General features: G+C 45.6%; 7 protein-coding genes and 4 pseudogenes across 13 annotated transcripts; 3 read left to right on the forward strand and 8 right to left on the reverse strand.

Annotated features, from left to right (window-relative positions):
- Positions 1-47,491: 47,491 nt before the first annotated feature.
- Positions 47,492-132,104, forward strand: LOC308610958 (uncharacterized protein; the record flags this gene model as incomplete). Its single annotated transcript, XM_081259926.1, has 10 exons — positions 47,492-47,651; positions 48,127-48,177; positions 50,274-50,319; positions 52,203-52,329; positions 88,599-88,649; positions 90,746-90,791; positions 92,674-92,800; positions 127,631-127,681; positions 128,447-129,823; positions 131,706-132,104. Coding segments are annotated over 9 exons (832 nt in total), but the record flags the coding sequence as incomplete, so codon positions are not given.
- Positions 57,340-79,619, reverse strand: LOC308610960 (protein FAM170A-like; the record flags this gene model as incomplete). The annotated part of the gene is made up of 3 exons (XM_081259927.1): positions 57,340-57,370; positions 75,491-76,256; positions 79,550-79,619. The coding sequence occupies 3 exons, from the start codon at positions 79,617-79,619 to the stop codon at positions 57,340-57,342; spliced, it is 867 nt and encodes a 288-aa protein (XP_081116053.1).
- LOC308610937 (protein FAM170A-like) lies at positions 100,088-105,781 on the reverse strand (annotated as a pseudogene). The gene is made up of 2 exons: positions 104,144-105,781; positions 100,088-100,201 (listed from the first exon to the last, which is right to left on the reverse strand). The product of its transcript is annotated as a protein FAM170A-like (transcript).
- On the reverse strand, positions 105,638-120,085 carry LOC308610938 (protein FAM170A-like; the record flags this gene model as incomplete). Its single annotated transcript, XM_081259914.1, has 3 exons — positions 105,638-105,654; positions 116,003-116,743; positions 120,016-120,085. The coding sequence occupies 3 exons, from the start codon at positions 120,083-120,085 to the stop codon at positions 105,638-105,640; spliced, it is 828 nt and encodes a 275-aa protein (XP_081116040.1).
- Positions 132,105-139,119: 7,015 nt separating the features above from the next.
- Positions 139,120-144,813, reverse strand: LOC308610943 (protein FAM170A-like; annotated as a pseudogene). The gene is made up of 2 exons: positions 143,176-144,813; positions 139,120-139,233 (listed from the first exon to the last, which is right to left on the reverse strand). The product of its transcript is annotated as a protein FAM170A-like (transcript).
- A 5,255-nt stretch (positions 144,814-150,068) lies between these two features.
- Positions 150,069-167,089, forward strand: LOC308610955 (zinc finger protein 226-like). 2 transcript variants are annotated; one of them, XM_081259922.1, is made up of 5 exons: positions 150,069-155,941; positions 156,417-156,467; positions 158,564-158,609; positions 160,492-160,618; positions 163,890-167,089. In XM_081259922.1, exons 1-5 carry the CDS (start codon positions 155,907-155,909, stop codon positions 164,081-164,083), a joined length of 453 nt encoding a protein of 150 aa, XP_081116048.1. In that variant the 5' UTR covers positions 150,069-155,906; the 3' UTR covers positions 164,084-167,089. The 2 variants fall into 2 exon arrangements, with proteins under 2 accessions (XP_081116048.1, XP_081116049.1); XM_081259923.1 differs by lacking the exon at positions 163,890-167,089 and having other exon boundaries at positions 152,908-155,941; positions 160,492-160,890.
- Positions 167,090-167,905: 816 nt separating this feature from the next.
- LOC308610944 (protein FAM170A-like) lies at positions 167,906-173,599 on the reverse strand (annotated as a pseudogene). Its single transcript has 2 exons — positions 171,962-173,599; positions 167,906-168,019 (listed from the first exon to the last, which is right to left on the reverse strand). The product of its transcript is annotated as a protein FAM170A-like (transcript).
- Positions 173,456-188,052, reverse strand: LOC308610945 (protein FAM170A-like; the record flags this gene model as incomplete). The annotated part of the gene is made up of 3 exons (XM_081259917.1): positions 173,456-173,472; positions 183,821-184,561; positions 187,983-188,052. 3 exons carry the CDS (start codon positions 188,050-188,052, stop codon positions 173,456-173,458), a joined length of 828 nt encoding a protein of 275 aa, XP_081116043.1.
- Positions 188,053-202,902: 14,850 nt separating this feature from the next.
- Positions 202,903-219,850, forward strand: LOC308610956 (zinc finger protein 226-like). Of its 2 annotated transcripts, XM_081259924.1 has the most exons (5): positions 202,903-208,698; positions 209,174-209,224; positions 211,321-211,366; positions 213,252-213,378; positions 216,651-219,850. In XM_081259924.1, the coding sequence occupies exons 1-5, from the start codon at positions 208,664-208,666 to the stop codon at positions 216,842-216,844; spliced, it is 453 nt and encodes a 150-aa protein (XP_081116050.1). In that variant the 5' UTR covers positions 202,903-208,663; the 3' UTR covers positions 216,845-219,850. The 2 variants fall into 2 exon arrangements, with proteins under 2 accessions (XP_081116050.1, XP_081116051.1); XM_081259925.1 differs by lacking the exon at positions 216,651-219,850 and having other exon boundaries at positions 202,905-208,698; positions 213,252-213,650.
- An 816-nt stretch (positions 219,851-220,666) lies between these two features.
- Positions 220,667-226,344, reverse strand: LOC308610946 (protein FAM170A-like; annotated as a pseudogene). The gene is made up of 2 exons: positions 224,716-226,344; positions 220,667-220,780 (listed from the first exon to the last, which is right to left on the reverse strand). The product of its transcript is annotated as a protein FAM170A-like (transcript).
- LOC308610948 (protein FAM170A-like) lies at positions 226,201-240,646 on the reverse strand (the record flags this gene model as incomplete). The annotated part of the gene is made up of 3 exons (XM_081259918.1): positions 226,201-226,217; positions 236,564-237,304; positions 240,577-240,646. 3 exons carry the CDS (start codon positions 240,644-240,646, stop codon positions 226,201-226,203), a joined length of 828 nt encoding a protein of 275 aa, XP_081116044.1.
- Between the last annotated feature and the right edge of the window lie 47,712 nt (positions 240,647-288,358).

The raw sequence follows: 288,358 nt of genomic DNA on the forward strand, positions 1-288,358 counted from the left end.
GAAAGATACAGATGTAGATGACAGATAGATGCATAGATAGAAAAATGTAATTAAATAAAAGCTCCAGGAAAGGTTTGGAAAATGCCCTTTATTGCATAGGACGCTTCTATCGTCATATGATGTTAGACTGAGTGCCGGTCCCTTCATCCTCCTTCAGACCACGGCCTTCTGTCTGCTACTCTCCCGAGGGTCCTTTCTTCTCCCTGGAAGGGATAAAACAAATGAGGTAGAACAGGAAGAGACAAGCAGCACTCCAAGCTCTGCTGGTCAGGGTTACCCTCCAGCGTTGCCTTAATGCTCAGAGCCACACACACCACAGTGAGCTTGGCTCCAGATCAACTACCACGCAACGAAGGTTCTGGAACATTTCCATATCTCGGGGGACCTCATTTCCACGTGACTCTCTTTCATATTCCCCTTTGTCACAGAAGGCTAGGTCCAGTGGTCCGGGTGAGATCTCGGCTCAGGCCCAAGGCTCTCAGACCTCAACGGTCTGGTCCTGCCAGGGCCCCTGTCCTCTCTGGAGACCACTCCTGGCTCTCTCTGCCGAGAAGGCGCTGCTGGCAGTACGTCCTCTAAGAGTTGAGGTCCGTCGTGCAGACCCTGAGAAAACTCCTAGGAAAAGGCTCCACCTTCTTGTTTACGTCAACAGAGCTCAATGCCTTTGGTAGTGCTGGGTGTGTCCCATTTGATGCAACTGCAGAGCCATTAGGTCAACCAGCACATGTGTGCGGCCCCTTCCCTTAGACTCCTCTGGGCCCTCGTGACATAGGCTCAGAAGACTGCCAGCCTCAAGCCTTACCTCTTCCGAGGGACGGCCACACCGTCTTCCAGGATCTTCGGTCCCATGAATCTCAGTTGCTGTTTGGAACTCAAAGGAGAGAAAAGACCCTGCCTGCGGGGTCTCTTTGGGCTGGGGCCTTCCCCCGTGGGCTGCGCTCCCTCATTCTCCTTTTCTTCTTGCTTCTCTTCCTCCTCCTCCTCCTCCTCCTCGTCGTCCTCCTCCTCCTCGTTCTCCTCCTCCTCCTCCTCGTCCTCCTCCTCAGGGGTGCTCTTGGATTCCACATTGCCCATCAGCTGGACCATGGTGAGATGAGAGACACGGCAGCTGAAGCCCTCCAGGATGCCGAACTTCACGTGCTGCTGGAGGATCTCCAAGGCGGGGAAGACCCGGCAGCAGGCCATGCACCTGAAGCCGGTCTCCATGGTCACCATCCAGTCCGCTGTCTTGGCGCTGGGTCTCTCCTCGACGGCAGGTGGCCCTGATGGGCTGCCTGGCTCGGCCCTTTCCTCATACTCTTTCTCCTCCCCAGTGGGCTCACTGTCAGACAGGAGGCTTTCGGTGGACACATCAGAAGAGGGCTCAGTGGCTACTGCGCACACATCCTCAGGAAGGGTCACTTCTTCTATCCTCAGCTGCTTTTCAGGCAACTCCAAGGGTTTCTTTGTCTTCCAGGAGACAGCGACACCCTTGTTCACTTGTACCTGCATGTAGTATATTTTCATGCCCCTTTCCTCTTTGTCTGGGTGCAGATAGTTCTTACAGGGTGAAGAGGGTGAGGAGGAGACACAGTGTGATGGGGGAGCGGTCTCTCCTTCTCCCTGATCCTGGGCTAGGGGTGCTCTAGGCTGGGCAGTGTCTCGATGAAATCTCCGGATTCCTGAAAAAGGAAATTAAAATCATAATAACATGCATGGGCCATGCCGGAAGCTGAGGGAGCAGGTGTGGTAGACGAGAGAGGGACATTGGCACGACATAGCTATGTCGTGAGCTTGGTGTCTGTTGGCCGTAGGACGGAGTGGTGTATCTGGTGTCATCTGTGGGCTTTTCATGTGCGTGGGGGGGATACTGGAGCGGTGTCTGTATACAGGGGTGTGGAGTATGGTGGTGAGGGCTGTGGTATGTGAGGGATGCGGCTGGATGCGTGTACGACGAGGAGTGTGAGTTTGGGAATATCGGTGGTGCATTCCTTGTGGAATGGGGCTGTGGTGCAGGAGGAGAGTACTGTGGAGCACGTGCTTGGGGTTGATGTGCACTGAGAAGGGCTGTGCCTGGAGGGCGCGTGTATGTGTGAGCTGTGTGGACCTGAGCTGGATGGTCCTGCTCTCAGGCTGGAGGTGTATGATGCAGAACTCTGTCCTTCTCTGGAAGCAAAGGCAAAGACAAAGCCTACATTTTCCTCTGAAGATGCTTAATCTGGTCCCTCTTCCCTCCACCTCAAGCCCAGACCTTTCCGGCCCCTGCTCCTTGACTTCCCCACCATGGTAGTAGCAGTATTCACACACACACACCCAGACTCAGCTGGCATCCACGCCCTCGGAACAGCTCAGCCATCCTGCCCAGGCTCCTCCACAGAGCCCTCATCACCTCTGATGACCCTGGGTTTCCTCTCAGCCTCCCTGGGATCTGTGTGCCTCCTGCCTCACAGCCAAGCACCCCCTCACCTGAGGAGCCCTGCGCCCTTACCAGCGTAGCTGAGCTTGCGCCGAGTAGAAGTACAGAAGAAGTATTTAGAGGCAGAGGAGACCTCCCCTGGCCCTGGGCTGCAGCCTTGGGCCACCACAGTGGATCCAAGCCGAGGGGGATCCTCTTGTGACTTCGAGATTCCTGAGGGAGGAATGAAAGGCTCAGGGTGGGTTCATCAGTCCTCTGTCCACAAATATTTACTGAGTGTGTGACACGTGTCAGGTGCAGTGAATACACACAGTTGAGAGTGTGGTTCCCAGTGGATACTCCAGGATTTAATTCCAATCCATACTTATTCTCTCACTGTCTAGTTGGTAATGTAGGCCTCGGTGGTGACTGTGAGTGTGTGGGAAGAGTGAGTGATGTGTATCAGTTAAGTCTGTGGTAAGTGTGGGGTTGGCATGGGGAGCACAGTGCAGATGTGTCTATCTGTGTCTGTGGCCTTTGTGTGCATGGTTTCTGTTCACAAGTCAGGAATTCTGGGACATGTAACTTTTCCTCATTACATGGTGTGGCTTGTATTTATGGTGCGTGTTCATTCATTCAGTCACCAAGATTCAGTAAGCAGCTACTCCTGTGTATCCGGCACTCTTCCATTGTTGTAGTCTTTGGTAACGCTGCACATTCTAGTAGGGGAAGACACACACTAAACAAAACTACAATAAATATATAATACATCAGCTGGTGGTAAGTATATAAGGGTTGCCAGACTTAGCGAACCAGAATACAAGGCACCCAGTTAAATTTCACTTTCAGATAAACCCAGAATAATTTTTTAGTGTAAGTATTCCCATGCAGTGTTTGGCCTGACTTAGTTTTAGTGTAAGTATGGCCCATACAATATGTGGGACATACTGCTACTGAAAAATTACTTGTTGTTTATCTGGAATTCAAATTGAACTGGATAGCCCATATTTTCTCTGGCAATCCTGACCTGGGTTACTGAGACTGTGGTTTACTGTGGTTTGTACAAAGCGGGTCTGGCATTACTCAAGAATGTGTTATAAGTGTGGTGTGTATGACACGTGACTGGTTCTTATAGAGGTATTTAGAGATGGCTGAAGTTAGCTGTGTTTGTGCAAGAGTTGAGGAGATACATATATATATAGTGTGTGTGTGTGTGTGTGTCCTATATATATAGTGTGTGTGTCTATATACATATCTCATCTCCAGCGTTTGGTGTTAGAGGAGACGATTGTGATACAGGTGGGTTGTATGAGAACGTAGTACAGAAGGGATGCATGTATATACCTCCATGTGCTGTGTGTGGTTTACTAAGGAAGTTATATGTGGGGTGTGTGATATTTTTGCTGTATCAGAGTGTACATGGGTGTATGAGTTACTGTCTCATGAAACACCCCTAACAAGAATTCTGTATACACTCTTACGTACACCGAGTGTCAGCCAGGTCCAGCCAGGGTGACAAGAACTTTACCACGCAGACTTTATATCTGGTAAGCACTCTAACCCCATTCATCTCGCTCTTCTCTGCACTACCACACACACACACACACACACACACACACACACACACACACACACACAGTCACACACAGGAACATAGAGCAAAATATTCTGAATGGTCAGGGGCAGTCATTGCCTTCCCCAGCCTGTCCCAGCCACTGCCTGGAAATCTGCCTGCTGTCTAGAGCTCCATTCCCAGGGCCCATCCTACAGTCTCCAGGGCCCTGGGCCTGGTAGGAGCTACTGGGCTCTAATCTGGGGCAGAGGCCTCTAGCTGGAGCTCTGGGGTGACCACCCCTCTCCCAGGGCAAGCTACTCGCCTACATTTAATGCACGCAGGCACCCCGTGGCCCGTGGCTCTCAGAGCTCCCCGCAGGACCCTGAGGCCATTTCTCACCCCTGCTCACGCGGTCTCAGTCTCTGGAAAACCCTTCCCTTCCCTTGATCTCCTTTGGGAAATTCTTCCTGTTGAAGGAATAAAACCTCCTTGCTTTCAATATGACACCATCCCTAGACAAACAATCTTCTTTCAAAGTGCATTCCACTTGTCAAGATAGTTTTCAACAGGGCCTTCAACTCATGGGGCTTCTCTTTCCACTTTGGTAAAAGAGGCCAAGCAACTCATGGGTCTCTCTCAGCATCCTTGCATCCTTCACATCCCCCACCTCATGACCCCAGGGAACGATCCAAGAGAATAAGAGAGAAATCGGGGACTGAGAAAAGCTGCACCTCTAGGTCTGTGCAAGCAGGATGCAGCCTGCTATGAGTCCGACAAAGCTCCAGGCCCGGCTGCCCCAGGGGAGAGTCCTCAGACCAGCGGAGCTGACCTCCCATCTCCCAGGGGGCATCTGGCCGTTCTGTGCCATCTCACACCACAGGGACCCTCCGGATGGATACGGCAGCGTCAGTGAGACAAGATCTCTCGCTCCCTGCTTCACAGGTGACACGTTCTCAGTCCGCCCCATCCTAGAGAAGGTTTAGTTTGGCAGAAACCCATGTGCCCCAGCATGTTGCCCCCCACATACCTCCTCCGTTCTCGGCAGTTTCCTGGGACTCTTCATTTTCCAGATGTTTCCTCTTTTGTCGCCGTTTCATGGTACCAACTAGAAGTCTCCCTTAGAAGATGCCTCAAGAGATGTCCAACTCCTCCTCTTCCCTACAGGTTGGCCCTTGTTGGCTCTTGGGCAATCCGTTGAAATGATTCAATACAAATAAAAATAGTCAAGTCTCCTAAATGGCTGAAAAACTTGTACCACTTAGTGAACCAGCAGTACTGCCTAGTGCTCACCAGGGCTGTTATGTTTGCAAGGTTGCCAGGCGCACAGTGGAATTCTGTGACCTCAGTGATGACATCAGAGCATTCCGTGGACCTAGGTGGAGCACAGTGTCTGCAATAGCACAGGCCCCATTTTCAAGAACATTTCCTTTTTCCCAGCTGAACCTTTCCCGTGAAAGGGAAAGGTTCATACCATATCTATTATAAATTGTATCATACCATGTCTATTATAAAATTCACATTTTGAGTGGAGATCTTTTCATGTCTTTTCTAGAGAGATTTAATATGAATATTTTCAGTGGTCTCCAGTTTCCCTGTGGATTATTGACATTTTAAACTCTGCACTTCAATTTTCCCTCAATACGTGTAATTTTGTCACAGCTATTTCTGTACTTAAAGATGAGGAACTATATAATTGATTTCTTCATTTTTTTCCCATCTCTTTCCAAGGTACTGCATTTGATTGTGTCTTACGAATGAGTGAAAAATGCTAGTCCTTGAGTCAGGACGTTGGGCCCTTTACCAAGTAACTCAACCTATCTGGGCTTCAGCTTCTGTATGTGCCATCAAGAGGCTTGGACTAGCTGACTTTTCAAATGCTGTGTTTCTTTGATTCACTCTCACTTACTGATCTGCCACTTAAGAAGAGGGTCTGTTCTCATAAAGTAACAACAGTCTTTTCCTAACCTTGGGTTGGGTGGAGTTTAACTGTTCGTACTCAGTTTGTTAGTTATATTGCCTTCTACGTATGCTTAGCTCTAAATAATTTATATGGCTCTTGTGACAATTTTTAGATCTTCTTTTTTTCTTATTTTCTTTTACACTTTCTAATTTGTTATCGCCAGTGTAGAGGAGCCTGATTGACTTTTAAAATTTATTGATCTTGTATGTGTGTGCCTTGTTGAACCGTCTTATTAGTTCCTGCTAGTTTATCTGTGGGTTCTTTTGGGTCTCCTAGATAAATGAGCATAGGAAATGTAAATAATGTGTTCTTTGGATAAAGTTTATTTTCTTGCATCTATATATATATAGAAGCAATATGTTGAATTGATTTAAATATTTAAATACTTACATACCTGTTATCACAATCTAACATTCTTGATCTTATTTTCTTTCAATCAATATTATGTTTTCAAGATTTATCCACGTGAATCCATATAGATCTAGGTCTTTGATTTTTGACTGCTTGATATTATTTCATCACATGCATATAGCATCATTTATTTTCCATTCAAGCATTATTGGACAATTGGATTGTTTCCCTCCCTTCTCTAGAACAAACAACATTTCCTAGAATATCCCTGAAGATGTCTGACAGTCGAGAAGGGCCAGGCTGCCCGAAGGATTGCTACTTGCTTTCAGCCACCTTCCAACAGGCCGTCTCCAGCCAGCAATTTGAAGCACAGCTGAAATGAAAACTGCCCCAAATGTGAAGATCTTAGGAGCTTCCTAGAAGGTGGGAGGTTAATGATAGGCATCCTGCTGGGATCCCAGGGGAGTCTGAGCTGGCCTGAAGCTCATCTTCCTCCTCCACCGCTCAAGAGGAATGTGGAGGAAAGAAGCCTTCAAAAACTCTGAGCAGGCAGAGGGAGAGATATTGGGGGCCGAAGGTGTAACTGAGGTCTTGGAGTGGGCTGTGAGCACGCAGAGCCTCTAGAGAGCCAGGCTCTGCCTTCTGAGAACTTCTCCCCTAAGGCTGCTCATAATTCAGGTGATACCAGCCATATAGAGCCGACTTGGCCCACACTGTCACAGAAAGCCTTATCAGAATCTCTTCTTCTTCATACACTCTTGTGTCTGTTACTTGGCTATTGCCTTTGGTACTCCACTGATGTGAACCACAGTCGCCAGGGGATGGAGGACACTAGTGACCCATCTTGCTCTGTGGCCTCAGTCCACAGCTTGAGGGTAAGGGAAGAGGCCAAATGAAGGTCAAGAAGGAAAGATGGAGTTTGAAGAGAAGACCTGAGTTAAGGGTGTCTTCTCAAGTCTTGATGACTGAAATGTAGCTCCAGTACCTGAAGTCCTGCTTGTTCTCAAGGCTGACCACGGGGCTGGGTGCACTCAGTGAAGGAACCGTATACACTTAGTATTTCCTTGCTTGCTCACACTTGCCCTCCTCTCATACACCCTCTGCAAGACTGCTCTTCCCCTGAAACAACTTTCCACCTGCCACTGTCATCTCAGGAACATTTGCTTCCCCTTCCTAGTGTCCCCCTAGAATGCCATTGCAGCCAATTCATAATTGGATAATCATGCTTCTTACCATATTCTCAGCAACTTCTGAAAACTTTTATTCACTTTATTCCATAGTCTTCACCCATCAATAATCTTCCTTAACTTCCTAGCTGCAGGTTAAGCCATTCGGAATCATTTCTTTTTCTTTCTCTTCTTTGGCAAATCCTTTCTATCTTTTAAGGTCTTTTTCTTGTCTCTCTACCATCCTGCCTTCCTGAACTTCTTTTTTTTCCGTTTAAGTAACCTTTCAATCTCCTTCCCCAATTTCCTCATAAACATTGAGAGTTTATTCCTCACACGTTAGACAGCGGTTTATGAATGGCCAGGCATAATGGACTCAGAATGAGTTGGCACCCCCGAGGTACCTGTCTTGCTGGGGAGCCACAGGTGAAGGGCTGGCTGCTGGACACATGTTTGCATGGAGTCAGGCTGAGTGGCCTCAGGGTGTTTGCTCTGCACTTGTGTGTGTTTCTCCCTAGTTGGTTTCCTTGTCCAGCCACCTGTGACCTCCCTCCATCCAGCCCAGGGAATCCTTCTCATCACAGGGGTAGGATGTTTGTCTCATTTTCCATCACATCCTTTCCCCAAAGTTTGGTTGTGAGTTGTTCCCATTCCAAAGACCTTTCCTCTTGGAAGAGAAAAGAGAAAATCTTGTCTCTCCTTTCCTCTCACTTCACTTCTGCTCTATTATCTCCTCCGTCCAGAATGGCCCCCTGACTCAGATGGGTGTAGATCCAAAGATGGCAAGAACTGCCAGCAATTCTGAGATAATAATACGGATGGATCAGGAAAACGTGAAAACCTTTATCCCGCCACATTAAAAAACATTGCGCTTCCAGTGTATTCAGAGTCTCAGTGTAGAAACACAAATGATAGAGAAATTGAATTACACTCAAGTTTTTCTTTCCTGCTTTCCTGTTTTATTCTAATTCTCCAAGTTAACATGATAAACTATTTGTTAGGTAAGCTTTCAGACATTTTCTACCCAGGCACACTTTTCTTTTTTTCACATAAGAGTGTGAACTAGGTCACTTTCAACATGCTGTGATTCTGTGATTCACTGTCTCCCACCGAGTCATCCACTGATAAAGTCATCTGTTTCATGGAGAAATATTTCCAATAGCTAATAGCCAATGTCTGTGGAGTGCTTACTCTGTGTCGGTTTCTTGTAACTACTTTACAGATCATTTGTACAACGTACCCATGGACCAGGTACAGTTATGACCCCCAAGTGACAGATAAGTGCAGATAAGTACAAATAAATACAGAGGCCAAGTGACTTGCCCAAGACACTGGAGCAAATCAAAATCCATGCCTGTGTAATCATTTTGCCCTATTGCCTCTGTCTGGGAGGCTTGATGATTTGGCAACTAAAACCTTAAATATCATGTTCCATTTTTATATCTGTGACACAAGCGTGGGGCTGTGATATGGGGTAACTAACCTGACTACTTTTGAAAACACTTATGCACCTGGATGAAAGTAAACCAGGGACTGCAAGCTATAGATTTAAGGTTTCCTACCAACTTTTAAAAATAGCTTCTTGAATGCAATTTATGTAGTGTCAAGTCTAGGATGTAGTCCAAATAGTAACAGAAAAATGGAGATATGTAGAAAAATACTTAAAGTTGACAAGTATTGGGAGTGTAGTATTTTTGGGGCCAGCGTGTAGACCACAGGAAAACTTGCTGTTTCCATCCCAGAGGGAAGAGCCCTACGTTGCAACTGCCAAGGTCCCTGGGGCAGCAAGTGTGCTCACTGCTTCGAAAAGAAGCATCCTCACTTTGATAGAATCATATGGGAGCCTTACATTTGGTTAGCAGTTCTACGTTTTTGATGTAATAATATTTTCAGGGTGTGGGAGGGTATCAAGCTCTGAAAATACCCTTGGAGAGATTTGCTTATTAAGTTTGGCTTTTTCAGTCTCCCTACTACTTCTTTACTAAACACCAGGCGGTTTCCTTCACTTTTCAGAACCATGTTGTTTTTCCCTTGTCTAATGAACTTTGAAATACTTTTGGATGAGCTATGAAGTTTGGGAAAAAATAAACATCTCTTTAAAATAAGGAAGATAATAACAATGACAAGTAGAAAACGCTCTAAAACAGAGAATATCCTCCATTCTAGCCAAAGACTGGGGCTGGAAGGTTCGTGCTCGCTGTCCAGGACGTAGAAATAAAAGCTGAGGAGGCGCTGAGGCGTCTCCTGGATCTCTATGAGCCTCCATCATTTCTGAAGGGTAGGGTTGACAGATAAAATATAGGCTGTTTAGTTAAATCTGAATGTCAGAGAAACAACAAGTACATTTTTAAGATTAGTATGCCCCAAAGAGTTCATAGGATCTACTTATACTAAAAATAATGACTTATTATTCATGTGAAGTTCAGGTTTAACTGGGTATCCTGTACTTATATTTACTAAATCTGACAGCCCTACTGATGATCCACAATGGAGGCAGTTGAGAAGCGGTACATGCTGGCTCTCGGACAGTCAGAAATGGCTTCAGCAGATCCAGGTACAGTATGAAATTCTTTTTGGATGTAGCTCAGAAGCCATGGCCAGCCCTATGACTGCAAGTACTGCCTCGGGTTTCCCTGAGGTGGGGTAAACCTTCCTCTTAATGGCCTTTTGGTAAGTCTGGAAGATCATATCCAAGGGGAGCCCCAAAGCCAGTTTCATCCTCACAACCATGTTTCCAATTCCTGGAATTGGCTGCATGTGACTCACAAGAGCTGAGGAGGTTTGTGGAAATTGGGAGTGTCATAGCTTGAACCCTTTGTAGGTAAAGTTTTGCTGTTGTGAGTGTTTTAACAGGAGCAATGTGAAAGACTCCAGGTCCCCAGGTAGATAGAAATAATCCTGTTCTACCTCTGTGTATGTGACAAGTCTCTAATAGTTCAGAGAGCAAGGATCTGGTCTTAGAAAGACTGATCCAAGCTTGGATGTTTCTGGTGACAAGGCAAGGTCCTGAGTTTCAAGTTCACCTTTTATGGTTGAGGAGACAATAAGGTGGTCAGAAGGGAAATCATGGAGGAGACCTTGGCTTCCTCCATCGTGCAGGCTTGTATATGTGGTTCTATGTAGATTGTGTTTCAAAGGTGGAGCTTGTTTACAACTATGAACATTCTCCGATGTGCTTTTTGGACCTTCATTCCCAGAGCGAGAGCAGTGCCGAGGCTCTAGAAATGCCATGGATATTCTGAGCTGTCAGTGGCATTTCCCAGGTACTGTTGCCTTGGTGCCGCTCCTTGAAACGTCCAAAGGGATTATCATCTGTCGTGTGGCGGGTCCTAGCATTGTGAAAGGGAGCTGCTGCACCTGGCTCAGAGGATTTGGGATGTGGTGGGAGGAGTAGTAGTGCTACGACTATAAATTGTATCACAGCATATCTATTCCATCTTGAGAGTGGGGTTGGGGGGTTCTGAAGGGGGGCTTTTATTGTACTTTTATACATTGTACCCTTGAAACTAATTCAATTTTTTAAAATTAATTAAGTTATTTTGGGCTGCATTGGGTCTTTGTTGCTGCTAGCGGGCGTTCTCTAGTTGCAGTGAGCGGGGGCTACTCTTGGCTGTGGTGCACGGGCTTCTCATTGCAGTGGCTTCTCTTGTTGCGGAGCATGGGCTCTAGGCACGCAGGCTTCCGTAGTTGTGGCACGTGGGCTCGGTAGATGTGGCACACGGGCTCTAGAGCGCAGGCTCAGTAGTTGTGGCGCGCGGGCTGAGTTACTCCGTGGCACGTGGGATCTTCCCAGACCAGGGCTCGAACCCATGTCCCCTGCATTCGCAGGCATATTCTTAACCACTGCTCCACCAGGGAAGCCCAATAATTCAGTTTTTTATAAAGAGAAGATTCCTAATAGTATTCCAAAATTTTAAAAATATGTAGTTGGATAACACTATGAAAAATTAACTGATATATTCTTTTATTATTTCTCTTTGCTCCCTGGATTTTTGTCCCCATCCAGTCAGCTAGGCACTCTGAGTTCACTGCATTAGGAAGGTAAAGACTCAGCAGAAATGAGGGAGAAAAAAAGAAAATTCTCAGCTTTGGAATGTTCACAACGGAGGCCACAGTAGAACAGGTGAGAATTCTGTGAACAAAAACTAAATGTCGTCTCAAATGCAAAAAAGTATTCTCTGCACTGGGAGGCAGGAGAGGGAGGGAGGGAAGGACTGAAGGAGAGAGATCAGTGTGGCCAGGGACATGGAGACTGTGCTTGAGGACGATAGGCCCAGGAAGAGAATCAGAATCTGGAGAAGATTCAGCCTGCACGTGATCATTGCCTCCAGCCAGCACCCTCATCTCAGACGTTGGGAAATTCAGAGAGAGAGTGGGAGTACGTCAGGAGGGCCACGCGCATAGTCTGTGTGGCAGGGGTTGTGGCCATTCCCTATTTGTGAGGAGTCCCCAGCAATTTGCAGGCCTCTTCTGGAAAATGCTGGTGGACGTCTCTAGTGCTTATGTGAAAGCTTGTTCACAAACCTTGAAAGATACAGATGTAGATGACAGATAGATGCATAGATAGAAAAATGTAATTAAATAAAAGCTCCAGGAAAGGTTTGGAAAATGCCCTTTATTGCATAGGACGCTTCTATCGTCATATGATGTTAGACTGAGTGCCGGTCCCTTCATCCTCCTTCAGACCACGGCCTTCTGTCTGCTACTCTCCCGAGGGTCCTTTCTTCTCCCTGGAAGGGATAAAACAAATGAGGTAGAACAGGAAGAGACAAGCAGCACTCCAAGCTCTGCTGGTCAGGGTTACCCTCCAGCGTTGCCTTAATGCTCAGAGCCACACACACCACAGTGAGCTTGGCTCCAGATCAACTACCACGCAACGAAGGTTCTGGAACATTTCCATATCTCGGGGGACCTCATTTCCACGTGACTCTCTTTCATATTCCCCTTTGTCACAGAAGGCTAGGTCCAGTGGTCCGGGTGAGATCTCGGCTCAGGCCCAAGGCTCTCAGACCTCAACGGTCTGGTCCTGCCAGGGCCCCTGTCCTCTCTGGAGACCACTCCTGGCTCTCTCTGCCGAGAAGGCGCTGCTGGCAGTACGTCCTCTAAGAGTTGAGGTCCGTCGTGCAGACCCTGAGAAAACTCCTAGGAAAAGGCTCCACCTTCTTGTTTACGTCAACAGAGCTCAATGCCTTTGGTAGTGCTGGGTGTGTCCCATTTGATGCAACTGCAGAGCCATTAGGTCAACCAGCACATGTGTGCGGCCCCTTCCCTTAGACTCCTCTGGGCCCTCGTGACATAGGCTCAGAAGACTGCCAGCCTCAAGCCTTACCTCTTCCGAGGGACGGCCACACCGTCTTCCAGGATCTTCGGTCCCATGAATCTCAGTTGCTGTTTGGAACTCAAAGGAGAGAAAAGACCCTGCCTGCGGGGTCTCTTTGGGCTGGGGCCTTCCCCCGTGGGCTGCGCTCCCTCATTCTCCTTTTCTTCTTGCTTCTCTTCCTCCTCCTCCTCCTCCTCCTCGTCGTCCTCCTCCTCCTCGTTCTCCTCCTCCTCCTCCTCGTCCTCCTCCTCAGGGGTGCTCTTGGATTCCACATTGCCCATCAGCTGGACCATGGTGAGATGAGAGACACGGCAGCTGAAGCCCTCCAGGATGCCGAACTTCACGTGCTGCTGGAGGATCTCCAAGGCGGGGAAGACCCGGCAGCAGGCCATGCACCTGAAGCCGGTCTCCATGGTCACCATCCAGTCCGCTGTCTTGGCGCTGGGTCTCTCCTCGACGGCAGGTGGCCCTGATGGGCTGCCTGGCTCTGCCCTTTCCTCATACTCTTTCTCCTCCCCAGTGGGCTCACTGTCAGACAGGAGGCTTTCGGTGGACACATCAGAAGAGGGCTCAGTGGCTACTGCGCACACATCCTCAGGAAGGGTCACTTCTTCTATCCTCAGCTGCTTTTCAGGCAACTCCAAGGGTTTCTTTGTCTTCCAGGAGACAGCGACACCCTTGTTCACTTGTACCTGCATGTAGTATATTTTCATGCCCCTTTCCTCTTTGTCTGGGTGCAGATAGTTCTTACAGGGTGAAGAGGGTGAGGAGGAGACACAGTGTGATGGGGGAGCGGTCTCTCCTTCTCCCTGATCCTGGGCTAGGGGTGCTCTAGGCTGGGCAGTGTCTCGATGAAATCTCCGGATTCCTGAAAAAGGAAATTAAAATCATAATAACATGCATGGGCCATGCCGGAAGCTGAGGGAGCAGGTGTGGTAGACGAGAGAGGGACATTGGCACGACATAGCTATGTCGTGAGCTTGGTGTCTGTTGGCCGTAGGACGGAGTGGTGTATCTGGTGTCATCTGTGGGCTTTTCATGTGCGTGGGGGGGATACTGGAGCGGTGTCTGTATACAGGGGTGTGGAGTATGGTGGTGAGGGCTGTGGTATGTGAGGGATGCGGCTGGATGCGTGTACGACGAGGAGTGTGAGTTTGGGAATATCGGTGGTGCATTCCTTGTGGAATGGGGCTGTGGTGCAGGAGGAGAGTACTGTGGAGCACGTGCTTGGGGTTGATGTGCACTGAGAAGGGCTGTGCCTGGAGGGCGCGTGTATGTGTGAGCTGTGTGGACCTGAGCTGGATGGTCCTGCTCTCAGGCTGGAGGTGTATGATGCAGAACTCTGTCCTTCTCTGGAAGCAAAGGCAAAGACAAAGCCTACATTTTCCTCTGAAGATGCTTAATCTGGTCCCTCTTCCCTCCACCTCAAGCCCAGACCTTTCCGGCCCCTGCTCCTTGACTTCCCCACCATGGTAGTAGCAGTATTCACACACACACACCCAGACTCAGCTGGCATCCACGCCCTCGGAACAGCTCAGCCATCCTGCCCAGGCTCCTCCACAGAGCCCTCATCACCTCTGATGACCCTGGGTTTCCTCTCAGCCTCCCTGGGATCTGTGTGCCTCCTGCCTCACAGCCAAGCACCCCCTCACCTGAGGAGCCCTGCGCCCTTACCAGCGTAGCTGAGCTTGCGCCGAGTAGAAGTACAGAAGAAGTATTTAGAGGCAGAGGAGACCTCCCCTGGCCCTGGGCTGCAGCCTTGGGCCACCACAGTGGATCCAAGCCGAGGGGGATCCTCTTGTGACTTCGAGATTCCTGAGGGAGGAATGAAAGGCTCAGGGTGGGTTCATCAGTCCTCTGTCCACAAATATTTACTGAGTGTGTGACACGTGTCAGGTGCAGTGAATACACACAGTTGAGAGTGTGGTTCCCAGTGGATACTCCAGGATTTAATTCCAATCCATACTTATTCTCTCACTGTCTAGTTGGTAATGTAGGCCTCGGTGGTGACTGTGAGTGTGTGGGAAGAGTGAGTGATGTGTATCAGTTAAGTCTGTGGTAAGTGTGGGGTTGGCATGGGGAGCACAGTGCAGATGTGTCTATCTGTGTCTGTGGCCTTTGTGTGCATGGTTTCTGTTCACAAGTCAGGAATTCTGGGACATGTAACTTTTCCTCATTACATGGTGTGGCTTGTATTTATGGTGCGTGTTCATTCATTCAGTCACCAAGATTCAGTAAGCAGCTACTCCTGTGTATCCGGCACTCTTCCATTGTTGTAGTCTTTGGTAACGCTGCACATTCTAGTAGGGGAAGACACACACTAAACAAAACTACAATAAATATATAATACATCAGCTGGTGGTAAGTATATAAGGGTTGCCAGACTTAGCGAACCAGAATACAAGGCACCCAGTTAAATTTCACTTTCAGATAAACCCAGAATAATTTTTTAGTGTAAGTATTCCCATGCAGTGTTTGGCCTGACTTAGTTTTAGTGTAAGTATGGCCCATACAATATGTGGGACATACTGCTACTGAAAAATTACTTGTTGTTTATCTGGAATTCAAATTGAACTGGATAGCCCATATTTTCTCTGGCAATCCTGACCTGGGTTACTGAGACTGTGGTTTACTGTGGTTTGTACAAAGCGGGTCTGGCATTACTCAAGAATGTGTTATAAGTGTGGTGTGTATGACACGTGACTGGTTCTTATAGAGGTATTTAGAGATGGCTGAAGTTAGCTGTGTTTGTGCAAGAGTTGAGGAGATACATATATATATAGTGTGTGTGTGTGTGTGTGTCCTATATATATAGTGTGTGTGTCTATATACATATCTCATCTCCAGCGTTTGGTGTTAGAGGAGACGATTGTGATACAGGTGGGTTGTATGAGAACGTAGTACAGAAGGGATGCATGTATATACCTCCATGTGCTGTGTGTGGTTTACTAAGGAAGTTATATGTGGGGTGTGTGATATTTTTGCTGTATCAGAGTGTACATGGGTGTATGAGTTACTGTCTCATGAAACACCCCTAACAAGAATTCTGTATACACTCTTACGTACACCGAGTGTCAGCCAGGTCCAGCCAGGGTGACAAGAACTTTACCACGCAGACTTTATATCTGGTAAGCACTCTAACCCCATTCATCTCGCTCTTCTCTGCACTACCACACACACACACACACACACACACACACACACACACACACACACAGTCACACACAGGAACATAGAGCAAAATATTCTGAATGGTCAGGGGCAGTCATTGCCTTCCCCAGCCTGTCCCAGCCACTGCCTGGAAATCTGCCTGCTGTCTAGAGCTCCATTCCCAGGGCCCATCCTACAGTCTCCAGGGCCCTGGGCCTGGTAGGAGCTACTGGGCTCTAATCTGGGGCAGAAGCCTCTAGCTGGAGCTCTGGGGTGACCACCCCTCTCCCAGGGCAAGCTACTCGCCTACATTTAATGCACGCAGGCACCCCGTGGCCCGTGGCTCTCAGAGCTCCCCGCAGGACCCTGAGGCCATTTCTCACCCCTGCTCACGCGGTCTCAGTCTCTGGAAAACCCTTCCCTTCCCTTGATCGCCTTTGGGAAATTCTTCCTGTTGAAGGAATAAAACCTCCTTGCTTTCAATATGACACCATCCCTAGACAAACAATCTTCTTTCAAAGTGCATTCCACTTGTCAAGATATTTTTCAACAGGGCCTTCAACTCATGGGGCTTCTCTTTCCACTTTGGTAAAAGAGGCCAAGCAACTCATGGGTCTCTCTCAGCATCCTTGCATCCTTCACATCCCCCACCTCATGACCCCAGGGAACGATCCAAGAGAATAAGAGAGAAATCGGGGACTGAGAAAAGCTGCACCTCTAGGTCTGTGCAAGCAGGATGCAGCCTGCTATGAGTCCGACAAAGCTCCAGGCCCGGCTGCCCCAGGGGAGAGTCCTCAGACCAGCGGAGCTGACCTCCCATCTCCCAGGGGGCATCTGGCCGTTCTGTGCCATCTCACACCACAGGGACCCTCCGGATGGATACGGCAGCGTCAGTGAGACAAGATCTCTCGCTCCCTGCTTCACAGGTGACACGTTCTCAGTCCGCCCCATCCTAGAGAAGGTTTAGTTTGGCAGAAACCCATGTGCCCCAGCATGTTGCCCCCCACATACCTCCTCCGTTCTCGGCAGTTTCCTGGGACTCTTCATTTTCCAGATGTTTCCTCTTTTGTCGCCGTTTCATGGTACCAACTAGAAGTCTCCCTTAGAAGATGCCTCAAGAGATGTCCAACTCCTCCTCTTCCCTACAGGTTGGCCCTTGTTGGCTCTTGGGCAATCCGTTGAAATGATTCAATACAAATAAAAATAGTCAAGTCTCCTAAATGGCTGAAAAACTTGTACCACTTAGTGAACCAGCAGTACTGCCTAGTGCTCACCAGGGCTGTTATGTTTGCAAGGTTGCCAGGCGCACAGTGGAATTCTGTGACCTCAGTGATGACATCAGAGCATTCCGTGGACCTAGGTGGAGCACAGTGTCTGCAATAGCACAGGCCCCATTTTCAAGAACATTTCCTTTTTCCCAGCTGAACCTTTCCCGTGAAAGGGAAAGGTTCATACCATATCTATTATAAATTGTATCATACCATGTCTATTATAAAATTCACATTTTGAGTGGAGATCTTTTCATGTCTTTTCTAGAGAGATTTAATATGAATATTTTCAGTGGTCTCCAGTTTCCCTGTGGATTATTGACATTTTAAACTCTGCACTTCAATTTTCCCTCAATACGTGTAATTTTGTCACAGCTATTTCTGTACTTAAAGATGAGGAACTATATAATTGATTTCTTCATTTTTTTCCCATCTCTTTCCAAGGTACTGCATTTGATTGTGTCTTACGAATGAGTGAAAAATGCTAGTCCTTGAGTCAGGACGTTGGGCCCTTTACCAAGTAACTCAACCTATCTGGGCTTCAGCTTCTGTATGTGCCATCAAGAGGCTTGGACTAGCTGACTTTTCAAATGCTGTGTTTCTTTGATTCACTCTCACTTACTGATCTGCCACTTAAGAAGAGGGTCTGTTCTCATAAAGTAACAACAGTCTTTTCCTAACCTTGGGTTGGGTGGAGTTTAACTGTTCGTACTCAGTTTGTTAGTTATATTGCCTTCTACGTATGCTTAGCTCTAAATAATTTATATGGCTCTTGTGACAATTTTTAGATCTTCTTTTTTTCTTATTTTCTTTTACACTTTCTAATTTGTTATCGCCAGTGTAGAGGAGCCTGATTGACTTTTAAAATTTATTGATCTTGTATGTGTGTGCCTTGTTGAACCGTCTTATTAGTTCCTGCTAGTTTATCTGTGGGTTCTTTTGGGTCTCCTAGATAAATGAGCATAGGAAATGTAAATAATGTGTTCTTTGGATAAAGTTTATTTTCTTGCATCTATATATATATAGAAGCAATATGTTGAATTGATTTAAATATTTAAATACTTACATACCTGTTATCACAATCTAACATTCTTGATCTTATTTTCTTTCAATCAATATTATGTTTTCAAGATTTATCCACGTGAATCCATATAGATCTAGGTCTTTGATTTTTGACTGCTTGATATTATTTCATCACATGCATATAGCATCATTTATTTTCCATTCAAGCATTATTGGACAATTGGATTGTTTCCCTCCCTTCTCTAGAACAAACAACATTTCCTAGAATATCCCTGAAGATGTCTGACAGTCGAGAAGGGCCAGGCTGCCCGAAGGATTGCTACTTGCTTTCAGCCACCTTCCAACAGGCCGTCTCCAGCCAGCAATTTGAAGCACAGCTGAAATGAAAACTGCCCCAAATGTGAAGATCTTAGGAGCTTCCTAGAAGGTGGGAGGTTAATGATAGGCATCCTGCTGGGATCCCAGGGGAGTCTGAGCTGGCCTGAAGCTCATCTTCCTCCTCCACCGCTCAAGAGGAATGTGGAGGAAAGAAGCCTTCAAAAACTCTGAGCAGGCAGAGGGAGAGATATTGGGGGCCGAAGGTGTAACTGAGGTCTTGGAGTGGGCTGTGAGCACGCAGAGCCTCTAGAGAGCCAGGCTCTGCCTTCTGAGAACTTCTCCCCTAAGGCTGCTCATAATTCAGGTGATACCAGCCATATAGAGCCGACTTGGCCCACACTGTCACAGAAAGCCTTATCAGAATCTCTTCTTCTTCATACACTCTTGTGTCTGTTACTTGGCTATTGCCTTTGGTACTCCACTGATGTGAACCACAGTCGCCAGGGGATGGAGGACACTAGTGACCCATCTTGCTCTGTGGCCTCAGTCCACAGCTTGAGGGTAAGGGAAGAGGCCAAATGAAGGTCAAGAAGGAAAGATGGAGTTTGAAGAGAAGACCTGAGTTAAGGGTGTCTTCTCAAGTCTTGATGACTGAAATGTAGCTCCAGTACCTGAAGTCCTGCTTGTTCTCAAGGCTGACCACGGGGCTGGGTGCACTCAGTGAAGGAACCGTATACACTTAGTATTTCCTTGCTTGCTCACACTTGCCCTCCTCTCATACACCCTCTGCAAGACTGCTCTTCCCCTGAAACAACTTTCCACCTGCCACTGTCATCTCAGGAACATTTGCTTCCCCTTCCTAGTGTCCCCCTAGAATGCCATTGCAGCCAATTCATAATTGGATAATCATGCTTCTTACCATAGTCTCAGCAACTTCTGAAAACTTTTATTCACTTTATTCCATAGTCTTCACCCATCAATAATCTTCCTTAACTTCCTAGCTGCAGGTTAAGCCATTCGGAATCATTTCTTTTTCTTTCTCTTCTTTGGCAAATCCTTTCTATCTTTTAAGGTCTTTTTCTTGTCTCTCTACCATCCTGCCTTGCTGAACTTCTTTTTTTTCCGTTTAAGTAACCTTTCAATCTCCTTCCCCAATTTCCTCATAAACATTGAGAGTTTATTCCTCACACGTTAGACAGCGGTTTATGAATGGCCAGGCATAATGGACTCAGAATGAGTTGGCACCCCCGAGGTACCTGTCTTGCTGGGGAGCCACAGGTGAAGGGCTGGCTGCTGGACACATGTTTGCATGGAGTCAGGCTGAGTGGCCTCAGGGTGTTTGCTCTGCACTTGTGTGTGTTTCTCCCTAGTTGGTTTCCTTGTCCAGCCACCTGTGACCTCCCTCCATCCAGCCCAGGGAATCCTTCTCATCACAGGGGTAGGATGTTTGTCTCATTTTCCATCACATCCTTTCCCCAAAGTTTGGTTGTGAGTTGTTCCCATTCCAAAGACCTTTCCTCTTGGAAGAGAAAAGAGAAAATCTTGTCTCTCCTTTCCTCTCACTTCACTTCTGCTCTATTATCTCCTCCGTCCAGAATGGCCCCCTGACTCAGATGGGTGTAGATCCAAAGATGGCAAGAACTGCCAGCAATTCTGAGATAATAATACGGATGGATCAGGAAAACGTGAAAACCTTTATCCCGCCACATTAAAAAACATTGCGCTTCCAGTGTATTCAGAGTCTCAGTGTAGAAACACAAATGATAGAGAAATTGAATTACACTCAAGTTTTTCTTTCCTGCTTTCCTGTTTTATTCTAATTCTCCAAGTTAACATGATAAACTATTTGTTAGGTAAGCTTTCAGACATTTTCTACCCAGGCACACTTTTCTTTTTTTCACATAAGAGTGTGAACTAGGTCACTTTCAACATGCTGTGATTCTGTGATTCACTGTCTCCCACCGAGTCATCCACTGATAAAGTCATCTGTTTCATGGAGAAATATTTCCAATAGCTAATAGCCAATGTCTGTGGAGTGCTTACTCTGTGTCGGTTTCTTGTAACTACTTTACAGATCATTTGTACAACGTACCCATGGACCAGGTACAGTTATGACCCCCAAGTGACAGATAAGTGCAGATAAGTACAAATAAATACAGAGGCCAAGTGACTTGCCCAAGACACTGGAGCAAATCGAAATCCATGCCTGTGTAATCATTTTGCCCTATTGCCTCTGTCTGGGAGGCTTGATGATTTGGCAACTAAAACCTTAAATATCATGTTCCATTTTTATATCTGTGACACAAGCGTGGGGCTGTGATATGGGGTAACTAACCTGACTACTTTTGAAAACACTTATGCACCTGGATGAAAGTAAACCAGGGACTGCAAGCTATAGATTTAAGGTTTCCTACCAACTTTTAAAAATAGCTTCTTGAATGCAATTTATGTAGTGTCAAGTCTAGGATGTAGTCCAAATAGTAACAGAAAAATGGAGATATGTAGAAAAATACTTAAAGTTGACAAGTATTGGGAGTGTAGTATTTTTGGGGCCAGCGTGTAGACCACAGGAAAACTTGCTGTTTCCATCCCAGAGGGAAGAGCCCTACGTTGCAACTGCCAAGGTCCCTGGGGCAGCAAGTGTGCTCACTGCTTCGTAAAGAAGCATCCTCACTTTGATAGAATCATATGGGAGCCTTACATTTGGTTAGCAGTTCTACGTTTTTGATGTAATAATATTTTCAGGGTGTGGGAGGGTATCAAGCTCTGAAAATACCCTTGGAGAGATTTGCTTATTAAGTTTGGCTTTTTCAGTCTCCCTACTACTTCTTTACTAAACACCAGGCGGTTTCCTTCACTTTTCAGAACCATGTTGTTTTTCCCTTGTCTAATGAACTTTGAAATACTTTTGGATGAGCTATGAAGTTTGGGAAAAAATAAACATCTCTTTAAAATAAGGAAGATAATAACAATGACAAGTAGAAAACGCTCTAAAACAGAGAATATCCTCCATTCTAGCCAAAGACTGGGGCTGGAAGGTTCGTGCTCGCTGTCCAGGACGTAGAAATAAAAGCTGAGGAGGCGCTGAGGCGTCTCCTGGATCTCTATGAGCCTCCATCATTTCTGAAGGGTAGGGTTGACAGATAAAATATAGGCTGTTTAGTTAAATCTGAATGTCAGAGAAACAACAAGTACATTTTTAAGATTAGTATGCCCCAAAGAGTTCATAGGATCTACTTATACTAAAAATAATGACTTATTATTCATGTGAAGTTCAGGTTTAACTGGGTATCCTGTACTTATATTTACTAAATCTGACAGCCCTACTGATGATCCACAATGGAGGCAGTTGAGAAGCGGTACATGCTGGCTCTCGGACAGTCAGAAATGGCTTCAGCAGATCCAGGTACAGTATGAAATTCTTTTTGGATGTAGCTCAGAAGCCATGGCCAGCCCTATGACTGCAAGTACTGCCTCGGGTTTCCCTGAGGTGGGGTAAACCTTCCTCTTAATGGCCTTTTGGTAAGTCTGGAAGACCATATCCAAGGGGAGCCCCAAAGCCAGTTTCATCCTCACAACCATGTTTCCAATTCCTGGAATTGGCTGCATGTGACTCACAAGAGCTGAGGAGGTTTGTGGAAATTGGGAGTGTCATAGCTTGAACCCTTTGTAGGTAAAGTTTTGCTGTTGTGAGTGTTTTAACAGGAGCAATGTGAAAGACTCCAGGTCCCCAGGTAGATAGAAATAATCCTGTTCTACCTCTGTGTATGTGACAAGTCTCTAATAGTTCAGAGAGCAAGGATCTGGTCTTAGAAAGACTGATCCAAGCTTGGATGTTTCTGGTGACAAGGCAAGGTCCTGAGTTTCAAGTTCACCTTTTATGGTTGAGGAGACAATAAGGTGGTCAGAAGGGAAATCATGGAGGAGACCTTGGCTTCCTCCATCGTGCAGGCTTGTATATGTGGTTCTATGTAGATTGTGTTTCAAAGGTGGAGCTTGTTTACAACTATGAACATTCTCCGATGTGCTTTTTGGACCTTCATTCCCAGAGCGAGAGCAGTGCCGAGGCTCTAGAAATGCCATGGATATTCTGAGCTGTCAGTGGCATTTCCCAGGTACTGTTGCCTTGGTGCCGCTCCTTGAAACGTCCAAAGGGATTATCATCTGTCGTGTGGCGGGTCCTAGCATTGTGAAAGGGAGCTGCTGCACCTGGCTCAGAGGATTTGGGATGTGGTGGGAGGAGTAGTAGTGCTACGACTATAAATTGTATCACAGCATATCTATTCCATCTTGAGAGTGGGGTTGGGGGGTTCTGAAGGGGGGCTTTTATTGTACTTTTATACATTGTACCCTTGAAACTAATTCAATTTTTTAAAATTAATTAAGTTATTTTGGGCTGCATTGGGTCTTTGTTGCTGCTAGCGGGCGTTCTCTAGTTGCAGTGAGCGGGGGCTACTCTTGGCTGTGGTGCACGGGCTTCTCATTGCAGTGGCTTCTCTTGTTGCGGAGCATGGGCTCTAGGCACGCAGGCTTCCGTAGTTGTGGCACGTGGGCTCGGTAGATGTGGCACACGGGCTCTAGAGCGCAGGCTCAGTAGTTGTGGCGCGCGGGCTGAGTTACTCCGTGGCACGTGGGATCTTCCCAGACCAGGGCTCGAACCCATGTCCCCTGCATTCGCAGGCATATTCTTAACCACTGCTCCACCAGGGAAGCCCAATAATTCAGTTTTTTATAAAGAGAAGATTCCTAATAGTATTCCAAAATTTTAAAAATATGTAGTTGGATAACACTATGAAAAATTAACTGATATATTCTTTTATTATTTCTCTTTGCTCCCTGGATTTTTGTCCCCATCCAGTCAGCTAGGCACTCTGAGTTCACTGCATTAGGAAGGTAAAGACTCAGCAGAAATGAGGGAGAAAAAAAGAAAATTCTCAGCTTTGGAATGTTCACAACGGAGGCCACAGTAGAACAGGTGAGAATTCTGTGAACAAAAACTAAATGTCGTCTCAAATGCAAAAAAGTATTCTCTGCACTGGGAGGCAGGAGAGGGAGGGAGGGAAGGACTGAAGGAGAGAGATCAGTGTGGCCAGGGACATGGAGACTGTGCTTGAGGACGATAGGCCCAGGAAGAGAATCAGAATCTGGAGAAGATTCAGCCTGCACGTGATCATTGCCTCCAGCCAGCACCCTCATCTCAGACGTTGGGAAATGCAGAGAGAGAGTGGGAGTACGTCAGGAGGGCCACGCGCATAGTCTGTGTGGCAGGGGTTGTGGCCATTCCCTATTTGTGAGGAGTCCCCAGCAATTTGCAGGCCTCTTCTGGAAAATGCTGGTGGACGTCTCTAGTGCTTATGTGAAAGCTTGTTCACAAACCTTGAAAGATACAGATGTAGATGACAGATAGATGCATAGATAGAAAAATGTAATTAAATAAAAGCTCCAGGAAAGGTTTGGAAAATGCCCTTTATTGCATAGGACGCTTCTATCGTCATATGATGTTAGACTGAGTGCCGGTCCCTTCATCCTCCTTCAGACCACGGCCTTCTGTCTGCTACTCTCCCGAGGGTCCTTTCTTCTCCCTGGAAGGGATAAAACAAATGAGGTAGAACAGGAAGAGACAAGCAGCACTCCAAGCTCTGCTGGTCAGGGTTACCCTCCAGCGTTGCCTTAATGCTCAGAGCCACACACACCACAGTGAGCTTGGCTCCAGATCAACTACCACGCAACGAAGGTTCTGGAACATTTCCATATCTCGGGGGACCTCATTTCCACGTGACTCTCTTTCATATTCCCCTTTGTCACAGAAGGCTAGGTCCAGTGGTCCGGGTGAGATCTCGGCTCAGGCCCAAGGCTCTCAGACCTCAACGGTCTGGTCCTGCCAGGGCCCCTGTCCTCTCTGGAGACCACTCCTGGCTCTCTCTGCCGAGAAGGCGCTGCTGGCAGTACGTCCTCTAAGAGTTGAGGTCCGTCGTGCAGACCCTGAGAAAACTCCTAGGAAAAGGCTCCACCTTCTTGTTTACGTCAACAGAGCTCAATGCCTTTGGTAGTGCTGGGTGTGTCCCATTTGATGCAACTGCAGAGCCATTAGGTCAACCAGCACATGTGTGCGGCCCCTTCCCTTAGACTCCTCTGGGCCCTCGTGACATAGGCTCAGAAGACTGCCAGCCTCAAGCCTTACCTCTTCCGAGGGACGGCCACACCGTCTTCCAGGATCTTCGGTCCCATGAATCTCAGTTGCTGTTTGGAACTCAAAGGAGAGAAAAGACCCTGCCTGCGGGGTCTCTTTGGGCTGGGGCCTTCCCCCGTGGGCTGCGCTCCCTCATTCTCCTTTTCTTCTTGCTTCTCTTCCTCCTCCTCCTCCTCCTCCTCGTCGTCCTCCTCCTCCTCGTTCTCCTCCTCCTCCTCCTCGTCCTCCTCCTCAGGGGTGCTCTTGGATTCCACATTGCCCATCAGCTGGACCATGGTGAGATGAGAGACACGGCAGCTGAAGCCCTCCAGGATGCCGAACTTCACGTGCTGCTGGAGGATCTCCAAGGCGGGGAAGACCCGGCAGCAGGCCATGCACCTGAAGCCGGTCTCCATGGTCACCATCCAGTCCGCTGTCTTGGCGCTGGGTCTCTCCTCGACGGCAGGTGGCCCTGATGGGCTGCCTGGCTCGGCCCTTTCCTCATACTCTTTCTCCTCCCCAGTGGGCTCACTGTCAGACAGGAGGCTTTCGGTGGACACATCAGAAGAGGGCTCAGTGGCTACTGCGCACACATCCTCAGGAAGGGTCACTTCTTCTATCCTCAGCTGCTTTTCAGGCAACTCCAAGGGTTTCTTTGTCTTCCAGGAGACAGCGACACCCTTGTTCACTTGTACCTGCATGTAGTATATTTTCATGCCCCTTTCCTCTTTGTCTGGGTGCAGATAGTTCTTACAGGGTGAAGAGGGTGAGGAGGAGACACAGTGTGATGGGGGAGCGGTCACTCCTTCTCCCTGATCCTGGGCTAGGGGTGCTCTAGGCTGGGCAGTGTCTCGATGAAATCTCCGGATTCCTGAAAAAGGAAATTAAAATCATAATAACATGCATGGGCCATGCCGGAAGCTGAGGGAGCAGGTGTGGTAGACGAGAGAGGGACATTGGCACGACATAGCTATGTCGTGAGCTTGGTGTCTGTTGGCCGTAGGACGGAGTGGTGTATCTGGTGTCATCTGTGGGCTTTTCATGTGCGTGGGGGGGATACTGGAGCGGTGTCTGTATACAGGGGTGTGGAGTATGGTGGTGAGGGCTGTGGTATGTGAGGGATGCGGCTGGATGCGTGTACGACGAGGAGTGTGAGTTTGGGAATATCGGTGGTGCATTCCTTGTGGAATGGGGCTGTGGTGCAGGAGGAGAGTACTGTGGAGCACGTGCTTGGGGTTGATGTGCACTGAGAAGGGCTGTGCCTGGAGGGCGCGTGTATGTGTGAGCTGTGTGCACCTGAGCTGGATGGTCCTGCTCTCAGGCTGGAGGTGTATGATGCAGAACTCTGTCCTTCTCTGGAAGCAAAGGCAAAGACAAAGCCTACATTTTCCTCTGAAGATGCTTAATCTGGTCCCTCTTCCCTCCACCTCAAGCCCAGACCTTTCCGGCCCCTGCTCCTTGACTTCCCCACCATGGTAGTAGCAGTATTCACACACACACACCCAGACTCAGCTGGCATCCACGCCCTCGGAACAGCTCAGCCATCCTGCCCAGGCTCCTCCACAGAGCCCTCATCACCTCTGATGACCCTGGGTTTCCTCTCAGCCTCCCTGGGATCTGTGTGCCTCCTGCCTCACAGCCAAGCACCCCCTCACCTGAGGAGCCCTGCGCCCTTACCTGCGTAGCTGAGCTTGCGCCGAGTAGAAGTACAGAAGAAGTATTTAGAGGCAGAGGAGACCTCCCCTGGCCCTGGGCTGCAGCCTTGGGCCACCACAGTGGATCCAAGCCGAGGGGGATCCTCTTGTGACTTCGAGATTCCTGAGGGAGGAATGAAAGGCTCAGGGTGGGTTCATCAGTCCTCTGTCCACAAATATTTACTGAGTGTGTGACACGTGTCAGGTGCAGTGAATACACACAGTTGAGAGTGTGGTTCCCAGTGGATACTCCAGGATTTAATTCCAATCCATACTTATTCTCTCACTGTCTAGTTGGTAATGTAGGCCTCGGTGGTGACTGTGAGTGTGTGGGAAGAGTGAGTGATGTGTATCAGTTAAGTCTGTGGTAAGTGTGGGGTTGGCATGGGGAGCACAGTGCAGATGTGTCTATCTGTGTCTGTGGCCTTTGTGTGCATGGTTTCTGTTCACAAGTCAGGAATTCTGGGACATGTAACTTTTCCTCATTACATGGTGTGGCTTGTATTTATGGTGCGTGTTCATTCATTCAGTCACCAAGATTCAGTAAGCAGCTACTCCTGTGTATCCGGCACTCTTCCATTGTTGTAGTCTTTGGTAACGCTGCACATTCTAGTAGGGGAAGACACACACTAAACAAAACTACAATAAATATATAATACATCAGCTGGTGGTAAGTATATAAGGGTTGCCAGACTTAGCGAACCAGAATACAAGGCACCCAGTTAAATTTCACTTTCAGATAAACCCAGAATAATTTTTTAGTGTAAGTATTCCCATGCAGTGTTTGGCCTGACTTAGTTTTAGTGTAAGTATGGCCCATACAATATGTGGGACATACTGCTACTGAAAAATTACTTGTTGTTTATCTGGAATTCAAATTGAACTGGATAGCCCATATTTTCTCTGGCAATCCTGACCTGGGTTACTGAGACTGTGGTTTACTGTGGTTTGTACAAAGCGGGTCTGGCATTACTCAAGAATGTGTTATAAGTGTGGTGTGTATGACACGTGACTGGTTCTTATAGAGGTATTTAGAGATGGCTGAAGTTAGCTGTGTTTGTGCAAGAGTTGAGGAGATACATATATATATAGTGTGTGTGTGTGTGTGTGTCCTATATATATAGTGTGTGTGTCTATATACATATCTCATCTCCAGCGTTTGGTGTTAGAGGAGACGATTGTGATACAGGTGGGTTGTATGAGAACGTAGTACAGAAGGGATGCATGTATATACCTCCATGTGCTGTGTGTGGTTTACTAAGGAAGTTATATGTGGGGTGTGTGATATTTTTGCTGTATCAGAGTGTACATGGGTGTATGAGTTACTGTCTCATGAAACACCCCTAACAAGAATTCTGTATACACTCTTACGTACACCGAGTGTCAGCCAGGTCCAGCCAGGGTGACAAGAACTTTACCACGCAGACTTTATATCTGGTAAGCACTCTAACCCCATTCATCTCGCTCTTCTCTGCACTACCACACACACACACACACACACACACACACACACACACACACAGTCACACACAGTCACACACAGGAACATAGAGCAAAATATTCTGAATGGTCAGGGGCAGTCATTGCCTTCCCCAGCCTGTCCCAGCCACTGCCTGGAAATCTGCCTGCTGTCTAGAGCTCCATTCCCAGGGCCCATCCTACAGTCTCCAGGGCCCTGGGCCTGGTAGGAGCTACTGGGCTCTAATCTGGGGCAGAAGCCTCTAGCTGGAGCTCTGGGGTGACCACCCCTCTCCCAGGGCAAGCTACTCGCCTACATTTAATGCACGCAGGCACCCCGTGGCCCGTGGCTCTCAGAGCTCCCCGCAGGACCCTGAGGCCATTTCTCACCCCTGCTCACGCGGTCTCAGTCTCTGGAAAACCCTTCCCTTCCCTTGATCGCCTTTGGGAAATTCTTCCTGTTGAAGGAATAAAACCTCCTTGCTTTCAATATGACACCATCCCTAGACAAACAATCTTCTTTCAAAGTGCATTCCACTTGTCAAGATATTTTTCAACAGGGCCTTCAACTCATGGGGCTTCTCTTTCCACTTTGGTAAAAGAGGCCAAGCAACTCATGGGTCTCTCTCAGCATCCTTGCATCCTTCACATCCCCCACCTCATGACCCCAGGGAACGATCCAAGAGAATAAGAGAGAAATCGGGGACTGAGAAAAGCTGCACCTCTAGGTCTGTGCAAGCAGGATGCAGCCTGCTATGAGTCCGACAAAGCTCCAGGCCCGGCTGCCCCAGGGGAGAGTCCTCAGACCAGCGGAGCTGACCTCCCATCTCCCAGGGGGCATCTGGCCGTTCTGTGCCATCTCACACCACAGGGACCCTCCGGATGGATACGGCAGCGTCAGTGAGACAAGATCTCTCGCTCCCTGCTTCACAGGTGACACGTTCTCAGTCCCCCCCATCCTAGAGAAGGTTTAGTTTGGCAGAAACCCATGTGCCCCAGCATGTTGCCCCCCACATACCTCCTCCGTTCTCGGCAGTTTCCTGGGACTCTTCATTTTCCAGATGTTTCCTCTTTTGTCGCCGTTTCATGGTACCAACTAGAAGTCTCCCTTAGAAGATGCCTCAAGAGATGTCCAACTCCTCCTCTTCCCTACAGGTTGGCCCTTGTTGGCTCTTGGGCAATCCGTTGAAATGATTCAATACAAATAAAAATAGTCAAGTCTCCTAAATGGCTGAAAAACTTGTACCACTTAGTGAACCAGCAGTACTGCCTAGTGCTCACCAGGGCTGTTATGTTTGCAAGGTTGCCAGGCGCACAGTGGAATTCTGTGACCTCAGTGATGACATCAGAGCATTCCGTGGACCTAGGTGGAGCACAGTGTCTGCAATAGCACAGGCCCCATTTTCAAGAACATTTCCTTTTTCCCAGCTGAACCTTTCCCGTGAAAGGGAAAGGTTCATACCATATCTATTATAAATTGTATCATACCATGTCTATTATAAAATTCACATTTTGAGTGGAGATCTTTTCATGTCTTTTCTAGAGAGATTTAATATGAATATTTTCAGTGGTCTCCAGTTTCCCTGTGGATTATTGACATTTTAAACTCTGCACTTCAATTTTCCCTCAATACGTGTAATTTTGTCACAGCTATTTCTGTACTTAAAGATGAGGAACTATATAATTGATTTCTTCATTTTTTTCCCATCTCTTTCCAAGGTACTGCATTTGATTGTGTCTTACGAATGAGTGAAAAATGCTAGTCCTTGAGTCAGGACGTTGGGCCCTTTACCAAGTAACTCAACCTATCTGGGCTTCAGCTTCTGTATGTGCCATCAAGAGGCTTGGACTAGCTGACTTTTCAAATGCTGTGTTTCTTTGATTCACTCTCACTTACTGATCTGCCACTTAAGAAGAGGGTCTGTTCTCATAAAGTAACAACAGTCTTTTCCTAACCTTGGGTTGGGTGGAGTTTAACTGTTCGTACTCAGTTTGTTAGTTATATTGCCTTCTACGTATGCTTAGCTCTAAATAATTTATATGGCTCTTGTGACAATTTTTAGATCTTCTTTTTTTCTTATTTTCTTTTACACTTTCTAATTTGTTATCGCCAGTGTAGAGGAGCCTGATTGACTTTTAAAATTTATTGATCTTGTATGTGTGTGCCTTGTTGAACCGTCTTATTAGTTCCTGCTAGTTTATCTGTGGGTTCTTTTGGGTCTCCTAGATAAATGAGCATAGGAAATGTAAATAATGTGTTCTTTGGATAAAGTTTATTTTCTTGCATCTATATATATATAGAAGCAATATGTTGAATTGATTTAAATATTTAAATACTTACATACCTGTTATCACAATCTAACGTTCTTGATCTTATTTTCTTTCAATCAATATTATGTTTTCAAGATTTATCCACGTGAATCCATATAGATCTAGGTCTTTGATTTTTGACTGCTTGATATTATTTCATCACATGCATATAGCATCATTTATTTTCCATTCAAGCATTATTGGACAATTGGATTGTTTCCCTCCCTTCTCTAGAACAAACAACATTTCCTAGAATATCCCTGAAGATGTCTGACAGTCGAGAAGGGCCAGGCTGCCCGAAGGATTGCTACTTGCTTTCAGCCACCTTCCAACAGGCCGTCTCCAGCCAGCAATTTGAAGCACAGCTGAAATGAAAACTGCCCCAAATGTGAAGATCTTAGGAGCTTCCTAGAAGGTGGGAGGTTAATGATAGGCATCCTGCTGGGATCCCAGGGGAGTCTGAGCTGGCCTGAAGCTCATCTTCCTCCTCCACCGCTCAAGAGAAATGTGGAGGAAAGAAGCCTTCAAAAACTCTGAGCAGGCAGAGGGAGAGATATTGGGGGCCGAAGGTGTAACTGAGGTCTTGGAGTGGGCTGTGAGCACGCAGAGCCTCTAGAGAGCCAGGCTCTGCCTTCTGAGAACTTCTCCCCTAAGGCTGCTCATAATTCAGGTGATACCAGCCATATAGAGCCGACTTGGCCCACACTGTCACAGAAAGCCTTATCAGAATCTCTTCTTCTTCATACACTCTTGTGTCTGTTACTTGGCTATTGCCTTTGGTACTCCACTGATGTGAACCACAGTCGCCAGGGGATGGAGGACACTAGTGACCCATCTTGCTCTGTGGCCTCAGTCCACAGCTTGAGGGTAAGGGAAGAGGCCAAATGAAGGTCAAGAAGGAAAGATGGAGTTTGAAGAGAAGACCTGAGTTAAGGGTGTCTTCTCAAGTCTTGATGACTGAAATGTAGCTCCAGTACCTGAAGTCCTGCTTGTTCTCAAGGCTGACCACGGGGCTGGGTGCACTCAGTGAAGGAACCGTATACACTTAGTATTTCCTTGCTTGCTCACACTTGCCCTCCTCTCATACACCCTCTGCAAGACTGCTCTTCCCCTGAAACAACTTTCCACCTGCCACTGTCATCTCAGGAACATTTGCTTCCCCTTCCTAGTGTCCCCCTAGAATGCCATTGCAGCCAATTCATAATTGGATAATCATGCTTCTTACCATAGTCTCAGCAACTTCTGAAAACTTTTATTCACTTTATTCCATAGTCTTCACCCATCAATAATCTTCCTTAACTTCCTAGCTGCAGGTTAAGCCATTCGGAATCATTTCTTTTTCTTTCTCTTCTTTGGCAAATCCTTTCTATCTTTTAAGGTCTTTTTCTTGTCTCTCTACCATCCTGCCTTGCTGAACTTCTTTTTTTTCCGTTTAAGTAACCTTTCAATCTCCTTCCCCAATTTCCTCATAAACATTGAGAGTTTATTCCTCACACGTTAGACAGCGGTTTATGAATGGCCAGGCATAATGGACTCAGAATGAGTTGGCACCCCCGAGGTACCTGTCTTGCTGGGGAGCCACAGGTGAAGGGCTGGCTGCTGGACACATGTTTGCATGGAGTCAGGCTGAGTGGCCTCAGGGTGTTTGCTCTGCACTTGTGTGTGTTTCTCCCTAGTTGGTTTCCTTGTCCAGCCACCTGTGACCTCCCTCCATCCAGCCCAGGGAATCCTTCTCATCACAGGGGTAGGATGTTTGTCTCATTTTCCATCACATCCTTTCCCCAAAGTTTGGTTGTGAGTTGTTCCCATTCCAAAGACCTTTCCTCTTGGAAGAGAAAAGAGAAAATCTTGTCTCTCCTTTCCTCTCACTTCACTTCTGCTCTATTATCTCCTCCGTCCAGAATGGCCCCCTGACTCAGATGGGTGTAGATCCAAAGATGGCAAGAACTGCCAGCAATTCTGAGATAATAATACGGATGGATCAGGAAAACGTGAAAACCTTTATCCCGCCACATTAAAAAACATTGCGCTTCCAGTGTATTCAGAGTCTCAGTGTAGAAACACAAATGATAGAGAAATTGAATTACACTCAAGTTTTTCTTTCCTGCTTTCCTGTTTTATTCTAATTCTCCAAGTTAACATGATAAACTATTTGTTAGGTAAGCTTTCAGACATTTTCTACCCAGGCACACTTTTCTTTTTTTCACATAAGAGTGTGAACTAGGTCACTTTCAACATGCTGTGATTCTGTGATTCACTGTCTCCCACCGAGTCATCCACTGATAAAGTCATCTGTTTCATGGAGAAATATTTCCAATAGCTAATAGCCAATGTCTGTGGAGTGCTTACTCTGTGTCGGTTTCTTGTAACTACTTTACAGATCATTTGTACAACGTACCCATGGACCAGGTACAGTTATGACCCCCAAGTGACAGATAAGTGCAGATAAGTACAAATAAATACAGAGGCCAAGTGACTTGCCCAAGACACTGGAGCAAATCAAAATCCATGCCTGTGTAATCATTTTGCCCTATTGCCTCTGTCTGGGAGGCTTGATGATTTGGCAACTAAAACCTTAAATATCATGTTCCATTTTTATATCTGTGACACAAGCGTGGGGCTGTGATATGGGGTAACTAACCTGACTACTTTTGAAAACACTTATGCACCTGGATGAAAGTAAACCAGGGACTGCAAGCTATAGATTTAAGGTTTCCTACCAACTTTTAAAAATAGCTTCTTGAATGCAATTTATGTAGTGTCAAGTCTAGGATGTAGTCCAAATAGTAACAGAAAAATGGAGATATGTAGAAAAATACTTAAAGTTGACAAGTATTGGGAGTGTAGTATTTTTGGGGCCAGCGTGTAGACCACAGGAAAACTTGCTGTTTCCATCCCAGAGGGAAGAGCCCTACGTTGCAACTGCCAAGGTCCCTGGGGCAGCAAGTGTGCTCACTGCTTCGTAAAGAAGCATCCTCACTTTGATAGAATCATATGGGAGCCTTACATTTGGTTAGCAGTTCTACGTTTTTGATGTAATAATATTTTCAGGGTGTGGGAGGGTATCAAGCTCTGAAAATACCCTTGGAGAGATTTGCTTATTAAGTTTGGCTTTTTCAGTCTCCCTACTACTTCTTTACTAAACACCAGGCGGTTTCCTTCACTTTTCAGAACCATGTTGTTTTTCCCTTGTCTAATGAACTTTGAAATACTTTTGGATGAGCTATGAAGTTTGGGAAAAAATAAACATCTCTTTAAAATAAGGAAGATAATAACAATGACAAGTAGAAAACGCTCTAAAACAGAGAATATCCTCCATTCTAGCCAAAGACTGGGGCTGGAAGGTTCGTGCTCGCTGTCCAGGACGTAGAAATAAAAGCTGAGGAGGCGCTGAGGCGTCTCCTGGATCTCTATGAGCCTCCATCATTTCTGAAGGGTAGGGTTGACAGATAAAATATAGGCTGTTTAGTTAAATCTGAATGTCAGAGAAACAACAAGTACATTTTTAAGATTAGTATGCCCCAAAGAGTTCATAGGATCTACTTATACTAAAAATAATGACTTATTATTCATGTGAAGTTCAGGTTTAACTGGGTATCCTGTACTTATATTTACTAAATCTGACAGCCCTACTGATGATCCACAATGGAGGCAGTTGAGAAGCGGTACATGCTGGCTCTCGGACAGTCAGAAATGGCTTCAGCAGATCCAGGTACAGTATGAAATTCTTTTTGGATGTAGCTCAGAAGCCATGGCCAGCCCTATGACTGCAAGTACTGCCTCGGGTTTCCCTGAGGTGGGGTAAACCTTCCTCTTAATGGCCTTTTGGTAAGTCTGGAAGACCATATCCAAGGGGAGCCCCAAAGCCAGTTTCATCCTCACAACCATGTTTCCAATTCCTGGAATTGGCTGCATGTGACTCACAAGAGCTGAGGAGGTTTGTGGAAATTGGGAGTGTCATAGCTTGAACCCTTTGTAGGTAAAGTTTTGCTGTTGTGAGTGTTTTAACAGGAGCAATGTGAAAGACTCCAGGTCCCCAGGTAGATAGAAATAATCCTGTTCTACCTCTGTGTATGTGACAAGTCTCTAATAGTTCAGAGAGCAAGGATCTGGTCTTAGAAAGACTGATCCAAGCTTGGATGTTTCTGGTGACAAGGCAAGGTCCTGAGTTTCAAGTTCACCTTTTATGGTTGAGGAGACAATAAGGTGGTCAGAAGGGAAATCATGGAGGAGACCTTGGCTTCCTCCATCGTGCAGGCTTGTATATGTGGTTCTATGTAGATTGTGTTTCAAAGGTGGAGCTTGTTTACAACTATGAACATTCTCCGATGTGCTTTTTGGACCTTCATTCCCAGAGCGAGAGCAGTGCCGAGGCTCTAGAAATGCCATGGATATTCTGAGCTGTCAGTGGCATTTCCCAGGTACTGTTGCCTTGGTGCCGCTCCTTGAAACGTCCAAAGGGATTATCATCTGTCGTGTGGCGGGTGCTAGCATTGTGAAAGGTCGCTGCTGCACCTGGCTCAGAGGATTTCGGATGTGGTGGGAGGAGTAGTAGTGCTACGACTATAAATTGTATCACAGCATATCTATTCCATCTTGAGAGTGGGGTTGGGGGGTTCTGAAGGGGGGCTTTTATTGTACTTTTATACATTGTACCCTTGAAACTAATTCAATGTTTTAAAATTAATTAAGTTATTTTGGGCTGCATTGGGTCTTTGTTGCTGCTAGCGGGCGTTCTCTAGTTGCAGTGAGCGGGGGCTACTCTTGGCTGTGGTGCACGGGCTTCTCATTGCAGTGGCTTCTCTTGTTGCGGAGCATGGGCTCTAGGCACGCAGGCTTCCGTAGTTGTGGCACGTGGGCTCGGTAGATGTGGCACACGGGCTCTAGAGCGCAGGCTCAGTAGTTGTGGCGCGCGGGCTGAGTTACTCCGTGGCACGTGGGATCTTCCCAGACCAGGGCTCGAACCCATGTCCCCTGCATTCGCAGGCATATTCTTAACCACTGCTCCACCAGGGAAGCCCAATAATTCAGTTTTTTATAAAGAGAAGATTCCTAATAGTATTCCAAAATTTTAAAAATATGTAGTTGGATAACACTATGAAAAATTAACTGATATATTCTTTTATTATTTCTCTTTGCTCCCTGGATTTTTGTCCCCATCCAGTCAGCTAGGCACTCTGAGTTCACTGCATTAGGAAGGTAAAGACTCAGCAGAAATGAGGGAGAAAAAAAGAAAATTCTCAGCTTTGGAATGTTCACAACGGAGGCCACAGTAGAACAGGTGAGAATTCTGTGAACAAAAACTAAATGTCGTCTCAAATGCAAAAAAGTATTCTCTGCACTGGGAGGCAGGAGAGGGAGGGAGGGAAGGACTGAAGGAGAGAGATCAGTGTGGCCAGGGACATGGAGACTGTGCTTGAGGACGATAGGCCCAGGAAGAGAATCAGAATCTGGAGAAGATTCAGCCTGCACGTGATCATTGCCTCCAGCCAGCACCCTCATCTCAGACGTTGGGAAATGCAGAGAGAGAGTGGGAGTACGTCAGGAGGGCCACGCGCATAGTCTGTGTGGCAGGGGTTGTGGCCATTCCCTATTTGTGAGGAGTCCCCAGCAATTTGCAGGCCTCTTCTGGAAAATGCTGGTGGACGTCTCTAGTGCTTATGTGAAAGCTTGTTCACAAACCTTGAAAGATACAGATGTAGATGACAGATAGATGCATAGATAGAAAAATGTAATTAAATAAAAGCTCCAGGAAAGGTTTGGAAAATGCCCTTTATTGCATAGGACGCTTCTATCGTCATATGATGTTAGACTGAGTGCCGGTCCCTTCATCCTCCTTCAGACCACGGCCTTCTGTCTGCTACTCTCCCGAGGGTCCTTTCTTCTCCCTGGAAGGGATAAAACAAATGAGGTAGAACAGGAAGAGACAAGCAGCACTCCAAGCTCTGCTGGTCAGGGTTACCCTCCAGCGTTGCCTTAATGCTCAGAGCCACACACACCACAGTGAGCTTGGCTCCAGATCAACTACCACGCAACGAAGGTTCTGGAACATTTCCATATCTCGGGGGACCTCATTTCCACGTGACTCTCTTTCATATTCCCCTTTGTCACAGAAGGCTAGGTCCAGTGGTCCGGGTGAGATCTCGGCTCAGGCCCAAGGCTCTCAGACCTCAACGGTCTGGTCCTGCCAGGGCCCCTGTCCTCTCTGGAGACCACTCCTGGCTCTCTCTGCCGAGAAGGCGCTGCTGGCAGTACGTCCTCTAAGAGTTGAGGTCCGTCGTGCAGACCCTGAGAAAACTCCTAGGAAAAGGCTCCACCTTCTTGTTTACGTCAACAGAGCTCAATGCCTTTGGTAGTGCTGGGTGTGTCCCATTTGATGCAACTGCAGAGCCATTAGGTCAACCAGCACATGTGTGCGGCCCCTTCCCTTAGACTCCTCTGGGCCCTCGTGACATAGGCTCAGAAGACTGCCAGCCTCAAGCCTTACCTCTTCCGAGGGACGGCCACACCGTCTTCCAGGATCTTCGGTCCCATGAATCTCAGTTGCTGTTTGGAACTCAAAGGAGAGAAAAGACCCTGCCTGCGGGGTCTCTTTGGGCTGGGGCCTTCCCCCGTGGGCTGCGCTCCCTCATTCTCCTTTTCTTCTTGCTTCTCTTCCTCCTCCTCCTCCTCCTCCTCGTCGTCCTCCTCCTCCTCGTTCTCCTCCTCCTCCTCCTCGTCCTCCTCCTCAGGGGTGCTCTTGGATTCCACATTGCCCATCAGCTGGACCATGGTGAGATGAGAGACACGGCAGCTGAAGCCCTCCAGGATGCCGAACTTCACGTGCTGCTGGAGGATCTCCAAGGCGGGGAAGACCCGGCAGCAGGCCATGCACCTGAAGCCGGTCTCCATGGTCACCATCCAGTCCGCTGTCTTGGCGCTGGGTCTCTCCTCGATGGCAGGTGGCCCTGATGGGCTGCCTGGCTCGGCCCTTTCCTCATACTCTTTCTCCTCCCCAGTGGGCTCACTGTCAGACAGGAGGCTTTCGGTGGACACATCAGAAGAGGGCTCAGTGGCTACTGCGCACACATCCTCAGGAAGGGTCACTTCTTCTATCCTCAGCTGCTTTTCAGGCAACTCCAAGGGTTTCTTTGTCTTCCAGGAGACAGCGACACCCTTGTTCACTTGTACCTGCATGTAGTATATTTTCATGCCCCTTTCCTCTTTGTCTGGGTGCAGATAGTTCTTACAGGGTGAAGAGGGTGAGGAGGAGACACAGTGTGATGGGGGAGCGGTCTCTCCTTCTCCCTGATCCTGGGCTAGGGGTGCTCTAGGCTGGGCAGTGTCTCGATGAAATCTCCGGATTCCTGAAAAAGGAAATTAAAATCATAATAACATGCATGGGCCATGCCGGAAGCTGAGGGAGCAGGTGTGGTAGACGAGAGAGGGACATTGGCACGACATAGCTATGTCGTGAGCTTGGTGTCTGTTGGCCGTAGGACGGAGTGGTGTATCTGGTGTCATCTGTGGGCTTTTCATGTGCGTGGGGGGGATACTGGAGCGGTGTCTGTATACAGGGGTGTGGAGTATGGTGGTGAGGGCTGTGGTATGTGAGGGATGCGGCTGGATGCGTGTACGACGAGGAGTGTGAGTTTGGGAATATCGGTGGTGCATTCCTTGTGGAATGGGGCTGTGGTGCAGGAGGAGAGTACTGTGGAGCACGTGCTTGGGGTTGATGTGCACTGAGAAGGGCTGTGCCTGGAGGGCGCGTGTATGTGTGAGCTGTGTGGACCTGAGCTGGATGGTCCTGCTCTCAGGCTGGAGGTGTATGATGCAGAACTCTGTCCTTCTCTGGAAGCAAAGGCAAAGACAAAGCCTACATTTTCCTCTGAAGATGCTTAATCTGGTCCCTCTTCCCTCCACCTCAAGCCCAGACCTTTCCGGCCCCTGCTCCTTGACTTCCCCACCATGGTAGTAGCAGTATTCACACACACACACCCAGACTCAGCTGGCATCCACGCCCTCGGAACAGCTCAGCCATCCTGCCCAGGCTCCTCCACAGAGCCCTCATCACCTCTGATGACCCTGGGTTTCCTCTCAGCCTCCCTGGGATCTGTGTGCCTCCTGCCTCACAGCCAAGCACCCCCTCACCTGAGGAGCCCTGCGCCCTTACCAGCGTAGCTGAGCTTGCGCCGAGTAGAAGTACAGAAGAAGTATTTAGAGGCAGAGGAGACCTCCCCTGGCCCTGGGCTGCAGCCTTGGGCCACCACAGTGGATCCAAGCCGAGGGGGATCCTCTTGTGACTTCGAGATTCCTGAGGGAGGAATGAAAGGCTCAGGGTGGGTTCATCAGTCCTCTGTCCACAAATATTTACTGAGTGTGTGACACGTGTCAGGTGCAGTGAATACACACAGTTGAGAGTGTGGTTCCCAGTGGATACTCCAGGATTTAATTCCAATCCATACTTATTCTCTCACTGTCTAGTTGGTAATGTAGGCCTCGGTGGTGACTGTGAGTGTGTGGGAAGAGTGAGTGATGTGTATCAGTTAAGTCTGTGGTAAGTGTGGGGTTGGCATGGGGAGCACAGTGCAGATGTGTCTATCTGTGTCTGTGGCCTTTGTGTGCATGGTTTCTGTTCACAAGTCAGGAATTCTGGGACATGTAACTTTTCCTCATTACATGGTGTGGCTTGTATTTATGGTGCGTGTTCATTCATTCAGTCACCAAGATTCAGTAAGCAGCTACTCCTGTGTATCCGGCATTCTTCCATTGTTGTAGTCTTTGGTAACGCTGCACATTCTAGTAGGGGAAGACACACACTAAACAAAACTACAATAAATATATAATACATCAGCTGGTGGTAAGTATATAAGGGTTGCCAGACTTAGCGAACCAGAATACAAGGCACCCAGTTAAATTTCAGTTTCAGATAAACACAGAATAATTTTTTAGTGTAAGTATTCCCATGCAGTGTTTGACCTGACTTAGTTTTAGTGTAAGTATGGCCCATACAATATGTGGGACATACTGCTACTGAAAAATTACTTGTTGTTTATCTGGAATTCAAATTGAACTGGATAGCCCATATTTTCTCTGGCAATCCTGACCTGGGTTACTGAGACTGTGGTTTACTGTGGTTTGTACAAAGCGGGTCTGGCATTACTCAAGAATGTGTTATAAGTGTGGTGTGTATGACACGTGACTGGTTCTTATAGAGGTATTTAGAGATGGCTGAAGTTAGCTGTGTTTGTGCAAGAGTTGAGATACATATATATATAGTGTGTGTGTGTGTGTGTCCTATATATATAGTGTGTGTGTCTATATACATATCTCATCTCCAGCGTTTGGTGTTAGAGGAGACGATTGTGATACAGGTGGGTTGTATGAGAACGTAGTACAGAAGGGATGCATGTATATACCTCCATGTGCTGTGTGTGGTTTACTAAGGAAGTTATATGTGGGGTGTGTGATATTTTTGCTGTATCAGAGTGTACATGGGTGTATGAGTTACTGTCTCATGAAACACCCCTAACAAGAATTCTGTATACACTCTTACGTACACCGAGTGTCAGCCAGGTCCAGGCAGGGTGACAAGAACTTTACCACGCAGACTTTATATCTGGTAAGCACTCTAACCCCATTCATCTCGCTCTTCTCTGCACTACCACACACACACACACACACACACACACACACACACACACACACACAGGAACATAGAGCAAAATATTCTGAATGGTCAGGGGCAGTCATTGCCTTCCCCAGCCTGTCCCAGCCACTGCCTGGAAATCTGCCTGCTGTCTAGAGCTCCATTCCCAGGGCCCATCCTACAGTCTCCAGGGCCCTGGGCCCGGTAGGAGCTACTGGGCTCTAATCTGGGGCAGAGGCCTCTAGCTGGAGCTCTGGGGTGACCACCCCTCTCTCTCCCAGTGCAAGCTACTCGCCTACTTTTAATGCACGTAGGCACCCCGTGGCCCGTGGCTCTCAGAGCTCCCCGCAGGACCCTGAGGCCATTTCTCACCCCTGCTCACGCGGTCTCAGTCTCTGGAAAACCCTTCCCTTCCCTTGATCGCCTTTGGGAAATTCTTCCTGTTGAAGGAATAAAACCTCCTTGCTTTCAATATGACACCATCCCTAGACAAACAATCTTCTTTCAAAGTGCATTCCACTTGTCAAGATATTTTTCAACAGGGCCTTCAACTCATGGGGCTTCTCTTTCCACTTTGGTAAAAGAGGCCAAGCAACTCATGGGTCTCTCTCAGCATCCTTGCATCCTTCACATCCCCCACCTCATGACCCCAGGGAACGATCCAAGAGAATAAGAGAGAAATCGGGGACTGATAAAAGCTGCACCTCTAGGTCTGTGCAAGCAGGATGCAGCCTGCTATGAGTCCGACAAAGCTCCAGGCCCGGCAGCCCCAGGCGAGAGTCCCTAGACCAGCGGAGCTGACCTCCCATCTCCCAGGGGGCATCTGGCCGTTCTGTGCCGTCTCACACCACAGGGACCCTCCGGATGGATACGGCAGCATCAGTGAGACAAGGTCTCTCGCTCCCTGCTTCACAGGTGACACGTTCTCAGTCCCCCCCATCCTAGAGAAGGTTTAGTTTGGCAGAAACCCATGTGCCCCAGCATGTTGCCCCCCACATACCTCCTCCGTTCTCGGCAGTTTCCTGGGACTCTTCATTTTCCAGATGTTTCCTCTTTTGTCGCCGTTTCATGGTACCAACTAGAAGTCTCCCTTAGAAGATGCCTCAAGAGATGTCCAACTCCTCCTCTTCCCTACAGGTTGGCCCTTGTTGGCTCTTGGGCAATCCGCTGAAATGATTCAATACAAATAAAAATAGTCAAGTCTCCTAAATGGCTGAAAAACTGGTACCACTTAGTGAAGCAGCAGTACTGCCTAGTGCTCACCAGGGCTGTTAAGTTTACAAGGTTGCCAGGCGCACAGCAGGATTCTGTGACCTCAATGATGACATCAGAGCATTCTGTGGACCTAGGTTGAGCGCAGTGTCTGCAATAGCAAGTTAAGACCTTATATGATTGTTCTATATTGTCATAAGGCATATAAGATCAAAATTATGGTATGAACTCTGGAAGCCAATTTCAAAAACAAAACAGTTCTCAGATTATTTTGCATACACAGAAAAATTCATGAGTTTCAACAATTGAAGCTTTATTATTTATGCTGTGCTTTAACTACAGATCCATCATAGGGAGAGGGAAAATCCTGGAGCTAGAAACAAAAGTGGATATACCTACATTGTGGAGGTTTAAAAAAAAAAAGTTGCTCTTGTTGAAAAGATGCACAAGAGGAGAGAACTGAGCATAATAGCAGAGGACCCTCTGGATGTGGAACCAGTAAGGACAAAGCAGGTTTGGATGGCGTTCCATACGCAGACCAATGGTGGTATTTTTAATATAGTTGGTTAAAGGGCTTTATTTAGCAAGTTACAGTTGACCCTTGAACAATATGGTTTTGAACTGGGCAGGTCCACTTATATGCAGGGTTTTTTTTAATAGTAATTACTACAGTACTACATGATCTGTGGTTGGTTGAACCCATGGTTGCAGAATTGCAGATACAGAGGAACCACGGATATGGAAGTCTGACCATAAGTTATTTATACAGATCTGTCTATCCATCCATCCATCCGTCCACCCATCTGTAGAGAGAGAGAGGGAGTGAGTGCACATGCTAGGTATTTACAGAAGTAGATATGGAAGTGTGAGGATATACAAACACACACATGTGTATGTGATGTATATAAGCATGTATATCCACGTTTCTATTTCAGGGCTGGAGCAAGGAAAGTGTAGAATGATCCTGGAGAAAATTTACTGTGCCAGAAAGTAGGAAAGAGTGGCGGGATGTGTAAAAAGATCCAGCTTGAAGAGACTCACAGTGGGTAAATCTGAGCAATTTGACCATAAAATAAACAATTATCATACAGAATATGAATAAAAAAAGAGGAAGGGAGGGAAGGAAGGGCTCTCATAATAGAATGCCAAACCATAAATATATAGAAGGAATGATGTAATGTAAAAATCCTTATTTACAACCATCATAGTAATGATAGGTTCTGGCAAGAGTAATCAATGAATTATAAAACTACTGGTTGAAAGTTTACAAGGAGCAGGATGCTACAAAACCCAAAGTATCTCTCCACAAAGTATTAATCACAACAAGAAATACAGTAGGTATAAATTTGGTGAACACTACCTTAGCCAAGAGATGAACATGATCAATAACAGAACAAACGAACGTTTTAGATCTCTGGGGTATGCTATACTGAGAAGGACGCAACGTTGCTTCAGTACTATTACTGACAGAAATAAAGAACCAGATCTTATCGCAAGGAAGCATCCACGTTGAGAGTCTCCTGTTTCACAGTTATGACCACAGGGAGCATAACTGGCCAAAGGTCCCAGCTGCTGCTCTTAAACCCATCACCAGGTTTGCCTGGAGGCCGGCCTTGCCCCTGATTGCTCCTAGTCAGCACAGCAGGGATCCTAAGGCAGGCCATTTCTTGGAGACCAGGATTCCTCTGTCCAGTGACCTTTTTTCAAGGACTCTGACAGCCTTGAAGGAGTTTACGTGGATGACAAGGCAGTCTCGGATGATCTACCAAATCTTTCTTCCAAATCTTCACTCAGGGTCAGACTTGCACTATGAGCTGATAGCTCCGCCAGCCTTCCAGAGCTCCCTGCCATTTCCTCTCCGATGTTTTCCCTAATGAAAGATTTGTTCATTAAAGTCTTTCTCAGCACTTTGCCGTCTAGTTCTTGGAGGACCAGGACAAACCCCAAGCCCTAGAAGCATCCCTTTTTGGCTCTTTCTAGTAACCTTCCTTTCCATATGGTAGCCACTAATTTGTAATGGTGTAGATTCACTTAGCCTATTTTGTACTTGATATAAATGGAGTCGTGTAACAGGTGCTATTTTGTGTTGGCTTCATTTGCTCCACAGTATATCCATGACATTTATCCATATTGTTGGGAGTGGATACCTTTGATTCATTTTCATTGGTGGATATTATTGCAGTGTGTAAACATATCAAAATCTATTTATTAATCCCATTATTGGTGGGTATTGGGTACTTCCCCATTCTTGGCTATCACAGTTAGTGGTGACGTGAGCAATCTAGAATGTGCCTTGTGCACTTGTTTGAGGGATATTTCTATGGGTGGAGCCAAAGGGTTCTAGGGTATATGTTCAACTTTGGTAGATACAGTTGACCCTTGAAGAATGCATGGGCATGAGGGATGCATCTGAGTCTTTTATTCCATAGATGTTTTTAAAATATCTCTCACTTTTGGCCCAAGAGTGCTGCGTTTGGGTTTACAGTGTTTCTTAACTTTAAAATAGTCCAATTTTTCAATTTTTTCTTTCACAGTTGGTGACTTTTTTGGTCTTAAGAAATTCTTCCTACTCCAAGGCAAAAAGGCTGTTATCTTACGTTCCTTTCCTAAAGCATCATTGTTTACTTTTCAAATTTAAGTCTGCAGATCTTCTGCAATTTATATTTTTATATCCTATGCAGTAATGATTAATATTTTTCCCATATGGATATCCAGCTGACTGAGAACCAATAGTTGACCCTTGGACAACATGGGTTTAAACTACACAAGTGCACTTATACGAGGATTTTTTTTAATAGTAAATACTGCACTACTTCACGATCCAAGGTTGGTTCAATCCTCAGATGCAGAATTGCCGATTATGGAGAAACCATGTACGTACAGAGGACTGGCTATAAGTTATACTTGGATTTTCAGCTTAGCAGAGGGTTGGCACCCCTAACCCCCTTGAACCCTAGTTCAAGGATCAACTGTATTAACAAGAGTTCTTTCCCCTCTCTGCTGCAGTGTTTTCTTTTCTTTCTTTTTTCTTTTGGCCGTGCTGCATGGCTTGCGGGATCTCAGTTCCCTGACCAGGGATTGAACCAGGGTCACCACAGTGAAAGCGCCAAATCCTTACCACTAGACCACCAGGGAACTCCCTGCAGTGTTTTCTTTTTACACGTTGTTATAATGTCTGTTTCAACATGGATTTTGATGTCTATTATCTTGTCTATCCTTGAGCGAACACCAGACTATCTTATATTGTAGATTTATAGTAAGATTTAATGTGACTAATATCTTTCTTTTCATTCTTCTTTCAGATTGTCCCAGCTCTTCTTTTGTTTTTTATTTTTATGTTTTTTTAGATGTTGGGGGTAGGAGTTTATGTATTTATTTTTGCTGTGTTGGGTCTTCGTTTCTGTGCGAGGGCTTTCTTTAGTTGTGGCAAGCGGGGGCCACTCTTCATCGTGGTGCGTGGGCCTCACTATCACGGCCTCTTGTTGGGGAGCACAGGCTCCAGACGCGCAGGCTCACTACGTGGCTCACGGGCCTAGTTGCTCCGTGGCATGTGGGATCTTCCCAGACCAGGGCTCAAACCCGTGTCCCCTGCATTAGCAGGCAGATTCTCAACCACTGCGCCACCAGGGAAGCCCCCAGCTCTTCTTGTAGCTCTTTGCTTTCCCACATAATATTTGTAAACATCTCATCAATTTCCAAGGGGAAAAAATGCTGGTGTTTTTATTGGGGTTTGACTGAGCCTATAGATCATTTTGAGGATTACTGATATCTTTGTAATATTGAATCTTCAAGCCATGAATATCACTATTTTTAAGAATTTCTCTTGGAGAAAAATAAAAGTGGATCCCATGTAATAAAATGTACATAAATAGACTCCAAAATATTTAAAGGACCTACATGTGAAAGATAAGTCTAGAAAGTTAATTTTTAAAAGGTAGAAATATATTTTTTCACCTGAGGAGTTTCAGAAGCACAGATATTAAGAAATTATTGGTTTATTATCTTATAATTAAAGATTTCTATTCCATGAAGAACACAATAGAAAAATTTTAGAAACACGTGCCCAATTAGGAAAGGATACTTGTAATTGGTAAAACTGAAAAGGTATTAATAATCAGAATATGTAATAGAAATGAGGAAGAAAAAGATAGCATCCACATTTGAAAATGGGGCAAAAGTTTTAAGTAGACATTTATAGATGAAGCTACCAAGCATTTGAAAAAAAGATCAAACTTATTAGAAATCAGAGAAATTTAACTAAAACAAGATACTACTGTACACTTAATACACTAGCAAAACGGTGATGAGTCGTCCAAATGAAGGTAAGTGGTTGCACAAAAACCTGACGTGCAACTCTTTGGTAATCTGGACTGGTGGAGCCGTTCAGGAAGTCAATCTGGCTATATTATTAAAGTATACACATTTGCTATGAAATAATTTCACTCGGGTATGTATTCCAAAGAAATTCTCAGATACGTCTATAAACAAATGTAAGAAGATGTTTACTTGATTGTCATTGGCATGGCAGTTGGAAGAGTACAGGTAAAATGTGGGTGCAGAAAATGGAACTCTATGAAACAAATTAGATAGATGGGTGAATGTTTTTTTTTGTTTGTTTGTTTTTCTGCGGTACGTGGGCCTCTCACTGTTGTGGCCTCTCCCGCTGCGGAGCACAGGCTCCGGACGTGCAGGCTCAGCAGCCATGGCTCACGGGCCCAGCCGCTCCGCGGCATGTGGGATTTTCCCAGACTGGGGCATGAACCCGCGTCCCCTGCATCGGCAGGCAGACTCTCAACCACTGTGCCACCAGGGAAGCCCGGATGGGTGAATCTTAAAAATATACTCCTGAATGAAGGAAATAAACACCAGAATGAATTTTATGACACAATATTATTTATATGAATTGAAAATATACACAAGTGCACATTGTGCACAAGAACACACCCAAAAGAAAACACATCAAACAAATTAGAATGGTAGCTTACAGGGTAGAGAAGGGAGTGGAGGGTGCCATAGGGAACAGGAGGTGAATAAATAAAACTTAATCATGTTACCGTATTTCATCATGCTATATCCAAGATTTCACTTTACTTGTAGTGGAAAGAAATCCTGTGTGCTATGTTGGCTTAAGTCAGGAATAGTTCTTGGAGGATATTTTCCTGAAAGAATTTGGAACAAATTTTTGAAAAAATCTTTGTTTATACTATGGATGATCTTTTTTTGTTTGTTTTGTTTTTTTCTTTAATTTCTGTTTTGTGGGTGTGTGTGGGATCTACTTTATTTTGTATTTCATTAATCTGATCTTATATTTTTCCATCTGCCTTCTTCAGTTTTATTATTCATTTATTAACTTCCTGAAATGGATGTTTTCTGAATCAATTTTCAACTTCCTTTCTACTTTGTTTTTTTTTTGTTTTGTTTTGTTTTTGTTTTTGTTTTCCTTGCTGTACGCGGGCCTCTCACTGTTGTGGCCTCTCCCGTTGCGGAGCACAGGCTCCGGACGCGCAGGCTCAGCGGCCATGGCTCACGGGCCCAGCCGCTCTGCGGCATGTGGGATCTTCCCGGACCAGGGCACGAACCCGTGTCCCCTGCATCGGCAGGCGGACTCTCAACCACTGCGCCACCAGGGAAGCCCCCCTTTCTACTTTAATATATGCTTTTAAGGCTCAACATTTCCCTCTATGTATGTGTTCAAATCTCCAGATCCAATTATGAATTTGAATGTTTCTCTTCATGGTTCTGTCAATTTTTGCTTTATAAAGTATCAGCTGAAGTTATTAGTTTCTGATAATTGGAAACTTTTATGACTGTGAAGTGTCCCTCCGTATGTCAAGTAATGCTTTTTCCTTCCCCTTAAAGTTCACTTGGTCAAATAACAATGTCACAGATTTTATAATTACAGAAATAACTTGAGACCTAGGATGTTGATGTCTGTCTCTAGAAAGGATTTTCCCTTGCTTCTGCACGGGTTGTAAGATGCTAACAAAACACGTTCACCTTTACACAATCTCAGGGAATGAGGTGTTTTGGCGTTTGGCTTCAGTCCCTGCCAAAGAAAGCCCAGTTTCCTTCTCCCCTTATTCCAATGGTGAAACTCTTTGGGGTTTACCAGGAAGCCTTCGTGGCTGGTAATGCTTTTATGTCGCTTAGCCTCTTGAAGACGTCCAAAATTCTACTGAGTTTGTACGCCTTTCAATGAACAGAATCTACACTCTTCTGAAGCCTACACAGTAGAACGGCAAGACTGCCCGAGACCTTCTCAGGGATTCCGGAAAGTGAAAACCAGAGTGAAAACATGTAGTCCAGAGCTGGTGCCGGTAGACACCCCCGCACCCACCCTTGCATTCTGGGACATGTAGTCCAGAGCTCGTAAACTCGTGTAGTCCCATATACTGCAGCTACAGTAACGCCTCGCTGTAAAGGTTTACCCGCGGAATTCTGGGAAATGTGGTCCAGGAGTTCCGGGTTAGTCGCAGGCACTTCCGCCCCAGGAGGACACGTAGCAGCCATGTTTTGCGTGATGGCGGTGTTTCAGGTCCGCTCTTCACGACCCATTCAAGCTTCCCCGACATGCGCCTGGGGCCAACGTTTGCAGACCTTTCATTTGGGGAGAAAGAGGAGGGGCGGCTAAAAGCGGAGGTTTGAGGGCCTGGAGTGGTGATGTACGTCCCGCGGGCGGAGCTTCTTTGCGTTTGGTAACGTACCCGGGATGGGGTGGGCTCAGGTCGTGCCTCCTGGGGTTTGAGGGTCTCCCCGGTTTTCTTCACCCCTAACCTGACCCCGTCCCCCACCTATGAGCTAGCCCTACCGCTTCATACGGCGTCACACTGGGTGAGTTGCTTAACTCCTCTGTGCCTCCGTTGCTGTTCGGTAAAAGGGGGGAGAAAGGAATGCCTTGTTAACATAGTGTTGTGAGAAGAAACGAGATAGCACAAGTAAAAGGTCTACAACTGCCTGATACGTTGTTGGTATTAATACTACGCTAATTCGGGAGGCACCCATTTCGCAGCGGGATTCTGTGAGCCCAGGAAGCTGAATTGTCCTGGACTCCTGGCCTGTTTTGGAAGGAGAGGACTTCTAGCTGGTACGGGGGCGGAAGGGGGTGCGGTATGAATTAGTGGGGATGGAAACAACAGCCCTGGTATTTCACAGTCTCCTTTCCTTCCCCAGCCCTGGCTTCTCAAAAAGCACTGCACGGAGGAAGAGGCAACAGAGCCCCACGTGAGTAGGACTTGGCATTCTTCTACTTAAGATATTCCTATAAATTGTAGAACGTATGGGACATGGGTAACGATGATAACTGAGCCTTGGTCACTAATTTCCATTCTAAAAGCTTTATGCACATGACCACATTTCCATCAGGCAGTGGCTCTGTGAATTGGTACTGCTGTTTTCTCTACTTTAAGGCTGAGGAGCTGGGGGCAGGGAACACAACCCTGTTGGCCCATCCTCACCCCGATGGTAGGAGGCAGAGCTGGGGTTGGGACCCAGGCAGTTTGAGTCCAGCAGCTGAGTTTGCTAATCCCTTTGGTATATTCTCTTTGAGCATAGGGTACTGGCTAGAATCATATCATGAAAGTAGGTTGGGACTTAATTGTGGGGACCTTGAGAGCAAGGTTTAGGCTATTTTATGAGTTTTTAAGATAGTTTTCTCAACTGGGTCATTTATTTTATTTCAAATAATATGTATATCATAGAAGCAGCATAATCATTATGGAAAAATGCAGATATATACATAAAGAAAAATTTTAATTATCTATAACTTTAGGATGTAAAGATAGCAGTTGTTAATGTTTTAGTGCCTTTTTGTCTGGTTACTCTTTGTGTATGTTTCTGTGTAGTGGAGGCTGTTTTTTGTGGGACTGATGTTACACTGCAGTGCTACTCAAATTGTGGTCCACAAACCAGCGGCACTGGCATCACTTGGATAGAAATGCCCAGCCTTGAGCCCCATTCGAGACCTTCTGATTTATAATTTCTGCGTAGGGGGCCCAGGAGGCTGCATTCCAACAAGATCCCGCAGTAATTCACATGCACGTGAAAATTCGAGAAGCTCAAGAGAGGGTCTTTTCTGGAAACTGAGGCCGAGGAAATTGACCCTGCTGGATGTCACAGATAAAACTGAGCTGGATTCACCAAAGCCCTACTTAGTCCAATGATTTTATTCCCCCACTAATTATTGTCAACTGTCAGGGCCCCTTTCAGAATCCTGAGTTGAGCAGAAGACAGCTAGCAAGTGTAGAGTCAAAATGGAGGTCGTTAGAAGTTGTGAAGATGTCTCTCTCCCAAGCTTTGGGGAGTGGAATCATTGCCATCTTTTGTACTAGATCGAACCCGGGCCCCCTGCATTGGGAATGTGGAGTCTTATCCACTGCACCACCAGGGAAGTCTCCCATTTATTTCTTAAACTTTCCTATATTTATGATGATATAATTACAATTCAGATTCCTGTCTTTTTTCATTTGAATTAGGTATGGACTGTCAAACTATTTTTTATTGTTGTTGCAGAATCCTGGCTTTTATTAGTTCTCTTTACCTCTGTGCATAATTGTCAAAAGGGTACTTCCTGTCTAAAAAGAAACTTAACGTATTTTTATACCTTTTGTAAAAAGTTGTCCATGTCAATTTAAATATTATTGTTGCAGTCACAAAATCTTTAGGAAGACAAGCAGAGATTTTCAGAAGTCTAAAGACTCTCACATAACAGGGCAACAACGTATGACCTCCACATGTCTGACAGTCTTCTGTTGGTAGAAATCACATCTCTAAGGATAATTTCTAACTAAAATATCATCTGCTTTACCGCAGTTGCTAAGAAATAAGAAACCCTGACAGTGGTGTTCTCAGAGCTTCCTACCTTATGACGATCTCACGAGGTGGATGCCCGTGTTCTCCCCTACTGGCAGAGGACAGAACTGAGGCGAAGGGATGTGCATAATTTGCCCAGGGTGACACTGCTAGTGAATGGCGTAGCCTGATCAGAGCCCATGCCTATTGACTCCAAAACCTACTCTGACTTACATGGTCTCTGTTTACACCATACCCAGAATAAGAATGACCCCTGTGGAAGCTGCAGGCACACTGTGAGGGGGCCACTGTGTATGAATGGGCAGGTCATTCCTCACACAGCCACTGAGGGGGTTCACGGGGGCATCTGGTATCTGCGTGGGGCTCTGCTCATCAAGCATAATCAGCTGTAGCCACCCCGAGGACTGGGAGCCTTGGTAATTCACAATGAGCACCACGTGGGTTAGTGACTTCTTTTTCTTTAAACCAGTTTCCAGTTTGACTTCTTCTTTCCCTGTCTGTCTTGCTAGGACTCTGCACTGCCCCAGAAGGAGAGAGAAAATGAGCACATTCCAGGTGAGTAGAGCTTGCCTTTCTTGCTGTTAAAAACGCCATTTTTGTACTCAGGTTGGACACAGGTTTTCCTCTTTTTTTTTCTTTTTCTTTTTTTTTTTTTGATTGGAGTATAGTTGATTTACAATGTATTAATTTCAGGTGTACAGCAAAGTGATTCAGTTATACATATATATACATATATTTTCAGATTCTTTTCCCTTATAGGTTATTACGAAATATTGGGTATAGTTCCATATGGGTTTTCTCTTTCAAGGAGAGTCTAAGCATATGAGGACCTGAGTGTGCCATGTGTGCTTTTTTTAAAATTCCTGTTAAATTTAATTGGTTTCGGTTTTAATTTTTGTTTTATTTCATCATTTTTTTATTTTACAAGTAAAAGAAAAATTAAGGGAAATGAAGGACATCTTCCAGTCTACTGCTTACCTGCTTACAAATTAGCTGCTTTTATATTTCTGTAATCTCTTCATCATATGTATTCATGGATGTGTATTTGTATTTATAACATAGATACAGTTTTAAATTGTTTTTTTCATTTAATACTAGCTAACATTCACTTTTAATTGCTTTATCATGTTCCTGCAAACTTAGGCACCTATTTTTTTTTTTTTTCCCCGGTATGCGGGCCTCTCACTGTTGTGGCCTCTCCCGTTGCGGGGCACAGGCTCCGGACGCGCAGGCTCAGCGGCCACGGCTCACGGGCCCAGCTGCTCTGCGGCATGTGGGATCTTCCCGGACCGGGGCACGAACCCGTGTCCCCTGCATCGGCAGGCGGACTCTCGACCACTGCGCCACCAGGGAAGCCCTGCACCTATTTTTTAAACTATTCTTTATTCACAGACATTGAGTTGAAAGACTTCTCCTGTTTTCGGAGCACTACAGTGACAGTGTTCCTGATTTAACCTTGTTCTCAAAATATCTGTTCTGAAGAATATTGCCCCTTTTTGCCCTTAACATAGTAGGTTTAGGTATTCAGAATTTAAGAGGTATGTTTTCCATGTGGTGCCTTGGATGTTTTTTGGTAGAATATCCAAATACGGCAGAGCACAGCAGGATCAAACTGCTGCTTCACGCAGAAAAAATAATGTATGGTTAGAAGTTTTCTCACGACCAGAGTTAGATTCAGTCTTCCCCATGCTTGAGTCAGACCCTTTGTGTATTTTATTTACTGGTTTGTTTCTTTTTCCATCTTCTATTTTTTTCTAATCAGAGTAATACATGACCTTAGTTTAAAAAGTCCAGTGGTACTTAAAGCACTTGTCACTGCATAGACAGCTCAGAACAATTGTATAAAGAGGTGCTTGGTTTCATCTTTGTTTTAAATATAAAGAATAGGGGTTGTGAAAAAAGGAGGAACCAACTCAGACTCACCCAGAAAACCAAGGGTCTGGAGTCAGAGTATTGCATTCAAGCGAAAGACAGAAACGGGGAAAGAGAGAGTTTTCATTCAGAGACCTGGCATGGCCTTTTGGTTAGTTTCCACAGATAACACTCCTTCTCAGCTGGTTCCCACCTCAATGAGAAAGCAGGTGCCATCAAATACTGCCAGGACTGCATTGGTAACTGTTTCTGGGGCACTTGGCAATAATAATTAAACAGTGAAAGCTTTTTAGTTCAGGATCCAGGGGTTAGAATTCTAGGGAGTTTACTTATGAGTTGTCTGAGAGCCCCAGGTAAATACACAAAGCTTTCTCTTTCATAGCTGCACGTCCGGTGAGGCTGAGGAAAGTCAGTGTGTGGCATTGGCAGGATGGAAGGAGGGGGTGCTGGGAAGTCTGCACACCTCACAGGAGCCGGAGCAACTTCCCATCCTCCTCGTCTCCTCGGGGCTGCCCCTCTTCCACTGGCCACTGGGTATAAGATTGAGGTGGTGGTGTTTGTCGTAGGAGGCGGTGACCTTCAAGGACGTGGCCGTGGCCTTCACAGAGGAGGAGCTGGGGCTGCTGGACTCGGCCCAGAGGAAGCTGTACCAGGATGTGATGGTGGAAAACTTCCGGAACCTGGTCTCAGTGGGTGAGGACAGCCTTTCTCTGCGAGTGTCTTTGTGACCTTGGTGTTTCAAGGCTTTGGGCCTCTTGAGGTGGTTCCCTGAGTTTGGGGACCAGACTTTTGCAATTCCTGTGGGACACGAGAGGATGCCTCTGGTCTTTCCAAACAGTGTGTTTCAGGTCCTTTTCAATTATTCTGTAAAAGAACTGTAAATCGACAGTATCTTGCTGTACCTTGTGTATTCTTTTTCAGATTTCCCTCCGTGCCATTAGTGGATCATAAAGCCAATTTATTGAGCCCTACGTGTGATTTTTTAATGAAATAAAAAAGTATAGAAAATATCAGAGTTTCTTAGGAAGAGTACAACACATTGCAGCAGAAACTCTGGGCGATGGCATGAGTGGTGTGAGAGCCAGTGGGAACAGATTTCATGAAAAGAGACATTGGTTAGATATAGGTCATTCAAGCTTCGTTTTAGTAATGTATACTTTTCTACCTGTGTATCTAGGTTGTGAAATAAATGCTGTTTCTTCAGTGGGTCGTGATACAAAGTTTGAAAAACACAGCTTTCAATACCTTGAATATGCAGTTGGAACTCAAATTTCTAGTAAACTTTCGCTCTAGCCCGTTCATGTTAACTTGTGACTTTGCATGTTCTCATTCTTCAAACGAGATACAAAACATATAGAAAGAGAAGAGAGGCTTTGGTTGATGAATTCAGCAACGCAGATAGAAATTTAGGTGAGAACCAAGCAGTCGTGAGTTCCTGTGGTTAGCTGTCTATCTGTTTTGCTTCTCACCAGCCCTGTGCTGTCCATCACCTGGTCCCAGTTGGAAATCTCTTTCCAGGATTATTGCATAGTCTTTGTACTGGTCACCTGTTGCCACCCTTCTCCTCCCACAGTTTGTTCTTTAGGTGGCAAAGTGATCTTTTGTAACTTTAAGTCAGGTTATGTTCTTGTTTCAAAATTCTCTTGTGGCTTCTTTTACTTAGAATAAAAACCACTTAAAGTGGCTTCTAGAGCCTTCTGTGGGCTGCTGTTTGTTCTCCACCACCTCCCTGAATACACCACCTCTCCTCCCTCTTACCCTATCTTTTCCAGACCTGCAAAGGATGCTTCTGCCACAGAGCCTTTTCCTTGTCCTTCTCTCTGCCTGGAATGCTCTTTCACCTGTAATCTTTTAGGCCTCTACTTCTTTCAGTCAGTCACCTTAAAGATGAGGAGGTGGCTGTCCTCTGACCACCCTATGGGAAATACAGTCCTCTCTTTCTTACTCTCTCTGCCCTGCCTTGTTTTGTCTCTAAGCGTTTCACTCATGTACATTTTGTTCACCTGTTTCTCGCCTCTCTTTCTTCCACTGGAGGGTAATCCAGGAGTGCAGGAGGAATTTGGTCTGTTATATGTTTATTGCTCACTAGCCTCAGTGCTTAGCATAGTCTTGGTACATGACAGGAACTCTTAAATATTTCTTGAATAAACGAATGAGTTAATGGATAGAGAAATTAGCCTTCCATGAAAATAGCTAGTAGGCGGTGAACAAATCCGAGTGAATAAGGGATATTGCTAAATGTTTTTTTGTCTTCAAATGAATTCCTAGCCTAATTCTAACTTCTCAGGTGCCCATGATGTGTGTATGTGTGTGTTTGCCTTTCTGTACAAGTTGGCCCTCATCAACTTGCACAAAAAATATGTATAGAACCTGTAATTATAACCAAACTGAGTAAAATGCTTTCCCTGTGACTTTCCTTGAGCTCTTAGTAGCAGAGCAAATTCATTTGGGGGAGGAAATACTGTTTTGAATGAGGATTCTTATGTCTACTTCTTAGGTAGCCCTCCCATAGAAGGAAAGAAATTTCTGTTTCCTTATCCCTTATACCAGGGGAGAACAGGTCTCAGAAAACAGGCAGCTGGTGAGTTAGCCTTTCCCTTAAAAGATTTGCCCCGCTGCGTCCCATTTGCCTCCTCCAAAGCCCACCTCACTAATAAGAAATCGATCTTTGTTAGCTCTACAAACATTTTGTGTGTGTGTGTGTGCATTTGTATGTATCTTGTAGAAGGCATTTTAGATAATGTCACCTTGGGTGCTTTGATCATTCTTTAATAGTTTCTAGTCTGTTTCTTCTCAATACTTATCACAGGCTATGGAAGTTATTCCCAGCTCACTCATAAACCCCATTCTTCACTTTGGAACTCATTCTTGTTAAAGACCAATGTATCTGTGTCCAAAAATTTTCCATGCTGTTTTTAAAGAGACAGCATTCTTCCCTAGCTTCTACATTTTGACTCCTGCTTGGCAGGGGGAGTGGAGGAACATATTAGGCAGCACAAATGCCTCAGAAGGATCCAGTGCATAGGTCTTTATGCTTTTTTTTAACCCCACTGATTCTTAGACCCTTTTTTAAAATTAATTAATTTTTGGTTGCATTGGGTCTTCATTGCTGCATATGGGCTTTTCTCTAGTTGTGGTGAGTGGGAGCAGCTCTTCGTTGTGGTGCGCAGGCTTCTCATTGCAGTGGCTTCTCTTGTTTCAGAGCACGGTCTCTAGGAACGCGGGCTTCAGTAGTTGTGGCACGTGGGCTCAGTAGTTGTGGCTCACGGGCTCAGTTGCTCTGCGGCATGTGGGATCTTTCCAGACCGGGGCTCGAACCTGTGTCCCCTGCACTGGCAGGCAGATCATTAACCACTGTGCCACCGGGGAAGTCCCGGTTTTTAGCACCTTTCATATCCTCCTCAGCACTAACCCCCTTGGTGTGCTGCCGCCTCGGGTGCAGCCTTTCAACTTAAGCAAAACTGTACTTTCCAGTCCTTTTCCTGTATCTGATACCTGACGTGTAAAAGCTGTTTCGCTTCTCTGACTTGGTTCAAACTTAACCTGGGATTCAGAATTGTAGAGAATCCTAGAAATGAAACTGAGTTCACCTGTGCATGCATTTCTTGAGCCCTGACTAACTGCTAGGCACTGTTAAAGCTGTGAGCACAGCAAAATGCTTGTCTTTATTGATACTGTGTTATGGTAGGAATGACATGTAATTTTTGAAAGATGATTTAAATAGTATGTCAGAGTAGTCATTTGGTTTTAAATGGGTTTCATTAATGCTAAGTATTTGGGAGTTTAACAGACCATCTCTTGGTTTCTGTTAGTATATAAACCAGAGAACTTCATTTGTCGTGCGAAAGATCAGCTGAACCATCCTGAGGTTCATTAAAGTCTCATACTGTGTCTTAAGTGTAAAATCTTGAATCTTTGAACAAAGCTTTCACGTGTCCACATCTCTGAATTCTCTGTCCATATAGAAGAAAACAATCAAAGTGAGTGGAGGGCCGTTCAAGACAGAGGATCACGTGAAGAGCTTTCCTGCTGGCAAATCTGGCAACAGATTGCAAATGACTTAACCAGATGCCAAGACTCCATGATAAATAGTTGTCAGTTCCACAAACAAGGTGATTCCCCCTGCCAGATTGGGGCAGGACTCTATTCAAATTTCTGAAGATGAGAACCGTATATTAAATGATAAAGCAGGTGATCCCAGTAGTACTGGAAATCCAAGGTTTGCAACTTTGAGAGCCCAGGATTCTTGGAGGAAAACTTCATTGGCTGAGTCCCAGAATTATCAGAATAGACACCAGCAAATTTCCATGAAAAATAAACTGTGTCAGTGTAAAGAGGATGTTGACACCATCAGTTGGATTTCACATCACCTTGATGCTCATGGAGTACACAAGGGTCAAAAATCTTACGGCTACAGTGATTATAGAAAAGATAGCACGAGGGTTTCAACACTGGATCAGAATACTATGATTCACACAGGACAAAAACCTTACCAGTGTGATGAATGTAAAGAAACCTTCACCGATCTCTCCACCTTTGATCTTCACCAGCAATTACACTCAAAAGAGAAGTCTCATGTGCAGTGAGTGTGGAAGAGGCTTCCGTTACAGCTCGGTTCTTCATATTCATCAGAGAGTTCACGTGGGAGGAAAACACAGTGAGTGTGATGAGTGTGGCAAGGAGTTCAGTCAGAGCTCACAGCTGCAGACTCCTCAGAAAGTCCACACTGTAGAGAAACCATTCAAATGTGGGGAATGTGGGAAAGGCTTCAGTCGTAGGTCAGCACTTACTATTCATTGTAAAGTCCACACGGGAGAGAAACCTTATAATTGTGAGGAGTGTGGGAGGGCCTTCAGTCAGGCCTCTCACCTTCAGGACCATCAGAGAGTCCACACTGGGGAGAAACCATTCAAATGTGACACATGTGATAAGAGCTTCAGTCGGAATTCACACCTTCAGTCCCATCAGAGAGTCCATACGGGAGAGAAACCGTACAAATGTGAGGAGTGTGGGAAGGGCTTCATTTGTACCTCAAATCTATACATTCGTCAGAGGGTCCACACAGGAGAAAAACCCTACAAATGTGAGGAATGTGGGAAAGGCTTTAGTCGGCCTTCAAGTCTTGAGGCCCATCAGGGAGTCCACACTGGAGAGAAATCATACATATGTAATGTGTGTGGTAAAGGCTTTACTCTGAGTTCAAACCTTCAGGCACATCAAAGAGTCCATACAGGAGAGAAACCATACAAATGTAATGAGTGTGGGAAGAGCTTCAGGAGGAACTCCCATTATCAAGTTCATCTGGTTGTCCACCCAGGGGAGAAGCCCTATAAATGTGAGGTATGTGGGAAGGGCTTCAGTCAGAGTTCATATCTTCAAATCCATCAGAAGGCCCACAGTGTAGAGAAACCTTACAAGTGTGAGGAGTGTGGGCAGGGCTTCAATCAGAGTTCACGACTTCAGATCCACCAGCTGATCCATACCGGTGAGAAACCATACAAATGTGAAGAGTGTGGGAAGGGATTCAGTCGTAGAGCAGATCTTAAAATTCATTGCAGAATCCACACCGGAGAGAAACCGTATAATTGTGAGGAGTGTGGGAAAGTCTTCAGGCAGGCCTCAAATCTTCTGGCCCATGAGAGAGTCCACAGCAGAGAAAAACCATTCAACTGTGAAGAGTGTGGGAAGAGCTTTGGTCGGAGTTCACACCTTCAAGCCCATCAAAAAGTCCACACTGGAGAAAAGCCATACAAATGTGAGGAGTGTGGGAAGGGCTTCAAGCGGAGCCTGAACCTCGACATGCATCAGAGGGTCCACACAGGAGAGAAACCATGTAAGTGTGGGGAGTGTGGGAAGCACTTCAGTCAGGCCTCAAGTCTTCAGCTTCATCAAAGCGTCCACACTGGAGAGAAGCCGTACAGATGTGACAGATGCAGTAAGGTCTTCAGTCGGCCTTCACAGCTACAGTCCCATCAAAGAGTGCACACGGGGGAGAAGCCTTACACGTGTGAGACCTGTGGGAAGAGCTTCAGCTGGCGCTCCAATCTGACAGTTCATCACAGAATCCATGCTGCTGATAAATCCTATAAAAGTGATAGGAGTGGTAAGACCATCAGAGAGCCCACACACGAAAAAAGTTCCATAGAATGATGAAAACAGAGACAGAAACAACTCAGGTGTCATGTGAATTCTTCCAGTCATCAAGTTCAGAAGAAAAAAAAATCATTTGTTTCATTAAAGTCGGTGTTTCAGCCATAGCTCAACATGTCCCAGTAGCCAGGAGGCCACACGGCAGAGAACTCTGGTAAATGGTGTAGTAAGTTTGAACTTTGACCTCTATTAAATATTAGGGGAGAAGCCTTAGTGTGAGTTTTAGCAGGCCTTGTACAAAAGTATGATGAACATGCCAAAATTTATGCCCATTACAACGTAAATTCCACGAATGCAGCGACGTTTGTTCTGAATCTACAGTCTGAACATTGTCAGCTACTTTGTAGGTGCTCGATATTTGTTCAGTTAATGAATGAGGAACAACTTTTTGAAAATTATGTTGCAATCCCCTCCAAAATTTCATAAAAATTTGTATTCAGAGGAGTTAACCTAAATCTGGCCTTAAAAGTAATTCAGGGAGACAAAAATTTGAAGTGTTAGAAAACCACTCAGTATTGCAATTTGTAATATTAATGTGGCATCGTCCTGTTATGATGAGCTCCATTTGTCTCCCCCCAGCCTCGCTTCAAGTTGGATCTTATCTTGGACTTTGTCTATCTAATATTCTGTGAACCTTATACAGTACAAATTTGGTTATCTTTTGTGACAGTATAGACTTACTGAAAATGGATTGTTCATCTTGCAATACAGAAAGCATACTGTTGACCCTTTTTTCAAGAACGTCAAGGCAGAGGTTTAAGTGTCAGAAAGAGTTACTAATGACAGTGACAGAGGACAAACATTTCTTAGTAAATGAACTGATCGTTGGTTTCTTATTCACCACATTTCCGTCTAGGTTTTGATGTGATTGTCTCCCAAGGGTTTTAGCATTACTTTCATCAGGACTTCTTAAGTAGAGAAAAGAGGCTGTGTGAAGTAGATTACTTTTGTCAAGTTCTCTATCTCCTTACTCCTCTCTGGCCTGAGATAAAAAGAAAAAAATTATTTGTTGAAATTTGGTAACTTCATCAAACATATTTATTCAATGACTGACTTGCACACTTTTTCCTAGCGGTGGATTGAAAAATTGATTTTCAAAGTGAAGTTGCTGAGTACATATCAAAACATAGAACGTGCGTCCCTTTGATATAGAAATCACAGAATAGGACCTTATAATTAGGAAATTCAAGTAGAAAAGGTGAGTAGCATGTCAATGTTACTAAATTTTGCAAAAGTGAAATATTCAATAGGAATGTCTTTATATTTTAAGATACTTATGTAATGACAGGTCTGTTAAAATGATGGCTTAAACTTAATGACAGAAGCATGTAACAGTTTAATGTATTTTAGGTAGGTACATCACATACCTTAATCAAACATGTATGTGTGTGTGTTAATGCATCCTATCATCTGTAAAGGGATATTCACCCTTATGTAAACAGTGGCAAGATTTTCAGGGATTTTTTCCACATTTAACTTCCATATTTTAAATTTTTCATTGAGCATCAATTTTCCAGTAAAATACTGTTATTTTTATAGTAACATAGGTAGTAAAATAATGTAAAATATAATATTAAAAATTACTAAGAACATATTAATCCCTCACAGTAAGAAATCCTATCATCATGAGGTATACATATATATGGCCAAAATTAAGGAATAGACCTCTAGAAATCAGTTATAAAAAAGAAAAAATGTATATGGTTATTCAAAGAGACAGAATATTAGTCAGTGTAACGGTCTATTTATAATTAATGCATTTGAAGTTTAGGATAAATCCATGCAGCCCAGAATATTCTGTTTTAATTCCAACAGTAGAAATGTACACATCCTAGTTCTCCTCATCAGGCTTCCTTACTGGGTGAATGGATGGATAGCTCGGGGTACCGGCTTGTCCTTTCAAGTGCTTGGTCTGACTGGAGAAGTAGCTGGGTCGTTCCAGACACTATGACACAGAGAACCATTAGCTGTGGGAAAAGAGGAATTTACCCCCCAAAAAACTTTTTAAATTGTTTACAAAGTAACAGTGATTGGGCAAATCCTGAAGATAGAGAGTGGAAATAGGTAAGTTTTAGAGGTAAAATTTATCAACGATTCCCTAAGGAAAAATGTGCATAGGGAAGAAACCTAGAATGATGGGAACAAGTTGTTAAGGAGGAGGTTTGCATACCATTTCCTACTTCTTGGTCATTTCACTGATGTTTAACACTTACTTGGTTAAAGGGCTTTACTCAGCAAAAGATGTATTTAATGTGAGAGGCAGGTTTCCAAGATTGGTTTCCTAGACCACACCTTCACATGTGTATGTAAAGTCCATGCTACCTCAAATTGCATTGCATTAGATGTCAGAAATCCTAGGGCTTTCTTGTTTGGTTTGGTTTGGTAGATATCAAACCACCAACTCTCAAGGTAATTTGTAGTTTAGTGAGTTAAGTCAAGGGCTGGAAAACTACCTCCTGTGAGCCCAACCTGGCTCGTTGCCTTTAAAGCTTTATTGGAACCTAAAAGCTCTTTATTGGCCCATCCATTTATTTACCATCTTTGAGTGTTTCCCATTGTGCTGACAGTGTTCAGTGGTTGTGACGAGCACTGATGGCCCACAAAACCTAAAATATTTACTTTCTGGCCCTTCAGAGAAAAAGTCTGTTGATCCCTGTGGTAAGCCCAAAAGGTTTGTCTCTGTAAGTGAAAGACCACAAGTAGAGCAGAACTTAGACTTGGTTCAGTGAGGATTCCAGAGAGGTTTCCTTTTTGATTCTCATATCTGCCCTTCTGGTTGACCTTGTTCTTTAGTTTGGTTCAAAGACAGTGGTAGCAACTAGGGACTACCTGTTTCTTTCTTCACATTCAATGAAAGAGCTGCTCTTCCATTCTTAGTGTTGAGTAGTTCACAACTCACTCCCAGTGCGTGGCTTCCTCTAACCTTGACTCCCATCTATGCTAAAGACTAAATCTTTAGCTTTGTATCCAGTTCCATTGACCTTTGTAGGGCCTTCAGTTTCAAGTCCCAGTTGATAGCTTGAGCTCGAAATCTGTTTTTACCGTTGGGGATTTTCTGTCTTAGCTTTGAGCTTGGCTACATAGCAACACTTTGGGGGACTTGTTATAATCAGCATTTCTATCTTTCTTTCCTTCCTTTTTATTTATTTATTTTTTTAAGGGGATCCAAAGTCAAATTCAGTCAGTGGCTGAATGACAACACATTGATTCACAACCTTGTAGATTCTCTTATGTCATAGGGCATCAGTGGGAAGGAGTAGAATCCTGGAAATTTGAGGTGGAAATATATGGGCAGATTCCAACAAAGCTGAGGCCTGTGACCTCTGACCTGTGACCTCTTAGTTGAGCCTGCTGTGCTATTAGAAGGAAGTCTGCCTCTACTCTGAGGTAGTTTCCTTGCAGGGGTCTGTGGATCCTCAAGACTTGCCTCCACTACCTCTCGTTTTTCCAGACCTAGTAATCAGACTAGAGTCCTTGAAATGGGGACGGGAGCAGGGAAGGGGTGGGTACCCACCGGGTATAAAGGATGACCATGAGGAGACACTATCTGCTAAAATACGGAATTTTATAACTTATATCAATAGAAACCTGAGAAATAATGTGTGTGGAGTTTGTAGGTATTGAAGCAGGTGGGAGTAATGTAATATTGGGTTAGGCTGGATTTGTTGATACGAGTGCATTCAACACCCATTCCAGACTCAGCGTGTTAGCTTGGCTACCTGGGAATGCCTTCAGCAGTTTGCTCAAATGACTGAAACCTGTACCCAAAGTTAGCGTAGGCTAAAGTCAAAATGCCAGGACTTTCTAAGTATGTTGTAGCAAAATTTCTTGACGTTGGCATGACTGACATTTTGAACTGGATAGCTCTTTGTTGTTGGGAGCTGTCCTGTGCAATGTAAGATGGGCCAGTGGCACATACTCTTCCCTGCCACCCTAGTTGTAACAATAAAAAGTGCCTTGAGGGCTTCCCTGGTGGCGCAGTGATTGAGAGTCCGCCTGCCGATGCAGGGGACACGGGTTTGTGCCCCGGTCCGGGAAGACCCCACATGCCGCGGGGCAGCTGGGCCCGTGAGCCATGGCCGCTGAGCCTGCGCGTCCGGAGCCTGTGCTCCGCAACGGGAGAGGCCACAACAGTGAGAGGCCCGCGTACCAAAAAAAAAAAAAAAAAAAAGTGCCTTGATACATCCGTGTGCACCAGCCACGTGGGGCTCATTCATAACACAGCTCCTTAAAGAAAAAAGTCTCAAGGGGCTTCCCTGGTGGCGCAGTGGTTGAGAGTCCGCCTGCCGATGCAGGGGACATGGGTTCGTGCCAGGGCCCGGGAAGATCCCACATGCCGTGGAGCGGCTAGGCCCGTGAGCCACGGCCACTGAGCCTGTGCGTCTGGAGCTTGTGCTCCACAACGGGAGAGGCCACAACAGTGAGAGGCCCGCGTACCACAAAAAAAAAATAAAATAAAAGTCTCAAGACACTGCCACATATTTCCTGGGAGGGGGGACCAAAAGTGTCCCCAGCTGAGAACCACCACTGTAGAAGGTTTACAAAGGCATAGGAATGCCAGACCACTGGAGTGGATTTATCATATAAGATCTGCTCACCCAAACCCCCTATGTGCCCTGGGAGGGCTCAGAGGACACTTCCTTTGCCAGAGGTTTAAGAAACGTATTGGTGAGGGGAGCGTTAGCAGTCTTGGAATGCTCTGTAGCTGCTCTTCTCTGCAGGCCAAGAATGAGAGGGAAATGATGTCATCATAATGGGCTCCCTAAATTCAGTGAGGCTAATGGGATCGTGGGGCATCATTGGTCAAGTGGAAACACTTCATTGGCAGAGATAAAGTGAGCGTGTTTTTCACAATGAACAGCAAAATGAAAGGGCTCATTAGAATGCTTTGATACACAAAGATTTTTTATTTGCTCATGTGCTATCTCTAGGGCTGAAATAAATGGGAACTCTACTAATACCCTACTTGATTTGAATCAGGTCTGATGAACATGTCTGACCGGAATCAACATGGGAGTTGTGCTCCCTCAGCCAATTGGATAACATGAGTCAGTTCCCATTTCCAGAGCATCTTGAATGAAGGGCAGGCCGGGTCCCCTTGAGGGAGGATATACCCTGGTTTACTACCAACTCTCCCGAGGGTGCTTTCTTCTCCCTGGAAGGGATAAAACAACTGAGGTAGAACAGGAAGAGACAAGAAGCACTCCAAGCTCTGCTGGTCAGGGTTACCCTCCAGCGTTGCCTTAATGCTCAGAGCCACACACACCACAGTGAGCTTGGCTCCAGATCAACTACCACGCAACGAAGGTTCTGGAACATTTCCATATCTCGGGGGACCTCATTTCCACGTGACTCTCTTTCATATTCCCCTTTGTCACAGAAGGCTAGGTCCAGTGGTCCGGGTGAGATCTCGGCTCAGGCCCAAGGCTCTCAGACCTCAAAGGTCTGGTCCTGCCAGGGCCCCTGTCCTCTCTGGAGACCACTCCTGGCTCTCTCTGCCGAGAAGGCGCTGCTGGCAGTACGTCCTCTAAGAGTTGAGGTCCGTCGTGCAGACCCTGAGAAAACTCCTAGGAAAAGGCTCCACCTTCTTGTTTACGTCAACAGAGCTCAATGCCTTTGTTAGTGCTGGGTGTGTCCCATTTGATGCAACTGCAGAGCCATTAGGTCAACCAGCACATGTGTGCGGCCCCTTCCCTTGGACTCCTCTGGGCCCTCGTGACATAGGCTCAGAAGACTGCCAGCCTCAAGCCTTACCTCTTCCAAGGCCACACCGTCTCCAGGATCTTCTGTCCCATGAATCTCAGTTGCTGTGTGGAACTCAAAAGAGAGAAAAGAGTCTGCCTGCGGGGTCTCTTCGGGCTGGGGCCTTCTACCTTCTCTTCCTCGTCCTCCTCGTCCTCCTCGTCCTCCTCGTCCTCCTCGTCCTCTTCGTCCTCCTCCTCGGGGTGATCTCGGATTCCACATTGCCCATCAGCTGGGCCATGGTGAGATGAAACACACGGCAGCTGAAGCCCTCCAGGACGCCAAACTTCACGTGCTGCTGGAGGATCTCCAAGGTGGGGAAGACCCGGCAGCAGGCCATGCACCTGAAGCCGGTCTCCATGGTCACCATCCACTCCGGTGTCTTGGCCCTGGGTCTCTCCTCGACGGCAGGTGACCCTGATGGGCTGCCTGGCGCTGCCCTTTCCTCATACTCTTTGTCCTCCCCAGTGGGCTCACTGTCAGACAGGAGGTTTTCGGTGGACACATCAGAAGAGGGCTCAGTGGCTACTGTGCACGCATCCTCAGGAAGGGTCACTTCTTCTATCCTCAGCTGCTTTTCAGGCAACTCCAAGGGTTTCTTTGTCTTCCAGGAGACAGCGACACCCTTGTTCACTTGTACCTGCATGTAGTATATTTTCATGCCCCTTTCCTCTTTGTCTGGGTGCAGATCGTTCTTACAGGGTGAAGAGGGTGAGGAGGAGACACAGTGTGATGGGGGAGCGGTCTCCCCTTTTTCCTGAACCTGGGCTAGGGGTGCGGTAGGCTGGGCAGTGTCTCGATGTGATCTCCGGATTCCTGAAAAAGGAATTTTAAAACATAATAACATGCATGGGCCATGCCGGAAGCTGAGGGAGCAGGTGTGGTAGACGAGAGAGGGACATTTGCATGACGTAGCTATGTCGTGAGCTTGGTGTCTGTTGGCCGTAGGAGGCAGTGGTGTATCTGGTGTCATCTGTGGGCTTTTCATCTGCGTGTTGGGGGATACTGGAGCGGTGTCTGTATACACGGGTGTGGAGTACAGTGGTGAGGACTGTGGTATGTGAGGGAAGCGTATGGATGCGTGTATGACGAGGAGTGTGAGTTTGGGAATATCGGTGGTGCATTCCTTGTGGAATGGGGCTGTGGTGCAGGAGGAGAGTACTGTGGAGCACGTGCTTGGGGTTCATGTGTGCACGGAGAAGGGCTGTGCCTGGAGGGCGCATGTGTGTGTGAGCTGTGTGGACCTGAGCTGGATGGCGCTGCTCTCAGGCTGGAGGTGTATGATGCAGAACTCTGTCCTTCTCTGGAAGCAAAGGCAAAGAGAAACCCTACATTTTTCTCTGAAGATGCTTAATCTGGTCCCTCTTCCCTCCACCTCAAGTCCAGACCTTTCCGGCCACTGCTCCTTGACTTCCCCACCATGGTAGTACCAGGATTCACACCCGCCCCCCACCCCTGACTCAGCTGGGATACACGCCCTCGTAACAGCTCAGCCATCCCGCCCAGGCTCCTCCACAGAGCCCTCATCACCTCTGATGACCTTGGGTTTCCTCTCAGCCTCCCTGGGATCTGTGTGCCTCCTGCCTCACAGCCAAGCACCCCCTCACCTGAGGAGCCCCGCGCCCTTACCGGCGTACATGAGCTTGCGCGGAGAAGAAGCACAGGAGAAGTGTTTAGGGGCAGAGGAGACCTCCCCTGGCCCTGGGCTGCAGCCTTGGGCCACCACAGTGGATCCAAGCCGAGGGGGATCCTCTTGTGACTTCGAGATTCCTGAGGGAGGAATGAAAGGCTCAGGGTGGGTTCATCAGTCCTCTGTCCACAAATATTTACTGAGTGTGTGACACGTGTCAGGTGCAGTGAATACACACAGTTGAGAGTGTGGTTCCCAGTGGATACTCCAGGATTTAATTCCAATCCATACTTATTCTCTCACTGTCTAGTTGGTAATGTAGGCCTCGGTGGTGACTGTGAGTGTGTGGGAAGAGTGAGTGATGTGTATCAGTTAAGTCTGTGGTAAGTGTGGGGTTGGCATGGGGAGCACAGTGCAGATGTGTCTATCTGTGTCTGTGGCCTTTGTGTGCATGGTTTCTGTTCACAAGTCAGGAATTCTGGGACATGTAACTTTTCCTCATTACATGGTGTGGCTTGTATTTATGGTGCGTGTTCATTCATTCAGTCACCAAGATTCAGTAAGCAGCTACTCCTGTGTATCCGGCACTCTTCCATTGTTGTAGTCTTTGGTAACGCTGCACATTCTAGTAGGGGAAGACACACACTAAACAAAACTACAATAAATATATAATACATCAGCTGGTGGTAAGTATATAAGGGTTGCCAGACTTAGCGAACAAGAATACAAGGCACCCAGTTAAATTTCAGTTTCAGATAAACCCAGAATACTTTTTTAGTGTAAGTATTCCCATGCAGTGTTTGGCCTGACTTAGTTTTAGTGTAAGTATGGCCCATACAATATGTGGGACATACTGATACTGAAAAATTACTTGTTGTTTATCTGGAATTCAAATTGAACTGGATAGCCCATATTTTCTCTGGCAATCCTGACCTGGGTTACTGAGACTGTGGTTTACTGTGGTTTGTACAAAGCGGGTCTGGCATTACTCAAGAATGTGTTATAAGTGTGGTGTGTATGACACGTGACTGGTTCTTATAGAGGTATTTAGAGATGGCTGAAGTTAGCTGTGTTTGTGCAAGAGTTGAGGAGATACATATATATATAGTGTGTGTGTGTGTGTGTCCTATATATATAGTGTGTGTGTCTATATACATATCTCATCTCCAGCGTTTGGTGTTGGAGGAGACGATTGTGATACAGGTGGGTTGTATGAGAACGTAGTAGAGAAGGGATGCATGTATATACCTCCATGTGCTGTGTGTGGTTTACTAAGGAAGTTATATGTGGGGTGTGTGATATTTTTGCTGTATCAGAGTGTACATGGGTGTATGAGTTACTGTCTCATGAAACACCCCTAACAAGAATTCTGTATACACTCTTACGTACACCGAGTGTCAGCCAGGTCCAGGCAGGGTGACAAGAACTTTACCACGCAGACTTTATATCTGGTAAGCACTCTAACCCCATTCATCTCGCTCTTCTCTGCACTACCCCCCCCCCCCCACACACACACACGAACACACAGGAACACAGAGCAAAATATTCTGAATGGTCAGGGGCAGTCATTGCCTTCCCCAGCCTGTCCCAGCCACTGCCTGGAAATCTGCCTGCTGTCTAGAGCTCCATTCCCAGGACCCATCCTACAGTCTCCAGGGCCCTGGGCCTGGTAGGAGCTACTGGGCTCTAATCTGGGGCAGAGGCCTCTAGCTGGAGCTCTGGGGTGACCACCCCTCTCCCAGGGCAAGCTACTCGCCTACATTTAATGCACGCAGGCACCCCGTGGCCCGTGGCTCTCAGAGCTCCCCGCAGGACCCTGAGGCCATTTCTCACCCCTGCTCACGCGGTCTCAGTCTCTGGAAAACCCTTCCCTTCCCTTGATCTCCTTTGGGAAATTCTTCCTGTTGAAGGAATAAAACCTCCTTGCTTTCAATATGACACCATCCCTAGACAAACAATCTTCTTTCAAAGTGCATTCCACTTGTCAAGATATTTTTCAACAGGGCCTTCAACTCATGGGGCTTCTCTTTCCACTTTGGTAAAAGAGGCCAAGCAACTCATGGGTCTCTCTCAGCATCCTTGCATCCTTCACATCCCCCACCTCATGACCCCAGGGAAAGATCCAAGAGAATAAGAGAGAAATCGGGGACTGAGAAAAGCTGCACCTCTAGGTCTGTGCAAGCAGGATGCAGCCTGCTATGAGTCCGACAGAGCTCCAGGCCCGGCTGCCCCAGGGGAGAGTCCTCAGACCAGCGGAGCTGACCTCCCATCTCCCAGGGGGCATCTGGCCGTTCTGTGCCGTCTCACACCACAGGGACCCTCCGGATGGATACGGCAGCGTCAGTGAGACAAGGTCTCTCGCTCCCTGCTTCACAGGTGACACGTTCTCAGTCCCCCCCATCCTAGAGAAGGTTTAGTTTGGCAGAAACCCATGTGCCCCAGCATGTTGCCCCCCACATACCTCCTCCGTTCTCGGCAGTTTCCTGGGACTCTTCATTTTCCAGATGTTTCCTCTTTTGTCGCCGTTTCATGGTACCAACTAGAAGTCTCCCTTAGAAGATGCCTCAAGAGATGTCCAACTCCTCCTCTTCCCTACAGGTTGGCCCTTGTTGGCTCTTGGGCAATCCGTTGAAATGATTCAATACAAATAAAAATAGTCAAGTCTCCTAAATGGCTGAAAAACTTGTACCACTTAGTGAACCAGCAGTACTGCCTAGTGCTCACCAGGGCTGTTATGTCTGCAAGGTTGCCAGGCGCACAGTGGAATTCTGTGACCTCAGTGATGACATCAGAGCATTCCGTGGACCTAGGTGGAGCACAGTGTCTGCAATAGCACAGGCCCCATTTTCAAGAACATTTCCTTTTTCCCAGCTGAACCTTTCCCGTGAAAGGGAAAGGTTCATACCATATCTATTATAAATTGTATCATACCATGTCTATTATAAAATTCACATTTTGAGTGGAGATCTTTTCATGTCTTTTCTAGAGAGATTTAATATGAATATTTTCAGTGGTCTCCAGTTTCCCTGTGGATTATTGACATTTTAAACTCTGCACTTCAATTTTCCCTCAATACGTGTAATTTTGTCACAGCTATTTCTGTACTTAAAGATGAGGAACTATATAATTGATTTCTTCATTTTTTTCCCATCTCTTTCCAAGGTACTGCATTTGATTGTGTCTTACGAATGAGTGAAAAATGCTAGTCCTTGAGTCAGGACGTTGGGCCCTTTACCAAGTAACTCAACCTATCTGGGCTTCAGCTTCTGTATGTGCCATCAAGAGGCTTGGACTAGCTGACTTTTCAAATGCTGTGTTTCTTTGATTCACTCTCACTTACTGATCTGCCACTTAAGAAGAGGGTCTGTTCTCATAAAGTAACAACAGTCTTTTCCTAACCTTGGGTTGGGTGGAGTTTAACTGTTCGTACTCAGTTTGTTAGTTATATTGCCTTCTACGTATGCTTAGCTCTAAATAATTTATATGGCTCTTGTGACAATTTTTAGATCTTCTTTTTTTCTTATTTTCTTTTACAGTTTCTAATTTGTTATCGCCAGTGTAGAGGAGCCTGATTGACTTTTAAAATTTATTGATCTTGTATGTGTGTGCCTTGTTGAACCGTCTTATTAGTTCCTGCTAGTTTATCTGTGGGTTCTTTTGGGTCTCCTAGATAAATGAGCATAGGAAATGTAAATAATGTGTTCTTTGGATAAAGTTTATTTTCTTGCATCTATATATATATAGAAGCAATATGTTGAATTGATTTAAATATTTAAATACTTACATACCTGTTATCACAATCTAACATTCTTGATCTTATTTTCTTTCAATCAATATTATGTTTTCAAGATTTATCCACGTGAATCCATATAGATCTAGGTCTTTGATTTTTGACTGCTTGATATTATTTCATCACATGCATATAGCATCATTTATTTTCCATTCAAGCATTATTGGACAATTGGATTGTTTCCCTCCCTTCTCTAGAACAAACAACATTTCCTAGAATATCCCTGAAGATGTCTGACAGTCGAGAAGGGCCAGGCTGCCCGAAGGATTGCTACTTGCTTTCAGCCACCTTCCAACAGGCCGTCTCCAGCCAGCAATTTGAAGCACAGCTGAAATGAAAACTGCCCCAAATGTGAAGATCTTAGGAGCTTCCTAGAAGGTGGGAGGTTAATGATAGGCATCCTGCTGGGATCCCAGGGGAGTCTGAGCTGGCCTGAAGCTCATCTTCCTCCTCCACCGCTCAAGAGAAATGTGGAGGAAAGAAGCCTTCAAAAACTCTGAGCAGGCAGAGGGAGAGATATTGGGGGCCGAAGGTGTAACTGAGGTCTTGGAGTGGGCTGTGAGCACGCAGAGCCTCTAGAGAGCCAGGCTCTGCCTTCTGAGAACTTCTCCCCTAAGGCTGCTCATAATTCAGGTGATACCAGCCATATAGAGCCGACTTGGCCCACACTGTCACAGAAAGCCTTATCAGAATCTCTTCTTCTTCATACACTCTTGTGTCTGTTACTTGGCTATTGCCTTTGGTACTCCACTGATGTGAACCACAGTCGCCAGGGGATGGAGGACACTAGTGACCCATCTTGCTCTGTGGCCTCAGTCCACAGCTTGAGGGTAAGGGAAGAGGCCAAATGAAGGTCAAGAAGGAAAGATGGAGTTTGAAGAGAAGACCTGAGTTAAGGGTGTCTTCTCAAGTCTTGATGACTGAAATGTAGCTCCAGTACCTGAAGTCCTGCTTGTTCTCAAGGCTGACCACGGGGCTGGGTGCACTCAGTGAAGGAACCGTATACACTTAGTATTTCCTTGCTTGCTCACACTTGCCCTCCTCTGATACACCCTCTGCAAGACTGCTCTTCCCCTGAAACAACTTTCCACCTGCCACTGTCATCTCAGGAACATTTGCTTCCCCTTCCTAGTGTCCCCCTAGAATGCCATTGCAGCCAATTCATAATTGGATAATCATGCTTCTTACCATATTCTCAGCAACTTCTGAAAACTTTTATTCACTTTATTCCATAGTCTTCACCCATCAATAATCTTCCTTAACTTCCTAGCTGCAGGTTAAGCCATTCGGAATCATTTCTTTTTCTTTCTCTTCTTTGGCAAATCCTTTCTATCTTTTAAGGTCTTTTTCTTGTCTCTCTACCATCCTGCCTTGCTGAACTTCTTTTTTTTCCGTTTAAGTAACCTTTCAATCTCCTTCCCCAATTTCCTCATAAACATTGAGAGTTTATTCCTCACACGTTAGACAGCGGTTTATGAATGGCCAGGCATAATGGACTCAGAATGAGTTGGCACCCCCGAGGTACCTGTCTTGCTGGGGAGCCACAGGTGAAGGGCTGGCTGCTGGACACATGTTTGCATGGAGTCAGGCTGAGTGGCCTCAGGGTGTTTGCTCTACACTTGTGTGTGTTTCTCCCTAGTTGGTTTCCTTGTCCAGCCACCTGTGACCTCCCTCCATCCAGCCCAGGGAATCCTTCTCATCACAGGGGTAGGATGTTTGTCTCATTTTCCATCACATCCTTTCCCCAAAGTTTGGTTGTGAGTTGTTCCCATTCCAAAGACCTTTCCTCTTGGAAGAGAAAAGAGAAAATCTTGTCTCTCCTTTCCTCTCACTTCACTTCTGCTCTATTATCTCCTCCGTCCAGAATGGCCCCCTGACTCAGATGGGTGTAGATCCAAAGATGGCAAGAACTGCCAGCAATTCTGAGATAATAATACGGATGGATCAGGAAAACGTGAAAACCTTTATCCCGCCACATTAAAAAACATTGCGCTTCCAGTGTATTCAGAGTCTCAGTGTAGAAACACAAATGATAGAGAAATTGAATTACACTCAAGTTTTTCTTTCCTGCTTTCCTGTTTTATTCTAATTCTCCAAGTTAACATGATAAACTATTTGTTAGGTAAACTTTCAGACATTTTCTACACAGGCACACTTTTCTTTTTTTCACATAAGAGTGTGAACTAGGTCACTTTCAACATGCTGTGATTCTGTGATTCACTGTCTCCCACCGAGTCATCCACTGATAAAGTCATCTGTTTCATGGAGAAATATTTCCAATAGCTAATAGCCAATGTCTGTGGAGTGCTTACTCTGTGTCGGTTTCTTGTAACTACTTTACAGATCATTTGTACAACGTACCCATGGACCAGGTACAGTTATGACCCCCAAGTGACAGATAAGTGCAGATAAGTACAAATAAATACAGAGGCCAAGTGACTTGCCCAAGACACTGGAGCAAATCAAAATCCATGCCTGTGTAATCATTTTGCCCTATTGCCTCTGTCTGGGAGGCTTGATGATTTGGCAACTAAAACCTTAAATATCATGTTCCATTTTTATATCTGTGACACAAGCGTGGGGCTGTGATATGGGGTAACTAACCTGACTACTTTTGAAAACACTTATGCACCTGGATGAAAGTAAGCCAGGGACTGCAAGCTATAGATTTAAGGTTTCCTACCAACTTTTAAAAATAGCTTCTTGAATGCAATTTATGTAGTGTCAAGTCTAGGATGTAGTCCAAATAGTAACAGAAAAATGGAGATATGTAGAAAAATACTTAAAGTTGACAAGTATTGGGAGTGTAGTATTTTTGGGGCCAGCGTGTAGACCACAGGAAAACTTGCTGTTTCCATCCCAGAGGGAAGAGCCCTACGTTGCAACTGCCAAGGTCCCTGGGGCAGCAAGTGTGCTCACTGCTTCGTAAAGAAGCATCCTCAGTTTGATAGAATCATATGGGAGCCTTACATTTGGTTAGCAGTTCTACGTTTTTGATGTAATAATATTTTCAGGGTGTGGGAGGGTATCAAGCTCTGAAAATACCCTTGGAGAGATTTGCTTATTAAGTTTGGCTTTTTCAGTCTCCCTACTACTTCTTTACTAAACACCAGGCGGTTTCCTTCACTTTTCAGACCCATGTTGTTTTTCCCTTGTCTAATGAACTTTGAAATACTTTTGGATGAGCTATGAAGTTTGGGAAAAAATAAACATCTCTTTAAAATAAGGAAGATAATAACAATGACAAGTAGAAAAAGCTCGAAAACAGAGAATATCCTCCATTCTAGCCAATGACTGGGACTGGAAGGTTCGTGCTCGCTGTCCAGGACGTAGAAATAAAAGCTGAGGAGGCGCTGAGCCGTCTCCTGGATCTCTATGAGCCTCCATCATTTCTGAAGGGTAGGGTTGACAGATAAAATATAGGCTGTTTAGTTAACTCTGAATGTCAGAGAAACAACAAGTACATTTTTAAGATAAGTATGCCCCAAATAGTTCATAGGATCTACTTATACTAAAAATAATGACTTATTATTCATGTGAAGTTCAAGTTGAACTGGGCATCCTGTACTTATATTTACTAAATCTGACAGCCCTACTGATGATCCACAATGGAGGCAGTTGAGGAGCGGTACATGCTGGCTCTCGGACAGTCAGAAATGGCTTCAGCAGATCCAGGTACAGTATGAAATTCTTTTTGGATGTAGCTCAGAAGCCATGGCCAGCCCTTGACTGCAAGTACTGCCTCGGGTTTCCCTGAGGTGGGGTAAACCTTCCTCTTAATGGCCTTTTGGTAAGTCTGGAAGACCATATCCAAGGGGAGCCCCAAAGTCAGTTTCATCCTCACAACCATGTTTCCAATTCCTGGAATTGGCTGCATGTGACTCACAAGAGCTGAGGAGGTTTGTGGAAATTGGGAGTGTCATAGCTTGAACCCTTTGTAGGTAAAGTTTTGCTGTTGTGAGTGTTTTAACAGGAGCAATGTGAAAGACTCCTGGTCCCCAGGTAGATAGAAACAATCCTGTTCTACTTCTGTGTATGTGACAAGTCTCTAATAGTTCAGAGAGCAAGGATCTGGTCTTAGAAAGACTGATCCAAGCTTGGATGTTTCTGGGGACAAGGCAAGGTCCTGAGTTTCAAGTTCACCTTTTATGGTTGAGGAGACACTAAGGTGGTCAGAAGGGAAATCATGGAGGAGACCTTGGCTTCCTCCATCGTGCAGGCTTGTATATGTGGTTCTATGTAGATTGTGTTTCAAAGGTGGAGCTTGTTTACAACTATGGACATTCTCCGATGTGCTTTTTGGACCTTCATTCCCAGAGCGAGAGCAGTGCCGAGGCTCTAGAAATGCCATGGATATTCTGAGCTGTCAGTGGCATTTCCCAGGTACTGTTGCCTTGGTGCCGCTCCTTGAAATGTCCAAAGGGATTATCATCTGTCTTGTGGCGGGTGCTAGCATTGTGAAAGGGAGCTGCTGCACCTGGCTCAGAGGATTTGGGATGTGGTGGGAGGAGTAGTAGTGCTACGACTATAAATTGTATCACAGCATATCTATTCCATCTTGAGAGTGGGGTTGGGGGGTTCTGAAGGGGGGCTTTTATTGTACTTTTATACATTGTACCCTTGAAACTAATTCAATGTTTTAAAATTAATTAAGTTATTTTGGGCTGCATTGGGTCTTTGTTGCTGCTAGCGGGCGTTCTCTAGTTGCAGTGAGCGGGGGCTACTCTTGGCTGTGGTGCACGGGCTTCTCATTGCAGTGGCTTCTCTTGTTGCGGAGCATGGGCTCTAGGCACGCAGGCTTCCGTAGTTGTGGCACGTGGGCTCGGTAGATGTGGCACACGGGCTCTAGAGCGCAGGCTCAGTAGTTGTGGCGCGCGGGCTGAGTTACTCCGTGGCACGTGGGATCTTCCCAGACCAGGGCTCGAACCCATGTCCCCTGCATTCGCAGGCATATTCTTAACCACTGCTCCACCAGGGAAGCCCAATAATTCAGTTTTTTATAAAGAGAAGATTCCTAATAGTATTCCAAAATTTTAAAAATATGTAGTTGGATAACACTATGAAAAATTAACTGATATATTCTTTTATTATTTCTCTTTGCTCCCTGGATTTTTGTCCCCATCCAGTCAGCTAGGCACTCTGAGTTCACTGCATTAGGAAGGTAAAGACTCAGCAGAAATGAGGGAGAAAAAAAGAAAATTCTCAGCTTTGGAATGTTCACAACGGAGGCCACAGTAGAACAGGTGAGAATTCTGTGAACAAAAACTAAATGTCGTCTCAAATGCAAAACAGTATTCTCTGCACTGGGAGGCAGGAGAGCGAGGGAGGGAAGGACTGAAGGAGAGAGATCAGTGTGGCCAGGGACATGGAGACTGTGCTTGAGGACGATAGGCCCAGGAAGAGAATCAGAATCTGGAGAAGATTCAGCCTGCACGTGATCATTGCCTCCAGCCAGCACCCTCATCTCAGACGTTGGGAAATTCAGAGAGAGAGTGGGAGTACGTCAGGAGGGCCACGCGCATAGTCTGTGTGGCAGGGGTTGTGGCCATTCCCTATTTGTGAGGAGTCCCCAGCAATTTGCAGGCCTCTTCTGGAAAATGCTGGTGGACGTCTCTAGTGCTTATGTGAAAGCTTGTTCACAAACCTTGAAAGATACAGATGTAGATGACAGATAGATGCATAGATAGAAAAATGTAATTAAATAAAAGCTCCAGGAAAGGTTTGGAAAATGCCCTTTATTGCATAGGACGCTTCTATCGTCATATGATGTTAGACTGAGTGCCGGTCCCTTCATCCTCCTTCAGACCACGGCCTTCTGTCTGCTACTCTCCCGAGGGTCCTTTCTTCTCCCTGGAAGGGATAAAACAAATGAGGTAGAACAGGAAGAGACAAGCAGCACTCCAAGCTCTGCTGGTCAGGGTTACCCTCCAGCGTTGCCTTAATGCTCAGAGCCACACACACCACAGTGAGCTTGGCTCCAGATCAACTACCACGCAACGAAGGTTCTGGAACATTTCCATATCTCGGGGGACCTCATTTCCACGTGACTCTCTTTCATATTCCCCTTTGTCACAGAAGGCTAGGTCCAGTGGTCCGGGTGAGATCTCGGCTCAGGCCCAAGGCTCTCAGACCTCAACGGTCTGGTCCTGCCAGGGCCCCTGTCCTCTCTGGAGACCACTCCTGGCTCTCTCTGCCGAGAAGGCGCTGCTGGCAGTACGTCCTCTAAGAGTTGAGGTCCCTCGTGCAGACCCTGAGAAAACTCCTAGGAAAAGGCTCCACCTTCTTGTTTACGTCAACAGAGCTCAATGCCTTTGGTAGTGCTGGGTGTGTCCCATTTGATGCAACTGCAGAGCCATTAGGTCAACCAGCACATGTGTGCGGCCCCTTCCCTTAGACTCCTCTGGGCCCTCGTGACATAGGCTCAGAAGACTGCCAGCCTCAAGCCTTACCTCTTCCGAGGGACGGCCACACCGTCTTCCAGGATCTTCGGTCCCATGAATCTCAGTTGCTGTTTGGAACTCAAAGGAGAGAAAAGACCCTGCCTGCGGGGTCTCTTTGGGCTGGGGCCTTCCCCCGTGGGCTGCGCTCCCTCATTCTCCTTTTCTTCTTGCTTCTCTTCCTCCTCCTCCTCCTCCTCCTCGTCGTCCTCCTCCTCCTCGTTCTCCTCCTCCTCCTCCTCGTCCTCCTCCTCAGGGGTGCTCTTGGGTTCCACATTGCCCATCAGCTGGACCATGGTGAGATGAGAGACACGGCAGCTGAAGCCCTCCAGGATGCCGAACTTCACGTGCTGCTGGAGGATCTCCAAGGCGGGGAAGACCCGGCAGCAGGCCATGCACCTGAAGCCGGTCTCCATGGTCACCATCCAGTCCGCTGTCTTGGCGCTGGGTCTCTCCTCGACGGCAGGTGGCCCTGATGGGCCGCCTGGCTCTGCCCTTTCCTCATACTCTTTCTCCTCCCCAGTGGGCTCACTGTCAGACAGGAGGCTTTCGGTGGACACATCAGAAGAGGGCTCAGTGGCTACTGCGCACACATCCTCAGGAAGGGTCACTTCTTCTATCCTCAGCTGCTTTTCAGGCAACTCCAAGGGTTTCTTTGTCTTCCAGGAGACAGCGACACCCTTGTTCACTTGTACCTGCATGTAGTATATTTTCATGCCCCTTTCCTCTTTGTCTGGGTGCAGATAGTTCTTAGAGGGTGAAGAGGGTGAGGAGGAGACACAGTGTGATGGGGGAGCGGTCTCTCCTTCTCCCTGATCCTGGGCTAGGGCTGCTCTAGGCTGGGCAGTGTCTCGATGAAATCTCCGGATTCCTGCAAAAGGAAATTAAAATCATAATAACATGCATGGGCCATGCCGGAAGCTGAGGGAGCAGGTGTGGTAGACGAGAGAGGGACATTGGCACGACATAGCTATGTCGCGAGCTTGGTGTCTGTTGGCCGTAGGACGGAGTGGTGTATCTGGTGTCATCTGTGGGCTTTTCATGTGCGTGGGGGGGATACTGGAGCGGTGTCTGTATACAGGGGTGTGGAGTATGGTGGTGAGGGCTGTGGTATGTGAGGGATGCGGCTGGATGCGTGTACGACGAGGAGTGTGAGTTTGGGAATATCGGTGGTGCATTCCTTGTGGAATGGGGCTGTGGTGCAGGAGGAGAGTACTGTGGAGCACGTGCTTGGGGTTGATGTGCACTGAGAAGGGCTGTGCCTGGAGGGCGCGTGTATGTGTGAGCTGTGTGCACCTGAGCTGGATGGTCCTGCTCTCAGGCTGGAGGTGTATGATGCAGAACTCTGTCCTTCTCTGGAAGCAAAGGCAAAGACAAAGCCTACATTTTCCTCTGAAGATGCTTAATCTGGTCCCTCTTCCCTCCACCTCAAGCCCAGACCTTTCCGGCCCCTGCTCCTTGACTTCCCCACCATGGTAGTAGCAGTAGTCACACACACACACCCAGACTCAGCTGGCATCCACGCCCTCGGAACAGCTCAGCCATCCTGCCCAGGCTCCTCCACAGAGCCCTCATCACCTCTGATGACCCTGGGTTTCCTCTCAGCCTCCCTGGGATCTGTGTGCCTCCTGCCTCACAGCCAAGCACCCCCTCACCTGAGGAGCCCTGCGCCCTTACCAGCGTAGCTGAGCTTGCGCCGAGTAGAAGTACAGAAGAAGTATTTAGAGGCAGAGGAGACCTCCCCTGGCCCTGGGCTGCAGCCTTGGGCCACCACAGTGGATCCAAGCCGAGGGGGATCCTCTTGTGACTTCGAGATTCCTGAGGGAGGAATGAAAGGCTCAGGGTGGGTTCATCAGTCCTCTGTCCACAAATATTTACTGAGTGTGTGACACGTGTCAGGTGCAGTGAATACACACAGTTGAGAGTGTGGTTCCCAGTGGATACTCCAGGATTTAATTCCAATCCATACTTATTCTCTCACTGACTAGTTGGTAATGTAGGCCTCGGTGGTGACTGTGAGTGTGTGGGAAGAGTGAGTGATGTGTATCAGTTAAGTCTGTGGTAAGTGTGGGGTTGGCATGGGGAGCACAGTGCAGATGTGTCTATCTGTGTCTGTGGCCTTTGTGTGCATGGTTTCTGTTCACAAGTCAGGAATTCTGGGACATGTAACTTTTCCTCATTACATGGTGTGGCTTGTATTTATGGTGCGTGTTCATTCATTCAGTCACCAAGATTCAGTAAGCAGCTACTCCTGTGTATCCGGCACTCTTCCATTGTTGTAGTCTTTGGTAACGCTGCACATTCTAGTAGGGGAAGACACACACTAAACAAAACTACAATAAATATATAATACATCAGCTGGTGGTAAGTATATAAGGGTTGCCAGACTTAGCGAACCAGAATACAAGGCACCCAGTTAAATTTCACTTTCAGATAAACCCAGAATAATTTTTTAGTGTAAGTATTCCCATGCAGTGTTTGGCCTGACTTAGTTTTAGTGTAAGTATGGCCCATACAATATGTGGGACATACTGATACTGAAAAATTACTTGTTGTTTATCTGGAATTCAAATTGAACTGGATAGCCCATATTTTCTCTGGCCATCCTGACCTGGGTTACTGAGACTGTGGTTTACTGTGGTTTGTACAAAGCGGGTCTGGCATTACTCAAGAATGTGTTATAAGTGTGGTGTGTATGACACGTGACTGGTTCTTATAGAGGTATTTAGAGATGGCTGAAGTTAGCTGTGTTTGTGCAAGAGTTGAGGAGATACATATATATATAGTGTGTGTGTGTGTGTGTGTGTCCTATATATATAGTGTGTGTGTCTATATACATATCTCATCTCCAGCGTTTGGTGTTAGAGGAGACGATTGTGATACAGGTGGGTTGTATGAGAACGTAGTAGAGAAGGGATGCATGTATATACCTCCATGTGCTGTGTGTGGTTTACTAAGGAAGTTATATGTGGGGTGTGTGATATTTTTGCTGTATCAGAGTGTACATGGGTGTATGAGTTACTGTCTCATGAAACACCCCTAACAAGAATTCTGTATACACTCTTACGTACACCGAGTGTCAGCCAGGTCCAGGCAGGGTGACAAGAACTTTACCACGCAGACTTTATATCTGGTAAGCACTCTAACCCCATTCATCTCGCTCTTCTCTGCACTACCACACACACACACACACACACACACACACACACACACACACACAGTCACACACAGGAACACAGAGCAAAATATTCTGAATGGTCAGGGGCACTCATTGCCTTCCCCAGCCTGTCCCAGCCACTGCCTGGAAATCTGCCTGCTGTCTAGAGCTCCATTCCCAGGGCCCATCCTACAGTCTCCAGGGCCCTGGGCCTGGTAGGAGCTACTGGGCTCTAATCTGGGGCAGAGGCCTCTAGCTGGAGCTCTGGGGTGACCACCCCTCTCCCAGGGCAAGCTACTCGCCTACATTTAATGCACGCAGGCACCCCGTGGCCCGTGGCTCTCAGAGCTCCCCGCAGGACCCTGAGGCCATTTCTCACCCCTGCTCACGCGGTCTCAGTCTCTGGAAAACCCTTCCCTTCCCTTGATCTCCTTTGGGAAATTCTTCCTGTTGAAGGAATAAAACCTCCTTGCTTTCAATATGACACCATCCCTAGACAAACAATCTTCTTTCAAAGTGCATTCCACTTGTCAAGATATTTTTCAACAGGGCCTTCAACTCATGGGGCTTCTCTTTCCACTTTGGTAAAAGAGGCCAAGCAACTCATGGGTCTCTCTCAGCATCCTTGCATCCTTCACATCCCCCACCTCATGACCCCAGGGAACGATCCAAGAGAATAAGAGAGAAATCGGGGACTGAGAAAAGCTGCACCTCTAGGTCTGTGCAAGCAGGATGCAGCCTGCTATGAGTCCGACAGAGCTCCAGGCCCGGCTGCCCCAGGGGAGAGTCCTCAGACCAGCGGAGCTGACCTCCCATCTCCCAGGGGGCATCTGGCCGTTCTGTGCCGTCTCACACCACAGGGACCCTCCGGATGGATACGGCAGCGTCAGTGAGACAAGGTCTCTCGCTCCCTGCTTCACAGGTGACACGTTCTCAGTCCCCCCCATCCTAGAGAAGGTTTAGTTTGGCAGAAACCCATGTGCCCCAGCATGTTGCCCCCCACATACCTCCTCCGTTCTCGGCAGTTTCCTGGGACTCTTCATTTTCCAGATGTTTCCTCTTTTGTCGCCGTTTCATGGTACCAACTAGAAGTCTCCCTTAGAAGATGCCTCAAGAGATGTCCAACTCCTCCTCTTCCCTACAGGTTGGCCCTTGTTGGCTCTTGGGCAATCCGTTGAAATGATTCAATACAAATAAAAATAGTCAAGTCTCCTAAATGGCTGAAAAACTTGTACCACTTAGTGAACCAGCAGTACTGCCTAGTGCTCACCAGGGCTGTTATGTTTGCAAGGTTGCCAGGCGCACAGTGGAATTCTGTGACCTCAGTGATGACATCAGAGCATTCCGTGGACCTAGGTGGAGCACAGTGTCTGCAATAGCACAGGCCCCATTTTCAAGAACATTTCCTTTTTCCCAGCTGAACCTTTCCCGTGAAAGGGAAAGGTTCATACCATATCTATTATAAATTGTATCATACCATGTCTATTATAAAATTCACATTTTGAGTGGAGATCTTTTCATGTCTTTTCTAGAGAGATTTAATATGAATATTTTCAGTGGTCTCCAGTTTCCCTGTGGATTATTGACATTTTAAACTCTGCACTTCAATTTTCCCTCAATACGTGTAATTTTGTCACAGCTATTTCTGTACTTAAAGATGAGGAACTATATAATTGATTTCTTCATTTTTTTCCCATCTCTTTCCAAGGTACTGCATTTGATTGTGTCTTACGAATGAGTGAAAAATGCTAGTCCTTGAGTCAGGACGTTGGGCCCTTTACCAAGTAACTCAACCTATCTGGGCTTCAGCTTCTGTATGTGCCATCAAGAGGCTTGGACTAGCTGACTTTTCAAATGCTGTGTTTCTTTGATTCACTCTCACTTACTGATCTGCCACTTAAGAAGAGGGTCTGTTCTCATAAAGTAACAACAGTCTTTTCCTAACCTTGGGTTGGGTGGAGTTTAACTGTTCGTACTCAGTTTGTTAGTTATATTGCCTTCTACGTATGCTTAGCTCTAAATAATTTATATGGCTCTTGTGACAATTTTTAGATCTTCTTTTTTTCTTATTTTCTTTTACAGTTTCTAATTTGTTATCGCCAGTGTAGAGGAGCCTGATTGACTTTTAAAATTTATTGATCTTGTATGTGTGTGCCTTGTTGAACCGTCTTATTAGTTCCTGCTAGTTTATCTGTGGGTTCTTTTGGGTCTCCTAGATAAATGAGCATAGGAAATGTAAATAATGTGTTCTTTGGATAAAGTTTATTTTCTTGCATCTATATATATATAGAAGCAATATGTTGAATTGATTTAAATATTTAAATACTTACATACCTGTTATCACAATCTAACATTCTTGATCTTATTTTCTTTCAATCAATATTATGTTTTCAAGATTTATCCACGTGAATCCATATAGATCTAGGTCTTTGATTTTTGACTGCTTGATATTATTTCATCACATGCATATAGCATCATTTATTTTCCATTCAAGCATTATTGGACAATTGGATTGTTTCCCTCCCTTCTCTAGAACAAACAACATTTCCTAGAATATCCCTGAAGATGTCTGACAGTCGAGAAGGGCCAGGCTGCCCGAAGGATTGCTACTTGCTTTCAGCCACCTTCCAACAGGCCGTCTCCAGCCAGCAATTTGAAGCACAGCTGAAATGAAAACTGCCCCAAATGTGAAGATCTTAGGAGCTTCATTTTCCAGATGTTTCCTCTTTTGTCGCCGTTTCATGGTACCAACTAGAAGTCTCCCTTAGAAGATGCCTCAAGAGATGTCCAACTCCTCCTCTTCCCTACAGGTTGGCCCTTGTTGGCTCTTGGGCAATCCGTTGAAATGATTCAATACAAATAAAAATAGTCAAGTCTCCTAAATGGCTGAAAAACTTGTACCACTTAGTGAACCAGCAGTACTGCCTAGTGCTCACCAGGGCTGTTATGTTTGCAAGGTTGCCAGGCGCACAGTGGAATTCTGTGACCTCAATGATGACATCAGAGCATTCTGTGGACCTAGGTTGAGCGCAGTCTCTGCAATAGCAAGTTAAGACCTTATATGATTGTTCTATATTGTCATAAGGCATATAAGATCAAAATTATGGTAGGAACTCCGGAAGCCAATTTCAAAAACAAAACAGTTCTCAGATTATTTTGCATACACAGAAAAATTCATGAGTTTCAACAATTGAAGCTTTATTATTTATGCTGTGCTTTAACTACAGATCCATAATAGGGAGAGGGAAAATCCTGGAGCTAGAAACAAAAGTGGATATACCTACATTGTGGAGGTGTAAAAAAAAAAAGTTGCTCTTGTTGAAAAGATGCACAAGGGGAGAGAACTGAGCATAATAGCAGAGGACCCTCTGGATGTGGAACCAGTAAGGACAAAGCAGGTTTGGATGGCGTTCCATACGCAGACCAATGGTGGTATTTTTAATATAGTTGGTTAAAGGGCTTTATTTAGCAAGTTACAGTTGACCCTTGAACAATATGGTTTTGAACTGGGCAGGTCCACTTATATGCAGGGTTTTTTTTAATAGTAATTACTACAGTACTACATGATCTGTGGTTGGTTGAACCCATGGTTGCAGAATTGCAGATACAGAGGAACCACGGATATGGAAGTCTGACCATAAGTTATTTATACAGATCTGTCTATCCATCCATCCATCCGTCCACCCATCTGTAGAGAGAGAGAGGGAGTGAGTGCACATGCTAGGTATTTACAGAAGTAGATATGGAAGTGTGAGGATATACAAACACACACATGTGTATGTGATGTATATAAGCATGTATATCCACGTTTCTATTTCAGGGCTGGAGCAAGGAAAGTGTAGAATGATCCTGGAGAAAATTTACTGTGCCAGAAAGTAGGAAAGAGTGGCGGGATGTGTAAAAAGATCCAGCTTGAAGAGACTCACACGGGGTAAATCTGAGCAATTTGGCCATAAAATAAACAATTATCATACAGAATATGAATAAAAAAAGAGGAAGGGAGGGAAGGAAGGGCTCTCATAATAGAATGCCAAACCATAAATATATAGAAGGAATGATGTAATGTAAAAATCCTTATTTACAACCATCATAGTAATGATAGGTTCTGGCAAGAGTAATCCATGAATTATAAAACTACTGGTTGAAAGTTTACAAGGAGCAGGATGCTACAAAACCCAAAGTATCTCTCCACAAAGTATTAATCACAACAAGAAATACAGTAGGTATAAATTTGGTGAACACTACCTTAGCCAAGAGATGAACATGATCAATAACAGAACAAACGAACGTTTTAGATCTCTGGGGTATGCTATACTGAGAAGGACGCAACGTTGCTTCAGTACTATTACTGACAGAAATAAAGAACCAGATCTTATCGCAAGGAAGCATCCACGTTGAGAGTCTCCTGTTTCACAGTTATGACCACAGGGAGCATAACTGGCCAAAGGTCCCAGCTGCTGCTCTTAAACCCATCACCAGGTTTGCCTGGAGGCCGGCCTTGCCCCTGATTGCTCCTAGTCAGCACAGCAGGGATCCTAAGGCAGGCCATTTCTTGGAGACCAGGATTCCTCTGTCCAGTGACCTTTTTTCAAGGACTCTGACAGCCTTGAAGGAGTTTACGTGGATGACAAGGCAGTCTCGGATGATCTACCAAATCTTTCTTCCAAATCTTCACTCAGGGTCAGACTTGCACTATGAGCTGATAGCTCCGCCAGCCTTCCAGAGCTCCCTGCCATTTCCTCTCCGATGTTTTCCCTAATGAAAGATTTGTTCATTAAAGTCTTTCTCAGCACTTTGCCGTCTAGTTCTTGGAGGACCAGGACAAACCCCAAGCCCTAGAAGCATCCCTTTTTGGCTCTTTCTAGTAACCTTCCTTTCCATATGGTAGCCACTAATTTGTAATGGTGTAGATTCACTTAGCCTATTTTGTACTTGATATAAATGGAGTCGTGTAACAGGTGCTATTTTGTGTTGGCTTCATTTGCTCCACAGTATATCCATGACATTTATCCATATTGTTGGGAGTGGATACCTTTGATTCATTTTCATTGGTGGATATTATTGCAGTGTGTAAACATATCAAAATCTATTTATTAATCCCATTATTGGTGGGTATTGGGTACTTCCCCATTCTTGGCTATCACAGTTAGTGGTGATGTGAGCAATCTAGAATGTGCCTTGTGCACTTGTTTGAGGGATATTTCTATGGGTGGAGCCAAAGGGTTCTAGGGTATATGTTCAACTTTGGTAGATACAGTTGACCCTTGAAGAATGCATGGGCATGAGGGATGCATCTGAGTCTTTTATTCCATAGATGTTTTTAAAATATCTCTCACTTTTGGCCCAAGAGTGCTGCGTTTGGGTTTACAGTGTTTCTTAACTTTAAAATAGTCCAATTTTTCAATTTTTTCTTTCACAGTTGGTGACTTTTTTGGTCTTAAGAAATTCTTCCTACTCCAAGGCAAAAAGGCTGTTATCTTACGTTTCTTTCCTAAAGCATCATTGTTTACTTTTCAAATTTAAGTCTGCAGATCTTCTGCAATTTATATTTTTATATCCTATGCAGTAATGATTAATATTTTTCCCATATGGATATCCAGCTGACTGAGAACCAATAGTTGACCCTTGGACAACATGGGTTTAAACTACACAAGTGCACTTATACGAGGATTTTTTTTAATAGTAAATACTGCACTACTTCACGATCCAAGGTTGGTTCAATCCTCAGATGCAGAATTGCCGATTATGGAGAAACCATGTACGTACAGAGGACTGGCTATAAGTTATACTTGGATTTTCAGCTTAGCAGAGGGTTGGCACCCCTAACCCCCTTGAACCCTAGTTCAAGGATCAACTGTATTAACAAGAGTTCTTTCCCCTCTCTGCTGCAGTGTTTTCTTTTCTTTCTTTTTTCTTTTGGCCGTGCTGCGTGGCTTGCAGGATCTCAGTTCCCTGACCAGGGATTGAACCAGGGTCACCACAGTGAAAGCGCCAAATCCTTACCACTAGACCACCAGGGAACTCCCTGCAGTGTTTTCTTTTTACACGTTGTTATAATGTCTGTTTCAACATGGATTTTGATGTCTATTATCTTGTCTATCCTTGAGCGAACACCAGACTATCTTATATTGTAGATTTATAGTAAGATTTAATGTGACTAATATCTTTCTTTTCATTCTTCTTTCAGATTGTCCCAGCTCTTCTTTTATTTTTTATTTTTATGTTTTTTTAGATGTTGGGGGTAGGAGTTTATGTATTTATTTTTGCTGTGTTGGGTCTTCGTTTCTGTGCGAGGGCTTTCTTTAGTTGTGGCAAGCGGGGGCCACTCTTCATCGTGGTGCGTGGGCCTCACTATCACGGCCTCTTGTTGGGGAGCACAGGCTCCAGACGCGCAGGCTCACTACGTGGCTCACGGGCCTAGTTGCTCCGTGGCATGTGGGATCTTCCCAGACCAGGGCTCAAACCCGTGTCCCCTGCATTAGCAGGCAGATTCTCAACCACTGCGCCACCAGGGAAGCCCCCAGCCCTTCTTGTAGCTCTTTGCTTTCCCACATAATATTTGTAAACATCTCATCAATTTCCAAGGGGAAAAAATGCTGGTGTTTTTATTGGGGTTTGACTGAGCCTATAGATCATTTTGAGGATTACTGATATCTTTGTAATATTGAATCTTCAAGCCATGAATATCACTATTTTTAAGAATTTCTCTTGGAGAAAAATAAAAGTGGATCCCATGTAATAAAATGTACATAAATAGACTCCAAAATATTTAAAGGACCTACATGTGAAAGATAAGTCTAGAAAGTTAATTTTTAAAAGGTAGAAATATATTTTTTCACCTGAGGAGTTTCAGAAGCACAGATATTAAGAAATTATTGGTTTATTATCTTATAATTAAAGATTTCTATTCCATGAAGAACACAATAGAAAAATTTTAGAAACACGTGCCCAATTAGGAAAGGATACTTGTAATTGGTAAAACTGAAAAGGTATTAATAATCAGAATATGTAATAGAAATGAGGAAGAAAAAGATAGCATCCACATTAGAAAATGGGGCAAAAGTTTTAAGTAGACATTTATAGATGAAGCTACCAAGCATTTGAATAAAAGATCAAACTTATTAGAAATCAGAGAAATTTAACTAAAACAAGATACTACTATACACTTAATACACTAGCAAAACGGTGATGAGTCGTCCAAATGAAGGTAAGTGGTTGCACAAAAACCTGACGTGCAACTCTTTGGTAATCTGGACTGGTGTAGCCCTTCAGGAAGTCAATCTGGCTATATTATTAAAGTATACACATTTGCTATGAAATAATTTCACTCGGGTATGTATTCCAAAGAAATTCTCAGATACGTCTATAAACAAATGTAAGAAGATGTTTACTTTATTGTCATTGGCATGGCAGTTGGAAGAGTACAGGTAAAATGTGGGTGCAGAAAATGGAACTCTATGAAACAAATTAGATAGATGGGTGAATGTTTTTTTTTGTTTGTTTGTTTTTCTGCGGTACGTGGGCCTCTCACTGTTGTGGCCTCTCCCGCTGCGGAGCACAGGCTCCGGACGTGCAGGCTCAGCAGCCATGGCTCACGGGCCCAGCCGCTCCACGGCATGTGGGATTTTCCCAGACTGGGGCATGAACCCGCGTCCCCTGCATCGGCAGGCAGACTCTCAACCACTGTGCCACCAGGGAAGCCCGGATGGGTGAATCTTAAAAATATACTCCTGAATGAAGGAAATAAACACCAGAATGAATTTTATGACACAATATTATTTATATGAATCGAAAATATACACAAGTGCACATTGTGCACAAGAACACACCCAAAAGAAAACACATCAAACAAATTAGAATGGTAGCTTACGGGGTAGAGAAGGGAGTGGAGGGTGCCACAGGGAACAGGAGGTGAATAAATAAAACTTAATCATGTTACCGTATTTCATCATGCTATATCCAAGATTTCACTTTACTTGTAGTGGAAAGAAATCCTGTGTGCTATGTTGGCTTAAGTCAGGAATAGTTCTTGGAGGATATTTTCCTGAAAGAATTTGGAACAAATTTTTGAAAAAATCTTTGTTTATACTATGGATGATCTTTTTTTGTTTGTTTTGTTTTTTTCTTTAATTTCTGTTTTGTGGGTGTGTGTGGGATCTACTTTATTTTGTATTTCATTAATCTGATCTTATATTTTTCCATCTGCCTTCTTCAGTTTTATTATTCATTTATTAACTTCCTGAAATGGATGTTTTCTGAATCAATTTTCAACTTCCTTTCTACTTTGTTTTTTTTTTGTTTTGTTTTTTTTTTTGTTTTTGTTTTCCTTGCTGTACGCGGGCCTCTCACTGTTGTGGCCTCTCCCGTTGCGGAGCACAGGCTCCGGACGCGCAGGCTCAGCGGCCATGGCTCACGGGCCCAGCCGCTCTGCGGCATGTGGGATCTTCCCGGACCAGGGCACGAACCCGTGTCCCCTGCATCGGCAGGCGGACTCTCAACCACTGCGCCACCAGGGAAGCCCCCCTTTCTACTTTAATATATGCTTTTAAGGTTCAACATTTCCCTCTATGTATGTGTTCAAATCTCCAGATCCAATTATGAATTTGAATGTTTCTCTTCATGGTTCTGTCAATTTTTGCTTTATAAAGTATCAGCTGAAGTTATTAGTTTCTGATAATTGGAAACTTTTATGACTGTGAAGTGTCCCTCCGTATGTCAAGTAATGCTTTTTCCTTCCCCTTAAAGTTCACTTGGTCAAATAGCAATGTCACAGATTTTATAATTACAGAAATAACTTGAGACCTAGGATGTTGATGTCTGTCTCTAGAAAGGATTTTCCCTTGCTTCTGCACGGGTTGTAAGATGCTAACAAAACACGTTCACCTTTACACAATCTCAGGGAATGAGGTGTTTTGGCGTTTGGCTTCAGTCCCTGCCAAAGAAAGCCCAGTTTCCTTCTCCCCTTATTCCAATGGTGAAACTCTTTGGGGTTTACCAGGAAGCCTTCGTGGCTGGTAATGCTTTTATGTCGCTTAGCCTCTTGAAGACGTCCAAAATTCTACTGAGTTTGTACGCCTTTCAATGAACAGAATCTACACTCTTCTGAAGCCTACACAGTAGAACGGCAAGACTGCCCGAGACCTTCTCAGGGATTCCGGAAAGTGAAAACCAGAGTGAAAACATGTAGTCCAGAGCTGGTGCCGGTAGACACCCCCGCACCCACCCTTGCATTCTGGGACATGTAGTCCAGAGCTCGTAAACTCGTGTAGTCCCATATACTGCAGCTACAGTAACGCCTCGCTGTAAAGGTTTGCCCGCGGAATTCTGGGAAATGTGGTCCAGGAGTTCCGGGTTAGTCGCAGGCACTTCCGCCCCAGGAGGACACGTAGCAGCCATGTTTTGCGTGATGGCGGTGTTTCAGGTCCGCTCTTCACGACCCATTCAAGCTTCCCCGACATGCGCCTGGGGCCAACGTTTGCAGACCTTTCATTTGGGGAGAAAGAGGAGGGGCGGCTAAAAGCGGAGGTTTGAGGGCCTGGAGTGGTGATGTACGTCCCGCGGGCGGAGCTTCTTTGCGTTTGGTAACGTACCCGGGATGGGGTGGGCTCAGGTCGTGCCTCCTGGGGTTTGAGGGTCTCCCCGGTTTTCTTCACCCCTAACCTGACCCCGTCCCCCACCTATGAGCTAGCCCTACCGCTTCATACGGCGTCACACTGGGTGAGTTGCTTAACTCCTCTGTGCCTCCGTTGCTGTTCGGTAAAAGGGGGGAAAAAGGAATGCCTTGTTAACATAGTGTTGTGAGAAGAAACGAGATAGCACAAGTAAAAGGTCTACAACTGCCTGATACGTTGTTGGTATTAATACTACGCTAATTCGGGAGGCACCCATTTCGCAGCGGGATTCTGTGAGCCCAGGAAGCTGAATTGTCCTGGACTCCTGGCCTGTTTTGGAAGGAGAGGACTTCTAGCTGGTACGGGGGCGGAAGGGGGTGCGGTATGAATTAGTGGGGATGGAAACAACAGCCCTGGTATTTCACAGTCTCCTTTCCTTCCCCAGCCCTGGCTTCTCAAAAAGCACTGCACGGAGGAAGAGGCAACAGAGCCCCACGTGAGTAGGACTTGGCATTCTTCTACTTAAGATATTCCTATAAATTGTAGAACGTATGGGACATGGGTAACGATGATAACTGAGCCTTGGTCACTAATTTCCATTCTAAAAGCTTTATGCACATGACCACATTTCCATCAGGCAGTGGCTCTGTGAATTGGTACTGCTGTTTTCTCTACTTTAAGGCTGAGGAGCTGGGGGCAGGGAACACAACCCTGTTGGCCCATCCTCACCCCGATGGTAGGAGGCAGAGCTGGGGTTGGGACCCAGGCAGTTTGAGTCCAGCAGCTGAGTTTGCTAATCCCTTTGGTATATTCTCTTTGAGCATAGGGTACTGGCTAGAATCATATCATGAAAGTAGGTTGGGACTTAATTGTGGGGACCTTGAGAGCAAGGTTTAGGCTATTTTATGAGTTTTTAAGATAGTTTTCTCAACTGGGTCATTTATTTTATTTCAAATAATATGTATATCATAGAAGCAGCATAATCGTTATGGAAAAATGCAGATATATACATAAAGAAAAATTTTAATTATCTATAACTTTAGGATGTAAAGATAGCAGTTGTTAATGTTTTAGTGCCTTTTTGTCTGGTTACTCTTTGTGTATGTTTCTGTGTAGTGGAGGCTGTTTTTTGTGGGACTGATGTTACACTGCAGTGCTACTCAAATTGTGGTCCACAAACCAGCGGCATTGGCATCACTTGGATAGAAATGCCCAGCCTTGAGCCCCATTCGAGACCTTCTGATTTATAATTTCTGCGTAGGGGGCCCAGGAGGCTGCATTCCAACAAGATCCCGCAGTAATTCACATGCACGTGAAAATTCGAGAAGCTCAAGAGAGGGTCTTTTCTGGAAACTGAGGCCGAGGAAATTGACCCTGCTGGATGTCACAGATAAAACTGAGCTGGATTCACCAAAGCCCTACTTAGTCCAATGATTTTATTCCCCCACTAATTATTGTCAACTGTCAGGGCCCCTTTCAGAATCCTGAATTGAGCAGAAGACAGCTAGCAAGTGTAGAGTCAAAATGGAGGTCGTTAGAAGTTGTGAAGATGTCTCTCTCCCAAGCTTTGGGGAGTGGAATCATTGCCATCTTTTGTACTAGATCGAACCCGGGCCCCCTGCATTGGGAATGTGGAGTCTTATCCACTGCACCACCAGGGAAGTCTCCCATTTATTTCTTAAACTTTCCTATATTTATGATGATATAATTACAATTCAGATTCCTGTCTTTTTTCATTTGAATTAGGTATGGACTGTCAAACTATTTTTTATTGTTGTTGCAGAATCCTGGCTTTTATTAGTTCTCTTTACCTCTGTGCATAATTGTCAAAAGGGTACTTCCTGTTTAAAAAGAAACTTAACGTATTTTTATACCTTTTGTAAAAAGTTGTCCGTGTCAATTTAAATATTATTGTTGCAGTCACAAAATCTTTAGGAAGACAAGCAGAGATTTTCAGAAGTCTAAAGACTCTCACATAACAGGGCAACAACATATGACCTCCACATGTCTGACAGTCTTCTGTTGGTAGAAATCACATCTCTAAGGATAATTTCTAACTAAAATATCATCTGCTTTACCGCAGTTGCTAAGAAATAAGAAACCCTGACAGTGGTGTTCTCAGAGCTTCCTACCTTATGACGATCTCACGAGGTGGATGCCCGTGTTCTCCCCTACTGGCAGAGGACAGAACTGAGGCGAAGGGATGTGCATAATTTGCCCAGGGTGACACTGCTAGTGAATGGCGTAGCCTGATCAGAGCCCATGCCTATTGACTCCAAAACCTACTCTGACTTACATGGTCTCTGTTTACACCATACCCAGAATAAGAATGACCCCTGTGGAAGCTGCAGGCACACTGTGAGGGGGCCACTGTGTATGAATGGGCAGGTCATTCCTCACACAGCCACTGAGGGGGTTCACGGGGGCATCTGGTATCTGCGTGGGGCTCTGCTCATCAAGCATAATCAGCTGTAGCCACCCCGAGGACTGGGAGCCTTGGTAATTCACAATGAGCACCACGTGGGTTAGTGACTTCTTTTTCTTTAAACCAGTTTCCAGTTTGACTTCTTCTTTCCCTGTCTGTCTTGCTAGGACTCTGCACTGCCCCAGAAGGAGAGAGAAAATGAGCACATTCCAGGTGAGTAGAGCTTGCCTTTCTTGCTGTTAAAAACGCCATTTTTGTACTCAGGTTGGACACAGGTTTTCCTCTTCTTTTTTCTTTTTCTTTTTTTTTTTTGATTGGAGTATAGTTGATTTACAATGTATTAATTTCAGGTGTACAGGAAAGTGATTCAGTTATACATATATATACATATATTTTCAGATTCTTTTCCCTTATAGGTTATTACGAAATATTGGGTATAGTTCCATATGGGTTTTCTCTTTCAAGGAGAGTCTAAGCATATGAGGACCTGAGTGTGCCATGTGTGCTTTTTTTAAAATTCCTGTTAAATTTAATTGGTTTCGGTTTTAATTTTTGTTTTATTTCATCATTTTTTTATTTTACAAGTAAAAGAAAAATTAAGGGAAATGAAGGACATCTTCCAGTCTACTGCTTACCTGCTTACAAATTAGCTGCTTTTATATTTCTGTAATCTCTTCATCATATGTATTCATGGATGTGTATTTGTATTTATAACATAGATACAGTTTTAAATTGTTTTTTTCATTTAATACTAGCTAACATTCACTTTTAATTGCTTTATCATGTTCCTGCAAACTTAGGCACCTATTTTTTTTTTTTTTCCCCGGTATGCGGGCCTCTCACTGTTGTGGCCTCTCCCGTTGCGGGGCACAGGCTCCGGAGGCGCAGGCTCAGCGGCCACGGCTCACGGGCCCAGCTGCTCTGCGGCATGTGGGATCTTCCCGGACCGGGGCACGAACCCGTGTCCCCTGCATCGGCAGGCGGACTCTCGACCACTGCGCCACCAGGGAAGCCCTGCACCTATTTTTTAAACTATTCTTTATTCACAGACATTGAGTTGAAAGACTTCTCCTGTTTTCGGAGCACTACAGTGACAGTGTTCCTGATTTAACCTTGTTCTCAAAATATCTGTTCTGAAGAATATTGCCCCTTTTTGCCCTTAACATAGTAGGTTTAGGTATTCAGAATTTAAGAGGTATGTTTTCCATGTGGTGCCTTGGATGTTTTTTGGTAGAATATCCAAATACGGCAGAGCACAGCAGGATCAAACTGCTGCTTCACGCAGAAAAAATAATGTATGGTTAGAAGTTTTCTCACGACCAGAGTTAGATTCAGTCTTCCCCATGCTTGAGTCAGACCCTTTGTGTATTTTATTTACTGGTTTGTTTCTTTTTCCATCTTCTATTTTTTTCTAATCAGAGTAATACATGACCTTAGTTTAAAAAGTCCAGTGGTACTTAAAGCACTTGTCACTGCATAGACAGCTCAGAACAGTTGTATAAAGAGGTGCTTGGTTTCATCTTTGTTTTAAATATAAAGAATAGGGGTTGTGAAAAAAGGAGGAACCAACTCAGACTCACCCAGAAAACCAAGGGTCTGGAGTCAGAGTATTGCATTCAAGCGAAAGACAGAAACGGGGAAAGAGAGAGTTTTCATTCAGAGACCTGGCATGGCCTTTTGGTTAGTTTCCACAGATAACACTCCTTCTCAGCTGGTTCCCACCTCAATGAGAAAGCAGGTGCCATCAAATACTGCCAGGACTAAATTGGTAACTGTTTCTGGGGCACTTGGCAATAATAATTAAACAGTGAAAGCTTTTTAGTTCAGGATCCAGGGGTTAGAATTCTAGGGAGTTTACTTATGAGTTGTCTGAGAGCCCCAGGTAAATACACAAAGCTTTCTCTTTCATAGCTGCACGTCCGGTGAGGCTGAGGAAAGTCAGTGTGTGGCATTGGCAGGATGGAAGGAGGGGGTGCTGGGAAGTCTGCACACCTCACAGGAGCCGGAGCAACTTCCCATCCTCCTCGTCTCCTCGGGGCTGCCCCTCTTCCACTGGCCACTGGGTATAAGATTGAGGTGGTGGTGTTTGTCGTAGGAGGCGGTGACCTTCAAGGACGTGGCCGTGGCCTTCACAGAGGAGGAGCTGGGGCTGCTGGACTCGGCCCAGAGGAAGCTGTACCAGGATGTGATGGTGGAAAACTTCCGGAACCTGGTCTCAGTGGGTGAGGACAGCCTTTCTCTGCGAGTGTCTTTGTGACCTTGGTGTTTCAAGGCTTTGGGCCTCTTGAGGTGGTTCCCTGAGTTTGGGGACCAGACTTTTGCAATTCCTGTGGGACACGAGAGGATGCCTCTGGTCTTTCCAAACAGTGTGTTTCAGGTCCTTTTCAATTATTCTGTAAAAGAACTGTAAATCGACAGTATCTTGCTGTACCTTGTGTATTCTTTTTCAGATTTCCCTCCCTGCCATTAGTGGATCATAAAGCCAATTTATTGAGCCCTACGTGTGATTTTTTAATGAAATAAAATAGTATAGAAAATATCAGAGTTTCTTAGGAAGAGTACAACACATTGCAGCAGAAACTCTGGGCGATGGCATGAGTGGTGTGAGAGCCAGTGGGAACAGATTTCATGAAAAGAGACATTGGTTAGATATAGGTCATTCAAGCTTCGTTTTAGTAATGTATACTTTTCTACCTGTGTATCTAGGTTGTGAAATAAATGCTGTTTCTTCAGTGGGTCGTGATACAAAGTTTGAAAAACACAGCTTTCAATACCTTGAATATGCAGTTGGAACTCAAATTTCTAGTAAACTTTCGCTCTAGCCCGTTCATGTTAACTTGTGACTTTGCATGTTCTCATTCTTCAAACGAGATACAAAACATATAGAAAGAGAAGAGAGGCTTTGGTTGATGAATTCAGCAACGCAGATAGAAATTTAGGTGAGAACCAAGCAGTCGTGAGTTCCTGTGGTTAGCTGTCTATCTGTTTTGCTTCTCACCAGCCCTGTGCTGTCCATCACCTGGTCCCAGTTGGAAATCTCTTTCCAGGATTATTGCATAGTCTTTGTACTGGTCACCTGTTGCCACCCTTCTCCTCCCACAGTTTGTTCTTTAGGTGGCAAAGTGATCTTTTGTAACTTTAAGTCAGGTTATGTTCTTGTTTCAAAATTCTCTTGTGGCTTCTTTTACTTAGAATAAAAACCACTTAAAGTGGCTTCTAGAGCCTTCTGTGGGCTGCTGTTCGTTCTCCACCACCTCCCTGAATACACCACCTCTCCTCCCTCTTACCCTATCTTTTCCAGACCTGCAAAGGATGCTTCTGCCACAGAGCCTTTTCCTTGTCCTTCTCTCTGCCTGGAATGCTCTTTCACCTGTAATCTTTTAGGCCTCTACTTCTTTCAGTCAGTCACCTTAAAGATGAGGAGGTGGCTGTCCTCTGACCACCCTATGGGAAATACAGTCCTCTCTTTCTTACTCTCTCTGCCCTGCCTTGTTTTGTCTCTAAGCGTTTCACTCATGTACATTTTGTTCACCTGTTTCTCGCCTCTCTTTCTTCCACTGGAGGGTAATCCAGGAGTGCAGGAGGAATTTGGTCTGTTATATGTTTATTGCTCACTAGCCTCAGTGCTTAGCATAGTCTTGGTACATGACAGGAACTCTTAAATATTTCTTGAATAAACGAATGAGTTAATGGATAGAGAAATTAGCCTTCCATGAAAATAGCTAGTAGGCGGTGAACAAATCCGAGTGAATAAGGGATATTGCTAAATGTTTTTTTGTCTTCAAATGAATTCCTAGCCTAATTCTAACTTCTCAGGTGCCCATGATGTGTGTATGTGTGTGTTTGCCTTTCTGTACAAGTTGGCCCTCATCAACTTGCACAAAAAATATGTATAGAACCTGTAATTATAACCAAACTGAGTAAAATGCTTTCCCTGTGACTTTCCTTGAGCTCTTAGTAGCAGAGCAAATTCATTTGGGGAGGAAATACTGTTTTGAATGAGGATTCTTATGTCTACTTCTTAGGTAACCCTCCCATAGAAGGAAAGAAATTTCTGTTTCCTTATCCCTTATACCAGGGGAGAACAGGTCTCAGAAAACAGGCAGCTGGTGAGTTAGCCTTTCCCTTAAAAGATTTGCCCCGCTGCGTCCCATTTGCCTCCTCCAAAGCCCACCTCACTAATAAGAAATCGATCTTTGTTAGCTCTACAAACATTTTGTGTGTGTGTGTGTGCATTTGTATGTATCTTGTAGAAGGCATTTTAGATAATGTCACCTTGGGTGCTTTGATCATTCTTTAATAGTTTCTAGTCTGTTTCTTCTCAATACTTATCACAGGCTATGGAAGTTATTCCCAGCTCACTCATAAACCCCATTCTTCACTTTGGAACTCATTCTTGTTAAAGACCAATGTATCTGTGTCCAAAAATTTTCCATGCTGTTTTTAAAGAGACAGCATTCTTCCCTAGCCTCTAAATTTTGACTCCTGATTGGCAGGGGGAGTGGAGGAACATATTAGGCAGCACAAATGCCTCAGAAGGATCCAGTGCATAGGTCTTTATGCTTTTTTTTAACCCCACTGATTCTTAGACCCTTTTTTAAAATTAATTAATTTTTGGTTGCATTGGGTCTTCGTTGCTGCATATGGGCTTTTCTCTAGTTGTGGTGAGTGGGAGCAGCTCTTCGTTGTGGTGCGCAGGCTTCTCATTGCAGTGGCTTCTCTTGTTTCAGAGCACGGTCTCTAGGAACGCGGGCTTCAGTAGTTGTGGCACGTGGGCTCAGTAGTTGTGGCTCACGGGCTTAGTTGCTCTGCGGCATGTGGGATCTTTCCGGACCGGGGCTCGAACCTGTGTCCCCTGCACTGGCAGGCAGATCATTAACCACTGTGCCACCGGGGAAGTCCCGGTTTTTAGCACCTTTCATATCCTCCTCAGCACTAACCCCCTTGGTGTGCTGCCGCCTCGGGTGCAGCCTTTCAACTTAAGCAAAACTGTACTTTCCAGTCCTTTTCCTGTATCTGATACCTGACGTGTAAAAGCTGTTTCGCTTCTCTGACTTGGTTCAAACTTAACCTGGGATTCAGAATTGTAGAGAATCCTAGAAATCAAACTGAGTTCACCTGTGCATGCATTTCTTGAGCCCTGACTAACTGCTAGGCACTGTTAAAGCTGTGAGCACAGCAAAATGCTTGTCTTTATTGATACTGTGTTATGGTAGGAATGACATGTAATTTTTGAAAGATGATTTAAATAGTATGTCAGAGTAGTCATTTGGTTTTAAATGGGTTTCATTAATGCTAAGTATTTGGGAGTTTAACAGACCATCTCTTGGTTTCTGTTAGTATATAAACCAGAGAACTTCATTTGTCGTGCGAAAGATCAGCTGAACCATCCTGAGGTTCATTAAAGTCTCATACTGTGTCTTAAGTGTAAAATCTTGAATCTTTGAACAAAGCTTTCACGTGTCCACATCTCTGAATTCTCTGTCCATATAGAAGAAAACAATCAAAGTGAGTTGAGGGCCGTTCAAGACAGAGGATCACGTGAAGAGCTTTCCTGCTGGCAAATCTGGCAACAAATTGCAAATGACTTAACCAGATGCCAAGACTCCATGATAAATAGTTGTCAGTTCCACAAACAAGGTGATTCCCCCTGTCAGATTGGGGCAGGACTCTATTCAAATTTCTGAAGATGAGAACCGTATATTAAATGATAAAGCAGGTGATCCCAGTAGTACTGGAAATCCAAGGTTTGCAACTTTGAGAGCCCAGGATTCTTGGAGGAAAACTTCATTGGCTGAGTCCCAGAATTATCAGAATAGACACCAGCAAATTTCCATGAAAAATAAACTGTGTCAGTGTAAAGAGGATGTTGACACCATCAGTTGGATTTCACATCACCTTGATGCTCATGGAGTACACAAGGGTCAAAAATCTTACGGCTACAGCGATTATAGAAAAGATAGCACGAGGGTTTCAACACTGGATCAGAATACTATGATTCACACAGGACAAAATCCTTACCAGTGTGATGAATGTAAAGAAACCTTCACCGATCTCTCCACCTTTGATCTTCACCAGCAATTACACTCAAAAGAGAAGTCTCATGTGCAGTGAGTGTGGAAAAGGCTTCCGTTACAGCTCGGTTCTTCATATTCATCAGAGAGTTCACGTGGGAGGAAAACACAGTGAGTGTGATGAGTGTGGCAAGGAGTTCAGTCAGAGCTCACAGCTGCAGACTCCTCAGAAAGTCCACACTGTAGAGAAACCATTCAAATGTGGGGAATGTGGGAAAGGCTTCAGTCGTAGGTCAGCACTTACTATTCATTGTAAAGTCCACACGGGAGAGAAACCTTATAATTGTGAGGAGTGTGGGAGGGCCTTCAGTCAGGCCTCTCACCTTCAGGACCATCAGAGAGTCCACACTGGGGAGAAACCATTCAAATGTGACACATGTGATAAGAGCTTCAGTCGGAATTCACACCTTCAGTCCCATCAGAGAGTCCATACGGGAGAGAAACCATACAAATGTGAGGAGTGTGGGAAGGGCTTCATTTGTAGCTCAAATCTATACATTCATCAGAGGGTCCACACAGGAGAAAAGCCCTACAAATGTGAGGAATGTGGGAAAGGCTTTAGTCGGCCTTCAAGTCTTGAGGCCCGTCAGGGAGTCCACACTGGAGAGAAATCATACATATGTAATGTGTGTGGTAAAGGCTTTACTCTGAGTTCAAACCTTCAGGCACATCAAAGAGTCCATACAGGAGAGAAACCATACAAATGTAATGAGTGTGGGAAGAGCTTCAGGAGGAACTCCCATTATCAAGTTCATCTGGTTGTCCACCCAGGGGAGAAGCCCTATAAATGTGAGGTATGTGGGAAGGGCTTCAGTCAGAGTTCATATCTTCAAATCCATCAGAAGGCCCACAGTGTAGAGAAACCTTACAAGTGTGAGGAGTGTGGGCAGGGCTTCAATCAGAGTTCACGACTTCAGATCCACCAGCTGATCCATACCGGTGAGAAACCATACAAATGTGAAGAGTGTGGGAAGGGATTCAGTCGTAGAGCAGATCTTAAAATTCATTGCAGAATCCACACCGGAGAGAAACCGTATAATTGTGAGGAGTGTGGGAAAGTCTTCAGGCAGGCCTCAAATCTTCTGGCCCATGAGAGAGTCCACAGCAGAGAAAAACCATTCAACTGTGAAGAGTGTGGGAAGAGCTTTGGTCGGAGTTCACACCTTCAAGCCCATCAAAAAGTCCACACTGGAGAAAAGCCATACAAATGTGAGGAGTGTGGGAAGGGCTTCAAGCGGAGCCTGAACCTCGACATGCATCAGGGGGTCCACACAGGAGAGAAACCATGTAAGTGTGGGGAGTGTGGGAAGCACTTCATTCAGGCCTCAAGTCTTCAGCTTCATCAGAGCGTCCACACTGGAGAGAAGCCGTACAGATGTGACAGATGCAGTAAGGTCTTCAGTCGGCCTTCACAGCTACAGTCCCATCAAAGAGTGCACACGGGGGAGAAGCCTTACACGTGTGAGACCTGTGGGAAGAGCTTCAGTTGGCGCTCCAATCTGACAGTTCATCACAGAATCCATGCTGCTGATAAATCCTATAAAAGTGATAGGAGTGGTAAGACCATCAGAGAGCCCACACACGAAAAAAGTTCCATAAAATGATGAAAACAGAGACAGAAACAACTCAGGTGTCATGTGAATTCTTCCAGTCATCAAGTTCAGAAGAAAAAAAAATCATTTGTTTCATTAAAGTCGGTGTTTCAGCCATAGCTCAACATGTCCCAGTAGCCAGGAGGCCACACGGCAGAGAACTCTGGTAAATGGTGTAGTAAGTTTGAACTTTGACCTCTATTAAATATTAGGGGAGAAGCCTTAGTGTGAGTTTTAGCAGGCCTTGTACAAAAGTATGATGAACATGCCAAAATTTATGCCCATTACAACGTAAATTCCACGAATGCAGCGACATTTGTTCTGAATCTACAGTCTGAACATTGTCAGCTACTTTGTAGGTGCTCGATATTTGTTCAGTTAATGAACGAGGAAAAACTTTTTGAAAATTATGTTGCAATCCCCTCCAAAATTTCATAAAAATTTGTATTCAGAGGAGTTAACCTAAATCTGGCCTTAAAAGTAATTCAGGGAGACAAAAATTTGAAGTGTTAGAAAACCACTCAGTATTGCAATTTGTAATATTAATGTGGCATCGTCCTGTTATGATGAGCTCCATTTGTCTCCCCCCAGCCTCGCTTCAAGTTGGATCTTATCTTGGACTTTGTCTATCTAATATTCTGTGAACCTTATACAGTACAAATTTGGTTATCTTTTGTGACAGTATAGACTTACTGAAAATGGATTGTTCATCTTGCAATACAGAAAGCATACTGTTGACCCTTTTTTCAAGAACGTCAAGGCAGAGGTTTAAGTGTCAGAAAGAGTTCCTAATGACAGTGACAGAGGACAAACATTTCTTAGTAAATGAACTGATCGTTGGTTTCTTACTCACCACATTTCCGTCTAGGTTTTGATGTGATTGTCTCCCAAGGGTTTTAGCATTACTTTCATCAGGACTTCTTAAGTAGAGAAAAGAGGCTGTGTGAAGTAGATTACTTTTGTCAAGTTCTCTATCTCCTTACTCCTCTCTGGCCTGAGATAAAAAGAAAAAAATTATTTGTTGAAATTTGGTAATTTCATCAAACATATTTATTCAATGACTGACTTGCACACTTTTTCCTAGCGGTGGATTGAAAAATTGATTTTCAAAGTGAAGTTGCTGAGTACATATCAAAACATAGAATGTGCGTCCCTTTGATATAGAAATCACAGAATAGGACCTTATAATTAGGAAATTCAAGTAGAAAAGGTGAGTAGCATGTCAATGTTACTAAATTTTGTAAAAGTGAAATATTCAATAGGAATGTCTTTATATTTTAAGATACTTATGTAATGACAGGTCTGTTAAAATGATGGCTTAAACTTAATGACAGAAGCATGTAACAGTTTAATGTATTTTAGGTAGGTACATCACATACCTTTATCAAACATGTATGTGTGTGTGTTAATGCATCCTATCATCTGTAAAGGGATATTCACCCTTATGTAAACAGTGGCAAGATTTTCAGGGATTTTTTCCACATTTAACTTCCATATTTTAAATTTTTCATTGAGCATCAATTTTCCAGTAAAATACTGTTATTTTTATAGTAACATAGGTAGTAAAATAATGTAAAATATAATATTAAAAATTACTAAGAACATATTAATCCCTCACAGTAAGAAATCCTATCATCATGAGGTATACATATATATGGCCAAAATTAAGGAATAGACCTCTAGAAATCAGTTATAAAAAAGAAAAAATGTATATGGTTATTCAAAGAGACAGAATATTAGTCAGTGTAACGGTCTATTTATAATTAATGCATTTGAAGTTTAGGATAAATCCATGCAGCCCAGAATATTCTGTTTTAATTCCAACAGTAGAAATGTACACATCCTAGTTCTCCTCATCAGGCTTCCTTACTGGGTGAATGGATGGATAGCTCGGGGTACCGGCTTGTCCTTTCAAGTGCTTGGTCTGACTGGAGAAGTAGCTGGGTCGTTCCAGACACTATGACACAGAGAACCATTAGCTGTGGGAAAAGAGGAATTTACCCCCCAAAAAACTTTTTAAATTGTTTACAAAGTAACAGTGATTGGGCAAATCCTGAAGATAGAGAGTGGAAATAGGTAAGTTTTAGAGGTAAAATTTATCAACGATTCCCTAAGGAAAAATGTGCATAGGGAAGAAACCTAGAATGATGGGAACAAGTTGTTAAGGAGGAGGTTTGCATACCATTTCCTACTTCTTGGTCATTTCACTGATGTTTAACACTTACTTGGTTAAAGGGCTTTACTCAGCAAAAGATGTATTTAATGTGAGAGGCAGGTTTCCAAGATTGGTTTCCTAGACCACACCTTCACATGTGTATGTAAAGTCCATGCTACCTCAAATTGCATTGCATTAGATGTCAGAAATCCTAGGGCTTTCTTGTTTGGTTTGGTTTGGTAGATATCAAACCACCAACTCTCAAGGTAATTTGTAGTTTAGTGAGTTAAGTCAAGGGCTGGAAAACTACCTCCTGTGAGCCCAACCTGGCTCGTTGCCTTTAAAGCTTTATTGGAACCTAAAAGCTCTTTATTGGCCCATCCATTTATTTACCATCTTTGAGTGTTTCCCATTGTGCTGACAGTGTTCAGTGGTTGTGACGAGCACTGATGGCCCACAAAACCTAAAATATTTACTTTCTGGCCCTTCAGAGAAAAAGTCTGTTGATCCCTGTGGTAAGCCCAAAAGGTTTGTCTCTGTAAGTGAAAGACCACAAGTAGAGCAGAACTTAGACTTGGTTCAGTGAGGATTCCAGAGAGGTTTCCTTTTTGATTCTCATATCTGCCCTTCTGGTTGACCTTGTTCTTTAGTTTGGTTCAAAGACAGTGGTAGCAACTAGGGACTACCTGTTTCTTTCTTCACATTCAATGAAAGAGCTGCTCTTCCATTCTTAGTGTTGAGTAGTTCACAACTCACTCCCAGTGCGTGGCTTCCTCTAACCTTGACTCCCATCTATGCTAAAGACTAAATCTTTAGCTTTGTATCCAGTTCCATTGACCTTTGTAGGGCCTTCAGTTTCAAGTCCCAGTTGATAGCTTGAGCTCGAAATCTGTTTTTACCGTTGGGGATTTTCTGTCTTAGCTTTGAGCTTGGCTACATAACAACACTTTGGGGGACTTGTTATAATCAGCATTTCTATCTTTCTTTCCTTCCTTTTTATTTATTTATTTTTTTAAGGGGATCCAAAGTCAAATTCAGTCAGTGGCTGAATGACAACACATTGATTCACAACCTTGTAGATTCTCTTATGTCATAGGGCATCAGTGGGAAGGAGTAGAATCCTGGAAATTTGAGGTGGAAATATATGGGCAGATTCCAACAAAGCTGAGGCCTGTGACCTCTGACCTGTGACCTCTTAGTTGAGCCTGCTGTGCTATTAGAAGGAAGTCTGCCTCTACTCTGAGGTAGTTTCCTTGCAGGGGTCTGTGGATCCTCAAGACTTGCCTCCACTACCTCTCGTTTTTCCAGACCTAGTAATCAGACTAGAGTCCTTGAAATGGGGACGGGAGCAGGGAAGGGGTGGGTACCCACCGGGTATAAAGGATGACCATGAGGAGACACTATCTGCTAAAATACGGAATTTTATAACTTATATCAATAGAAACCTGAGAAATAATGTGTGTGGAGTTTGTAGGTATTGAAGCAGGTGGGAGTAATGTAATATTGGGTTAGGCTGGATTTGTTGATACGAGTGCATTCAACACCCATTCCAGACTCAGCGTGTTAGCTTGGCTACCTGGGAATGCCTTCAGCAGTTTGCTCAAATGACTGAAACCTGTACCCAAAGTTAGCGTAGGCTAAAGTCAAAATGCCAGGACTTTCTAAGTATGTTGTAGCAAAATTTCTTGACGTTGGCATGACTGACATTTTGAACTGGATAGCTCTTTGTTGTTGGGAGCTGTCCTGTGCAATGTAAGATGGGCCAGTGGCACATACTCTTCCCTGCCACCCTAGTTGTAACAATAAAAAGTGCCTTGAGGGCTTCCCTGGTGGCGCAGTGATTGAGAGTCCGCCTGCCGATGCAGGGGACACGGGTTTGTGCCCCGGTCCGGGAAGACCCCACATGCCGCGGGGCAGCTGGGCCCGTGAGCCATGGCCGCTGAGCCTGCGCGTCCGGAGCCTGTGCTCCGCAACGGGAGAGGCCACAACAGTGAGAGGCCCGCGTACCAAAAAAAAAAAAAAAAAAAAGTGCCTTGATACATCCGTGTGCACCAGCCACGTGGGGCTCATTCATAACACAGCTCCTTAAAGAAAAAAGTCTCAAGGGGCTTCCCTGGTGGCGCAGTGGTTGAGAGTCCGCCTGCCGATGCAGGGGACATGGGTTCGTGCCAGGGCCCGGGAAGATCCCACATGCCGTGGAGCGGCTAGGCCCGTGAGCCACGGCCACTGAGCCTGTGCGTCTGGAGCTTGTGCTCCACAACGGGAGAGGCCACAACAGTGAGAGGCCCGCGTACCACAAAAAAAAAATAAAATAAAAGTCTCAAGACACTGCCACATATTTCCTGGGAGGGGGGACCAAAAGTGTCCCCAGCTGAGAACCACCACTGTAGAAGGTTTACAAAGGCATAGGAATGCCAGACCACTGGAGTGGATTTATCATATAAGATCTGCTCACCCAAACCCCCTATGTGCCCTGGGAGGGCTCAGAGGACACTTCCTTTGCCAGAGGTTTAAGAAACGTATTGGTGAGGGGAGCGTTAGCAGTCTTGGAATGCTCTGTAGCTGCTCTTCTCTGCAGGCCAAGAATGAGAGGGAAATGATGTCATCATAATGGGCTCCCTAAATTCAGTGAGGCTAATGGGATCGTGGGGCATCATTGGTCAAGTGGAAACACTTCATTGGCAGAGATAAAGTGAGCGTGTTTTTCACAATGAACAGCAAAATGAAAGGGCTCATTAGAATGCTTTGATACACAAAGATTTTTTATTTGCTCATGTGCTATCTCTAGGGCTGAAATAAATGGGAACTCTACTAATACCCTACTTGATTTGAATCAGGAGAAAAGCTCTAGGTCTGATGAACATGTCTGACCGGAATCAACATGGGAGTTGTGCTCCCTCAGCCAATTGGATAACATGAGTCAGTTCCCATTTCCAGAGCATCTTGAATGAAGGGCAGGCCGGGTCCCCTTGAGGGAGGATATACCCTGGTTTACTACCAACTCTCCCGAGGGTGCTTTCTTCTCCCTGGAAGGGATAAAACAACTGAGGTAGAACAGGAAGAGACAAGAAGCACTCCAAGCTCTGCTGGTCAGGGTTACCCTCCAGCGTTGCCTTAATGCTCAGAGCCACACACACCACAGTGAGCTTGGCTCCAGATCAACTACCACGCAACGAAGGTTCTGGAACATTTCCATATCTCGGGGGACCTCATTTCCACGTGACTCTCTTTCATATTCCCCTTTGTCACAGAAGGCTAGGTCCAGTGGTCCGGGTGAGATCTCGGCTCAGGCCCAAGGCTCTCAGACCTCAACGGTCTGGTCCTGCCAGGGCCCCTGTCCTCTCTGGAGACCACTCCTGGCTCTCTCTGCCGAGAAGGCGCTGCTGGCAGTACGTCCTCTAAGAGTTGAGGTCCGTCGTGCAGACCCTGAGAAAACTCCTAGGAAAAGGCTCCACCTTCTTGTTTACGTCAACAGAGCTCAATGCCTTTGTTAGTGCTGGGTGTGTCCCATTTGATGCAACTGCAGAGCCATTAGGTCAACCAGCACATGTGTGCGGCCCCTTCCCTTGGACTCCTCTGGGCCCTCGTGACATAGGCTCAGAAGACTGCCAGCCTCAAGCCTTACCTCTTCCAAGGCCACACCGTCTCCAGGATCTTCTGTCCCATGAATCTCAGTTGCTGTGTGGAACTCAAAAGAGAGAAAAGAGTCTGCCTGCGGGGTCTCTTCGGGCTGGGGCCTTCTACCTTCTCTTCCTCGTCCTCCTCGTCCTCCTCGTCCTCCTCGTCCTCCTCGTCCTCTTCGTCCTCCTCCTCGGGGTGATCTCGGATTCCACATTGCCCATCAGCTGGGCCATGGTGAGATGAAACACACGGCAGCTGAAGCCCTCCAGGACGCCAAACTTCACGTGCTGCTGGAGGATCTCCAAGGTGGGGAAGACCCGGCAGCAGGCCATGCACCTGAAGCCGGTCTCCATGGTCACCATCCACTCCGGTGTCTTGGCCCTGGGTCTCTCCTCGACGGCAGGTGACCCTGATGGGCTGCCTGGCGCTGCCCTTTCCTCATACTCTTTGTCCTCCCCAGTGGGCTCACTGTCAGACAGGAGGTTTTCGGTGGACACATCAGAAGAGGGCTCAGTGGCTACTGTGCACGCATCCTCAGGAAGGGTCACTTCTTCTATCCTCAGCTGCTTTTCAGGCAACTCCAAGGGTTTCTTTGTCTTCCAGGAGACAGCGACACCCTTGTTCACTTGTACCTGCATGTAGTATATTTTCATGCCCCTTTCCTCTTTGTCTGGGTGCAGATCGTTCTTACAGGGTGAAGAGGGTGAGGAGGAGACACAGTGTGATGGGGGAGCGGTCTCCCCTTTTTCCTGAACCTGGGCTAGGGGTGCGGTAGGCTGGGCAGTGTCTCGATGTGATCTCCGGATTCCTGAAAAAGGAATTTTAAAACATAATAACATGCATGGGCCATGCCGGAAGCTGAGGGAGCAGGTGTGGTAGACGAGAGAGGGACATTTGCATGACGTAGCTATGTCGTGAGCTTGGTGTCTGTTGGCCGTAGGAGGCAGTGGTGTATCTGGTGTCATCTGTGGGCTTTTCATCTGCGTGTTGGGGGATACTGGAGCGGTGTCTGTATACACGGGTGTGGAGTACAGTGGTGAGGACTGTGGTATGTGAGGGAAGCGTATGGATGCGTGTATGACGAGGAGTGTGAGTTTGGGAATATCGGTGGTGCATTCCTTGTGGAATGGGGCTGTGGTGCAGGAGGAGAGTACTGTGGAGCACGTGCTTGGGGTTCATGTGTGCACGGAGAAGGGCTGTGCCTGGAGGGCGCATGTGTGTGTGAGCTGTGTGGACCTGAGCTGGATGGCGCTGCTCTCAGGCTGGAGGTGTATGATGCAGAACTCTGTCCTTCTCTGGAAGCAAAGGCAAAGAGAAACCCTACATTTTTCTCTGAAGATGCTTAATCTGGTCCCTCTTCCCTCCACCTCAAGTCCAGACCTTTCCGGCCACTGCTCCTTGACTTCCCCACCATGGTAGTACCAGGATTCACACCCGCCCCCCACCCCTGACTCAGCTGGGATACACGCCCTCGTAACAGCTCAGCCATCCCGCCCAGGCTCCTCCACAGAGCCCTCATCACCTCTGATGACCTTGGGTTTCCTCTCAGCCTCCCTGGGATCTGTGTGCCTCCTGCCTCACAGCCAAGCACCCCCTCACCTGAGGAGCCCCGCGCCCTTACCGGCGTACATGAGCTTGCGCGGAGAAGAAGCACAGGAGAAGTGTTTAGGGGCAGAGGAGACCTCCCCTGGCCCTGGGCTGCAGCCTTGGGCCACCACAGTGGATCCAAGCCGAGGGGGATCCTCTTGTGACTTCGAGATTCCTGAGGGAGGAATGAAAGGCTCAGGGTGGGTTCATCAGTCCTCTGTCCACAAATATTTACTGAGTGTGTGACACGTGTCAGGTGCAGTGAATACACACAGTTGAGAGTGTGGTTCCCAGTGGATACTCCAGGATTTAATTCCAATCCATACTTATTCTCTCACTGTCTAGTTGGTAATGTAGGCCTCGGTGGTGACTGTGAGTGTGTGGGAAGAGTGAGTGATGTGTATCAGTTAAGTCTGTGGTAAGTGTGGGGTTGGCATGGGGAGCACAGTGCAGATGTGTCTATCTGTGTCTGTGGCCTTTGTGTGCATGGTTTCTGTTCACAAGTCAGGAATTCTGGGACATGTAACTTTTCCTCATTACATGGTGTGGCTTGTATTTATGGTGCGTGTTCATTCATTCAGTCACCAAGATTCAGTAAGCAGCTACTCCTGTGTATCCGGCACTCTTCCATTGTTGTAGTCTTTGGTAACGCTGCACATTCTAGTAGGGGAAGACACACACTAAACAAAACTACAATAAATATATAATACATCAGCTGGTGGTAAGTATATAAGGGTTGCCAGACTTAGCGAACAAGAATACAAGGCACCCAGTTAAATTTCAGTTTCAGATAAACCCAGAATACTTTTTTAGTGTAAGTATTCCCATGCAGTGTTTGGCCTGACTTAGTTTTAGTGTAAGTATGGCCCATACAATATGTGGGACATACTGATACTGAAAAATTACTTGTTGTTTATCTGGAATTCAAATTGAACTGGATAGCCCATATTTTCTCTGGCAATCCTGACCTGGGTTACTGAGACTGTGGTTTACTGTGGTTTGTACAAAGCGGGTCTGGCATTACTCAAGAATGTGTTATAAGTGTGGTGTGTATGACACGTGACTGGTTCTTATAGAGGTATTTAGAGATGGCTGAAGTTAGCTGTGTTTGTGCAAGAGTTGAGGAGATACATATATATATAGTGTGTGTGTGTGTGTGTCCTATATATATAGTGTGTGTGTCTATATACATATCTCATCTCCAGCGTTTGGTGTTGGAGGAGACGATTGTGATACAGGTGGGTTGTATGAGAACGTAGTAGAGAAGGGATGCATGTATATACCTCCATGTGCTGTGTGTGGTTTACTAAGGAAGTTATATGTGGGGTGTGTGATATTTTTGCTGTATCAGAGTGTACATGGGTGTATGAGTTACTGTCTCATGAAACACCCCTAACAAGAATTCTGTATACACTCTTACGTACACCGAGTGTCAGCCAGGTCCAGGCAGGGTGACAAGAACTTTACCACGCAGACTTTATATCTGGTAAGCACTCTAACCCCATTCATCTCGCTCTTCTCTGCACTACCCCCCCCCCCACACACACACACACACGAACACACAGGAACACAGAGCAAAATATTCTGAATGGTCAGGGGCAGTCATTGCCTTCCCCAGCCTGTCCCAGCCACTGCCTGGAAATCTGCCTGCTGTCTAGAGCTCCATTCCCAGGACCCATCCTACAGTCTCCAGGGCCCTGGGCCTGGTAGGAGCTACTGGGCTCTAATCTGGGGCAGAGGCCTCTAGCTGGAGCTCTGGGGTGACCACCCCTCTCCCAGGGCAAGCTACTCGCCTACATTTAATGCACGCAGGCACCCCGTGGCCCGTGGCTCTCAGAGCTCCCCGCAGGACCCTGAGGCCATTTCTCACCCCTGCTCACGCGGTCTCAGTCTCTGGAAAACCCTTCCCTTCCCTTGATCTCCTTTGGGAAATTCTTCCTGTTGAAGGAATAAAACCTCCTTGCTTTCAATATGACACCATCCCTAGACAAACAATCTTCTTTCAAAGTGCATTCCACTTGTCAAGATATTTTTCAACAGGGCCTTCAACTCATGGGGCTTCTCTTTCCACTTTGGTAAAAGAGGCCAAGCAACTCATGGGTCTCTCTCAGCATCCTTGCATCCTTCACATCCCCCACCTCATGACCCCAGGGAAAGATCCAAGAGAATAAGAGAGAAATCGGGGACTGAGAAAAGCTGCACCTCTAGGTCTGTGCAAGCAGGATGCAGCCTGCTATGAGTCCGACAGAGCTCCAGGCCCGGCTGCCCCAGGGGAGAGTCCTCAGACCAGCGGAGCTGACCTCCCATCTCCCAGGGGGCATCTGGCCGTTCTGTGCCGTCTCACACCACAGGGACCCTCCGGATGGATACGGCAGCGTCAGTGAGACAAGGTCTCTCGCTCCCTGCTTCACAGGTGACACGTTCTCAGTCCCCCCCATCCTAGAGAAGGTTTAGTTTGGCAGAAACCCATGTGCCCCAGCATGTTGCCCCCCACATACCTCCTCCGTTCTCGGCAGTTTCCTGGGACTCTTCATTTTCCAGATGTTTCCTCTTTTGTCGCCGTTTCATGGTACCAACTAGAAGTCTCCCTTAGAAGATGCCTCAAGAGATGTCCAACTCCTCCTCTTCCCTACAGGTTGGCCCTTGTTGGCTCTTGGGCAATCCGTTGAAATGATTCAATACAAATAAAAATAGTCAAGTCTCCTAAATGGCTGAAAAACTTGTACCACTTAGTGAACCAGCAGTACTGCCTAGTGCTCACCAGGGCTGTTATGTTTGCAAGGTTGCCAGGCGCACAGTGGAATTCTGTGACCTCAGTGATGACATCAGAGCATTCCGTGGACCTAGGTGGAGCACAGTGTCTGCAATAGCACAGGCCCCATTTTCAAGAACATTTCCTTTTTCCCAGCTGAACCTTTCCCGTGAAAGGGAAAGGTTCATACCATATCTATTATAAATTGTATCATACCATGTCTATTATAAAATTCACATTTTGAGTGGAGATCTTTTCATGTCTTTTCTAGAGAGATTTAATATGAATATTTTCAGTGGTCTCCAGTTTCCCTGTGGATTATTGACATTTTAAACTCTGCACTTCAATTTTCCCTCAATACGTGTAATTTTGTCACAGCTATTTCTGTACTTAAAGATGAGGAACTATATAATTGATTTCTTCATTTTTTTCCCATCTCTTTCCAAGGTACTGCATTTGATTGTGTCTTACGAATGAGTGAAAAATGCTAGTCCTTGAGTCAGGACGTTGGGCCCTTTACCAAGTAACTCAACCTATCTGGGCTTCAGCTTCTGTATGTGCCATCAAGAGGCTTGGACTAGCTGACTTTTCAAATGCTGTGTTTCTTTGATTCACTCTCACTTACTGATCTGCCACTTAAGAAGAGGGTCTGTTCTCATAAAGTAACAACAGTCTTTTCCTAACCTTGGGTTGGGTGGAGTTTAACTGTTCGTACTCAGTTTGTTAGTTATATTGCCTTCTACGTATGCTTAGCTCTAAATAATTTATATGGCTCTTGTGACAATTTTTAGATCTTCTTTTTTTCTTATTTTCTTTTACACTTTCTAATTTGTTATCGCCAGTGTAGAGGAGCCTGATTGACTTTTAAAATTTATTGATCTTGTATGTGTGTGCCTTGTTGAACCGTCTTATTAGTTCCTGCTAGTTTATCTGTGGGTTCTTTTGGGTCTCCTAGATAAATGAGCATAGGAAATGTAAATAATGTGTTCTTTGGATAAAGTTTATTTTCTTGCATCTATATATATATAGAAGCAATATGTTGAATTGATTTAAATATTTAAATACTTACATACCTGTTATCACAATCTAACGTTCTTGATCTTATTTTCTTTCAATCAATATTATGTTTTCAAGATTTATCCACGTGAATCCATATAGATCTAGGTCTTTGATTTTTGACTGCTTGATATTATTTCATCACATGCATATAGCATCATTTATTTTCCATTCAAGCATTATTGGACAATTGGATTGTTTCCCTCCCTTCTCTAGAACAAACAACATTTCCTAGAATATCCCTGAAGATGTCTGACAGTCGAGAAGGGCCAGGCTGCCCGAAGGATTGCTACTTGCTTTCAGCCACCTTCCAACAGGCCGTCTCCAGCCAGCAATTTGAAGCACAGCTGAAATGAAAACTGCCCCAAATGTGAAGATCTTAGGAGCTTCCTAGAAGGTGGGAGGTTAATGATAGGCATCCTGCTGGGATCCCAGGGGAGTCTGAGCTGGCCTGAAGCTCATCTTCCTCCTCCACCGCTCAAGAGAAATGTGGAGGAAAGAAGCCTTCAAAAACTCTGAGCAGGCAGAGGGAGAGATATTGGGGGCCGAAGGTGTAACTGAGGTCTTGGAGTGGGCTGTGAGCACGCAGAGCCTCTAGAGAGCCAGGCTCTGCCTTCTGAGAACTTCTCCCCTAAGGCTGCTCATAATTCAGGTGATACCAGCCATATAGAGCCGACTTGGCCCACACTGTCACAGAAAGCCTTATCAGAATCTCTTCTTCTTCATACACTCTTGTGTCTGTTACTTGGCTATTGCCTTTGGTACTCCACTGATGTGAACCACAGTCGCCAGGGGATGGAGGACACTAGTGACCCATCTTGCTCTGTGGCCTCAGTCCACAGCTTGAGGGTAAGGGAAGAGGCCAAATGAAGGTCAAGAAGGAAAGATGGAGTTTGAAGAGAAGACCTGAGTTAAGGGTGTCTTCTCAAGTCTTGATGACTGAAATGTAGCTCCAGTACCTGAAGTCCTGCTTGTTCTCAAGGCTGACCACGGGGCTGGGTGCACTCAGTGAAGGAACCGTATACACTTAGTATTTCCTTGCTTGCTCACACTTGCCCTCCTCTGATACACCCTCTGCAAGACTGCTCTTCCCCTGAAACAACTTTCCACCTGCCACTGTCATCTCAGGAACATTTGCTTCCCCTTCCTAGTGTCCCCCTAGAATGCCATTGCAGCCAATTCATAATTGGATAATCATGCTTCTTACCATATTCTCAGCAACTTCTGAAAACTTTTATTCACTTTATTCCATAGTCTTCACCCATCAATAATCTTCCTTAACTTCCTAGCTGCAGGTTAAGCCATTCGGAATCATTTCTTTTTCTTTCTCTTCTTTGGCAAATCCTTTCTATCTTTTAAGGTCTTTTTCTTGTCTCTCTACCATCCTGCCTTCCTGAACTTCTTTTTTTTCCGTTTAAGTAACCTTTCAATCTCCTTCCCCAATTTCCTCATAAACATTGAGAGTTTATTCCTCACACGTTAGACAGCGGTTTATGAATGGCCAGGCATAATGGACTCAGAATGAGTTGGCACCCCCGAGGTACCTGTCTTGCTGGGGAGCCACAGGTGAAGGGCTGGCTGCTGGACACATGTTTGCATGGAGTCAGGCTGAGTGGCCTCAGGGTGTTTGCTCTGCACTTGTGTGTGTTTCTCCCTAGTTGGTTTCCTTGTCCAGCCACCTGTGACCTCCCTCCATCCAGCCCAGGGAATCCTTCTCATCACAGGGGTAGGATGTTTGTCTCATTTTCCATCACATCCTTTCCCCAAAGTTTGGTTGTGAGTTGTTCCCATTCCAAAGACCTTTCCTCTTGGAAGAGAAAAGAGAAAATCTTGTCCCTCCTTTCCTCTCACTTCACTTCTGCTCTATTATCTCCTCCGTCCAGAATGGCCCCCTGACTCAGATGGGTGTAGATCCAAAGATGGCAAGAACTGCCAGCAATTCTGAGATAATAATACGGATGGATCAGGAAAACGTGAAAACCTTTATCCCGCCACATTAAAAAACATTGCGCTTCCAGTGTATTCAGAGTCTCAGTGTAGAAACACAAATGATAGAGAAATTGAATTACACTCAAGTTTTTCTTTCCTGCTTTCCTGTTTTATTCTAATTCTCCAAGTTAACATGATAAACTATTTGTTAGGTAAGCTTTCAGACATTTTCTACCCAGGCACACTTTTCTTTTTTTCACATAAGAGTGTGAACTAGGTCACTTTCAACATGCTGTGATTCTGTGATTCACTGTCTCCCACCGAGTCATCCACTGATAAAGTCATCTGTTTCATGGAGAAATATTTCCAATAGCTAATAGCCAATGTCTGTGGAGTGCTTACTCTGTGTCGGTTTCTTGTAACTACTTTACAGATCATTTGTACAACGTACCCATGGACCAGGTACAATTATGACCCCCAAGTGACAGATAAGTGCAGATAAGTACAAATAAATACAGAGGCCAAGTGACTTGCCCAAGACACTGGAGCAAATCAAAATCCATGCCTGTGTAATCATTTTGCCCTATTGCCTCTGTCTGGGAGGCTTGATGATTTGGCAACTAAAACCTTAAATATCATGTTCCATTTTTATATCTGTGACACAAGCGTGGGGCTGTGATATGGGGTAACTAACCTGACTACTTTTGAAAACACTTATGCACCTGGATGAAAGTAAGCCAGGGACTGCAAGCTATAGATTTAAGGTTTCCTACCAACTTTTAAAAATAGCTTCTTGAATGCAATTTATGTAGTGTCAAGTCTAGGATGTAGTCCAAATAGTAACAGAAAAATGGAGATATGTAGAAAAATACTTAAAGTTGACAAGTATTGGGAGTGTAGTATTTTTGGGGCCAGCGTGTAGACCACAGGAAAACTTGCTGTTTCCATCCCAGAGGGAAGAGCCCTACGTTGCAACTGCCAAGGTCCCTGGGGCAGCAAGTGTGCTCACTGCTTCGTAAAGAAGCATCCTCAGTTTGATAGAATCATATGGGAGCCTTACATTTGGTTAGCAGTTCTACGTTTTTGATGTAATAATATTTTCAGGGTGTGGGAGGGTATCAAGCTCTGAAAATACCCTTGGAGAGATTTGCTTATTAAGTTTGGCTTTTTCAGTCTCCCTACTACTTCTTTACTAAACACCAGGCGGTTTCCTTCACTTTTCAGACCCATGTTGTTTTTCCCTTGTCTAATGAACTTTGAAATACTTTTGGATGAGCTATGAAGTTTGGGAAAAAATAAACATCTCTTTAAAATAAGGAAGATAATAACAATGACAAGTAGAAAAAGCTCTAAAACAGAGAATATCCTCCATTCTAGCCAATGACTGGGACTGGAAGGTTCGTGCTCGCTGTCCAGGACGTAGAAATAAAAGCTGAGGAGGCGCTGAGGCGTCTCCTGGATCTCTATGAGCCTCCATCATTTCTGAAGGGTAGGGTTGACAGATAAAATATAGGCTGTTTAGTTAAATCTGAATGTCAGAGAAACAACAAGTACATTTTTAAGATTAGTATGCCCCAAAGAGTTCATAGGATCTACTTATACTAAAAATAATGACTTATTATTCATGTGAAGTTCAGGTTTAACTGGGTATCCTGTACTTATATTTACTAAATCTGACAGCCCTACTGATGATCCACAATGGAGGCAGTTGAGAAGCGGTACATGCTGGCTCTCGGACAGTCAGAAATGGCTTCAGCAGATCCAGGTACAGTATGAAATTCTTTTTGGATGTAGCTCAGAAGCCATGGCCAGCCCTATGACTGCAAGTACTGCCTCGGGTTTCCCTGAGGTGGGGTAAACCTTCCTCTTAATGGCCTTTTGGTAAGTCTGGAAGACCATATCCAAGGGGAGCCCCAAAGTCAGTTTCATCCTCACAACCATGTTTCCAATTCCTGGAATTGGCTGCATGTGACTCACAAGAGCTGAGGAGGTTTGTGGAAATTGGGAGTGTCATAGCTTGAACCCTTTGTAGGTAAAGTTTTGCTGTTGTGAGTGTTTTAACAGGAGCAATGTGAAAGACTCCAGGTCCCCAGGTAGATAGAAATAATCCTGTTCTACCTCTGTGTATGTGACAAGTCTCTAATAGTTCAGAGAGCAAGGATCTGGTCTTAGAAAGACTGATCCAAGCTTGGATGTTTCTGGTGACAAGGCAAGGTCCTGAGTTTCAAGTTCACCTTTTATGGTTGAGGAGACAATAAGGTGGTCAGAAGGGAAATCATGGAGGAGACCTTGGCTTCCTCCATCGTGCAGGCTTGTATATGTGGTTCTATGTAGATTGTGTTTCAAAGGTGGAGCTTGTTTACAACTATGAACATTCTCCGATGTGCTTTTTGGACCTTCATTCCCAGAGCGAGAGCAGTGCCGAGGCTCTAGAAATGCCATGGATATTCTGAGCTGTCAGTGGCATTTCCCAGGTACTGTTGCCTTGGTGCCGCTCCTTGAAACGTCCAAAGGGATTATCATCTGTCGTGTGGCGGGTGCTAGCATTGTGAAAGGTCGCTGCTGCACCTGGCTCAGAGGATTTCGGATGTGGTGGGAGGAGTAGTAGTGCTACGACTATAAATTGTATCACAGCATATCTATTCCATCTTGAGAGTGGGGTTGGGGGGTTCTGAAGGGGGGCTTTTATTGTACTTTTATACATTGTACCCTTGAAACTAATTCAATGTTTTAAAATTAATTAAGTTATTTTGGGCTGCATTGGGTCTTTGTTGCTGCTAGCGGGCGTTCTCTAGTTGCAGTGAGCGGGGGCTACTCTTGGCTGTGGTGCACGGGCTTCTCATTGCAGTGGCTTCTCTTGTTGCGGAGCATGGGCTCTAGGCACGCAGGCTTCCGTAGTTGTGGCACGTGGGCTCGGTAGATGTGGCACACGGGCTCTAGAGCGCAGGCTCAGTAGTTGTGGCGCGCGGGCTGAGTTACTCCGTGGCACGTGGGATCTTCCCAGACCAGGGCTCGAACCCATGTCCCCTGCATTCGCAGGCATATTCTTAACCACTGCTCCACCAGGGAAGCCCAATAATTCAGTTTTTTATAAAGAGAAGATTCCTAATAGTATTCCAAAATTTTAAAAATATGTAGTTGGATAACACTATGAAAAATTAACTGATATATTCTTTTATTATTTCTCTTTGCTCCCTGGATTTTTGTCCCCATCCAGTCAGCTAGGCACTCTGAGTTCACTGCATTAGGAAGGTAAAGACTCAGCAGAAATGAGGGAGAAAAAAAGAAAATTCTCAGCTTTGGAATGTTCACAACAGAGGCCACAGTAGAACAGGTGAGAATTCTGTGAACAAAAACTAAATGTCGTCTCAAATGCAAAACAGTATTCTCTGCACTGGGAGGCAGGAGAGCGAGGGAGGGAAGGACTGAAGGAGAGAGATCAGTGTGGCCAGGGACATGGAGACTGTGCTTGAGGACGATAGGCCCAGGAAGAGAATCAGAATCTGGAGAAGATTCAGCCTGCACGTGATCATTGCCTCCAGCCAGCACCCTCATCTCAGACGTTGGGAAATTCAGAGAGAGAGTGGGAGTACGTCAGGAGGGCCACGCGCATAGTCTGTGTGGCAGGGGTTGTGGCCATTCCCTATTTGTGAGGAGTCCCCAGCAATTTGCAGGCCTCTTCTGGAAAATGCTGGTGGACGTCTCTAGTGCTTATGTGAAAGCTTGTTCACAAACCTTGAAAGATACAGATGTAGATGACAGATAGATGCATAGATAGAAAAATGTAATTAAATAAAAGCTCCAGGAAAGGTTTGGAAAATGCCCTTTATTGCATAGGACGCTTCTATCGTCATATGATGTTAGACTGAGTGCCGGTCCCTTCATCCTCCTTCAGACCACGGCCTTCTGTCTGCTACTCTCCCGAGGGTCCTTTCTTCTCCCTGGAAGGGATAAAACAAATGAGGTAGAACAGGAAGAGACAAGCAGCACTCCAAGCTCTGCTGGTCAGGGTTACCCTCCAGCGTTGCCTTAATGCTCAGAGCCACACACACCACAGTGAGCTTGGCTCCAGATCAACTACCACGCAACGAAGGTTCTGGAACATTTCCATATCTCGGGGGACCTCATTTCCACGTGACTCTCTTTCATATTCCCCTTTGTCACAGAAGGCTAGGTCCAGTGGTCCGGGTGAGATCTCGGCTCAGGCCCAAGGCTCTCAGACCTCAACGGTCTGGTCCTGCCAGGGCCCCTGTCCTCTCTGGAGACCACTCCTGGCTCTCTCTGCCGAGAAGGCGCTGCTGGCAGTACGTCCTCTAAGAGTTGAGGTCCGTCGTGCAGACCCTGAGAAAACTCCTAGGAAAAGGCTCCACCTTCTTGTTTACGTCAACAGAGCTCAATGCCTTTGGTAGTGCTGGGTGTGTCCCATTTGATGCAACTGCAGAGCCATTAGGTCAACCAGCACATGTGTGCGGCCCCTTCCCTTAGACTCCTCTGGGCCCTCGTGACATAGGCTCAGAAGACTGCCAGCCTCAAGCCTTACCTCTTCCGAGGGACGGCCACACCGTCTTCCAGGATCTTCGGTCCCATGAATCTCAGTTGCTGTTTGGAACTCAAAGGAGAGAAAAGACCCTGCCTGCGGGGTCTCTTTGGGCTGGGGCCTTCCCCCGTGGGCTGCGCTCCCTCATTCTCCTTTTCTTCTTGCTTCTCTTCCTCCTCCTCCTCCTCCTCCTCGTCGTCCTCCTCCTCCTCGTTCTCCTCCTCCTCCTCCTCGTCCTCCTCCTCAGGGGTGCTCTTGGGTTCCACATTGCCCATCAGCTGGACCATGGTGAGATGAGAGACACGGCAGCTGAAGCCCTCCAGGATGCCGAACTTCACGTGCTGCTGGAGGATCTCCAAGGCGGGGAAGACCCGGCAGCAGGCCATGCACCTGAAGCCGGTCTCCATGGTCACCATCCAGTCCGCTGTCTTGGCGCTGGGTCTCTCCTCGACGGCAGGTGGCCCTGATGGGCTGCCTGGCTCTGCCCTTTCCTCATACTCTTTCTCCTCCCCAGTGGGCTCACTGTCAGACAGGAGGCTTTCGGTGGACACATCAGAAGAGGGCTCAGTGGCTACTGCGCACACATCCTCAGGAAGGGTCACTTCTTCTATCCTCAGCTGCTTTTCAGGCAACTCCAAGGGTTTCTTTGTCTTCCAGGAGACAGCGACACCCTTGTTCACTTGTACCTGCATGTAGTATATTTTCATGCCCCTTTCCTCTTTGTCTGGGTGCAGATAGTTCTTAGAGGGTGAAGAGGGTGAGGAGGAGACACAGTGTGATGGGGGAGCGGTCTCTCCTTCTCCCTGATCCTGGGCTAGGGGTGCTCTAGGCTGGGCAGTGTCTCGATGAAATCTCCGGATTCCTGAAAAAGGAAATTAAAATCATAATAACATGCATGGGCCATGCCGGAAGCTGAGGGAGCAGGTGTGGTAGACGAGAGAGGGACATTGGCACGACATAGCTATGTCGTGAGCTTGGTGTCTGTTGGCCGTAGGACGGAGTGGTGTATCTGGTGTCATCTGTGGGCTTTTCATGTGCGTGGGGGGGATACTGGAGCGGTGTCTGTATACAGGGGTGTGGAGTATGGTGGTGAGGGCTGTGGTATGTGAGGGATGCGGCTGGATGCGTGTACGACGAGGAGTGTGAGTTTGGGAATATCGGTGGTGCGTTCCTTGTGGAATGGGGCTGTGGTGCAGGAGGAGAGTACTGTGGAGCACGTGCTTGGGGTTGATGTGCACTGAGAAGGGCTGTGCCTGGAGGGCGCGTGTATGTGTGAGCTGTGTGGACCTGAGCTGGATGGTCCTGCTCTCAGGCTGGAGGTGTATGATGCAGAACTCTGTCCTTCTCTGGAAGCAAAGGCAAAGACAAAGCCTACATTTTCCTCTGAAGATGCTTAATCTGGTCCCTCTTCCCTCCACCTCAAGCCCAGACCTTTCCGGCCCCTGCTCCTTGACTTCCCCACCATGGTAGTAGCAGTATTCACACACACACACCCAGACTCAGCTGGCATCCACGCCCTCGGAACAGCTCAGCCATCCTGCCCAGGCTCCTCCACAGAGCCCTCATCACCTCTGATGACCCTGGGTTTCCTCTCAGCCTCCCTGGGATCTGTGTGCCTCCTGCCTCACAGCCAAGCACCCCCTCACCTGAGGAGCCCTGCGCCCTTACCAGCGTAGCTGAGCTTGCGCCGAGTAGAAGTACAGAAGAAGTATTTAGAGGCAGAGGAGACCTCCCCTGGCCCTGGGCTGCAGCCTTGGGCCACCACAGTGGATCCAAGCCGAGGGGGATCCTCTTGTGACTTCGAGATTCCTGAGGGAAGAATGAAAGGCTCAGGGTGGGTTCATCAGTCCTCTGTCCACAAATATTTACTGAGTGTGTGACACGTGTCAGGTGCAGTGAATACACACAGTTGAGAGTGTGGTTCCCAGTGGATACTCCAGGATTTAATTCCAATCCATACTTATTCTCTCACTGTCTAGTTGGTAATGTAGGCCTCGGTGGTGACTGTGAGTGTGTGGGAAGAGTGAGTGATGTGTATCAGTTAAGTCTGTGGTAAGTGTGGGGTTGGCATGGGGAGCACAGTGCAGATGTGTCTATCTGTGTCTGTGGCCTTTGTGTGCATGGTTTCTGTTCACAAGTCAGGAATTCTGGGACATGTAACTTTTCCTCATTACATGGTGTGGCTTGTATTTATGGTGCGTGTTCATTCATTCAGTCACCAAGATTCAGTAAGCAGCTACTCCTGTGTATCCGGCACTCTTCCATTGTTGTAGTCTTTGGTAACGCTGCACATTCTAGTAGGGGAAGACACACACTAAACAAAACTACAATAAATATATAATACATCAGCTGGTGGTAAGTATATAAGGGTTGCCAGACTTAGCGAACAAGAATACAAGGCACCCAGTTAAATTTCAGTTTCAGATAAACCCAGAATAATTTTTTAGTGTAAGTATTCCCATGCAGTGTTTGGCCTGACTTAGTTTTAGTGTAAGTATGGCCCATACAATATGTGGGACATACTGCTACTGAAAAATTACTTGTTGTTTATCTGGAATTCAAATTGAACTGGATAGCCCATATTTTCTCTGGCAATCCTGACCTGGGTTACTGAGACTGTGGTTTACTGTGGTTTGTACAAAGCGGGTCTGGCATTACTCAAGAATGTGTTATAAGTGTGGTGTGTATGACACGTGACTGGTTCTTATAGAGGTATTTAGAGATGGCTGAAGTTAGCTGTGTTTGTGCAAGAGTTGAGGAGATACATATATATATAGTGTGTGTGTGTGTGTGTGTGTCCTATATATATAGTGTGTGTGTCTATATACATATCTCATCTCCAGCGTTTGGTGTTAGAGGAGACGATTGTGATACAGGTGGGTTGTATGAGAACGTAGTAGAGAAGGGATGCATGTATATACCTCCATGTGCTGTGTGTGGTTTACTAAGGAAGTTATATGTGGGGTGTGTGATATTTTTGCTGTATCAGAGTGTACATGGGTGTATGAGTTACTGTCTCATGAAACACCCCTAACAAGAATTCTGTATACACTCTTACGTACACCGAGTGTCAGCCAGGTCCAGGCAGGGTGACAAGAACTTTACCACGCAGACTTTATATCTGGTAAGCACTCTAACCCCATTCATCTCGCTCTTCTCTGCACTACCCCCCCCCCCACACACACACACACTCACACACAGGAACACAGAGCATAATATTCTGAATGGTCAGGGGCACTCATTGCCTTCCCCAGCCTGTCCCAGCCACTGCCTGGAAATCTGCCTGCTGTCTAGAGCTCCATTCCCAGGGCCCATCCTACAGTCTCCAGGGCCCTGGGCCTGGTAGGAGCTACTGGGCTCTAATCTGGGGCAGAGGCCTCTAGCTGGAGCTCTGGGGTGACCACCCCTCTCCCAGGGCAAGCTACTCGCCTACATTTAATGCACGCAGGCACCCCGTGGCCCGTGGCTCTCAGAGCTCCCCGCAGGACCCTGAGGCCATTTCTCACCCCTGCTCACGCGGTCTCAGTCTCTGGAAAACCCTTCCCTTCCCTTGATCTCCTTTGGGAAATTCTTCCTGTTGAAGGAATAAAACCTCCTTGCTTTCAATATGACACCATCCCTAGACAAACAATCTTCTTTCAAAGTGCATTCCACTTGTCAAGATATTTTTCAACAGGGCCTTCAACTCATGGGGCTTCTCTTTCCACTTTGGTAAAAGAGGCCAAGCAACTCATGGGTCTCTCTCAGCATCCTTGCATCCTTCACATCCCCCACCTCATGACCCCAGGGAAAGATCCAAGAGAATAAGAGAGAAATCGGGGACTGAGAAAAGCTGCACCTCTAGGTCTGTGCAAGCAGGATGCAGCCTGCTATGAGTCCGACAGAGCTCCAGGCCCGGCTGCCCCAGGGGAGAGTCCTCAGACCAGCGGAGCTGACCTCCCATCTCCCAGGGGGCATCTGGCCGTTCTGTGCCGTCTCACACCACAGGGACCCTCCGGATGGATACGGCAGCGTCAGTGAGACAAGGTCTCTCGCTCCCTGCTTCACAGGTGACACGTTCTCAGTCCCCCCCATCCTAGAGAAGGTTTAGTTTGGCAGAAACCCATGTGCCCCAGCATGTTGCCCCCCACATACCTCCTCCGTTCTCGGCAGTTTCCTGGGACTCTTCATTTTCCAGATGTTTCCTCTTTTGTCGCCGTTTCATGGTACCAACTAGAAGTCTCCCTTAGAAGATGCCTCAAGAGATGTCCAACTCCTCCTCTTCCCTACAGGTTGGCCCTTGTTGGCTCTTGGGCAATCCGTTGAAATGATTCAATACAAATAAAAATAGTCAAGTCTCCTAAATGGCTGAAAAACTTGTACCACTTAGTGAACCAGCAGTACTGCCTAGTGCTCACCAGGGCTGTTATGTTTGCAAGGTTGCCAGGCGCACAGTGGAATTCTGTGACCTCAATGATGACATCAGAGCATTCTGTGGACCTAGGTTGAGCGCAGTCTCTGCAATAGCAAGTTAAGACCTTATATGATTGTTCTATATTGTCATAAGGCATATAAGATCAAAATTATGGTAGGAACTCCGGAAGCCAATTTCAAAAACAAAACAGTTCTCAGATTATTTTGCATACACAGAAAAATTCATGAGTTTCAACAATTGAAGCTTTATTATTTATGCTGTGCTTTAACTACAGATCCATAATAGGGAGAGGGAAAATCCTGGAGCTAGAAACAAAAGTGGATATACCTACATTGTGGAGGTGTAAAAAAAAAAAGTTGCTCTTGTTGAAAAGATGCACAAGGGGAGAGAACTGAGCATAATAGCAGAGGACCCTCTGGATGTGGAACCAGTAAGGACAAAGCAGGTTTGGATGGCGTTCCATACGCAGACCAATGGTGGTATTTTTAATATAGTTGGTTAAAGGGCTTTATTTAGCAAGTTACAGTTGACCCTTGAACAATATGGTTTTGAACTGGGCAGGTCCACTTATATGCAGGGTTTTTTTTAATAGTAATTACTACAGTACTACATGATCTGTGGTTGGTTGAACCCATGGTTGCAGAATTGCAGATACAGAGGAACCACGGATATGGAAGTCTGACCATAAGTTATTTATACAGATCTGTCTATCCATCCATCCATCCGTCCACCCATCTGTAGAGAGAGAGAGGGAGTGAGTGCACATGCTAGGTATTTACAGAAGTAGATATGGAAGTGTGAGGATATACAAACACACACATGTGTATGTGATGTATATAAGCATGTATATCCACGTTTCTATTTCAGGGCTGGAGCAAGGAAAGTGTAGAATGATCCTGGAGAAAATTTACTGTGCCAGAAAGTAGGAAAGAGTGGCGGGATGTGTAAAAAGATCCAGCTTGAAGAGACTCACACGGGGTAAATCTGAGCAATTTGGCCATAAAATAAACAATTATCATACAGAATATGAATAAAAAAAGAGGAAGGGAGGGAAGGAAGGGCTCTCATAATAGAATGCCAAACCATAAATATATAGAAGGAATGATGTAATGTAAAAATCCTTATTTACGGGCTTCCCTGGTGGCGCAGTGGTTGAGAGTCCGCCTGCCGATGCAGGGGACACGGGTTCGTGCCCCAGTCTGGGAAGATCCCACATGCTGCGGAGCAGCTGGGCCCGTGAGCCATGGCCGTTGAGCCTGCGCGTCCGGAGCCTGTGCTCCGCAATGGGAGAGGCCACAACAGTGAGAGGCCCACATACTGCAAAAAAAAAAAAAAAAAAAAAAAAAAAAATCCTTATTTACAACCATCATAGTAATGATAGGTTCTGGCAAGAGTAATCAATGAATTATAAAACTACTGGTTGAAAGTTTACAAGGAGCAGGATGCTACAAAACCCAAAGTATCTCTCCACAAAGTATTAATCACAACAAGAAATACAGTAGGTATAAATTTGGTGAACACTACCTTAGCCAAGAGATGAACATGATCAATAACAGAACAAACGAACGTTTTAGATCTCTGGGGTATGCTATACTGAGAAGGACGCAACGTTGCTTCAGTACTATTACTGACAGAAATAAAGAACCAGATCTTATCGCAAGGAAGCATCCACGTTGAGAGTCTCCTGTTTCACAGTTATGACCACAGGGAGCATAACTGGCCAAAGGTCCCAGCTGCTGCTCTTAAACCCATCACCAGGTTTGCCTGGAGGCCGGCCTTGCCCCTGATTGCTCCTAGTCAGCACAGCAGGGATCCTAAGGCAGGCCATTTCTTGGAGACCAGGATTCCTCTGTCCAGTGACCTTTTTTCAAGGACTCTGACAGCCTTGAAGGAGTTTACGTGGATGACAAGGCAGTCTCGGATGATCTACCAAATCTTTCTTCCAAATCTTCACTCAGGGTCAGACTTGCACTATGAGCTGATAGCTCCGCCAGCCTTCCAGAGCTCCCTGCCATTTCCTCTCCGATGTTTTCCCTAATGAAAGATTTGTTCATTAAAGTCTTTCTCAGCACTTTGCCGTCTAGTTCTTGGAGGACCAGGACAAACCCCAAGCCCTAGAAGCATCCCTTTTTGGCTCTTTCTAGTAACCTTCCTTTCCATATGGTAGCCACTAATTTGTAATGGTGTAGATTCACTTAGCCTATTTTGTACTTGATATAAATGGAGTCGTGTAACAGGTGCTATTTTGTGTTGGCTTCATTTGCTCCACAGTATATCCATGACATTTATCCATATTGTTGGGAGTGGATACCTTTGATTCATTTTCATTGGTGGATATTATTGCAGTGTGTAAACATATCAAAATCTATTTATTAATCCCATTATTGGTGGGTATTGGGTACTTCCCCATTCTTGGCTATCACAGTTAGTGGTGATGTGAGCAATCTAGAATGTGCCTTGTGCACTTGTTTGAGGGATATTTCTATGGGTGGAGCCAAAGGGTTCTAGGGTATATGTTCAACTTTGGTAGATACAGTTGACCCTTGAAGAATGCATGGGCATGAGGGATGCATCTGAGTCTTTTATTCCATAGATGTTTTTAAAATATCTCTCACTTTTGGCCCAAGAGTGCTGCGTTTGGGTTTACAGTGTTTCTTAACTTTAAAATAGTCCAATTTTTCAATTTTTTCTTTCACAGTTGGTGACTTTTTTGGTCTTAAGAAATTCTTCCTACTCCAAGGCAAAAAGGCTGTTATCTTACGTTTCTTTCCTAAAGCATCATTGTTTACTTTTCAAATTTAAGTCTGCAGATCTTCTGCAATTTATATTTTTATATCCTATGCAGTAATGATTAATATTTTTCCCATATGGATATCCAGCTGACTGAGAACCAATAGTTGACCCTTGGACAACATGGGTTTAAACTACACAAGTGCACTTATACGAGGATTTTTTTTAATAGTAAATACTGCACTACTTCACGATCCAAGGTTGGTTCAATCCTCAGATGCAGAATTGCCGATTATGGAGAAACCATGTACGTACAGAGGACTGGCTATAAGTTATACTTGGATTTTCAGCTTAGCAGAGGGTTGGCACCCCTAACCCCCTTGAACCCTAGTTCAAGGATCAACTGTATTAACAAGAGTTCTTTCCCCTCTCTGCTGCAGTGTTTTCTTTTCTTTCTTTTTTCTTTTGGCCGTGCTGCGTGGCTTGCAGGATCTCAGTTCCCTGACCAGGGATTGAACCAGGGTCACCACAGTGAAAGCGCCAAATCCTTACCACTAGACCACCAGGGAACTCCCTGCAGTGTTTTCTTTTTACACGTTGTTATAATGTCTGTTTCAACATGGATTTTGATGTCTATTATCTTGTCTATCCTTGAGCGAACACCAGACTATCTTATATTGTAGATTTATAGTAAGATTTAATGTGACTAATATCTTTCTTTTCATTCTTCTTTCAGATTGTCCCAGCTCTTCTTTTATTTTTTATTTTTATGTTTTTTTAGATGTTGGGGGTAGGAGTTTATGTATTTATTTTTGCTGTGTTGGGTCTTCGTTTCTGTGCGAGGGCTTTCTTTAGTTGTGGCAAGCGGGGGCCACTCTTCATCGTGGTGCGTGGGCCTCACTATCACGGCCTCTTGTTGGGGAGCACAGGCTCCAGACGCGCAGGCTCACTACGTGGCTCACGGGCCTAGTTGCTCCGTGGCATGTGGGATCTTCCCAGACCAGGGCTCAAACCCGTGTCCCCTGCATTAGCAGGCAGATTCTCAACCACTGCGCCACCAGGGAAGCCCCCAGCCCTTCTTGTAGCTCTTTGCTTTCCCACATAATATTTGTAAACATCTCATCAATTTCCAAGGGGAAAAAATGCTGGTGTTTTTATTGGGGTTTGACTGAGCCTATAGATCATTTTGAGGATTACTGATATCTTTGTAATATTGAATCTTCAAGCCATGAATATCACTATTTTTAAGAATTTCTCTTGGAGAAAAATAAAAGTGGATCCCATGTAATAAAATGTACATAAATAGACTCCAAAATATTTAAAGGACCTACATGTGAAAGATAAGTCTAGAAAGTTAATTTTTAAAAGGTAGAAATATATTTTTTCACCTGAGGAGTTTCAGAAGCACAGATATTAAGAAATTATTGGTTTATTATCTTATAATTAAAGATTTCTATTCCATGAAGAACACAATAGAAAAATTTTAGAAACACGTGCCCAATTAGGAAAGGATACTTGTAATTGGTAAAACTGAAAAGGTATTAATAATCAGAATATGTAATAGAAATGAGGAAGAAAAAGATAGCATCCACATTAGAAAATGGGGCAAAAGTTTTAAGTAGACATTTATAGATGAAGCTACCAAGCATTTGAATAAAAGATCAAACTTATTAGAAATCAGAGAAATTTAACTAAAACAAGATACTACTATACACTTAATACACTAGCAAAACGGTGATGAGTCGTCCAAATGAAGGTAAGTGGTTGCACAAAAACCTGACGTGCAACTCTTTGGTAATCTGGACTGGTGTAGCCCTTCAGGAAGTCAATCTGGCTATATTATTAAAGTATACACATTTGCTATGAAATAATTTCACTCGGGTATGTATTCCAAAGAAATTCTCAGATACGTCTATAAACAAATGTAAGAAGATGTTTACTTTATTGTCATTGGCATGGCAGTTGGAAGAGTACAGGTAAAATGTGGGTGCAGAAAATGGAACTCTATGAAACAAATTAGATAGATGGGTGAATGTTTTTTTTTGTTTGTTTGTTTTTCTGCGGTACGTGGGCCTCTCACTGTTGTGGCCTCTCCCGCTGCGGAGCACAGGCTCCGGACGTGCAGGCTCAGCAGCCATGGCTCACGGGCCCAGCCGCTCCACGGCATGTGGGATTTTCCCAGACTGGGGCATGAACCCGCGTCCCCTGCATCGGCAGGCAGACTCTCAACCACTGTGCCACCAGGGAAGCCCGGATGGGTGAATCTTAAAAATATACTCCTGAATGAAGGAAATAAACACCAGAATGAATTTTATGACACAATATTATTTATATGAATCGAAAATATACACAAGTGCACATTGTGCACAAGAACACACCCAAAAGAAAACACATCAAACAAATTAGAATGGTAGCTTACGGGGTAGAGAAGGGAGTGGAGGGTGCCACAGGGAACAGGAGGTGAATAAATAAAACTTAATCATGTTACCGTATTTCATCATGCTATATCCAAGATTTCACTTTACTTGTAGTGGAAAGAAATCCTGTGTGCTATGTTGGCTTAAGTCAGGAATAGTTCTTGGAGGATATTTTCCTGAAAGAATTTGGAACAAATTTTTGAAAAAATCTTTGTTTATACTATGGATGATCTTTTTTTGTTTGTTTTGTTTTTTTCTTTAATTTCTGTTTTGTGGGTGTGTGTGGGATCTACTTTATTTTGTATTTCATTAATCTGATCTTATATTTTTCCATCTGCCTTCTTCAGTTTTATTATTCATTTATTAACTTCCTGAAATGGATGTTTTCTGAATCAATTTTCAACTTCCTTTCTACTTTGTTTTTTTTTTGTTTTGTTTTTTTTTTTGTTTTTGTTTTCCTTGCTGTACGCGGGCCTCTCACTGTTGTGGCCTCTCCCGTTGCGGAGCACAGGCTCCGGACGCGCAGGCTCAGCGGCCATGGCTCACGGGCCCAGCCGCTCTGCGGCATGTGGGATCTTCCCGGACCAGGGCACGAACCCGTGTCCCCTGCATCGGCAGGCGGACTCTCAACCACTGCGCCACCAGGGAAGCCCCCCTTTCTACTTTAATATATGCTTTTAAGGTTCAACATTTCCCTCTATGTATGTGTTCAAATCTCCAGATCCAATTATGAATTTGAATGTTTCTCTTCATGGTTCTGTCAATTTTTGCTTTATAAAGTATCAGCTGAAGTTATTAGTTTCTGATAATTGGAAACTTTTATGACTGTGAAGTGTCCCTCCGTATGTCAAGTAATGCTTTTTCCTTCCCCTTAAAGTTCACTTGGTCAAATAGCAATGTCACAGATTTTATAATTACAGAAATAACTTGAGACCTAGGATGTTGATGTCTGTCTCTAGAAAGGATTTTCCCTTGCTTCTGCACGGGTTGTAAGATGCTAACAAAACACGTTCACCTTTACACAATCTCAGGGAATGAGGTGTTTTGGCGTTTGGCTTCAGTCCCTGCCAAAGAAAGCCCAGTTTCCTTCTCCCCTTATTCCAATGGTGAAACTCTTTGGGGTTTACCAGGAAGCCTTCGTGGCTGGTAATGCTTTTATGTCGCTTAGCCTCTTGAAGACGTCCAAAATTCTACTGAGTTTGTACGCCTTTCAATGAACAGAATCTACACTCTTCTGAAGCCTACACAGTAGAACGGCAAGACTGCCCGAGACCTTCTCAGGGATTCCGGAAAGTGAAAACCAGAGTGAAAACATGTAGTCCAGAGCTGGTGCCGGTAGACACCCCCGCACCCACCCTTGCATTCTGGGACATGTAGTCCAGAGCTCGTAAACTCGTGTAGTCCCATATACTGCAGCTACAGTAACGCCTCGCTGTAAAGGTTTGCCCGCGGAATTCTGGGAAATGTGGTCCAGGAGTTCCGGGTTAGTCGCAGGCACTTCCGCCCCAGGAGGACACGTAGCAGCCATGTTTTGCGTGATGGCGGTGTTTCAGGTCCGCTCTTCACGACCCATTCAAGCTTCCCCGACATGCGCCTGGGGCCAACGTTTGCAGACCTTTCATTTGGGGAGAAAGAGGAGGGGCGGCTAAAAGCGGAGGTTTGAGGGCCTGGAGTGGTGATGTACGTCCCGCGGGCGGAGCTTCTTTGCGTTTGGTAACGTACCCGGGATGGGGTGGGCTCAGGTCGTGCCTCCTGGGGTTTGAGGGTCTCCCCGGTTTTCTTCACCCCTAACCTGACCCCGTCCCCCACCTATGAGCTAGCCCTACCGCTTCATACGGCGTCACACTGGGTGAGTTGCTTAACTCCTCTGTGCCTCCGTTGCTGTTCGGTAAAAGGGGGGAAAAAGGAATGCCTTGTTAACATAGTGTTGTGAGAAGAAACGAGATAGCACAAGTAAAAGGTCTACAACTGCCTGATACGTTGTTGGTATTAATACTACGCTAATTCGGGAGGCACCCATTTCGCAGCGGGATTCTGTGAGCCCAGGAAGCTGAATTGTCCTGGACTCCTGGCCTGTTTTGGAAGGAGAGGACTTCTAGCTGGTACGGGGGCGGAAGGGGGTGCGGTATGAATTAGTGGGGATGGAAACAACAGCCCTGGTATTTCACAGTCTCCTTTCCTTCCCCAGCCCTGGCTTCTCAAAAAGCACTGCACGGAGGAAGAGGCAACAGAGCCCCACGTGAGTAGGACTTGGCATTCTTCTACTTAAGATATTCCTATAAATTGTAGAACGTATGGGACATGGGTAACGATGATAACTGAGCCTTGGTCACTAATTTCCATTCTAAAAGCTTTATGCACATGACCACATTTCCATCAGGCAGTGGCTCTGTGAATTGGTACTGCTGTTTTCTCTACTTTAAGGCTGAGGAGCTGGGGGCAGGGAACACAACCCTGTTGGCCCATCCTCACCCCGATGGTAGGAGGCAGAGCTGGGGTTGGGACCCAGGCAGTTTGAGTCCAGCAGCTGAGTTTGCTAATCCCTTTGGTATATTCTCTTTGAGCATAGGGTACTGGCTAGAATCATATCATGAAAGTAGGTTGGGACTTAATTGTGGGGACCTTGAGAGCAAGGTTTAGGCTATTTTATGAGTTTTTAAGATAGTTTTCTCAACTGGGTCATTTATTTTATTTCAAATAATATGTATATCATAGAAGCAGCATAATCGTTATGGAAAAATGCAGATATATACATAAAGAAAAATTTTAATTATCTATAACTTTAGGATGTAAAGATAGCAGTTGTTAATGTTTTAGTGCCTTTTTGTCTGGTTACTCTTTGTGTATGTTTCTGTGTAGTGGAGGCTGTTTTTTGTGGGACTGATGTTACACTGCAGTGCTACTCAAATTGTGGTCCACAAACCAGCGGCATTGGCATCACTTGGATAGAAATGCCCAGCCTTGAGCCCCATTCGAGACCTTCTGATTTATAATTTCTGCGTAGGGGGCCCAGGAGGCTGCATTCCAACAAGATCCCGCAGTAATTCACATGCACGTGAAAATTCGAGAAGCTCAAGAGAGGGTCTTTTCTGGAAACTGAGGCCGAGGAAATTGACCCTGCTGGATGTCACAGATAAAACTGAGCTGGATTCACCAAAGCCCTACTTAGTCCAATGATTTTATTCCCCCACTAATTATTGTCAACTGTCAGGGCCCCTTTCAGAATCCTGAATTGAGCAGAAGACAGCTAGCAAGTGTAGAGTCAAAATGGAGGTCGTTAGAAGTTGTGAAGATGTCTCTCTCCCAAGCTTTGGGGAGTGGAATCATTGCCATCTTTTGTACTAGATCGAACCCGGGCCCCCTGCATTGGGAATGTGGAGTCTTATCCACTGCACCACCAGGGAAGTCTCCCATTTATTTCTTAAACTTTCCTATATTTATGATGATATAATTACAATTCAGATTCCTGTCTTTTTTCATTTGAATTAGGTATGGACTGTCAAACTATTTTTTATTGTTGTTGCAGAATCCTGGCTTTTATTAGTTCTCTTTACCTCTGTGCATAATTGTCAAAAGGGTACTTCCTGTTTAAAAAGAAACTTAACGTATTTTTATACCTTTTGTAAAAAGTTGTCCGTGTCAATTTAAATATTATTGTTGCAGTCACAAAATCTTTAGGAAGACAAGCAGAGATTTTCAGAAGTCTAAAGACTCTCACATAACAGGGCAACAACATATGACCTCCACATGTCTGACAGTCTTCTGTTGGTAGAAATCACATCTCTAAGGATAATTTCTAACTAAAATATCATCTGCTTTACCGCAGTTGCTAAGAAATAAGAAACCCTGACAGTGGTGTTCTCAGAGCTTCCTACCTTATGACGATCTCACGAGGTGGATGCCCGTGTTCTCCCCTACTGGCAGAGGACAGAACTGAGGCGAAGGGATGTGCATAATTTGCCCAGGGTGACACTGCTAGTGAATGGCGTAGCCTGATCAGAGCCCATGCCTATTGACTCCAAAACCTACTCTGACTTACATGGTCTCTGTTTACACCATACCCAGAATAAGAATGACCCCTGTGGAAGCTGCAGGCACACTGTGAGGGGGCCACTGTGTATGAATGGGCAGGTCATTCCTCACACAGCCACTGAGGGGGTTCACGGGGGCATCTGGTATCTGCGTGGGGCTCTGCTCATCAAGCATAATCAGCTGTAGCCACCCCGAGGACTGGGAGCCTTGGTAATTCACAATGAGCACCACGTGGGTTAGTGACTTCTTTTTCTTTAAACCAGTTTCCAGTTTGACTTCTTCTTTCCCTGTCTGTCTTGCTAGGACTCTGCACTGCCCCAGAAGGAGAGAGAAAATGAGCACATTCCAGGTGAGTAGAGCTTGCCTTTCTTGCTGTTAAAAACGCCATTTTTGTACTCAGGTTGGACACAGGTTTTCCTCTTCTTTTTTCTTTTTCTTTTTTTTTTTTGATTGGAGTATAGTTGATTTACAATGTATTAATTTCAGGTGTACAGGAAAGTGATTCAGTTATACATATATATACATATATTTTCAGATTCTTTTCCCTTATAGGTTATTACGAAATATTGGGTATAGTTCCATATGGGTTTTCTCTTTCAAGGAGAGTCTAAGCATATGAGGACCTGAGTGTGCCATGTGTGCTTTTTTTAAAATTCCTGTTAAATTTAATTGGTTTCGGTTTTAATTTTTGTTTTATTTCATCATTTTTTTATTTTACAAGTAAAAGAAAAATTAAGGGAAATGAAGGACATCTTCCAGTCTACTGCTTACCTGCTTACAAATTAGCTGCTTTTATATTTCTGTAATCTCTTCATCATATGTATTCATGGATGTGTATTTGTATTTATAACATAGATACAGTTTTAAATTGTTTTTTTCATTTAATACTAGCTAACATTCACTTTTAATTGCTTTATCATGTTCCTGCAAACTTAGGCACCTATTTTTTTTTTTTTTCCCCGGTATGCGGGCCTCTCACTGTTGTGGCCTCTCCCGTTGCGGGGCACAGGCTCCGGAGGCGCAGGCTCAGCGGCCACGGCTCACGGGCCCAGCTGCTCTGCGGCATGTGGGATCTTCCCGGACCGGGGCACGAACCCGTGTCCCCTGCATCGGCAGGCGGACTCTCGACCACTGCGCCACCAGGGAAGCCCTGCACCTATTTTTTAAACTATTCTTTATTCACAGACATTGAGTTGAAAGACTTCTCCTGTTTTCGGAGCACTACAGTGACAGTGTTCCTGATTTAACCTTGTTCTCAAAATATCTGTTCTGAAGAATATTGCCCCTTTTTGCCCTTAACATAGTAGGTTTAGGTATTCAGAATTTAAGAGGTATGTTTTCCATGTGGTGCCTTGGATGTTTTTTGGTAGAATATCCAAATACGGCAGAGCACAGCAGGATCAAACTGCTGCTTCACGCAGAAAAAATAATGTATGGTTAGAAGTTTTCTCACGACCAGAGTTAGATTCAGTCTTCCCCATGCTTGAGTCAGACCCTTTGTGTATTTTATTTACTGGTTTGTTTCTTTTTCCATCTTCTATTTTTTTCTAATCAGAGTAATACATGACCTTAGTTTAAAAAGTCCAGTGGTACTTAAAGCACTTGTCACTGCATAGACAGCTCAGAACAATTGTATAAAGAGGTGCTTGGTTTCATCTTTGTTTTAAATATAAAGAATAGGGGTTGTGAAAAAAGGAGGAACCAACTCAGACTCACCCAGAAAACCAAGGGTCTGGAGTCAGAGTATTGCATTCAAGCGAAAGACAGAAACGGGGAAAGAGAGAGTTTTCATTCAGAGACCTGGCATGGCCTTTTGGTTAGTTTCCACAGATAACACTCCTTCTCAGCTGGTTCCCACCTCAATGAGAAAGCAGGTGCCATCAAATACTGCCAGGACTGAATTGGTAACTGTTTCTGGGGCACTTGGCAATAATAATTAAACAGTGAAAGCTTTTTAGTTCAGGATCCAGGGGTTAGAATTCTAGGGAGTTTACTTATGAGTTGTCTGAGAGCCCCAGGTAAATACACAAAGCTTTCTCTTTCATAGCTGCACGTCCGGTGAGGCTGAGGAAAGTCAGTGTGTGGCATTGGCAGGATGGAAGGAGGGGGTGCTGGGAAGTCTGCACACCTCACAGGAGCCGGAGCAACTTCCCATCCTCCTCGTCTCCTCGGGGCTGCCCCTCTTCCACTGGCCACTGGGTATAAGATTGAGGTGGTGGTGTTTGTCGTAGGAGGCGGTGACCTTCAAGGACGTGGCCGTGGCCTTCACAGAGGAGGAGCTGGGGCTGCTGGACTCGGCCCAGAGGAAGCTGTACCAGGATGTGATGGTGGAAAACTTCCGGAACCTGGTCTCAGTGGGTGAGGACAGCCTTTCTCTGCGAGTGTCTTTGTGACCTTGGTGTTTCAAGGCTTTGGGCCTCTTGAGGTGGTTCCCTGAGTTTGGGGACCAGACTTTTGCAATTCCTGTGGGACACGAGAGGATGCCTCTGGTCTTTCCAAACAGTGTGTTTCAGGTCCTTTTCAATTATTCTGTAAAAGAACTGTAAATCGACAGTATCTTGCTGTACCTTGTGTATTCTTTTTCAGATTTCCCTCCCTGCCATTAGTGGATCATAAAGCCAATTTATTGAGCCCTACGTGTGATTTTTTAATGAAATAAAATAGTATAGAAAATATCAGAGTTTCTTAGGAAGAGTACAACACATTGCAGCAGAAACTCTGGGCGATGGCATGAGTGGTGTGAGAGCCAGTGGGAACAGATTTCATGAAAAGAGACATTGGTTAGATATAGGTCATTCAAGCTTCGTTTTAGTAATGTATACTTTTCTACCTGTGTATCTAGGTTGTGAAATAAATGCTGTTTCTTCAGTGGGTCGTGATACAAAGTTTGAAAAACACAGCTTTCAATACCTTGAATATGCAGTTGGAACTCAAATTTCTAGTAAACTTTCGCTCTAGCCCGTTCATGTTAACTTGTGACTTTGCATGTTCTCATTCTTCAAACGAGATACAAAACATATAGAAAGAGAAGAGAGGCTTTGGTTGATGAATTCAGCAACGCAGATAGAAATTTAGGTGAGAACCAAGCAGTCGTGAGTTCCTGTGGTTAGCTGTCTATCTGTTTTGCTTCTCACCAGCCCTGTGCTGTCCATCACCTGGTCCCAGTTGGAAATCTCTTTCCAGGATTATTGCATAGTCTTTGTACTGGTCACCTGTTGCCACCCTTCTCCTCCCACAGTTTGTTCTTTAGGTGGCAAAGTGATCTTTTGTAACTTTAAGTCAGGTTATGTTCTTGTTTCAAAATTCTCTTGTGGCTTCTTTTACTTAGAATAAAAACCACTTAAAGTGGCTTCTAGAGCCTTCTGTGGGCTGCTGTTCGTTCTCCACCACCTCCCTGAATACACCACCTCTCCTCCCTCTTACCCTATCTTTTCCAGACCTGCAAAGGATGCTTCTGCCACAGAGCCTTTTCCTTGTCCTTCTCTCTGCCTGGAATGCTCTTTCACCTGTAATCTTTTAGGCCTCTACTTCTTTCAGTCAGTCACCTTAAAGATGAGGAGGTGGCTGTCCTCTGACCACCCTATGGGAAATACAGTCCTCTCTTTCTTACTCTCTCTGCCCTGCCTTGTTTTGTCTCTAAGCGTTTCACTCATGTACATTTTGTTCACCTGTTTCTCGCCTCTCTTTCTTCCACTGGAGGGTAATCCAGGAGTGCAGGAGGAATTTGGTCTGTTATATGTTTATTGCTCACTAGCCTCAGTGCTTAGCATAGTCTTGGTACATGACAGGAACTCTTAAATATTTCTTGAATAAACGAATGAGTTAATGGATAGAGAAATTAGCCTTCCATGAAAATAGCTAGTAGGCGGTGAACAAATCCGAGTGAATAAGGGATATTGCTAAATGTTTTTTTGTCTTCAAATGAATTCCTAGCCTAATTCTAACTTCTCAGGTGCCCATGATGTGTGTATGTGTGTGTTTGCCTTTCTGTACAAGTTGGCCCTCATCAACTTGCACAAAAAATATGTATAGAACCTGTAATTATAACCAAACTGAGTAAAATGCTTTCCCTGTGACTTTCCTTGAGCTCTTAGTAGCAGAGCAAATTCATTTGGGGAGGAAATACTGTTTTGAATGAGGATTCTTATGTCTACTTCTTAGGTAACCCTCCCATAGAAGGAAAGAAATTTCTGTTTCCTTATCCCTTATACCAGGGGAGAACAGGTCTCAGAAAACAGGCAGCTGGTGAGTTAGCCTTTCCCTTAAAAGATTTGCCCCGCTGCGTCCCATTTGCCTCCTCCAAAGCCCACCTCACTAATAAGAAATCGATCTTTGTTAGCTCTACAAACATTTTGTGTGTGTGTGTGTGCATTTGTATGTATCTTGTAGAAGGCATTTTAGATAATGTCACCTTGGGTGCTTTGATCATTCTTTAATAGTTTCTAGTCTGTTTCTTCTCAATACTTATCACAGGCTATGGAAGTTATTCCCAGCTCACTCATAAACCCCATTCTTCACTTTGGAACTCATTCTTGTTAAAGACCAATGTATCTGTGTCCAAAAATTTTCCATGCTGTTTTTAAAGAGACAGCATTCTTCCCTAGCCTCTAAATTTTGACTCCTGATTGGCAGGGGGAGTGGAGGAACATATTAGGCAGCACAAATGCCTCAGAAGGATCCAGTGCATAGGTCTTTATGCTTTTTTTTAACCCCACTGATTCTTAGACCCTTTTTTAAAATTAATTAATTTTTGGTTGCATTGGGTCTTCGTTGCTGCATATGGGCTTTTCTCTAGTTGTGGTGAGTGGGAGCAGCTCTTCGTTGTGGTGCGCAGGCTTCTCATTGCAGTGGCTTCTCTTGTTTCAGAGCACGGTCTCTAGGAACGCGGGCTTCAGTAGTTGTGGCACGTGGGCTCAGTAGTTGTGGCTCACGGGCTTAGTTGCTCTGCGGCATGTGGGATCTTTCCGGACCGGGGCTCGAACCTGTGTCCCCTGCACTGGCAGGCAGATCATTAACCACTGTGCCACCGGGGAAGTCCCGGTTTTTAGCACCTTTCATATCCTCCTCAGCACTAACCCCCTTGGTGTGCTGCCGCCTCGGGTGCAGCCTTTCAACTTAAGCAAAACTGTACTTTCCAGTCCTTTTCCTGTATCTGATACCTGACGTGTAAAAGCTGTTTCGCTTCTCTGACTTGGTTCAAACTTAACCTGGGATTCAGAATTGTAGAGAATCCTAGAAATCAAACTGAGTTCACCTGTGCATGCATTTCTTGAGCCCTGACTAACTGCTAGGCACTGTTAAAGCTGTGAGCACAGCAAAATGCTTGTCTTTATTGATACTGTGTTATGGTAGGAATGACATGTAATTTTTGAAAGATGATTTAAATAGTATGTCAGAGTAGTCATTTGGTTTTAAATGGGTTTCATTAATGCTAAGTATTTGGGAGTTTAACAGACCATCTCTTGGTTTCTGTTAGTATATAAACCAGAGAACTTCATTTGTCGTGCGAAAGATCAGCTGAACCATCCTGAGGTTCATTAAAGTCTCATACTGTGTCTTAAGTGTAAAATCTTGAATCTTTGAACAAAGCTTTCACGTGTCCACATCTCTGAATTCTCTGTCCATATAGAAGAAAACAATCAAAGTGAGTTGAGGGCCGTTCAAGACAGAGGATCACGTGAAGAGCTTTCCTGCTGGCAAATCTGGCAACAAATTGCAAATGACTTAACCAGATGCCAAGACTCCATGATAAATAGTTGTCAGTTCCACAAACAAGGTGATTCCCCCTGTCAGATTGGGGCAGGACTCTATTCAAATTTCTGAAGATGAGAACCGTATATTAAATGATAAAGCAGGTGATCCCAGTAGTACTGGAAATCCAAGGTTTGCAACTTTGAGAGCCCAGGATTCTTGGAGGAAAACTTCATTGGCTGAGTCCCAGAATTATCAGAATAGACACCAGCAAATTTCCATGAAAAATAAACTGTGTCAGTGTAAAGAGGATGTTGACACCATCAGTTGGATTTCACATCACCTTGATGCTCATGGAGTACACAAGGGTCAAAAATCTTACGGCTACAGCGATTATAGAAAAGATAGCACGAGGGTTTCAACACTGGATCAGAATACTATGATTCACACAGGACAAAATCCTTACCAGTGTGATGAATGTAAAGAAACCTTCACCGATCTCTCCACCTTTGATCTTCACCAGCAATTACACTCAAAAGAGAAGTCTCATGTGCAGTGAGTGTGGAAAAGGCTTCCGTTACAGCTCGGTTCTTCATATTCATCAGAGAGTTCACGTGGGAGGAAAACACAGTGAGTGTGATGAGTGTGGCAAGGAGTTCAGTCAGAGCTCACAGCTGCAGACTCCTCAGAAAGTCCACACTGTAGAGAAACCATTCAAATGTGGGGAATGTGGGAAAGGCTTCAGTCGTAGGTCAGCACTTACTATTCATTGTAAAGTCCACACGGGAGAGAAACCTTATAATTGTGAGGAGTGTGGGAGGGCCTTCAGTCAGGCCTCTCACCTTCAGGACCATCAGAGAGTCCACACTGGGGAGAAACCATTCAAATGTGACACATGTGATAAGAGCTTCAGTCGGAATTCACACCTTCAGTCCCATCAGAGAGTCCATACGGGAGAGAAACCATACAAATGTGAGGAGTGTGGGAAGGGCTTCATTTGTAGCTCAAATCTATACATTCATCAGAGGGTCCACACAGGAGAAAAGCCCTACAAATGTGAGGAATGTGGGAAAGGCTTTAGTCGGCCTTCAAGTCTTGAGGCCCGTCAGGGAGTCCACACTGGAGAGAAATCATACATATGTAATGTGTGTGGTAAAGGCTTTACTCTGAGTTCAAACCTTCAGGCACATCAAAGAGTCCATACAGGAGAGAAACCATACAAATGTAATGAGTGTGGGAAGAGCTTCAGGAGGAACTCCCATTATCAAGTTCATCTGGTTGTCCACCCAGGGGAGAAGCCCTATAAATGTGAGGTATGTGGGAAGGGCTTCAGTCAGAGTTCATATCTTCAAATCCATCAGAAGGCCCACAGTGTAGAGAAACCTTACAAGTGTGAGGAGTGTGGGCAGGGCTTCAATCAGAGTTCACGACTTCAGATCCACCAGCTGATCCATACCGGTGAGAAACCATACAAATGTGAAGAGTGTGGGAAGGGATTCAGTCGTAGAGCAGATCTTAAAATTCATTGCAGAATCCACACCGGAGAGAAACCGTATAATTGTGAGGAGTGTGGGAAAGTCTTCAGGCAGGCCTCAAATCTTCTGGCCCATGAGAGAGTCCACAGCAGAGAAAAACCATTCAACTGTGAAGAGTGTGGGAAGAGCTTTGGTCGGAGTTCACACCTTCAAGCCCATCAAAAAGTCCACACTGGAGAAAAGCCATACAAATGTGAGGAGTGTGGGAAGGGCTTCAAGCGGAGCCTGAACCTCGACATGCATCAGGGGGTCCACACAGGAGAGAAACCATGTAAGTGTGGGGAGTGTGGGAAGCACTTCATTCAGGCCTCAAGTCTTCAGCTTCATCAGAGCGTCCACACTGGAGAGAAGCCGTACAGATGTGACAGATGCAGTAAGGTCTTCAGTCGGCCTTCACAGCTACAGTCCCATCAAAGAGTGCACACGGGGGAGAAGCCTTACACGTGTGAGACCTGTGGGAAGAGCTTCAGTTGGCGCTCCAATCTGACAGTTCATCACAGAATCCATGCTGCTGATAAATCCTATAAAAGTGATAGGAGTGGTAAGACCATCAGAGAGCCCACACACGAAAAAAGTTCCATAAAATGATGAAAACAGAGACAGAAACAACTCAGGTGTCATGTGAATTCTTCCAGTCATCAAGTTCAGAAGAAAAAAAAATCATTTGTTTCATTAAAGTCGGTGTTTCAGCCATAGCTCAACATGTCCCAGTAGCCAGGAGGCCACACGGCAGAGAACTCTGGTAAATGGTGTAGTAAGTTTGAACTTTGACCTCTATTAAATATTAGGGGAGAAGCCTTAGTGTGAGTTTTAGCAGGCCTTGTACAAAAGTATGATGAACATGCCAAAATTTATGCCCATTACAACGTAAATTCCACGAATGCAGCGACATTTGTTCTGAATCTACAGTCTGAACATTGTCAGCTACTTTGTAGGTGCTCGATATTTGTTCAGTTAATGAACGAGGAAAAACTTTTTGAAAATTATGTTGCAATCCCCTCCAAAATTTCATAAAAATTTGTATTCAGAGGAGTTAACCTAAATCTGGCCTTAAAAGTAATTCAGGGAGACAAAAATTTGAAGTGTTAGAAAACCACTCAGTATTGCAATTTGTAATATTAATGTGGCATCGTCCTGTTATGATGAGCTCCATTTGTCTCCCCCCAGCCTCGCTTCAAGTTGGATCTTATCTTGGACTTTGTCTATCTAATATTCTGTGAACCTTATACAGTACAAATTTGGTTATCTTTTGTGACAGTATAGACTTACTGAAAATGGATTGTTCATCTTGCAATACAGAAAGCATACTGTTGACCCTTTTTTCAAGAACGTCAAGGCAGAGGTTTAAGTGTCAGAAAGAGTTCCTAATGACAGTGACAGAGGACAAACATTTCTTAGTAAATGAACTGATCGTTGGTTTCTTACTCACCACATTTCCGTCTAGGTTTTGATGTGATTGTCTCCCAAGGGTTTTAGCATTACTTTCATCAGGACTTCTTAAGTAGAGAAAAGAGGCTGTGTGAAGTAGATTACTTTTGTCAAGTTCTCTATCTCCTTACTCCTCTCTGGCCTGAGATAAAAAGAAAAAAATTATTTGTTGAAATTTGGTAATTTCATCAAACATATTTATTCAATGACTGACTTGCACACTTTTTCCTAGCGGTGGATTGAAAAATTGATTTTCAAAGTGAAGTTGCTGAGTACATATCAAAACATAGAATGTGCGTCCCTTTGATATAGAAATCACAGAATAGGACCTTATAATTAGGAAATTCAAGTAGAAAAGGTGAGTAGCATGTCAATGTTACTAAATTTTGTAAAAGTGAAATATTCAATAGGAATGTCTTTATATTTTAAGATACTTATGTAATGACAGGTCTGTTAAAATGATGGCTTAAACTTAATGACAGAAGCATGTAACAGTTTAATGTATTTTAGGTAGGTACATCACATACCTTTATCAAACATGTATGTGTGTGTGTTAATGCATCCTATCATCTGTAAAGGGATATTCACCCTTATGTAAACAGTGGCAAGATTTTCAGGGATTTTTTCCACATTTAACTTCCATATTTTAAATTTTTCATTGAGCATCAATTTTCCAGTAAAATACTGTTATTTTTATAGTAACATAGGTAGTAAAATAATGTAAAATATAATATTAAAAATTACTAAGAACATATTAATCCCTCACAGTAAGAAATCCTATCATCATGAGGTATACATATATATGGCCAAAATTAAGGAATAGACCTCTAGAAATCAGTTATAAAAAAGAAAAAATGTATATGGTTATTCAAAGAGACAGAATATTAGTCAGTGTAACGGTCTATTTATAATTAATGCATTTGAAGTTTAGGATAAATCCATGCAGCCCAGAATATTCTGTTTTAATTCCAACAGTAGAAATGTACACATCCTAGTTCTCCTCATCAGGCTTCCTTACTGGGTGAATGGATGGATAGCTCGGGGTACCGGCTTGTCCTTTCAAGTGCTTGGTCTGACTGGAGAAGTAGCTGGGTCGTTCCAGACACTATGACACAGAGAACCATTAGCTGTGGGAAAAGAGGAATTTACCCCCCAAAAAACTTTTTAAATTGTTTACAAAGTAACAGTGATTGGGCAAATCCTGAAGATAGAGAGTGGAAATAGGTAAGTTTTAGAGGTAAAATTTATCAACGATTCCCTAAGGAAAAATGTGCATAGGGAAGAAACCTAGAATGATGGGAACAAGTTGTTAAGGAGGAGGTTTGCATACCATTTCCTACTTCTTGGTCATTTCACTGATGTTTAACACTTACTTGGTTAAAGGGCTTTACTCAGCAAAAGATGTATTTAATGTGAGAGGCAGGTTTCCAAGATTGGTTTCCTAGACCACACCTTCACATGTGTATGTAAAGTCCATGCTACCTCAAATTGCATTGCATTAGATGTCAGAAATCCTAGGGCTTTCTTGTTTGGTTTGGTTTGGTAGATATCAAACCACCAACTCTCAAGGTAATTTGTAGTTTAGTGAGTTAAGTCAAGGGCTGGAAAACTACCTCCTGTGAGCCCAACCTGGCTCGTTGCCTTTAAAGCTTTATTGGAACCTAAAAGCTCTTTATTGGCCCATCCATTTATTTACCATCTTTGAGTGTTTCCCATTGTGCTGACAGTGTTCAGTGGTTGTGACGAGCACTGATGGCCCACAAAACCTAAAATATTTACTTTCTGGCCCTTCAGAGAAAAAGTCTGTTGATCCCTGTGGTAAGCCCAAAAGGTTTGTCTCTGTAAGTGAAAGACCACAAGTAGAGCAGAACTTAGACTTGGTTCAGTGAGGATTCCAGAGAGGTTTCCTTTTTGATTCTCATATCTGCCCTTCTGGTTGACCTTGTTCTTTAGTTTGGTTCAAAGACAGTGGTAGCAACTAGGGACTACCTGTTTCTTTCTTCACATTCAATGAAAGAGCTGCTCTTCCATTCTTAGTGTTGAGTAGTTCACAACTCACTCCCAGTGCGTGGCTTCCTCTAACCTTGACTCCCATCTATGCTAAAGACTAAATCTTTAGCTTTGTATCCAGTTCCATTGACCTTTGTAGGGCCTTCAGTTTCAAGTCCCAGTTGATAGCTTGAGCTCGAAATCTGTTTTTACCGTTGGGGATTTTCTGTCTTAGCTTTGAGCTTGGCTACATAGCAACACTTTGGGGGACTTGTTATAATCAGCATTTCTATCTTTCTTTCCTTCCTTTTTATTTATTTATTTTTTTAAGGGGATCCAAAGTCAAATTCAGTCAGTGGCTGAATGACAACACATTGATTCACAACCTTGTAGATTCTCTTATGTCATAGGGCATCAGTGGGAAGGAGTAGAATCCTGGAAATTTGAGGTGGAAATATATGGGCAGATTCCAACAAAGCTGAGGCCTGTGACCTCTGACCTGTGACCTCTTAGTTGAGCCTGCTGTGCTATTAGAAGGAAGTCTGCCTCTACTCTGAGGTAGTTTCCTTGCAGGGGTCTGTGGATCCTCAAGACTTGCCTCCACTACCTCTCGTTTTTCCAGACCTAGTAATCAGACTAGAGTCCTTGAAATGGGGACGGGAGCAGGGAAGGGGTGGGTACCCACCGGGTATAAAGGATGACCATGAGGAGACACTATCTGCTAAAATACGGAATTTTATAACTTATATCAATAGAAACCTGAGAAATAATGTGTGTGGAGTTTGTAGGTATTGAAGCAGGTGGGAGTAATGTAATATTGGGTTAGGCTGGATTTGTTGATACGAGTGCATTCAACACCCATTCCAGACTCAGCGTGTTAGCTTGGCTACCTGGGAATGCCTTCAGCAGTTTGCTCAAATGACTGAAACCTGTACCCAAAGTTAGCGTAGGCTAAAGTCAAAATGCCAGGACTTTCTAAGTATGTTGTAGCAAAATTTCTTGACGTTGGCATGACTGACATTTTGAACTGGATAGCTCTTTGTTGTTGGGAGCTGTCCTGTGCAATGTAAGATGGGCCAGTGGCACATACTCTTCCCTGCCACCCTAGTTGTAACAATAAAAAGTGCCTTGAGGGCTTCCCTGGTGGCGCAGTGATTGAGAGTCCGCCTGCCGATGCAGGGGACACGGGTTTGTGCCCCGGTCCGGGAAGACCCCACATGCCGCGGGGCAGCTGGGCCCGTGAGCCATGGCCGCTGAGCCTGCGCGTCCGGAGCCTGTGCTCCGCAACGGGAGAGGCCACAACAGTGAGAGGCCCGCGTACCAAAAAAAAAAAAAAAAAAAAGTGCCTTGATACATCCGTGTGCACCAGCCACGTGGGGCTCATTCATAACACAGCTCCTTAAAGAAAAAAGTCTCAAGGGGCTTCCCTGGTGGCGCAGTGGTTGAGAGTCCGCCTGCCGATGCAGGGGACATGGGTTCGTGCCAGGGCCCGGGAAGATCCCACATGCCGTGGAGCGGCTAGGCCCGTGAGCCACGGCCACTGAGCCTGTGCGTCTGGAGCTTGTGCTCCACAACGGGAGAGGCCACAACAGTGAGAGGCCCGCGTACCACAAAAAAAAAATAAAATAAAAGTCTCAAGACACTGCCACATATTTCCTGGGAGGGGGGACCAAAAGTGTCCCCAGCTGAGAACCACCACTGTAGAAGGTTTACAAAGGCATAGGAATGCCAGACCACTGGAGTGGATTTATCATATAAGATCTGCTCACCCAAACCCCCTATGTGCCCTGGGAGGGCTCAGAGGACACTTCCTTTGCCAGAGGTTTAAGAAACGTATTGGTGAGGGGAGCGTTAGCAGTCTTGGAATGCTCTGTAGCTGCTCTTCTCTGCAGGCCAAGAATGAGAGGGAAATGATGTCATCATAATGGGCTCCCTAAATTCAGTGAGGCTAATGGGATCGTGGGGCATCATTGGTCAAGTGGAAACACTTCATTGGCAGAGATAAAGTGAGCGTGTTTTTCACAATGAACAGCAAAATGAAAGGGCTCATTAGAATGCTTTGATACACAAAGATTTTTTATTTGCTCATGTGCTATCTCTAGGGCTGAAATAAATGGGAACTCTACTAATACCCTACTTGATTTGAATCAGGAGAAAAGCTCTAGGTCTGATGAACATGTCTGACCGGAATCAACATGGGAGTTGTGCTCCCTCAGCCAATTGGATAACATGAGTCAGTTCCCATTTCCAGAGCATCTTGAATGAAGGGCAGGCCGGGTCCCCTTGAGGGAGGATATACCCTGGTTTACTACCAACTCTCCCGAGGGTGCTTTCTTCTCCCTGGAAGGGATAAAACAACTGAGGTAGAACAGGAAGAGACAAGAAGCACTCCAAGCTCTGCTGGTCAGGGTTACCCTCCAGCGTTGCCTTAATGCTCAGAGCCACACACACCACAGTGAGCTTGGCTCCAGATCAACTACCACGCAACGAAGGTTCTGGAACATTTCCATATCTCGGGGGACCTCATTTCCACGTGACTCTCTTTCATATTCCCCTTTGTCACAGAAGGCTAGGTCCAGTGGTCCGGGTGAGATCTCGGCTCAGGCCCAAGGCTCTCAGACCTCAACGGTCTGGTCCTGCCAGGGCCCCTGTCCTCTCTGGAGACCACTCCTGGCTCTCTCTGCCGAGAAGGCGCTGCTGGCAGTACGTCCTCTAAGAGTTGAGGTCCGTCGTGCAGACCCTGAGAAAACTCCTAGGAAAAGGCTCCACCTTCTTGTTTACGTCAACAGAGCTCAATGCCTTTGTTAGTGCTGGGTGTGTCCCATTTGATGCAACTGCAGAGCCATTAGGTCAACCAGCACATGTGTGCGGCCCCTTCCCTTGGACTCCTCTGGGCCCTCGTGACATAGGCTCAGAAGACTGCCAGCCTCAAGCCTTACCTCTTCCAAGGCCACACCGTCTCCAGGATCTTCTGTCCCATGAATCTCAGTTGCTGTGTGGAACTCAAAAGAGAGAAAAGAGTCTGCCTGCGGGGTCTCTTCGGGCTGGGGCCTTCTACCTTCTCTTCCTCGTCCTCCTCGTCCTCCTCGTCCTCCTCGTCCTCCTCGTCCTCTTCGTCCTCCTCCTCGGGGTGATCTCGGATTCCACATTGCCCATCAGCTGGGCCATGGTGAGATGAAACACACGGCAGCTGAAGCCCTCCAGGACGCCAAACTTCACGTGCTGCTGGAGGATCTCCAAGGTGGGGAAGACCCGGCAGCAGGCCATGCACCTGAAGCCGGTCTCCATGGTCACCATCCACTCCGGTGTCTTGGCCCTGGGTCTCTCCTCGACGGCAGGTGACCCTGATGGGCTGCCTGGCGCTGCCCTTTCCTCATACTCTTTGTCCTCCCCAGTGGGCTCACTGTCAGACAGGAGGTTTTCGGTGGACACATCAGAAGAGGGCTCAGTGGCTACTGTGCACGCATCCTCAGGAAGGGTCACTTCTTCTATCCTCAGCTGCTTTTCAGGCAACTCCAAGGGTTTCTTTGTCTTCCAGGAGACAGCGACACCCTTGTTCACTTGTACCTGCATGTAGTATATTTTCATGCCCCTTTCCTCTTTGTCTGGGTGCAGATCGTTCTTACAGGGTGAAGAGGGTGAGGAGGAGACACAGTGTGATGGGGGAGCGGTCTCCCCTTTTTCCTGAACCTGGGCTAGGGGTGCGGTAGGCTGGGCAGTGTCTCGATGTGATCTCCGGATTCCTGAAAAAGGAATTTTAAAACATAATAACATGCATGGGCCATGCCGGAAGCTGAGGGAGCAGGTGTGGTAGACGAGAGAGGGACATTTGCATGACGTAGCTATGTCGTGAGCTTGGTGTCTGTTGGCCGTAGGAGGCAGTGGTGTATCTGGTGTCATCTGTGGGCTTTTCATCTGCGTGTTGGGGGATACTGGAGCGGTGTCTGTATACACGGGTGTGGAGTACAGTGGTGAGGACTGTGGTATGTGAGGGAAGCGTATGGATGCGTGTATGACGAGGAGTGTGAGTTTGGGAATATCGGTGGTGCATTCCTTGTGGAATGGGGCTGTGGTGCAGGAGGAGAGTACTGTGGAGCACGTGCTTGGGGTTCATGTGTGCACGGAGAAGGGCTGTGCCTGGAGGGCGCATGTGTGTGTGAGCTGTGTGGACCTGAGCTGGATGGCGCTGCTCTCAGGCTGGAGGTGTATGATGCAGAACTCTGTCCTTCTCTGGAAGCAAAGGCAAAGAGAAACCCTACATTTTTCTCTGAAGATGCTTAATCTGGTCCCTCTTCCCTCCACCTCAAGTCCAGACCTTTCCGGCCACTGCTCCTTGACTTCCCCACCATGGTAGTACCAGGATTCACACCCGCCCCCCACCCCTGACTCAGCTGGGATACACGCCCTCGTAACAGCTCAGCCATCCCGCCCAGGCTCCTCCACAGAGCCCTCATCACCTCTGATGACCTTGGGTTTCCTCTCAGCCTCCCTGGGATCTGTGTGCCTCCTGCCTCACAGCCAAGCACCCCCTCACCTGAGGAGCCCCGCGCCCTTACCGGCGTACATGAGCTTGCGCGGAGAAGAAGCACAGGAGAAGTGTTTAGGGGCAGAGGAGACCTCCCCTGGCCCTGGGCTGCAGCCTTGGGCCACCACAGTGGATCCAAGCCGAGGGGGATCCTCTTGTGACTTCGAGATTCCTGAGGGAGGAATGAAAGGCTCAGGGTGGGTTCATCAGTCCTCTGTCCACAAATATTTACTGAGTGTGTGACACGTGTCAGGTGCAGTGAATACACACAGTTGAGAGTGTGGTTCCCAGTGGATACTCCAGGATTTAATTCCAATCCATACTTATTCTCTCACTGTCTAGTTGGTAATGTAGGCCTCGGTGGTGACTGTGAGTGTGTGGGAAGAGTGAGTGATGTGTATCAGTTAAGTCTGTGGTAAGTGTGGGGTTGGCATGGGGAGCACAGTGCAGATGTGTCTATCTGTGTGTGTGGCCTTTGTGTGCATGGTTTCTGTTCACAAGTCAGGAATTCTGGGACATGTAACTTTTCCTCATTACATGGTGTGGCTTGTATTTATGGTGCGTGTTCATTCATTCAGTCACCAAGATTCAGTAAGCAGCTACTCCTGTGTATCCGGCACTCTTCCATTGTTGTAGTCTTTGGTAACGCTGCACATTCTAGTAGGGGAAGACACACACTAAACAAAACTACAATAAATATATAATACATCAGCTGGTGGTAAGTATATAAGGGTTGCCAGACTTAGCGAACAAGAATACAAGGCACCCAGTTAAATTTCAGTTTCAGATAAACCCAGAATACTTTTTTAGTGTAAGTATTCCCATGCAGTGTTTGGCCTGACTTAGTTTTAGTGTAAGTATGGCCCATACAATATGTGGGACATACTGATACTGAAAAATTACTTGTTGTTTATCTGGAATTCAAATTGAACTGGATAGCCCATATTTTCTCTGGCAATCCTGACCTGGGTTACTGAGACTGTGGTTTACTGTGGTTTGTACAAAGCGGGTCTGGCATTACTCAAGAATGTGTTATAAGTGTGGTGTGTATGACACGTGACTGGTTCTTATAGAGGTATTTAGAGATGGCTGAAGTTAGCTGTGTTTGTGCAAGAGTTGAGGAGATACATATATATATAGTGTGTGTGTGTGTGTCCTATATATATAGTGTGTGTGTCTATATACATATCTCATCTCCAGCGTTTGGTGTTGGAGGAGACGATTGTGATACAGGTGGGTTGTATGAGAACGTAGTACAGAAGGGATGCATGTATATACCTCCATGTGCTGTGTGTGGTTTACTAAGGAAGTTATATGTGGGGTGTGTGATATTTTTGCTGTATCAGAGTGTACATGGGTGTATGAGTTACTGTCTCATGAAACACCCCTAACAAGAATTCTGTATACACTCTTACGTACACCGAGTGTCAGCCAGGTCCAGGCAGGGTGACAAGAACTTTACCACGCAGACTTTATATCTGGTAAGCACTCTAACCCCATTCATCTCGCTCTTCTCTGCACTACCCCCCCCCACACACACACACACACACGAACACACAGGAACACAGAGCAAAATATTCTGAATGGTCAGGGGCAGTCATTGCCTTCCCCAGCCTGTCCCAGCCACTGCCTGGAAATCTGCCTGCTGTCTAGAGCTCCATTCCCAGGACCCATCCTACAGTCTCCAGGGCCCTGGGCCTGGTAGGAGCTACTGGGCTCTAATCTGGGGCAGAGGCCTCTAGCTGGAGCTCTGGGGTGACCACCCCTCTCCCAGGGCAAGCTACTCGCCTACATTTAATGCACGCAGGCACCCCGTGGCCCGTGGCTCTCAGAGCTCCCCGCAGGACCCTGAGGCCATTTCTCACCCCTGCTCACGCGGTCTCAGTCTCTGGAAAACCCTTCCCTTCCCTTGATCTCCTTTGGGAAATTCTTCCTGTTGAAGGAATAAAACCTCCTTGCTTTCAATATGACACCATCCCTAGACAAACAATCTTCTTTCAAAGTGCATTCCACTTGTCAAGATATTTTTCAACAGGGCCTTCAACTCATGGGGCTTCTCTTTCCACTTTGGTAAAAGAGGCCAAGCAACTCATGGGTCTCTCTCAGCATCCTTGCATCCTTCACATCCCCCACCTCATGACCCCAGGGAAAGATCCAAGAGAATAAGAGAGAAATCGGGGACTGAGAAAAGCTGCACCTCTAGGTCTGTGCAAGCAGGATGCAGCCTGCTATGAGTCCGACAGAGCTCCAGGCCCGGCTGCCCCAGGGGAGAGTCCTCAGACCAGCGGAGCTGACCTCCCATCTCCCAGGGGGCATCTGGCCGTTCTGTGCCGTCTCACACCACAGGGACCCTCCGGATGGATACGGCAGCGTCAGTGAGACAAGGTCTCTCGCTCCCTGCTTCACAGGTGACACGTTCTCAGTCCGCCCCATCCTAGAGAAGGTTTAGTTTGGCAGAAACCCATGTGCCCCAGCATGTTGCCCCCCACATACCTCCTCCGTTCTCGGCAGTTTCCTGGGACTCTTCATTTTCCAGATGTTTCCTCTTTTGTCGCCGTTTCATGGTACCAACTAGAAGTCTCCCTTAGAAGATGCCTCAAGAGATGTCCAACTCCTCCTCTTCCCTACAGGTTGGCCCTTGTTGGCTCTTGGGCAATCCGTTGAAATGATTCAATACAAATAAAAATAGTCAAGTCTCCTAAATGGCTGAAAAACTTGTACCACTTAGTGAACCAGCAGTACTGCCTAGTGCTCACCAGGGCTGTTATGTTTGCAAGGTTGCCAGGCGCACAGTGGAATTCTGTGACCTCAGTGATGACATCAGAGCATTCCGTGGACCTAGGTGGAGCACAGTGTCTGCAATAGCACAGGCCCCATTTTCAAGAACATTTCCTTTTTCCCAGCTGAACCTTTCCCGTGAAAGGGAAAGGTTCATACCATATCTATTATAAATTGTATCATACCATGTCTATTATAAAATTCACATTTTGAGTGGAGATCTTTTCATGTCTTTTCTAGAGAGATTTAATATGAATATTTTCAGTGGTCTCCAGTTTCCCTGTGGATTATTGACATTTTAAACTCTGCACTTCAATTTTCCCTCAATACGTGTAATTTTGTCACAGCTATTTCTGTACTTAAAGATGAGGAACTATATAATTGATTTCTTCATTTTTTTCCCATCTCTTTCCAAGGTACTGCATTTGATTGTGTCTTACGAATGAGTGAAAAATGCTAGTCCTTGAGTCAGGACGTTGGGCCCTTTACCAAGTAACTCAACCTATCTGGGCTTCAGCTTCTGTATGTGCCATCAAGAGGCTTGGACTAGCTGACTTTTCAAATGCCGTGTTTCTTTGATTCACTCTCACTTACTGATCTGCCACTTAAGAAGAGGGTCTGTTCTCATAAAGTAACAACAGTCTTTTCCTAACCTTGGGTTGGGTGGAGTTTAACTGTTCGTACTCAGTTTGTTAGTTATATTGCCTTCTACGTATGCTTAGCTCTAAATAATTTATATGGCTCTTGTGACAATTTTTAGATCTTCTTTTTTTCTTATTTTCTTTTACAGTTTCTAATTTGTTATCGCCAGTGTAGAGGAGCCTGATTGACTTTTAAAATTTATTGATCTTGTATGTGTGTGCCTTGTTGAACCGTCTTATTAGTTCCTGCTAGTTTATCTGTGGGTTCTTTTGGGTCTCCTAGATAAATGAGCATAGGAAATGTAAATAATGTGTTCTTTGGATAAAGTTTATTTTCTTGCATCTATATATATATAGAAGCAATATGTTGAATTGATTTAAATATTTAAATACTTACATACCTGTTATCACAATCTAACATTCTTGATCTTATTTTCTTTCAATCAATATTATGTTTTCAAGATTTATCCACGTGAATCCATATAGATCTAGGTCTTTGATTTTTGACTGCTTGATATTATTTCATCACATGCATATAGCATCATTTATTTTCCATTCAAGCATTATTGGACAATTGGATTGTTTCCCTCCCTTCTCTAGAACAAACAACATTTCCTAGAATATCCCTGAAGATGTCTGACAGTCGAGAAGGGCCAGGCTGCCCGAAGGATTGCTACTTGCTTTCAGCCACCTTCCAACAGGCCGTCTCCAGCCAGCAATTTGAAGCACAGCTGAAATGAAAACTGCCCCAAATGTGAAGATCTTAGGAGCTTCATTTTCCAGATGTTTCCTCTTTTGTCGCCGTTTCATGGTACCAACTAGAAGTCTCCCTTAGAAGATGCCTCAAGAGATGTCCAACTCCTCCTCTTCCCTACAGGTTGGCCCTTGTTGGCTCTTGGGCAATCCGTTGAAATGATTCAATACAAATAAAAATAGTCAAGTCTCCTAAATGGCTGAAAAACTTGTACCACTTAGTGAACCAGCAGTACTGCCTAGTGCTCACCAGGGCTGTTATGTTTGCAAGGTTGCCAGGCGCACAGTGGAATTCTGTGACCTCAATGATGACATCAGAGCATTCTGTGGACCTAGGTTGAGCGCAGTCTCTGCAATAGCAAGTTAAGACCTTATATGATTGTTCTATATTGTCATAAGGCATATAAGATCAAAATTATGGTAGGAACTCCGGAAGCCAATTTCAAAAACAAAACAGTTCTCAGATTATTTTGCATACACAGAAAAATTCATGAGTTTCAACAATTGAAGCTTTATTATTTATGCTGTGCTTTAACTACAGATCCATAATAGGGAGAGGGAAAATCCTGGAGCTAGAAACAAAAGTGGATATACCTACATTGTGGAGGTGTAAAAAAAAAAAGTTGCTCTTGTTGAAAAGATGCACAAGGGGAGAGAACTGAGCATAATAGCAGAGGACCCTCTGGATGTGGAACCAGTAAGGACAAAGCAGGTTTGGATGGCGTTCCATACGCAGACCAATGGTGGTATTTTTAATATAGTTGGTTAAAGGGCTTTATTTAGCAAGTTACAGTTGACCCTTGAACAATATGGTTTTGAACTGGGCAGGTCCACTTATATGCAGGGTTTTTTTTAATAGTAATTACTACAGTACTACATGATCTGTGGTTGGTTGAACCCATGGTTGCAGAATTGCAGATACAGAGGAACCACGGATATGGAAGTCTGACCATAAGTTATTTATACAGATCTGTCTATCCATCCATCCATCCGTCCACCCATCTGTAGAGAGAGAGAGGGAGTGAGTGCACATGCTAGGTATTTACAGAAGTAGATATGGAAGTGTGAGGATATACAAACACACACATGTGTATGTGATGTATATAAGCATGTATATCCACGTTTCTATTTCAGGGCTGGAGCAAGGAAAGTGTAGAATGATCCTGGAGAAAATTTACTGTGCCAGAAAGTAGGAAAGAGTGGCGGGATGTGTAAAAAGATCCAGCTTGAAGAGACTCACACGGGGTAAATCTGAGCAATTTGGCCATAAAATAAACAATTATCATACAGAATATGAATAAAAAAAGAGGAAGGGAGGGAAGGAAGGGCTCTCATAATAGAATGCCAAACCATAAATATATAGAAGGAATGATGTAATGTAAAAATCCTTATTTACGGGCTTCCCTGGTGGCGCAGTGGTTGAGAGTCCGCCTGCCGATGCAGGGGACACGGGTTCGTGCCCCAGTCTGGGAAGATCCCACATGCTGCGGAGCAGCTGGGCCCGTGAGCCATGGCCGTTGAGCCTGCGCGTCCGGAGCCTGTGCTCCGCAATGGGAGAGGCCACAACAGTGAGAGGCCCACATACTGCAAAAAAAAAAAAAAAAAAAAAAAAAAAAATCCTTATTTACAACCATCATAGTAATGATAGGTTCTGGCAAGAGTAATCAATGAATTATAAAACTACTGGTTGAAAGTTTACAAGGAGCAGGATGCTACAAAACCCAAAGTATCTCTCCACAAAGTATTAATCACAACAAGAAATACAGTAGGTATAAATTTGGTGAACACTACCTTAGCCAAGAGATGAACATGATCAATAACAGAACAAACGAACGTTTTAGATCTCTGGGGTATGCTATACTGAGAAGGACGCAACGTTGCTTCAGTACTATTACTGACAGAAATAAAGAACCAGATCTTATCGCAAGGAAGCATCCACGTTGAGAGTCTCCTGTTTCACAGTTATGACCACAGGGAGCATAACTGGCCAAAGGTCCCAGCTGCTGCTCTTAAACCCATCACCAGGTTTGCCTGGAGGCCGGCCTTGCCCCTGATTGCTCCTAGTCAGCACAGCAGGGATCCTAAGGCAGGCCATTTCTTGGAGACCAGGATTCCTCTGTCCAGTGACCTTTTTTCAAGGACTCTGACAGCCTTGAAGGAGTTTACGTGGATGACAAGGCAGTCTCGGATGATCTACCAAATCTTTCTTCCAAATCTTCACTCAGGGTCAGACTTGCACTATGAGCTGATAGCTCCGCCAGCCTTCCAGAGCTCCCTGCCATTTCCTCTCCGATGTTTTCCCTAATGAAAGATTTGTTCATTAAAGTCTTTCTCAGCACTTTGCCGTCTAGTTCTTGGAGGACCAGGACAAACCCCAAGCCCTAGAAGCATCCCTTTTTGGCTCTTTCTAGTAACCTTCCTTTCCATATGGTAGCCACTAATTTGTAATGGTGTAGATTCACTTAGCCTATTTTGTACTTGATATAAATGGAGTCGTGTAACAGGTGCTATTTTGTGTTGGCTTCATTTGCTCCACAGTATATCCATGACATTTATCCATATTGTTGGGAGTGGATACCTTTGATTCATTTTCATTGGTGGATATTATTGCAGTGTGTAAACATATCAAAATCTATTTATTAATCCCATTATTGGTGGGTATTGGGTACTTCCCCATTCTTGGCTATCACAGTTAGTGGTGATGTGAGCAATCTAGAATGTGCCTTGTGCACTTGTTTGAGGGATATTTCTATGGGTGGAGCCAAAGGGTTCTAGGGTATATGTTCAACTTTGGTAGATACAGTTGACCCTTGAAGAATGCATGGGCATGAGGGATGCATCTGAGTCTTTTATTCCATAGATGTTTTTAAAATATCTCTCACTTTTGGCCCAAGAGTGCTGCGTTTGGGTTTACAGTGTTTCTTAACTTTAAAATAGTCCAATTTTTCAATTTTTTCTTTCACAGTTGGTGACTTTTTTGGTCTTAAGAAATTCTTCCTACTCCAAGGCAAAAAGGCTGTTATCTTACGTTTCTTTCCTAAAGCATCATTGTTTACTTTTCAAATTTAAGTCTGCAGATCTTCTGCAATTTATATTTTTATATCCTATGCAGTAATGATTAATATTTTTCCCATATGGATATCCAGCTGACTGAGAACCAATAGTTGACCCTTGGACAACATGGGTTTAAACTACACAAGTGCACTTATACGAGGATTTTTTTTAATAGTAAATACTGCACTACTTCACGATCCAAGGTTGGTTCAATCCTCAGATGCAGAATTGCCGATTATGGAGAAACCATGTACGTACAGAGGACTGGCTATAAGTTATACTTGGATTTTCAGCTTAGCAGAGGGTTGGCACCCCTAACCCCCTTGAACCCTAGTTCAAGGATCAACTGTATTAACAAGAGTTCTTTCCCCTCTCTGCTGCAGTGTTTTCTTTTCTTTCTTTTTTCTTTTGGCCGTGCTGCGTGGCTTGCAGGATCTCAGTTCCCTGACCAGGGATTGAACCAGGGTCACCACAGTGAAAGCGCCAAATCCTTACCACTAGACCACCAGGGAACTCCCTGCAGTGTTTTCTTTTTACACGTTGTTATAATGTCTGTTTCAACATGGATTTTGATGTCTATTATCTTGTCTATCCTTGAGCGAACACCAGACTATCTTATATTGTAGATTTATAGTAAGATTTAATGTGACTAATATCTTTCTTTTCATTCTTCTTTCAGATTGTCCCAGCTCTTCTTTTATTTTTTATTTTTATGTTTTTTTAGATGTTGGGGGTAGGAGTTTATGTATTTATTTTTGCTGTGTTGGGTCTTCGTTTCTGTGCGAGGGCTTTCTTTAGTTGTGGCAAGCGGGGGCCACTCTTCATCGTGGTGCGTGGGCCTCACTATCACGGCCTCTTGTTGGGGAGCACAGGCTCCAGACGCGCAGGCTCACTACGTGGCTCACGGGCCTAGTTGCTCCGTGGCATGTGGGATCTTCCCAGACCAGGGCTCAAACCCGTGTCCCCTGCATTAGCAGGCAGATTCTCAACCACTGCGCCACCAGGGAAGCCCCCAGCCCTTCTTGTAGCTCTTTGCTTTCCCACATAATATTTGTAAACATCTCATCAATTTCCAAGGGGAAAAAATGCTGGTGTTTTTATTGGGGTTTGACTGAGCCTATAGATCATTTTGAGGATTACTGATATCTTTGTAATATTGAATCTTCAAGCCATGAATATCACTATTTTTAAGAATTTCTCTTGGAGAAAAATAAAAGTGGATCCCATGTAATAAAATGTACATAAATAGACTCCAAAATATTTAAAGGACCTACATGTGAAAGATAAGTCTAGAAAGTTAATTTTTAAAAGGTAGAAATATATTTTTTCACCTGAGGAGTTTCAGAAGCACAGATATTAAGAAATTATTGGTTTATTATCTTATAATTAAAGATTTCTATTCCATGAAGAACACAATAGAAAAATTTTAGAAACACGTGCCCAATTAGGAAAGGATACTTGTAATTGGTAAAACTGAAAAGGTATTAATAATCAGAATATGTAATAGAAATGAGGAAGAAAAAGATAGCATCCACATTAGAAAATGGGGCAAAAGTTTTAAGTAGACATTTATAGATGAAGCTACCAAGCATTTGAATAAAAGATCAAACTTATTAGAAATCAGAGAAATTTAACTAAAACAAGATACTACTATACACTTAATACACTAGCAAAACGGTGATGAGTCGTCCAAATGAAGGTAAGTGGTTGCACAAAAACCTGACGTGCAACTCTTTGGTAATCTGGACTGGTGTAGCCCTTCAGGAAGTCAATCTGGCTATATTATTAAAGTATACACATTTGCTATGAAATAATTTCACTCGGGTATGTATTCCAAAGAAATTCTCAGATACGTCTATAAACAAATGTAAGAAGATGTTTACTTTATTGTCATTGGCATGGCAGTTGGAAGAGTACAGGTAAAATGTGGGTGCAGAAAATGGAACTCTATGAAACAAATTAGATAGATGGGTGAATGTTTTTTTTTGTTTGTTTGTTTTTCTGCGGTACGTGGGCCTCTCACTGTTGTGGCCTCTCCCGCTGCGGAGCACAGGCTCCGGACGTGCAGGCTCAGCAGCCATGGCTCACGGGCCCAGCCGCTCCACGGCATGTGGGATTTTCCCAGACTGGGGCATGAACCCGCGTCCCCTGCATCGGCAGGCAGACTCTCAACCACTGTGCCACCAGGGAAGCCCGGATGGGTGAATCTTAAAAATATACTCCTGAATGAAGGAAATAAACACCAGAATGAATTTTATGACACAATATTATTTATATGAATCGAAAATATACACAAGTGCACATTGTGCACAAGAACACACCCAAAAGAAAACACATCAAACAAATTAGAATGGTAGCTTACGGGGTAGAGAAGGGAGTGGAGGGTGCCACAGGGAACAGGAGGTGAATAAATAAAACTTAATCATGTTACCGTATTTCATCATGCTATATCCAAGATTTCACTTTACTTGTAGTGGAAAGAAATCCTGTGTGCTATGTTGGCTTAAGTCAGGAATAGTTCTTGGAGGATATTTTCCTGAAAGAATTTGGAACAAATTTTTGAAAAAATCTTTGTTTATACTATGGATGATCTTTTTTTGTTTGTTTTGTTTTTTTCTTTAATTTCTGTTTTGTGGGTGTGTGTGGGATCTACTTTATTTTGTATTTCATTAATCTGATCTTATATTTTTCCATCTGCCTTCTTCAGTTTTATTATTCATTTATTAACTTCCTGAAATGGATGTTTTCTGAATCAATTTTCAACTTCCTTTCTACTTTGTTTTTTTTTTGTTTTGTTTTTTTTTTTGTTTTTGTTTTCCTTGCTGTACGCGGGCCTCTCACTGTTGTGGCCTCTCCCGTTGCGGAGCACAGGCTCCGGACGCGCAGGCTCAGCGGCCATGGCTCACGGGCCCAGCCGCTCTGCGGCATGTGGGATCTTCCCGGACCAGGGCACGAACCCGTGTCCCCTGCATCGGCAGGCGGACTCTCAACCACTGCGCCACCAGGGAAGCCCCCCTTTCTACTTTAATATATGCTTTTAAGGTTCAACATTTCCCTCTATGTATGTGTTCAAATCTCCAGATCCAATTATGAATTTGAATGTTTCTCTTCATGGTTCTGTCAATTTTTGCTTTATAAAGTATCAGCTGAAGTTATTAGTTTCTGATAATTGGAAACTTTTATGACTGTGAAGTGTCCCTCCGTATGTCAAGTAATGCTTTTTCCTTCCCCTTAAAGTTCACTTGGTCAAATAGCAATGTCACAGATTTTATAATTACAGAAATAACTTGAGACCTAGGATGTTGATGTCTGTCTCTAGAAAGGATTTTCCCTTGCTTCTGCACGGGTTGTAAGATGCTAACAAAACACGTTCACCTTTACACAATCTCAGGGAATGAGGTGTTTTGGCGTTTGGCTTCAGTCCCTGCCAAAGAAAGCCCAGTTTCCTTCTCCCCTTATTCCAATGGTGAAACTCTTTGGGGTTTACCAGGAAGCCTTCGTGGCTGGTAATGCTTTTATGTCGCTTAGCCTCTTGAAGACGTCCAAAATTCTACTGAGTTTGTACGCCTTTCAATGAACAGAATCTACACTCTTCTGAAGCCTACACAGTAGAACGGCAAGACTGCCCGAGACCTTCTCAGGGATTCCGGAAAGTGAAAACCAGAGTGAAAACATGTAGTCCAGAGCTGGTGCCGGTAGACACCCCCGCACCCACCCTTGCATTCTGGGACATGTAGTCCAGAGCTCGTAAACTCGTGTAGTCCCATATACTGCAGCTACAGTAACGCCTCGCTGTAAAGGTTTGCCCGCGGAATTCTGGGAAATGTGGTCCAGGAGTTCCGGGTTAGTCGCAGGCACTTCCGCCCCAGGAGGACACGTAGCAGCCATGTTTTGCGTGATGGCGGTGTTTCAGGTCCGCTCTTCACGACCCATTCAAGCTTCCCCGACATGCGCCTGGGGCCAACGTTTGCAGACCTTTCATTTGGGGAGAAAGAGGAGGGGCGGCTAAAAGCGGAGGTTTGAGGGCCTGGAGTGGTGATGTACGTCCCGCGGGCGGAGCTTCTTTGCGTTTGGTAACGTACCCGGGATGGGGTGGGCTCAGGTCGTGCCTCCTGGGGTTTGAGGGTCTCCCCGGTTTTCTTCACCCCTAACCTGACCCCGTCCCCCACCTATGAGCTAGCCCTACCGCTTCATACGGCGTCACACTGGGTGAGTTGCTTAACTCCTCTGTGCCTCCGTTGCTGTTCGGTAAAAGGGGGGAAAAAGGAATGCCTTGTTAACATAGTGTTGTGAGAAGAAACGAGATAGCACAAGTAAAAGGTCTACAACTGCCTGATACGTTGTTGGTATTAATACTACGCTAATTCGGGAGGCACCCATTTCGCAGCGGGATTCTGTGAGCCCAGGAAGCTGAATTGTCCTGGACTCCTGGCCTGTTTTGGAAGGAGAGGACTTCTAGCTGGTACGGGGGCGGAAGGGGGTGCGGTATGAATTAGTGGGGATGGAAACAACAGCCCTGGTATTTCACAGTCTCCTTTCCTTCCCCAGCCCTGGCTTCTCAAAAAGCACTGCACGGAGGAAGAGGCAACAGAGCCCCACGTGAGTAGGACTTGGCATTCTTCTACTTAAGATATTCCTATAAATTGTAGAACGTATGGGACATGGGTAACGATGATAACTGAGCCTTGGTCACTAATTTCCATTCTAAAAGCTTTATGCACATGACCACATTTCCATCAGGCAGTGGCTCTGTGAATTGGTACTGCTGTTTTCTCTACTTTAAGGCTGAGGAGCTGGGGGCAGGGAACACAACCCTGTTGGCCCATCCTCACCCCGATGGTAGGAGGCAGAGCTGGGGTTGGGACCCAGGCAGTTTGAGTCCAGCAGCTGAGTTTGCTAATCCCTTTGGTATATTCTCTTTGAGCATAGGGTACTGGCTAGAATCATATCATGAAAGTAGGTTGGGACTTAATTGTGGGGACCTTGAGAGCAAGGTTTAGGCTATTTTATGAGTTTTTAAGATAGTTTTCTCAACTGGGTCATTTATTTTATTTCAAATAATATGTATATCATAGAAGCAGCATAATCGTTATGGAAAAATGCAGATATATACATAAAGAAAAATTTTAATTATCTATAACTTTAGGATGTAAAGATAGCAGTTGTTAATGTTTTAGTGCCTTTTTGTCTGGTTACTCTTTGTGTATGTTTCTGTGTAGTGGAGGCTGTTTTTTGTGGGACTGATGTTACACTGCAGTGCTACTCAAATTGTGGTCCACAAACCAGCGGCATTGGCATCACTTGGATAGAAATGCCCAGCCTTGAGCCCCATTCGAGACCTTCTGATTTATAATTTCTGCGTAGGGGGCCCAGGAGGCTGCATTCCAACAAGATCCCGCAGTAATTCACATGCACGTGAAAATTCGAGAAGCTCAAGAGAGGGTCTTTTCTGGAAACTGAGGCCGAGGAAATTGACCCTGCTGGATGTCACAGATAAAACTGAGCTGGATTCACCAAAGCCCTACTTAGTCCAATGATTTTATTCCCCCACTAATTATTGTCAACTGTCAGGGCCCCTTTCAGAATCCTGAATTGAGCAGAAGACAGCTAGCAAGTGTAGAGTCAAAATGGAGGTCGTTAGAAGTTGTGAAGATGTCTCTCTCCCAAGCTTTGGGGAGTGGAATCATTGCCATCTTTTGTACTAGATCGAACCCGGGCCCCCTGCATTGGGAATGTGGAGTCTTATCCACTGCACCACCAGGGAAGTCTCCCATTTATTTCTTAAACTTTCCTATATTTATGATGATATAATTACAATTCAGATTCCTGTCTTTTTTCATTTGAATTAGGTATGGACTGTCAAACTATTTTTTATTGTTGTTGCAGAATCCTGGCTTTTATTAGTTCTCTTTACCTCTGTGCATAATTGTCAAAAGGGTACTTCCTGTTTAAAAAGAAACTTAACGTATTTTTATACCTTTTGTAAAAAGTTGTCCGTGTCAATTTAAATATTATTGTTGCAGTCACAAAATCTTTAGGAAGACAAGCAGAGATTTTCAGAAGTCTAAAGACTCTCACATAACAGGGCAACAACATATGACCTCCACATGTCTGACAGTCTTCTGTTGGTAGAAATCACATCTCTAAGGATAATTTCTAACTAAAATATCATCTGCTTTACCGCAGTTGCTAAGAAATAAGAAACCCTGACAGTGGTGTTCTCAGAGCTTCCTACCTTATGACGATCTCACGAGGTGGATGCCCGTGTTCTCCCCTACTGGCAGAGGACAGAACTGAGGCGAAGGGATGTGCATAATTTGCCCAGGGTGACACTGCTAGTGAATGGCGTAGCCTGATCAGAGCCCATGCCTATTGACTCCAAAACCTACTCTGACTTACATGGTCTCTGTTTACACCATACCCAGAATAAGAATGACCCCTGTGGAAGCTGCAGGCACACTGTGAGGGGGCCACTGTGTATGAATGGGCAGGTCATTCCTCACACAGCCACTGAGGGGGTTCACGGGGGCATCTGGTATCTGCGTGGGGCTCTGCTCATCAAGCATAATCAGCTGTAGCCACCCCGAGGACTGGGAGCCTTGGTAATTCACAATGAGCACCACGTGGGTTAGTGACTTCTTTTTCTTTAAACCAGTTTCCAGTTTGACTTCTTCTTTCCCTGTCTGTCTTGCTAGGACTCTGCACTGCCCCAGAAGGAGAGAGAAAATGAGCACATTCCAGGTGAGTAGAGCTTGCCTTTCTTGCTGTTAAAAACGCCATTTTTGTACTCAGGTTGGACACAGGTTTTCCTCTTCTTTTTTCTTTTTCTTTTTTTTTTTTGATTGGAGTATAGTTGATTTACAATGTATTAATTTCAGGTGTACAGGAAAGTGATTCAGTTATACATATATATACATATATTTTCAGATTCTTTTCCCTTATAGGTTATTACGAAATATTGGGTATAGTTCCATATGGGTTTTCTCTTTCAAGGAGAGTCTAAGCATATGAGGACCTGAGTGTGCCATGTGTGCTTTTTTTAAAATTCCTGTTAAATTTAATTGGTTTCGGTTTTAATTTTTGTTTTATTTCATCATTTTTTTATTTTACAAGTAAAAGAAAAATTAAGGGAAATGAAGGACATCTTCCAGTCTACTGCTTACCTGCTTACAAATTAGCTGCTTTTATATTTCTGTAATCTCTTCATCATATGTATTCATGGATGTGTATTTGTATTTATAACATAGATACAGTTTTAAATTGTTTTTTTCATTTAATACTAGCTAACATTCACTTTTAATTGCTTTATCATGTTCCTGCAAACTTAGGCACCTATTTTTTTTTTTTTTCCCCGGTATGCGGGCCTCTCACTGTTGTGGCCTCTCCCGTTGCGGGGCACAGGCTCCGGAGGCGCAGGCTCAGCGGCCACGGCTCACGGGCCCAGCTGCTCTGCGGCATGTGGGATCTTCCCGGACCGGGGCACGAACCCGTGTCCCCTGCATCGGCAGGCGGACTCTCGACCACTGCGCCACCAGGGAAGCCCTGCACCTATTTTTTAAACTATTCTTTATTCACAGACATTGAGTTGAAAGACTTCTCCTGTTTTCGGAGCACTACAGTGACAGTGTTCCTGATTTAACCTTGTTCTCAAAATATCTGTTCTGAAGAATATTGCCCCTTTTTGCCCTTAACATAGTAGGTTTAGGTATTCAGAATTTAAGAGGTATGTTTTCCATGTGGTGCCTTGGATGTTTTTTGGTAGAATATCCAAATACGGCAGAGCACAGCAGGATCAAACTGCTGCTTCACGCAGAAAAAATAATGTATGGTTAGAAGTTTTCTCACGACCAGAGTTAGATTCAGTCTTCCCCATGCTTGAGTCAGACCCTTTGTGTATTTTATTTACTGGTTTGTTTCTTTTTCCATCTTCTATTTTTTTCTAATCAGAGTAATACATGACCTTAGTTTAAAAAGTCCAGTGGTACTTAAAGCACTTGTCACTGCATAGACAGCTCAGAACAATTGTATAAAGAGGTGCTTGGTTTCATCTTTGTTTTAAATATAAAGAATAGGGGTTGTGAAAAAAGGAGGAACCAACTCAGACTCACCCAGAAAACCAAGGGTCTGGAGTCAGAGTATTGCATTCAAGCGAAAGACAGAAACGGGGAAAGAGAGAGTTTTCATTCAGAGACCTGGCATGGCCTTTTGGTTAGTTTCCACAGATAACACTCCTTCTCAGCTGGTTCCCACCTCAATGAGAAAGCAGGTGCCATCAAATACTGCCAGGACTGAATTGGTAACTGTTTCTGGGGCACTTGGCAATAATAATTAAACAGTGAAAGCTTTTTAGTTCAGGATCCAGGGGTTAGAATTCTAGGGAGTTTACTTATGAGTTGTCTGAGAGCCCCAGGTAAATACACAAAGCTTTCTCTTTCATAGCTGCACGTCCGGTGAGGCTGAGGAAAGTCAGTGTGTGGCATTGGCAGGATGGAAGGAGGGGGTGCTGGGAAGTCTGCACACCTCACAGGAGCCGGAGCAACTTCCCATCCTCCTCGTCTCCTCAGGGCTGCCCCTCTTCCACTGGCCACTGGGTATAAGATTGAGGTGGTGGTGTTTGTCGTAGGAGGCGGTGACCTTCAAGGACGTGGCCGTGGCCTTCACAGAGGAGGAGCTGGGGCTGCTGGACTCGGCCCAGAGGAAGCTGTACCAGGATGTGATGGTGGAAAACTTCCGGAACCTGGTCTCAGTGGGTGAGGACAGCCTTTCTCTGCGAGTGTCTTTGTGACCTTGGTGTTTCAAGGCTTTGGGCCTCTTGAGGTGGTTCCCTGAGTTTGGGGACCAGACTTTTGCAATTCCTGTGGGACACGAGAGGATGCCTCTGGTCTTTCCAAACAGTGTGTTTCAGGTCCTTTTCAATTATTCTGTAAAAGAACTGTAAATCGACAGTATCTTGCTGTACCTTGTGTATTCTTTTTCAGATTTCCCTCCCTGCCATTAGTGGATCATAAAGCCAATTTATTGAGCCCTACGTGTGATTTTTTAATGAAATAAAATAGTATAGAAAATATCAGAGTTTCTTAGGAAGAGTACAACACATTGCAGCAGAAACTCTGGGCGATGGCATGAGTGGTGTGAGAGCCAGTGGGAACAGATTTCATGAAAAGAGACATTGGTTAGATATAGGTCATTCAAGCTTCGTTTTAGTAATGTATACTTTTCTACCTGTGTATCTAGGTTGTGAAATAAATGCTGTTTCTTCAGTGGGTCGTGATACAAAGTTTGAAAAACACAGCTTTCAATACCTTGAATATGCAGTTGGAACTCAAATTTCTAGTAAACTTTCGCTCTAGCCCGTTCATGTTAACTTGTGACTTTGCATGTTCTCATTCTTCAAACGAGATACAAAACATATAGAAAGAGAAGAGAGGCTTTGGTTGATGAATTCAGCAACGCAGATAGAAATTTAGGTGAGAACCAAGCAGTCGTGAGTTCCTGTGGTTAGCTGTCTATCTGTTTTGCTTCTCACCAGCCCTGTGCTGTCCATCACCTGGTCCCAGTTGGAAATCTCTTTCCAGGATTATTGCATAGTCTTTGTACTGGTCACCTGTTGCCACCCTTCTCCTCCCACAGTTTGTTCTTTAGGTGGCAAAGTGATCTTTTGTAACTTTAAGTCAGGTTATGTTCTTGTTTCAAAATTCTCTTGTGGCTTCTTTTACTTAGAATAAAAACCACTTAAAGTGGCTTCTAGAGCCTTCTGTGGGCTGCTGTTCGTTCTCCACCACCTCCCTGAATACACCACCTCTCCTCCCTCTTACCCTATCTTTTCCAGACCTGCAAAGGATGCTTCTGCCACAGAGCCTTTTCCTTGTCCTTCTCTCTGCCTGGAATGCTCTTTCACCTGTAATCTTTTAGGCCTCTACTTCTTTCAGTCAGTCACCTTAAAGATGAGGAGGTGGCTGTCCTCTGACCACCCTATGGGAAATACAGTCCTCTCTTTCTTACTCTCTCTGCCCTGCCTTGTTTTGTCTCTAAGCGTTTCACTCATGTACATTTTGTTCACCTGTTTCTCGCCTCTCTTTCTTCCACTGGAGGGTAATCCAGGAGTGCAGGAGGAATTTGGTCTGTTATATGTTTATTGCTCACTAGCCTCAGTGCTTAGCATAGTCTTGGTACATGACAGGAACTCTTAAATATTTCTTGAATAAACGAATGAGTTAATGGATAGAGAAATTAGCCTTCCATGAAAATAGCTAGTAGGCGGTGAACAAATCCGAGTGAATAAGGGATATTGCTAAATGTTTTTTTGTCTTCAAATGAATTCCTAGCCTAATTCTAACTTCTCAGGTGCCCATGATGTGTGTATGTGTGTGTTTGCCTTTCTGTACAAGTTGGCCCTCATCAACTTGCACAAAAAATATGTATAGAACCTGTAATTATAACCAAACTGAGTAAAATGCTTTCCCTGTGACTTTCCTTGAGCTCTTAGTAGCAGAGCAAATTCATTTGGGGAGGAAATACTGTTTTGAATGAGGATTCTTATGTCTACTTCTTAGGTAACCCTCCCATAGAAGGAAAGAAATTTCTGTTTCCTTATCCCTTATACCAGGGGAGAACAGGTCTCAGAAAACAGGCAGCTGGTGAGTTAGCCTTTCCCTTAAAAGATTTGCCCCGCTGCGTCCCATTTGCCTCCTCCAAAGCCCACCTCACTAATAAGAAATCGATCTTTGTTAGCTCTACAAACATTTTGTGTGTGTGTGTGTGCATTTGTATGTATCTTGTAGAAGGCATTTTAGATAATGTCACCTTGGGTGCTTTGATCATTCTTTAATAGTTTCTAGTCTGTTTCTTCTCAATACTTATCACAGGCTATGGAAGTTATTCCCAGCTCACTCATAAACCCCATTCTTCACTTTGGAACTCATTCTTGTTAAAGACCAATGTATCTGTGTCCAAAAATTTTCCATGCTGTTTTTAAAGAGACAGCATTCTTCCCTAGCCTCTAAATTTTGACTCCTGATTGGCAGGGGGAGTGGAGGAACATATTAGGCAGCACAAATGCCTCAGAAGGATCCAGTGCATAGGTCTTTATGCTTTTTTTTAACCCCACTGATTCTTAGACCCTTTTTTAAAATTAATTAATTTTTGGTTGCATTGGGTCTTCGTTGCTGCATATGGGCTTTTCTCTAGTTGTGGTGAGTGGGAGCAGCTCTTCGTTGTGGTGCGCAGGCTTCTCATTGCAGTGGCTTCTCTTGTTTCAGAGCACGGTCTCTAGGAACGCGGGCTTCAGTAGTTGTGGCACGTGGGCTCAGTAGTTGTGGCTCACGGGCTTAGTTGCTCTGCGGCATGTGGGATCTTTCCGGACCGGGGCTCGAACCTGTGTCCCCTGCACTGGCAGGCAGATCATTAACCACTGTGCCACCGGGGAAGTCCCGGTTTTTAGCACCTTTCATATCCTCCTCAGCACTAACCCCCTTGGTGTGCTGCCGCCTCGGGTGCAGCCTTTCAACTTAAGCAAAACTGTACTTTCCAGTCCTTTTCCTGTATCTGATACCTGACGTGTAAAAGCTGTTTCGCTTCTCTGACTTGGTTCAAACTTAACCTGGGATTCAGAATTGTAGAGAATCCTAGAAATCAAACTGAGTTCACCTGTGCATGCATTTCTTGAGCCCTGACTAACTGCTAGGCACTGTTAAAGCTGTGAGCACAGCAAAATGCTTGTCTTTATTGATACTGTGTTATGGTAGGAATGACATGTAATTTTTGAAAGATGATTTAAATAGTATGTCAGAGTAGTCATTTGGTTTTAAATGGGTTTCATTAATGCTAAGTATTTGGGAGTTTAACAGACCATCTCTTGGTTTCTGTTAGTATATAAACCAGAGAACTTCATTTGTCGTGCGAAAGATCAGCTGAACCATCCTGAGGTTCATTAAAGTCTCATACTGTGTCTTAAGTGTAAAATCTTGAATCTTTGAACAAAGCTTTCACGTGTCCACATCTCTGAATTCTCTGTCCATATAGAAGAAAACAATCAAAGTGAGTTGAGGGCCGTTCAAGACAGAGGATCACGTGAAGAGCTTTCCTGCTGGCAAATCTGGCAACAAATTGCAAATGACTTAACCAGATGCCAAGACTCCATGATAAATAGTTGTCAGTTCCACAAACAAGGTGATTCCCCCTGTCAGATTGGGGCAGGACTCTATTCAAATTTCTGAAGATGAGAACCGTATATTAAATGATAAAGCAGGTGATCCCAGTAGTACTGGAAATCCAAGGTTTGCAACTTTGAGAGCCCAGGATTCTTGGAGGAAAACTTCATTGGCTGAGTCCCAGAATTATCAGAATAGACACCAGCAAATTTCCATGAAAAATAAACTGTGTCAGTGTAAAGAGGATGTTGACACCATCAGTTGGATTTCACATCACCTTGATGCTCATGGAGTACACAAGGGTCAAAAATCTTACGGCTACAGCGATTATAGAAAAGATAGCACGAGGGTTTCAACACTGGATCAGAATACTATGATTCACACAGGACAAAATCCTTACCAGTGTGATGAATGTAAAGAAACCTTCACCGATCTCTCCACCTTTGATCTTCACCAGCAATTACACTCAAAAGAGAAGTCTCATGTGCAGTGAGTGTGGAAAAGGCTTCCGTTACAGCTCGGTTCTTCATATTCATCAGAGAGTTCACGTGGGAGGAAAACACAGTGAGTGTGATGAGTGTGGCAAGGAGTTCAGTCAGAGCTCACAGCTGCAGACTCCTCAGAAAGTCCACACTGTAGAGAAACCATTCAAATGTGGGGAATGTGGGAAAGGCTTCAGTCGTAGGTCAGCACTTACTATTCATTGTAAAGTCCACACGGGAGAGAAACCTTATAATTGTGAGGAGTGTGGGAGGGCCTTCAGTCAGGCCTCTCACCTTCAGGACCATCAGAGAGTCCACACTGGGGAGAAACCATTCAAATGTGACACATGTGATAAGAGCTTCAGTCGGAATTCACACCTTCAGTCCCATCAGAGAGTCCATACGGGAGAGAAACCATACAAATGTGAGGAGTGTGGGAAGGGCTTCATTTGTAGCTCAAATCTATACATTCATCAGAGGGTCCACACAGGAGAAAAGCCCTACAAATGTGAGGAATGTGGGAAAGGCTTTAGTCGGCCTTCAAGTCTTGAGGCCCGTCAGGGAGTCCACACTGGAGAGAAATCATACATATGTAATGTGTGTGGTAAAGGCTTTACTCTGAGTTCAAACCTTCAGGCACATCAAAGAGTCCATACAGGAGAGAAACCATACAAATGTAATGAGTGTGGGAAGAGCTTCAGGAGGAACTCCCATTATCAAGTTCATCTGGTTGTCCACCCAGGGGAGAAGCCCTATAAATGTGAGGTATGTGGGAAGGGCTTCAGTCAGAGTTCATATCTTCAAATCCATCAGAAGGCCCACAGTGTAGAGAAACCTTACAAGTGTGAGGAGTGTGGGCAGGGCTTCAATCAGAGTTCACGACTTCAGATCCACCAGCTGATCCATACCGGTGAGAAACCATACAAATGTGAAGAGTGTGGGAAGGGATTCAGTCGTAGAGCAGATCTTAAAATTCATTGCAGAATCCACACCGGAGAGAAACCGTATAATTGTGAGGAGTGTGGGAAAGTCTTCAGGCAGGCCTCAAATCTTCTGGCCCATGAGAGAGTCCACAGCAGAGAAAAACCATTCAACTGTGAAGAGTGTGGGAAGAGCTTTGGTCGGAGTTCACACCTTCAAGCCCATCAAAAAGTCCACACTGGAGAAAAGCCATACAAATGTGAGGAGTGTGGGAAGGGCTTCAAGCGGAGCCTGAACCTCGACATGCATCAGGGGGTCCACACAGGAGAGAAACCATGTAAGTGTGGGGAGTGTGGGAAGCACTTCATTCAGGCCTCAAGTCTTCAGCTTCATCAGAGCGTCCACACTGGAGAGAAGCCGTACAGATGTGACAGATGCAGTAAGGTCTTCAGTCGGCCTTCACAGCTACAGTCCCATCAAAGAGTGCACACGGGGGAGAAGCCTTACACGTGTGAGACCTGTGGGAAGAGCTTCAGTTGGCGCTCCAATCTGACAGTTCATCACAGAATCCATGCTGCTGATAAATCCTATAAAAGTGATAGGAGTGGTAAGACCATCAGAGAGCCCACACACGAAAAAAGTTCCATAAAATGATGAAAACAGAGACAGAAACAACTCAGGTGTCATGTGAATTCTTCCAGTCATCAAGTTCAGAAGAAAAAAAAATCATTTGTTTCATTAAAGTCGGTGTTTCAGCCATAGCTCAACATGTCCCAGTAGCCAGGAGGCCACACGGCAGAGAACTCTGGTAAATGGTGTAGTAAGTTTGAACTTTGACCTCTATTAAATATTAGGGGAGAAGCCTTAGTGTGAGTTTTAGCAGGCCTTGTACAAAAGTATGATGAACATGCCAAAATTTATGCCCATTACAACGTAAATTCCACGAATGCAGCGACATTTGTTCTGAATCTACAGTCTGAACATTGTCAGCTACTTTGTAGGTGCTCGATATTTGTTCAGTTAATGAACGAGGAAAAACTTTTTGAAAATTATGTTGCAATCCCCTCCAAAATTTCATAAAAATTTGTATTCAGAGGAGTTAACCTAAATCTGGCCTTAAAAGTAATTCAGGGAGACAAAAATTTGAAGTGTTAGAAAACCACTCAGTATTGCAATTTGTAATATTAATGTGGCATCGTCCTGTTATGATGAGCTCCATTTGTCTCCCCCCAGCCTCGCTTCAAGTTGGATCTTATCTTGGACTTTGTCTATCTAATATTCTGTGAACCTTATACAGTACAAATTTGGTTATCTTTTGTGACAGTATAGACTTACTGAAAATGGATTGTTCATCTTGCAATACAGAAAGCATACTGTTGACCCTTTTTTCAAGAACGTCAAGGCAGAGGTTTAAGTGTCAGAAAGAGTTCCTAATGACAGTGACAGAGGACAAACATTTCTTAGTAAATGAACTGATCGTTGGTTTCTTACTCACCACATTTCCGTCTAGGTTTTGATGTGATTGTCTCCCAAGGGTTTTAGCATTACTTTCATCAGGACTTCTTAAGTAGAGAAAAGAGGCTGTGTGAAGTAGATTACTTTTGTCAAGTTCTCTATCTCCTTACTCCTCTCTGGCCTGAGATAAAAAGAAAAAAATTATTTGTTGAAATTTGGTAATTTCATCAAACATATTTATTCAATGACTGACTTGCACACTTTTTCCTAGCGGTGGATTGAAAAATTGATTTTCAAAGTGAAGTTGCTGAGTACATATCAAAACATAGAATGTGCGTCCCTTTGATATAGAAATCACAGAATAGGACCTTATAATTAGGAAATTCAAGTAGAAAAGGTGAGTAGCATGTCAATGTTACTAAATTTTGTAAAAGTGAAATATTCAATAGGAATGTCTTTATATTTTAAGATACTTATGTAATGACAGGTCTGTTAAAATGATGGCTTAAACTTAATGACAGAAGCATGTAACAGTTTAATGTATTTTAGGTAGGTACATCACATACCTTTATCAAACATGTATGTGTGTGTGTTAATGCATCCTATCATCTGTAAAGGGATATTCACCCTTATGTAAACAGTGGCAAGATTTTCAGGGATTTTTTCCACATTTAACTTCCATATTTTAAATTTTTCATTGAGCATCAATTTTCCAGTAAAATACTGTTATTTTTATAGTAACATAGGTAGTAAAATAATGTAAAATATAATATTAAAAATTACTAAGAACATATTAATCCCTCACAGTAAGAAATCCTATCATCATGAGGTATACATATATATGGCCAAAATTAAGGAATAGACCTCTAGAAATCAGTTATAAAAAAGAAAAAATGTATATGGTTATTCAAAGAGACAGAATATTAGTCAGTGTAACGGTCTATTTATAATTAATGCATTTGAAGTTTAGGATAAATCCATGCAGCCCAGAATATTCTGTTTTAATTCCAACAGTAGAAATGTACACATCCTAGTTCTCCTCATCAGGCTTCCTTACTGGGTGAATGGATGGATAGCTCGGGGTACCGGCTTGTCCTTTCAAGTGCTTGGTCTGACTGGAGAAGTAGCTGGGTCGTTCCAGACACTATGACACAGAGAACCATTAGCTGTGGGAAAAGAGGAATTTACCCCCCAAAAAACTTTTTAAATTGTTTACAAAGTAACAGTGATTGGGCAAATCCTGAAGATAGAGAGTGGAAATAGGTAAGTTTTAGAGGTAAAATTTATCAACGATTCCCTAAGGAAAAATGTGCATAGGGAAGAAACCTAGAATGATGGGAACAAGTTGTTAAGGAGGAGGTTTGCATACCATTTCCTACTTCTTGGTCATTTCACTGATGTTTAACACTTACTTGGTTAAAGGGCTTTACTCAGCAAAAGATGTATTTAATGTGAGAGGCAGGTTTCCAAGATTGGTTTCCTAGACCACACCTTCACATGTGTATGTAAAGTCCATGCTACCTCAAATTGCATTGCATTAGATGTCAGAAATCCTAGGGCTTTCTTGTTTGGTTTGGTTTGGTAGATATCAAACCACCAACTCTCAAGGTAATTTGTAGTTTAGTGAGTTAAGTCAAGGGCTGGAAAACTACCTCCTGTGAGCCCAACCTGGCTCATTGCCTTTAAAGCTTTATTGGAACCTAAAAGCTCTTTATTGGCCCATCCATTTATTTACCATCTTTGAGTGTTTCCCATTGTGCTGACAGTGTTCAGTGGTTGTGACGAGCACTGATGGCCCACAAAACCTAAAATATTTACTTTCTGGCCCTTCAGAGAAAAAGTCTGTTGATCCCTGTGGTAAGCCCAAAAGGTTTGTCTCTGTAAGTGAAAGACCACAAGTAGAGCAGAACTTAGACTTGGTTCAGTGAGGATTCCAGAGAGGTTTCCTTTTTGATTCTCATATCTGCCCTTCTGGTTGACCTTGTTCTTTAGTTTGGTTCAAAGACAGTGGTAGCAACTAGGGACTACCTGTTTCTTTCTTCACATTCAATGAAAGAGCTGCTCTTCCATTCTTAGTGTTGAGTAGTTCACAACTCACTCCCAGTGCGTGGCTTCCTCTAACCTTGACTCCCATCTATGCTAAAGACTAAATCTTTAGCTTTGTATCCAGTTCCATTGACCTTTGTAGGGCCTTCAGTTTCAAGTCCCAGTTGATAGCTTGAGCTCGAAATCTGTTTTTACCGTTGGGGATTTTCTGTCTTAGCTTTGAGCTTGGCTACATAGCAACACTTTGGGGGACTTGTTATAATCAGCATTTCTATCTTTCTTTCCTTCCTTTTTATTTATTTATTTTTTTAAGGGGATCCAAAGTCAAATTCAGTCAGTGGCTGAATGACAACACATTGATTCACAACCTTGTAGATTCTCTTATGTCATAGGGCATCAGTGGGAAGGAGTAGAATCCTGGAAATTTGAGGTGGAAATATATGGGCAGATTCCAACAAAGCTGAGGCCTGTGACCTCTGACCTGTGACCTCTTAGTTGAGCCTGCTGTGCTATTAGAAGGAAGTCTGCCTCTACTCTGAGGTAGTTTCCTTGCAGGGGTCTGTGGATCCTCAAGACTTGCCTCCACTACCTCTCGTTTTTCCAGACCTAGTAATCAGACTAGAGTCCTTGAAATGGGGACGGGAGCAGGGAAGGGGTGGGTACCCACCGGGTATAAAGGATGACCATGAGGAGACACTATCTGCTAAAATACGGAATTTTATAACTTATATCAATAGAAACCTGAGAAATAATGTGTGTGGAGTTTGTAGGTATTGAAGCAGGTGGGAGTAATGTAATATTGGGTTAGGCTGGATTTGTTGATACGAGTGCATTCAACACCCATTCCAGACTCAGCGTGTTAGCTTGGCTACCTGGGAATGCCTTCAGCAGTTTGCTCAAATGACTGAAACCTGTACCCAAAGTTAGCGTAGGCTAAAGTCAAAATGCCAGGACTTTCTAAGTATGTTGTAGCAAAATTTCTTGACGTTGGCATGACTGACATTTTGAACTGGATAGCTCTTTGTTGTTGGGAGCTGTCCTGTGCAATGTAAGATGGGCCAGTGGCACATACTCTTCCCTGCCACCCTAGTTGTAACAATAAAAAGTGCCTTGAGGGCTTCCCTGGTGGCGCAGTGATTGAGAGTCCGCCTGCCGATGCAGGGGACACGGGTTTGTGCCCCGGTCCGGGAAGACCCCACATGCCGCGGGGCAGCTGGGCCCGTGAGCCATGGCCGCTGAGCCTGCGCGTCCGGAGCCTGTGCTCCGCAACGGGAGAGGCCACAACAGTGAGAGGCCCGCGTACCAAAAAAAAAAAAAAAAAAAAGTGCCTTGATACATCCGTGTGCACCAGCCACGTGGGGCTCATTCATAACACAGCTCCTTAAAGAAAAAAGTCTCAAGGGGCTTCCCTGGTGGCGCAGTGGTTGAGAGTCCGCCTGCCGATGCAGGGGACATGGGTTCGTGCCAGGGCCCGGGAAGATCCCACATGCCGTGGAGCGGCTAGGCCCGTGAGCCACGGCCACTGAGCCTGTGCGTCTGGAGCTTGTGCTCCACAACGGGAGAGGCCACAACAGTGAGAGGCCCGCGTACCACAAAAAAAAAATAAAATAAAAGTCTCAAGACACTGCCACATATTTCCTGGGAGGGGGGACCAAAAGTGTCCCCAGCTGAGAACCACCACTGTAGAAGGTTTACAAAGGCATAGGAATGCCAGACCACTGGAGTGGATTTATCATATAAGATCTGCTCACCCAAACCCCCTATGTGCCCTGGGAGGGCTCAGAGGACACTTCCTTTGCCAGAGGTTTAAGAAACGTATTGGTGAGGGGAGCGTTAGCAGTCTTGGAATGCTCTGTAGCTGCTCTTCTCTGCAGGCCAAGAATGAGAGGGAAATGATGTCATCATAATGGGCTCCCTAAATTCAGTGAGGCTAATGGGATCGTGGGGCATCATTGGTCAAGTGGAAACACTTCATTGGCAGAGATAAAGTGAGCGTGTTTTTCACAATGAACAGCAAAATGAAAGGGCTCATTAGAATGCTTTGATACACAAAGATTTTTTATTTGCTCATGTGCTATCTCTAGGGCTGAAATAAATGGGAACTCTACTAATACCCTACTTGATTTGAATCAGGAGAAAAGCTCTAGGTCTGATGAACATGTCTGACCGGAATCAACATGGGAGTTGTGCTCCCTCAGCCAATTGGATAACATGAGTCAGTTCCCATTTCCAGAGCATCTTGAATGAAGGGCAGGCCGGGTCCCCTTGAGGGAGGATATACCCTGGTTTACTACCAACTCTCCCGAGGGTGCTTTCTTCTCCCTGGAAGGGATAAAACAACTGAGGTAGAACAGGAAGAGACAAGAAGCACTCCAAGCTCTGCTGGTCAGGGTTACCCTCCAGCGTTGCCTTAATGCTCAGAGCCACACACACCACAGTGAGCTTGGCTCCAGATCAACTACCACGCAACGAAGGTTCTGGAACATTTCCATATCTCGGGGGACCTCATTTCCACGTGACTCTCTTTCATATTCCCCTTTGTCACAGAAGGCTAGGTCCAGTGGTCCGGGTGAGATCTCGGCTCAGGCCCAAGGCTCTCAGACCTCAACGGTCTGGTCCTGCCAGGGCCCCTGTCCTCTCTGGAGACCACTCCTGGCTCTCTCTGCCGAGAAGGCGCTGCTGGCAGTACGTCCTCTAAGAGTTGAGGTCCGTCGTGCAGACCCTGAGAAAACTCCTAGGAAAAGGCTCCACCTTCTTGTTTACGTCAACAGAGCTCAATGCCTTTGTTAGTGCTGGGTGTGTCCCATTTGATGCAACTGCAGAGCCATTAGGTCAACCAGCACATGTGTGCGGCCCCTTCCCTTGGACTCCTCTGGGCCCTCGTGACATAGGCTCAGAAGACTGCCAGCCTCAAGCCTTACCTCTTCCAAGGCCACACCGTCTCCAGGATCTTCTGTCCCATGAATCTCAGTTGCTGTGTGGAACTCAAAAGAGAGAAAAGAGTCTGCCTGCGGGGTCTCTTCGGGCTGGGGCCTTCTACCTTCTCTTCCTCGTCCTCCTCGTCCTCCTCGTCCTCCTCGTCCTCCTCGTCCTCTTCGTCCTCCTCCTCGGGGTGATCTCGGATTCCACATTGCCCATCAGCTGGGCCATGGTGAGATGAAACACACGGCAGCTGAAGCCCTCCAGGACGCCAAACTTCACGTGCTGCTGGAGGATCTCCAAGGTGGGGAAGACCCGGCAGCAGGCCATGCACCTGAAGCCGGTCTCCATGGTCACCATCCACTCCGGTGTCTTGGCCCTGGGTCTCTCCTCGACGGCAGGTGACCCTGATGGGCTGCCTGGCGCTGCCCTTTCCTCATACTCTTTGTCCTCCCCAGTGGGCTCACTGTCAGACAGGAGGTTTTCGGTGGACACATCAGAAGAGGGCTCAGTGGCTACTGTGCACGCATCCTCAGGAAGGGTCACTTCTTCTATCCTCAGCTGCTTTTCAGGCAACTCCAAGGGTTTCTTTGTCTTCCAGGAGACAGCGACACCCTTGTTCACTTGTACCTGCATGTAGTATATTTTCATGCCCCTTTCCTCTTTGTCTGGGTGCAGATCGTTCTTACAGGGTGAAGAGGGTGAGGAGGAGACACAGTGTGATGGGGGAGCGGTCTCCCCTTTTTCCTGAACCTGGGCTAGGGGTGCGGTAGGCTGGGCAGTGTCTCGATGTGATCTCCGGATTCCTGAAAAAGGAATTTTAAAACATAATAACATGCATGGGCCATGCCGGAAGCTGAGGGAGCAGGTGTGGTAGACGAGAGAGGGACATTTGCATGACGTAGCTATGTCGTGAGCTTGGTGTCTGTTGGCCGTAGGAGGCAGTGGTGTATCTGGTGTCATCTGTGGGCTTTTCATCTGCGTGTTGGGGGATACTGGAGCGGTGTCTGTATACACGGGTGTGGAGTACAGTGGTGAGGACTGTGGTATGTGAGGGAAGCGTATGGATGCGTGTATGACGAGGAGTGTGAGTTTGGGAATATCGGTGGTGCATTCCTTGTGGAATGGGGCTGTGGTGCAGGAGGAGAGTACTGTGGAGCACGTGCTTGGGGTTCATGTGTGCACGGAGAAGGGCTGTGCCTGGAGGGCGCATGTGTGTGTGAGCTGTGTGGACCTGAGCTGGATGGCGCTGCTCTCAGGCTGGAGGTGTATGATGCAGAACTCTGTCCTTCTCTGGAAGCAAAGGCAAAGAGAAACCCTACATTTTTCTCTGAAGATGCTTAATCTGGTCCCTCTTCCCTCCACCTCAAGTCCAGACCTTTCCGGCCACTGCTCCTTGACTTCCCCACCATGGTAGTACCAGGATTCACACCCGCCCCCCACCCCTGACTCAGCTGGGATACACGCCCTCGTAACAGCTCAGCCATCCCGCCCAGGCTCCTCCACAGAGCCCTCATCACCTCTGATGACCTTGGGTTTCCTCTCAGCCTCCCTGGGATCTGTGTGCCTCCTGCCTCACAGCCAAGCACCCCCTCACCTGAGGAGCCCCGCGCCCTTACCGGCGTACATGAGCTTGCGCGGAGAAGAAGCACAGGAGAAGTGTTTAGGGGCAGAGGAGACCTCCCCTGGCCCTGGGCTGCAGCCTTGGGCCACCACAGTGGATCCAAGCCGAGGGGGATCCTCTTGTGACTTCGAGATTCCTGAGGGAGGAATGAAAGGCTCAGGGTGGGTTCATCAGTCCTCTGTCCACAAATATTTACTGAGTGTGTGACACGTGTCAGGTGCAGTGAATACACACAGTTGAGAGTGTGGTTCCCAGTGGATACTCCAGGATTTAATTCCAATCCATACTTATTCTCTCACTGTCTAGTTGGTAATGTAGGCCTCGGTGGTGACTGTGAGTGTGTGGGAAGAGTGAGTGATGTGTATCAGTTAAGTCTGTGGTAAGTGTGGGGTTGGCATGGGGAGCACAGTGCAGATGTGTCTATCTGTGTCTGTGGCCTTTGTGTGCATGGTTTCTGTTCACAAGTCAGGAATTCTGGGACATGTAACTTTTCCTCATTACATGGTGTGGCTTGTATTTATGGTGCGTGTTCATTCATTCAGTCACCAAGATTCAGTAAGCAGCTACTCCTGTGTATCCGGCACTCTTCCATTGTTGTAGTCTTTGGTAACGCTGCACATTCTAGTAGGGGAAGACACACACTAAACAAAACTACAATAAATATATAATACATCAGCTGGTGGTAAGTATATAAGGGTTGCCAGACTTAGCGAACAAGAATACAAGGCACCCAGTTAAATTTCAGTTTCAGATAAACCCAGAATACTTTTTTAGTGTAAGTATTCCCATGCAGTGTTTGGCCTGACTTAGTTTTAGTGTAAGTATGGCCCATACAATATGTGGGACATACTGATACTGAAAAATTACTTGTTGTTTATCTGGAATTCAAATTGAACTGGATAGCCCATATTTTCTCTGGCAATCCTGACCTGGGTTACTGAGACTGTGGTTTACTGTGGTTTGTACAAAGCGGGTCTGGCATTACTCAAGAATGTGTTATAAGTGTGGTGTGTATGACACGTGACTGGTTCTTATAGAGGTATTTAGAGATGGCTGAAGTTAGCTGTGTTTGTGCAAGAGTTGAGGAGATACATATATATATAGTGTGTGTGTGTGTGTGTCCTATATATATAGTGTGTGTGTCTATATACATATCTCATCTCCAGCGTTTGGTGTTGGAGGAGACGATTGTGATACAGGTGGGTTGTATGAGAACGTAGTAGAGAAGGGATGCATGTATATACCTCCATGTGCTGTGTGTGGTTTACTAAGGAAGTTATATGTGGGGTGTGTGATATTTTTGCTGTATCAGAGTGTACATGGGTGTATGAGTTACTGTCTCATGAAACACCCCTAACAAGAATTCTGTATACACTCTTACGTACACCGAGTGTCAGCCAGGTCCAGGCAGGGTGACAAGAACTTTACCACGCAGACTTTATATCTGGTAAGCACTCTAACCCCATTCATCTCGCTCTTCTCTGCACTACCCCCCCCCCCACACACACACACACACGAACACACAGGAACACAGAGCAAAATATTCTGAATGGTCAGGGGCAGTCATTGCCTTCCCCAGCCTGTCCCAGCCACTGCCTGGAAATCTGCCTGCTGTCTAGAGCTCCATTCCCAGGACCCATCCTACAGTCTCCAGGGCCCTGGGCCTGGTAGGAGCTACTGGGCTCTAATCTGGGGCAGAGGCCTCTAGCTGGAGCTCTGGGGTGACCACCCCTCTCCCAGGGCAAGCTACTCGCCTACATTTAATGCACGCAGGCACCCCGTGGCCCGTGGCTCTCAGAGCTCCCCGCAGGACCCTGAGGCCATTTCTCACCCCTGCTCACGCGGTCTCAGTCTCTGGAAAACCCTTCCCTTCCCTTGATCTCCTTTGGGAAATTCTTCCTGTTGAAGGAATAAAACCTCCTTGCTTTCAATATGACACCATCCCTAGACAAACAATCTTCTTTCAAAGTGCATTCCACTTGTCAAGATATTTTTCAACAGGGCCTTCAACTCATGGGGCTTCTCTTTCCACTTTGGTAAAAGAGGCCAAGCAACTCATGGGTCTCTCTCAGCATCCTTGCATCCTTCACATCCCCCACCTCATGACCCCAGGGAAAGATCCAAGAGAATAAGAGAGAAATCGGGGACTGAGAAAAGCTGCACCTCTAGGTCTGTGCAAGCAGGATGCAGCCTGCTATGAGTCCGACAGAGCTCCAGGCCCGGCTGCCCCAGGGGAGAGTCCTCAGACCAGCGGAGCTGACCTCCCATCTCCCAGGGGGCATCTGGCCGTTCTGTGCCGTCTCACACCACAGGGACCCTCCGGATGGATACGGCAGCGTCAGTGAGACAAGGTCTCTCGCTCCCTGCTTCACAGGTGACACGTTCTCAGTCCCCCCCATCCTAGAGAAGGTTTAGTTTGGCAGAAACCCATGTGCCCCAGCATGTTGCCCCCCACATACCTCCTCCGTTCTCGGCAGTTTCCTGGGACTCTTCATTTTCCAGATGTTTCCTCTTTTGTCGCCGTTTCATGGTACCAACTAGAAGTCTCCCTTAGAAGATGCCTCAAGAGATGTCCAACTCCTCCTCTTCCCTACAGGTTGGCCCTTGTTGGCTCTTGGGCAATCCGTTGAAATGATTCAATACAAATAAAAATAGTCAAGTCTCCTAAATGGCTGAAAAACTTGTACCACTTAGTGAACCAGCAGTACTGCCTAGTGCTCACCAGGGCTGTTATGTTTGCAAGGTTGCCAGGCGCACAGTGGAATTCTGTGACCTCAGTGATGACATCAGAGCATTCCGTGGACCTAGGTGGAGCACAGTGTCTGCAATAGCACAGGCCCCATTTTCAAGAACATTTCCTTTTTCCCAGCTGAACCTTTCCCGTGAAAGGGAAAGGTTCATACCATATCTATTATAAATTGTATCATACCATGTCTATTATAAAATTCACATTTTGAGTGGAGATCTTTTCATGTCTTTTCTAGAGAGATTTAATATGAATATTTTCAGTGGTCTCCAGTTTCCCTGTGGATTATTGACATTTTAAACTCTGCACTTCAATTTTCCCTCAATACGTGTAATTTTGTCACAGCTATTTCTGTACTTAAAGATGAGGAACTATATAATTGATTTCTTCATTTTTTTCCCATCTCTTTCCAAGGTACTGCATTTGATTGTGTCTTACGAATGAGTGAAAAATGCTAGTCCTTGAGTCAGGACGTTGGGCCCTTTACCAAGTAACTCAACCTATCTGGGCTTCAGCTTCTGTATGTGCCATCAAGAGGCTTGGACTAGCTGACTTTTCAAATGCTGTGTTTCTTTGATTCACTCTCACTTACTGATCTGCCACTTAAGAAGAGGGTCTGTTCTCATAAAGTAACAACAGTCTTTTCCTAACCTTGGGTTGGGTGGAGTTTAACTGTTCGTACTCAGTTTGTTAGTTATATTGCCTTCTACGTATGCTTAGCTCTAAATAATTTATATGGCTCTTGTGACAATTTTTAGATCTTCTTTTTTTCTTATTTTCTTTTACACTTTCTAATTTGTTATCGCCAGTGTAGAGGAGCCTGATTGACTTTTAAAATTTATTGATCTTGTATGTGTGTGCCTTGTTGAACCGTCTTATTAGTTCCTGCTAGTTTATCTGTGGGTTCTTTTGGGTCTCCTAGATAAATGAGCATAGGAAATGTAAATAATGTGTTCTTTGGATAAAGTTTATTTTCTTGCATCTATATATATATAGAAGCAATATGTTGAATTGATTTAAATATTTAAATACTTACATACCTGTTATCACAATCTAACGTTCTTGATCTTATTTTCTTTCAATCAATATTATGTTTTCAAGATTTATCCACGTGAATCCATATAGATCTAGGTCTTTGATTTTTGACTGCTTGATATTATTTCATCACATGCATATAGCATCATTTATTTTCCATTCAAGCATTATTGGACAATTGGATTGTTTCCCTCCCTTCTCTAGAACAAACAACATTTCCTAGAATATCCCTGAAGATGTCTGACAGTCGAGAAGGGCCAGGCTGCCCGAAGGATTGCTACTTGCTTTCAGCCACCTTCCAACAGGCCGTCTCCAGCCAGCAATTTGAAGCACAGCTGAAATGAAAACTGCCCCAAATGTGAAGATCTTAGGAGCTTCCTAGAAGGTGGGAGGTTAATGATAGGCATCCTGCTGGGATCCCAGGGGAGTCTGAGCTGGCCTGAAGCTCATCTTCCTCCTCCACCGCTCAAGAGAAATGTGGAGGAAAGAAGCCTTCAAAAACTCTGAGCAGGCAGAGGGAGAGATATTGGGGGCCGAAGGTGTAACTGAGGTCTTGGAGTGGGCTGTGAGCACGCAGAGCCTCTAGAGAGCCAGGCTCTGCCTTCTGAGAACTTCTCCCCTAAGGCTGCTCATAATTCAGGTGATACCAGCCATATAGAGCCGACTTGGCCCACACTGTCACAGAAAGCCTTATCAGAATCTCTTCTTCTTCATACACTCTTGTGTCTGTTACTTGGCTATTGCCTTTGGTACTCCACTGATGTGAACCACAGTCGCCAGGGGATGGAGGACACTAGTGACCCATCTTGCTCTGTGGCCTCAGTCCACAGCTTGAGGGTAAGGGAAGAGGCCAAATGAAGGTCAAGAAGGAAAGATGGAGTTTGAAGAGAAGACCTGAGTTAAGGGTGTCTTCTCAAGTCTTGATGACTGAAATGTAGCTCCAGTACCTGAAGTCCTGCTTGTTCTCAAGGCTGACCACGGGGCTGGGTGCACTCAGTGAAGGAACCGTATACACTTAGTATTTCCTTGCTTGCTCACACTTGCCCTCCTCTGATACACCCTCTGCAAGACTGCTCTTCCCCTGAAACAACTTTCCACCTGCCACTGTCATCTCAGGAACATTTGCTTCCCCTTCCTAGTGTCCCCCTAGAATGCCATTGCAGCCAATTCATAATTGGATAATCATGCTTCTTACCATATTCTCAGCAACTTCTGAAAACTTTTATTCACTTTATTCCATAGTCTTCACCCATCAATAATCTTCCTTAACTTCCTAGCTGCAGGTTAAGCCATTCGGAATCATTTCTTTTTCTTTCTCTTCTTTGGCAAATCCTTTCTATCTTTTAAGGTCTTTTTCTTGTCTCTCTACCATCCTGCCTTCCTGAACTTCTTTTTTTTCCGTTTAAGTAACCTTTCAATCTCCTTCCCCAATTTCCTCATAAACATTGAGAGTTTATTCCTCACACGTTAGACAGCGGTTTATGAATGGCCAGGCATAATGGACTCAGAATGAGTTGGCACCCCCGAGGTACCTGTCTTGCTGGGGAGCCACAGGTGAAGGGCTGGCTGCTGGACACATGTTTGCATGGAGTCAGGCTGAGTGGCCTCAGGGTGTTTGCTCTGCACTTGTGTGTGTTTCTCCCTAGTTGGTTTCCTTGTCCAGCCACCTGTGACCTCCCTCCATCCAGCCCAGGGAATCCTTCTCATCACAGGGGTAGGATGTTTGTCTCATTTTCCATCACATCCTTTCCCCAAAGTTTGGTTGTGAGTTGTTCCCATTCCAAAGACCTTTCCTCTTGGAAGAGAAAAGAGAAAATCTTGTCCCTCCTTTCCTCTCACTTCACTTCTGCTCTATTATCTCCTCCGTCCAGAATGGCCCCCTGACTCAGATGGGTGTAGATCCAAAGATGGCAAGAACTGCCAGCAATTCTGAGATAATAATACGGATGGATCAGGAAAACGTGAAAACCTTTATCCCGCCACATTAAAAAACATTGCGCTTCCAGTGTATTCAGAGTCTCAGTGTAGAAACACAAATGATAGAGAAATTGAATTACACTCAAGTTTTTCTTTCCTGCTTTCCTGTTTTATTCTAATTCTCCAAGTTAACATGATAAACTATTTGTTAGGTAAGCTTTCAGACATTTTCTACCCAGGCACACTTTTCTTTTTTTCACATAAGAGTGTGAACTAGGTCACTTTCAACATGCTGTGATTCTGTGATTCACTGTCTCCCACCGAGTCATCCACTGATAAAGTCATCTGTTTCATGGAGAAATATTTCCAATAGCTAATAGCCAATGTCTGTGGAGTGCTTACTCTGTGTCGGTTTCTTGTAACTACTTTACAGATCATTTGTACAACGTACCCATGGACCAGGTACAATTATGACCCCCAAGTGACAGATAAGTGCAGATAAGTACAAATAAATACAGAGGCCAAGTGACTTGCCCAAGACACTGGAGCAAATCAAAATCCATGCCTGTGTAATCATTTTGCCCTATTGCCTCTGTCTGGGAGGCTTGATGATTTGGCAACTAAAACCTTAAATATCATGTTCCATTTTTATATCTGTGACACAAGCGTGGGGCTGTGATATGGGGTAACTAACCTGACTACTTTTGAAAACACTTATGCACCTGGATGAAAGTAAGCCAGGGACTGCAAGCTATAGATTTAAGGTTTCCTACCAACTTTTAAAAATAGCTTCTTGAATGCAATTTATGTAGTGTCAAGTCTAGGATGTAGTCCAAATAGTAACAGAAAAATGGAGATATGTAGAAAAATACTTAAAGTTGACAAGTATTGGGAGTGTAGTATTTTTGGGGCCAGCGTGTAGACCACAGGAAAACTTGCTGTTTCCATCCCAGAGGGAAGAGCCCTACGTTGCAACTGCCAAGGTCCCTGGGGCAGCAAGTGTGCTCACTGCTTCGTAAAGAAGCATCCTCAGTTTGATAGAATCATATGGGAGCCTTACATTTGGTTAGCAGTTCTACGTTTTTGATGTAATAATATTTTCAGGGTGTGGGAGGGTATCAAGCTCTGAAAATACCCTTGGAGAGATTTGCTTATTAAGTTTGGCTTTTTCAGTCTCCCTACTACTTCTTTACTAAACACCAGGCGGTTTCCTTCACTTTTCAGACCCATGTTGTTTTTCCCTTGTCTAATGAACTTTGAAATACTTTTGGATGAGCTATGAAGTTTGGGAAAAAATAAACATCTCTTTAAAATAAGGAAGATAATAACAATGACAAGTAGAAAAAGCTCTAAAACAGAGAATATCCTCCATTCTAGCCAATGACTGGGACTGGAAGGTTCGTGCTCGCTGTCCAGGACGTAGAAATAAAAGCTGAGGAGGCGCTGAGGCGTCTCCTGGATCTCTATGAGCCTCCATCATTTCTGAAGGGTAGGGTTGACAGATAAAATATAGGCTGTTTAGTTAAATCTGAATGTCAGAGAAACAACAAGTACATTTTTAAGATTAGTATGCCCCAAAGAGTTCATAGGATCTACTTATACTAAAAATAATGACTTATTATTCATGTGAAGTTCAGGTTTAACTGGGTATCCTGTACTTATATTTACTAAATCTGACAGCCCTACTGATGATCCACAATGGAGGCAGTTGAGAAGCGGTACATGCTGGCTCTCGGACAGTCAGAAATGGCTTCAGCAGATCCAGGTACAGTATGAAATTCTTTTTGGATGTAGCTCAGAAGCCATGGCCAGCCCTATGACTGCAAGTACTGCCTCGGGTTTCCCTGAGGTGGGGTAAACCTTCCTCTTAATGGCCTTTTGGTAAGTCTGGAAGACCATATCCAAGGGGAGCCCCAAAGTCAGTTTCATCCTCACAACCATGTTTCCAATTCCTGGAATTGGCTGCATGTGACTCACAAGAGCTGAGGAGGTTTGTGGAAATTGGGAGTGTCATAGCTTGAACCCTTTGTAGGTAAAGTTTTGCTGTTGTGAGTGTTTTAACAGGAGCAATGTGAAAGACTCCAGGTCCCCAGGTAGATAGAAATAATCCTGTTCTACCTCTGTGTATGTGACAAGTCTCTAATAGTTCAGAGAGCAAGGATCTGGTCTTAGAAAGACTGATCCAAGCTTGGATGTTTCTGGTGACAAGGCAAGGTCCTGAGTTTCAAGTTCACCTTTTATGGTTGAGGAGACAATAAGGTGGTCAGAAGGGAAATCATGGAGGAGACCTTGGCTTCCTCCATCGTGCAGGCTTGTATATGTGGTTCTATGTAGATTGTGTTTCAAAGGTGGAGCTTGTTTACAACTATGAACATTCTCCGATGTGCTTTTTGGACCTTCATTCCCAGAGCGAGAGCAGTGCCGAGGCTCTAGAAATGCCATGGATATTCTGAGCTGTCAGTGGCATTTCCCAGGTACTGTTGCCTTGGTGCCGCTCCTTGAAACGTCCAAAGGGATTATCATCTGTCGTGTGGCGGGTGCTAGCATTGTGAAAGGTCGCTGCTGCACCTGGCTCAGAGGATTTCGGATGTGGTGGGAGGAGTAGTAGTGCTACGACTATAAATTGTATCACAGCATATCTATTCCATCTTGAGAGTGGGGTTGGGGGGTTCTGAAGGGGGGCTTTTATTGTACTTTTATACATTGTACCCTTGAAACTAATTCAATGTTTTAAAATTAATTAAGTTATTTTGGGCTGCATTGGGTCTTTGTTGCTGCTAGCGGGCGTTCTCTAGTTGCAGTGAGCGGGGGCTACTCTTGGCTGTGGTGCACGGGCTTCTCATTGCAGTGGCTTCTCTTGTTGCGGAGCATGGGCTCTAGGCACGCAGGCTTCCGTAGTTGTGGCACGTGGGCTCGGTAGATGTGGCACACGGGCTCTAGAGCGCAGGCTCAGTAGTTGTGGCGCGCGGGCTGAGTTACTCCGTGGCACGTGGGATCTTCCCAGACCAGGGCTCGAACCCATGTCCCCTGCATTCGCAGGCATATTCTTAACCACTGCTCCACCAGGGAAGCCCAATAATTCAGTTTTTTATAAAGAGAAGATTCCTAATAGTATTCCAAAATTTTAAAAATATGTAGTTGGATAACACTATGAAAAATTAACTGATATATTCTTTTATTATTTCTCTTTGCTCCCTGGATTTTTGTCCCCATCCAGTCAGCTAGGCACTCTGAGTTCACTGCATTAGGAAGGTAAAGACTCAGCAGAAATGAGGGAGAAAAAAAGAAAATTCTCAGCTTTGGAATGTTCACAACGGAGGCCACAGTAGAACAGGTGAGAATTCTGTGAACAAAAACTAAATGTCGTCTCAAATGCAAAACAGTATTCTCTGCACTGGGAGGCAGGAGAGCGAGGGAGGGAAGGACTGAAGGAGAGAGATCAGTGTGGCCAGGGACATGGAGACTGTGCTTGAGGACGATAGGCCCAGGAAGAGAATCAGAATCTGGAGAAGATTCAGCCTGCACGTGATCATTGCCTCCAGCCAGCACCCTCATCTCAGACGTTGGGAAATTCAGAGAGAGAGTGGGAGTACGTCAGGAGGGCCACGCGCATAGTCTGTGTGGCAGGGGTTGTGGCCATTCCCTATTTGTGAGGAGTCCCCAGCAATTTGCAGGCCTCTTCTGGAAAATGCTGGTGGACGTCTCTAGTGCTTATGTGAAAGCTTGTTCACAAACCTTGAAAGATACAGATGTAGATGACAGATAGATGCATAGATAGAAAAATGTAATTAAATAAAAGCTCCAGGAAAGGTTTGGAAAATGCCCTTTATTGCATAGGACGCTTCTATCGTCATATGATGTTAGACTGAGTGCCGGTCCCTTCATCCTCCTTCAGACCACGGCCTTCTGTCTGCTACTCTCCCGAGGGTCCTTTCTTCTCCCTGGAAGGGATAAAACAAATGAGGTAGAACAGGAAGAGACAAGCAGCACTCCAAGCTCTGCTGGTCAGGGTTACCCTCCAGCGTTGCCTTAATGCTCAGAGCCACACACACCACAGTGAGCTTGGCTCCAGATCAACTACCACGCAACGAAGGTTCTGGAACATTTCCATATCTCGGGGGACCTCATTTCCACGTGACTCTCTTTCATATTCCCCTTTGTCACAGAAGGCTAGGTCCAGTGGTCCGGGTGAGATCTCGGCTCAGGCCCAAGGCTCTCAGACCTCAACGGTCTGGTCCTGCCAGGGCCCCTGTCCTCTCTGGAGACCACTCCTGGCTCTCTCTGCCGAGAAGGCGCTGCTGGCAGTACGTCCTCTAAGAGTTGAGGTCCGTCGTGCAGACCCTGAGAAAACTCCTAGGAAAAGGCTCCACCTTCTTGTTTACGTCAACAGAGCTCAATGCCTTTGGTAGTGCTGGGTGTGTCCCATTTGATGCAACTGCAGAGCCATTAGGTCAACCAGCACATGTGTGCGGCCCCTTCCCTTAGACTCCTCTGGGCCCTCGTGACATAGGCTCAGAAGACTGCCAGCCTCAAGCCTTACGTCTTCCGAGGGACGGCCACACCGTCTTCCAGGATCTTCGGTCCCATGAATCTCAGTTGCTGTTTGGAACTCAAAGGAGAGAAAAGACCCTGCCTGCGGGGTCTCTTCGGGCTGGGGCCTTCCCCCGTGGGCTGCGCTCCCTCATTCTCCTTTTCTTCTTGCTTCTCTTCCTCCTCCTCCTCCTCCTCCTCGTCGTCCTCCTCCTCCTCGTTCTCCTCCTCCTCCTCCTCGTCCTCCTCCTCAGGGGTGCTCTTGGGTTCCACATTGCCCATCAGCTGGACCATGGTGAGATGAGAGACACGGCAGCTGAAGCCCTCCAGGATGCCGAACTTCACGTGCTGCTGGAGGATCTCCAAGGCGGGGAAGACCCGGCAGCAGGCCATGCACCTGAAGCCGGTCTCCATGGTCACCATCCAGTCCGCTGTCTTGGCGCTGGGTCTCTCCTCGACGGCAGGTGGCCCTGATGGGCTGCCTGGCTCTGCCCTTTCCTCATACTCTTTCTCCTCCCCAGTGGGCTCACTGTCAGACAGGAGGCTTTCGGTGGACACATCAGAAGAGGGCTCAGTGGCTACTGCGCACACATCCTCAGGAAGGGTCACTTCTTCTATCCTCAGCTGCTTTTCAGGCAACTCCAAGGGTTTCTTTGTCTTCCAGGAGACAGCGACACCCTTGTTCACTTGTACCTGCATGTAGTATATTTTCATGCCCCTTTCCTCTTTGTCTGGGTGCAGATAGTTCTTAGAGGGTGAAGAGGGTGAGGAGGAGACACAGTGTGATGGGGGAGCGGTCTCTCCTTCTCCCTGATCCTGGGCTAGGGGTGCTCTAGGCTGGGCAGTGTCTCGATGAAATCTCCGGATTCCTGAAAAAGGAAATTAAAATCATAATAACATGCATGGGCCATGCCGGAAGCTGAGGGAGCAGGTGTGGTAGACGAGAGAGGGACATTGGCACGACATAGCTATGTCGCGAGCTTGGTGTCTGTTGGCCGTAGGACGGAGTGGTGTATCTGGTGTCATCTGTGGGCTTTTCATGTGCGTGGGGGGGATACTGGAGCGGTGTCTGTATACAGGGGTGTGGAGTATGGTGGTGAGGGCTGTGGTATGTGAGGGATGCGGCTGGATGCGTGTACGACGAGGAGTGTGAGTTTGGGAATATCGGTGGTGCATTCCTTGTGGAATGGGGCTGTGGTGCAGGAGGAGAGTACTGTGGAGCACGTGCTTGGGGTTGATGTGCACTGAGAAGGGCTGTGCCTGGAGGGCGCGTGTATGTGTGAGCTGTGTGGACCTGAGCTGGATGGTCCTGCTCTCAGGCTGGAGGTGTATGATGCAGAACTCTGTCCTTCTCTGGAAGCAAAGGCAAAGACAAAGCCTACATTTTCCTCTGAAGATGCTTAATCTGGTCCCTCTTCCCTCCACCTCAAGCCCAGACCTTTCCGGCCCCTGCTCCTTGACTTCCCCACCATGGTAGTAGCAGTATTCACACACACACACCCAGACTCAGCTGGCATCCACGCCCTCGGAACAGCTCAGCCATCCTGCCCAGGCTCCTCCACAGAGCCCTCATCACCTCTGATGACCCTGGGTTTCCTCTCAGCCTCCCTGGGATCTGTGTGCCTCCTGCCTCACAGCCAAGCACCCCCTCACCTGAGGAGCCCTGCGCCCTTACCAGCGTAGCTGAGCTTGCGCCGAGTAGAAGTACAGAAGAAGTATTTAGAGGCAGAGGAGACCTCCCCTGGCCCTGGGCTGCAGCCTTGGGCCACCACAGTGGATCCAAGCCGAGGGGGATCCTCTTGTGACTTCGAGATTCCTGAGGGAAGAATGAAAGGCTCAGGGTGGGTTCATCAGTCCTCTGTCCACAAATATTTACTGAGTGTGTGACACGTGTCAGGTGCAGTGAATACACACAGTTGAGAGTGTGGTTCCCAGTGGATACTCCAGGATTTAATTCCAATCCATACTTATTCTCTCACTGTCTAGTTGGTAATGTAGGCCTCGGTGGTGACTGTGAGTGTGTGGGAAGAGTGAGTGATGTGTATCAGTTAAGTCTGTGGTAAGTGTGGGGTTGGCATGGGGAGCACAGTGCAGATGTGTCTATCTGTGTGTGTGGCCTTTGTGTGCATGGTTTCTGTTCACAAGTCAGGAATTCTGGGACATGTAACTTTTCCTCATTACATGGTGTGGCTTGTATTTATGGTGCGTGTTCATTCATTCAGTCACCAAGATTCAGTAAGCAGCTACTCCTGTGTATCCGGCACTCTTCCATTGTTGTAGTCTTTGGTAACGCTGCACATTCTAGTAGGGGAAGACACACACTAAACAAAACTACAATAAATATATAATACATCAGCTGGTGGTAAGTATATAAGGGTTGCCAGACTTAGCGAACAAGAATACAAGGCACCCAGTTAAATTTCAGTTTCAGATAAACCCAGAATAATTTTTTAGTGTAAGTATTCCCATGCAGTGTTTGGCCTGACTTAGTTTTAGTGTAAGTATGGCCCATACAATATGTGGGACATACTGCTACTGAAAAATTACTTGTTGTTTATCTGGAATTCAAATTGAACTGGATAGCCCATATTTTCTCTGGCAATCCTGACCTGGGTTACTGAGACTGTGGTTTACTGTGGTTTGTACAAAGCGGGTCTGGCATTACTCAAGAATGTGTTATAAGTGTGGTGTGTATGACACGTGACTGGTTCTTATAGAGGTATTTAGAGATGGCTGAAGTTAGCTGTGTTTGTGCAAGAGTTGAGGAGATACATATATATATAGTGTGTGTGTGTGTGTGTGTGTCCTATATATATAGTGTGTGTGTCTATATACATATCTCATCTCCAGCGTTTGGTGTTAGAGGAGACGATTGTGATACAGGTGGGTTGTATGAGAACGTAGTACAGAAGGGATGCATGTATATACCTCCATGTGCTGTGTGTGGTTTACTAAGGAAGTTATATGTGGGGTGTGTGATATTTTTGCTGTATCAGAGTGTACATGGGTGTATGAGTTACTGTCTCATGAAACACCCCTAACAAGAATTCTGTATACACTCTTACGTACACCGAGTGTCAGCCAGGTCCAGGCAGGGTGACAAGAACTTTACCACGCAGACTTTATATCTGGTAAGCACTCTAACCCCATTCATCTCGCTCTTCTCTGCACTACCACACACACACACACACACACACACACACACACACACACACACACACACACACACACACACACACACACACACACACACACACACACACACACACACACACACACACACACACACACACACACACACACACACACACACACACACACACACACACACACACACACACACACAGTCACACACAGGAACACAGAGCAAAATATTCTGAATGGTCAGGGGCACTCATTGCCTTCCCCAGCCTGTCCCAGCCACTGCCTGGAAATCTGCCTGCTGTCTAGAGCTCCATTCCCAGGGCCCATCCTACAGTCTCCAGGGCCCTGGGCCTGGTAGGAGCTACTGGGCTCTAATCTGGGGCAGAGGCCTCTAGCTGGAGCTCTGGGGTGACCACCCCTCTCCCAGGGCAAGCTACTCGCCTACATTTAATGCACGCAGGCACCCCGTGGCCCGTGGCTCTCAGAGCTCCCCGCAGGACCCTGAGGCCATTTCTCACCCCTGCTCACGCGGTCTCAGTCTCTGGAAAACCCTTCCCTTCCCTTGATCTCCTTTGGGAAATTCTTCCTGTTGAAGGAATAAAACCTCCTTGCTTTCAATATGACACCATCCCTAGACAAACAATCTTCTTTCAAAGTGCATTCCACTTGTCAAGATATTTTTCAACAGGGCCTTCAACTCATGGGGCTTCTCTTTCCACTTTGGTAAAAGAGGCCAAGCAACTCATGGGTCTCTCTCAGCATCCTTGCATCCTTCACATCCCCCACCTCATGACCCCAGGGAACGATCCAAGAGAATAAGAGAGAAATCGGGGACTGAGAAAAGCTGCACCTCTAGGTCTGTGCAAGCAGGATGCAGCCTGCTATGAGTCCGACAAAGCTCCAGGCCCGGCTGCCCCAGGGGAGAGTCCTCAGACCAGCGGAGCTGACCTCCCATCTCCCAGGGGGCATCTGGCCGTTCTGTGCCATCTCACACCACAGGGACCCTCCGGATGGATACGGCAGCGTCAGTGAGACAAGATCTCTCGCTCCCTGCTTCACAGGTGACACGTTCTCAGTCCGCCCCATCCTAGAGAAGGTTTAGTTTGGCAGAAACCCATGTGCCCCAGCATGTTGCCCCCCACATACCTCCTCCGTTCTCGGCAGTTTCCTGGGACTCTTCATTTTCCAGATGTTTCCTCTTTTGTCGCCGTTTCATGGTACCAACTAGAAGTCTCCCTTAGAAGATGCCTCAAGAGATGTCCAACTCCTCCTCTTCCCTACAGGTTGGCCCTTGTTGGCTCTTGGGCAATCCGTTGAAATGATTCAATACAAATAAAAATAGTCAAGTCTCCTAAATGGCTGAAAAACTTGTACCACTTAGTGAACCAGCAGTACTGCCTAGTGCTCACCAGGGCTGTTATGTTTGCAAGGTTGCCAGGCGCACAGTGGAATTCTGTGACCTCAGTGATGACATCAGAGCATTCCGTGGACCTAGGTGGAGCACAGTGTCTGCAATAGCACAGGCCCCATTTTCAAGAACATTTCCTTTTTCCCAGCTGAACCTTTCCCGTGAAAGGGAAAGGTTCATACCATATCTATTATAAATTGTATCATACCATGTCTATTATAAAATTCACATTTTGAGTGGAGATCTTTTCATGTCTTTTCTAGAGAGATTTAATATGAATATTTTCAGTGGTCTCCAGTTTCCCTGTGGATTATTGACATTTTAAACTCTGCACTTCAATTTTCCCTCAATACGTGTAATTTTGTCACAGCTATTTCTGTACTTAAAGATGAGGAACTATATAATTGATTTCTTCATTTTTTTCCCATCTCTTTCCAAGGTACTGCATTTGATTGTGTCTTACGAATGAGTGAAAAATGCTAGTCCTTGAGTCAGGACGTTGGGCCCTTTACCAAGTAACTCAACCTATCTGGGCTTCAGCTTCTGTATGTGCCATCAAGAGGCTTGGACTAGCTGACTTTTCAAATGCCGTGTTTCTTTGATTCACTCTCACTTACTGATCTGCCACTTAAGAAGAGGGTCTGTTCTCATAAAGTAACAACAGTCTTTTCCTAACCTTGGGTTGGGTGGAGTTTAACTGTTCGTACTCAGTTTGTTAGTTATATTGCCTTCTACGTATGCTTAGCTCTAAATAATTTATATGGCTCTTGTGACAATTTTTAGATCTTCTTTTTTTCTTATTTTCTTTTACAGTTTCTAATTTGTTATCGCCAGTGTAGAGGAGCCTGATTGACTTTTAAAATTTATTGATCTTGTATGTGTGTGCCTTGTTGAACCGTCTTATTAGTTCCTGCTAGTTTATCTGTGGGTTCTTTTGGGTCTCCTAGATAAATGAGCATAGGAAATGTAAATAATGTGTTCTTTGGATAAAGTTTATTTTCTTGCATCTATATATATATAGAAGCAATATGTTGAATTGATTTAAATATTTAAATACTTACATACCTGTTATCACAATCTAACATTCTTGATCTTATTTTCTTTCAATCAATATTATGTTTTCAAGATTTATCCACGTGAATCCATATAGATCTAGGTCTTTGATTTTTTTTTTTTTTTTTTTTTTTTTGCGGTAGGCGGGCCTCTCACTGTTGTGGCCTCTCCCCTTGCAGAGCACAGGCTCCGGACGCGCAGGCTCAGCAGCCATGGCTCACGGGCCCAGCCGCTCTGCGGCATGTGGGATCTTCCCAGACCGGGGCACGAACCCGTGTCCCCTGCATCGGCAGGCGGACTCTCAACCACTGCGCCACCAGGGAAGCCCTAGGTCTTTGATTTTTGACTGCTTGATATTATTTCATCACATGCATATAGCATCATTTATTTTCCATTCAAGCATTATTGGACAATTGGATTGTTTCCCTCCCTTCTCTAGAACAAACAACATTTCCTAGAATATCCCTGAAGATGTCTGACAGTCGAGAAGGGCCAGGCTGCCCGAAGGATTGCTACTTGCTTTCAGCCACCTTCCAACAGGCCGTCTCCAGCCAGCAATTTGAAGCACAGCTGAAATGAAAACTGCCCCAAATGTGAAGATCTTAGGAGCTTCCTAGAAGGTGGGAGGTTAATGATAGGCATCCTGCTGGGATCCCAGGGGAGTCTGAGCTGGCCTGAAGCTCATCTTCCTCCTCCACCGCTCAAGAGAAATGTGGAGGAAAGAAGCCTTCAAAAACTCTGAGCAGGCAGAGGGAGAGATATTGGGGGCCGAAGGTGTAACTGAGGTCTTGGAGTGGGCTGTGAGCACGCAGAGCCTCTAGAGAGCCAGGCTCTGCCTTCTGAGAACTTCTCCCCTAAGGCTGCTCATAATTCAGGTGATACCAGCCATATAGAGCCGACTTGGCCCACACTGTCACAGAAAGCCTTATCAGAATCTCTTCTTCTTCATACACTCTTGTGTCTGTTACTTGGCTATTGCCTTTGGTACTCCACTGATGTGAACCACAGTCGCCAGGGGATGGAGGACACTAGTGACCCATCTTGCTCTGTGGCCTCAGTCCACAGCTTGAGGGTAAGGGAAGAGGCCAAATGAAGGTCAAGAAGGAAAGATGGAGTTTGAAGAGAAGACCTGAGTTAAGGGTGTCTTCTCAAGTCTTGATGACTGAAATGTAGCTCCAGTACCTGAAGTCCTGCTTGTTCTCAAGGCTGACCACGGGGCTGGGTGCACTCAGTGAAGGAACCGTATACACTTAGTATTTCCTTGCTTGCTCACACTTGCCCTCCTCTGATACACCCTCTGCAAGACTGCTCTTCCCCTGAAACAACTTTCCACCTGCCACTGTCATCTCAGGAACATTTGCTTCCCCTTCCTAGTGTCCCCCTAGAATGCCATTGCAGCCAATTCATAATTGGATAATCATGCTTCTTACCATATTCTCAGCAACTTCTGAAAACTTTTATTCACTTTATTCCATAGTCTTCACCCATCAATAATCTTCCTTAACTTCCTAGCTGCAGGTTAAGCCATTCGGAATCATTTCTTTTTCTTTCTCTTCTTTGGCAAATCCTTTCTATCTTTTAAGGTCTTTTTCTTGTCTCTCTACCATCCTGCCTTGCTGAACTTCTTTTTTTTCCGTTTAAGTAACCTTTCAATCTCCTTCCCCAATTTCCTCATAAACATTGAGAGTTTATTCCTCACACGTTAGACAGCGGTTTATGAATGGCCAGGCATAATGGACTCAGAATGAGTTGGCACCCCCGAGGTACCTGTCTTGCTGGGGAGCCACAGGTGAAGGGCTGGCTGCTGGACACATGTTTGCATGGAGTCAGGCTGAGTGGCCTCAGGGTGTTTGCTCTGCACTTGTGTGTGTTTCTCCCTAGTTGGTTTCCTTGTCCAGCCACCTGTGACCTCCCTCCATCCAGCCCAGGGAATCCTTCTCATCACAGGGGTAGGATGTTTGTCTCATTTTCCATCACATCCTTTCCCCAAAGTTTGGTTGTGAGTTGTTCCCATTCCAAAGACCTTTCCTCTTGGAAGAGAAAAGAGAAAATCTTGTCCCTCCTTTCCTCTCACTTCACTTCTGCTCTATTATCTCCTCCGTCCAGAATGGCCCCCTGACTCAGATGGCTGTAGATCCAAAGATGGCAAGAACTGCCAGCAATTCTGAGATAATAATACGGATGGATCAGGAAAACGTGAAAACCTTTATCCCGCCACATTAAAAAACATTGCGCTTCCAGTGTATTCAGAGTCTCAGTGTAGAAACACAAATGATAGAGAAATTGAATTACACTCAAGTTTTTCTTTCCTGCTTTCCTGTTTTATTCTAATTCTCCAAGTTAACATGATAAACTATTTGTTAGGTAAGCTTTCAGACATTTTCTACCCAGGCACACTTTTCTTTTTTTCACATAAGAGTGTGAACTAGGTCACTTTCAACATGCTGTGATTCTGTGATTCACTGTCTCCCACCGAGTCATCCACTGATAAAGTCATCTGTTTCATGGAGAAATATTTCCAATAGCTAATAGCCAATGTCTGTGGAGTGCTTACTCTGTGTCGGTTTCTTGTAACTACTTTACAGATCATTTGTACAACGTACCCATGGACCAGGTACAGTTATGACCCCCAAGTGACAGATAAGTGCAGATAAGTACAAATAAATACAGAGGCCAAGTGACTTGCCCAAGACACTGGAGCAAATCAAAATCCATGCCTGTGTAATCATTTTGCCCTATTGCCTCTGTCTGGGAGGCTTGATGATTTGGCAACTAAAACCTTAAATATCATGTTCCATTTTTATATCTGTGACACAAGCGTGGGGCTGTGATATGGGGTAACTAACCTGACTACTTTTGAAAACACTTATGCACCTGGATGAAAGTAAACCAGGGACTGCAAGCTATAGATTTAAGGTTTCCTACCAACTTTTAAAAATAGCTTCTTGAATGCAATTTATGTAGTGTCAAGTCTAGGATGTAGTCCAAATAGTAACAGAAAAATGGAGATATGTAGAAAAATACTTAAAGTTGACAAGTATTGGGAGTGTAGTATTTTTGGGGCCAGCGTGTAGACCACAGGAAAACTTGCTGTTTCCATCCCAGAGGGAAGAGCCCTACGTTGCAACTGCCAAGGTCCCTGGGGCAGCAAGTGTGCTCACTGCTTAGTAAAGAAGCATCCTCACTTTGATAGAATCATATGGGAGCCTTACATTTGGTTAGCAGTTCTACGTTTTTGATGTAATAATATTTTCAGGGTGTGGGAGGGTATCAAGCTCTGAAAATACCCTTGGAGAGATTTGCTTATTAAGTTTGGCTTTTTCAGTCTCCCTACTACTTCTTTACTAAACACCAGGCGGTTTCCTTCACTTTTCAGACCCATGTTGTTTTTCCCTTGTCTAATGAACTTTGAAATACTTTTGGATGAGCTATGAAGTTTGGGAAAAAATAAACATCTCTTTAAAATAAGGAAGATAATAACAATGACAAGTAGAAAACGCTCTAAAACAGAGAATATCCTCCATTCTAGCCAAAGACTGGGGCTGGAAGGTTCGTGCTCGCTGTCCAGGACGTAGAAATAAAAGCTGAGGAGGCGCTGAGGCGTCTCCTGGATCTCTATGAGCCTCCATCATTTCTGAAGGGTAGGGTTGACAGATAAAATATAGGCTGTTTAGTTAAATCTGAATGTCAGAGAAACAACAAGTACATTTTTAAGATTAGTATGCCCCAAAGAGTTCATAGGATCTACTTATACTAAAAATAATGACTTATTATTCATGTGAAGTTCAGGTTTAACTGGGTATCCTGTACTTATATTTACTAAATCTGACAGCCCTACTGATGATCCACAATGGAGGCAGTTGAGAAGCGGTACATGCTGGCTCTCGGACAGTCAGAAATGGCTTCAGCAGATCCAGGTACAGTATGAAATTCTTTTTGGATGTAGCTCAGAAGCCATGGCCAGCCCTATGACTGCAAGTACTGCCTCGGGTTTCCCTGAGGTGGGGTAAACCTTCCTCTTAATGGCCTTTTGGTAAGTCTGGAAGACCATATCCAAGGGGAGCCCCAAAGTCAGTTTCATCCTCACAACCATGTTTCCAATTCCTGGAATTGGCTGCATGTGACTCACAAGAGCTGAGGAGGTTTGTGGAAATTGGGAGTGTCATAGCTTGAACCCTTTGTAGGTAAAGTTTTGCTGTTGTGAGTGTTTTAACAGGAGCAATGTGAAAGACTCCAGGTCCCCAGGTAGATAGAAATAATCCTGTTCTACCTCTGTGTATGTGACAAGTCTCTAATAGTTCAGAGAGCAAGGATCTGGTCTTAGAAAGACTGATCCAAGCTTGGATGTTTCTGGTGACAAGGCAAGGTCCTGAGTTTCAAGTTCACCTTTTATGGTTGAGGAGACACTAAGGTGGTCAGAAGGGAAATCATGGAGGAGACCTTGGCTTCCTCCATCGTGCAGGCTTGTATATGTGGTTCTATGTAGATTGTGTTTCAAAGGTGGAGCTTGTTTACAACTATGGACATTCTCCGATGTGCTTTTTGGACCTTCATTCCCAGAGCGAGAGCAGTGCCGAGGCTCTAGAAATGCCATGGATATTCTGAGCTGTCAGTGGCATTTCCCAGGTACTGTTGCCTTGGTGCCGCTCCTTGAAACGTCCAAAGGGATTATCATCTGTCGTGTGGCGGGTGCTAGCATTGTGAAAGGGAGCTGCTGCACCTGGCTCAGAGGATTTGGGATGTGGTGGGAGGAGTAGTAGTGCTACGACTATAAATTGTATCACAGCATATCTATTCCATCTTGAGAGTGGGGTTGGGGGGTTCTGAAGGGGGGCTTTTATTGTACTTTTATACATTGTACCCTTGAAACTAATTCAATTTTTTAAAATTAATTAAGTTATTTTGGGCTGCATTGGGTCTTTGTTGCTGCTAGCGGGCGTTCTCTAGTTGCAGTGAGCGGGGGCTACTCTTGGCTGTGGTGCACGGGCTTCTCATTGCAGTGGCTTCTCTTGTTGCGGAGCATGGGCTCTAGGCACGCAGGCTTCCGTAGTTGTGGCACGTGGGCTCGGTAGATGTGGCACACGGGCTCTAGAGCGCAGGCTCAGTAGTTGTGGCGCGCGGGCTGAGTTACTCCGTGGCACGTGGGATCTTCCCAGACCAGGGCTCGAACCCATGTCCCCTGCATTCGCAGGCATATTCTTAACCACTGCTCCACCAGGGAAGCCCAATAATTCAGTTTTTTATAAAGAGAAGATTCCTAATAGTATTCCAAAATTTTAAAAATATGTAGTTGGATAACACTATGAAAAATTAACTGATATATTCTTTTATTATTTCTCTTTGCTCCCTGGATTTTTTTCCCCATCCAGTCAGCTAGGCACTCTGAGTTCACTGCATTAGGAAGGTAAAGACTCAGCAGAAATGAGGGAGAAAAAAAGAAAATTCTCAGCTTTGGAATGTTCACAACGGAGGCCACAGTAGAACAGGTGAGAATTCTGTGAACAAAAACTAAATGTCGTCTCAAATGCAAAACAGTATTCTCTGCACTGGGAGGCAGGAGAGCGAGGGAGGGAAGGACTGAAGGAGAGAGATCAGTGTGGCCAGGGACATGGAGACTGTGCTTGAGGACGATAGGCCCAGGAAGAGAATCAGAATCTGGAGAAGATTCAGCCTGCACGTGATCATTGCCTCCAGCCAGCACCCTCATCTCAGACGTTGGGAAATGCAGAGAGAGAGTGGGAGTACGTCAGGAGGGCCACGCGCATAGTCTGTGTGGCAGGGGTTGTGGCCATTCCCTATTTGTGAGGAGTCCCCAGCAATTTGCAGGCCTCTTCTGGAAAATGCTGGTGGACGTCTCTAGTGCTTATGTGAAAGCTTGTTCACAAACCTTGAAAGATACAGATGTAGATGACAGATAGATGCATAGATAGAAAAATGTAATTAAATAAAAGCTCCAGGAAAGGTTTGGAAAATGCCCTTTATTGCATAGGACGCTTCTATCGTCATATGATGTTAGACTGAGTGCCGGTCCCTTCATCCTCCTTCAGACCACGGCCTTCTGTCTGCTACTCTCCCGAGGGTCCTTTCTTCTCCCTGGAAGGGATAAAACAAATGAGGTAGAACAGGAAGAGACAAGCAGCACTCCAAGCTCTGCTGGTCAGGGTTACCCTCCAGCGTTGCCTTAATGCTCAGAGCCACACACACCACAGTGAGCTTGGCTCCAGATCAACTACCACGCAACGAAGGTTCTGGAACATTTCCATATCTCGGGGGACCTCATTTCCACGTGACTCTCTTTCATATTCCCCTTTGTCACAGAAGGCTAGGTCCAGTGGTCCGGGTGAGATCTCGGCTCAGGCCCAAGGCTCTCAGACCTCAACGGTCTGGTCCTGCCAGGGCCCCTGTCCTCTCTGGAGACCACTCCTGGCTCTCTCTGCCGAGAAGGCGCTGCTGGCAGTACGTCCTCTAAGAGTTGAGGTCCGTCGTGCAGACCCTGAGAAAACTCCTAGGAAAAGGCTCCACCTTCTTGTTTACGTCAACAGAGCTCAATGCCTTTGGTAGTGCTGGGTGTGTCCCATTTGATGCAACTGCAGAGCCATTAGGTCAACCAGCACATGTGTGCGGCCCCTTCCCTTAGACTCCTCTGGGCCCTCGTGACATAGGCTCAGAAGACTGCCAGCCTCAAGCCTTACCTCTTCCGAGGGACGGCCACACCGTCTTCCAGGATCTTCGGTCCCATGAATCTCAGTTGCTGTTTGGAACTCAAAGGAGAGAAAAGACCCTGCCTGCGGGGTCTCTTTGGGCTGGGGCCTTCCCCCGTGGGCTGCGCTCCCTCATTCTCCTTTTCTTCTTGCTTCTCTTCCTCCTCCTCCTCCTCCTCCTCGTCGTCCTCCTCCTCCTCGTTCTCCTCCTCCTCCTCCTCGTCCTCCTCCTCAGGGGTGCTCTTGGATTCCACATTGCCCATCAGCTGGACCATGGTGAGATGAGAGACACGGCAGCTGAAGCCCTCCAGGATGCCAAACTTCACGTGCTGCTGGAGGATCTCCAAGGCGGGGAAGACCCGGCAGCAGGCCATGCACCTGAAGCCGGTCTCCATGGTCACCATCCAGTCCGCTGTCTTGGCGCTGGGTCTCTCCTTGACGGCAGGTGGCCCTGATGGGCTGCCTGGCTCTGCCCTTTCCTCATACTCTTTGTCCTCCCCAGTGGGCTCACTGTCAGACAGGAGGCTTTCGGTGGACACATCAGAAGAGGGCTCAGTGGCTACTGCGCACACATCCTCAGGAAGGGTCACTTCTTCTATCCTCAGCTGCTTTTCAGGCAACTCCAAGGGTTTCTTTGTCTTCCAGGAGACAGCGACACCCTTGTTCACTTGTACCTGCATGTAGTATATTTTCATGCCCCTTTCCTCTTTGTCTGGGTGCAGATAGTTCTTAGAGGGTGAAGAGGGTGAGGAGGAGACACAGTGTGATGGGGGAGCGGTCTCTCCTTCTCCCTGATCCTGGGCTAGGGCTGCTCTAGGCTGGGCAGTGTCTCGATGAAATCTCCGGATTCCTGAAAAAGGAAATTAAAATCATAATAACATGCATGGGCCATGCCGGAAGCTGAGGGAGCAGGTGTGGTAGACGAGAGAGGGACATTGGCACGACATAGCTATGTCGTGAGCTTGGTGTCTGTTGGCCGTAGGACGGAGTGGTGTATCTGGTGTCATCTGTGGGCTTTTCATGTGCGTGGGGGGGATACTGGAGCGGTGTCTGTATACAGGGGTGTGGAGTATGGTGGTGAGGGCTGTGGTATGTGAGGGATGCGGCTGGATGCGTGTACGACGAGGAGTGTGAGTTTGGGAATATCGGTGGTGCATTCCTTGTGGAATGGGGCTGTGGTGCAGGAGGAGAGTACTGTGGAGCACGTGCTTGGGGTTGATGTGCACTGAGAAGGGCTGTGCCTGGAGGGCGCGTGTATGTGTGAGCTGTGTGGACCTGAGCTGGATGGTCCTGCTCTCAGGCTGGAGGTGTATGATGCAGAACTCTGTCCTTCTCTGGAAGCAAAGGCAAAGACAAAGCCTACATTTTCCTCTGAAGATGCTTAATCTGGTCCCTCTTCCCTCCACCTCAAGCCCAGACCTTTCCGGCCCCTGCTCCTTGACTTCCCCACCATGGTAGTAGCAGTATTCACACACACACACCCAGACTCAGCTGGCATCCACGCCCTCGGAACAGCTCAGCCATCCTGCCCAGGCTCCTCCACAGAGCCCTCATCACCTCTGATGACCCTGGGTTTCCTCTCAGCCTCCCTGGGATCTGTGTGCCTCCTGCCTCACAGCCAAGCACCCCCTCACCTGAGGAGCCCCGCGCCCTTACCAGCGTAGCTGAGCTTGCGCCGAGTAGAAGTACAGAAGAAGTATTTAGAGGCAGAGGAGACCTCCCCTGGCCCTGGGCTGCAGCCTTGGGCCACCACAGTGGATCCAAGCCGAGGGGGATCCTCTTGTGACTTCGAGATTCCTGAGGGAAGAATGAAAGGCTCAGGGTGGGTTCATCAGTCCTCTGTCCACAAATATTTACTGAGTGTGTGACACGTGTCAGGTGCAGTGAATACACACAGTTGAGAGTGTGGTTCCCAGTGGATACTCCAGGATTTAATTCCAATCCATACTTATTCTCTCACTGTCTAGTTGGTAATGTAGGCCTCGGTGGTGACTGTGAGTGTGTGGGAAGAGTGAGTGATGTGTATCAGTTAAGTCTGTGGTAAGTGTGGGGTTGGCATGGGGAGCACAGTGCAGATGTGTCTATCTGTGTGTGTGGCCTTTGTGTGCATGGTTTCTGTTCACAAGTCAGGAATTCTGGGACATGTAACTTTTCCTCATTACATGGTGTGGCTTGTATTTATGGTGCGTGTTCATTCATTCAGTCACCAAGATTCAGTAAGCAGCTACTCCTGTGTATCCGGCACTCTTCCATTGTTGTAGTCTTTGGTAACGCTGCACATTCTAGTAGGGGAAGACACACACTAAACAAAACTACAATAAATATATAATACATCAGCTGGTGGTAAGTATATAAGGGTTGCCAGACTTAGCGAACAAGAATACAAGGCACCCAGTTAAATTTCAGTTTCAGATAAACCCAGAATACTTTTTTAGTGTAAGTATTCCCATGCAGTGTTTGGCCTGACTTAGTTTTAGTGTAAGTATGGCCCATACAATATGTGGGACATACTGCTACTGAAAAATTACTTGTTGTTTATCTGGAATTCAAATTGAACTGGATAGCCCATATTTTCTCTGGCCATCCTGACCTGGGTTACTGAGACTGTGGTTTACTGTGGTTTGTACAAAGCGGGTCTGGCATTACTCAAGAATGTGTTATAAGTGTGGTGTGTATGACACGTGACTGGTTCTTATAGAGGTATTTAGAGATGGCTGAAGTTAGCTGTGTTTGTGCAAGAGTTGAGGAGATACATATATATATAGTGTGTGTGTGTATGTCCTATATATATAGTGTGTGTGTCTATATACATATCTCATCTCCAGCGTTTGGTGTTGGAGGAGACGATTGTGATACAGGTGGGTTGTATGAGAACGTAGTACAGAAGGGATGCATGTATATACCTCCATGTGCTGTGTGTGGTTTACTAAGGAAGTTATATGTGGGGTGTGTGATATTTTTGCTGTATCAGAGTGTACATGGGTGTATGAGTTACTGTCTCATGAAACACCCCTAACAAGAATTCTGTATACACTCTTACGTACACCGAGTGTCAGCCAGGTCCAGGCAGGGTGACAAGAACTTTACCACGCAGACTTTATATCTGGTAAGCACTCTAACCCCATTCATCTCGCTCTTCTCTGCACTACCACACACACACACACACACACACACACACACACACACACACACACACAGAGTCACACACAGGAACACAGAGCAAAATATTCTGAATGGTCAGGGGCAGTCATTGCCTTCCCCAGCCTGTCCCAGCCACTGCCTGGAAATCTGCCTGCTGTCTAGAGCTCCATTCCCAGGGCCCATCCTACAGTCTCCAGGGCCCTGGGCCTGGTAGGAGCTACTGGGCTCTAATCTGGGGCAGAGGCCTCTAGCTGGAGCTCTGGGGTGACCACCCCTCTCCCAGGGCAAGCTACTCGCCTACATTTAATGCACGCAGGCACCCCGTGGCCCGTGGCTCTCAGAGCTCCCCGCAGGACCCTGAGGCCATTTCTCACCCCTGCTCACGCGGTCTCAGTCTCTGGAAAACCCTTCCCTTCCCTTGATCTCCTTTGGGAAATTCTTCCTGTTGAAGGAATAAAACCTCCTTGCTTTCAATATGACACCATCCCTAGACAAACAATCTTCTTTCAAAGTGCATTCCACTTGTCAAGATATTTTTCAACAGGGCCTTCAACTCATGGGGCTTCTCTTTCCACTTTGGTAAAAGAGGCCAAGCAACTCATGGGTCTCTCTCAGCATCCTTGCATCCTTCACATCCCCCACCTCATGACCCCAGGGAAAGATCCAAGAGAATAAGAGAGAAATCGGGGACTGAGAAAAGCTGCACCTCTAGGTCTGTGCAAGCAGGATGCAGCCTGCTATGAGTCCGACAGAGCTCCAGGCCCGGCTGCCCCAGGGGAGAGTCCTCAGACCAGCGGAGCTGACCTCCCATCTCCCAGGGGGCATCTGGCCGTTCTGTGCCGTCTCACACCACAGGGACCCTCCGGATGGATACGGCAGCGTCAGTGAGACAAGGTCTCTCGCTCCCTGCTTCACAGGTGACACGTTCTCAGTCCCCCCCATCCTAGAGAAGGTTTAGTTTGGCAGAAACCCATGTGCCCCAGCATGTTGCCCCCCACATACCTCCTCCGTTCTCGGCAGTTTCCTGGGACTCTTCATTTTCCAGATGTTTCCTCTTTTGTCGCCGTTTCATGGTACCAACTAGAAGTCTCCCTTAGAAGATGCCTCAAGAGATGTCCAACTCCTCCTCTTCCCTACAGGTTGGCCCTTGTTGGCTCTTGGGCAATCCGTTGAAATGATTCAATACAAATAAAAATAGTCAAGTCTCCTAAATGGCTGAAAAACTTGTACCACTTAGTGAACCAGCAGTACTGCCTAGTGCTCACCAGGGCTGTTATGTTTGCAAGGTTGCCAGGCGCACAGTGGAATTCTGTGACCTCAGTGATGACATCAGAGCATTCCGTGGACCTAGGTGGAGCACAGTGTCTGCAATAGCACAGGCCCCATTTTCAAGAACATTTCCTTTTTCCCAGCTGAACCTTTCCCGTGAAAGGGAAAGGTTCATACCATATCTATTATAAATTGTATCATACCATGTCTATTATAAAATTCACATTTTGAGTGGAGATCTTTTCATGTCTTTTCTAGAGAGATTTAATATGAATATTTTCAGTGGTCTCCAGTTTCCCTGTGGATTATTGACATTTTAAACTCTGCACTTCAATTTTCCCTCAATACGTGTAATTTTGTCACAGCTATTTCTGTACTTAAAGATGAGGAACTATATAATTGATTTCTTCATTTTTTTCCCATCTCTTTCCAAGGTACTGCATTTGATTGTGTCTTACGAATGAGTGAAAAATGCTAGTCCTTGAGTCAGGACGTTGGGCCCTTTACCAAGTAACTCAACCTATCTGGGCTTCAGCTTCTGTATGTGCCATCAAGAGGCTTGGACTAGCTGACTTTTCAAATGCTGTGTTTCTTTGATTCACTCTCACTTACTGATCTGCCACTTAAGAAGAGGGTCTGTTCTCATAAAGTAACAACAGTCTTTTCCTAACCTTGGGTTGGGTGGAGTTTAACTGTTCGTACTCACTTTGTTAGTTATATTGCCTTCTACGTATGCTTAGCTCTAAATAATTTATATGGCTCTTGTGACAATTTTTAGATCTTCTTTTTTTCTTATTTTCTTTTACACTTTCTAATTTGTTATCGCCAGTGTAGAGGAGCCTGATTGACTTTTAAAATTTATTGATCTTGTATGTGTGTGCCTTGTTGAACCGTCTTATTAGTTCCTGCTAGTTTATCTGTGGGTTCTTTTGGGTCTCCTAGATAAATGAGCATAGGAAATGTAAATAATGTGTTCTTTGGATAAAGTTTATTTTCTTGCATCTATATATATATAGAAGCAATATGTTGAATTGATTTAAATATTTAAATACTTACATACCTGTTATCACAATCTAACGTTCTTGATCTTATTTTCTTTCAATCAATATTATGTTTTCAAGATTTATCCACGTGAATCCATATAGATCTAGGTCTTTGATTTTTGACTGCTTGATATTATTTCATCACATGCATATAGCATCATTTATTTTCCATTCAAGCATTATTGGACAATTGGATTGTTTCCCTCCCTTCTCTAGAACAAACAACATTTCCTAGAATATCCCTGAAGATGTCTGACAGTCGAGAAGGGCCAGGCTGCCCGAAGGATTGCTACTTGCTTTCAGCCACCTTCCAACAGGCCGTCTCCAGCCAGCAATTTGAAGCACAGCTGAAATGAAAACTGCCCCAAATGTGAAGATCTTAGGAGCTTCATTTTCCAGATGTTTCCTCTTTTGTCGCCGTTTCATGGTACCAACTAGAAGTCTCCCTTAGAAGATGCCTCAAGAGATGTCCAACTCCTCCTCTTCCCTACAGGTTGGCCCTTGTTGGCTCTTGGGCAATCCGTTGAAATGATTCAATACAAATAAAAATAGTCAAGTCTCCTAAATGGCTGAAAAACTTGTACCACTTAGTGAACCAGCAGTACTGCCTAGTGCTCACCAGGGCTGTTATGTTTGCAAGGTTGCCAGGCGCACAGTGGAATTCTGTGACCTCAATGATGACATCAGAGCATTCTGTGGACCTAGGTTGAGCGCAGTCTCTGCAATAGCAAGTTAAGACCTTATATGATTGTTCTATATTGTCATAAGGCATATAAGATCAAAATTATGGTAGGAACTCCGGAAGCCAATTTCAAAAACAAAACAGTTCTCAGATTATTTTGCATACACAGAAAAATTCATGAGTTTCAACAATTGAAGCTTTATTATTTATGCTGTGCTTTAACTACAGATCCATAATAGGGAGAGGGAAAATCCTGGAGCTAGAAACAAAAGTGGATATACCTACATTGTGGAGGTGTAAAAAAAAAAAGTTGCTCTTGTTGAAAAGATGCACAAGGGGAGAGAACTGAGCATAATAGCAGAGGACCCTCTGGATGTGGAACCAGTAAGGACAAAGCAGGTTTGGATGGCGTTCCATACGCAGACCAATGGTGGTATTTTTAATATAGTTGGTTAAAGGGCTTTATTTAGCAAGTTACAGTTGACCCTTGAACAATATGGTTTTGAACTGGGCAGGTCCACTTATATGCAGGGTTTTTTTTAATAGTAATTACTACAGTACTACATGATCTGTGGTTGGTTGAACCCATGGTTGCAGATACAGAGGAACCACGGTATGGAAGTCTGACCATAAGTTATTTATACAGATCTGTCTATCCATCCATCCATCCGTCCACCCATCTGTAGAGAGAGAGAGGGAGTGAGTGCACATGCTAGGTATTTACAGAAGTAGATATGGAAGTGTGAGTATATACAAACACACACATGTGTATGTGATGTATATAAGCATGTATATCCACGTTTCTATTTCAGGGCTGGAGCAAGGAAAGTGTAGAATGATCCTGGAGAAAATTTACTGTGCCAGAAAGTAGGAAAGAGTGGCGGGATGTGTAAAAAGATCCAGCTTGAAGAGACTCACACTGGGTAAATCTGAGCAATTTGGCCATAAAATAAACAATTATCATACAGAATATGAATAAAAAAAGAGGAAGGGAGGGAAGGAAGGGCTCTCATAATAGAATGCCAAACCATAAATATATAGAAGGAATGATGTAATGTAAAAATCCTTATTTACAACCATCATAGTAATGATAGGTTCTGGCAAGAGTAATCCATGAATTATAAAACTACTGGTTGAAAGTTTACAAGGAGCAGGATGCTACAAAACCCAAAGTATCTCTCCACAAAGTATTAATCACAACAAGAAATACAGTAGGTATAAATTTGGTGAACACTACCTTAGCCAAGAGATGAACATGATCAATAACAGAACAAACGAACGTTTTAGATCTCTGGGGTATGCTATACTGAGAAGGACGCAACGTTGCTTCAGTACTATTACTGACAGAAATAAAGAACCAGATCTTATCGCAAGGAAGCATCCACGTTGAGAGTCTCCTGTTTCACAGTTATGACCACAGGGAGCATAACTGGCCAAAGGTCCCAGCTGCTGCTCTTAAACCCATCACCAGGTTTGCCTGGAGGCCGGCCTTGCCCCTGATTGCTCCTAGTCAGCACAGCAGGGATCCTAAGGCAGGCCATTTCTTGGAGACCAGGATTCCTCTGTCCAGTGACCTTTTTTCAAGGACTCTGACAGCCTTGAAGGAGTTTACGTGGATGACAAGGCAGTCTCGGATGATCTACCAAATCTTTCTTCCAAATCTTCACTCAGGGTCAGACTTGCACTATGAGCTGATAGCTCCGCCAGCCTTCCAGAGCTCCCTGCCATTTCCTCTCCGATGTTTTCCCTAATGAAAGATTTGTTCATTAAAGTCTTTCTCAGCACTTTGCCGTCTAGTTCTTGGAGGACCAGGACAAACCCCAAGCCCTAGAAGCATCCCTTTTTGGCTCTTTCTAGTAACCTTCCTTTCCATATGGTAGCCACTAATTTGTAATGGTGTAGATTCACTTAGCCTATTTTGTACTTGATATAAATGGAGTCGTGTAACAGGTGCTATTTTGTGTTGGCTTCATTTGCTCCACAGTATATCCATGACATTTATCCATATTGTTGGGAGTGGATACCTTTGATTCATTTTCATTGGTGGATATTATTGCAGTGTGTAAACATATCAAAATCTATTTATTAATCCCATTATTGGTGGGTATTGGGTACTTCCCCATTCTTGGCTATCACAGTTAGTGGTGATGTGAGCAATCTAGAATGTGCCTTGTGCACTTGTTTGAGGGATATTTCTATGGGTGGAGCCAAAGGGTTCTAGGGTATATGTTCAACTTTGGTAGATACAGTTGACCCTTGAAGAATGCATGGGCATGAGGGATGCATCTGAGTCTTTTATTCCATAGATGTTTTTAAAATATCTCTCACTTTTGGCCCAAGAGTGCTGCGTTTGGGTTTACAGTGTTTCTTAACTTTAAAATAGTCCAATTTTTCAATTTTTTCTTTCACAGTTGGTGACTTTTTTGGTCTTAAGAAATTCTTCCTACTCCAAGGCAAAAAGGCTGTTATCTTACGTTTCTTTCCTAAAGCATCATTGTTTACTTTTCAAATTTAAGTCTGCAGATCTTCTGCAATTTATATTTTTATATCCTATGCAGTAATGATTAATATTTTTCCCATATGGATATCCAGCTGACTGAGAACCAATAGTTGACCCTTGGACAACATGGGTTTAAACTACACAAGTGCACTTATACGAGGATTTTTTTTAATAGTAAATACTGCACTACTTCACGATCCAAGGTTGGTTCAATCCTCAGATGCAGAATTGCCGATTATGGAGAAACCATGTACGTACAGAGGACTGGCTATAAGTTATACTTGGATTTTCAGCTTAGCAGAGGGTTGGCACCCCTAACCCCCTTGAACCCTAGTTCAAGGATCAACTGTATTAACAAGAGTTCTTTCCCCTCTCTGCTGCAGTGTTTTCTTTTCTTTCTTTTTTCTTTTGGCCGTGCTGCGTGGCTTGCAGGATCTCAGTTCCCTGACCAGGGATTGAACCAGGGTCACCACAGTGAAAGCGCCAAATCCTTACCACTAGACCACCAGGGAACTCCCTGCAGTGTTTTCTTTTTACACGTTGTTATAATGTCTGTTTCAACATGGATTTTGATGTCTATTATCTTGTCTATCCTTGAGCGAACACCAGACTATCTTATATTGTAGATTTATAGTAAGATTTAATGTGACTAATATCTTTCTTTTCATTCTTCTTTCAGATTGTCCCAGCTCTTCTTTTATTTTTTATTTTTATGTTTTTTTAGATGTTGGGGGTAGGAGTTTATGTATTTATTTTTGCTGTGTTGGGTCTTCGTTTCTGTGCGAGGGCTTTCTTTAGTTGTGGCAAGCGGGGGCCACTCTTCATCGTGGTGCGTGGGCCTCACTATCACGGCCTCTTGTTGGGGAGCACAGGCTCCAGACGCGCAGGCTCACTACGTGGCTCACGGGCCTAGTTGCTCCGTGGCATGTGGGATCTTCCCAGACCAGGGCTCAAACCCGTGTCCCCTGCATTAGCAGGCAGATTCTCAACCACTGCGCCACCAGGGAAGCCCCCAGCTCTTCTTGTAGCTCTTTGCTTTCCCACATAATATTTGTAAACATCTCATCAATTTCCAAGGGGAAAAAATGCTGGTGTTTTTATTGGGGTTTGACTGAGCCTATAGATCATTTTGAGGATTACTGATATCTTTGTAATATTGAATCTTCAAGCCATGAATATCACTATTTTTAAGAATTTCTCTTGGAGAAAAATAAAAGTGGATCCCATGTAATAAAATGTACATAAATAGACTCCAAAATATTTAAAGGACCTACATGTGAAAGATAAGTCTAGAAAGTTAATTTTTAAAAGGTAGAAATATATTTTTTCACCTGAGGAGTTTCAGAAGCACAGATATTAAGAAATTATTGGTTTATTATCTTATAATTAAAGATTTCTATTCCATGAAGAACACAATAGAAAAATTTTAGAAACACGTGCCCAATTAGGAAAGGATACTTGTAATTGGTAAAACTGAAAAGGTATTAATAATCAGAATATGTAATAGAAATGAGGAAGAAAAAGATAGCATCCACATTAGAAAATGGGGCAAAAGTTTTAAGTAGACATTTATAGATGAAGCTACCAAGCATTTGAATAAAAGATCAAACTTATTAGAAATCAGAGAAATTTAACTAAAACAAGATACTACTATACACTTAATACACTAGCAAAACGGTGATGAGTCGTCCAAATGAAGGTAAGTGGTTGCACAAAAACCTGACGTGCAACTCTTTGGTAATCTGGACTGGTGTAGCCCTTCAGGAAGTCAATCTGGCTATATTATTAAAGTATACACATTTGCTATGAAATAATTTCACTCGGGTATGTATTCCAAAGAAATTCTCAGATACGTCTATAAACAAATGTAAGAAGATGTTTACTTTATTGTCATTGGCATGGCAGTTGGAAGAGTACAGGTAAAATGTGGGTGCAGAAAATGGAACTCTATGAAACAAATTAGATAGATGGGTGAATGTTTTTTTTTGTTTGTTTGTTTTTCTGCGGTACGTGGGCCTCTCACTGTTGTGGCCTCTCCCGCTGCGGAGCACAGGCTCCGGACGTGCAGGCTCAGCAGCCATGGCTCACGGGCCCAGCCGCTCCACGGCATGTGGGATTTTCCCAGACTGGGGCATGAACCCGCGTCCCCTGCATCGGCAGGCAGACTCTCAACCACTGTGCCACCAGGGAAGCCCGGATGGGTGAATCTTAAAAATATACTCCTGAATGAAGGAAATAAACACCAGAATGAATTTTATGACACAATATTATTTATATGAATCGAAAATATACACAAGTGCACATTGTGCACAAGAACACACCCAAAAGAAAACACATCAAACAAATTAGAATGGTAGCTTACGGGGTAGAGAAGGGAGTGGAGGGTGCCACAGGGAACAGGAGGTGAATAAATAAAACTTAATCATGTTACCGTATTTCATCATGCTATATCCAAGATTTCACTTTACTTGTAGTGGAAAGAAATCCTGTGTGCTATGTTGGCTTAAGTCAGGAATAGTTCTTGGAGGATATTTTCCTGAAAGAATTTGGAACAAATTTTTGAAAAAATCTTTGTTTATACTATGGATGATCTTTTTTTGTTTGTTTTGTTTTTTTCTTTAATTTCTGTTTTGTGGGTGTGTGTGGGATCTACTTTATTTTGTATTTCATTAATCTGATCTTATATTTTTCCATCTGCCTTCTTCAGTTTTATTATTCATTTATTAACTTCCTGAAATGGATGTTTTCTGAATCAATTTTCAACTTCCTTTCTACTTTGTTTTTTTTTGTTTTGTTTTGTTTTTGTTTTCCTTGCTGTACGCGGGCCTCTCACTGTTGTGGCCTCTCCCGTTGCGGAGCACAGGCTCCGGACGCGCAGGCTCAGCGGCCATGGCTCACGGGCCCAGCCGCTCTGCGGCATGTGGGATCTTCCCGGACCAGGGCACGAACCCGTGTCCCCTGCATCGGCAGGCGGACTCTCAACCACTGCGCCACCAGGGAAGCCCCCCTTTCTACTTTAATATATGCTTTTAAGGCTCAACATTTCCCTCTATGTATGTGTTCAAATCTCCAGATCCAATTATGAATTTGAATGTTTCTCTTCATGGTTCTGTCAATTTTTGCTTTATAAAGTATCAGCTGAAGTTATTAGTTTCTGATAATTGGAAACTTTTATGACTGTGAAGTGTCCCTCCGTATGTCAAGTAATGCTTTTTCCTTCCCCTTAAAGTTCACTTGGTCAAATAGCAATGTCACAGATTTTATAATTACAGAAATAACTTGAGACCTAGGATGTTGATGTCTGTCTCTAGAAAGGATTTTCCCTTGCTTCTGCACGGGTTGTAAGATGCTAACAAAACACGTTCACCTTTACACAATCTCAGGGAATGAGGTGTTTTGGCGTTTGGCTTCAGTCCCTGCCAAAGAAAGCCCAGTTTCCTTCTCCCCTTATTCCAATGGTGAAACTCTTTGGGGTTTACCAGGAAGCCTTCGTGGCTGGTAATGCTTTTATGTCGCTTAGCCTCTTGAAGACGTCCAAAATTCTACTGAGTTTGTACGCCTTTCAATGAACAGAATCTACACTCTTCTGAAGCCTACACAGTAGAACGGCAAGACTGCCCGAGACCTTCTCAGGGATTCCGGAAAGTGAAAACCAGAGTGAAAACATGTAGTCCAGAGCTGGTGCCGGTAGACACCCCCGCACCCACCCTTGCATTCTGGGACATGTAGTCCAGAGCTCGTAAACTCGTGTAGTCCCATATACTGCAGCTACAGTAACGCCTCGCTGTAAAGGTTTACCCGCGGAATTCTGGGAAATGTGGTCCAGGAGTTCCGGGTTAGTCGCAGGCACTTCCGCCCCAGGAGGACACGTAGCAGCCATGTTTTGCGTGATGGCGGTGTTTCAGGTCCGCTCTTCACGACCCATTCAAGCTTCCCCGACATGCGCCTGGGGCCAACGTTTGCAGACCTTTCATTTGGGGAGAAAGAGGAGGGGCGGCTAAAAGCGGAGGTTTGAGGGCCTGGAGTGGTGATGTACGTCCCGCGGGCGGAGCTTCTTTGCGTTTGGTAACGTACCCGGGATGGGGTGGGCTCAGGTCGTGCCTCCTGGGGTTTGAGGGTCTCCCCGGTTTTCTTCACCCCTAACCTGACCCCGTCCCCCACCTATGAGCTAGCCCTACCGCTTCATACGGCGTCACACTGGGTGAGTTGCTTAACTCCTCTGTGCCTCCGTTGCTGTTCGGTAAAAGGGAGGAGAAAGGAATGCCTTGTTAACATAGTGTTGTGAGAAGAAACGAGATAGCACAAGTAAAAGGTCTACAACTGCCTGATACGTTGTTGGTATTAATACTACGCTAATTCGGGAGGCACCCATTTCGCAGCGGGATTCTGTGAGCCCAGGAAGCTGAATTGTCCTGGACTCCTGGCCTGTTTTGGAAGGAGAGGACTTCTAGCTGGTACGGGGGCGGAAGGGGGTGCGGTATGAATTAGTGGGGATGGAAACAACAGCCCTGGTATTTCACAGTCTCCTTTCCTTCCCCAGCCCTGGCTTCTCAAAAAGCACTGCACGGAGGAAGAGGCAACAGAGCCCCACGTGAGTAGGACTTGGCATTCTTCTACTTAAGATATTCCTATAAATTGTAGAACGTATGGGACATGGGTAACGATGATAACTGAGCCTTGGTCACTAATTTCCATTCTAAAAGCTTTATGCACATGACCACATTTCCATCAGGCAGTGGCTCTGTGAATTGGTACTGCTGTTTTCTCTACTTTAAGGCTGAGGAGCTGGGGGCAGGGAACACAACCCTGTGGGCCCATCCTCACCCCGATGGTAGGAGGCAGAGCTGGGGTTGGGACCCAGGCAGTTTGAGTCCAGCAGCTGAGTTTGCTAATCCCTTTGGTATATTCTCTTTGAGCATAGGGTACTGGCTAGAATCATATCATGAAAGTAGGTTGGGACTTAATTGTGGGGACCTTGAGAGCAAGGTTTAGGCTATTTTATGAGTTTTTAAGATAGTTTTCTCAACTGGGTCATTTATTTTATTTCAAATAATATGTATATCATAGAAGCAGCATAATCATTATGGAAAAATGCAGATATATACATAAAGAAAAATTTTAATTATCTATAACTTTAGGATGTAAAGATAGCAGTTGTTAATGTTTTAGTGCCTTTTTGTCTGGTTACTCTTTGTGTATGTTTCTGTGTAGTGGAGGCTGTTTTTTGTGGGACTGATGTTACACTGCAGTGCTACTCAAATTGTGGTCCACAAACCAGCGGCACTGGCATCACTTGGATAGAAATGCCCAGCCTTGAGCCCCATTCGAGACCTTCTGATTTATAATTTCTGCGTAGGGGGCCCAGGAGGCTGCATTCCAACAAGATCCCGCAGTAATTCACATGCACGTGAAAATTCGAGAAGCTCAAGAGAGGGTCTTTTCTGGAAACTGAGGCCGAGGAAATTGACCCTGCTGGATGTCACAGATAAAACTGAGCTGGATTCACCAAAGCCCTACTTAGTCCAATGATTTTATTCCCCCACTAATTATTGTCAACTGTCAGGGCCCCTTTCAGAATCCTGAGTTGAGCAGAAGACAGCTAGCAAGTGTAGAGTCAAAATGGAGGTCGTTAGAAGTTGTGAAGATGTCTCTCTCCCAAGCTTTGGGGAGTGGAATCATTGCCATCTTTTGTACTAGATCGAACCCGGGCCCCCTGCATTGGGAATGTGGAGTCTTATCCACTGCACCACCAGGGAAGTCTCCCATTTATTTCTTAAACTTTCCTATATTTATGATGATATAATTACAATTCAGATTCCTGTCTTTTTTCATTTGAATTAGGTATGGACTGTCAAACTATTTTTTATTGTTGTTGCAGAATCCTGGCTTTTATTAGTTCTCTTTACCTCTGTGCATAATTGTCAAAAGGGTACTTCCTGTCTAAAAAGAAACTTAACGTATTTTTATACCTTTTGTAAAAAGTTGTCCATGTCAATTTAAATATTATTGTTGCAGTCACAAAATCTTTAGGAAGACAAGCAGAGATTTTCAGAAGTCTAAAGACTCTCACATAACAGGGCAACAACGTATGACCTCCACATGTCTGACAGTCTTCTGTTGGTAGAAATCACATCTCTAAGGATAATTTCTAACTAAAATATCATCTGCTTTACCGCAGTTGCTAAGAAATAAGAAACCCTGACAGTGGTGTTCTCAGAGCTTCCTACCTTATGACGATCTCACGAGGTGGATGCCCGTGTTCTCCCCTACTGGCAGAGGACAGAACTGAGGCGAAGGGATGTGCATAATTTGCCCAGGGTGACACTGCTAGTGAATGGCGTAGCCTGATCAGAGCCCATGCCTATTGACTCCAAAACCTACTCTGACTTACATGGTCTCTGTTTACACCATACCCAGAATAAGAATGACCCCTGTGGAAGCTGCAGGCACACTGTGAGGGGGCCACTGTGTATGAATGGGCAGGTCATTCCTCACACAGCCACTGAGGGGGTTCACGGGGGCATCTGGTATCTGCGTGGGGCTCTGCTCATCAAGCATAATCAGCTGTAGCCACCCCGAGGACTGGGAGCCTTGGTAATTCACAATGAGCACCACGTGGGTTAGTGACTTCTTTTTCTTTAAACCAGTTTCCAGTTTGACTTCTTCTTTCCCTGTCTGTCTTGCTAGGACTCTGCACTGCCCCAGAAGGAGAGAGAAAATGAGCACATTCCAGGTGAGTAGAGCTTGCCTTTCTTGCTGTTAAAAACGCCATTTTTGTACTCAGGTTGGACACAGGTTTTCCTCTTTTTTTTTCTTTTTCTTTTTTTTTTTTTTTGATTGGAGTATAGTTGATTTACAATGTATTAATTTCAGGTGTACAGCAAAGTGATTCAGTTATACATATATATACATATATTTTCAGATTCTTTTCCCTTATAGGTTATTACGAAATATTGGGTATAGTTCCATATGGGTTTTCTCTTTCAAGGAGAGTCTAAGCATATGAGGACCTGAGTGTGCCATGTGTGCTTTTTTTAAAATTCCTGTTAAATTTAATTGGTTTCGGTTTTAATTTTTGTTTTATTTCATCATTTTTTTATTTTACAAGTAAAAGAAAAATTAAGGGAAATGAAGGACATCTTCCAGTCTACTGCTTACCTGCTTACAAATTAGCTGCTTTTATATTTCTGTAATCTCTTCATCATATGTATTCATGGATGCGTATTTGTATTTATAACATAGATACAGTTTTAAATTGTTTTTTTCATTTAATACTAGCTAACATTCACTTTTAATTGCTTTATCATGTTCCTGCAAACTTAGGCACCTTTTTTTTTTTTTTTTCCCCGGTATGCGGGCCTCTCACTGTTGTGGCCTCTCCCGTTGCGGGGCACAGGCTCCGGACGCGCAGGCTCAGCGGCCACGGCTCACGGGCCCAGCTGCTCTGCGGCATGTGGGATCTTCCCGGACCGGGGCACGAACCCGTGTCCCCTGCATCGGCAGGCGGACTCTCGACCACTGCGCCACCAGGGAAGCCCTGCACCTATTTTTTAAACTATTCTTTATTCACAGACATTGAGTTGAAAGACTTCTCCTGTTTTCGGAGCACTACAGTGACAGTGTTCCTGATTTAACCTTGTTCTCAAAATATCTGTTCTGAAGAATATTGCCCCTTTTTGCCCTTAACATAGTAGGTTTAGGTATTCAGAATTTAAGAGGTATGTTTTCCATGTGGTGCCTTGGATGTTTTTTGGTAGAATATCCAAATACGGCAGAGCACAGCAGGATCAAACTGCTGCTTCACGCAGAAAAAATAATGTATGGTTAGAAGTTTTCTCACGACCAGAGTTAGATTCAGTCTTCCCCATGCTTGAGTCAGACCCTTTGTGTATTTTATTTACTGGTTTGTTTCTTTTTCCATCTTCTATTTTTTTCTAATCAGAGTAATACATGACCTTAGTTTAAAAAGTCCAGTGGTACTTAAAGCACTTGTCACTGCATAGACAGCTCAGAACAATTGTATAAAGAGGTGCTTGGTTTCATCTTTGTTTTAAATATAAAGAATAGGGGTTGTGAAAAAAGGAGGAACCAACTCAGACTCACCCAGAAAACCAAGGGTCTGGAGTCAGAGTATTGCATTCAAGCGAAAGACAGAAACGGGGAAAGAGAGAGTTTTCATTCAGAGACCTGGCATGGCCTTTTGGTTAGTTTCCACAGATAACACTCCTTCTCAGCTGGTTCCCACCTCAATGAGAAAGCAGGTGCCATCAAATACTGCCAGGACTGAATTGGTAACTGTTTCTGGGGCACTTGGCAATAATAATTAAACAGTGAAAGCTTTTTAGTTCAGGATCCAGGGGTTAGAATTCTAGGGAGTTTACTTATGAGTTGTCTGAGAGCCCCAGGTAAATACACAAAGCTTTCTCTTTCATAGCTGCACGTCCGGTGAGGCTGAGGAAAGTCAGTGTGTGGCATTGGCAGGATGGAAGGAGGGGGTGCTGGGAAGTCTGCACACCTCACAGGAGCCGGAGCAACTTCCCATCCTCCTCGTCTCCTCGGGGCTGCCCCTCTTCCACTGGCCACTGGGTATAAGATTGAGGTGGTGGTGTTTGTCGTAGGAGGCGGTGACCTTCAAGGACGTGGCCGTGGCCTTCACAGAGGAGGAGCTGGGGCTGCTGGACTCGGCCCAGAGGAAGCTGTACCAGGATGTGATGGTGGAAAACTTCCGGAACCTGGTCTCAGTGGGTGAGGACAGCCTTTCTCTGCGAGTGTCTTTGTGACCTTGGTGTTTCAAGGCTTTGGGCCTCTTGAGGTGGTTCCCTGAGTTTGGGGACCAGACTTTTGCAATTCCTGTGGGACACGAGAGGATGCCTCTGGTCTTTCCAAACAGTGTGTTTCAGGTCCTTTTCAATTATTCTGTAAAAGAACTGTAAATCGACAGTATCTTGCTGTACCTTGTGTATTCTTTTTCAGATTTCCCTCCCTGCCATTAGTGGATCATAAAGCCAATTTATTGAGCCCTACGTGTGATTTTTTAATGAAATAAAAAAGTATAGAAAATATCAGAGTTTCTTAGGAAGAGTACAACACATTGCAGCAGAAACTCTGGGCGATGGCATGAGTGGTGTGAGAGCCAGTGGGAACAGATTTCATGAAAAGAGACATTGGTTAGATATAGGTCATTCAAGCTTCGTTTTAGTAATGTATACTTTTCTACCTGTGTATCTAGGTTGTGAAATAAATGCTGTTTCTTCAGTGGGTCGTGATACAAAGTTTGAAAAACACAGCTTTCAATACCTTGAATATGCAGTTGGAACTCAAATTTCTAGTAAACTTTCGCTCTAGCCCGTTCATGTTAACTTGTGACTTTGCATGTTCTCATTCTTCAAACGAGATACAAAACATATAGAAAGAGAAGAGAGGCTTTGGTTGATGAATTCAGCAACGCAGATAGAAATTTAGGTGAGAACCAAGCAGTCGTGAGTTCCTGTGGTTAGCTGTCTGTCTGTTTTGCTTCTCACCAGCCCTGTGCTGTCCATCACCTGGTCCCAGTTGGAAATCTCTTTCCAGGATTATTGCATAGTCTTTGTACTGGTCACCTGTTGCCACCCTTCTCCTCCCACAGTTTGTTCTTTAGGTGGCAAAGTGATCTTTTGTAACTTTAAGTCAGGTTATGTTCTTGTTTCAAAATTCTCTTGTGGCTTCTTTTACTTAGAATAAAAACCACTTAAAGTGGCTTCTAGAGCCTTCTGTGGGCTGCTGTTCGTTCTCCACCACCTCCCTGAATACACCACCTCTCCTCCCTCTTACCCTATCTTTTCCAGACCTGCAAAGGATGCTTCTGCCACAGAGCCTTTTCCTTGTCCTTCTCTCTGCCTGGAATGCTCTTTCACCTGTAATCTTTTAGGCCTCTACTTCTTTCAGTCAGTCACCTTAAAGATGAGGAGGTGGCTGTCCTCTGACCACCCTATGGGAAATACAGTCCTCTCTTTCTTACTCTCTCTGCCCTGCCTTGTTTTGTCTCTAAGCGTTTCACTCATGTACATTTTGTTCACCTGTTTCTCGCCTCTCTTTCTTCCACTGGAGGGTAATCCAGGAGTGCAGAAGGAATTTGGTCTGTTATATGTTTATTGCTCACTAGCCTCAGTGCTTAGCATAGTCTTGGTACATGACAGGAACTCTTAAATATTTCTTGAATAAACGAATGAGTTAATGGATAGAGAAATTAGCCTTCCATGAAAATAGCTAGTAGGCGGTGAACAAATCCGAGTGAATAAGGGATATTGCTAAATGTTTTTTTGTCTTCAAATGAATTCCTAGCCTAATTCTAACTTCTCAGGTGCCCATGATGTGTGTATGTGTGTGTTTGCCTTTCTGTACAAGTTGGCCCTCATCAACTTGCACAAAAAATATGTATAGAACCTGTAATTATAACCAAACTGAGTAAAATGCTTTCCCTGTGACTTTCCTTGAGCTCTTAGTAGCAGAGCAAATTCATTTGGGGGAGGAAATACTGTTTTGAATGAGGATTCTTATGTCTACTTCTTAGGTAGCCCTCCCATAGAAGGAAAGAAATTTCTGTTTCCTTATCCCTTATACCAGGGGAGAACAGGTCTCAGAAAACAGGCAGCTGGTGAGTTAGCCTTTCCCTTAAAAGATTTGCCCCGCTGCGTCCCATTTGCCTCCTCCAAAGCCCACCTCACTAATAAGAAATCGATCTTTGTTAGCTCTACAAACATTTTGTGTGTGTGTGTGTGCATTTGTATGTATCTTGTAGAAGGCATTTTAGATAATGTCACCTTGGGTGCTTTGATCATTCTTTAATAGTTTCTAGTCTGTTTCTTCTCAATACTTATCACAGGCTATGGAAGTTATTCCCAGCTCACTCATAAACCCCATTCTTCACTTTGGAACTCATTCTTGTTAAAGACCAATGTATCTGTGTCCAAAAATTTTCCATGCTGTTTTTAAAGAGACAGCATTCTTCCCTAGCTTCTACATTTTGACTCCTGCTTGGCAGGGGGAGTGGAGGAACATATTAGGCAGCACAAATGCCTCAGAAGGATCCAGTGCATAGGTCTTTATGCTTTTTTTTAACCCCACTGATTCTTAGACCCTTTTTTAAAATTAATTAATTTTTGGTTGCATTGGGTCTTCGTTGCTGCATATGGGCTTTTCTCTAGTTGTGGTGAGTGGGAGCAGCTCTTCGTTGTGGTGCGCAGGCTTCTCATTGCAGTGGCTTCTCTTGTTTCAGAGCACGGTCTCTAGGAACGCGGGCTTCAGTAGTTGTGGCACGTGGGCTCAGTAGTTGTGGCTCACGGGCTCAGTTGCTCTGCGGCATGTGGGATCTTTCCAGACCGGGGCTCGAACCTGTGTCCCCTGCACTGGCAGGCAGATCATTAACCACTGTGCCACCGGGGAAGTCCCGGTTTTTAGCACCTTTCATATCCTCCTCAGCACTAACCCCCTTGGTGTGCTGCCGCCTCGGGTGCAGCCTTTCAACTTAAGCAAAACTGTACTTTCCAGTCCTTTTCCTGTATCTGATACCTGACGTGTAAAAGCTGTTTCGCTTCTCTGACTTGGTTCAAACTTAACCTGGGATTCAGAATTGTAGAGAATCCTAGAAATCAAACTGAGTTCACCTGTGCATGCATTTCTTGAGCCCTGACTAACTGCTAGGCACTGTTAAAGCTGTGAGCACAGCAAAATGCTTGTCTTTATTGATACTGTGTTATGGTAGGAATGACATGTAATTTTTGAAAGATGATTTAAATAGTATGTCAGAGTAGTCATTTGGTTTTAAATGGGTTTCATTAATGCTAAGTATTTGGGAGTTTAACAGACCATCTCTTGGTTTCTGTTAGTATATAAACCAGAGAACTTCATTTGTCGTGCGAAAGATCAGCTGAACCATCCTGAGGTTCATTAAAGTCTCATACTGTGTCTTAAGTGTAAAATCTTGAATCTTTGAACAAAGCTTTCACGTGTCCACATCTCTGAATTCTCTGTCCATATAGAAGAAAACAATCAAAGTGAGTGGAGGGCCGTTCAAGACAGAGGATCACGTGAAGAGCTTTCCTGCTGGCAAATCTGGCAACAGATTGCAAATGACTTAACCAGATGCCAAGACTCCATGATAAATAGTTGTCAGTTCCACAAACAAGGTGATTCCCCCTGCCAGATTGGGGCAGGACTCTATTCAAATTTCTGAAGATGAGAACCGTATATTAAATGATAAAGCAGGTGATCCCAGTAGTACTGGAAATCCAAGGTTTGCAACTTTGAGAGCCCAGGATTCTTGGAGGAAAACTTCATTGGCTGAGTCCCAGAATTATCAGAATAGACACCAGCAAATTTCCATGAAAAATAAACTGTGTCAGTGTAAAGAGGATGTTGACACCATCAGTTGGATTTCACATCACCTTGATGCTCATGGAGTACACAAGGGTCAAAAATCTTACGGCTACAGTGATTATAGAAAAGATAGCACGAGGGTTTCAACACTGGATCAGAATACTATGATTCACACAGGACAAAAACCTTACCAGTGTGATGAATGTAAAGAAACCTTCACCGATCTCTCCACCTTTGATCTTCACCAGCAATTACACTCAAAAGAGAAGTCTCATGTGCAGTGAGTGTGGAAGAGGCTTCCGTTACAGCTCGGTTCTTCATATTCATCAGAGAGTTCACGTGGGAGGAAAACACAGTGAGTGTGATGAGTGTGGCAAGGAGTTCAGTCAGAGCTCACAGCTGCAGACTCCTCAGAAAGTCCACACTGTAGAGAAACCATTCAAATGTGGGGAATGTGGGAAAGGCTTCAGTCGTAGGTCAGCACTTACTATTCATTGTAAAGTCCACACGGGAGAGAAACCTTATAATTGTGAGGAGTGTGGGAGGGCCTTCAGTCAGGCCTCTCACCTTCAGGACCATCAGAGAGTCCACACTGGGGAGAAACCATTCAAATGTGACACATGTGATAAGAGCTTCAGTCGGAATTCACACCTTCAGTCCCATCAGAGAGTCCATACGGGAGAGAAACCGTACAAATGTGAGGAGTGTGGGAAGGGCTTCATTTGTACCTCAAATCTATACATTCATCAGAGGGTCCACACAGGAGAAAAACCCTACAAATGTGAGGAATGTGGGAAAGGCTTTAGTCGGCCTTCAAGTCTTGAGGCCCATCAGGGAGTCCACACTGGAGAGAAATCATACATATGTAATGTGTGTGGTAAAGGCTTTACTCTGAGTTCAAACCTTCAGGCACATCAAAGAGTCCATACAGGAGAGAAACCATACAAATGTAATGAGTGTGGGAAGAGCTTCAGGAGGAACTCCCATTATCAAGTTCATCTGGTTGTCCACCCAGGGGAGAAGCCCTATAAATGTGAGGTATGTGGGAAGGGCTTCAGTCAGAGTTCATATCTTCAAATCCATCAGAAGGCCCACAGTGTAGAGAAACCTTACAAGTGTGAGGAGTGTGGGCAGGGCTTCAATCAGAGTTCACGACTTCAGATCCACCAGCTGATCCATACCGGTGAGAAACCATACAAATGTGAAGAGTGTGGGAAGGGATTCAGTCGTAGAGCAGATCTTAAAATTCATTGCAGAATCCACACCGGAGAGAAACCGTATAATTGTGAGGAGTGTGGGAAAGTCTTCAGGCAGGCCTCAAATCTTCTGGCCCATGAGAGAGTCCACAGCAGAGAAAAACCATTCAACTGTGAAGAGTGTGGGAAGAGCTTTGGTCGGAGTTCACACCTTCAAGCCCATCAAAAAGTCCACACTGGAGAAAAGCCATACAAATGTGAGGAGTGTGGGAAGGGCTTCAAGCGGAGCCTGAACCTCGACATGCATCAGAGGGTCCACACAGGAGAGAAACCATGTAAGTGTGGGGAGTGTGGGAAGCACTTCAGTCAGGCCTCAAGTCTTCAGCTTCATCAAAGCGTCCACACTGGAGAGAAGCCGTACAGATGTGACAGATGCAGTAAGGTCTTCAGTCGGCCTTCACAGCTACAGTCCCATCAAAGAGTGCACACGGGGGAGAAGCCTTACACGTGTGAGACCTGTGGGAAGAGCTTCAGCTGGCGCTCCAATCTGACAGTTCATCACAGAATCCATGCTGCTGATAAATCCTATAAAAGTGATAGGAGTGGTAAGACCATCAGAGAGCCCACACACGAAAAAAGTTCCATAGAATGATGAAAACAGAGACAGAAACAACTCAGGTGTCATGTGAATTCTTCCAGTCATCAAGTTCAGAAGAAAAAAAAATCATTTGTTTCATTAAAGTCGGTGTTTCAGCCATAGCTCAACATGTCCCAGTAGCCAGGAGGCCACACGGCAGAGAACTCTGGTAAATGGTGTAGTAAGTTTGAACTTTGACCTCTATTAAATATTAGGGGAGAAGCCTTAGTGTGAGTTTTAGCAGGCCTTGTACAAAAGTATGATGAACATGCCAAAATTTATGCCCATTACAACGTAAATTCCACGAATGCAGCGACGTTTGTTCTGAATCTACAGTCTGAACATTGTCAGCTACTTTGTAGGTGCTCGATATTTGTTCAGTTAATGAATGAGGAACAACTTTTTGAAAATTATGTTGCAATCCCCTCCAAAATTTCATAAAAATTTGTATTCAGAGGAGTTAACCTAAATCTGGCCTTAAAAGTAATTCAGGGAGACAAAAATTTGAAGTGTTAGAAAACCACTCAGTATTGCAATTTGTAATATTAATGTGGCATCGTCCTGTTATGATGAGCTCCATTTGTCTCCCCCCAGCCTCGCTTCAAGTTGGATCTTATCTTGGACTTTGTCTATCTAATATTCTGTGAACCTTATACAGTACAAATTTGGTTATCTTTTGTGACAGTATAGACTTACTGAAAATGGATTGTTCATCTTGCAATACAGAAAGCATACTGTTGACCCTTTTTTCAAGAACGTCAAGGCAGAGGTTTAAGTGTCAGAAAGAGTTACTAATGACAGTGACAGAGGACAAACATTTCTTAGTAAATGAACTGATCGTTGGTTTCTTATTCACCACATTTCCGTCTAGGTTTTGATGTGATTGTCTCCCAAGGGTTTTAGCATTACTTTCATCAGGACTTCTTAAGTAGAGAAAAGAGGCTGTGTGAAGTAGATTACTTTTGTCAAGTTCTCTATCTCCTTACTCCTCTCTGGCCTGAGATAAAAAGAAAAAAATTATTTGTTGAAATTTGGTAACTTCATCAAACATATTTATTCAATGACTGACTTGCACACTTTTTCCTAGCGGTGGATTGAAAAATTGATTTTCAAAGTGAAGTTGCTGAGTACATATCAAAACATAGAACGTGCGTCCCTTTGATATAGAAATCACAGAATAGGACCTTATAATTAGGAAATTCAAGTAGAAAAGGTGAGTAGCATGTCAATGTTACTAAATTTTGCAAAAGTGAAATATTCAATAGGAATGTCTTTATATTTTAAGATACTTATGTAATGACAGGTCTGTTAAAATGATGGCTTAAACTTAATGACAGAAGCATGTAACAGTTTAATGTATTTTAGGTAGGTACATCACATACCTTAATCAAACATGTATGTGTGTGTGTTAATGCATCCTATCATCTGTAAAGGGATATTCACCCTTATGTAAACAGTGGCAAGATTTTCAGGGATTTTTTCCACATTTAACTTCCATATTTTAAATTTTTCATTGAGCATCAATTTTCCAGTAAAATACTGTTATTTTTATAGTAACATAGGTAGTAAAATAATGTAAAATATAATATTAAAAATTACTAAGAACATATTAATCCCTCACAGTAAGAAATCCTATCATCATGAGGTATACATATATATGGCCAAAATTAAGGAATAGACCTCTAGAAATCAGTTATAAAAAAGAAAAAATGTATATGGTTATTCAAAGAGACAGAATATTAGTCAGTGTAACGGTCTATTTATAATTAATGCATTTGAAGTTTAGGATAAATCCATGCAGCCCAGAATATTCTGTTTTAATTCCAACAGTAGAAATGTACACATCCTAGTTCTCCTCATCAGGCTTCCTTACTGGGTGAATGGATGGATAGCTCGGGGTACCGGCTTGTCCTTTCAAGTGCTTGGTCTGACTGGAGAAGTAGCTGGGTCGTTCCAGACACTATGACACAGAGAACCATTAGCTGTGGGAAAAAAGGAACTTACCCCCCAAAAAACTTTTTTAAATTGTTTACAAAGTAACAGTGATTGGGCAAATCCTGAAGATAGAGAGTGGAAATAGGTAAGTTTTAGAGGTAAAATTTATCAACGATTCCCTAAGGAAAAATGTGCATAGGGAAGAAACCTAGAATGATGGGAACAAGTTGTTAAGGAGGAGGTTTGCATACCATTTCCTACTTCTTGGTCATTTCACTGATGTTTAACACTTACTTGGTTAAAGGGCTTTACTCAGCAAAAGATGTATTTAATGTGAGAGGCAGGTTTCCAAGATTGGTTTCCTAGACCACACCTTCACATGTGTATGTAAAGTCCATGCTACCTCAAATTGCATTGCATTAGATGTCAGAAATCCTAGGGCTTTCTTGTTTGGTTTGGTTTGGTAGATATCAAACCACCAACTCTCAAGGTAATTTGTAGTTTAGTGAGTTAAGTCAAGGGCTGGAAAACTACCTCCTGTGAGCCCAACCTGGCTCATTGCCTTTAAAGCTTTATTGGAACCTAAAAGCTCTTTATTGGCCCATCCATTTATTTACCATCTTTGAGTGTTTCCCATTGTGCTGACAGTGTTCAGTGGTTGTGACGAGCACTGATGGCCCACAAAACCTAAAATATTTACTTTCTGGCCCTTCAGAGAAAAAGTCTGTTGATCCCTGTGGTAAGCCCAAAAGGTTTGTCTCTGTAAGTGAAAGACCACAAGTAGAGCAGAACTTAGACTTGGTTCAGTGAGGATTCCAGAGAGGTTTCCTTTTTGATTCTCATATCTGCCCTTCTGGTTGACCTTGTTCTTTAGTTTGGTTCAAAGACAGTGGTAGCAACTAGGGACTACCTGTTTCTTTCTTCACATTCAATGAAAGAGCTGCTCTTAGTGTTGAGTAGTTCACAACTCACTCCCAGTGCGTGGCTTCCTCTAACCTTGACTCCCATCTATGCTAAAGACTAAATCTTTAGCTTTGTATCCAGTTCCATTGGCCTTTGTAGGGCCTTCAGTTTCAAGTCCCAGTTGATAGCTTGAGCTCGAAATCTGTTTTTACCGTTGGGGATTTTCTGTCTTAGCTTTGAGCTTGGCTACATAGCAACACTTTGGGGGACTTGTTATAATCAGCATTTCTATCTTTCTTTCCTTCCTTTTTATTTATTTATTTTTTTAAGGGGATCCAAAGTCAAATTCAGTCAGTGGCTGAATGACAACACATTGATTCACAACCTTGTAGATTCTCTTATGTCATAGGGCATCAGTGGGAAGGAGTAGAATCCTGGAAATTTGAGGTGGAAATATATGGGCAGATTCCAACAAAGCTGAGGCCTGTGACCTCTGACCTGTGACCTCTTAGTTGAGCCTGCTGTGCTATTAGAAGGAAGTCTGCCTCTACTCTGAGGTAGTTTCCTTGCAGGGGTCTGTGGATCCTCAAGACTTGCCTCCACTACCTCTCGTTTTTCCAGACCTAGTAATCAGACTAGAGTCCTTGAAATGGGGACGGGAGCAGGGAAGGGGTGGGTACCCACCGGGTATAAAGGATGACCATGAGGAGACACTATCTGCTAAAATACGGAATTTTATAACTTATATCAATAGAAACCTGAGAAATAATGTGTGTGGAGTTTGTAGGTATTGAAGCAGGTGGGAGTAATGTAATATTGGGTTAGGCTGGATTTGTTGATACGAGTGCATTCAACACCCATTCCAGACTCAGCGTGTTAGCTTGGCTACCTGGGAATGCCTTCAGCAGTTTGCTCAAATGACTGAAACCTGTACCCAAAGTTAGCGTAGGCTAAAGTCAAAATGCCAGGACTTTCTAAGTATGTTGTAGCAAAATTTCTTGACGTTGGCATGACTGACATTTTGAACTGGATAGCTCTTTGTTGTTGGGAGCTGTCCTGTGCAATGTAAGATGGGCCAGTGGCACATACTCTTCCCTGCCACCCTAGTTGTAACAATAAAAAGTGCCTTGAGGGCTTCCCTGGTGGCGCAGTGATTGAGAGTCCGCCTGCCGATGCAGGGGACACGGGTTTGTGCCCCGGTCCGGGAAGACCCCACATGCCGCGGGGCAGCTGGGCCCGTGAGCCATGGCCGCTGAGCCTGCGCGTCCGGAGCCTGTGCTCCGCAACGGGAGAGGCCACAACAGTGAGAGGCCCGCGTACCAAAAAAAAAAAAAAAAAAAAGTGCCTTGATACATCCGTGTGCACCAGCCACGTGGGGCTCATTCATAACACAGCTCCTTAAAGAAAAAAGTCTCAAGGGGCTTCCCTGGTGGCGCAGTGGTTGAGAGTCCGCCTGCCGATGCAGGGGACATGGGTTCGTGCCAGGGCCCGGGAAGATCCCACATGCCGTGGAGCGGCTAGGCCCGTGAGCCACGGCCACTGAGCCTGTGCGTCTGGAGCTTGTGCTCCACAACGGGAGAGGCCACAACAGTGAGAGGCCCGCGTACCACAAAAAAAAAATAAAATAAAAGTCTCAAGACACTGCCACATATTTCCTGGGAGGGGGGACCAAAAGTGTCCCCAGCTGAGAACCACCACTGTAGAAGGTTTACAAAGGCATAGGAATGCCAGACCACTGGAGTGGATTTATCATATAAGATCTGCTCACCCAAACCCCCTATGTGCCCTGGGAGGGCTCAGAGGACACTTCCTTTGCCAGAGGTTTAAGAAACGTATTGGTGAGGGGAGCGTTAGCAGTCTTGGAATGCTCTGTAGCTGCTCTTCTCTGCAGGCCAAGAATGAGAGGGAAATGATGTCATCATAATGGGCTCCCTAAATTCAGTGAGGCTAATGGGATCGTGGGGCATCATTGGTCAAGTGGAAACACTTCATTGGCAGAGATAAAGTGAGCGTGTTTTTCACAATGAACAGCAAAATGAAAGGGCTCATTAGAATGCTTTGATACACAAAGATTTTTTATTTGCTCATGTGCTATCTCTAGGGCTGAAATAAATGGGAACTCTACTAATACCCTACTTGATTTGAATCAGGAGAAAAGCTCTAGGTCTGATGAACATGTCTGACCGGAATCAACATGGGAGTTGTGCTCCCTCAGCCAATTGGATAACATGAGTCAGTTCCCATTTCCAGAGCATCTTGAATGAAGGGCAGGCCGGGTCCCCTTGAGGGAGGATATACCCTGGTTTACTACCAACTCTCCCGAGGGTGCTTTCTTCTCCCTGGAAGGGATAAAACAACTGAGGTAGAACAGGAAGAGACAAGAAGCACTCCAAGCTCTGCTGGTCAGGGTTACCCTCCAGCGTTGCCTTAATGCTCAGAGCCACACACACCACAGTGAGCTTGGCTCCAGATCAACTACCACGCAACGAAGGTTCTGGAACATTTCCATATCTCGGGGGACCTCATTTCCACGTGACTCTCTTTCATATTCCCCTTTGTCACAGAAGGCTAGGTCCAGTGGTCCGGGTGAGATCTCGGCTCAGGCCCAAGGCTCTCAGACCTCAAAGGTCTGGTCCTGCCAGGGCCCCTGTCCTCTCTGGAGACCACTCCTGGCTCTCTCTGCCGAGAAGGCGCTGCTGGCAGTACATCCTCTAAGAGTTGAGGTCCGTCGTGCAGACCCTGAGAAAACTCCTAGGAAAAGGCTCCACCTTCTTGTTTACGTCAACAGAGCTCAATGCCTTTGTTAGTGCTGGGTGTGTCCCATTTGATGCAACTGCAGAGCCATTAGGTCAACCAGCACATGTGTGCGGCCCCTTCCCTTGGACTCCTCTGGGCCCTCGTGACATAGGCTCAGAAGACTGCCAGCCTCAAGCCTTACCTCTTCCAAGGCCACACCGTCTCCAGGATCTTCTGTCCCATGAATCTCAGTTGCTGTGTGGAACTCAAAAGAGAGAAAAGAGCCTGCCTGCGGGGTCTCTTCGGGCTGGGGCCTTCTACCTTCTCTTCCTCGTCCTCCTCGTCCTCCTCGTCCTCCTCGTCCTCTTCGTCCTCCTCCTCGGGGTGATCTCGGATTCCACATTGCCCATCAGCTGGGCCATGGTGAGATGAAAGACACGGCAGCTGAAGCCCTCCAGGACGCCAAACTTCACGTGCTGCTGGAGGATCTCCAAGGTGGGGAAGACCCGGCAGCAGGCCATGCACCTGAAGCCGGTCTCCATGGTCACCATCCACTCCGGTGTCTTGGCCCTGGGTCTCTCCTCGACGGCAGGTGACCCTGATGGGCTGCCTGGCGCTGCCCTTTCCTCATACTCTTTGTCCTCCCCAGTGGGCTCACTGTCAGACAGGAGGTTTTCGGTGGACACATCAGAAGAGGGCTCAGTGGCTACTGTGCACGCATCCTCAGGAAGGGTCACTTCTTCTATCCTCAGCTGCTTTTCAGGCAACTCCAAGGGTTTCTTTGTCTTCCAGGAGACAGCCACACCCTTGTTCACTTGTACCTGCATGTAGTATATTTTCATGCCCCTTTCCTGTTTGTCTGGGTGCAGATCGTTCTTACAGGGTGAAGAGGGTGAGGAGGAGACACAGTGTGATGGGGGAGCGGTCTCCCCTTTTTCCTGAACCTGGGCTAGGGGTGCGGTAGGCTGGGCAGTGTCTCGATGTGATCTCCGGATTCCTGAAAAAGGAATTTTAAAACATAATAACATGCATGGGCCATGCCGGAAGCTGAGGGAGCAGGTGTGGTAGACGAGAGAGGGACATTTGCATGACGTAGCTATGTCGTGAGCTTGGTGTCTGTTGGCCGTAGGAGGCAGTGGTGTATCTGGTGTCATCTGTGGGCTTTTCATCTGCGTGTTGGGGGATACTGGAGCGGTGTCTGTATACACGGGTGTGGAGTACAGTGGTGAGGACTGTGGTATGTGAGGGAAGCGTATGGATGCGTGTATGACGAGGAGTGTGAGTTTGGGAATATCGGTGGTGCATTCCTTGTGGAATGGGGCTGTGGTGCAGGAGGAGAGTACTGTGGAGCACGTGCTTGGGGTTCATGTGTGCACGGAGAAGGGCTGTGCCTGGAGGGCGCATGTGTGTGTGAGCTGTGTGGACCTGAGCTGGATGGCGCTGCTCTCAGGCTGGAGGTGTATGATGCAGAACTCTGTCCTTCTCTGGAAGCAAAGGCAAAGAGAAACCCTACATTTTTCTCTGAAGATGCTTAATCTGGTCCCTCTTCCCTCCACCTCAAGTCCAGACCTTTCCGGCCACTGCTCCTTGACTTCCCCACCATGGTAGTACCAGGATTCACACCCGCCCCCCACCCCTGACTCAGCTGGGATACACGCCCTCGTAACAGCTCAGCCATCCCGCCCAGGCTCCTCCACAGAGCCCTCATCACCTCTGATGACCTTGGGTTTCCTCTCAGCCTCCCTGGGATCTGTGTGCCTCCTGCCTCACAGCCAAGCACCCCCTCACCTGAGGAGCCCCGCGCCCTTACCGGCGTACATGAGCTTGCGCGGAGAAGAAGCACAGGAGAAGTGTTTAGGGGCAGAGGAGACCTCCCCTGGCCCTGGGCTGCAGCCTTGGGCCACCACAGTGGATCCAAGCCGAGGGGGATCCTCTTGTGACTTCGAGATTCCTGAGGGAGGAATGAAAGGCTCAGGGTGGGTTCATCAGTCCTCTGTCCACAAATATTTACTGAGTGTGTGACACGTGTCAGGTGCAGTGAATACACACAGTTGAGAGTGTGGTTCCCAGTGGATACTCCAGGATTTAATTCCAATCCATACTTATTCTCTCACTGTCTAGTTGGTAATGTAGGCCTCGGTGGTGACTGTGAGTGTGTGGGAAGAGTGAGTGATGTGTATCAGTTAAGTCTGTGGTAAGTGTGGGGTTGGCATGGGGAGCACAGTGCAGATGTGTCTATCTGTGTGTGTGGCCTTTGTGTGCATGGTTTCTGTTCACAAGTCAGGAATTCTGGGACATGTAACTTTTCCTCATTACATGGTGTGGCTTGTATTTATGGTGCGTGTTCATTCATTCAGTCACCAAGATTCAGTAAGCAGCTACTCCTGTGTATCCGGCACTCTTCCATTGTTGTAGTCTTTGGTAACGCTGCACATTCTAGTAGGGGAAGACACACACTAAACAAAACTACAATAAATATATAATACATCAGCTGGTGGTAAGTATATAAGGGTTGCCAGACTTAGCGAACAAGAATACAAGGCACCCAGTTAAATTTCAGTTTCAGATAAACCCAGAATACTTTTTTAGTGTAAGTATTCCCATGCAGTGTTTGGCCTGACTTAGTTTTAGTGTAAGTATGGCCCATACAATATGTGGGACATACTGATACTGAAAAATTACTTGTTGTTTATCTGGAATTCAAATTGAACTGGATAGCCCATATTTTCTCTGGCAATCCTGACCTGGGTTACTGAGACTGTGGTTTACTGTGGTTTGTACAAAGCGGGTCTGGCATTACTCAAGAATGTGTTATAAGTGTGGTGTGTATGACACGTGACTGGTTCTTATAGAGGTATTTAGAGATGGCTGAAGTTAGCTGTGTTTGTGCAAGAGTTGAGGAGATACATATATATATAGTGTGTGTGTGTGTGTCCTATATATATAGTGTGTGTGTCTATATACATATCTCATCTCCAGCGTTTGGTGTTGGAGGAGACGATTGTGATACAGGTGGGTTGTATGAGAACGTAGTAGAGAAGGGATGCATGTATATACCTCCATGTGCTGTGTGTGGTTTACTAAGGAAGTTATATGTGGGGTGTGTGATATTTTTGCTGTATCAGAGTGTACATGGGTGTATGAGTTACTGTCTCATGAAACACCCCTAACAAGAATTCTGTATACACTCTTACGTACACCGAGTGTCAGCCAGGTCCAGGCAGGGTGACAAGAACTTTACCACGCAGACTTTATATCTGGTAAGCACTCTAACCCCATTCATCTCGCTCTTCTCTGCACTACCCCCCCCCACACACACACACACACACGAACACACAGGAACACAGAGCAAAATATTCTGAATGGTCAGGGGCAGTCATTGCCTTCCCCAGCCTGTCCCAGCCACTGCCTGGAAATCTGCCTGCTGTCTAGAGCTCCATTCCCAGGACCCATCCTACAGTCTCCAGGGCCCTGGGCCTGGTAGGAGCTACTGGGCTCTAATCTGGGGCAGAGGCCTCTAGCTGGAGCTCTGGGGTGACCACCCCTCTCCCAGGGCAAGCTACTCGCCTACATTTAATGCACGCAGGCACCCCGTGGCCCGTGGCTCTCAGAGCTCCCCGCAGGACCCTGAGGCCATTTCTCACCCCTGCTCACGCGGTCTCAGTCTCTGGAAAACCCTTCCCTTCCCTTGATCTCCTTTGGGAAATTCTTCCTGTTGAAGGAATAAAACCTCCTTGCTTTCAATATGACACCATCCCTAGACAAACAATCTTCTTTCAAAGTGCATTCCACTTGTCAAGATATTTTTCAACAGGGCCTTCAACTCATGGGGCTTCTCTTTCCACTTTGGTAAAAGAGGCCAAGCAACTCATGGGTCTCTCTCAGCATCCTTGCATCCTTCACATCCCCCACCTCATGACCCCAGGGAAAGATCCAAGAGAATAAGAGAGAAATCGGGGACTGAGAAAAGCTGCACCTCTAGGTCTGTGCAAGCAGGATGCAGCCTGCTATGAGTCCGACAGAGCTCCAGGCCCGGCTGCCCCAGGGGAGAGTCCTCAGACCAGCGGAGCTGACCTCCCATCTCCCAGGGGGCATCTGGCCGTTCTGTGCCGTCTCACACCACAGGGACCCTCCGGATGGATACGGCAGCGTCAGTGAGACAAGGTCTCTCGCTCCCTGCTTCACAGGTGACACGTTCTCAGTCCGCCCCATCCTAGAGAAGGTTTAGTTTGGCAGAAACCCATGTGCCCCAGCATGTTGCCCCCCACATACCTCCTCCGTTCTCGGCAGTTTCCTGGGACTCTTCATTTTCCAGATGTTTCCTCTTTTGTCGCCGTTTCATGGTACCAACTAGAAGTCTCCCTTAGAAGATGCCTCAAGAGATGTCCAACTCCTCCTCTTCCCTACAGGTTGGCCCTTGTTGGCTCTTGGGCAATCCGTTGAAATGATTCAATACAAATAAAAATAGTCAAGTCTCCTAAATGGCTGAAAAACTTGTACCACTTAGTGAACCAGCAGTACTGCCTAGTGCTCACCAGGGCTGTTATGTTTGCAAGGTTGCCAGGCGCACAGTGGAATTCTGTGACCTCAGTGATGACATCAGAGCATTCCGTGGACCTAGGTGGAGCACAGTGTCTGCAATAGCACAGGCCCCATTTTCAAGAACATTTCCTTTTTCCCAGCTGAACCTTTCCCGTGAAAGGGAAAGGTTCATACCATATCTATTATAAATTGTATCATACCATGTCTATTATAAAATTCACATTTTGAGTGGAGATCTTTTCATGTCTTTTCTAGAGAGATTTAATATGAATATTTTCAGTGGTCTCCAGTTTCCCTGTGGATTATTGACATTTTAAACTCTGCACTTCAATTTTCCCTCAATACGTGTAATTTTGTCACAGCTATTTCTGTACTTAAAGATGAGGAACTATATAATTGATTTCTTCATTTTTTTCCCATCTCTTTCCAAGGTACTGCATTTGATTGTGTCTTACGAATGAGTGAAAAATGCTAGTCCTTGAGTCAGGACGTTGGGCCCTTTACCAAGTAACTCAACCTATCTGGGCTTCAGCTTCTGTATGTGCCATCAAGAGGCTTGGACTAGCTGACTTTTCAAATGCCGTGTTTCTTTGATTCACTCTCACTTACTGATCTGCCACTTAAGAAGAGGGTCTGTTCTCATAAAGTAACAACAGTCTTTTCCTAACCTTGGGTTGGGTGGAGTTTAACTGTTCGTACTCAGTTTGTTAGTTATATTGCCTTCTACGTATGCTTAGCTCTAAATAATTTATATGGCTCTTGTGACAATTTTTAGATCTTCTTTTTTTCTTATTTTCTTTTACACTTTCTAATTTGTTATCGCCAGTGTAGAGGAGCCTGATTGACTTTTAAAATTTATTGATCTTGTATGTGTGTGCCTTGTTGAACCGTCTTATTAGTTCCTGCTAGTTTATCTGTGGGTTCTTTTGGGTCTCCTAGATAAATGAGCATAGGAAATGTAAATAATGTGTTCTTTGGATAAAGTTTATTTTCTTGCATCTATATATATATAGAAGCAATATGTTGAATTGATTTAAATATTTAAATACTTACATACCTGTTATCACAATCTAACATTCTTGATCTTATTTTCTTTCAATCAATATTATGTTTTCAAGATTTATCCACGTGAATCCATATAGATCTAGGTCTTTGATTTTTGACTGCTTGATATTATTTCATCACATGCATATAGCATCATTTATTTTCCATTCAAGCATTATTGGACAATTGGATTGTTTCCCTCCCTTCTCTAGAACAAACAACATTTCCTAGAATATCCCTGAAGATGTCTGACAGTCGAGAAGGGCCAGGCTGCCCGAAGGATTGCTACTTGCTTTCAGCCACCTTCCAACAGGCCGTCTCCAGCCAGCAATTTGAAGCACAGCTGAAATGAAAACTGCCCCAAATGTGAAGATCTTAGGAGCTTCCTAGAAGGTGGGAGGTTAATGATAGGCATCCTGCTGGGATCCCAGGGGAGTCTGAGCTGGCCTGAAGCTCATCTTCCTCCTCCACCGCTCAAGAGAAATGTGGAGGAAAGAAGCCTTCAAAAACTCTGAGCAGGCAGAGGGAGAGATATTGGGGGCCGAAGGTGTAACTGAGGTCTTGGAGTGGGCTGTGAGCACGCAGAGCCTCTAGAGAGCCAGGCTCTGCCTTCTGAGAACTTCTCCCCTAAGGCTGCTCATAATTCAGGTGATACCAGCCATATAGAGCCGACTTGGCCCACACTGTCACAGAAAGCCTTATCAGAATCTCTTCTTCTTCATACACTCTTGTGTCTGTTACTTGGCTATTGCCTTTGGTACTCCACTGATGTGAACCACAGTCGCCAGGGGATGGAGGACACTAGTGACCCATCTTGCTCTGTGGCCTCAGTCCACAGCTTGAGGGTAAGGGAAGAGGCCAAATGAAGGTCAAGAAGGAAAGATGGAGTTTGAAGAGAAGACCTGAGTTAAGGGTGTCTTCTCAAGTCTTGATGACTGAAATGTAGCTCCAGTACCTGAAGTCCTGCTTGTTCTCAAGGCTGACCACGGGGCTGGGTGCACTCAGTGAAGGAACCGTATACACTTAGTATTTCCTTGCTTGCTCACACTTGCCCTCCTCTGATACACCCTCTGCAAGACTGCTCTTCCCCTGAAACAACTTTCCACCTGCCACTGTCATCTCAGGAACATTTGCTTCCCCTTCCTAGTGTCCCCCTAGAATGCCATTGCAGCCAATTCATAATTGGATAATCATGCTTCTTACCATATTCTCAGCAACTTCTGAAAACTTTTATTCACTTTATTCCATAGTCTTCACCCATCAATAATCTTCCTTAACTTCCTAGCTGCAGGTTAAGCCATTCGGAATCATTTCTTTTTCTTTCTCTTCTTTGGCAAATCCTTTCTATCTTTTAAGGTCTTTTTCTTGTCTCTCTACCATCCTGCCTTGCTGAACTTCTTTTTTTTCCGTTTAAGTAACCTTTCAATCTCCTTCCCCAATTTCCTCATAAACATTGAGAGTTTATTCCTCACACGTTAGACAGCGGTTTATGAATGGCCAGGCATAATGGACTCAGAATGAGTTGGCACCCCCGAGGTACCTGTCTTGCTGGGGAGCCACAGGTGAAGGGCTGGCTGCTGGACACATGTTTGCATGGAGTCAGGCTGAGTGGCCTCAGGGTGTTTGCTCTGCACTTGTGTGTGTTTCTCCCTAGTTGGTTTCCTTGTCCAGCCACCTGTGACCTCCCTCCATCCAGCCCAGGGAATCCTTCTCATCACAGGGGTAGGATGTTTGTCTCATTTTCCATCACATCCTTTCCCCAAAGTTTGGTTGTGAGTTGTTCCCATTCCAAAGACCTTTCCTCTTGGAAGAGAAAAGAGAAAATCTTGTCCCTCCTTTCCTCTCACTTCACTTCTGCTCTATTATCTCCTCCGTCCAGAATGGCCCCCTGACTCAGATGGCTGTAGATCCAAAGATGGCAAGAACTGCCAGCAATTCTGAGATAATAATACGGATGGATCAGGAAAACGTGAAAACCTTTATCCCGCCACATTAAAAAACATTGCGCTTCCAGTGTATTCAGAGTCTCAGTGTAGAAACACAAATGATAGAGAAATTGAATTACACTCAAGTTTTTCTTTCCTGCTTTCCTGTTTTATTCTAATTCTCCAAGTTAACATGATAAACTATTTGTTAGGTAAGCTTTCAGACATTTTCTACCCAGGCACACTTTTCTTTTTTTCACATAAGAGTGTGAACTAGGTCACTTTCAACATGCTGTGATTCTGTGATTCACTGTCTCCCACCGAGTCATCCACTGATAAAGTCATCTGTTTCATGGAGAAATATTTCCAATAGCTAATAGCCAATGTCTGTGGAGTGCTTACTCTGTGTCGGTTTCTTGTAACTACTTTACAGATCATTTGTACAACGTACCCATGGACCAGGTACAGTTATGACCCCCAAGTGACAGATAAGTGCAGATAAGTACAAATAAATACAGAGGCCAAGTGACTTGCCCAAGACACTGGAGCAAATCAAAATCCATGCCTGTGTAATCATTTTGCCCTATTGCCTCTGTCTGGGAGGCTTGATGATTTGGCAACTAAAACCTTAAATATCATGTTCCATTTTTATATCTGTGACACAAGCGTGGGGCTGTGATATGGGGTAACTAACCTGACTACTTTTGAAAACACTTATGCACCTGGATGAAAGTAAACCAGGGACTGCAAGCTATAGATTTAAGGTTTCCTACCAACTTTTAAAAATAGCTTCTTGAATGCAATTTATGTAGTGTCAAGTCTAGGATGTAGTCCAAATAGTAACAGAAAAATGGAGATATGTAGAAAAATACTTAAAGTTGACAAGTATTGGGAGTGTAGTATTTTTGGGGCCAGCGTGTAGACCACAGGAAAACTTGCTGTTTCCATCCCAGAGGGAAGAGCCCTACGTTGCAACTGCCAAGGTCCCTGGGGCAGCAAGTGTGCTCACTGCTTAGTAAAGAAGCATCCTCACTTTGATAGAATCATATGGGAGCCTTACATTTGGTTAGCAGTTCTACGTTTTTGATGTAATAATATTTTCAGGGTGTGGGAGGGTATCAAGCTCTGAAAATACCCTTGGAGAGATTTGCTTATTAAGTTTGGCTTTTTCAGTCTCCCTACTACTTCTTTACTAAACACCAGGCGGTTTCCTTCACTTTTCAGACCCATGTTGTTTTTCCCTTGTCTAATGAACTTTGAAATACTTTTGGATGAGCTATGAAGTTTGGGAAAAAATAAACATCTCTTTAAAATAAGGAAGATAATAACAATGACAAGTAGAAAACGCTCTAAAACAGAGAATATCCTCCATTCTAGCCAAAGACTGGGGCTGGAAGGTTCGTGCTCGCTGTCCAGGACGTAGAAATAAAAGCTGAGGAGGCGCTGAGGCGTCTCCTGGATCTCTATGAGCCTCCATCATTTCTGAAGGGTAGGGTTGACAGATAAAATATAGGCTGTTTAGTTAAATCTGAATGTCAGAGAAACAACAAGTACATTTTTAAGATTAGTATGCCCCAAAGAGTTCATAGGATCTACTTATACTAAAAATAATGACTTATTATTCATGTGAAGTTCAGGTTTAACTGGGTATCCTGTACTTATATTTACTAAATCTGACAGCCCTACTGATGATCCACAATGGAGGCAGTTGAGAAGCGGTACATGCTGGCTCTCGGACAGTCAGAAATGGCTTCAGCAGATCCAGGTACAGTATGAAATTCTTTTTGGATGTAGCTCAGAAGCCATGGCCAGCCCTATGACTGCAAGTACTGCCTCGGGTTTCCCTGAGGTGGGGTAAACCTTCCTCTTAATGGCCTTTTGGTAAGTCTGGAAGACCATATCCAAGGGGAGCCCCAAAGTCAGTTTCATCCTCACAACCATGTTTCCAATTCCTGGAATTGGCTGCATGTGACTCACAAGAGCTGAGGAGGTTTGTGGAAATTGGGAGTGTCATAGCTTGAACCCTTTGTAGGTAAAGTTTTGCTGTTGTGAGTGTTTTAACAGGAGCAATGTGAAAGACTCCAGGTCCCCAGGTAGATAGAAATAATCCTGTTCTACCTCTGTGTATGTGACAAGTCTCTAATAGTTCAGAGAGCAAGGATCTGGTCTTAGAAAGACTGATCCAAGCTTGGATGTTTCTGGTGACAAGGCAAGGTCCTGAGTTTCAAGTTCACCTTTTATGGTTGAGGAGACACTAAGGTGGTCAGAAGGGAAATCATGGAGGAGACCTTGGCTTCCTCCATCGTGCAGGCTTGTATATGTGGTTCTATGTAGATTGTGTTTCAAAGGTGGAGCTTGTTTACAACTATGGACATTCTCCGATGTGCTTTTTGGACCTTCATTCCCAGAGCGAGAGCAGTGCCGAGGCTCTAGAAATGCCATGGATATTCTGAGCTGTCAGTGGCATTTCCCAGGTACTGTTGCCTTGGTGCCGCTCCTTGAAACGTCCAAAGGGATTATCATCTGTCGTGTGGCGGGTGCTAGCATTGTGAAAGGGAGCTGCTGCACCTGGCTCAGAGGATTTGGGATGTGGTGGGAGGAGTAGTAGTGCTACGACTATAAATTGTATCACAGCATATCTATTCCATCTTGAGAGTGGGGTTGGGGGGTTCTGAAGGGGGGCTTTTATTGTACTTTTATACATTGTACCCTTGAAACTAATTCAATTTTTTAAAATTAATTAAGTTATTTTGGGCTGCATTGGGTCTTTGTTGCTGCTAGCGGGCGTTCTCTAGTTGCAGTGAGCGGGGGCTACTCTTGGCTGTGGTGCACGGGCTTCTCATTGCAGTGGCTTCTCTTGTTGCGGAGCATGGGCTCTAGGCACGCAGGCTTCCGTAGTTGTGGCACGTGGGCTCGGTAGATGTGGCACACGGGCTCTAGAGCGCAGGCTCAGTAGTTGTGGCGCGCGGGCTGAGTTACTCCGTGGCACGTGGGATCTTCCCAGACCAGGGCTCGAACCCATGTCCCCTGCATTCGCAGGCATATTCTTAACCACTGCTCCACCAGGGAAGCCCAATAATTCAGTTTTTTATAAAGAGAAGATTCCTAATAGTATTCCAAAATTTTAAAAATATGTAGTTGGATAACACTATGAAAAATTAACTGATATATTCTTTTATTATTTCTCTTTGCTCCCTGGATTTTTGTCCCCATCCAGTCAGCTAGGCACTCTGAGTTCACTGCATTAGGAAGGTAAAGACTCAGCAGAAATGAGGGAGAAAAAAAGAAAATTCTCAGCTTTGGAATGTTCACAACGGAGGCCACAGTAGAACAGGTGAGAATTCTGTGAACAAAAACTAAATGTCGTCTCAAATGCAAAACAGTATTCTCTGCACTGGGAGGCAGGAGAGCGAGGGAGGGAAGGACTGAAGGAGAGAGATCAGTGTGGCCAGGGACATGGAGACTGTGCTTGAGGACGATAGGCCCAGGAAGAGAATCAGAATCTGGAGAAGATTCAGCCTGCACGTGATCATTGCCTCCAGCCAGCACCCTCATCTCAGACGTTGGGAAATGCAGAGAGAGAGTGGGAGTACGTCAGGAGGGCCACGCGCATAGTCTGTGTGGCAGGGGTTGTGGCCATTCCCTATTTGTGAGGAGTCCCCAGCAATTTGCAGGCCTCTTCTGGAAAATGCTGGTGGACGTCTCTAGTGCTTATGTGAAAGCTTGTTCACAAACCTTGAAAGATACAGATGTAGATGACAGATAGATGCATAGATAGAAAAATGTAATTAAATAAAAGCTCCAGGAAAGGTTTGGAAAATGCCCTTTATTGCATAGGACGCTTCTATCGTCATATGATGTTAGACTGAGTGCCGGTCCCTTCATCCTCCTTCAGACCACGGCCTTCTGTCTGCTACTCTCCCGAGGGTCCTTTCTTCTCCCTGGAAGGGATAAAACAAATGAGGTAGAACAGGAAGAGACAAGCAGCACTCCAAGCTCTGCTGGTCAGGGTTACCCTCCAGCGTTGCCTTAATGCTCAGAGCCACACACACCACAGTGAGCTTGGCTCCAGATCAACTACCACGCAACGAAGGTTCTGGAACATTTCCATATCTCGGGGGACCTCATTTCCACGTGACTCTCTTTCATATTCCCCTTTGTCACAGAAGGCTAGGTCCAGTGGTCCGGGTGAGATCTCGGCTCAGGCCCAAGGCTCTCAGACCTCAAAGGTCTGGTCCTGCCAGGGCCCCTGTCCTCTCTGGAGACCACTCCTGGCTCTCTCTGCCGAGAAGGCGCTGCTGGCAGTACGTCCTCTAAGAGTTGAGGTCCGTCGTGCAGACCCTGAGAAAACTCCTAGGAAAAGGCTCCACCTTCTTGTTTACGTCAACAGAGCTCAATGCCTTTGGTAGTGCTGGGTGTGTCCCATTTGATGCAACTGCAGAGCCATTAGGTCAACCAGCACATGTGTGCGGCCCCTTCCCTTAGACTCCTCTGGGCCCTCGTGACATAGGCTCAGAAGACTGCCAGCCTCAAGCCTTACGTCTTCCGAGGGACGGCCACACCGTCTTCCAGGATCTTCGGTCCCATGAATCTCAGTTGCTGTTTGGAACTCAAAGGAGAGAAAAGACCCTGCCTGCGGGGTCTCTTTGGGCTGGGGCCTTCCCCCGTGCGCTGCGCTCCCTCATTCTCCTTTTCTTCTTGCTTCTCTTCCTCCTCCTCCTCCTCCTCCTCGTCGTCCTCCTCCTCCTCGTTCTCCTCCTCCTCCTCCTCGTCCTCCTCCTCAGGGGTGCTCTTGGGTTCCACATTGCCCATCAGCTGGACCATGGTGAGATGAGAGACACGGCAGCTGAAGCCCTCCAGGATGCCGAACTTCACGTGCTGCTGGAGGATCTCCAAGGCGGGGAAGACCCGGCAGCAGGCCATGCACCTGAAGCCGGTCTCCATGGTCACCATCCAGTCCGCTGTCTTGGCGCTGGGTCTCTCCTCGACGGCAGGTGGCCCTGATGGGCTGCCTGGCTCTGCCCTTTCCTCATACTCTTTCTCCTCCCCAGTGGGCTCACTGTCAGACAGGAGGCTTTCGGTGGACACATCAGAAGAGGGCTCAGTGGCTACTGCGCACACATCCTCAGGAAGGGTCACTTCTTCTATCCTCAGCTGCTTTTCAGGCAACTCCAAGGGTTTCTTTGTCTTCCAGGAGACAGCGACACCCTTGTTCACTTGTACCTGCATGTAGTATATTTTCATGCCCCTTTCCTCTTTGTCTGGGTGCAGATAGTTCTTAGAGGGTGAAGAGGGTGAGGAGGAGACACAGTGTGATGGGGGAGCGGTCTCTCCTTCTCCCTGATCCTGGGCTAGGGGTGCTCTAGGCTGGGCAGTGTCTCGATGAAATCTCCGGATTCCTGAAAAAGGAAATTAAAATCATAATAACATGCATGGGCCATGCCGGAAGCTGAGGGAGCAGGTGTGGTAGACGAGAGAGGGACATTGGCACGACATAGCTATGTCGTGAGCTTGGTGTCTGTTGGCCGTAGGACGGAGTGGTGTATCTGGTGTCATCTGTGGGCTTTTCATGTGCGTGGGGGGGATACTGGAGCGGTGTCTGTATACAGGGGTGTGGAGTATGGTGGTGAGGGCTGTGGTATGTGAGGGATGCGGCTGGATGCGTGTACGACGAGGAGTGTGAGTTTGGGAATATCGGTGGTGCGTTCCTTGTGGAATGGGGCTGTGGTGCAGGAGGAGAGTACTGTGGAGCACGTGCTTGGGGTTGATGTGCACTGAGAAGGGCTGTGCCTGGAGGGCGCGTGTATGTGTGAGCTGTGTGGACCTGAGCTGGATGGTCCTGCTCTCAGGCTGGAGGTGTATGATGCAGAACTCTGTCCTTCTCTGGAAGCAAAGGCAAAGACAAAGCCTACATTTTCCTCTGAAGATGCTTAATCTGGTCCCTCTTCCCTCCACCTCAAGCCCAGACCTTTCCGGCCCCTGCTCCTTGACTTCCCCACCATGGTAGTAGCAGTATTCACACACACACACCCAGACTCAGCTGGCATCCACGCCCTCGGAACAGCTCAGCCATCCTGCCCAGGCTCCTCCACAGAGCCCTCATCACCTCTGATGACCCTGGGTTTCCTCTCAGCCTCCCTGGGATCTGTGTGCCTCCTGCCTCACAGCCAAGCACCCCCTCACCTGAGGAGCCCCGCGCCCTTACCAGCGTAGCTGAGCTTGCGCCGAGTAGAAGTACAGAAGAAGTATTTAGAGGCAGAGGAGACCTCCCCTGGCCCTGGGCTGCAGCCTTGGGCCACCACAGTGGATCCAAGCCGAGGGGGATCCTCTTGTGACTTCGAGATTCCTGAGGGAAGAATGAAAGGCTCAGGGTGGGTTCATCAGTCCTCTGTCCACAAATATTTACTGAGTGTGTGACACGTGTCAGGTGCAGTGAATACACACAGTTGAGAGTGTGGTTCCCAGTGGATACTCCAGGATTTAATTCCAATCCATACTTATTCTCTCACTGTCTAGTTGGTAATGTAGGCCTCGGTGGTGACTGTGAGTGTGTGGGAAGAGTGAGTGATGTGTATCAGTTAAGTCTGTGGTAAGTGTGGGGTTGGCATGGGGAGCACAGTGCAGATGTGTCTATCTGTGTGTGTGGCCTTTGTGTGCATGGTTTCTGTTCACAAGTCAGGAATTCTGGGACATGTAACTTTTCCTCATTACATGGTGTGGCTTGTATTTATGGTGCGTGTTCATTCATTCAGTCACCAAGATTCAGTAAGCAGCTACTCCTGTGTATCCGGCACTCTTCCATTGTTGTAGTCTTTGGTAACGCTGCACATTCTAGTAGGGGAAGACACACACTAAACAAAACTACAATAAATATATAATACATCAGCTGGTGGTAAGTATATAAGGGTTGCCAGACTTAGCGAACAAGAATACAAGGCACCCAGTTAAATTTCAGTTTCAGATAAACCCAGAATAATTTTTTAGTGTAAGTATTCCCATGCAGTGTTTGGCCTGACTTAGTTTTAGTGTAAGTATGGCCCATACAATATGTGGGACATACTGATACTGAAAAATTACTTGTTGTTTATCTGGAATTCAAATTGAACTGGATAGCCCATATTTTCTCTGGCAATCCTGACCTGGGTTACTGAGACTGTGGTTTACTGTGGTTTGTACAAAGCGGGTCTGGCATTACTCAAGAATGTGTTATAAGTGTGGTGTGTATGACACGTGACTGGTTCTTATAGAGGTATTTAGAGATGGCTGAAGTTAGCTGTGTTTGTGCAAGAGTTGAGGAGATACATATATATATAGTGTGTGTGTGTGTGTGTGTGTCCTATATATATAGTGTGTGTGTCTATATACATATCTCATCTCCAGCGTTTGGTGTTAGAGGAGACGATTGTGATACAGGTGGGTTGTATGAGAACGTAGTACAGAAGGGATGCATGTATATACCTCCATGTGCTGTGTGTGGTTTACTAAGGAAGTTATATGTGGGGTGTGTGATATTTTTGCTGTATCAGAGTGTACATGGGTGTATGAGTTACTGTCTCATGAAACACCCCTAACAAGAATTCTGTATACACTCTTACGTACACCGAGTGTCAGCCAGGTCCAGGCAGGGTGACAAGAACTTTACCACGCAGACTTTATATCTGGTAAGCACTCTAACCCCATTCATCTCGCTCTTCTCTGCACTACCCCCCCCCACACACACACACACACTCACACACAGGAACACAGAGCAAAATATTCTGAATGGTCAGGGGCAGTCATTGCCTTCCCCAGCCTGTCCCAGCCACTGCCTGGAAATCTGCCTGCTGTCTAGAGCTCCATTCCCAGGGCCCATCCTACAGTCTCCAGGGCCCTGGGCCTGGTAGGAGCTACTGGGCTCTAATCTGGGGCAGAGGCCTCTAGCTGGAGCTCTGGGGTGACCACCCCTCTCCCAGGGCAAGCTACTCGCCTACATTTAATGCACGCAGGCACCCCGTGGCCCGTGGCTCTCAGAGCTCCCCGCAGGACCCTGAGGCCATTTCTCACCCCTGCTCACGCGGTCTCAGTCTCTGGAAAACCCTTCCCTTCCCTTGATCTCCTTTGGGAAATTCTTCCTGTTGAAGGAATAAAACCTCCTTGCTTTCAATATGACACCATCCCTAGACAAACAATCTTCTTTCAAAGTGCATTCCACTTGTCAAGATATTTTTCAACAGGGCCTTCAACTCATGGGGCTTCTCTTTCCACTTTGGTAAAAGAGGCCAAGCAACTCATGGGTCTCTCTCAGCATCCTTGCATCCTTCACATCCCCCACCTCATGACCCCAGGGAAAGATCCAAGAGAATAAGAGAGAAATCGGGGACTGAGAAAAGCTGCACCTCTAGGTCTGTGCAAGCAGGATGCAGCCTGCTATGAGTCCGACAGAGCTCCAGGCCCGGCTGCCCCAGGGGAGAGTCCTCAGACCAGCGGAGCTGACCTCCCATCTCCCAGGGGGCATCTGGCCGTTCTGTGCCGTCTCACACCACAGGGACCCTCCGGATGGATACGGCAGCGTCAGTGAGACAAGGTCTCTCGCTCCCTGCTTCACAGGTGACACGTTCTCAGTCCCCCCCATCCTAGAGAAGGTTTAGTTTGGCAGAAACCCATGTGCCCCAGCATGTTGCCCCCCACATACCTCCTCCGTTCTCGGCAGTTTCCTGGGACTCTTCATTTTCCAGATGTTTCCTCTTTTGTCGCCGTTTCATGGTACCAACTAGAAGTCTCCCTTAGAAGATGCCTCAAGAGATGTCCAACTCCTCCTCTTCCCTACAGGTTGGCCCTTGTTGGCTCTTGGGCAATCCGTTGAAATGATTCAATACAAATAAAAATAGTCAAGTCTCCTAAATGGCTGAAAAACTTGTACCACTTAGTGAACCAGCAGTACTGCCTAGTGCTCACCAGGGCTGTTATGTTTGCAAGGTTGCCAGGCGCACAGTGGAATTCTGTGACCTCAGTGATGACATCAGAGCATTCCGTGGACCTAGGTGGAGCACAGTGTCTGCAATAGCACAGGCCCCATTTTCAAGAACATTTCCTTTTTCCCAGCTGAACCTTTCCCGTGAAAGGGAAAGGTTCATACCATATCTATTATAAATTGTATCATACCATGTCTATTATAAAATTCACATTTTGAGTGGAGATCTTTTCATGTCTTTTCTAGAGAGATTTAATATGAATATTTTCAGTGGTCTCCAGTTTCCCTGTGGATTATTGACATTTTAAACTCTGCACTTCAATTTTCCCTCAATACGTGTAATTTTGTCACAGCTATTTCTGTACTTAAAGATGAGGAACTATATAATTGATTTCTTCATTTTTTTCCCATCTCTTTCCAAGGTACTGCATTTGATTGTGTCTTACGAATGAGTGAAAAATGCTAGTCCTTGAGTCAGGACGTTGGGCCCTTTACCAAGTAACTCAACGTATCTGGGCTTCAGCTTCTGTATGTGCGATCAAGAGGCTTGGACTAGCTGACTTTTCAAATGCTGTGTTTCTTTGATTCACTCTCACTTACTGATCTGCCACTTAAGAAGAGGGTCTGTTCTCATAAAGTAACAACAGTCTTTTCCTAACCTTGGGTTGGGTGGAGTTTAACTGTTCGTACTCAGTTTGTTAGTTATATTGCCTTCTACGTATGCTTAGCTCTAAATAATTTATATGGCTCTTGTGACAATTTTTAGATCTTCTTTTTTTCTTATTTTCTTTTACAGTTTCTAATTTGTTATCGCCAGTGTAGAGGAGCCTGATTGACTTTTAAAATTTATTGATCTTGTATGTGTGTGCCTTGTTGAACCGTCTTATTAGTTCCTGCTAGTTTATCTGTGGGTTCTTTTGGGTCTCCTAGATAAATGAGCATAGGAAATGTAAATAATGTGTTCTTTGGATAAAGTTTATTTTCTTGCATCTATATATATATAGAAGCAATATGTTGAATTGATTTAAATATTTAAATACTTACATACCTGTTATCACAATCTAACATTCTTGATCTTATTTTCTTTCAATCAATATTATGTTTTCAAGATTTATCCACGTGAATCCATATAGATCTAGGTCTTTGATTTTTGACTGCTTGATATTATTTCATCACATGCATATAGCATCATTTATTTTCCATTCAAGCATTATTGGACAATTGGATTGTTTCCCTCCCTTCTCTAGAACAAACAACATTTCCTAGAATATCCCTGAAGATGTCTGACAGTCGAGAAGGGCCAGGCTGCCCGAAGGATTGCTACTTGCTTTCAGCCACCTTCCAACAGGCCGTCTCCAGCCAGCAATTTGAAGCACAGCTGAAATGAAAACTGCCCCAAATGTGAAGATCTTAGGAGCTTCCTAGAAGGTGGGAGGTTAATGATAGGCATCCTGCTGGGATCCCAGGGGAGTCTGAGCTGGCCTGAAGCTCATCTTCCTCCTCCACCGCTCAAGAGAAATGTGGAGGAAAGAAGCCTTCAAAAACTCTGAGCAGGCAGAGGGAGAGATATTGGGGGCCGAAGGTGTAACTGAGGTCTTGGAGTGGGCTGTGAGCACGCAGAGCCCCTAGAGAGCCAGGCTCTGCCTTCTGAGAACTTCTCCCCTAAGGCTGCTCATAATTCAGGTGATACCAGCCATATAGAGCCGACTTGGCCCACACTGTCACAGAAAGCCTTATCAGAATCTCTTCTTCTTCATACACTCTTGTGTCTGTTACTTGGCTATTGCCTTTGGTACTCCACTGATGTGAACCACAGTCGCCAGGGGATGGAGGACACTAGTGACCCATCTTGCTCTGTGGCCTCAGTCCACAGCTTGAGGGTAAGGGAAGAGGCCAAATGAAGGTCAAGAAGGAAAGATGGAGTTTGAAGAGAAGACCTGAGTTAAGGGTGTCTTCTCAAGTCTTGATGACTGAAATGTAGCTCCAGTACCTGAAGTCCTGCTTGTTCTCAAGGCTGACCACGGGGCTGGGTGCACTCAGTGAAGGAACCGTATACACTTAGTATTTCCTTGCTTGCTCACACTTGCCCTCCTCTGATACACCCTCTGCAAGACTGCTCTTCCCCTGAAACAACTTTCCACCTGCCACTGTCATCTCAGGAACATTTGCTTCCCCTTCCTAGTGTCCCCCTAGAATGCCATTGCAGCCAATTCATAATTGGATAATCATGCTTCTTACCATATTCTCAGCAACTTCTGAAAACTTTTATTCACTTTATTCCATAGTCTTCACCCATCAATAATCTTCCTTAACTTCCTAGCTGCAGGTTAAGCCATTCGGAATCATTTCTTTTTCTTTCTCTTCTTTGGCAAATCCTTTCTATCTTTTAAGGTCTTTTTCTTGTCTCTCTACCATCCTGCCTTGCTGAACTTCTTTTTTTTCCGTTTAAGTAACCTTTCAATCTCCTTCCCCAATTTCCTCATAAACATTGAGAGTTTATTCCTCACACGTTAGACAGCGGTTTATGAATGGCCAGGCATAATGGACTCAGAATGAGTTGGCACCCCCGAGGTACCTGTCTTGCTGGGGAGCCACAGGTGAAGGGCTGGCTGCTGGACACATGTTTGCATGGAGTCAGGCTGAGTGGCCTCAGGGTGTTTGCTCTGCACTTGTGTGTGTTTCTCCCTAGTTGGTTTCCTTGTCCAGCCACCTGTGACCTCCCTCCATCCAGCCCAGGGAATCCTTCTCATCACAGGGGTAGGATGTTTATCTCATTTTCCATCACATCCTTTCCCCAAAGTTTGGTTGTGAGTTGTTCCCATTCCAAAGACCTTTCCTCTTGGAAGAGAAAAGAGAAAATCTTGTCTCTCCTTTCCTCTCACTTCACTTCTGCTCTATTATCTCCTCCGTCCAGAATGGCCCCCTGACTCAGATGGGTGTAGATCCAAAGATGGCAAGAACTGCCAGCAATTCTGAGATAATAATACGGATGGATCAGGAAAACGTGAAAACCTTTATCCCGCCACATTAAAAAACATTGCGCTTCCAGTGTATTCAGAGTCTCAGTGTAGAAACACAAATGATAGAGAAATTGAATTACACTCAAGTTTTTCTTTCCTGCTTTCCTGTTTTATTCTAATTCTCCAAGTTAACATGATAAACTATTTGTTAGGTAAACTTTCAGACATTTTCTACCCAGGCACACTTTTCTTTTTTTCACATAAGAGTGTGAACTAGGTCACTTTCAACATGCTGTGATTCTGTGATTCACTGTCTCCCACCGAGTCATCCACTGATAAAGTCATCTGTTTCATGGAGAAATATTTCCAATAGCTAATAGCCAATGTCTGTGGAGTGCTTACTCTGTGTCGGTTTCTTGTAACTACTTTACAGATCATTTGTACAACGTACCCATGGACCAGGTACAGTTATGACCCCCAAGTGACAGATAAGTGCAGATAAGTACAAATAAATACAGAGGCCAAGTGACTTGCCCAAGACACTGGAGCAAATCAAAATCCATGCCTGTGTAATCATTTTGCCCTATTGCCTCTGTCTGGGAGGCTTGATGATTTGGCAACTAAAACCTTAAATATCATGTTCCATTTTTATATCTGTGACACAAGCGTGGGGCTGTGATATGGGGTAACTAACCTGACTACTTTTGAAAACACTTATGCACCTGGATGAAAGTAAGCCAGGGACTGCAAGCTATAGATTTAAGGTTTCCTACCAACTTTTAAAAATAGCTTCTTGAATGCAATTTATGTAGTGTCAAGTCTAGGATGTAGTCCAAATAGTAACAGAAAAATGGAGATATGTAGAAAAATACTTAAAGTTGACAAGTATTGGGAGTGTAGTATTTTTGGGGCCAGCGTGTAGACCACAGGAAAACTTGCTGTTTCCATCCCAGAGGGAAGAGCCCTACGTTGCAACTGCCAAGGTCCCTGGGGCAGCAAGTGTGCTCACTGCTTAGTAAAGAAGCATCCTCACTTTGATAGAATCATATGGGAGCCTTACATTTGGTTAGCAGTTCTACGTTTTTGATGTAATAATATTTTCAGGGTGTGGGAGGGTATCAAGCTCTGAAAATACCCTTGGAGAGATTTGCTTATTAAGTTTGGCTTTTTCAGTCTCCCTACTACTTCTTTACTAAACACCAGGCGGTTTCCTTCACTTTTCAGACCCATGTTGTTTTTCCCTTGTCTAATGAACTTTGAAATACTTTTGGATGAGCTATGAAGTTTGGGAAAAAATAAACATCTCTTTAAAATAAGGAAGATAATAACAATGACAAGTAGAAAAAGCTCTAAAACAGAGAATATCCTCCATTCTAGCCAATGACTGGGACTGGAAGGTTCGTGCTCGCTGTCCAGGACGTAGAAATAAAAGCTGAGGAGGCGCTGAGCCGTCTCCTGGATCTCTATGAGCCTCCATCATTTCTGAAGGGTAGGGTTGACAGATAAAATATAGGCTGTTTAGTTAACTCTGAATGTCAGAGAAACAACAAGTACATTTTTAAGATAAGTATGCCCCAAATAGTTCATAGGATCTACTTATACTAAAAATAATGACTTATTATTCATGTGAAGTTCAAGTTGAACTGGGCATCCTGTACTTATATTTACTAAATCTGACAGCCCTACTGATGATCCACAATGGAGGCAGTTGAGGAGCGGTACATGCTGGCTCTCGGACAGTCAGAAATGGCTTCAGCAGATCCAGGTACAGTATGAAATTCTTTTTGGATGTAGCTCAGAAGCCATGGCCAGCCCTTGACTGCAAGTACTGCCTCGGGTTTCCCTGAGGTGGGGTAAACCTTCCTCTTAATGGCCTTTTGGTAAGTCTGGAAGACCATATCCAAGGGGAGCCCCAAAGTCAGTTTCATCCTCACAACCATGTATCCAATTCCTGGAATTGGCTGCATGTGACTCACAAGAGCTGAGGAGGTTTGTGGAAATTGGGAGTGTCATAGCTTGAACCCTTTGTAGGTAAAGTTTTGCTGTTGTGAGAGTTTTAACAGGAGCAATGTGAAAGACTCCTGGTCCCCAGGTAGATAGAAACAATCCTGTTCTACTTCTGTGTATGTGACAAGTCTCTAATAGTTCAGAGAGCAAGGATCTGGTCTTAGAAAGACTGATCCAAGCTTGGATGTTTCTGGGGACAAGGCAAGGTCCTGAGTTTCAAGTTCACCTTTTATGGTTGAGGAGACACTAAGGTGGTCAGAAGGGAAATCATGGAGGAGACCTTGGCTTCCTCCATCGTGCAGGCTTGTATATGTGGTTCTATGTAGATTGTGTTTCAAAGGTGGAGCTTGTTTACAACTATGGACATTCTCCCATGTGCTTTTTGGACCTTCATTCCCAGAGCGAGAGCAGTGCCGAGGCTCTAGAAATGCCATGGATATTCTGAGCTGTCAGTGGCATTTCCCAGGTACTGTTGCCTTGGTGCCGCTCCTTGAAATGTCCAAAGGGATTATCATCTGTCTTGTGGCGGGTCCTAGCATTGTGAAAGGGAGCTGCTGCACCTGGCTCAGAGGATTTCGGATGTGGTGGGAGGAGTAGTAGTGCTACGACTATAAATTGTATCACAGCATATCTATTCCATCTTGAGAGTGGGGTTGGGGGGTTCTGAAGGGGGGCTTTTATTGTACTTTTATACATTGTACCCTTGAAACTAATTCAATTTTTTAAAATTAATTAAGTTATTTTGGGCTGCATTGGGTCTTTGTTGCTGCTAGCGGGCGTTCTCTAGTTGCAGTGAGCGGGGGCTACTCTTGGCTGTGGTGCACGGGCTTCTCATTGCAGTGGCTTCTCTTGTTGCGGAGCATGGGCTCTAGGCACGCAGGCTTCCGTAGTTGTGGCACGTGGGCTCGGTAGATGTGGCACACGGGCTCTAGAGCGCAGGCTCAGTAGTTGTGGCGCGCGGGCTGAGTTACTCCGTGGCACGTGGGATCTTCCCAGACCAGGGCTCGAACCCATGTCCCCTGCATTCGCAGGCATATTCTTAACCACTGCTCCACCAGGGAAGCCCAATAATTCAGTTTTTTATAAAGAGAAGATTCCTAATAGTATTCCAAAATTTTAAAAATATGTAGTTGGATAACACTATGAAAAATTAACTGATATATTCTTTTATTATTTCTCTTTGCTCCCTGGATTTTTGTCCCCATCCAGTCAGCTAGGCACTCTGAGTTCACTGCATTAGGAAGGTAAAGACTCAGCAGAAATGAGGGAGAAAAAAAGAAAATTCTCAGCTTTGGAATGTTCACAACGGAGGCCACAGTAGAACAGGTGAGAATTCTGTGAACAAAAACTAAATGTCGTCTCAAATGCAAAACAGTATTCTCTGCACTGGGAGGCAGGAGAGCGAGGGAGGGAAGGACTGAAGGAGAGAGATCAGTGTGGCCAGGGACATGGAGACTGTGCTTGAGGACGATAGGCCCAGGAAGAGAATCAGAATCTGGAGAAGATTCAGCCTGCACGTGATCATTGCCTCCAGCCAGCACCCTCATCTCAGACGTTGGGAAATTCAGAGAGAGAGTGGGAGTACGTCAGGAGGGCCACGCGCATAGTCTGTGTGGCAGGGGTTGTGGCCATTCCCTATTTGTGAGGAGTCCCCAGCAATTTGCAGGCCTCTTCTGGAAAATGCTGGTGGACGTCTCTAGTGCTTATGTGAAAGCTTGTTCACAAACCTTGAAAGATACAGATGTAGATGACAGATAGATGCATAGATAGAAAAATGTAATTAAATAAAAGCTCCAGGAAAGGTTTGGAAAATGCCCTTTATTGCATAGGACGCTTCTATCGTCATATGATGTTAGACTGAGTGCCGGTCCCTTCATCCTCCTTCAGACCACGGCCTTCTGTCTGCTACTCTCCCGAGGGTCCTTTCTTCTCCCTGGAAGGGATAAAACAAATGAGGTAGAACAGGAAGAGACAAGCAGCACTCCAAGCTCTGCTGGTCAGGGTTACCCTCCAGCGTTGCCTTAATGCTCAGAGCCACACACACCACAGTGAGCTTGGCTCCAGATCAACTACCACGCAACGAAGGTTCTGGAACATTTCCATATCTCGGGGGACCTCATTTCCACGTGACTCTCTTTCATATTCCCCTTTGTCACAGAAGGCTAGGTCCAGTGGTCCGGGTGAGATCTCGGCTCAGGCCCAAGGCTCTCAGACCTCAACGGTCTGGTCCTGCCAGGGCCCCTGTCCTCTCTGGAGACCACTCCTGGCTCTCTCTGCCGAGAAGGCGCTGCTGGCAGTACGTCCTCTAAGAGTTGAGGTCCGTCGTGCAGACCCTGAGAAAACTCCTAGGAAAAGGCTCCACCTTCTTGTTTACGTCAACAGAGCTCAATGCCTTTGGTAGTGCTGGGTGTGTCCCATTTGATGCAACTGCAGAGCCATTAGGTCAACCAGCACATGTGTGCGGCCCCTTCCCTTAGACTCCTCTGGGCCCTCGTGACATAGGCTCAGAAGACTGCCAGCCTCAAGCCTTACGTCTTCCGAGGGACGGCCACACCGTCTTCCAGGATCTTCGGTCCCATGAATCTCAGTTGCTGTTTGGAACTCAAAGGAGAGAAAAGACCCTGCCTGCGGGGTCTCTTCGGGCTGGGGCCTTCCCCCGTGGGCTGCGCTCCCTCATTCTCCTTTTCTTCTTGCTTCTCTTCCTCCTCCTCCTCCTCCTCGTCGTCCTCCTCCTCCTCGTTCTCCTCCTCCTCCTCCTCGTCCTCCTCCTCAGGGGTGCTCTTGGGTTCCACATTGCCCATCAGCTGGACCATGGTGAGATGAGAGACACGGCAGCTGAAGCCCTCCAGGATGCCGAACTTCACGTGCTGCTGGAGGATCTCCAAGGCGGGGAAGACCCGGCAGCAGGCCATGCACCTGAAGCCGGTCTCCATGGTCACCATCCAGTCCGCTGTCTTGGCGCTGGGTCTCTCCTCGACGGCAGGTGGCCCTGATGGGCTGCCTGGCTCTGCCCTTTCCTCATACTCTTTCTCCTCCCCAGTGGGCTCACTGTCAGACAGGAGGCTTTCGGTGGACACATCAGAAGAGGGCTCAGTGGCTACTGCGCACACATCCTCAGGAAGGGTCACTTCTTCTATCCTCAGCTGCTTTTCAGGCAACTCCAAGGGTTTCTTTGTCTTCCAGGAGACAGCGACACCCTTGTTCACTTGTACCTGCATGTAGTATATTTTCATGCCCCTTTCCTCTTTGTCTGGGTGCAGATAGTTCTTAGAGGGTGAAGAGGGTGAGGAGGAGACACAGTGTGATGGGGGAGCGGTCTCTCCTTCTCCCTGATCCTGGGCTAGGGGTGCTCTAGGCTGGGCAGTGTCTCGATGAAATCTCCGGATTCCTGAAAAAGGAAATTAAAATCATAATAACATGCATGGGCCATGCCGGAAGCTGAGGGAGCAGGTGTGGTAGACGAGAGAGGGACATTGGCACGACATAGCTATGTCGCGAGCTTGGTGTCTGTTGGCCGTAGGACGGAGTGGTGTATCTGGTGTCATCTGTGGGCTTTTCATGTGCGTGGGGGGGATACTGGAGCGGTGTCTGTATACAGGGGTGTGGAGTATGGTGGTGAGGGCTGTGGTATGTGAGGGATGCGGCTGGATGCGTGTACGACGAGGAGTGTGAGTTTGGGAATATCGGTGGTGCATTCCTTGTGGAATGGGGCTGTGGTGCAGGAGGAGAGTACTGTGGAGCACGTGCTTGGGGTTGATGTGCACTGAGAAGGGCTGTGCCTGGAGGGCGCGTGTATGTGTGAGCTGTGTGGACCTGAGCTGGATGGTCCTGCTCTCAGGCTGGAGGTGTATGATGCAGAACTCTGTCCTTCTCTGGAAGCAAAGGCAAAGACAAAGCCTACATTTTCCTCTGAAGATGCTTAATCTGGTCCCTCTTCCCTCCACCTCAAGCCCAGACCTTTCCGGCCCCTGCTCCTTGACTTCCCCACCATGGTAGTAGCAGTAGTCACACACACACACCCAGACTCAGCTGGCATCCACGCCCTCGGAACAGCTCAGCCATCCTGCCCAGGCTCCTCCACAGAGCCCTCATCACCTCTGATGACCCTGGGTTTCCTCTCAGCCTCCCTGGGATCTGTGTGCCTCCTGCCTCACAGCCAAGCACCCCCTCACCTGAGGAGCCCTGCGCCCTTACCAGCGTAGCTGAGCTTGCGCCGAGTAGAAGTACAGAAGAAGTATTTAGAGGCAGAGGAGACCTCCCCTGGCCCTGGGCTGCAGCCTTGGGCCACCACAGTGGATCCAAGCCGAGGGGGATCCTCTTGTGACTTCGAGATTCCTGAGGGAAGAATGAAAGGCTCAGGGTGGGTTCATCAGTCCTCTGTCCACAAATATTTACTGAGTGTGTGACACGTGTCAGGTGCAGTGAATACACACAGTTGAGAGTGTGGTTCCCAGTGGATACTCCAGGATTTAATTCCAATCCATACTTATTCTCTCACTGTCTAGTTGGTAATGTAGGCCTCGGTGGTGACTGTGAGTGTGTGGGAAGAGTGAGTGATGTGTATCAGTTAAGTCTGTGGTAAGTGTGGGGTTGGCATGGGGAGCACAGTGCAGATGTGTCTATCTGTGTGTGTGGCCTTTGTGTGCATGGTTTCTGTTCACAAGTCAGGAATTCTGGGACATGTAACTTTTCCTCATTACATGGTGTGGCTTGTATTTATGGTGCGTGTTCATTCATTCAGTCACCAAGATTCAGTAAGCAGCTACTCCTGTGTATCCGGCACTCTTCCATTGTTGTAGTCTTTGGTAACGCTGCACATTCTAGTAGGGGAAGACACACACTAAACAAAACTACAATAAATATATAATACATCAGCTGGTGGTAAGTATATAAGGGTTGCCAGACTTAGCGAACAAGAATACAAGGCACCCAGTTAAATTTCAGTTTCAGATAAACCCAGAATAATTTTTTAGTGTAAGTATTCCCATGCAGTGTTTGGCCTGACTTAGTTTTAGTGTAAGTATGGCCCATACAATATGTGGGACATACTGCTACTGAAAAATTACTTGTTGTTTATCTGGAATTCAAATTGAACTGGATAGCCCATATTTTCTCTGGCAATCCTGACCTGGGTTACTGAGACTGTGGTTTACTGTGGTTTGTACAAAGCGGGTCTGGCATTACTCAAGAATGTGTTATAAGTGTGGTGTGTATGACACGTGACTGGTTCTTATAGAGGTATTTAGAGATGGCTGAAGTTAGCTGTGTTTGTGCAAGAGTTGAGGAGATACATATATATATAGTGTGTGTGTGTGTGTGTGTGTCCTATATATATAGTGTGTGTGTCTATATACATATCTCATCTCCAGCGTTTGGTGTTAGAGGAGACGATTGTGATACAGGTGGGTTGTATGAGAACGTAGTACAGAAGGGATGCATGTATATACCTCCATGTGCTGTGTGTGGTTTACTAAGGAAGTTATATGTGGGGTGTGTGATATTTTTGCTGTATCAGAGTGTACATGGGTGTATGAGTTACTGTCTCATGAAACACCCCTAACAAGAATTCTGTATACACTTTTACGTACACCGAGTGTCAGCCAGGTCCAGGCAGGGTGACAAGAACTTTACCACGCAGACTTTATATCTGGTAAGCACTCTAACCCCATTCATCTCGCTCTTCTCTGCACTACCACACACACACACACACACACACACACACACACACACACACACACACACACACACACACACACACACACACACACACACACACACACACACACACACACACACACAGTCACACACAGGAACACAGAGCAAAATATTCTGAATGGTCAGGGGCACTCATTGCCTTCCCCAGCCTGTCCCAGCCACTGCCTGGAAATCTGCCTGCTGTCTAGAGCTCCATTCCCAGGGCCCATCCTACAGTCTCCAGGGCCCTGGGCCTGGTAGGAGCTACTGGGCTCTAATCTGGGGCAGAGGCCTCTAGCTGGAGCTCTGGGGTGACCACCCCTCTCCCAGGGCAAGCTACTCGCCTACATTTAATGCACGCAGGCACCCCGTGGCCCGTGGCTCTCAGAGCTCCCCGCAGGACCCTGAGGCCATTTCTCACCCCTGCTCACGCGGTCTCAGTCTCTGGAAAACCCTTCCCTTCCCTTGATCTCCTTTGGGAAATTCTTCCTGTTGAAGGAATAAAACCTCCTTGCTTTCAATATGACACCATCCCTAGACAAACAATCTTCTTTCAAAGTGCATTCCACTTGTCAAGATATTTTTCAACAGGGCCTTCAACTCATGGGGCTTCTCTTTCCACTTTGGTAAAAGAGGCCAAGCAACTCATGGGTCTCTCTCAGCATCCTTGCATCCTTCACATCCCCCACCTCATGACCCCAGGGAACGATCCAAGAGAATAAGAGAGAAATCGGGGACTGAGAAAAGCTGCACCTCTAGGTCTGTGCAAGCAGGATGCAGCCTGCTATGAGTCCGACAAAGCTCCAGGCCCGGCTGCCCCAGGGGAGAGTCCTCAGACCAGCGGAGCTGACCTCCCATCTCCCAGGGGGCATCTGGCCGTTCTGTGCCATCTCACACCACAGGGACCCTCCGGATGGATACGGCAGCGTCAGTGAGACAAGATCTCTCGCTCCCTGCTTCACAGGTGACACGTTCTCAGTCCGCCCCATCCTAGAGAAGGTTTAGTTTGGCAGAAACCCATGTGCCCCAGCATGTTGCCCCCCACATACCTCCTCCGTTCTCGGCAGTTTCCTGGGACTCTTCATTTTCCAGATGTTTCCTCTTTTGTCGCCGTTTCATGGTACCAACTAGAAGTCTCCCTTAGAAGATGCCTCAAGAGATGTCCAACTCCTCCTCTTCCCTACAGGTTGGCCCTTGTTGGCTCTTGGGCAATCCGTTGAAATGATTCAATACAAATAAAAATAGTCAAGTCTCCTAAATGGCTGAAAAACTTGTACCACTTAGTGAACCAGCAGTACTGCCTAGTGCTCACCAGGGCTGTTATGTTTGCAAGGTTGCCAGGCGCACAGTGGAATTCTGTGACCTCAGTGATGACATCAGAGCATTCCGTGGACCTAGGTGGAGCACAGTGTCTGCAATAGCACAGGCCCCATTTTCAAGAACATTTCCTTTTTCCCAGCTGAACCTTTCCCGTGAAAGGGAAAGGTTCATACCATATCTATTATAAATTGTATCATACCATGTCTATTATAAAATTCACATTTTGAGTGGAGATCTTTTCATGTCTTTTCTAGAGAGATTTAATATGAATATTTTCAGTGGTCTCCAGTTTCCCTGTGGATTATTGACATTTTAAACTCTGCACTTCAATTTTCCCTCAATACGTGTAATTTTGTCACAGCTATTTCTGTACTTAAAGATGAGGAACTATATAATTGATTTCTTCATTTTTTTCCCATCTCTTTCCAAGGTACTGCATTTGATTGTGTCTTACGAATGAGTGAAAAATGCTAGTCCTTGAGTCAGGACGTTGGGCCCTTTACCAAGTAACTCAACCTATCTGGGCTTCAGCTTCTGTATGTGCCATCAAGAGGCTTGGACTAGCTGACTTTTCAAATGCCGTGTTTCTTTGATTCACTCTCACTTACTGATCTGCCACTTAAGAAGAGGGTCTGTTCTCATAAAGTAACAACAGTCTTTTCCTAACCTTGGGTTGGGTGGAGTTTAACTGTTCGTACTCAGTTTGTTAGTTATATTGCCTTCTACGTATGCTTAGCTCTAAATAATTTATATGGCTCTTGTGACAATTTTTAGATCTTCTTTTTTTCTTATTTTCTTTTACAGTTTCTAATTTGTTATCGCCAGTGTAGAGGAGCCTGATTGACTTTTAAAATTTATTGATCTTGTATGTGTGTGCCTTGTTGAACCGTCTTATTAGTTCCTGCTAGTTTATCTGTGGGTTCTTTTGTGTCTCCTAGATAAATGAGCATAGGAAATGTAAATAATGTGTTCTTTGGATAAAGTTTATTTTCTTGCATCTATATATATATAGAAGCAATATGTTGAATTGATTTAAATATTTAAATACTTACATACCTGTTATCACAATCTAACATTCTTGATCTTATTTTCTTTCAATCAATATTATGTTTTCAAGATTTATCCACGTGAATCCATATAGATCTAGGTCTTTGATTTTTTTTTTTTTTTTTTTTTTTTTGCGGTAGGCGGGCCTCTCACTGTTGTGGCCTCTCCCCTTGCAGAGCACAGGCTCCGGACGCGCAGGCTCAGCAGCCATGGCTCACGGGCCCAGCCGCTCTGCGGCATGTGGGATCTTCCCAGACCGGGGCACGAACCCGTGTCCCCTGCATCGGCAGGCGGACTCTCAACCACTGCGCCACCAGGGAAGCCCTAGGTCTTTGATTTTTGACTGCTTGATATTATTTCATCACATGCATATAGCATCATTTATTTTCCATTCAAGCATTATTGGACAATTGGATTGTTTCCCTCCCTTCTCTAGAACAAACAACATTTCCTAGAATATCCCTGAAGATGTCTGACAGTCGAGAAGGGCCAGGCTGCCCGAAGGATTGCTACTTGCTTTCAGCCACCTTCCAACAGGCCGTCTCCAGCCAGCAATTTGAAGCACAGCTGAAATGAAAACTGCCCCAAATGTGAAGATCTTAGGAGCTTCCTAGAAGGTGGGAGGTTAATGATAGGCATCCTGCTGGGATCCCAGGGGAGTCTGAGCTGGCCTGAAGCTCATCTTCCTCCTCCACCGCTCAAGAGAAATGTGGAGGAAAGAAGCCTTCAAAAACTCTGAGCAGGCAGAGGGAGAGATATTGGGGGCCGAAGGTGTAACTGAGGTCTTGGAGTGGGCTGTGAGCACGCAGAGCCTCTAGAGAGCCAGGCTCTGCCTTCTGAGAACTTCTCCCCTAAGGCTGCTCATAATTCAGGTGATACCAGCCATATAGAGCCGACTTGGCCCACACTGTCACAGAAAGCCTTATCAGAATCTCTTCTTCTTCATACACTCTTGTGTCTGTTACTTGGCTATTGCCTTTGGTACTCCACTGATGTGAACCACAGTCGCCAGGGGATGGAGGACACTAGTGACCCATCTTGCTCTGTGGCCTCAGTCCACAGCTTGAGGGTAAGGGAAGAGGCCAAATGAAGGTCAAGAAGGAAAGATGGAGTTTGAAGAGAAGACCTGAGTTAAGGGTGTCTTCTCAAGTCTTGATGACTGAAATGTAGCTCCAGTACCTGAAGTCCTGCTTGTTCTCAAGGCTGACCACGGGGCTGGGTGCACTCAGTGAAGGAACCGTATACACTTAGTATTTCCTTGCTTGCTCACACTTGCCCTCCTCTGATACACCCTCTGCAAGACTGCTCTTCCCCTGAAACAACTTTCCACCTGCCACTGTCATCTCAGGAACATTTGCTTCCCCTTCCTAGTGTCCCCCTAGAATGCCATTGCAGCCAATTCATAATTGGATAATCATGCTTCTTACCATATTCTCAGCAACTTCTGAAAACTTTTATTCACTTTATTCCATAGTCTTCACCCATCAATAATCTTCCTTAACTTCCTAGCTGCAGGTTAAGCCATTCGGAATCATTTCTTTTTCTTTCTCTTCTTTGGCAAATCCTTTCTATCTTTTAAGGTCTTTTTCTTGTCTCTCTACCATCCTGCCTTGCTGAACTTCTTTTTTTTCCGTTTAAGTAACCTTTCAATCTCCTTCCCCAATTTCCTCATAAACATTGAGAGTTTATTCCTCACACGTTAGACAGCGGTTTATGAATGGCCAGGCATAATGGACTCAGAATGAGTTGGCACCCCCGAGGTACCTGTCTTGCTAGGGAGCCACAGGTGAAGGGCTGGCTGCTGGACACATGTTTGCATGGAGTCAGGCTGAGTGGCCTCAGGGTGTTTGCTCTGCACTTGTGTGTGTTTCTCCCTAGTTGGTTTCCTTGTCCAGCCACCTGTGACCTCCCTCCATCCAGCCCAGGGAATCCTTCTCATCACAGGGGTAGGATGTTTGTCTCATTTTCCATCACATCCTTTCCCCAAAGTTTGGTTGTGAGTTGTTCCCATTCCAAAGACCTTTCCTCTTGGAAGAGAAAAGAGAAAATCTTGTCCCTCCTTTCCTCTCACTTCACTTCTGCTCTATTATCTCCTCCGTCCAGAATGGCCCCCTGACTCAGATGGCTGTAGATCCAAAGATGGCAAGAACTGCCAGCAATTCTGAGATAATAATACGGATGGATCAGGAAAACGTGAAAACCTTTATCCCGCCACATTAAAAAACATTGCGCTTCCAGTGTATTCAGAGTCTCAGTGTAGAAACACAAATGATAGAGAAATTGAATTACACTCAAGTTTTTCTTTCCTGCTTTCCTGTTTTATTCTAATTCTCCAAGTTAACATGATAAACTATTTGTTAGGTAAACTTTCAGACATTTTCTACCCAGGCACACTTTTCTTTTTTTCACATAAGAGTGTGAACTAGGTCACTTTCAACATGCTGTGATTCTGTGATTCACTGTCTCCCACCGAGTCATCCACTGATAAAGTCATCTGTTTCATGGAGAAATATTTCCAATAGCTAATAGCCAATGTCTGTGGAGTGCTTACTCTGTGTCGGTTTCTTGTAACTACTTTACAGATCATTTGTACAACGTACCCATGGACCAGGTACAATTATGACCCCCAAGTGACAGATAAGTGCAGATAAGTACAAATAAATACAGAGGCCAAGTGACTTGCCCAAGACACTGGAGCAAATCAAAATCCATGCCTCTGTAATCATTTTGCCCTATTGCCTCTGTCTGGGAGGCTTGATGATTTGGCAACTAAAACCTTAAATATCATGTTCCATTTTTATATCTGTGACACAAGCGTGGGGCTGTGATATGGGGTAACTAACCTGACTACTTTTGAAAACACTTATGCACCTGGATGAAAGTAAGCCAGGGACTGCAAGCTATAGATTTAAGGTTTCCTACCAACTTTTAAAAATAGCTTCTTGAATGCAATTTATGTAGTGTCAAGTCTAGGATGTAGTCCAAATAGTAACAGAAAAATGGAGATATGTAGAAAAATACTTAAAGTTGACAAGTATTGGGAGTGTAGTATTTTTGGGGCCAGCGTGTAGACCACAGGAAAACTTGCTGTTTCCATCCCAGAGGGAAGAGCCCTACGTTGCAACTGCCAAGGTCCCTGGGGCAGCAAGTGTGCTCACTGCTTAGTAAAGAAGCATCCTCAGTTTGATAGAATCATATGGGAGCCTTACATTTGGTTAGCAGTTCTATGTTTTTGATGTAATAATATTTTCAGGGTGTGGGAGGGTATCAAGCTCTGAAAATACCCTTGGAGAGATTTGCTTATTAAGTTTGGCTTTTTCAGTCTCCCTACTACTTCTTTACTAAACACCAGGCGGTTTCCTTCACTTTTCAGACCCATGTTGTTTTTCCCTTGTCTAATGAACTTTGAAATACTTTTGGATGAGCTATGAAGTTTGGGAAAAAATAAACATCTCTTTAAAATAAGGAAGATAATAACAATGACAAGTAGAAAAAGCTCTAAAACAGAGAATATCCTCCATTCTAGCCAATGACTGGGACTGGAAGGTTCGTGCTCGCTGTCCAGGACGTAGAAATAAAAGCTGAGGAGGCGCTGAGCCGTCTCCTGGATCTCTATGAGCCTCCATCATTTCTGAAGGGTAGGGTTGACAGATAAAATATAGGCTGTTTAGTTAACTCTGAATGTCAGAGAAACAACAAGTACATTTTTAAGATAAGTATGCCCCAAATAGTTCATAGGATCTACTTATACTAAAAATAATGACTTATTATTCATGTGAAGTTCAAGTTGAACTGGGCATCCTGTACTTATATTTACTAAATCTGACAGCCCTACTGATGATCCACAATGGAGGCAGTTGAGGAGCGGTACATGCTGGCTCTCGGACAGTCAGAAATGGCTTCAGCAGATCCAGGTACAGTATGAAATTCTTTTTGGATGTAGCTCAGAAGCCATGGCCAGCCCTTGACTGCAAGTACTGCCTCGGGTTTCCCTGAGGTGGGGTAAACCTTCCTCTTAATGGCCTTTTGGTAAGTCTGGAAGACCATATCCAAGGGGAGCCCCAAAGTCAGTTTCATCCTCACAACCATGTTTCCAATTCCTGGAATTGGCTGCATGTGACTCACAAGAGCTGAGGAGGTTTGTGGAAATTGGGAGTGTCATAGCTTGAACCCTTTGTAGGTAAAGTTTTGCTGTTGTGAGAGTTTTAACAGGAGCAATGTGAAAGACTCCTGGTCCCCAGGTAGATAGAAACAATCCTGTTCTACTTCTGTGTATGTGACAAGTCTCTAATAGTTCAGAGAGCAAGGATCTGGTCTTAGAAAGACTGATCCAAGCTTGGATGTTTCTGGGGACAAGGCAAGGTCCTGAGTTTCAAGTTCACCTTTTATGGTTGAGGAGACACTAAGGTGGTCAGAAGGGAAATCATGGAGGAGACCTTGGCTTCCTCCATCGTGCAGGCTTGTATATGTGGTTCTATGTAGATTGTGTTTCAAAGGTGGAGCTTGTTTACAACTATGGACATTCTCCGATGTGCTTTTTGGACCTTCATTCCCAGAGCGAGAGCAGTGCCGAGGCTCTAGAAATGCCATGGATATTCTGAGCTGTCAGTGGCATTTCCCAGGTACTGTTGCCTTGGTGCCGCTCCTTGAAATGTCCAAAGGGATTATCATCTGTCTTGTGGCGGGTCCTAGCATTGTGAAAGGGAGCTGCTGCACCTGGCTCAGAGGATTTGGGATGTGGTGGGAGGAGTAGTAGTGCTACGACTATAAATTGTATCACAGCATATCTATTCCATCTTGAGAGTGGGGTTGGGGGGTTCTGAAGGGGGGCTTTTATTGTACTTTTATACATTGTACCCTTGAAACTAATTCAATTTTTTAAAATTAATTAAGTTATTTTGGGCTGCATTGGGTCTTTGTTGCTGCTAGCGGGCGTTCTCTAGTTGCAGTGAGCGGGGGCTACTCTTGGCTGTGGTGCACGGGCTTCTCATTGCAGTGGCTTCTCTTGTTGCGGAGCATGGGCTCTAGGCACGCAGGCTTCCGTAGTTGTGGCACGTGGGCTCGGTAGATGTGGCACACGGGCTCTAGAGCGCAGGCTCAGTAGTTGTGGCGCGCGGGCTGAGTTACTCCGTGGCACGTGGGATCTTCCCAGACCAGGGCTCGAACCCATGTCCCCTGCATTCGCAGGCATATTCTTAACCACTGCTCCACCAGGGAAGCCCAATAATTCAGTTTTTTATAAAGAGAAGATTCCTAATAGTATTCCAAAATTTTAAAAATATGTAGTTGGATAACACTATGAAAAATTAACTGATATATTCTTTTATTATTTCTCTTTGCTCCCTGGATTTTTGTCCCCATCCAGTCAGCTAGGCACTCTGAGTTCACTGCATTAGGAAGGTAAAGACTCAACAGAAATGAGGGAGAAAAAAAGAAAATTCTCAGCTTTGGAATGTTCACAACGGAGGCCACAGTAGAACAGGTGAGAATTCTGTGAACAAAAACTAAATGTCGTCTCAAATGCAAAACAGTATTCTCTGCACTGGGAGGCAGGAGAGCGAGGGAGGGAAGGACTGAAGGAGAGAGATCAGTGTGGCCAGGGACATGGAGACTGTGCTTGAGGACGATAGGCCCAGGAAGAGAATCAGAATCTGGAGAAGATTCAGCCTGCACGTGATCATTGCCTCCAGCCAGCACCCTCATCTCAGACGTTGGGAAATGCAGAGAGAGAGTGGGAGTACGTCAGGAGGGCCACGCGCATAGTCTGTGTGGCAGGGGTTGTGGCCATTCCCTATTTGTGAGGAGTCCCCAGCAATTTGCAGGCCTCTTCTGGAAAATGCTGGTGGACGTCTCTAGTGCTTATGTGAAAGCTTGTTCACAAACCTTGAAAGATACAGATGTAGATGACAGATAGATGCATAGATAGAAAAATGTAATTAAATAAAAGCTCCAGGAAAGGTTTGGAAAATGCCCTTTATTGCATAGGACGCTTCTATCGTCATATGATGTTAGACTGAGTGCCGGTCCCTTCATCCTCCTTCAGACCACGGCCTTCTGTCTGCTACTCTCCCGAGGGTCCTTTCTTCTCCCTGGAAGGGATAAAACAAATGAGGTAGAACAGGAAGAGACAAGCAGCACTCCAAGCTCTGCTGGTCAGGGTTACCCTCCAGCGTTGCCTTAATGCTCAGAGCCACACACACCACAGTGAGCTTGGCTCCAGATCAACTACCACGCAACGAAGGTTCTGGAACATTTCCATATCTCGGGGGACCTCATTTCCACGTGACTCTCTTTCATATTCCCCTTTGTCACAGAAGGCTAGGTCCAGTGGTCCGGGTGAGATCTCGGCTCAGGCCCAAGGCTCTCAGACCTCAACGGTCTGGTCCTGCCAGGGCCCCTGTCCTCTCTGGAGACCACTCCTGGCTCTCTCTGCCGAGAAGGCGCTGCTGGCAGTACGTCCTCTAAGAGTTGAGGTCCGTCGTGCAGACCCTGAGAAAACTCCTAGGAAAAGGCTCCACCTTCTTGTTTACGTCAACAGAGCTCAATGCCTTTGGTAGTGCTGGGTGTGTCCCATTTGATGCAACTGCAGAGCCATTAGGTCAACCAGCACATGTGTGCGGCCCCTTCCCTTAGACTCCTCTGGGCCCTCGTGACATAGGCTCAGAAGACTGCCAGCCTCAAGCCTTACCTCTTCCGAGGGACGGCCACACCGTCTTCCAGGATCTTCGGTCCCATGAATCTCAGTTGCTGTTTGGAACTCAAAGGAGAGAAAAGACCCTGCCTGCGGGGTCTCTTTGGGCTGGGGCCTTCCCCCGTGGGCTGCGCTCCCTCATTCTCCTTTTCTTCTTGCTTCTCTTCCTCCTCCTCCTCCTCCTCCTCGTCGTCCTCCTCCTCCTCGTTCTCCTCCTCCTCCTCCTCGTCCTCCTCCTCAGGGGTGCTCTTGGGTTCCACATTGCCCATCAGCTGGACCATGGTGAGATGAGAGACACGGCAGCTGAAGCCCTCCAGGATGCCGAACTTCACGTGCTGCTGGAGGATCTCCAAGGCGGGGAAGACCCGGCAGCAGGCCATGCACCTGAAGCCGGTCTCCATGGTCACCATCCAGTCCGCTGTCTTGGCGCTGGGTCTCTCCTCGACGGCAGGTGGCCCTGATGGGCTGCCTGGCTCTGCCCTTTCCTCATACTCTTTCTCCTCCCCAGTGGGCTCACTGTCAGACAGGAGGCTTTCGGTGGACACATCAGAAGAGGGCTCAGTGGCTACTGCGCACACATCCTCAGGAAGGGTCACTTCTTCTATCCTCAGCTGCTTTTCAGGCAACTCCAAGGGTTTCTTTGTCTTCCAGGAGACAGCGACACCCTTGTTCACTTGTACCTGCATGTAGTATATTTTCATGCCCCTTTCCTCTTTGTCTGGGTGCAGATAGTTCTTAGAGGGTGAAGAGGGTGAGGAGGAGACACAGTGTGATGGGGGAGCGGTCTCTCCTTCTCCCTGATCCTGGGCTAGGGGTGCTCTAGGCTGGGCAGTGTCTCGATGAAATCTCCGGATTCCTGAAAAAGGAAATTAAAATCATAATAACATGCATGGGCCATGCCGGAAGCTGAGGGAGCAGGTGTGGTAGACGAGAGAGGGACATTGGCACGACATAGCTATGTCGCGAGCTTGGTGTCTGTTGGCCGTAGGACGGAGTGGTGTATCTGGTGTCATCTGTGGGCTTTTCATGTGCGTGGGGGGGATACTGGAGCGGTGTCTGTATACAGGGGTGTGGAGTATGGTGGTGAGGGCTGTGGTATGTGAGGGATGCGGCTGGATGCGTGTACGACGAGGAGTGTGAGTTTGGGAATATCGGTGGTGCATTCCTTGTGGAATGGGGCTGTGGTGCAGGAGGAGAGTACTGTGGAGCACGTGCTTGGGGTTGATGTGCACTGAGAAGGGCTGTGCCTGGAGGGCGCGTGTATGTGTGAGCTGTGTGCACCTGAGCTGGATGGTCCTGCTCTCAGGCTGGAGGTGTATGATGCAGAACTCTGTCCTTCTCTGGAAGCAAAGGCAAAGACAAAGCCTACATTTTCCTCTGAAGATGCTTAATCTGGTCCCTCTTCCCTCCACCTCAAGCCCAGACCTTTCCGGCCCCTGCTCCTTGACTTCCCCACCATGGTAGTAGCAGTAGTCACACACACACACCCAGACTCAGCTGGCATCCACGCCCTCGGAACAGCTCAGCCATCCTGCCCAGGCTCCTCCACAGAGCCCTCATCACCTCTGATGACCCTGGGTTTCCTCTCAGCCTCCCTGGGATCTGTGTGCCTCCTGCCTCACAGCCAAGCACCCCCTCACCTGAGGAGCCCTGCGCCCTTACCAGCGTAGCTGAGCTTGCGCCGAGTAGAAGTACAGAAGAAGTATTTAGAGGCAGAGGAGACCTCCCCTGGCCCTGGGCTGCAGCCTTGGGCCACCACAGTGGATCCAAGCCGAGGGGGATCCTCTTGTGACTTCGAGATTCCTGAGGGAGGAATGAAAGGCTCAGGGTGGGTTCATCAGTCCTCTGTCCACAAATATTTACTGAGTGTGTGACACGTGTCAGGTGCAGTGAATACACACAGTTGAGAGTGTGGTTCCCAGTGGATACTCCAGGATTTAATTCCAATCCATACTTATTCTCTCACTGTCTAGTTGGTAATGTAGGCCTCGGTGGTGACTGTGAGTGTGTGGGAAGAGTGAGTGATGTGTATCAGTTAAGTCTGTGGTAAGTGTGGGGTTGGCATGGGGAGCACAGTGCAGATGTGTCTATCTGTGTCTGTGGCCTTTGTGTGCATGGTTTCTGTTCACAAGTCAGGAATTCTGGGACATGTAACTTTTCCTCATTACATGGTGTGGCTTGTATTTATGGTGCGTGTTCATTCATTCAGTCACCAAGATTCAGTAAGCAGCTACTCCTGTGTATCCGGCACTCTTCCATTGTTGTAGTCTTTGGTAACGCTGCACATTCTAGTAGGGGAAGACACACACTAAACAAAACTACAATAAATATATAATACATCAGCTGGTGGTAAGTATATAAGGGTTGCCAGACTTAGCGAACAAGAATACAAGGCACCCAGTTAAATTTCAGTTTCAGATAAACCCAGAATACTTTTTTAGTGTAAGTATTCCCATGCAGTGTTTGGCCTGACTTAGTTTTAGTGTAAGTATGGCCCATACAATATGTGGGACATACTGATACTGAAAAATTACTTGTTGTTTATCTGGAATTCAAATTGAACTGGATAGCCCATATTTTCTCTGGCAATCCTGACCTGGGTTACTGAGACTGTGGTTTACTGTGGTTTGTACAAAGCGGGTCTGGCATTACTCAAGAATGTGTTATAAGTGTGGTGTGTATGACACGTGACTGGTTCTTATAGAGGTATTTAGAGATGGCTGAAGTTAGCTGTGTTTGTGCAAGAGTTGAGGAGATACATATATATATAGTGTGTGTGTGTGTGTCCTATATATATAGTGTGTGTGTCTATATACATATCTCATCTCCAGCGTTTGGTGTTGGAGGAGACGATTGTGATACAGGTGGGTTGTATGAGAACGTAGTAGAGAAGGGATGCATGTATATACCTCCATGTGCTGTGTGTGGTTTACTAAGGAAGTTATATGTGGGGTGTGTGATATTTTTGCTGTATCAGAGTGTACATGGGTGTATGAGTTACTGTCTCATGAAACACCCCTAACAAGAATTCTGTATACACTCTTACGTACACCGAGTGTCAGCCAGGTCCAGGCAGGGTGACAAGAACTTTACCACGCAGACTTTATATCTGGTAAGCACTCTAACCCCATTCATCTCGCTCTTCTCTGCACTACCACACACACACACACACACACACACACACACACACACACACACACACACACACACACACACACACACACAGTCACACACAGGAACATAGAGCAAAATATTCTGAATGGTCAGGGGCACTCATTGCCTTCCCCAGCCTGTCCCAGCCACTGCCTGGAAATCTGCCTGCTGTCTAGAGCTCCATTCCCAGGGCCCATCCTACAGTCTCCAGGGCCCTGGGCCTGGTAGGAGCTACTGGGCTCTAATCTGGGGCAGAGGCCTCTAGCTGGAGCTCTGGGGTGACCACCCCTCTCCCAGGGCAAGCTACTCGCCTACATTTAATGCACGCAGGCACCCCGTGGCCCGTGGCTCTCAGAGCTCCCCGCAGGACCCTGAGGCCATTTCTCACCCCTGCTCACGCGGTCTCAGTCTCTGGAAAACCCTTCCCTTCCCTTGATCTCCTTTGGGAAATTCTTCCTGTTGAAGGAATAAAACCTCCTTGCTTTCAATATGACACCATCCCTAGACAAACAATCTTCTTTCAAAGTGCATTCCACTTGTCAAGATATTTTTCAACAGGGCCTTCAACTCATGGGGCTTCTCTTTCCACTTTGGTAAAAGAGGCCAAGCAACTCATGGGTCTCTCTCAGCATCCTTGCATCCTTCACATCCCCCACCTCATGACCCCAGGGAACGATCCAAGAGAATAAGAGAGAAATCGGGGACTGAGAAAAGCTGCACCTCTAGGTCTGTGCAAGCAGGATGCAGCCTGCTATGAGTCCGACAGAGCTCCAGGCCCGGCTGCCCCAGGGGAGAGTCCTCAGACCAGCGGAGCTGACCTCCCATCTCCCAGGGGGCATCTGGCCGTTCTGTGCCGTCTCACACCACAGGGACCCTCCGGATGGATACGGCAGCGTCAGTGAGACAAGGTCTCTCGCTCCCTGCTTCACAGGTGACACGTTCTCAGTCCCCCCCATCCTAGAGAAGGTTTAGTTTGGCAGAAACCCATGTGCCCCAGCATGTTGCCCCCCACATACCTCCTCCGTTCTCGGCAGTTTCCTGGGACTCTTCATTTTCCAGATGTTTCCTCTTTTGTCGCCGTTTCATGGTACCAACTAGAAGTCTCCCTTAGAAGATGCCTCAAGAGATGTCCAACTCCTCCTCTTCCCTACAGGTTGGCCCTTGTTGGCTCTTGGGCAATCCGTTGAAATGATTCAATACAAATAAAAATAGTCAAGTCTCCTAAATGGCTGAAAAACTTGTACCACTTAGTGAACCAGCAGTACTGCCTAGTGCTCACCAGGGCTGTTATGTTTGCAAGGTTGCCAGGCGCACAGTGGAATTCTGTGACCTCAGTGATGACATCAGAGCATTCCGTGGACCTAGGTGGAGCACAGTGTCTGCAATAGCACAGGCCCCATTTTCAAGAACATTTCCTTTTTCCCAGCTGAACCTTTCCCGTGAAAGGGAAAGGTTCATACCATATCTATTATAAATTGTATCATACCATGTCTATTATAAAATTCACATTTTGAGTGGAGATCTTTTCATGTCTTTTCTAGAGAGATTTAATATGAATATTTTCAGTGGTCTCCAGTTTCCCTGTGGATTATTGACATTTTAAACTCTGCACTTCAATTTTCCCTCAATACGTGTAATTTTGTCACAGCTATTTCTGTACTTAAAGATGAGGAACTATATAATTGATTTCTTCATTTTTTTCCCATCTCTTTCCAAGGTACTGCATTTGATTGTGTCTTACGAATGAGTGAAAAATGCTAGTCCTTGAGTCAGGACGTTGGGCCCTTTACCAAGTAACTCAACCTATCTGGGCTTCAGCTTCTGTATGTGCCATCAAGAGGCTTGGACTAGCTGACTTTTCAAATGCTGTGTTTCTTTGATTCACTCTCACTTACTGATCTGCCACTTAAGAAGAGGGTCTGTTCTCATAAAGTAACAACAGTCTTTTCCTAACCTTGGGTTGGGTGGAGTTTAACTGTTCGTACTCAGTTTGTTAGTTATATTGCCTTCTACGTATGCTTAGCTCTAAATAATTTATATGGCTCTTGTGACAATTTTTAGATCTTCTTTTTTTCTTATTTTCTTTTACACTTTCTAATTTGTTATCGCCAGTGTAGAGGAGCCTGATTGACTTTTAAAATTTATTGATCTTGTATGTGTGTGCCTTGTTGAACCGTCTTATTAGTTCCTGCTAGTTTATCTGTGGGTTCTTTTGGGTCTCCTAGATAAATGAGCATAGGAAATGTAAATAATGTGTTCTTTGGATAAAGTTTATTTTCTTGCATCTATATATATATAGAAGCAATATGTTGAATTGATTTAAATATTTAAATACTTACATACCTGTTATCACAATCTAACATTCTTGATCTTATTTTCTTTCAATCAATATTATGTTTTCAAGATTTATCCACGTGAATCCATATAGATCTAGGTCTTTGATTTTTGACTGCTTGATATTATTTCATCACATGCATATAGCATCATTTATTTTCCATTCAAGCATTATTGGACAATTGGATTGTTTCCCTCCCTTCTCTAGAACAAACAACATTTCCTAGAATATCCCTGAAGATGTCTGACAGTCGAGAAGGGCCAGGCTGCCCGAAGGATTGCTACTTGCTTTCAGCCACCTTCCAACAGGCCGTCTCCAGCCAGCAATTTGAAGCACAGCTGAAATGAAAACTGCCCCAAATGTGAAGATCTTAGGAGCTTCCTAGAAGGTGGGAGGTTAATGATAGGCATCCTGCTGGGATCCCAGGGGAGTCTGAGCTGGCCTGAAGCTCATCTTCCTCCTCCACCTCTCAAGAGAAATGTGGAGGAAAGAAGCCTTCAAAAACTCTGAGCAGGCAGAGGGAGAGATATTGGGGGCCGAAGGTGTAACTGAGGTCTTGGAGTGGGCTGTGAGCACGCAGAGCCTCTAGAGAGCCAGGCTCTGCTTTCTGAGAACTTCTCCCCTAAGGCTGCTCATAATTCAGGTGATACCAGCCATATAGAGCCGACTTGGCCCACACTGTCACAGAAAGCCTTATCAGAATCTCTTCTTCTTCATACACTCTTGTGTCTGTTACTTCGCTATTGCCTTTGGTACTCCACTGATGTGAACCACAGTCGCCAGGGGAAGGAGGACACTAGTGACCCATCTTGCTCTGTGGCCTCAGTCCACAGCTTGAGGGTAAGGGAAGAGGCCAAATGAAGGTCAAGAAGGAAAGATGGAGTTTGAAGAGAAGACCTGAGTTAAGGGTGTCTTCTCAAGTCTTGATGACTGAAATGTAGCTCCAGTACCTGAAGTCCTGCTTGTTCTCAAGGCTGACCACGGGGCTGGGTGCACTCAGTGAAGGAACCGTATACACTTAGTATTTCCTTGCTTGCTCACACTTGCCCTCCTCTGATACACCCTCTGCAAGACTGCTCTTCCCCTGAAACAACTTTCCACCTGCCACTGTCATCTCAGGAACATTTGCTTCCCCTTCCTAGTGTCCCCCTAGAATGCCATTGCAGCCAATTCATAATTGGATAATCATGCTTCTTACCATATTCTCAGCAACTTCTGAAAACTTTTATTCACTTTATTCCATAGTCTTCACCCATCAATAATCTTCCTTAACTTCCTAGCTGCAGGTTAAGCCATTCGGAATCATTTCTTTTTCTTTCTCTTCTTTGGCAAATCCTTTCTATCTTTTAAGGTCTTTTTCTTGTCTCTCTACCATCCTGCCTTCCTGAACTTCTTTTTTTTCCGTTTAAGTAACCTTTCAATCTCCTTCCCCAATTTCCTCATAAACATTGAGAGTTTATTCCTCACACGTTAGACAGCGGTTTATGAATGGCCAGGCATAATGGACTCAGAATGAGTTGGCACCCCCGAGGTACCTGTCTTGCTGGGGAGCCACAGGTGAAGGGCTGGCTGCTGGACACATGTTTGCATGGAGTCAGGCTGAGTGGCCTCAGGGTGTTTGCTCTGCACTTGTGTGTGTTTCTCCCTAGTTGGTTTCCTTGTCCAGCCACCTGTGACCTCCCTCCATCCAGCCCAGGGAATCCTTCTCATCACAGGGGTAGGATGTTTATCTCATTTTCCATCACATCCTTTCCCCAAAGTTTGGTTGTGAGTTGTTCCCATTCCAAAGACCTTTCCTCTTGGAAGAGAAAAGAGAAAATCTTGTCTCTCCTTTCCTCTCACTTCACTTCTGCTCTATTATCTCCTCCGTCCAGAATGGCCCCCTGACTCAGATGGGTGTAGATCCAAAGATGGCAAGAACTGCCAGCAATTCTGAGATAATAATACGGATGGATCAGGAAAACGTGAAAACCTTTATCCCGCCACATTAAAAAACATTGCGCTTCCAGTGTATTCAGAGTCTCAGTGTAGAAACACAAATGATAGAGAAATTGAATTACACTCAAGTTTTTCTTTCCTGCTTTCCTGTTTTATTCTAATTCTCCAAGTTAACATGATAAACTATTTGTTAGGTAGACTTTCAGACATTTTCTACACAGGCACACTTTTCTTTTTTTCACATAAGAGTGTGAACTAGGTCACTTTCAACATGCTGTGATTCTGTGATTCACTGTCTCCCACCGAGTCATCCACTGATAAAGTCATCTGTTTCATGGAGAAATATTTCCAATAGCTAATAGCCAATGTCTGTGGAGTGCTTACTCTGTGTCGGTTTCTTGTAACTACTTTACAGATCATTTGTACAACGTACCCATGGACCAGGTACAGTTATGACCCCCAAGTGACAGATAAGTGCAGATAAGTACAAATAAATACAGAGGCCAAGTGACTTGCCCAAGACACTGGAGCAAATCAAAATCCATGCCTGTGTAATCATTTTGCCCTATTGCCTCTGTCTGGGAGGCTTGATGATTTGGCAACTAAAACCTTAAATATCATGTTCCATTTTTATATCTGTGACACAAGCGTGGGGCTGTGATATGGGGTAACTAACCTGACTACTTTTGAAAACACTTATGCACCTGGATGAAAGTAAGCCAGGGACTGCAAGCTATAGATTTAAGGTTTCCTACCAACTTTTAAAAATAGCTTCTTGAATGCAATTTATGTAGTGTCAAGTCTAGGATGTAGTCCAAATAGTAACAGAAAAATGGAGATATGTAGAAAAATACTTAAAGTTGACAAGTATTGGGAGTGTAGTATTTTGGGGGCCAGCGTGTAGACCACAGGAAAACTTGCTGTTTCCATCCCAGAGGGAAGAGCCCTACGTTGCAACTGCCAAGGTCCCTGGGGCAGCAAGTGTGCTCACTGCTTAGTAAAGAAGCATCCTCAGTTTGATAGAATCATATGGGAGCCTTACATTTGGTTAGCAGTTCTACGTTTTTGATGTAATAATATTTTCAGGGTGTGGGAGGGTATCAAGCTCTGAAAATACCCTTGGAGAGATTTGCTTATTAAGTTTGGCTTTTTCAGTCTCCCTACTACTTCTTTACTAAACACCAGGCGGTTTCCTTCACTTTTCAGACCCATGTTGTTTTTCCCTTGTCTAATGAACTTTGAAATACTTTTGGATGAGCTATGAAGTTTGGGAAAAAATAAACATCTCTTTAAAATAAGGAAGATAATAACAATGACAAGTAGAAAAAGCTCTAAAACAGAGAATATCCTCCATTCTAGCCAATGACTGGGACTGGAAGGTTCGTGCTCGCTGTCCAGGACGTAGAAATAAAAGCTGAGGAGGCGCTGAGGCGTCTCCTGGATCTCTATGAGCCTCCATCATTTCTGAAGGGTAGGGTTGACAGATAAAATATAGGCTGTTTAGTTAACTCTGAATGTCAGAGAAACAACAAGTACATTTTTAAGATAAGTATGCCCCAAATAGTTCATAGGATCTACTTATACTAAAAATAATGACTTATTATTCATGTGAAGTTCAAGTTGAACTGGGCATCCTGTACTTATATTTACTAAATCTGACAGCCCTACTGATGATCCACAATGGAGGCAGTTGAGGAGCGGTACATGCTGGCTCTCGGACAGTCAGAAATGGCTTCAGCAGATCCAGGTACAGTATGAAATTCTTTTTGGATGTAGCTCAGAAGCCATGGCCAGCCCTTGACTGCAAGTACTGCCTCGGGTTTCCCTGAGGTGGGGTAAACCTTCCTCTTAATGGCCTTTTGGTAAGTCTGGAAGACCATATCCAAGGGGAGCCCCAAAGTCAGTTTCATCCTCACAACCATGTTTCCAATTCCTGGAATTGGCTGCATGTGACTCACAAGAGCTGAGGAGGTTTGTGGAAATTGGGAGTGTCATAGCTTGAACCCTTTGTAGGTAAAGTTTTGCTGTTGTGAGTGTTTTAACAGGAGCAATGTGAAAGACTCCTGGTCCCCAGGTAGATAGAAACAATCCTGTTCTACTTCTGTGTATGTGACAAGTCTCTAATAGTTCAGAGAGCAAGGATCTGGTCTTAGAAAGACTGATCCAAGCTTGGATGTTTCTGGGGACAAGGCAAGGTCCTGAGTTTCAAGTTCACCTTTTATGGTTGAGGAGACACTAAGGTGGTCAGAAGGGAAATCATGGAGGAGACCTTGGCTTCCTCCATCGTGCAGGCTTGTATATGTGGTTCTATGTAGATTGTGTTTCAAAGGTGGAGCTTGTTTACAACTATGGACATTCTCCGATGTGCTTTTTGGACCTTCATTCCCAGAGCGAGAGCAGTGCCGAGGCTCTAGAAATGCCATGGATATTCTGAGCTGTCAGTGGCATTTCCCAGGTACTGTTGCCTTGGTGCCGCTCCTTGAAATGTCCAAAGGGATTATCATCTGTCTTGTGGCGGGTGCTAGCATTGTGAAAGGGAGCTGCTGCACCTGGCTCAGAGGATTTGGGATGTGGTGGGAGGAGTAGTAGTGCTACGACTATAAATTGTATCACAGCATATCTATTCCATCTTGAGAGTGGGGTTGGGGGGTTCTGAAGGGGGGCTTTTATTGTACTTTTATACATTGTACCCTTGAAACTAATTCAATTTTTTAAAATTAATTAAGTTATTTTGGGCTGCATTGGGTCTTTGTTGCTGCTAGCGGGCGTTCTCTAGTTGCAGTGAGCGGGGGCTACTCTTGGCTGTGGTGCACGGGCTTCTCATTGCAGTGGCTTCTCTTGTTGCGGAGCATGGGCTCTAGGCACGCAGGCTTCCGTAGTTGTGGCACGTGGGCTCGGTAGATGTGGCACACGGGCTCTAGAGCGCAGGCTCAGTAGTTGTGGCGCGCGGGCTGAGTTACTCCGTGGCACGTGGGATCTTCCCAGACCAGGGCTCGAACCCATGTCCCCTGCATTCGCAGGCATATTCTTAACCACTGCTCCACCAGGGAAGCCCAATAATTCAGTTTTTTATAAAGAGAAGATTCCTAATAGTATTCCAAAATTTTAAAAATATGTAGTTGGATAACACTATGAAAAATTAACTGATATATTCTTTTATTATTTCTCTTTGCTCCCTGGATTTTTGTCCCCATCCAGTCAGCTAGGCACTCTGAGTTCACTGCATTAGGAAGGTAAAGACTCAGCAGAAATGAGGGAGAAAAAAAGAAAATTCTCAGCTTTGGAATGTTCACAACGGAGGCCACAGTAGAACAGGTGAGAATTCTGTGAACAAAAACTAAATGTCGTCTCAAATGCAAAACAGTATTCTCTGCACTGGGAGGCAGGAGAGCGAGGGAGGGAAGGACTGAAGGAGAGAGATCAGTGTGGCCAGGGACATGGAGACTGTGCTTGAGGACGATAGGCCCAGGAAGAGAATCAGAATCTGGAGAAGATTCAGCCTGCACGTGATCATTGCCTCCAGCCAGCACCCTCATCTCAGACGTTGGGAAATGCAGAGAGAGAGTGGGAGTACGTCAGGAGGGCCACGCGCATAGTCTGTGTGGCAGGGGTTGTGGCCATTCCCTATTTGTGAGGAGTCCCCAGCAATTTGCAGGCCTCTTCTGGAAAATGCTGGTGGACGTCTCTAGTGCTTATGTGAAAGCTTGTTCACAAACCTTGAAAGATACAGATGTAGATGACAGATAGATGCATAGATAGAAAAATGTAATTAAATAAAAGCTCCAGGAAAGGTTTGGAAAATGCCCTTTATTGCATAGGACGCTTCTATCGTCATATGATGTTAGACTGAGTGCCGGTCCCTTCATCCTCCTTCAGACCACGGCCTTCTGTCTGCTACTCTCCCGAGGGTCCTTTCTTCTCCCTGGAAGGGATAAAACAAATGAGGTAGAACAGGAAGAGACAAGCAGCACTCCAAGCTCTGCTGGTCAGGGTTACCCTCCAGCGTTGCCTTAATGCTCAGAGCCACACACACCACAGTGAGCTTGGCTCCAGATCAACTACCACGCAACGAAGGTTCTGGAACATTTCCATATCTCGGGGGACCTCATTTCCACGTGACTCTCTTTCATATTCCCCTTTGTCACAGAAGGCTAGGTCCAGTGGTCCGGGTGAGATCTCGGCTCAGGCCCAAGGCTCTCAGACCTCAACGGTCTGGTCCTGCCAGGGCCCCTGTCCTCTCTGGAGACCACTCCTGGCTCTCTCTGCCGAGAAGGCGCTGCTGGCAGTACGTCCTCTAAGAGTTGAGGTCCGTCGTGCAGACCCTGAGAAAACTCCTAGGAAAAGGCTCCACCTTCTTGTTTACGTCAACAGAGCTCAATGCCTTTGGTAGTGCTGGGTGTGTCCCATTTGATGCAACTGCAGAGCCATTAGGTCAACCAGCACATGTGTGCGGCCCCTTCCCTTAGACTCCTCTGGGCCCTCGTGACATAGGCTCAGAAGACTGCCAGCCTCAAGCCTTACGTCTTCCGAGGGACGGCCACACCGTCTTCCAGGATCTTCGGTCCCATGAATCTCAGTTGCTGTTTGGAACTCAAAGGAGAGAAAAGACCCTGCCTGCGGGGTCTCTTCGGGCTGGGGCCTTCCCCCGTGGGCTGCGCTCCCTCATTCTCCTTTTCTTCTTGCTTCTCTTCCTCCTCCTCCTCCTCCTCCTCGTCGTCCTCCTCCTCCTCGTTCTCCTCCTCCTCCTCCTCGTCCTCCTCCTCAGGGGTGCTCTTGGGTTCCACATTGCCCATCAGCTGGACCATGGTGAGATGAGAGACACGGCAGCTGAAGCCCTCCAGGATGCCGAACTTCACGTGCTGCTGGAGGATCTCCAAGGCGGGGAAGACCCGGCAGCAGGCCATGCACCTGAAGCCGGTCTCCATGGTCACCATCCAGTCCGCTGTCTTGGCGCTGGGTCTCTCCTCGACGGCAGGTGGCCCTGATGGGCTGCCTGGCTCTGCCCTTTCCTCATACTCTTTCTCCTCCCCAGTGGGCTCACTGTCAGACAGGAGGCTTTCGGTGGACACATCAGAAGAGGGCTCAGTGGCTACTGCGCACACATCCTCAGGAAGGGTCACTTCTTCTATCCTCAGCTGCTTTTCAGGCAACTCCAAGGGTTTCTTTGTCTTCCAGGAGACAGCGACACCCTTGTTCACTTGTACCTGCATGTAGTATATTTTCATGCCCCTTTCCTCTTTGTCTGGGTGCAGATAGTTCTTAGAGGGTGAAGAGGGTGAGGAGGAGACACAGTGTGATGGGGGAGCGGTCTCTCCTTCTCCCTGATCCTGGGCTAGGGGTGCTCTAGGCTGGGCAGTGTCTCGATGAAATCTCCGGATTCCTGAAAAAGGAAATTAAAATCATAATAACATGCATGGGCCATGCCGGAAGCTGAGGGAGCAGGTGTGGTAGACGAGAGAGGGACATTGGCACGACATAGCTATGTCGCGAGCTTGGTGTCTGTTGGCCGTAGGACGGAGTGGTGTATCTGGTGTCATCTGTGGGCTTTTCATGTGCGTGGGGGGGATACTGGAGCGGTGTCTGTATACAGGGGTGTGGAGTATGGTGGTGAGGGCTGTGGTATGTGAGGGATGCGGCTGGATGCGTGTACGACGAGGAGTGTGAGTTTGGGAATATCGGTGGTGCATTCCTTGTGGAATGGGGCTGTGGTGCAGGAGGAGAGTACTGTGGAGCACGTGCTTGGGGTTGATGTGCACTGAGAAGGGCTGTGCCTGGAGGGCGCGTGTATGTGTGAGCTGTGTGCACCTGAGCTGGATGGTCCTGCTCTCAGGCTGGAGGTGTATGATGCAGAACTCTGTCCTTCTCTGGAAGCAAAGGCAAAGACAAAGCCTACATTTTCCTCTGAAGATGCTTAATCTGGTCCCTCTTCCCTCCACCTCAAGCCCAGACCTTTCCGGCCCCTGCTCCTTGACTTCCCCACCATGGTAGTAGCAGTAGTCACACACACACACCCAGACTCAGCTGGCATCCACGCCCTCGGAACAGCTCAGCCATCCTGCCCAGGCTCCTCCACAGAGCCCTCATCACCTCTGATGACCCTGGGTTTCCTCTCAGCCTCCCTGGGATCTGTGTGCCTCCTGCCTCACAGCCAAGCACCCCCTCACCTGAGGAGCCCTGCGCCCTTACCAGCGTAGCTGAGCTTGCGCCGAGTAGAAGTACAGAAGAAGTATTTAGAGGCAGAGGAGACCTCCCCTGGCCCTGGGCTGCAGCCTTGGGCCACCACAGTGGATCCAAGCCGAGGGGGATCCTCTTGTGACTTCGAGATTCCTGAGGGAAGAATGAAAGGCTCAGGGTGGGTTCATCAGTCCTCTGTCCACAAATATTTACTGAGTGTGTGACACGTGTCAGGTGCAGTGAATACACACAGTTGAGAGTGTGGTTCCCAGTGGATACTCCAGGATTTAATTCCAATCCATACTTATTCTCTCACTGTCTAGTTGGTAATGTAGGCCTCGGTGGTGACTGTGAGTGTGTGGGAAGAGTGAGTGATGTGTATCAGTTAAGTCTGTGGTAAGTGTGGGGTTGGCATGGGGAGCACAGTGCAGATGTGTCTATCTGTGTGTGTGGCCTTTGTGTGCATGGTTTCTGTTCACAAGTCAGGAATTCTGGGACATGTAACTTTTCCTCATTACATGGTGTGGCTTGTATTTATGGTGCGTGTTCATTCATTCAGTCACCAAGATTCAGTAAGCAGCTACTCCTGTGTATCCGGCACTCTTCCATTGTTGTAGTCTTTGGTAACGCTGCACATTCTAGTAGGGGAAGACACACACTAAACAAAACTACAATAAATATATAATACATCAGCTGGTGGTAAGTATATAAGGGTTGCCAGACTTAGCGAACAAGAATACAAGGCACCCAGTTAAATTTCAGTTTCAGATAAACCCAGAATAATTTTTTAGTGTAAGTATTCCCATGCAGTGTTTGGCCTGACTTAGTTTTAGTGTAAGTATGGCCCATACAATATGTGGGACATACTGCTACTGAAAAATTACTTGTTGTTTATCTGGAATTCAAATTGAACTGGATAGCCCATATTTTCTCTGGCAATCCTGACCTGGGTTACTGAGACTGTGGTTTACTGTGGTTTGTACAAAGCGGGTCTGGCATTACTCAAGAATGTGTTATAAGTGTGGTGTGTATGACACGTGACTGGTTCTTATAGAGGTATATAGAGATGGCTGAAGTTAGCTGTGTTTGTGCAAGAGTTGAGGAGATACATATATATATAGTGTGTGTGTGTGTGTGTGTGTCCTATATATATAGTGTGTGTGTCTATATACATATCTCATCTCCAGCGTTTGGTGTTAGAGGAGACGATTGTGATACAGGTGGGTTGTATGAGAACGTAGTACAGAAGGGATGCATGTATATACCTCCATGTGCTGTGTGTGGTTTACTAAGGAAGTTATATGTGGGGTGTGTGATATTTTTGCTGTATCAGAGTGTACATGGGTGTATGAGTTACTGTCTCATGAAACACCCCTAACAAGAATTCTGTATACACTCTTACGTACACCGAGTGTCAGCCAGGTCCAGGCAGGGTGACAAGAACTTTACCACGCAGACTTTATATCTGGTAAGCACTCTAACCCCATTCATCTCGCTCTTCTCTGCACTACCACACACACACACACACACACACACACACACACACACACACACACACACACACACACACACACACACAGTCACACACAGGAACACAGAGCAAAATATTCTGAATGGTCAGGGGCACTCATTGCCTTCCCCAGCCTGTCCCAGCCACTGCCTGGAAATCTGCCTGCTGTCTAGAGCTCCATTCCCAGGGCCCATCCTACAGTCTCCAGGGCCCTGGGCCTGGTAGGAGCTACTGGGCTCTAATCTGGGGCAGAGGCCTCTAGCTGGAGCTCTGGGGTGACCACCCCTCTCCCAGGGCAAGCTACTCGCCTACATTTAATGCACGCAGGCACCCCGTGGCCCGTGGCTCTCAGAGCTCCCCGCAGGACCCTGAGGCCATTTCTCACCCCTGCTCACGCGGTCTCAGTCTCTGGAAAACCCTTCCCTTCCCTTGATCTCCTTTGGGAAATTCTTCCTGTTGAAGGAATAAAACCTCCTTGCTTTCAATATGACACCATCCCTAGACAAACAATCTTCTTTCAAAGTGCATTCCACTTGTCAAGATATTTTTCAACAGGGCCTTCAACTCATGGGGCTTCTCTTTCCACTTTGGTAAAAGAGGCCAAGCAACTCATGGGTCTCTCTCAGCATCCTTGCATCCTTCACATCCCCCACCTCATGACCCCAGGGAACGATCCAAGAGAATAAGAGAGAAATCGGGGACTGAGAAAAGCTGCACCTCTAGGTCTGTGCAAGCAGGATGCAGCCTGCTATGAGTCCGACAAAGCTCCAGGCCCGGCTGCCCCAGGGGAGAGTCCTCAGACCAGCGGAGCTGACCTCCCATCTCCCAGGGGGCATCTGGCCGTTCTGTGCCATCTCACACCACAGGGACCCTCCGGATGGATACGGCAGCGTCAGTGAGACAAGATCTCTCGCTCCCTGCTTCACAGGTGACACGTTCTCAGTCCCCCCCATCCTAGAGAAGGTTTAGTTTGGCAGAAACCCATGTGCCCCAGCATGTTGCCCCCCACATACCTCCTCCGTTCTCGGCAGTTTCCTGGGACTCTTCATTTTCCAGATGTTTCCTCTTTTGTCGCCGTTTCATGGTACCAACTAGAAGTCTCCCTTAGAAGATGCCTCAAGAGATGTCCAACTCCTCCTCTTCCCTACAGGTTGGCCCTTGTTGGCTCTTGGGCAATCCGTTGAAATGATTCAATACAAATAAAAATAGTCAAGTCTCCTAAATGGCTGAAAAACTTGTACCACTTAGTGAACCAGCAGTACTGCCTAGTGCTCACCAGGGCTGTTATGTTTGCAAGGTTGCCAGGCGCACAGTGGAATTCTGTGACCTCAGTGATGACATCAGAGCATTCCGTGGACCTAGGTGGAGCACAGTGTCTGCAATAGCACAGGCCCCATTTTCAAGAACATTTCCTTTTTCCCAGCTGAACCTTTCCCGTGAAAGGGAAAGGTTCATACCATATCTATTATAAATTGTATCATACCATGTCTATTATAAAATTCACATTTTGAGTGGAGATCTTTTCATGTCTTTTCTAGAGAGATTTAATATGAATATTTTCAGTGGTCTCCAGTTTCCCTGTGGATTATTGACATTTTAAACTCTGCACTTCAATTTTCCCTCAATACGTGTAATTTTGTCACAGCTATTTCTGTACTTAAAGATGAGGAACTATATAATTGATTTCTTCATTTTTTTCCCATCTCTTTCCAAGGTACTGCATTTGATTGTGTCTTACGAATGAGTGAAAAATGCTAGTCCTTGAGTCAGGACGTTGGGCCCTTTACCAAGTAACTCAACCTATCTGGGCTTCAGCTTCTGTATGTGCGATCAAGAGGCTTGGACTAGCTGACTTTTCAAATGCCGTGTTTCTTTGATTCACTCTCACTTACTGATCTGCCACTTAAGAAGAGGGTCTGTTCTCATAAAGTAACAACAGTCTTTTCCTAACCTTGGGTTGGGTGGAGTTTAACTGTTCGTACTCAGTTTGTTAGTTATATTGCCTTCTACGTATGCTTAGCTCTAAATAATTTATATGGCTCTTGTGACAATTTTTAGATCTTCTTTTTTTCTTATTTTCTTTTACAGTTTCTAATTTGTTATCGCCAGTGTAGAGGAGCCTGATTGACTTTTAAAATTTATTGATCTTGTATGTGTGTGCCTTGTTGAACCGTCTTATTAGTTCCTGCTAGTTTATCTGTGGGTTCTTTTGTGTCTCCTAGATAAATGAGCATAGGAAATGTAAATAATGTGTTCTTTGGATAAAGTTTATTTTCTTGCATCTATATATATATAGAAGCAATATGTTGAATTGATTTAAATATTTAAATACTTACATACCTGTTATCACAATCTAACATTCTTGATCTTATTTTCTTTCAATCAATATTATGTTTTCAAGATTTATCCACGTGAATCCATATAGATCTAGGTCTTTGATTTTTTTTTTTTTTTTTTTTTTTTTGCGGTAGGCGGGCCTCTCACTGTTGTGGCCTCTCCCGTTGCAGAGCACAGGCTCCGGACGCGCAGGCTCAGCAGCCATGGCTCACGGGCCCAGCCGCTCTGCGGCATGTGGGATCTTCCCAGACCGGGGCACGAACCCGTGTCCCCTGCATCGGCAGGCGGACTCTCAACCACTGCGCCACCAGGGAAGCCCTAGGTCTTTGATTTTTGACTGCTTGATATTATTTCATCACATGCATATAGCATCATTTATTTTCCATTCAAGCATTATTGGACAATTGGATTGTTTCCCTCCCTTCTCTAGAACAAACAACATTTCCTAGAATATCCCTGAAGATGTCTGACAGTCGAGAAGGGCCAGGCTGCCCGAAGGATTGCTACTTGCTTTCAGCCACCTTCCAACAGGCCGTCTCCAGCCAGCAATTTGAAGCACAGCTGAAATGAAAACTGCCCCAAATGTGAAGATCTTAGGAGCTTCCTAGAAGGTGGGAGGTTAATGATAGGCATCCTGCTGGGATCCCAGGGGAGTCTGAGCTGGCCTGAAGCTCATCTTCCTCCTCCACCGCTCAAGAGAAATGTGGAGGAAAGAAGCCTTCAAAAACTCTGAGCAGGCAGAGGGAGAGATATTGGGGGCCGAAGGTGTAACTGAGGTCTTGGAGTGGGCTGTGAGCACGCAGAGCCTCTAGAGAGCCAGGCTCTGCCTTCTGAGAACTTCTCCCCTAAGGCTGCTCATAATTCAGGTGATACCAGCCATATAGAGCCGACTTGGCCCACACTGTCACAGAAAGCCTTATCAGAATCTCTTCTTCTTCATACACTCTTGTGTCTGTTACTTGGCTATTGCCTTTGGTACTCCACTGATGTGAACCACAGTCGCCAGGGGATGGAGGACACTAGTGACCCATCTTGCTCTGTGGCCTCAGTCCACAGCTTGAGGGTAAGGGAAGAGGCCAAATGAAGGTCAAGAAGGAAAGATGGAGTTTGAAGAGAAGACCTGAGTTAAGGGTGTCTTCTCAAGTCTTGATGACTGAAATGTAGCTCCAGTACCTGAAGTCCTGCTTGTTCTCAAGGCTGACCACGGGGCTGGGTGCACTCAGTGAAGGAACCGTATACACTTAGTATTTCCTTGCTTGCTCACACTTGCCCTCCTCTGATACACCCTCTGCAAGACTGCTCTTCCCCTGAAACAACTTTCCACCTGCCACTGTCATCTCAGGAACATTTGCTTCCCCTTCCTAGTGTCCCCCTAGAATGCCATTGCAGCCAATTCATAATTGGATAATCATGCTTCGTACCATATTCTCAGCAACTTCTGAAAACTTTTATTCACTTTATTCCATAGTCTTCACCCATCAATAATCTTCCTTAACTTCCTAGCTGCAGGTTAAGCCATTCGGAATCATTTCTTTTTCTTTCTCTTCTTTGGCAAATCCTTTCTATCTTTTAAGGTCTTTTTCTTGTCTCTCTACCATCCTGCCTTGCTGAACTTCTTTTTTTTCCGTTTAAGTAACCTTTCAATCTCCTTCCCCAATTTCCTCATAAACATTGAGAGTTTATTCCTCACACGTTAGACAGCGGTTTATGAATGGCCAGGCATAATGGACTCAGAATGAGTTGGCACCCCCGAGGTACCTGTCTTGCTGGGGAGCCACAGGTGAAGGGCTGGCTGCTGGACACATGTTTGCATGGAGTCAGGCTGAGTGGCCTCAGGGTGTTTGCTCTGCACTTGTGTGTGTTTCTCCCTAGTTGGTTTCCTTGTCCAGCCACCTGTGACCTCCCTCCATCCAGCCCAGGGAATCCTTCTCATCACAGGGGTAGGATGTTTGTCTCATTTTCCATCACATCCTTTCCCCAAAGTTTGGTTGTGAGTTGTTCCCATTCCAAAGACCTTTCCTCTTGGAAGAGAAAAGAGAAAATCTTGTCCCTCCTTTCCTCTCACTTCACTTCTGCTCTATTATCTCCTCCGTCCAGAATGGCCCCCTGACTCAGATGGCTGTAGATCCAAAGATGGCAAGAACTGCCAGCAATTCTGAGATAATAATACGGATGGATCAGGAAAACGTGAAAACCTTTATCCCGCCACATTAAAAAACATTGCGCTTCCAGTGTATTCAGAGTCTCAGTGTAGAAACACAAATGATAGAGAAATTGAATTACACTCAAGTTTTTCTTTCCTGCTTTCCTGTTTTATTCTAATTCTCCAAGTTAACATGATAAACTATTTGTTAGGTAAACTTTCAGACATTTTCTACCCAGGCACACTTTTCTTTTTTTCACATAAGAGTGTGAACTAGGTCACTTTCAACATGCTGTGATTCTGTGATTCACTGTCTCCCACCGAGTCATCCACTGATAAAGTCATCTGTTTCATGGAGAAATATTTCCAATAGCTAATAGCCAATGTCTGTGGAGTGCTTACTCTGTGTCGGTTTCTTGTAACTACTTTACAGATCATTTGTACAACGTACCCATGGACCAGGTACAATTATGACCCCCAAGTGACAGATAAGTGCAGATAAGTACAAATAAATACAGAGGCCAAGTGACTTGCCCAAGACACTGGAGCAAATCAAAATCCATGCCTGTGTAATCATTTTGCCCTATTGCCTCTGTCTGGGAGGCTTGATGATTTGGCAACTAAAACCTTAAATATCATGTTCCATTTTTATATCTGTGACACAAGCGTGGGGCTGTGATATGGGGTAACTAACCTGACTACTTTTGAAAACACTTATGCACCTGGATGAAAGTAAGCCAGGGACTGCAAGCTATAGATTTAAGGTTTCCTACCAACTTTTAAAAATAGCTTCTTGAATGCAATTTATGTAGTGTCAAGTCTAGGATGTAGTCCAAATAGTAACAGAAAAATGGAGATATGTAGAAAAATACTTAAAGTTGACAAGTATTGGGAGTGTAGTATTTTTGGGGCCAGCGTGTAGACCACAGGAAAACTTGCTGTTTCCATCCCAGAGGGAAGAGCCCTACGTTGCAACTGCCAAGGTCCCTGGGGCAGCAAGTGTGCTCACTGCTTAGTAAAGAAGCATCCTCAGTTTGATAGAATCATATGGGAGCCTTACATTTGGTTAGCAGTTCTATGTTTTTGATGTAATAATATTTTCAGGGTGTGGGAGGGTATCAAGCTCTGAAAATACCCTTGGAGAGATTTGCTTATTAAGTTTGGCTTTTTCAGTCTCCCTACTACTTCTTTACTAAACACCAGGCGGTTTCCTTCACTTTTCAGACCCATGTTGTTTTTCCCTTGTCTAATGAACTTTGAAATACTTTTGGATGAGCTATGAAGTTTGGGAAAAAATAAACATCTCTTTAAAATAAGGAAGATAATAACAATGACAAGTAGAAAAAGCTCTAAAACAGAGAATATCCTCCATTCTAGCCAATGACTGGGACTGGAAGGTTCGTGCTCGCTGTCCAGGACGTAGAAATAAAAGCTGAGGAGGCGCTGAGCCGTCTCCTGGATCTCTATGAGCCTCCATCATTTCTGAAGGGTAGGGTTGACAGATAAAATATAGGCTGTTTAGTTAACTCTGAATGTCAGAGAAACAACAAGTACATTTTTAAGATAAGTATGCCCCAAATAGTTCATAGGATCTACTTATACTAAAAATAATGACTTATTATTCATGTGAAGTTCAAGTTGAACTGGGCATCCTGTACTTATATTTACTAAATCTGACAGCCCTACTGATGATCCACAATGGAGGCAGTTGAGGAGCGGTACATGCTGGCTCTCGGACAGTCAGAAATGGCTTCAGCAGATCCAGGTACAGTATGAAATTCTTTTTGGATGTAGCTCAGAAGCCATGGCCAGCCCTTGACTGCAAGTACTGCCTCGGGTTTCCCTGAGGTGGGGTAAACCTTCCTCTTAATGGCCTTTTGGTAAGTCTGGAAGACCATATCCAAGGGGAGCCCCAAAGTCAGTTTCATCCTCACAACCATGTTTCCAATTCCTGGAATTGGCTGCATGTGACTCACAAGAGCTGAGGAGGTTTGTGGAAATTGGGAGTGTCATAGCTTGAACCCTTTGTAGGTAAAGTTTTGCTGTTGTGAGAGTTTTAACAGGAGCAATGTGAAAGACTCCTGGTCCCCAGGTAGATAGAAACAATCCTGTTCTACTTCTGTGTATGTGACAAGTCTCTAATAGTTCAGAGAGCAAGGATCTGGTCTTAGAAAGACTGATCCAAGCTTGGATGTTTCTGGGGACAAGGCAAGGTCCTGAGTTTCAAGTTCACCTTTTATGGTTGAGGAGACACTAAGGTGGTCAGAAGGGAAATCATGGAGGAGACCTTGGCTTCCTCCATCGTGCAGGCTTGTATATGTGGTTCTATGTAGATTGTGTTTCAAAGGTGGAGCTTGTTTACAACTATGGACATTCTCCGATGTGCTTTTTGGACCTTCATTCCCAGAGCGAGAGCAGTGCCGAGGCTCTAGAAATGCCATGGATATTCTGAGCTGTCAGTGGCATTTCCCAGGTACTGTTGCCTTGGTGCCGCTCCTTGAAATGTCCAAAGGGATTATCATCTGTCTTGTGGCGGGTCCTAGCATTGTGAAAGGGAGCTGCTGCACCTGGCTCAGAGGATTTGGGATGTGGTGGGAGGAGTAGTAGTGCTACGACTATAAATTGTATCACAGCATATCTATTCCATCTTGAGAGTGGGGTTGGGGGGTTCTGAAGGGGGGCTTTTATTGTACTTTTATACATTGTACCCTTGAAACTAATTCAATTTTTTAAAATTAATTAAGTTATTTTGGGCTGCATTGGGTCTTTGTTGCTGCTAGCGGGCGTTCTCTAGTTGCAGTGAGCGGGGGCTACTCTTGGCTGTGGTGCACGGGCTTCTCATTGCAGTGGCTTCTCTTGTTGCGGAGCATGGGCTCTAGGCACGCAGGCTTCCGTAGTTGTGGCACGTGGGCTCGGTAGATGTGGCACACGGGCTCTAGAGCGCAGGCTCAGTAGTTGTGGCGCGCGGGCTGAGTTACTCCGTGGCACGTGGGATCTTCCCAGACCAGGGCTCGAACCCATGTCCCCTGCATTCGCAGGCATATTCTTAACCACTGCTCCACCAGGGAAGCCCAATAATTCAGTTTTTTATAAAGAGAAGATTCCTAATAGTATTCCAAAATTTTAAAAATATGTAGTTGGATAACACTATGAAAAATTAACTGATATATTCTTTTATTATTTCTCTTTGCTCCCTGGATTTTTGTCCCCATCCAGTCAGCTAGGCACTCTGAGTTCACTGCATTAGGAAGGTAAAGACTCAACAGAAATGAGGGAGAAAAAAAGAAAATTCTCAGCTTTGGAATGTTCACAACGGAGGCCACAGTAGAACAGGTGAGAATTCTGTGAACAAAAACTAAATGTCGTCTCAAATGCAAAACAGTATTCTCTGCACTGGGAGGCAGGAGAGCGAGGGAGGGAAGGACTGAAGGAGAGAGATCAGTGTGGCCAGGGACATGGAGACTGTGCTTGAGGACGATAGGCCCAGGAAGAGAATCAGAATCTGGAGAAGATTCAGCCTGCACGTGATCATTGCCTCCAGCCAGCACCCTCATCTCAGACGTTGGGAAATGCAGAGAGAGAGTGGGAGTACGTCAGGAGGGCCACGCGCATAGTCTGTGTGGCAGGGGTTGTGGCCATTCCCTATTTGTGAGGAGTCCCCAGCAATTTGCAGGCCTCTTCTGGAAAATGCTGGTGGACGTCTCTAGTGCTTATGTGAAAGCTTGTTCACAAACCTTGAAAGATACAGATGTAGATGACAGATAGATGCATAGATAGAAAAATGTAATTAAATAAAAGCTCCAGGAAAGGTTTGGAAAATGCCCTTTATTGCATAGGACGCTTCTATCGTCATATGATGTTAGACTGAGTGCCGGTCCCTTCATCCTCCTTCAGACCACGGCCTTCTGTCTGCTACTCTCCCGAGGGTCCTTTCTTCTCCCTGGAAGGGATAAAACAAATGAGGTAGAACAGGAAGAGACAAGCAGCACTCCAAGCTCTGCTGGTCAGGGTTACCCTCCAGCGTTGCCTTAATGCTCAGAGCCACACACACCACAGTGAGCTTGGCTCCAGATCAACTACCACGCAACGAAGGTTCTGGAACATTTCCATATCTCGGGGGACCTCATTTCCACGTGACTCTCTTTCATATTCCCCTTTGTCACAGAAGGCTAGGTCCAGTGGTCCGGGTGAGATCTCGGCTCAGGCCCAAGGCTCTCAGACCTCAACGGTCTGGTCCTGCCAGGGCCCCTGTCCTCTCTGGAGACCACTCCTGGCTCTCTCTGCCGAGAAGGCGCTGCTGGCAGTACGTCCTCTAAGAGTTGAGGTCCGTCGTGCAGACCCTGAGAAAACTCCTAGGAAAAGGCTCCACCTTCTTGTTTACGTCAACAGAGCTCAATGCCTTTGGTAGTGCTGGGTGTGTCCCATTTGATGCAACTGCAGAGCCATTAGGTCAACCAGCACATGTGTGCGGCCCCTTCCCTTAGACTCCTCTGGGCCCTCGTGACATAGGCTCAGAAGACTGCCAGCCTCAAGCCTTACGTCTTCCGAGGGACGGCCACACCGTCTTCCAGGATCTTCGGTCCCATGAATCTCAGTTGCTGTTTGGAACTCAAAGGAGAGAAAAGACCCTGCCTGCGGGGTCTCTTTGGGCTGGGGCCTTCCCCCGTGGGCTGCGCTCCCTCATTCTCCTTTTCTTCTTGCTTCTCTTCCTCCTCCTCCTCCTCCTCCTCGTCGTCCTCCTCCTCCTCGTTCTCCTCCTCCTCCTCCTCGTCCTCCTCCTCAGGGGTGCTCTTGGGTTCCACATTGCCCATCAGCTGGACCATGGTGAGATGAGAGACACGGCAGCTGAAGCCCTCCAGGATGCCGAACTTCACGTGCTGCTGGAGGATCTCCAAGGCGGGGAAGACCCGGCAGCAGGCCATGCACCTGAAGCCGGTCTCCATGGTCACCATCCAGTCCGCTGTCTTGGCGCTGGGTCTCTCCTCGACGGCAGGTGGCCCTGATGGGCTGCCTGGCTCTGCCCTTTCCTCATACTCTTTCTCCTCCCCAGTGGGCTCACTGTCAGACAGGAGGCTTTCGGTGGACACATCAGAAGAGGGCTCAGTGGCTACTGCGCACACATCCTCAGGAAGGGTCACTTCTTCTATCCTCAGCTGCTTTTCAGGCAACTCCAAGGGTTTCTTTGTCTTCCAGGAGACAGCGACACCCTTGTTCACTTGTACCTGCATGTAGTATATTTTCATGCCCCTTTCCTCTTTGTCTGGGTGCAGATAGTTCTTAGAGGGTGAAGAGGGTGAGGAGGAGACACAGTGTGATGGGGGAGCGGTCTCTCCTTCTCCCTGATCCTGGGCTAGGGGTGCTCTAGGCTGGGCAGTGTCTCGATGAAATCTCCGGATTCCTGAAAAAGGAAATTAAAATCATAATAACATGCATGGGCCATGCCGGAAGCTGAGGGAGCAGGTGTGGTAGACGAGAGAGGGACATTGGCACGACATAGCTATGTCGCGAGCTTGGTGTCTGTTGGCCGTAGGACGGAGTGGTGTATCTGGTGTCATCTGTGGGCTTTTCATGTGCGTGGGGGGGATACTGGAGCGGTGTCTGTATACAGGGGTGTGGAGTATGGTGGTGAGGGCTGTGGTATGTGAGGGATGCGGCTGGATGCGTGTACGACGAGGAGTGTGAGTTTGGGAATATCGGTGGTGCATTCCTTGTGGAATGGGGCTGTGGTGCAGGAGGAGAGTACTGTGGAGCACGTGCTTGGGGTTGATGTGCACTGAGAAGGGCTGTGCCTGGAGGGCGCGTGTATGTGTGAGCTGTGTGCACCTGAGCTGGATGGTCCTGCTCTCAGGCTGGAGGTGTATGATGCAGAACTCTGTCCTTCTCTGGAAGCAAAGGCAAAGACAAAGCCTACATTTTCCTCTGAAGATGCTTAATCTGGTCCCTCTTCCCTCCACCTCAAGCCCAGACCTTTCCGGCCCCTGCTCCTTGACTTCCCCACCATGGTAGTAGCAGTAGTCACACACACACACCCAGACTCAGCTGGCATCCACGCCCTCGGAACAGCTCAGCCATCCTGCCCAGGCTCCTCCACAGAGCCCTCATCACCTCTGATGACCCTGGGTTTCCTCTCAGCCTCCCTGGGATCTGTGTGCCTCCTGCCTCACAGCCAAGCACCCCCTCACCTGAGGAGCCCTGCGCCCTTACCAGCGTAGCTGAGCTTGCGCCGAGTAGAAGTACAGAAGAAGTATTTAGAGGCAGAGGAGACCTCCCCTGGCCCTGGGCTGCAGCCTTGGGCCACCACAGTGGATCCAAGCCGAGGGGGATCCTCTTGTGACTTCGAGATTCCTGAGGGAGGAATGAAAGGCTCAGGGTGGGTTCATCAGTCCTCTGTCCACAAATATTTACTGAGTGTGTGACACGTGTCAGGTGCAGTGAATACACACAGTTGAGAGTGTGGTTCCCAGTGGATACTCCAGGATTTAATTCCAATCCATACTTATTCTCTCACTGTCTAGTTGGTAATGTAGGCCTCGGTGGTGACTGTGAGTGTGTGGGAAGAGTGAGTGATGTGTATCAGTTAAGTCTGTGGTAAGTGTGGGGTTGGCATGGGGAGCACAGTGCAGATGTGTCTATCTGTGTCTGTGGCCTTTGTGTGCATGGTTTCTGTTCACAAGTCAGGAATTCTGGGACATGTAACTTTTCCTCATTACATGGTGTGGCTTGTATTTATGGTGCGTGTTCATTCATTCAGTCACCAAGATTCAGTAAGCAGCTACTCCTGTGTATCCGGCACTCTTCCATTGTTGTAGTCTTTGGTAACGCTGCACATTCTAGTAGGGGAAGACACACACTAAACAAAACTACAATAAATATATAATACATCAGCTGGTGGTAAGTATATAAGGGTTGCCAGACTTAGCGAACAAGAATACAAGGCACCCAGTTAAATTTCAGTTTCAGATAAACCCAGAATACTTTTTTAGTGTAAGTATTCCCATGCAGTGTTTGGCCTGACTTAGTTTTAGTGTAAGTATGGCCCATACAATATGTGGGACATACTGATACTGAAAAATTACTTGTTGTTTATCTGGAATTCAAATTGAACTGGATAGCCCATATTTTCTCTGGCCATCCTGACCTGGGTTACTGAGACTGTGGTTTACTGTGGTTTGTACAAAGCGGGTCTGGCATTACTCAAGAATGTGTTATAAGTGTGGTGTGTATGACACGTGACTGGTTCTTATAGAGGTATTTAGAGATGGCTGAAGTTAGCTGTGTTTGTGCAAGAGTTGAGATACATATATATATAGTGTGTGTGTGTGTGTGTCCTATATATATAGTGTGTGTGTCTATATACATATCTCATCTCCAGCGTTTGGTGTTAGAGGAGACGATTGTGATACAGGTGGGTTGTATGAGAACGTAGTACAGAAGGGATGCATGTATATACCTCCATGTGCTGTGTGTGGTTTACTAAGGAAGTTATATGTGGGGTGTGTGATATTTTTGCTGTATCAGAGTGTACATGGGTGTATGAGTTACTGTCTCATGAAACACCCCTAACAAGAATTCTGTATACACTCTTACGTACACCGAGTGTCAGCCAGGTCCAGGCAGGGTGACAAGAACTTTACCACGCAGACTTTATATCTGGTAAGCACTCTAACCCCATTCATCTCGCTCTTCTCTGCACTACCACACACACACACACACACACACACACACACACACACACACACACACACACACACACACACACACACACAGTCACACACAGGAACATAGAGCAAAATATTCTGAATGGTCAGGGGCACTCATTGCCTTCCCCAGCCTGTCCCAGCCACTGCCTGGAAATCTGCCTGCTGTCTAGAGCTCCATTCCCAGGGCCCATCCTACAGTCTCCAGGGCCCTGGGCCTGGTAGGAGCTACTGGGCTCTAATCTGGGGCAGAGGCCTCTAGCTGGAGCTCTGGGGTGACCACCCCTCTCCCAGGGCAAGCTACTCGCCTACATTTAATGCACGCAGGCACCCCGTGGCCCGTGGCTCTCAGAGCTCCCCGCAGGACCCTGAGGCCATTTCTCACCCCTGCTCACGCGGTCTCAGTCTCTGGAAAACCCTTCCCTTCCCTTGATCTCCTTTGGGAAATTCTTCCTGTTGAAGGAATAAAACCTCCTTGCTTTCAATATGACACCATC

Source organism: Mesoplodon bidens (assembly GCF_964165515.1).
Source record: "Mesoplodon bidens genome assembly, contig: HAP1_SCAFFOLD_277, whole genome shotgun sequence".
NCBI classification, from domain to species: Eukaryota; Metazoa; Chordata; class Mammalia; order Artiodactyla; family Ziphiidae; genus Mesoplodon; species Mesoplodon bidens.

Excerpts from the sequence above, each read along its gene's own strand:
- LOC308610956 (XM_081259924.1), top strand. The coding sequence starts at position 208,664 with ATGTACGTCCCGCGGGCGGAGCTTCTTTGCGTTTG. Across the intron at positions 208,699-209,173 it reads GCGGAGCTTCTTTGCGTTTG|CCCTGGCTTCTCAAAAAGCA; the intron begins GTAACGTACCCG and ends TTCCTTCCCCAG. Across the intron at positions 209,225-211,320 it reads AAGAGGCAACAGAGCCCCAC|GACTCTGCACTGCCCCAGAA; the intron begins GTGAGTAGGACT and ends CTGTCTTGCTAG.
- LOC308610955 (XM_081259922.1), top strand. The coding sequence starts at position 155,907 with ATGTACGTCCCGCGGGCGGAGCTTCTTTGCGTTTG. Across the intron at positions 155,942-156,416 it reads GCGGAGCTTCTTTGCGTTTG|CCCTGGCTTCTCAAAAAGCA; the intron begins GTAACGTACCCG and ends TTCCTTCCCCAG. Across the intron at positions 160,619-163,889 it reads CCGGAACCTGGTCTCAGTGG|AAGAAAACAATCAAAGTGAG; the intron begins GTGAGGACAGCC and ends CTGTCCATATAG.